This window comes from Palaemon carinicauda, chromosome 27 (assembly GCF_036898095.1).
Source record: "Palaemon carinicauda isolate YSFRI2023 chromosome 27, ASM3689809v2, whole genome shotgun sequence".
NCBI classification, from domain to species: domain Eukaryota; kingdom Metazoa; phylum Arthropoda; class Malacostraca; order Decapoda; family Palaemonidae; genus Palaemon; species Palaemon carinicauda.
Genome location: NC_090751.1, coordinates 75,766,222 through 76,054,579, shown reverse-complemented (window position 1 = coordinate 76,054,579; position 288,358 = coordinate 75,766,222). Strand labels below are relative to the sequence as shown.

Below are 288,358 nucleotides of genomic sequence, written 5' to 3'. Positions count from 1 at the left end.
GAGCTGTGCCCTGACCGAAGGTGTCATGTTACGACGCCACTGTTCGCACCGCATGCTTTATTTAGTTAGCCAGAACAGCGTTCCCGGTCTCATAACTAATTAAATATCATTAGTTATTTAGTCGGCTCCCTACTGTTCACCTCAGTGACAAACCCAGTGCTACGAGCACAGCTAAAGGATGCCTCAGGAGTCTGGAGACGAAACGCATCCATCACTCGAAGAGATCTCAAAAGACCCCTACCAAACAGGCTTCGCTCACTTCTCAAGCCGTGGTCAGAAACAAGGACCTTGAAAAGATCCATCCCTCTTCAACCACCGCCTCTGTCGATCAACATCCACACTGACGCATCCCTGGGGGGTTCACTCCCACCAACGACAAGTTCAAGGAACATGGTCTCCCCTATTCAAGACATTTCACATCAACATCTGGAGGCCATGGCGGTTCTTCTCACTCTGAAGAAACTATCTCCGCGTCCGTAGTAGTCAGATGTCTCAACTGTCAGGGCTCGAGGTCTCCCTACCTAAACCAAGTGCTTCTCCCCATTTTCCGCCTAGCGGACAAGAAGAAGTGGCACTTGTCTGCAGTTCACCTACAAGGATTCCACGGTCACGGTCTCTATGGTCACCAGACCAAAGGAATATTGTTTGAAGTAGAAGGCCCTTGAAATGGGGAAAAACCACGATACACTAATTCTCTGGTACACTTCCATCAGGACATCATGGCTTGAGCCCAAAAAACGGATTTTGAGCGAAGCGAACAATCTATTTTTGGGTGAGATGGCCATGATGTCCTAATGGACCCGCCCTACTGTTTCCAGTTCAGCCTGCCAGGCCCCTCACTTCCATATTGTATCGTGGAGGCTGGTAGATGCACTGAGTTAGGAATGAAGACGGACGTGACGTCATTCATGATGGCGGACAGCTATGGTTGCCGTTTGTTTACGTCATGAGGTACCGTAACAGTAACGTAGGAGGATAACTTTGCCACGGCTCCTCAGTTATCTCGCCACCTTTTCCCTCTCGAAGCATAAACGCTATGTGGGGTGCAGATAGCCATGTGGCGTGTCAATGCATACGTCCCCTGTTGATATACGATATTCTAAAGGGATACCTTTAGGGTACTCGCGCCAAAAGTTAGAATTCTGTGAAACCTTTGGTTTAATTCTCTGGGAATATCCACTGTAGACATATATACCCTTAGGAAGCTACTAAAGGAACCTTCCATCAGGACGTCATGGCCATCTCACCCATAAATAGATTTTTCGCTTCGCTCAAAATTCGTTTTCATGTTGCTGTCCCAACTCTATGAGTAAAATTTCCCATATGTATGTGTGTATATATTTACATATACAGTACATATGTGTCTTTTTTTTTTAATGGCGTGGATGTTTTTACATCCGTTATTGCCACTGGCGTGGATGTTTCTACATCTGTTACTGCTGCCTGCTGTGATGAATGGGAGGAGGTGTCACGGTTGGGAGGTATTTGTGCTCAAAGCTATATGTAAGAGGAATGGATGATACCAGCCACCCTGAAGATGGTTTGGACCTTTTTGGTGGAACTATTCTCAAGTGTTGGGTCTTTGGAATCTAGGGGGATCCAATGGTTGGGGTAGGACTCTCGGCTTTTGTCCGGAAGCCCATCATTACAGATATGGAGAGGATGATTCCATAGTTTCTTGGTCTCAGTCCTAACAGGCTGGTTCAGCTTACACCTGTGCCTCTATATCTGTTTTGGTGCTATCCTTCAGGTAAGGTATGGAATGGACCATCTGGGAAGTATACTCTCATTGTGCCGGTAATGGAGAGTGCAAATTTTCTTTCCAACATGGGATACCTTAATGTTCTCAAGCAAGTGAATCAAACAATTTCAAATATCACATTTCTCTCTTCTTTTTTCTTGTAGATTCTTGTGACAACGACCCCCCTGTTATGTATTATTATAATAATGTACTACATTACCTCAAATGTTATGTGTATTGAGTGCAACATTGCATCATATTGTATTGATAAAACATGTTATACATTGTACATAACTGAAATAATGTATTTTGATATTAGGGCTCAAGTATTTATTGATTACCTCAAAGATAGGATGTGATTCTTTTTACTTTTGTATTGCAGTAGGATTTAAGTCTTTTGAGAGCGATGCTCTTATGTTTGCTCTAATGTTTTGGTTTGTGAGATTGTTTATGAGATGCTCGCCGCTCTGTTGGGAGTTGGTTGTTGGAAGGCCAGAGGTGAGAGTAATGTAACCTCTTATTATACATTAAAGGGTTACATATACACCTGCGTTTGATTCAACATATCAACAATAAAAAATTGATGATGCAGATGGGATACCCCTGGAAAATTACTAATAATTATTCACTCATTTAGAGGTGAGTAATATGCTGAAATCACCAGACGATTTTCAACCAACCTAAAATTGGCGACGAGGATGGGATACCCCTGGATAATTACTAATAATTATTCACTCATTTACTGGTGAGTAATATGCTGAAAGCACCAGACGATTTTCAACCAACCTAAAATTGGCGACGACCTTGTGACAAGTACACGCAGAAATCATAGAGAAGCAGAAGAAAAATTATTGCAAAGGAAGCAGAAGAAAAGCCCAATGAAGATTTTCTATGCAGCTGACCGGAAGAATTTCATCAAACACAAGCAAACAAAACAAGAAAAGAAAGTGAATTTTAAAGTTGGGTAGGATACAAAAAAGATAGGAAGTTACAAAGTGACTATAGGACAGTAGCCTAACCTAATCAAGGTAAGAATTCAAAATGCCTTTTGACAATGAACATCCTGAATGAGTTAGCATCACAGCTGAACCCAATTCTGTTGCAACACGATGGCAACAGTGGTGTGAGGAATTTAAGATTTATTTTAAGATTTATTCAGAAGCATTAGGGAATATGAAGGATGTCCAAAAGAAGGCATTATTACTTCATACAGCAGGTGAAGAAGTTCTGGAAGTGTTTAAGACATTGCAGCCTACAGGTGACACAAGTGAAGCTGCAATTAAGGCTCTTACCACATATTTTGCTCCTCAGGTCAAGGAAATTTTTGAAAGGTATTGTAAGGACACCAATCCCTTCGTCGTCCAGAAAATCGACAAACTACTTATTTAAATTCTCTCTTCGCCACACTGTGGTTTCCTATGTAAATATATTTCGCTCTACCAGAGCTACATTTTGATATATGTATCGTTTCATAACATGTTTCTGTCAACCCATAATTCATATATTTGTAAATGTAAGAAAACACATATATTTTGGCGGGCACTTCAATCTGACTTGGTGCCAACGTCATCCTACCTTTCCGTCCGCACCTTGTAATATACTTCCGTGCACATTCAAATAAAGTATCAGTTGATCTTGGTGACGCTTGTCTCACTGTCCTTACAACTGGTCACCCCGGAGTTGAAAGTAGCATCAGCGGTTTTGGCTTTGCCATTAACGGACTTATTATGGCCGTGCTACCTTCTACATACTCCGTTACCTTAGGCACGAACCTGCCTTTGGTTCTCCCACGCTTCGGTGAACGTAAGGCAGTAGGATGAACTTAACCGACATATCAACTTCTCACCTCTTCGCCGACTCGTCGTCTGGCCACGATGCAGGAAGCAACACGCCCATCGCACCCAACGGCCTCGCCTCCACGCCCAAAGTCAAACTGCCGCCCTTTTCTCAACACAACACCGCTTCCTGGTTCCTGAGAGCGGACGTACTCTTCCGCGTCGCTAGACTCAGCGACTCCTGCGCCAAGGCTGACATCATTCTCACCTCCATACCTGAAGAAGTATTCAACAAGATTACCCATGGCTCGACGCCCAGGCCGGCCAAGTTTCATACGACGACCTGAGAACGAAACTCATCGGTATCTACTCCCTCTCCGTCTCAGCAAGGGCACAGAAAGTACTGGACCTCGCCGGCAAGCCCATGGGTGACACCTCTCCTGTCGAAGCGTGGGACGAGCTAACCGGCCTGCTTATGCTCCCCAAAACAGACAACAACGGCCGATGACATGAGATTAGCTTATCTTGCGAAATCTTTCTTCGACGCCTACCACAGGACGTACGGGCCCAATTGACAGACGCCGACACGCTCCCGATGAACGAACTCCTGTCGAAGGCTCAGAAGCTCCACGAGGCCTCCAAAGCATCTCGCCTCGGAGCATCATCGTCATCACCGCCTCCGTTCTTCTCCTTCAGCAGCTGCTCTTCCATAGACTCCTCGGCCATGGCCCTCGAGGACGACGAGATCAACATTCTATCAAGAAAGAAACCACCGCAACCGACGCGACCAAACCCTAGGCCTAACCCGGCATGGTGCTTCTACCACCAACAGTTCGGCAGTGACGCCAAGAAATGTAGAGCACCATGCAGTTTCCCTAGAAGATGACGCCAGAAGCATCCACCTGCCACCATCGCAGCCGCAGTTAACCAAAACAAGATTGGTTTCTGTATCCTCGATACCATTTCCAACCGTAGACTCATGGTGGACACCGGCGCAATGCAGTCAACGTGCCCTCCTTCGAAGTCCGACCTAGACCGCGGTCCCGACAAAAACGCTCCCTCACTCATCGCCGCCAACGGATCTCCCATACGGTGCTATGGAATCAAGTCCCTCAAGATATCTATCATGGGCCGTTCGTATTCTTGGCCCTTCGCTATCGCCGACGTCAATCGCCCCCTCCTCGGTGCGGATTTTCTCGCCCACCATGGACTCCTCGTCGACGTCGCTAACAGACGTCACATCGACACGGGAACCTGCCAGTCTCGCGCCCTAGAACACGGCCCTGCAACAATGTCCGTATCCGCCATGACGACGCACCCCTACGCCGACCTCCTACGAGAGTTTCCCGAGGTTTTCAAGCCTGAGCTCCGACACTCGCCAGGTTCCCCGTCCAAGCATGGTATCTACCACCACATCACAACGACAGGACCTCCCACTCATGCCAAATTCCGCCGCCTCTCGCCTCAGAAACTGAAGGATGCCAAACGCGCCTTCGAGGACATGGAACGCATGGGTATCTGTAAGAAAGCATCAAGCCCCTGGGCATCACCCCTCCACATGGTTAAAAAGCCGGACGGGTCCTGGAGACCTTGCGGCGACTACAGGCGCCTCAACCTCATCACAACGCCCGATCATTACCCGCTGCCCAACATGCAGGACCTAACGAACGCGTTGCACGGCGCAAAGTTTTTTACCAAGATGGACCTCCTCAAGTCTTACTTCCAGGTCCCCGTATTCCCGGAAGATATCCCGAAAACTGCCATTGTAACGCCGTTCGGATCCTACACCTTTGCATACTCAACCTTCGGTCTACGCAACGCCGGGGGGACCTTCCAACGACTAATGGATAGCATTCTGGGTGACCTACCTTTCTGCGTCTGCTACGTAGACGACATCCTGATATTCTCGAAAACCAAGGAGGAACACCGGGGACACGTCCGCACCGTCCTGAAGCGCCTACAGGAGAACGGCCTAGTCGTACGCTTCGACAAATGCACGTTCGGTGCGGAGGGAGTGGATTTCCTTGGTCACCGCGTATCCTCGCGCGGGGTAAAACCCATGACAACCAAAGTCGACGCCATCAGGAAGTTCCCAACGCCTACGGCCATCCGCCAACTTCAGGAGTTTTTGGGAATGGTCAATTACTACAGGCGCTTCATCCCCAACATCGCACAAACCCTGTTACCCCTCGACGACGTCCTGAAAGGAAAAGCAAAAAAACTCGAGTGGGGCTTGCCCCAGCAACAGGCATTCGCTCGGACGAAGGATGCCCTTGCGAATGCCACCACCCTGGCTCATTTCGACGACATCGCGCCCCTGCGACTAACGACCGACGCCAGCAACGTCGCCTGCGGGGCTGTGCTTGAGCAACTCGTCGATGGTTCTCCTCGACCACTGGCATTCTTCAGCAAGAAATTGAAACCCGCCGAAACAAGATACAGCACCTTCGATAGGGAACTCCTCGCCGTCTACCTCGCCGTCCGCCACTTCAGGCACATCTTGGAAGGTACCCCCTTCACGATCGCAATGGATCATCAACCCCTCGTACACGCCTTCACGAAATCGACGGACGCATGGTCATCCCGACAACAACGTCATCTCGCATCAATCGCCGAATTCGGGTGCACCATACGTTACGTCCCAGGAAAGAAAAACCCAGTCGTGGACGCCCTTTCAAGGATTGAAATTGACGCGATCCACCTGGGAATCGACTACGGCAATCTCGCAACCGAACAACGCACTGACCGAGAAGCACAGGTTCACCTGACGGAGCCATCCGCGCTCAAAATAAGTGCTATTCCCCTCGGACCAGCAGGAGTAACTATTCTTTGCGACACCAGCACGGGCCGCCCTCGTCCCTTGGTACCAGCCTCCTGCAGAAGGAAAATATTCGATATCATCCATGGACTTTCGCACCCCTCAGGACGCACCACCGCTCGCCTTCTGTCTGAAAAGTTTGTCTGGCCAGGGATAAAAAAGGACGCCCGGGAATGGGCGAAGTCATGTATCAGCTGCCAGTCAAGCAAGGTCAGCCGTCACATCGAATCGGGGGTGGGCAATTTTCCCCAGCCAAAAAGACGTTTCGGCCATATACACATCGATGTCGTGGGACCACTGCCCCCTTCTGGATCCGCTCGCTACCTACTTACGATCATCGATCGCTCCACGAGGTGGTTGGAGGCATCGCCGATGACCGAAGCTACGACTCAAGCATGTGCCGAAGCCCTCCTGTCAAGCTGGGTGAGCAGGTTTGGCGTTCCTGACGACATCACGACTGACAGAGGCCCCGCTTTCCTCTCAGAAATATGGCTCGCTTTGGCGAATCTGATGGTAACGACACTCCACAGCACCACGGCATACAACCCCGCGGCAAACGGCATGGTCGAAAGAACTCACCGCGCCCTCAAAGCGTCCCTGATGGCGAGCTGCACCGACGGGGACTGGAAATCACGACTTCCTTGGGTACTCCTCGGCCTTCGCACCGCTCCTCGCGCAGACGGCGAACTTTCGCCCGCCGAAAAAGTTTACGGGGAAGCGCTCGCAGTGCCTGGCGAATTCTTTCCCTCATCAACCGACAACACGCAGCTGGATCACATAAGGGACATCGCCAGGAAGTTCAGGCCGTGTCTCAAAACTTACCAGGACAGAACCAAGCACTTCAAGCCAAAAAGCCTGGATGACTGCAGGTACGTTTTCGTCCGTGTCGATGCTCATCGACAACCACTGACTAGGCCTTATCGAGGTCCCTACCGGGTAATTAAAAAGACAACGAAAGCCTTCCTTCTCGACGTCCATGGTCAAGAGGACTGGGTCTCAATAGACCGCGTGAAACCAGCGTTTCTCGAAGGAAGCGACACCGCCTCCGCTGGACCTGGCAGACCCAGAGTTCCGCCTCAAAACAAGCCGCCCGACGAAAGAAAAATCATCAAACGACGACAAGAGGAAAAGATCCTTACACCGACTGCCAGCTCGCCCCTCTGTTCAAGAACAAGAGGAACCCTCCGACGCCCGAAGAGATACGAAGATTAATCATCAGCCCTCTACGCCGCCCGATGTCTTGGGGGGGGGGAGTACTTGTAAGGACACCGATCCCTTCGTCGTCCAGAAAATCGACAAACTACTTATTTATTTAAATTCTCTCTTCGCCACACTGTGGTTTCCTATGTATATATATTCCGCTCTACCAGAGCTACATTTTGATATATGTATCGTTTCATAACATGTTTCTGTCAACCCATAATTCATATATTTGTAAGTGTAAGAAAACACATATATTTTGGCGGGCACTTCAATCTGACTTGGTGCCAACGTCATCCTACCTTTCCGTCCGCACCTTGTAATATACTTCCGTGCACATTCAAATAAAGTATCAGTTGATCTTGGTGACGCTTGTCTCACTGTCCTTACAGTATCAATTTACAGCACATGCATATCAGAAAGAAAAAGAGAGTTTAGATGCATTTGTGACTAGACTAAAGAATTTAGCTGTTTCATGTGAATTTCTAGAGTTAGAAAATGTTATCATAGATCAAGTTATTGCCCATTGCACATTGCACATCACAAGAGCCAAGAAAGAAATTATTGCAAGACAAAGATTTAACATTGGAAAAGGTATTGATAACTTGCAGAGCTTTAGAAACATCAAATAGGCAAAGTAACATAATAGGTAGTTCTACAAGCAATAGAATGGAAAAGTCTAAAATTAGTACAATAGGTTGCATGTGGAAAAACAATGAGAATCAGAGAAGGAATATGTCAAAGCCTAGTCATAGAAAAGTGCCAAATACTAATGTTCATAAATATCAGAATCAGACCTATACACAGAAACAACAGGAAAAACCCAAGTGTTATAGGTGTGGTAAAACTGATCATCTTGCATACGAAGCAAAGAAATGCCCTGCTACTGGACAAACATGCCATAATTGTAGAAAGATGGGTCATTTTGCAACTGCTTGCAGATTCCCTAAACAGTACGCAAATAAAATAAAAGCTATACAGTAGTTGATAATATTGGTCAAGAGAATAATGCAGAAAATGTTCATGATAACCAGGATAAGTCAGAAACTGATTTTGCGTTTTGCATAAATTCTGTCAATAAAAATGCAAAGAAACATATCATGGTAGAAGTAATCATAAATGGTAAACCAATTTTGATGCAAGTTGACACAGCAGCCGATGTATCGATTATGTCTGAGAAAACAGCTAAAAGCATTCCTAATTTGTTATTAGAAGGTACAAATAGTTTTGAAAGGTTATAATGGTTTTGATATTCAGGTAATAGGTGCTTCGAACGTAGAAGTACAGTATAGAGTATTTAGTCTTATGTCGGCAACCTGCCGGCAGGGCGAATGAGTTGTAGGATACCATTATTCCCCTGCCGGCTAGGTGGCCGGCAATGGAAGTTAGCCCTCATTAGCCGCACTTGAAGTTATGCTTGGATACCATCTTCTCCTTGCGACTAAAAGACTAGTCCTATGCCAAAGTACTCTGGGATGAAGAGTAATTTTCTTTAGCCTAGGATACGTGGCACTGGAACTCTGTTTCTTCTTTGTTGAGAGGAGGCGGCAGTGCCGCCATCCCCTTAACTGTGTCGGCAATCTCTGGGATGGAGAACTGAGTCTTTCCTGTTCCCTGGGATTCTGCCGATACCGAAACAGATTTTCTTTTACAGGTGGTAGGACTGACAATTTTTGCCAGTTCCTTTCACACTCGTTACAGGACCCTGTTCCCTACCCCTCTGTCCACTTTTGATGGCTGAGCCATTTTCTTTCTTTAGGCCGGCATCTTGCAACCTTACCTTTGCTGGTAGGTTGCCGGAGCCAGCCAGACTCCCTCTCTAGCCATGTCTTTGGCTGACGGCAGAGCATACTGCCGCCAACCACATCATCTGTCGGAAACTGCCGGCCCAGCCGGCAGCCAAGATGGCTGCCAGCGACCATGATGGCCGTGAGAGGGAAGTCCCTTCTGTTCCCAAGGTTCTTCCGTCCTCCCTTGGACTGCTGCTTCAGGTCCTGTTGCCGGGGTACTGCCGGCCAGGCCGGCACAGATAGTACTGACTCAGTTGGCAGCACGTCGACTGTACTGGTACTGCTGGACTTGCCGGCCGGCAGTGTATCAGCGGTACCTGGTCGGCAATAGTACTGTAGCTGCATGGAAGCCTGAATGGTACATTCTCCCCTTCTATGAGAACCTTCTTTCTGGAAAAAGGCAGTCAAATTAGACTTTTACATCCTTAATTACTGTATACATTCACAGTAAGGAGTAGCCTTTTTTCCATGCTATCTCTCTCTCTCTCTCTCTCTCTCTCTCTCTCTCTCTCTCTCTCTCTCTCTCTCTCTCTCTCTCTCTCTCTCTAGCTAGCATGCCGGGTATACCGGCAAGACCTAGCTATGCCGGCTAAATGCCGGCTGAACTACTGTATATATTATACAGGTAGCCAGTATATCTGCAGTATAGAATATACTGCAGATAGAAAACTACTATATAGTTCATACTAGTAGTTATTTCCAATATATTTTGGATATCCAACACAGGCATTTGCTGAGCCCAATCCTATATTGAATGAATATGATTTATTCAATATCCTGATTAGAAATCAGTATTAGGATTGCCCTACAATATTAAACACTTTAAGGCAGGAGTAATACACTCCTAACCCTTAAAGGCTGGAGCCTTTTTCCTTGAGTCTCCCTGATCAGGAAACTCTATATTTTAATATAGTAGGAAGACTACAGCAAATAGGCTGAGTGGGATATACAAATATATGTCTTTATTTTCCTAGTCCAGCTGGCTTCATGCTAGATGGACCATACTGTCATATGCTACTATGAAGGCAGCATAATGACTAGACTACAATACATGATGTACAGTAGCCTGTAAATTGCAATGTAGACTTACTGCAATTAGAAAACTACAGTACCATGATACAGTATTATTTTCTGACATACCTTGGGTACCCTTGTACGAGCATTCTGCTGGTACCGTTCATATATTGAATGAATAGTTTTCTTCAATATTCTGATCAAGAATCAGTCATCCTGACCCCACAGTATTAACATTATTTTGGGACTGTGATTTGGTACTTCTCTACCCCGAGGGGTAAGAGTCCTTCTACTTGGAGTTACTCTATAGAGAAATCTCAATGTCGTTAATACTGAGGGGAGGCAACAGCATTTGTTCACAGGGGTACACAAGTATGTATCTCCTACTATCCCTTTATAGCTTACTATCTTAAGCTACTCTATTGTAAAGGACATTTGCATGTTGATTGTCAAGGAGATAATCCATTGTATACTCATTTGGTTTTCCTTTCTTTACAGGAGGAACACCAGATACCTTGTGCTGCAGTCCTCTGCAAGGCCAAGAGTAAGTATTTTTACGGTCATAATACTTGCAGGTTTCATGCCCCCTGCAATATTATTTCCGGATCCCTACATTATTGGAACCCACAGGTTTGCAATATATGTCGGACATTAATGTCCGAAGGTTTTGAAAATCCCAAGTCTACAGAGACTAGGGATACAGCTCAATATAAATTACGCAACTGGGTGAGAGGCTTTCAAAAGATCTCTCCGGGACCTTTCCTACCTAATGATGGGATGCGTAAGCTACTATTTCCGGAAACAAGCGAGGAAACAGTAGTGCCTCAGGAGCTAACTACATCCCCTGACGGCCAGAAAACCTTTGGGATTAAGGGCAAGAAATGCCCCAAGGTAGAGGAGGAAAATGTTGTGTTGGAATTTCCTCTGCCTGTGCCGGCTTTAGAGCCATCGATGTCGACATCTTTGTCTTTTACCCCTAATTTGGATAATGTGGTACAATTATGTATCCAGCTGAAGAATCAAATAGAGAGCTTTGGTAGACAAAACGAAAAGCAGGAAGTAAAACGCAAGATATATCCTCGTAAAGTTTCTCTTGTCGCTTCCCAGGGGTCAGGCAAACAACCCATGAATCAAGACCTACCAACATGCTCCATAACCAATCCCTGGAGGTTTGCGGAGCAGATGCCGATTTCAAATGGCAATCTCTACATCTCAGAGAAAATAGGTGCTGTTCCTTTGGACAAAATTCAATTTTGGCCAAGCTTTGATGCTTTCCCTAATTGTTGGGTTCGACTGAAGTACAAACCAAAGTCAAGAAAAGGAATGGAACCAAAGGAGGTCTTGATTCTCGACCATGATAAGGCACAGACTATCCTTTCAGGTAGTCTAAGAAAGGCGGGTTATTCAGAGTCGAAGGTATTCTCACTGAATAACGGACACACTTTCTTTCTTGCTCCTACTTCACTCTCATTCCCCTTTATGGGGAAGGCATTTACTTCTGTTGCCAAAGCGGTAGAGGCGGGTAAGCCATGTCCCACACTCGATGAGTGCAAGCCTTTGTCACCAGCTTTTCCCGGACAGGAAAAGGATTGGAAGGAAGTCCATTTGACATTTTCAGTAGGAAAATTAGACAAGGACGTTGCAAGTCGACAATTCAAAGTATGTCTCCCTAAATTGTCTGAGTTGCTCTTGTGTAATGAACAGGAGTCAAAGGAGAGACTTGCGACATCCCTTTCTCTACAAAAGTACATAGAGTTGTGTTCAACCTACGAAAGTACCCTAGACATGCTCATGGTCATAGCCAAAATGCATATGGCTATCTTGGTGAAGGACCTTTATGCCTTTACGAAGGCTAGGAGAGCATGTAGAGAGTTTGTGTTCGCTGATGCAACAGTAGAACACGAAACAAGGAAGCTAATATCTTCCAACATCTGGGGTAAAGACCTCTTCGCACACGAGGTCACTAAGGAAGTAATTAAGAACGCCACCATGGAGAACATAGGTCTTCTCCAAAAATGGGGCATTCCTTCAAAGAGAAAATCTTCTGTGGTTGTGGGTCTCCAACCTAAAAAGAAGATCGAAAATGCTGGAAATATCCGGGCTGCTCAACAACATCCCACTATTCCAGTGACCACAGTGCTACAGGCAGATTATTATTATTATTATTATTACTATCCAAGCTACAACCCTAGTTGGAAAAGCAAGATGCTATAAGCCCAGGGGCTCCAACAAGGAAAAATAGCCCAGAGAGGAAAGGAAATAAGGAAATAAATAAATGAAGAGAACAAATTAACAATAAATCATTCTAAAATAAGTAACAACATCAAAACAGACATGTCATATATAAACTATTAACAGCATCAAAAACAAATATGTCATAAATAAACTATAAAAAGACTCATGTCCGCCTGGTCAACAAAAAAGCATTTCCTCCAACTTTGAACTTTTGAAGTTCCACTGATTCAACCACCCGATTAGGAAGATCATTCCACAACTTGGTAACAGCTGGAATAAAACTTCTAGAGTACTGCGTAGTATTGAGCCTCGTGATGAAGAAGGCCTGGCTATTAGAATTAACTGCCTGCCTAGTATTACGAACAGGATAGAATTCTCCAGGGAGATCTGAATGTAAAGGATGGTCAGAGTTATGAAAAATCTTATGCAACATGGATAATGAACTAATTGAACGGCGGTGCCAGACATTAATATGTAGATCAGGAATAAGAAATTTAATAGAACGTAAGTTTCTGTCCAACAAATTAAGATGAGAATCAGCAGCTGAAGACCAGACAGGAGAACAATACTCAAAACAAGGTAGAATGAAAGAATTAAAACACTTCTTCAGAATAGATTGATCACCAAAAATCTTGAAAGACTTTCTCAATAAGCCTATTTTTTGTGCAAGTGAAGAAGACACAGACCTTATATGTTTCTCAAAAGTAAATTTACTGTCGAGAATCACACCTAAAATTTTGAAAGAGTCATACATATTTAAAGAAACATTATCAATACTGAGATCCGGATGTTGAGGAGCCACCGTCCTTGACCTACTTACAATCATACTTTGAGTTTTGTTAGGATTCAACTTCATACCCCATAATTTGCACCATGCACTAATTCTAGCTAAATCTCTATTAAGGGATTCACCAACCCTAGATCTACATTCAGGGGATGGAATTGATGCAAAGAGAGTAGCATCATCTGCATATGCAAAAGTACCATGAGCATAAAAACACAAAAATCATAACGATTCTAAAGGCATAAGGCCAGGGACTTAACCAAGAACCTAAGTGACAGAGTACTAAACGGGCAGATAAAGATGAATTCCCAAACAAGTGAACAAACAATGGCCGCCGTGAAGGGCCAGACGGGAATAATAAAACAGACTATACTGGATATAAAACAAAAGCCCGGTACTATAAAAAGCTGACAAAACAAACTATGGTACTTAACATTGGAATGTGTGAAGATGGAGCTTCGGACATGACAAAATAAATCCACGATTGATAAAAAAGGTCGAGAGCACCACAAAAAAATTCCACACTAAGAAGTCCAAAAAGAAGGATGTCGTTCAGATGGCGCTCGCGTCGTGGCGCTGGTGGTTGGCTAGGGCCTTTGTATCGGCCCATCCCTTTGACGAAGGAATTAACTAAATGGAAGACAACCTGTAAATAGTGGATTTCACGCGCCTTTGCTTTATACACGATACCCAAAAGGTGCTCGCGCGAGGGTTGTAACCTCAGCATTCCATGCTTTTATCTTTCTCTGGTATAATTGGAAGGTTTTATCAGAAAAGATATATAAGAAGGACTCTTTTCACCGGCCGCCACAGGTCTCTAGGGAGATCTTAATGTAAAGGATGGTCAGAGTTATGAAAAATCTTATGCAACATGGATAATGAACTAATTGAACGACGGTGCCAGACATTAATATCTAGATCAGGAATAAGAAAGTTAATAGAACGTAAGTTTCTGTCCAACAAATTAAGATGAGAATCAGCAGCTGAAGACCAGACAGGAGAACAATACTCAAAACAAGGTAGAATGAAAGAATTAAAACACTTCTTCAGAATAGATTGATCACCAAAAATCTTGAAAGACTTTCTCAATAAGCCTATTTTTTGTGCAATTGAAGAAGACACAGACCTTATATGTTTCTCAAAAGTAAATTTACTGTCGAGAATCACACCTAAAATTTTGAAAGAGTCATACATATTTAAAGAAACATTATCAATACTGAGATCTGGATGTTGAGGAGCCACCGTCCTTGACCTACTTACAATCAGACTTTGAGTTTTGTTAGGATTCAACTTCATACCCCATAATTTGCACCATGCACTAATTCTAGCTAAATCTCTGTTAAGGGATTCACCAACCCTAGATCTACATTCAGGGGATGGAATTGATGCAAAGAGAGTAACATCATCTGCATATGCAAAAGTACCATGAGCATAAAAACACAAAAATCATAACAATTCTAAAGGCATAAGGCCAGGGACTTAACCAAGAACCTAAGTGACAGAGTACTAAACGGGCAGATAAAGATGAATTCCCAAACAAGTGAACAAACAATGGCCGCCGTGAAGGGCCAGACGGGAATAATAAAACAGACTATACTGGATATAAAACAAAAGCCCGGTACTATAAAAAGCTGACAAAACAAACTATGGTACTTAACATTGGAATGTGTGAAGATGGAGCTTCGGACATGACAAAATAAATCCACGATTGATAAAAAAGGTCTAGAGCACCACAAAATAAATTCCACACTAAGAAGTCCAAAAAGAAGGATGTCGTTCAGATGGCGCTCGCGTCGTGGCGTGGGTGGTGTGGCGCTGGTGGTTGGCTAAGGCCTGTGTATCGGCCCATCCCTTTGACGAAGGAATTAACTAAATGGAAGACAACCTGTGAATAGTGGATTAAACGCGCCTTTGCTTTATACACGACACCCAATAGGTGCTCGCGCGAGGGTTGTAACCTCAGCATTCCCTGCTTTTATCTTTCTCTGGTATAATTGGAAGGTTTTATCAGAAAAGATATATAAGAAGGACTCTTTTCACCGGCCGCCACAGGTCTCTAGGGAGATCTGAATGTAAAGGATGGTCAGAGTTATGAAAAATCTTATGCAACATGGATAATGAACTAATTGAACGACGGTGCCAGACATTAATATCTAGATCAGGAATAAGAAATTTAATAGAACGTAAGTTTCTGTCCAACAAATTAAGATGAGAATCAGCAGCTGAAGACCAGACAGGAGAACAATACTCAAAACAAGGTAGAATGAAAGAATTAAAACACTTCTTCAGAATAGATTGATCACCAAAAATCTTGAAAGACTTTCTCAATAAGCCTATTTTTTGTGCAATTGAAGAAGACACAGACCTTATGTTTCTCAAAAGTAAATTTACTGTCGAGAATCACACCTAAAATTTTGAAAGAGTCATACATATTTAAAGAAACATTATCAATACTGAGATCTGGATGTTGAGGAGCCACCGTCCTTGACCTACTTACAATCATACTTTGAGTTTTGTTAGGATTCAACTTCATACCCCATAATTTGCACCATGCACTAATTCTAGCTAAATCTCTATTAAGGGATTCACCAACCCTAAATCTACATTCAGGGGATGGAATTGATGCAAAGAGAGTAGCATCATCTGCATATGCAAAAGTACCATGAGCATAAAAACACAAAAATCATAACGATTCTAAAGGCATAAGGCCAGGGACTTAACCAAGAACCTAAGTGACAGAGTACTAAACGGGCAGATAAAGATGAATTCCCAAACAAGTGAACAAACAATGGCCGCCGTGAAGGACCAGACGGGAATAATAAAACAGACTATACTGGATATAAAACAAAAGCCCGGTACTATAAATAGCTGACAAAAAAAACTATGGTACTTAACATTGGAATGTGTGAAGATGAAGCTTCGGACATGACAAAATAAATCCACGATTGATAAAAAAGGTCGAGAGCACCACAAAAAAATTCCACACTAAGAAGTCCAAAAAGAAGGATGTCGTTCAGATGGCGCTCGCGTCGTGGCGTGGGTGGTGTGGCGCTGGTGGTTGGCTACGGCCTTTGTATCGGCCCATCCCTTTGACGAAGGAATTAACTAAATGGAAGACAACCTGTGAATAGTGGATTTCACGCGCCTTTGCTTTATACACGACACCCAAAAGGTGCTCGCGCGAGGGTTGTAACCTCAGCATTCCATGCTTTTATCTTTCTCTGGTATAATTGGAAGGTTTTATCAGAAAAGATATATAAGAAGGACTCTTTTCACCGGCCGCCACAGGTCTCTAGGGAGATCTGAATGTAAAGGATGGTCAGAGTTATGAAAAATCTTATGCAACATGGATAATGAACTAATTGAACGACGGTGCCAGACATTAATATCTAGATCAGGAATAAGAAATTTAATAGAACGTAAGTTTCTGTCCAACAAATTAAGATGAGAATCAGCAGCTGAAGACCAGACAGGAGAACAATACTCAAAACAAGGTAGAATGAAAGAATTAAAACACTTCTTCAGAATAGATTGATCACCAAAAATCTTGAAAGACTTTCTCAATAAGCCTATTTATTGTGCAATTGAAGAAGACACAGACCTTATATGTTTCTCAAAAGTAAATTTACTGTCGAGAATCACACCTAAAATTTTGAAAGAGTCATACATATTTAAAGAAACATTATCAATACTGAGATCCGGATGTTGAGGAGCCACCGTCCTTGACCTACTTACAATCATACTTTGAGTTTTGTTAGGATTCAACTTCATACCCCCATAATTTGCACCATGCACTAATTCTAGCTAAATCTCTATTAAGGGATTCACCAACCCTAGATCTACATTCAGGGGATGGAATTGATGCAAAGAGAGTAGCATCATCTGCATATGCAAAAGTACCATGAGCATAAAAACACAAAAATCATAACGATTCTAAAGGCATAAGGCCAGGGACTTAACCAAGAACCTAAGTGACAGAGTACTAAACGGGCAGATAAAGATGAATTCCCAAACAAGTGAACAAACAATGGCTGCCGTGAAGGGCCAGACGGGAATAATAAAACAGACTATACTGGATATAAAACAAAAGCCCGGTACTATAAAAAGCTGACAAAACAAACTATGGTACTTAACATTGGAATGTGTGAAGATGGAGCTTCGGACATGACAAAATAAATCCACGATTGATAAAAAAGGTCGAGAGCACCACAAAAAAATTCCACACCAAGAAGTCTAAAAAGAAGGATGTCGTTCAGATGGCGCTTGCGTCGTGGCGTGGGTAGTGTGGCGCTGGTGGTTGGCTACGGCCTTTGTATCGGCCCATCCCTTTGACGAAGGAATTAACTAAATGGAAGACAACCTGTGAATAGTGGATTTCACGCGCCTTTGCTTTATACACGACACCCAAAAGGTGCTCGCGCGAGGGTTGTAACCTCAGCATTCCATGCTTTTATCTTTCTCTGGTATAATTGGAAGGTTTTATCAGAAAAGATATATAAGAAGGACTCTTTTCACTGGCCGCCATAGGTCTCTAGGGAGATCTGAATGTAAAGGATGGTCAGAGTTATGAAAAATCTTATGCAACATGGATAATGAACTAATTGAACGACGGTGCCAGACATTAATATGTAGATCAGGAATAAGAAATTTAATAGAACGTAAGTTTCTGTCCAACAAATTAAGATGAGAATCAGCAGCTGAAGACCAGACAGGAGAACAATACTCAAAACAAGGTAGAATGAAAGAATTAAAACACTTCTTCAGAATAGATTGATCACCAAAAATCTTGAAAGACTTTCTCAATAAGCCTATTTTTTGTGCAATTGAAGAAGACACAGACCTTATATGTTTCTCAAAAGTAAATTTACTGTCGAGAATCACACCTAAAATTTTGAAAGAGTCATACATATTTAAAGAAACATTATCAATACTGAGATCCGGATGTTGAGGAGCCACCGTCCTTGACCTACTTACAATTATACTTTGAGTTTTGTTAGGATTCAACTTCATACCCCATAATTTGCACCATGCACTAATTCTAGCTAAATCTCTATTAAGGGATTCATCAACCCTAGATCTACATTCAGGGGATGGAATTGATGCAAAGAGAGTAGCATCATCTGCATATGCAAAAGTACCATGAGCATAAAAACACAAAAATCATAACAATTCTAAAGGCATAAGGCCAGGAACTTAACCAAGAACCTAAGTGACAGAGTACTAAACGGGCAGATAAAGATGAATTCCCAAACAAGTGAACAAACAATGGCCGCCGTGAAGGGCCAGACGGGAATAATAAAACAGACTATACTGGATATAAAACAAAAGCCCGGTACTATAAAAAGCTGACAAAACAAACTATGGTACTTAACATTGGAATGTGTGAAGATGGAGTTTCGGACATGACAAAATAAATCCACGATTGATAAAAAAAGGTCGAGAGCACCACAAAAAAATTCCACACTAAGAAGTCCAAAAAGAAGGATGTCGTTCAGATGGCGCTCGCGTCGTGGCGTGGGTGGTGTGGCGCTGGTGGTTGGCTAGGGCCTTTGTATCGGCCCATCCCTTTGACGAAGGAATTAACTAAATGGAAGACAACCTGTGAATAGTGGATTTCACTCTCCTTTGCTTTATACACGACACCCAAAAGGTGCTCGCGCGAGGGTTGTAACCTCAGCATTCCATGCTTTTATCTTTCTCTGGTATAATTGGAAGGTTTTATCAGAAAAGATATATAAGAAGGACTCTTTTCACCGGCCGCCACAGGTCTCTAGGGAGATCTGAATGTTAAGGATGGTCAGAATTATGAAAAATCTTATGCAACATGGATAATGAACTAATTGAACGACGGTGCCAGACATTAATATCTAGATCAGGAATAAGAAATTTAATAGAACGCAAGTTTCTGTCCAACAAATTAAGATGAGAATCAGCAGCTGAAGACCAGGCAGGAGAACAATACTCAAAACAAGGTAGAATAAAAGAATTAAAACACTTCTTCAGAATAGATTGATCACCAAAAATCTTGAAAGACTTTCTCAATAAGCCTATTTTTTGTGCAATTGAAGAAGACACAGACCTTATATGTTTCTCAAAAGTAAATTTACTGTCGAGAATCACACCTAAAATTTTGAAAGAGTCATACATATTTAAAGAAACATTATCAATACTGAGATCCGGATGTTGAGGAGCCACCGTCCTTGACCTACTTACAATCATACTTTGAGTTTTGTTAGGATTCAACTTCATACCCCATAATTTGCACCATGCACTAATTCTAGCTAAATCTCTATTAAGGGATTCACCAACCCTAGATCTACATTCAGGGGATGGAATTGATGCAAAGAGAGTAGCATCATCTGCATATGCAAAAGTACCATGAGCATAAAAACACAAAAATCATAACGATTCTAAAGGCATAAGGCCAGGGACTTAACCAAGAACCTAAGTGACAGAGTACTAAACGGGCAGATAAAGATGAATTCCCAAACAAGTGAACAAACAATGGCCGCCGTGAAGGGCCAGACGGGAATAATAAAACAGACTATACTGGATATAAAACAAAAGCCCGGTGGTACTATAAAAAGCTGACAAAACAAACTATGGTACTTAACATTGGAATGTGTGAAGATGGAGCTTCGGACATGACAAAATAAATCCACGATTGATAAAAAAGGTCGAGAGCACCACAAAAAAATTCCACACTAAGAAGTCCAAAAAGAAGGATGTCGTTCAGATGGCGCTCGCGTCGTGGCGTGGGTGGTGTGGCGCTGGTGGTTGGCTAGGGCCTTTGTATCGGCCCATCCCTTTGACGAAGGAATTAACTAAATGGAAGACAACCTGTGAATAGTGGATTTCACGCGCCTTTGCTTTACACACGACACCCAAAAGATGCTCCCGCGAGGGTTGTAACCTCAGCATTCCATGCTTTTATCTTTCTCTGGTATAATTGGAAGGTTTTATCCGAAAAGATATATAAGAAGGACTCTTTTCACCGGCCGCCACAGGTCTCTAGGGAGATCTGAATGTAAAGGATGGTCAGAGTTATGAAAAATCTTATGCAACATGGATAATGAACTAATTGAACAACGGTGCCAGACATTAATATCTAGATCAGGAATAAGAAATTTAATAGAACGTAAGTTTCTGTCCAACAAATTAAGATGAGAATCAGCAGTTGAAGACCAGACAGGAGAACAATATTCAAAACATGGTAGAATGGAAGAATTAAAACACTTCTTCAGAATAGATTGATCACCAAAAATCTTGAAAGACTTTCTCAATAAGCCTATTTTTTGTGCAATTGAAGAAGACTCAGACCTTATATGTTTCTCAAAAGTAAATTTACTGTCGAGAATCACACCTAAAATTTTGAAAGAGTCATACATATTTAAAGAAACATTACCAATACTGAGATCCGGATGTTGAGGAGCCACCGTCCTTGACCTACTTACAATCATACTTTGAGTTTTGTTAGGATTCAACTTCATACCCCATAATTTGCACCATGCACTAATTCTAGCTAAATCTCTATTAAGGGATTCACCAACCCTAGATCTACATTCAGGGAATGGAATTGATGCAAAGAGAGTAGCATCATCGGCATATGCAAAAGTACCATGAGCATAAAAACACAAAAATCATAACGATTCTAAAGGCATAAGGCCAGGGACTTAACCAAGAACCTAAGTGACAGAGTACTAAACGGGCAGATAAAGATGAATTCCCAAACAAGTGAACAAACAATGGCCGCCGTGAAGGGCCAGACGGGAATAATAAAACAGACTATACTGGATATAAAACAAAAGCCCGGTACTATAAAAAGCTGACAAAACAAACTATGGTACTTAACATTGGAATGTGTGAAGATGGAGCTTCGGACAGGACAAAATAAATCCACGATTGATAAAAAAGGTCGAGAGCACCACAAAAAAATTCCACACTAGGAAGTCCAAAAAGAAGGATGTCGTTCACATGGCGCTCGCGTCGTGGCGTGGCTGGTGTGGCGCTGGTGGTTGGCTAGGGCCTATGTATCGGCCCATCCCTTTGACGAAGGAATTAACTAAATGGAAGACAACCTGTGAATAGTGGATTTCACGCGCCTTTGCTTTACACACGACACCCAAAAGATGCTCCCGCGAGGGTTGTAACCTCAGCATTCCATGCTTTTATCTTTCTCTGGTATAATTGGAAGGTTTTATCAGAAAAGATATATAAGAAGGACTCTTTTCACCGGCCGCCACAGGTCTCTAGGGAGATCTGAATGTAAAGGATGGTCAGAGTTATGAAAAATCTTATGCAACATGGATAATGAACTAATTGAACGACGGTGCCAGACATTAATATCTAGATCAGGAATAAGAAATTTAATAGAACGTAAGTTTCTGTCCAACAAATTAAGATGAGAATCAGCAGCTGAAGACCAGACAGGAGAACAATATTCAAAACATGGTAGAATGGAAGAATTAAAACACTTCTTCAGAATAGATTGATCACCAAAAATCTTGAAAGACTTTCTCAATAAGCCTATTTTTTGTGCAGTTGAAGAAGACACAGACCTTATATGTTTCTCAAAAGTAAATTTACTGTCGAGAATCACACCTAAAATTTTGAAAGAGTCATACATATTTAAAGAAACATTATCAATACTGAGATCCGGATGTTGAGGAGCCACCGTCCTTGACCTACTTACAATCATACTTTGAGTTTTGTTAGGATTCAACTTCATACCCCCATAATTTGCACCATGCACTAATTCTAGCTAAATCTCTATTAAGGGATTCACCAACCCTAGATCTACATTCAGGGAATGGAATTGATGCAAAGAGAGTAGCATCATCTGCATATGCAAAAGTACCATGAGCATAAAAACACAAAAATCATAACGATTCTAAAGGCATAAGGCCAGGGACTTAACCAAGAACCTAAGTGACAGAGTACTAAACGGGCAGATAAAGATGAATTCCCAAACAAGTGAACAAACAATGGCCGCCGTGAAGGGCCAGATGGGAATAATAAAACAGACTATACTGGATATAAAACAAAAGCCCGGTACTATAAAAAGCTGACAAAACAAACTATGGTACTTAACATTGGAATGTGTGAAGAGGGAGCTTCGGACATGACAAAATAAATCCACGATTGATAAAAAAGGTCGAGAGCACCACAAAAAAATTCCACACTAAGAAGTCCAACAAGAAGGATGTCGTTCAGATGGCGCTCGCGTCGTGGGGTGGGTGGTGTGGCGCTGGTGGTTGGCTAGGGCCTTTGTATCGGCCCATCCCTTTGACGAAGGAATTAACTAAATGGAAGACAACCTGTGAATAGTGGATTTCACGCGCCTTTGCTTTATACACGACACCCAAAAGGTGCTCGCGCGAGGGTTGTAACCTCAGCATTCCATGCTTTTATCTTTCTCTGGTATAATTGGAAGGTTTTATCAGAAAAGATATATAAGAAGGACTCTTTTCACCGGCCGCCACAGGTCTCTAGGGAGATCTTAATGTAAAGGATGGTCAGAGTTATGAAAAATCTTATGCAACATGGATAATGAACTAATTGAACGACGGTGCCAGACATTAATATCTAGATCAGGAATAAGAAATTTAATAGAACGTAAGTTTCTGTCCAACAAATTAAGATGAGAATCAGCAGCTGAAGACCAGACAGGAGAACAATACTCAAAACAAGGTAGAATGAAAGAATTAAAACACTTCTTCAGAATAGATTGATCACCAAAAATCTTGAAAGACTTTCTCAATAAGCCTATTTTTTGTGCAATTGAAGAAGACACAGACCTTATATGTTTCTCAAAAGTAAATTTACTGTCGAGAATCACACCTAAAATTTTGAAAGAGTCATACATATTTAAAGAAACATTATCAATACTGAGATCCGGATGTTGAGGAGCCACCGTCCTTGACCTACTTACAATCATACTTTGAGTTTTGTTAGGATTCAACTTCATACCCCATAATTTGCACCATGCACTAATTCTAGCTAAATCTCTATTAAGGGATTCACCAACCCTAGATCTACATTCAGGGGATGGAATTGATGCAAAGAGAGTAGCATCATCTGCATATGCAAAAGTACCATGAGCATAAAAACACAAAAATCATAACGATTCTAAAGGCATAAGGCCAGGGACTTAACCAAGAACCTAAGTGACAGAGTACTAAACGGGCAGATAAAGATGAATTCCCAAACAAGTGAACAAACAATGGCCGCCGTGAAGGGCCAGACGGGAATAATAAAACAGACTATACTGGATATAAAACAAAAGCCCGGTGGTACTATAAAAAGCTGACAAAACAAACTATGGTACTTAACATTGGAATGTGTGAAGATGGAGCTTCGGACATGACAAAATAAATCCACGATTGATAAAAAAGGTCGAGAGCACCACAAAAAAATTCCACACTAAGAAGTCCAAAAAGAAGGATGTCGTTCAGATGGCGCTCGCGTCGTGGCGTGGGTGGTGTGGCGCTGGTGGTTGGCTAGGGCCTTTGTATCGGCCCATCCCTTTGACGAAGGAATTAACTAAATGGAAGACAACCTGTGAATAGTGGATTTCACGCGCCTTTGCTTTACACACGACACCCAAAAGATGCTCGCGCGAGGGTTGTAACCTCAGCATTCCATGCTTTTATCTTTCTCTGGTATAATTGGAAGGTTTTATCCGAAAAGATATATAAGAAGGACTCTTTTCACCGGCCGCCACAGGTCTCTAGGGAGATCTGAATGTAAAGGATGGTCAGAGTTATGAAAAATCTTATGCAACATGGATAATGAACTAATTGAACAACGGTGCCAGACATTAATATCTAGATCAGGAATAAGAAATTTAATAGAACGTAAGTTTCTGTCCAACAAATTAAGATGAGAATCAGCAGTTGAAGACCAGACAGGAGAACAATATTCAAAACATGGTAGAATGGAAGAATTAAAACACTTCTTCAGAATAGATTGATCACCAAAAATCTTGAAAGACTTTCTCAATAAGCCTATTTTTTGTGCAATTGAAGAAGACTCAGACCTTATATGTTTCTCAAAAGTAAATTTACTGTCGAGAATCACACCTAAAATTTTGAAAGAGTCATACATATTTAAAGAAACATTACCAATACTGAGATCCGGATGTTGAGGAGCCACCGTCCTTGACCTACTTACAATCATACTTTGAGTTTTGTTAGGATTCAACTTCATACCCCATAATTTGCACCATGCACTAATTCTAGCTAAATCTCTATTAAGGGATTCACCAACCCTAGATCTACATTCAGGGAATGGAATTGATGCAAAGAGAGTAGCATCATCGGCATATGCAAAAGTACCATGAGCATAAAAACACAAAAATCATAACGATTCTAAAGGCATAAGGCCAGGGACTTAACCAAGAACCTAAGTGACAGAGTACTAAACGGGCAGATAAAGATGAATTCCCAAACAAGTGAACAAACAATGGCCGCCGTGAAGGGCCAGACGGGAATAATAAAACAGACTATACTGGATATAAAACAAAAGCCCGGTACTATAAAAAGCTGACAAAACAAACTATGGTACTTAACATTGGAATGTGTGAAGATGGAGCTTCGGACAGGACAAATTAAATCCACGATTGATAAAAAAGGTCGAGAGCACCACAAAAAAATTCCACACTAGGAAGTCCAAAAAGAAGGATGTCGTTCACATGGCGCTCGCGTCGTGGCGTGGGTGGTGTGGCGCTGGTGGTTGGCTAGGGCCTATGTATCGGCCCATCCCTTTGACGAAGGAATTAACTAAATGGAAGACAACCTGTGAATAGTGGATTTCACGCGCCTTTGCTTTACACACGACACCCAAAAGATGCTCCCGCGAGGGTTGTAACCTCAGCATTCCATGCTTTTATCTTTCTCTGGTATAATTGGAAGGTTTTATCAGAAAAGATATATAAGAAGGACTCTTTTCACCGGCCGCCACAGGTCTCTAGGGAGATCTGAATGTAAAGGATGGTCAGAGTTATGAAAAATCTTATGCAACATGGATAATGAACTAATTGAACGACGGTGCCAGACATTAATATCTAGATCAGGAATAAGAAATTTAATAGAACGTAAGTTTCTGTCCAACAAATTAAGATGAGAATCAGCAGCTGAAGACCAGACAGGAGAACAATATTCAAAACATGGTAGAATGGAAGAATTAAAACACTTCTTCAGAATAGATTGATCACCAAAAATCTTGAAAGACTTTCTCAATAAGCCTATTTTTTGTGCAGTTGAAGAAGACACAGACCTTATATGTTTCTCAAAAGTAAATTTACTGTCGAGAATCACACCTAAAATTTTGAAAGAGTCATACATATTTAAAGAAACATTATCAATACTGAGATCCGGATGTTGAGGAGCCACCGTCCTTGACCTACTTACAATCATACTTTGAGTTTTGTTAGGATTCAACTTCATACCCCCATAATTTGCACCATGCACTAATTCTAGCTAAATCTCTATTAAGGGATTCACCAACCCTAGATCTACATTCAGGGAATGGAATTGATGCAAAGAGAGTAGCATCATCTGCATATGCAAAAGTACCATGAGCATAAAAACACAAAAATCATAACGATTCTAAAGGCATAAGGCCAGGGACTTAACCAAGAACCTAAGTGACAGAGTACTAAACGGGCAGATAAAGATGAATTCCCAAACAAGTGAACAAACAATGGCCGCCGTGAAGGGCCAGATGGGAATAATAAAACAGACTATACTGGATATAAAACAAAAGCCCGGTACTATAAAAAGCTGACAAAACAAACTATGGTACTTAACATTGGAATGTGTGAAGATGGAGCTTCGGACATGACAAAATAAATCCACGATTGATAAAAAAGGTCGAGAGCACCACAAAAAAATTCCACACTAAGAAGTCCAACAAGAAGGATGTCGTTCAGATGGCGCTCGCGTCGTGGGGTGGGTGGTGTGGCGCTGGTGGTTGGCTAGGGCCTTTGTATCGGCCCATCCCTTTGACGAAGGAATTAACTAAATGGAAGACAACCTGTGAATAGTGGATTTCACGCGCCTTTGCTTTATACACGACACCCAAAAGGTGCTCGCGCGAGGGTTGTAACCTCAGCATTCCATGCTTTTATCTTTCTCTGGTATAATTGGAAGGTTTTATCAGAAAAGATATATAAGAAGGACTCTTTTCACCGGCCGCCACAGGTCTCTAGGGAGATCTTAATGTAAAGGATGGTCAGAGTTATGAAAAATCTTATGCAACATGGATAATGAACTAATTGAACGACGGTGCCAGACATTAATATCTAGATCAGGAATAAGAAATTTAATAGAACGTAAGTTTCTGTCCAACAAATTAAGATGAGAATCAGCAGCTGAAGACCAGACAGGAGAACAATACTCAAAACAAGGTAGAATGAAAGAATTAAAACACTTCTTCAGAATAGATTGATCACCAAAAATCTTGAAAGACTTTCTCAATAAGCCTATTTTTTGTGCAATTGAAGAAGACACAGACCTTATATGTTTCTCAAAAGTAAATTTACTGTCAACTGACCTGTCGCATGAGGGCATTCAGGTTGAGTTCCTGCCACCCAACACCACGTCATTAATTCAACCGATGGACCAGGGGGTTATCAGGGCGTTCAAGGCCCTCTACACGAAGAATACCTTGGCGGACCTCGTTGCGTGTGTGGATGCTGCCCAAGAAGATGAAGATGAAACTTTCAATTTGAAGGCGTACTGGCGGAAGTACACAATAGCCACGTGCCTGCAGAACATCCAGAAGGCACTGCAAGAAATGAAACCTGCTACTGTCAATGCGAGCTGGAAGAAGTTGTGGCCCCAGATTGTTTATGATGACGAGGGATTTACACCATCTGAGATTCAACACTCTGCAATACGCAAATCTGTGCAGTTGGCTGCGATAATTGGAGGTGACGGGTTTGGCGACATGACGACTGAAGACGTCGACGAGTTGTTGGACTGCCATTCCCAGCCGCTAACTGACGCAGACCTAGAAGACCTGACGAAATCGGCCAGTGAAGAAGACAGTGAAACACAGGAAGAGACCCAAGAAAATGTCGAAGAAACGGACTTAACATTAGAACGGCTTGCCAAGTTCTGCAACCATGTGAAGGAGGTGAAAGAAATGTCGCAAGAGTGGGACGAGGATATGGTTCGTTCTATGCAATTCTGCAACAAGATCGATGACATCATGACTCCCTACAGGATGCTCTTCGAGCAAAAAAAGAAGCAGCGGCAGCAACTTCCGATCACAATGTTCTTCCAGCCTCGGAAAAAAGAGCCAGTTCCTCCTGCTACTAGACCTTTGGAAGAAATTGAAGAAGTGTCCCAGGAAGAAGTTGAAGAGGTGTCCCAGGAAAAGACACCTCTGTCTGAAGAGACGTAAAATACTATCATTGGCTGCACAGTAGATTGATTGATTGATTGAAAGTTTTCTGGCATCCTGACATCTAAGGTCATTGACGCCGATACCATTTACTGTATATGAATATTAAAAGAGAATTCGATTAAAACCATAAAAATTAAGAAGTCATTACAATAATTAAATAGTTTTCAGAAGACCTGCTTCTGAAATAAATCTAAAAATTCCGCTCGCATAGTAAGACACATCATGTCCAAGAATCTTGGCAAGGATAAACCTGCTATCCTCACCTCGAGCCTCAAACAGATATCTATTTCTTAAGTTAGTAAAATTATGGCATTCGGTCAACAAATGCCTCACTGTTAAAGGTACTAAGCAGTCCTCGCAATACGGTTGGTGTTGGCCCTTCAGCAGAAACTTGTGTGTCAACCGTGTGTGACCAATACGGAGACGACAAAGAGTCGTCTCCCATTTTCGGGGAATCATGTTATACCTCCAAGGTGATATGATATTTTTTACTTCCCTCATTTTATTGCCATCTTGACTATCCCAGTGCTGTTGCCATTTATCACAAACCAATTTCTTGATGTAAGGTAGGAAATCGTTACATGGAATGGGATACCTCCTTGGTAGCAACTCGGATGCCGCATTCTTTGCCAGTAAATCTGCCTTCTCATTCCCGGACACACCTACATGTGCTGGAACCCAACAAAATCGAACAGTTATACCTTTCCGTCTAATAATAAAAAGCCATTCTAAAATCTTTAAAACTAGAGGGTTACTAGAATTAAAAACTTCTAAAGCCTGAAGAACACTCCTTGCATCACTAAAAATGGTAAAATTACCCTCCTTTTCCAAAGCTATTTTCTCAATATGCCATACAGTTCGGCAGTAAATATGGAAGCTGTTAGAGGAAGTGCACCTCTACAATTAAGAACTTCTGCGGACATGATTTGTGTAGGAGGCACGCAGCATGCGCAGTCTCCAAAGGTGATCTCCGGTATTGGGACCCGCAGGTATGTACCGTATGCACATACCTGATTACTGAGGCATTTGATTCCCCTAAGACGGCGGAGTCAAGGGACGCAGCAAGGGAGAAGCTTCGTACCTGGGTAAGGGTCTTTCAGAAGAACACTTCTGGTCCCTATCTTCCAAGTGAGAAGATGAGGGCTTACCTTTTCCCCAAGGAGTCAGCAGATGCAGTGATTCTCCAGCCTCAAGCAGAGATACCGTTAGTTCAGATCCCGGTGGATGCTGAAGTCGTGGACGCCCTGCAGGACATCCAATTGGACGATAGGATGTCGGAGGTGTCCGAGTGCTTGGAAAAAGACCTTCTGGCAGAAGACCAGGAAGAGGAGCAGGCTCCAGACAATGAGGAAGAATTCGACGAGGTGTCGGCTACCCCGGTTCAGGCCCTTGAACCTATTCCCTCAACATCGTCCTCTCTCCCAGAGGAGCTGGGAAAGACCCTTTCTTCCAGCGTTGGAATGATCCAACAGATGCAGAAGGAAAATAATGAGAAGGCTGCTGCAATGAAGTTGGAGATGCGGAGACTTGCAGCATCACGTGGGCCCCAGAAGAAGCTCAGCGTGAAAGACCTTCCCTTGTGCTCAGATGCCAATCCTTGGAGGTATGCAGAGCGCATGCCTATGACGATGGGAAAGATTGTCATTTCGGAGAAGTTGGGCTCAGTCCCCCTTGAGGAGGTGGAATTCTGGCCCAGCAAGGAGTCGTATCCGGACTGTTATATCCGTCTAAGGAAGGAACCAGCCTCAAAGGAAGAAACGGAGCCGAAGGAGGTCATAGTTTTTGACCATGCTAAGGCTCAAGCTTTGTTGTCAAGCTCGATGAAAGAGAGGGGCTTCACAAACTCAAAGGTACCTGCTTCGAGTAAGAAGCACCCTTCCTTTGTGTCCTCTCCTTCTAGAGCCTTCCCCTTTATGCAGAAAGGGTTTACGGCCGTGCTGAAAGCGATCGAGGCAGGTAAGCCATGCCCCTCTTTGGAGGAGTGTAAACCTCTATCTTTGGCCTTACCCATGGATCACAAAGACTGGAAGGCCGTCCATCTTACCTTCTCAGTTGGGAAGTTGGAGGCCGATATTGCCGGACGTCAGTTCGGTGAGACCCTCCCAAAGCTGTCTGACTTTCTTTTGCGCAGGGAGCTTGAGACAAAAGAAACGACTTGCTGCCTCAATGTCTCATCAAACGACTCTGGAGACAATGGCAAGTGACCCCAAGGTCCATGAAATATTTATGGTAGTGGCTAAGACACACCTAGCCACAGTGACGAAGGACCTTTATAGCTTCGTCAAAGCTAGGAGGGCTTGTAGGGAGTTCGTGTTCACCTCGGCTGCGGTGAGGCACGAGCCAAGGAAACTAATCTCCTCCAGCATTTGGGGCAAAGACCTCTTCCCTTGTGAAGCGGTCAAGGAGGTTGTAGATAAGGCTGCCACGGAGAATAGAAACCTTCTCCAGAAGTGGGGCCTATCTCTCAAGAGAAAGTCTTCCCTGGATGAGGGTCCCCAACCAAAGAGGAAGACTAAGAAGACTAAGCTACCCTCTCAGCCAGCCAAGCCATTCAGACAGCAGCAGCAACAACTTCCTTTGCCTACAGTGCCCCAGATGGTGGCACAAACCCCGGCCACGTACCAGTGGGTACCCCAAGCCGTGACTACGCAGTCTCCGGCATTTAACCCAGCTTTCGAAGGGCAGTCAACTACTTTTCGAGCAAAGCCTAGAGGAGCAGCCAGAGGTTCGTCTAGACGCCCCTCAAGGGGGAGGGGATTCAGGGGTGGTCGCGGTCAAGGAGGCAAGACCTCAGGGCAACAGCAGCCAAAGTGAAATGATACCGGTAGGAGGGAGACTTCAGATTTTTCGGGATCGTTGGACCTTCGATCCCTGGGCCCACAGCCTACTCAAGAATGGACTGGGTTGGAGCTGGTACAGCACTCCACCCCCTTGCCCATGATTTTTCCAACACTCCACCCCCGTTCTGGAGGAGTACATTCAAGAACTCTTGGAGAAAAGAGTAATCCGAAGAGTAAAGTCCATCAAATTCCAAGGGAGGCTGTTTTGTGTTCCCAAGAAGGACTCAGAAAAACTCAGAGTCATTCTGGACTTGTCGCCACTCAACAAGTTCATAGTGAACTGCAAGTTCAAGATGCTAACACTGCAACACATAAGGACCTTACTGCCCCCAAGAGGGCATATACCGTCTCCATAGATTTGTCAGACGCCTATTGGAATGTTCCAATCAATCGCCAACTCTTCCCCTACCTAGGGTTCAAGCTACATCGAAGACTCTACGCCTTCAGAGCCATGCCATTCGGGCTAAACATAGCCCCAAGGATCTTCACGAAGCTTGCGAGCGCAGCTCTCAAACAATTACGCCTAAAGGGAATCCAGGTGGTAGCCTACCTGGACGACTGGCTGGTGTGGGCAGCATCCAAGACAGAATGTTTGCAAGCTTCCCTACAGGTGATCCAGTTCCTAGAGCATCTAGGCGTCAAGATCAACAGAAAAAAGTCTCGGCTTTCTCCATCTCAAAAGTTCCAGTGGCTGGGAATCCACTTGGACCTAGTGTCACACCAACTCTCCATCCCGGCAAAGAAGAGGAAGGAGATAGCTGGTTCTGTCAAGAGACTTCTGGATTCCAAAAGAATATCAAGACGCGAACAGGAGAGAGTGCTGGGTTCTCTCCAGTTTGCCTCAGTAACAGACCCTGTGCTAAGAGCACAGCTAAAAGATGCAACCGGAGTTTGGAGAAGTTATGCATCAAACGAGCGAAGAGATCTGATAAGGCCAGTACCGCTTCGTCTACGTACGCTTCTCAGGCCTTGGTCCCGAGTCAGGCAACTAAAGAAGTCGGTGCTTCTCCAGCCACCTCCCACCTCGTTGACTATTTATACAGACGCCTCGAAGGAGGAGTGGGGAGGTCATTCTCATCAGAAGAAGGCCCAAGGAACTTGGTCCAATCTATTTAAGAGATTTCACATAAACTTTCTGGAAGCTATGGCAGTACTCCTTACCTTGAAGAAAGTCTCCCCTCGCCGCTCGATCCACATAAGGTTGGTACTGGACAGCGAGGTGATTGTGAGATGCTTGAATCGACAAGGATCGAGGTCACCACCACTCAACCAGGTGATGTTGGCCATTTTTCGATTGGCGGAAAAGAAGTGGTACCTGTCGGCAGTTCACCTTCAAGGAGTCCGCAACGTGACAGCGGACGCTCTATCCAGGTTCACACCGATAGAGTCGGAATGGTCCCTAGACGCAGGATCATTCTCCTTCATCTTGAGTCAAGTCCCAGAACTGCAGATAGACCTCTTTGCGACGAAAGACAACAAGAAGTTACCCCTTTACGTGTCCCCGTACGAGGATCCCTTGGCGGAAGCAGTGGACGCGATGTCCCTCGACTGGAACAGATGGTCCAGGATTCACCTGTTCCCTCCTCACAACCTTCTATTGAGGGTCCTCAACAAACTGAGATCTTTCAAGGGAGTAGCGGCAATAGTGGCTCAAGGGAGTAGCAGCAATAGTAGCTCACAAGTGGCCGAACAGCGTGTGGTTCCCTCTGGCATTGGAACTACGGCTAAAGTGTCTACCATTACCAGAACCAGTTTTGACCTAGCGAGTTCAGAAGTCGACTGTCTGCGCTTCATCACAGAAAACCCGGAACCTGCAGCTCATGATTTTCTCTCCCTAGCAGTGAGAAAACGTTTCGGATTTCGAAAGACAGTATAGACTTCCTAGAGGAATATAAGTGCAAAACCACTAGAAGGCAATATGAGTCATCATGAAGAAAATGGGTGGCCTTTGTCAAGGCGAAGAATCCACAAAAGATCTCGACGGACTTCTGCTTATCTTTCTTCATCCACCTCCATGGTCAAGGGTTAGCAGCCAACACAATATCAACGTGTAAATCTGCTTTGACAAGACCCATTTTATATGCCTTCCAGGTCGACCTCTCTAACGACATTTTTAATAAAATTCCGAAAGCCTGTGCTAGGCTCAGACCATCAGCACCTCCGAAGCCCATTTCATGGTCTCTGGATAAAGTTCTTCATTTCGCTTCGCTGTTGAACAATGAGGAGTGTGCTTTAAAGGATTTGACCCAAAAAGTTATTTTTCTGTTTGCACTCGCTTCGGGGGCCAGGGTTAGTGAAATTGTAGCCCTCTCAAGAGAGGAAGGTCGTGTTCAGTTCTTGGATGGGGGAGAAATGAACCTGTTTCCAGATCCTACGTTTCTCGCCAAGAACGAGTTACCCACCAACAGGTGAGGTCCCTGGAGAATCTGCCCTCTGAAAGAAGATGCATCTCTATGTCCAGTGGAATGCCTAAAGGTCTACCTTCGTAGAACTTCAGACTTCAGGGGTGGTCAACTATTCAGGGGAGAAACATCAGGCTCAAATTTATCGCTGAAACAACTTAGGGCGAAAATCACCTATCTTATTCGCAGAGCGGATCCAGACAGTACACCCGCAGGTCACGATCCGAGGAAAGTTGCCTCATCCTTAAATTTCTTCAATAGTATGGATTTCGAATATCTTCGCTCATACACTGGCTGGAAGTCTTCCAGAGCTTTCTTTCGTCACTATGCGAAGCAAGTGGAGCAACTGAAGAGGTCTGTGGTAGTAGTGGGTAGTGTCGTCAAACCTGCTGTTTAACTCTGCGAGGAACAGTGAATTTAATTGGGACGATTAATTCCGGGGTGGGTGTGTAGTTACGAACTGTTTTACAAACTAAGTGTTAGGGCACTAGGGTGCCCACATTGACTCTTCCATATTCAAAGGTGAACCTAGCATAAGTGTAGACATGTGTGCCAAGCGTTTCCAACGCTAATGTGACTGATTAGTAATACAGACTTTTATGATTTTGATACCTCGGTATGTTAAAAGTGGCGCTAATGTTTTTCTTTCAGATAAACAAGTTTTCTGTTTACTATCATGCTTATGCTTAGTTATTGGTTATCCTCCTCTTACTGTATATATGTATAATTGTTGTTTAACCTGTTTTATTTTATTAATTGTCAATACAGTGAATCCTCGCTACTTCGCTGTTCGACCATCGCGGATTCACCACTTCGCGGGTTTTTTTCATAACCCATATATATATACATATCGCGGATTTTCCGGAAATTTAGAAAATACCGCGATATCTGAAGACCCCAAATACGATATTTCGTTACCTGTAATTCCATTAATACTGTAATTAGTAATATCTGCTCTTACTGATTGTTCATTGCATTACATATGACATATAATTAAGCACAGAAAGAAATAAAACACGAAAAGAGTATGTGATCATACGATAATTCAGTACTGTATACAGTACGTAGTAAAATTAAATCGAACATGAAACGCAAATCAGATGCAGTCATACCATATTAGAATGGTGTAAGGCTGCTGATGGCTACTACTGTACTACAAATGTAATGGATGTGCTTCTTTTCCATGAATCTTTTGTATGTATACGTACATAGTACTGCATCCAATAATATTCTTTGTTGCAAAAATCACATTTCGAATAAGCGTATGAGAGAGAGAGATAGAGAGAGAGAGAGACACACACATCCTACAACAAAAGCGTAAAATAGCATACGTAAAGCTGTATTATTATTATTATTATTGATGTTGTTATTAAAATTATTATTGTTATTATTATTATCATTATTATTATTATTATTATTATTATTACAGTATCATTATTTATTATTATTATTATTATTCGTCGTCGGCGCCCACTCGTGTCCGAGTATTGGGTTCTGTCGTTAGCCATCAGCCTCCTATCTGTGGGGTGGGTGCTTATGCCTGATGTGGCTGTTAAGTCCTAGTCTGTGGTGGAAGAGTCGCGGACAGTGTTCACAAGGGAGGGTAGGTGGTGGGCGGGGCTGTTCTAATCGCTCTCTCCTTCTCCTCCTAGCCTCCTCATTTTGTCTCCTCCTCTCCTTGAAGTCCACGGTGCCATGGTGTACTGTACTCCTCCAGGTTTTCCTGTCCCTGGCTGTTTCTTCCCATGAGGAAGGATCGATGTCAGTTAGAGCCAGGGTGCGCTTTAGTTGATCTTTATAGCCCATTTTCGGGGCTCCTCGTGGTCTGGTGCCCTGGGTCAGTTCTCCGTAGAATATTTTCTTTGGGAGCCTAGATGGATCCATCCTATGCACGTGTCCTATCCAGCGGAGGCGGTGGTGGATGATGGTGGCCTCCACGCTGGTCAGCGAGGCACGTTCTAAGACTTCAATGTTGGTGGTGTGGCTCTCCCAGGGGATTTTCAAGATCTGCTTCAGTTTCTTTTTTTGGAAGCGTTCTAGGTTTTTAATATCGTTTTTATATAGCATCCATGTTTCACATGCATACAGGAGCGTGGAGAGGACTACTGCCCTGAACACCATTATTTTGGTGGTCATTGTCAGTGCGTGGTTGTTAAATACGCGGCAGTTGAGTCGGCCAAAGGCGGAGTGGGCTGCCCTGATCCTGTTCTCCACGTCCTTTTTGCTTGTGGGAGTTGATGTTAGGATGCTCCCTAGGTAGGAGAACTGGTCCACCTGTTCTAACGGTTGGTCATTCACTGTGGTATTGAAGTTGGGGAGCATCAGTCCTGGTGGATGTTAGACGAGGGTCTTGGTTTTGTCTGAGTTGACTTGCATCCCAAAACGTTCGTAGGCAGAGTTGTATGCATCAGCTAACGACTGCAGGTCCTCTGCCGTCTGACCTGGGGTGGCATTGTCGTCAGCATACTGCAGTTCTCGCACTGCACACAAGGTGGTCTTGGTTCTGGCGCGGAGTCTAGCGAGGTTGAAAGCGCCTCCATCCATGCGGAAACGTAGGTCGACTGAGGGTGTGTCTGGGGGAATCTCGTTGAGCATTGCTGTGGTGTATAGCGAGAAACACGTCGGGGCCAGAACACAGCCCTGCTTCAGGCCGCCGTTGATGGGGAATGGGTCTGAAAGAGAGTTCTGGTGGCAGACTCTCCCAACCATTCCGTCATGGAGGGCACGCACCAGCTTGACAAAATCGGGTGGGCAGCCATATCTTTTGAGGACAGCCCACATGGCAGGTCGAGGTACTTTGTCAAAGGCCTTTTTCAAATCCCAGAAGATGAACATTATGGGCTGTTATTGTTCGAGGCTCTTCTCTTGTAGTTGTCGCGCACAGAAGATCATGTCTATGGTCCCGCGGGAAGGTCGAAAGCCGCACTGGGACTCTGGCAGGACATCTTCTGCGAGAATAAGGAGGCGGTCAAGGAGAATCCGAGCGAAAATCTTACTCGCGATACTTAGTAGTGATATTCCCCGGTAGTTGTTACAGTTCTCCCTGTCTCCCTTCTTGAAGATGGTAGTGATGTTTGCATCGCGGAAGTCACTGGGGGGGGGTCTTGGTCTCCCATATTTTCAGTATAAGGAGCATCAAACGATTCCTCAAGCCGGGGCCACCGTGAGTGAGGAGCTCCAACGGGATGTTGTCTGGCCCTGGGGCTTTGCCGGGCTTCATGCGCTGCAGGGCCTTGTTGAAGTCATGGATGGAGGGTGGTAGTGTCATCCAGTGACGGACGAGATGCTGCGGGGTCATTCGCAGGAGATCGTCTGGGGTGTCTGCTTGGTCATTGAGGAGGTTCTCAAAGTGAGACCTCCACCTGGCCAGGATGCCCCCGCTGTCGGTGATGGTCGTGGCCCTATCCGCGTCCTTCAAGCTGCTCACTGATGACCGTGTGGGACCGAATATTTCCTTTGTTGCTGCATAGAATCTGCGCAGGTCACATTGGTCAGCGAAACTCTGTATTTCTGCAGCTTTTCTTTGCCACCAGATGTTCTGGGCTTCACGGATACCTCTCTGGCAACCAGCTTCAGCCACCTTGTGAGCACATTTGATAGCTGCTGTTGGTTGGTTTTCCAAAGTCAGGCGTGCTTGTCGTTTGGTTTCAATGAGAAGAGAGATGGTAGCATCATTCTCATCAAACCAATTCTGCCGTTTCTTGGTGGTGTAGCCTAGTGTTTCCTCCGCGGCACGGGCCATGGCGTTTCTGAGGGTGGTCCAGTGGTGCTCAACAGTGGCTTGACCCACAGGGTCTGCGAGGTATTGTTCGCAGGCCTCCTTGTAGTTCTGTGCCACCTGTGGGTTGCGGAGCTTATTACAATCAAAGCGTTGGTGTGGTACGCTGTCAGGTGCCCTTCTGGGTGGCCGTAGGGTCGTCACGGAGAGTCGGGAGATGAGGAGTCTGTGGTCCGTCCAGCAGTCGTCCGCTCCGGGCATGGATCGGGTGATGCGGACATCTCCTCGATCTCTGGCTCTGGTCAGGACGTAGTCCAGGGTGTGCCAGTGTTTAGACCGTGGGTGTCTCCATGTGGTCTTTTGTCGCTTTGGTAACTGGAAGATGGTGTTGGGTACCACAAGTTGGTGTTCTGCACACAGACCCAGTAGGAGTTGGCCATTGGCGTTGCAATTTCCAATGCCATGGCGGCCGATAATTCCCTCCCACAGGCGATGGTCTTTGCCTACTCGGGCATTAAAGTCGCCAAGCACAACGAGCTTGTCATTGGCGGGCACTGCCTGGATGGTGCGGTCGAGCTGGGTGTAGAAGGCAGCTTTTTTATCATCGGTTGAGGTCATAGTCGGGGCGTAGACAGAGATCAGGGTGAGATGTCTGTCCCACGTGATGGGGATGCGGACAGTCATCAGGCGCTCACTGATGGCCTTGGGAGCTAGGTTGTGCTGCTGCACTAGCTGGGAACGGATGGCGAAGCCGACACCGTGGATGCGAGGCTCCTCTAGGGCCTTGCCTTTCCAGAAGATGGTGTAGCCTGTTCCAGCTTCCCTGATGTTGCCCTCTTCGGGTAGTCTGGTCTCGCTAAGAGCCGCCACATCAACATTGAAGCGGGCTAGCTCCTTGCAGACGAGGGCTGTACGTCGTTCCGGGCGGTTGGTGTTCGTCACGTCTTGGAGGGTGCGGATGTTCCACGCACCTAAGGTTAATATTTTTTTCTAGTTATTTCGACCGCATAAGTGGGATGTCCGCCAGCCGCGGTGAGCTGACCAGACGGGTTTGCCGTGTCCGATGTTTACCCCACCTTTTCTAGGGGCCTCCCCATGTGAGGGCTGCGGTGTCCTCAATAGGCCAGCCCAGTCACGGGTCCAGCTGCCGAACTCTGGTGTCACGGCACCGTCACCAGAGAGCGACTGAATCTTAGACTCGCCGCCTGAGTGTAGTCGTGGCCTAAGGGCTTCCAGCTATCCAGGCCTGCCCCCTTCACCCACGGTGCTGTCGCCTCAGGACTTGCTGGTGGTGGTGATGATGATGATGGTGAGAAAGAGATGAAGAAGGGTGGAGGAAACGACAGAATGCCAGTAGCTGGGTATATTGTTTTGGGTGGTCGTGGCTTTGCAACGGCCACGCACACACACTTGGCCCACATCATTTTCACCGCGGCTCAAGACATATGAGACAGGCGGCTTCTCCGATGTTGGTTGCATCGGGCTGCCGGGTTCTTGTTATGTCAAGGCCCGCCTTGTTGCCTGCCCGACAGGCATTGCCCTCTTCCGCCGGCGCTGGGAAGCTCCGCCGTTGGGGTCTTGTTTGGTTTGATTTTGGAGTTTTCCTTCTCCTAGCCTTTGCCAATCTATAGGGGTCCAGTCTTGGTCTGGTCTCTCAGAACTGGCCTTAGCGGTATGGTTGAGCCTGCCAGGGTGGATAATCTACCCCACTGCCATTGCCCAGCCCATCATTGGGACACTCAAGCCCCTCTACTGCAGCAAAGTGCTGGACCATCAGAGGGGTATTATTATTACTACTGTACAGTATACGAAGGGTATCTTGTACTTTGAATTGGTAACCTACGTAGCATATAAGACGGGTTGTGATTGGTTCAAGCGCTGATAGATGACGAATCAGAACTCAAGTTTTGTTATCTAGCCTGTGATTGGTGTTTTGCCCGCATCTCCAACCCGCAGCATCTAGGTTTTCGCGGCCACTTTCTCTCCCGCCGTATCGCTATGTAGACGTTGTTAAGTTTGTGAACTTTAATCTGTGCTGTGCGTGACTGTTTTAAGTTGAACTTTTTGTTGAACTTTCTGTTAAACCCTACTGTACAATGGCTCCCAAGCATTCTGCTTCTACTAAGGCTGGTAGTAAGCCTAAACGCCACCGAAGGATGATGACGATTGCTGAGAAGGTGACGCTTCTCGATATGTTAAAAGAAAGTAGAAGTTACGCGTCCGCAGCCCGCCATTTTGGAATCAATGAATCCACCGTTCGCTATATCAAGAAGGACGAGGTGAACATTAGAAAGACGGCTGCAATAACCTTTAGCAGATCAGCGAAGCGAGTCGTTACCACGCGTAATAAAATGATCGTACGCATGGAAGGTGCTTTAGCTGTGTGGATTGCCGACTGCCGGAAGAAGAACATAGCCTTGGATACGAATACCATCCGAACAAAGGCTTTGAGCTTGTATGAAAACTTTGCGGCAAAGGAACCTCAAGACGACGATGGCGACCATGCTGAAGAAGATGATGATGTAGATGAACCTCAACCAGGGACATCCACTGATTCCAAGCATCAGAAACAACATTTTTCCGCCAGCAAAGGATGGTTCGCGAAGTTTCAGAAACGCTTCGGCCTGAAAAGCGTTTCCCTGCATGGCGAGGCTGCTTCCGCTGACACTGCTGCTGCTGAAACTTACGTGAACCAGACGTTCAAGAATATTATCGCCGAAGGTGGATACAAGCCGGAACAAGTCTTTAATATGGATGAGACCGGCTTGTTTTGGAAGAGAATGCCGTCGCAAACTTTCCTGTTCAAAGAAGAAGCCAAAGCCTCTGGCTTAAAAGCATTCAAGGATTGCGTTACCCTCGTGATGTGTGGCAATGCTGCTGGAGTTTTGCTAAAGCCGGGGCTTATTTTTAAGTAAAAAAATCCTCGCGCTTTGAAAAATAAAAACAAGAATCTCCTTCCCGTGTACTGGATGCATAATCCAAAAGCATGGATTACGAAGATGCTGACCTCCAACTGGTTCCACCAGTGTTTCATCCCGCAAGTCAGTGAATATCTCTTAGAGAAGGGCTTGCCATTCAAGAACCTTCTCCTTATGGATAACGCTGGTGGACACGCAACTGACCTGCCGCGTGAGGGCGTTCAGGTTGAGTTCCTGCCACCCAACACCACGTCATTAATTCAACCGATGGACCAGGGGGTTATCAGGGCGTTCAAGGCCCTCCACACGAAGAATACCTTGGTGGACCTCGTTGCGTGTGTGGATGCTGCGGATGAAGATTTTAACTTGAAGGCGTACTGGCGGCAGTACACCATACCACGTGCCTGAAGAATATCCAGAAGGCACTGCAAGAGATGAAACCTGCAACCGCGAATGCGAGCTGGAAGAAGTTGTGGCCTCAGATTGTTTACGACGACGAGGGATTTACTCCATCTGAAATCCAACACTCTGCAATACGCAAATCTGTGCAGTTGGCTGCGATAATTGGAGGTGACGGGTTTGGCGACATGACGACTAAAGACGTCGACGAGTTGTTGGACTGCCATTCCCAGCCGCTAACTGACGCAGACCTAGAAGACCTGACGAAATCGGCAAGTGAAGAAGAGAGTGAAACGCAGGAAGAGACCCAAGAAAATGTCGAAGAAACGGGCTTAACATTAGAACGGCTTGCCAAGTTCTGCAACCATATGAAGGAGGCGAAAGAAATCTTGCAAGAGTGGGACGAGGATATGGTTCGGTCTATGCAATTCTGCAACAAGGTCGATGACATCATGATTCCCTACAGGATGCTCTTAGAGCGTAAAAAGAAGCAACGGCAGCAACTTCCGATCACAATGTTCTTCCAGCCTCGCAAAAAAGAGCCAGTTCCTCCTGCTAGTATGCCTTCGGAAGAAATTGAAGAAGTGTCCCAGGAAGAAGTTGAAGAGGTGTCCCAGGAAAAGACACCTCTGTCTGAAGAGACGTAAAATACTATCATTGGCTGCACAGTAGAAGACATCATCAGCTTCATCATCATCATTTCTACTGTGCAGCAAATTCATCGCCATCATCATTCAAGTTTTTCTTCAACTTCTTTCGTGGTGAGTACAGTAACAATCTTTATTTTTTACTTTAATATTCTAACATTTTAATATTTGTGCCTGTTTTAGTTTAGTACTCTATGCATTAAGTTAAAGGGAAGGTTTTAAAAGTCTGAAGAGTATACATGTTGTAACCTATCATATTTTTTTTGTTTAAAATTTACATTTACGTACGTAAAACAATCTCTCTCTCTCTCTCTCATAAATTGTTTTCCTGCTTTGCTACGTACAGTATGTACTGTATGATTTTATATACTGTAGATACGGTAAATAATATTTGTAATCCTGTATCATATTTTCTAAAAGCTTTTACTGTAAATATCATTAATTATCACTTTCATCATGCGCGTTAAATGCCTTCTTTGTTCTGAGGGTGGTTGTTTACTGAGCGTACTTTATGACGCCGTCGTTTCAGGCGGCGTCATAAAGAAAATCGTTTCATTGGAAGTCCTAAGAAAAATTAAGTAAAACATTGGTAATAACAAAATCAACATACTGTACTGAATAATCAATATAATCGATGCAAAAACTAACCTATACACAGATGTGTAAATGCCTTTGTTTCTTCATTATGATCAGAGAAACGTAAACAAAACATTGGTTGCCATTTCTTATCGTGCTTTTTGGCGTGTTTAGGAAACGCATGATATAAAATCGCCTTTAATATTTGTGCCTGTTTCAGTTTAGGGTACTGTAGTACATGCATTAAGTGTTCTGTACATTAAAGGGTAGTTTGTTAACAGTACTGCGTACAAGGGAAGGTTTTAAAAGTCTGAATGTACATGTTAAATAAATAGGTAAATATGGTGTCACTACTTCGCGGATTTTCACCTATCGCGGCCGGGTCTGGAACCTATCTACCGCGATAAACGAGGGTTCACTGTAAACTAGTTCCTGTGAACCTTGCGTCTCCTTCCCGTGTCATTTTACTTGAAATGATTTAGCATTACGTTTACTATGTATATTTATCTTGGATAATTCTAATAGATTGTTCCTTTATGCAAGCATCTTTCATTGGTTTATGCTTTCCCCTAGCGGGAGGACTCCATGCCCTAACTGGACAGTGGCAGAGGTACAAGTTTTCCTCCTACCCGGATATAAACCTTTGTCCAATCCAGTAATCGAACAGGGAACTGGTCGATATTTCATATTGACTCAGTGGTTCTTTTACAAACTATGCTTTACATGATATAGAGTGAGACCACTATATTGGCTTGTCTGTTATTCATACATAGGTATATGTACTCTTCGAGACTTTTCCAGAGTCTAGTATGACTCTTCCCTGTAGGGGGCAGGAAGCACTAACATGGTCTATGGTTAGATGAAAAGATGTATGACGGTAACATCTTAGGTCTCTAGGTCTAGTTGGCCGGGAAATACCTTCTGAGAGTACGGCACGTTTTGAGAATCCACAGATACAGTAATGCTCTGGTATACTTCCATCAAGACGACATGGCTTGAGCCCCAAAAACGAATTTTGAGCGAAGCGAAAAATCTATTTTTGGGTAAGATGGCCATGTCGTCCTGATGGACCCGCCATTCCTTTTTCCTCTAAAAAAGGGCTGTAGGACCCCTCCCTACATACAGTATCTGTAGCACCTTGTGTATCGCTACAAGGAATACAGATGGCGCCGTGAGCGGCGCAATGCACGCTTACGAAACGGGAGAGGAGAGGTACCTTGCGAGCGGCTCTCCTTTCTTTCTCGATTTTCGTTTTCTTGCCAATTGACCCCTTCGAAGTGTTAATTCTGTTCGGGGTGCAGATTGCTATGTGGCGTGTCAAGAATACATCCTCTGATATTTCGCGATATCCCTGGTTCTTTTATTTAGGGATATTCGCTCCAGGAGTTAGAATTCTGGGTACCTTAAGGTAAATTCTCTGGGAATATCACCGTAGTCTCATATACCCAAGGAAGCTACCCTTTAGGAACTTCCATCAGGACGACATGGCCATCTCACCCAAAAATAGATTTTTCGCTTCGCTCAAAATCCGTTTCTTGTGGCTCTGTGCAGGGCAGTTAGTTCTGATGACCACCAGGGGACTGGTCGTCATCTGAATATCCCTGTTGTTTTGAAAATGGAATTGACTCCTGCTGTGTGAAGAGCTCCATTAAGTAAGTCTATGGCATTATCAACACTTTCAAACTGTTCTGCATTTCCTTCAATTTCACTTAGCTCCCAAAATCTATCCCAGTCGGCCTTATTAAGATTCCATCGAGGGGATCTCTGTAAAGGTGGACCATTGTTGGTGTTTATAATAATTTGTGCATGATCACTTGCAGGAGTTGTTTAATCACTTATACTATATTATTATATGAGATGATATCATTTGGAGGCAAGTAAAGAGAACAGATTGTGTATTTTCTCCCTATATCAATCTGTACAACCACTGCCTGCAGAGGGGTACAGATAGACAAAGATAATTGGGGAACATCTCGACGAACGTATAAAAGACTTCCCCCATGGCTCCCTGTTTGTTCATCATATGGTGTCCTATAGCAAACATACTCTCGAGGACAAGGAGTATTAGCATGGAGCTTGCTTTCTTGTAGACACTGTTATAGGGGAGTGCTCACGTATGAGGAGCGTAAGTTGTTCATATTTCGCCCTTAAATCCTGGCAATTCCATTGCAGAATGTTGGAAAAAATGACAAATTCGAAGATAATTTGTATTTTTCCTAACCATACAAACCTTAGCTATTTACAAAGGGTATTACTTTTAGCGTAGCTGAAATGGCGAGCCATTAGAATTTAACGAGGGTGTATTACCCCCGCGCTAGTTAGCGGGGGGGGTAGGGGAGTGGTAGCTAGCTACCCCTCCTCCCCCTCACACACAGGTGAATACTCACTTTCACTTAGAGGTAGGACTTGTCTTGGGGGACAGGGCTGGCGGGCAAATATGTGTAAATAGCTAAGGTTTGTATGGTTAGGAAAAATACAAATTATCTTCGAATTTGTCATTTGTTCCGTAACCGAAATACAAACCACGCTATTTACAAAGGGTGACTTATCCCTTAGGAAGGGTGGAAAGTCCCCAGCCATACTGGCTTTGGCTTTACCCGGGGACTCAGAATCCGAGTGAGTCGCACTCGAGAAAAGGAGTCCCTGCACCTCACAAGTTCCTTGCACCGCAAGGAACCATGTGGCCTACGTAAGCTTGTGTGTGAAGGAAGAAGTGTGACCCGTCTTAGGCAGTTGACCTGGAGTTCCAGAAGGAACTCTGGGTTAGGACGTTCCCAATACCACCTCGTCAGGGTATGGGGGACGCGACAGTATTGACTCAATACTCGGAACACAAGGAAGCATGGTTTACCTGCAGAGGTTCGAGGTCAGCTATGCAGAGACCAGGATGCTGCTTCCCCGTAGAGGGGATGATGAAGAAAGAAGTAAGGGCCAGACATACTTCTTTCGTTCATGCAGACTAAAACCTGATAACAATGCCCTCAACCTTCTGCTACCTGTCCAAAAAGGAGCCTGAGGTTAGACCAGCTGTTGTGTAGCCACCACAGAGCGATAGAAATCGTATCGAGACTCCTGTGGGTCACGCCCTGCAGGAAGCGGGCTGCGAAGGTCATCAGACGCTTCCAGACTCCAGCTTGTAGCACCTGCGTCACAGAGTAGTATTACTCGAAGGCGAGGGACGTTGCGATGTATCCAACATCGTGCTGTAGGGAGACGTGACGGGGGAGGGTCTGAAGACAGGTCGAGATGAATGTCCTTGAGTCCGGGCTGAAGAGGTATACTGGTGACTCTCCCCCCATGTCCTCCTTGTGTTCCCAAATCGGCTGCAACTGAGGCCAAACTGCAGCTGTTCCCAGCGCTAACCTCTCGATTCCTGTACTGGCAAGAAAGAGAAGGTCTTGGGACATCAGACACAGAATGGAGACTCAAAATCTTGAATGAATCGGACCGAAGGGTCGGGACCCTCAGATTCTGAGTCTAGCCAACAACTCAGGAGCGAGCCTGAATGTTGCCTTCCCCTCTTCCTTAGAAAGGGGGGGGAGTAGTAAGAGACCAAGAAGATTGCTTACACACTGGCCGTGGCCAGAGTGAGCAGAAGACCCAAGGCGGAATACAATCCGAGGCCTGTCGTAAAAGGGTCTTGAGAAGATCTCTTAAAGGACTAAAAGTCCGAGCCATGCTCCAAGTTGGAGGTCTTCCTCCGACTAGGGCAGGGACGATCGTAGCTTCGCATGAGCGAGAATAGATCCAGCGGGCAGGAAAAGTTATTCCTTTAAGCCTGAAGGTCAGGGAAAGGCTGAGCGACAGGCTTCATTGCCAAGAGCGGAAAGGAGTTTCCTCCCGCCGAAAGGCAATAAGACCGTTATTGCTGGAGAAGAGGCCTCACGGGAAGAGGTATATCTCCCACGGCACCAACCACCTTAGACTCTTCACTTTGCCTGGGAGACCCCTGTGGATGACTATCGCAGATGACGCGACCTCCGTACCGCGACTGTAGCGGGTTGTCTCTTCTAGAGGAGGAAGCGTAGTGTCTCCAGGCATGAAGCCGAAGCGACGCCCCGGTTCGGGAGAGATGTCGCAGTGTGGTTGCTTGAGTAGCCTGCGCCGTGGGAGAAGCTCTCCCGGGAGTTCCGTCAGGGGAAGCAGAGGGTCCAGAAACCGTTCTGCGCATAGTCCCAGTGGAGCTCTCCCATTGAAAGGTTGACAGACAACCTGGTTTTGTTGAGACCCATTGTCCGCAGACAAAAAGGAGGGAAGACGCAGGCGTCGAAGTTGTCCCACCATCACCGGAATGCATCTTGCCAGAGTCTCGGGGTCTGAGACTGGGGGGAAAACTAGCGGAAGCTTGAGGTTCCAAGCTGTCGCGATCAGGTCCCCCAGATCAGCACTTGCTGGTTACCCAAGGTCAAAGACCCCTAGGTACACTCTCTCTATGAGGCTCTGCTTGGATAGTCTGAGAGAAACATTCCCCTGCCTGGAATGAGAGAGCCGATGGTGGAATTGAGAGAATCTCAATCATCCCGGTATCTCTACTGCAAGATGTGAAGGTGTGAAAATGCGTCCCCTGCTGGTTAGCATGAAGTCGACACGCAACGGGGCGACTTGGCAGGAGCGGTAGGACTGAAGAGGGGCCAGACTAAGGCCCTTAAGCCTGCCTGAATGATGGAGAGGTATCCTTCAGGTCTTGACCATAGGCCTGGACCGGAACATGCCCCCCCCCCTTTCCTTTGACGAGTCCGAGAACCGCATCAAGAATGTGGGGAAAGGACGAGAATATCCACTACCATCAAGAGGCTCCATAGGTCAACACCCATTGCAGGTTTAATAGTTCCGCTGGTCCCATAGGGCCAGGGAGTCCGGTTAAACATTGCCTGAAGCCACCGGAACTTGGATCGCCCCACATGGAACTTATCCTGAGGCGACCGTTCGGACTATAAACGGGTCAATGAGGAAAGAAGAACTAGGAAACGTTCCAAGGTAGGGCTGAAAACTCTGCTTGACTGAGAACAGGTACTGCGACTCTCCTCAGTCTTGCCACAGTCAACCGAAAGGAAGGCTCGGAGGATGTGGTAACAGAATCTGGCGTCCCCAGGTGGTCACCCATCCAAGTGCCGACGTTGCTTAACCTCGCTGGACGGACGAGAAGCGGGGTTTCCAACGTGGTAAGGCGGTTGACTCAATATCATGGCCAGATACTCCAGATGTTGAGGCAGAGGAAGAGAAGGCTCCAAGCAAAATACCATGAGCCCACACTCATGGTCAGCATTCGGAAGCTTTTCCCGGCGCTGAAGAAGGTCGAAACCCGAGCCTACCGGAGTTGACCAGCCCTCCAAACAGCAGAGGAGGCGGAAGTCTGCACCTGAGCGGCCAAGAGGAAGGCAGGGAGAGTTCTCTGGGGAAACAAACCTGCTATGCCACGGCGGGATAGCCACACTGCATCATAAGCAGGAATACTTGCAGTTTAGGCTGAATTCGACGAGCACCCTGGAAGATGGATGGAATGGAAACTGAAAGTACCCGTCCTTCCGATCCAGGGTTAAAGGAGTCCTGTCGCCTCGTTACCAGTCTGATCGATTCTGCTGGTCTACGCTGGCCGAAGTTTGTTCGACAAACTTGATCAGGGCTGAGAGGTCGACTATGGACATCCCCTCTCAGATCCTTCCTTACAAGAAAGGATCGACTGAGGGGGCCGGGGGTGAAGCCGTCGATGATCCTAAGGAAGACCTTCGCCTAAGGTATGGATCATTCTGCCCAACCGGGCAACTCTGCTGATGCTATGGCATAGAGGTTCAGAGACACTGAATTCGCTGACAGAGACGGCAGGCGCGATATCCTTGGCTACTCACAGAGATTGTGCGGGAATGGGCATCGGGAAGCTGTCATTCGGATGAGTAACCTTAAGCATCCTCCCAGCGAAAAAACCTGCAATCCTAGAGTTCGTGAACTCCTTTTAGGACTATGCCCCCCCGGGGGAGTCTCCCGTGCCATCTGTTCCTGACAGGAGGAAACTGCAATTGGACACCTTGTCCCAGTTGTCGTAGCCGATAACTTAGGCCGACGTGGTTGAAAGAAAAGGGAGCTGGAGCCCTGCAGAGTCTGGAAGAAAGCGCCTTGGAGGAGTGAAACCGGAAGTCGATTTACTCCGCACAGCAGATGTTTAAGTCTCTGTCCTTGGGCAAAGACAAAACTCTTCTCAAGGATGGAAGGGTGTCTGAGGTCGTTGACCTCCACAGATGAGACACCCGAAGGAAGCCTTCAGTCAGTGCGTCCAGATGGTAAAACATCGAGCTTGTCCGCAAGTAGATACTTAACGACGAAAGGCCAAGGTGCCTGAGCTCGAGAGGAGGAAAGTACCCTTGATCTTCCTGTAGCTTCCTTGAACCAAACCTCGGGCCGTAACCGAGGAGGGAAAGAACCTGGTAAGCTCCCAGAGGAAGAGGTAAGCAGTCACCCCTTGTCCGATGGAGAAATCTTCAACGGAAAGCCCCCCCGCCAAAAATCCTTCCAGGGCGGGAGAAGGAGAGAGTACTCGTGCAGGAGAGGGGACCCTCGAGACCGACCTCTTGGGAACCAACTTCGCCCTGGGGGAAGTCACCACGAAGTCCACTCCTCTCTTTCTCTTCAGCGTAGGAGAGACAGCCGCTGGTTTGTTACCCTGGCCGGTGAGTGCTGGTTTCATAACCCTCATTAACGCCCGTGCCAGCGGATCAAACCATGTCTGCTGCTCCAAGGACACAGAGTCCGAAATCCTCGCTAAGGTGAAAGGGATCGGGCGATCCTTTGGAGAGGACACGACGGTTCCTGCCTGAAAAGAAGGTGGGAAGAATGCTGTACTGACCTGTCTTCGTCCTGCACTAACAACCTGTGCTTGGATGGAGGTGATCCCGAGTGCCGCCTAGGAGCACGCGTCCCTGCTGCTACCACCGGCTGTGGAATTCGCCGCGAACTATGGTCGCGCGAGGGCGAACGGTCGCGCAAAGGCGAATGGTCGCGCGGGCGCACAGGCGAGTGGTCGCGCGGGCGCGCAGGCGAGCGGTCGCGCGGGCGCGCGGGCGCGCAGGCGAGCGATCGCGCGGGCGCGCCGGCGAGCGATCGCGCGGGCGCGCCGGCGAGCGATCGCGCGGGCGCGCAGGCGAGCGATCGCGCGGGCGCGCAGGCGAGCGATCGCGCGGGCGCGCAGGCGAGCGATCGCGCGGGCGCGCAGGGGAAAGGGCGTGACGGCGAGGGATCGTGCTGCCGCGTAGGTGAAGAAGATCGCTGGCGGTAAGCGATGGCGAGCAGCATGTGTAGGTGAATGATCGCGTGATAGGGTGCGATGGTGATCAGCATCCGCAAGAGGGCGAGCGTTCAGGGTTGTGCGATGAGGAGCAGCATGCGTAAGCGGGCTATCGTGCAGGGTTGTGCGATGGCGAGCAGCATGCGCAGGTGAATGATCGCGTGAAAGGGTGCGATGGTGATCAGCATCTGCAGGAGGGCGATCGTTCAGGGTGGTGCGATGAGGAGCAGCATGCGTAAGCGGCCAATCGTTCAGGGTTGTGCGATGGCGAGCAGCATGCGCAGGTGAATGATCGCGTGAAAGGGTGCGATGGTGATCAGCATCTGCAGGAGGGCGATCGTTCAGGGTGGTGCGATGAGGAGCAGCATGCGTAAGCGGGCAATCGTTCAGGGTTGTGCGATGGCGAGCAGCATCTGCAGTTGAGGGTCGTGCGATGGCGGTCAGCATCTGCAGTTGAGGGTCGCGCGATGGCGGTCAGCATCTGCAGTTGAGGGTCGCGCGATGGCGGTCAGCAGCTGCAGTTGAGGGTCGCGCGATGGCGGTCAGCATCTGCAGTTGAGGGTCGCGCGATGGCGGTCAGCATCTGCAGTTGAGGGTCGCGCGATGGCGGTCAGCATCTGCAGTTGAGGGTCGCGCGATGGCGATCAGCATCCGCAGTTGAGCTAGTAGCTGGCGAACCATGTTCCTTCAGAAGTGTTGGAGAACGTTGGCGTGCCAGCTGTAACACACGTGGGCGATCTGGAGATCGCTGGCGAGCTGATGATCGCTGACGAGCTGACGATCGCTGGCGAGCTGATGATCGCTGACGAGCTGATGATCGCTGACGAGCTGATGATCGCTGACGAGCAGAAGGCTACGCGTGGAAGCCTGCGCAAAGAAGAAGAGTCCTTGACCCCGACCTGAACCGAAGTTCTAGATCGCGAGGGCGAACGTGGGCGCACAGGGCACGTAACAGGAACCACAGGGAAGATCATCTTGAAAGCGCTGACGAACAGGAGAGCGCTGACGAACAGAAGGGCGCGCAGGGAAACCCTGACACGCAAGGGAAGAACCCCCGTGGGGGCAACCCTTTGCCCCGAAGGGATCGTTGTCCGCCGGGAGACTGATGTCCGTCGGAAGACCGCTGTCCGTCGGGAAGACCGTTGTCCGTCGGGAAGACCGTTGCCCGTCGGAAGACGAGATTAGACTGCTGTCCATCTGCACCAAGACGGAAGATCGAGAAAAAGAAGTTGTAGGCTGCAAACGGAGATTCAAAAAGGCGCCTCAAGCACCCTTATAGGGAGATGAGAGGCCCTTACGACGAGGCGGACGGAGGGCCTTACGGCGAGGGAGGCCAACAGCAACAGCAACAGAAGAAACCTCCGAAGAGGAGTCTCTATGAGTGTACTCTCTCGCGAACGAAAGAGAAACACTTCGTGGAAGAGACTGGTCAGCCAGTGACCTAAGAGGGGCAATCCTCCGAAGAGGAGCTCCTGCAGTTGCCCAGCCCCTTGAGCGAAACTGCAGGTGCGACCGCTCAGCACCAAGAGCATAGTCGCACGAAAAAAAGGCAAGAGAAGAACCCCCCAAAAGAGGAAAAGCTCAAGCCTGGACAGGAAAAAACTTCCCTCGGAAGGAAAGTTATCCGCCCAAGGAGGCAAGCCTCCTGACTGTTCTAAAATGAACTGGAGAGCTGTCCGTCGACACGGGAGTACTACCAGTAGAAGGAGACACGCCCCTGACGACAATACAAGGGGGGAGGCAGCAACAGCCGAATCCCCAGGACTCAACCAGACAGCTCACACCGTTGCTATATTACAGAAACGAACTAGATCGGTAACTGTAAAAAAATAAAACAAATAATATTAGTACACATTCATTCCCCCGGGAAGGCTCCGAAGAGGAATCCCGAGGAAAAGGAACAAGAATTACACAACAGGCACGTGCCCTCACAACCACTTACACTCGCGGAAGGAGAGCTGTAACCAAAACAGAATTATAACAATTATAATTATGTAACTATGTAATTATGTAATTTAAAAATGAATGAACACTAAAGAAAAAAACGAAAACCCCGAAAGGAATCGTTCTACAAGCTGAAAAATTAACAACTACAATTAGATTCATAAACTAATTGAGACAAAATGTACGGCGTAGCAACCCCACCCACACGGGAAGGAAGCTACAAGGGCGTAGTAAAACATAGTAAAAGGGTGAACGACCTCAAGAGAGAGAGAGAGAGAAAGACCGAAGTCAAACTCGATCGCAACCCATAAAATTAGGCCGTGGTGGCCTAACTGCCGAGGCCTCCACGTAGATATCGTACACTACACACACACATCTGAAAAGGAAACTTACTTATTTCTATACTCAAATATATATACAAACATGAAAACATGTTTACATATATATTGAGTAAAAGAAAAGTAAGCGATTAAGTAAAGACAAAACAGACAATGGCTGCCAAGCGAGGACCAAGACAGAGACGTCTGTCACAGTCCGAGCCAAAAGTGAAAGTGAGTATTCACCTGTGTGTGAGGGGGAGGAGGGGTAGCTAGCTACCACTCCCCTACCCCCCCCGCTAACTAGCGCGGGGGTAATACACCCTCGTTAAATTCTAATGGCTCGCCATTTCAGCTACGCTAAAAGTAATACCCTTTGTAAATAGCGTGGTTTGTATTTCGGTTACGGAACAAACAATGGTTTATTCTTTGGAAGACACCTTACATGAAGTCTTCCCTTTGGCAATATTTGATCAAACAATATTTCCTGGAGGTATCTCTAGAGGGGATCTTGATATAGTGGGTTTTGTGTTCCTGTTTTTCTTTGTGTCCTTTTGATCTAATTGTTGAGGTGGATGGTGGACCTCAACTTGAATTTCTGATTGGTTCAATTTACCTTCTAGTTGATCAGAAACATCAGCAGACAAGATATCATATTTATTTGAAGTCGTGACTTTAATGTTTCTTATGGTAAGAGGCGAGAGAGATGGAGGTCTCTCTCTTTTTCGATTAAAAGGTTGTGATCTGTCAGGTTTTTGCATCTTCCCCACTACAGGTTCATCAGGTAAATTGGTTTCAAGTGGAACCTCCATCAGATCAGGCAAGGACACGGCCTGTGAGAGGATTGTACTATTGTTTAGAATCGGAGTAGTTGGCTTTTGAATAATTTTCAGATCTTTGAGTATCTGTTTTGATTTTTCTACAATTTCTGGACATAGATTTTTTATGGGACTTTCAACCTCTTTAACTACTTTCATTTGTTTCTTTATCTTAGTAGTAAAGATATAATTTACGTCTGTGTAGTTTGGCAAGTTTTTCTTCAGAATCATTGAAAAAGGTTGCCCTGGTCTTATCTGCTTTTCAAAAGCTCTTTTACGAGCCTCTTTAAAAGTAACCCTTTCCATGGTCCTAATGGCCTGAATTTCTTTTTCAAAAATAAACTTTACACAGCTTTTAGATGTAGCTGGGTGTGCTTCCCCACAATGTATGCAATTAGGGTTTTCTATGCATACTCCATGACTACTTTTTCCACAGTTGGCACAAACAGCTGGCTTATTGTTTAGTTTTTCCTTACATTTCTGGCTTAAATGGCCATACATTTGGCAATGATAACATTGCAATGGTGAAGGGATATAAGGTTTTACCTTCAAAGATAGCCAACCAGCTTTTATAACATTTGGTAATCAGCACTGATCAAATGTTATAATTAAAGTAGCAAGAGGAATACGTTCTCTAATTGTCTTTCTCATTCTGACTACTTTAACAACAACTTGGTTTTTCAGTTCATCCTCAATTTCTTTTTCCTCTATGTCCAGCAATTCTGGAGCATATATCACACCTCTACTCTGGTTGAAAGTATGGTGCGAAACACATTTTACACTATGACCATTCAATGTTGTAAGTGTTTTTAACCTTTCACCTTGTAATGGGGATAGTGTGTCTATCAAGAGAGTTCCATTTCCCTGTGGTAGAGTTTTTGGCTGCCCTCCACATAAAGTAACTATTTCCCTATTAGTTTTAAAAACATTTATACTGTCATTTTTTCAGTTTTCAAATACTAAGATAAAATATTTTTCATAATTCACTACTTCATAGTGACCAGGTAATACTTCTACTTTTCTATATCTTTCTGTACTGTCAAAATTTTTCACCCTCTCTCTTCTTCTCTAGTGTTTTATTACTCACATGACGTGAATAAGGTTCTATTGTAACAATATTAGAACCCGAGTTGGAGCCGTCAGTACCGAGGTCCATGTTTGTATTTTCCATGTCGTCAACAGAGGGGTGGGTTTTTTTGGTATGAGCAAGCCGGGTTATCCACCTCTTATTGGAGGATGTCAGTCCTCCTATCCCATGTGGCCCAACACGAGAGGAGGCTTCAGCGGGGACCAGTCCTCTATTAGAGAGGGGCTGCCTCTCTTAAGGTGGACGGACACTGGTCAGTGGGGGTAGTTAGCCCCTCCCACCGTCGGCTCTAATGCCTGGCATCACCCCTTACCCGCAAATATGGGTGACTTAAAACTGGATCACCCGACTCTTAACAGATTTGGTCTGCACCCAATGGGGTCTGCCAGAGGGTGATGGTGTCTAAATTGGCACAGGTTGAGATGGAATGCCGTCCATCCCACACTGTGCGAAATCCAAAGCAGCAGCCAAAGTATGATCAAACATGACAAAGTCGTCAACAATATCGAGCCCAAAAGGAAGAGATGGGAGAAAAAAAGAAATAACCAAAAGTAAAAGAGAAAGTGCTGACTGATTTGAGAAATGCTGACTGATTTAGTTGGATCGACAGCTGGGCACCGAGGTCCAGTGGGAAAGTAGTTCCCACTGTTCATTAGAGCTCAGCTGCTAATCCCCAAGCCCCCATCCTTATCAAGGCTTTAGCATCTGGGGGGGGGGGGGGGGCGCACAAAGTGAACGTAACACATATGAGACCATGCTACCTATAACAGGAGAGTTTATCCATGCTACCTGTCCAGGGTTAACTGCCGGCTGGCTATATCCCTATCTAATTTCCCTTCAGCAAAAGTAAACTGAATATCCAACCAGTGTTCAGTGTCAAGGGGGAATAAGTGACCCAGGTTTCCCTTCTTCCAAGACTGGAAGACTTCTCCTTGAAGGCCTTTTCCACAGCCAAAAAGGCTTTCGAAGCAAAGGGAAAAACCATTGTGTCGGGCGCTATAAGAGTGGCCAACCTTTCAGTAAAAGCACCTAATTGTGATAAGAGCAGCCACTGTAGTGACGGCAGTTGAAACAACAGAACACACTGATAGAGCAGCCACCGTAGTGACGGCAGTTGAAACAACAGGATGCACCGAATCTCTCATGGAAGTCACACTAACCTTGTCCAATTCGAACAGGTAAGAATCATCCACATGAGGGAAGGGTTCATCCGAATCTACTACCGGTAGGAGAGCCGATTCTCAATACGGAGATAAAGAAGAAACCGAGGATAAATTGTCCAAGTCAAGGCTCAAAAAACTAAAAGTTTCATCAACATGGAACTGAATGGTAGAAATGGGTCTAGGTGGAGCGTACCCCCAAAACTGAGTCCGGGACCTCATTCGGAAAAGAATATTCTTCCAAGCTACAGAAAGAACATAAGGAGCCTTTGGCTCGGCATTCTTTTTGAGGAAAAACACCTTCCAATATCCATCCAGAATAATGTAAGTCCTTACCATATTGCAGTCCTGAGGACCCCAATAGGAGATTGGACCCTTCAATCTCCCTCATTGAACATGTAACCTGCAGGTATCATGACCACAGGGATACCTCACAGTCCTGGTACAGATTGGAACTCAACAATGTATCTTCGAAGATTCTGCCTGTAAAGAGGAAAAACTCTTACTCTTTAGATCACCACACTGAAAGGAATGGGTTAGTATCATTCAAAATTTCAGTCCAAAAAATTGGGAAAGTAAATTCCCAAAATGTGTGTACTGTATTTACATTTTTTTTTTTAATCAGAAAGAGAAAAAGGGGCCACAATATTCAGACTCCTATAATGGCGTTAGATTATAAGTAAAGCCAATTGAAACTGTCCCCTTTTATCACTTGAATATTGTTTAGATAAAAGAGGGAACAAGAATGCTCCTCAGAAACAAAATCCAACTCTCTCCGCAGAGAAAGGGCTAACAGGAAGGTAACGGAGTCCCCTACCTTACAAATATATCGAGGCATCGATAATTGGAGCATCAAAAATAGACAAGGGTGTTCATAATAGGAGCCCACTTGTAAGATGCACAATCCAATCCAAGTCCTCAAAGGATCTAAATAAAGTGATGGAAATAATTAACTAAATATAATAGTTAAATCTAAAGTCTAGTTAAGGAGAATCTTTTGCAAAAGAGAATTCCAAAACTGACAAGCATAAAGATACCTCATAAGTTGTAGAAGTACAGTCTTTATGTCACTTGAGGTTTATACTCCTAAATCATATGCCGTCATAACATAGTATCCATGCCGTCCTTAACGGCACAGATAGGTAACGGCACCGTCAACTCCCAAGGCTGACACTTGAGGTTTATACTCATAAATAATATGCCGTCATAACATAATATCCATGACGTCCTTGACGGCACAGATAGGTAACGGCATCGACAACTCTCAAGGCTATTCCTTAATCAGGGGCACAATAATCATACCCAAGACTGGGCGAGAACTGCCGCCAGTTACGACAGTGTCGGTAATGACGGCAGCAAAATAAACGACGACAATTTGTATCAAATATCCTGTCGTAACAAAAATGTGTGGCAGTATAAGTCACATCAATAACATAGCGACGTATTGCTATAAAACAGCCCGGAAAAGGAATGCCGTCGGAGACGGCGAAGGAGTTAACAGCGGTATTGCCGACAGACTGAAGACTCTTTATAAAGGAGAATGCTGTCGGGCTAATAGGCCAGAACCCCGAAGGGCGAGGCCTTCAAACAATTGTAACACAAAAAAGTTAAGTAGAACCTTTCACCAAAGAGAACTCCAAAGCTGACTAGCATAAGAATACTTCACAAGTTGTTGAAGTAAGGTCTTTCTGCCAATTTTAGGTTTGAACTCATCAACAGATATCTCTTTAAAAAGGAAGTCACTAATAACAAAAACATCTGCCTTCACAACATAATATCCTTTCTTTATGCCAATTTGAGGTTTGTACTCATCAACAGATATCTCTTTAAAAAGGCAGTCACAAATAATAAAAACATCTGCCTCCATAACATAATATCCTTGCCGTTAAAAACCGGCACAGATAGGTAACGACGCCGCCTCCCAAGGCTATTCCTAAATCAGGGGCACATAAACTATACCCAATACTTGGCGACAACTGCCGCCAGTTACGACAAGTGTCGGTAACGACGGCAGCAAACAAAATGACGATCGTATGTAACAAACATCATGTCGTAAAATAGTGTGTGCAGTATAGGCCACATAGATAATATAGCAACGTATCGCTATAGCATGGCCCAGAAAAGGAATGCCAATATTGCCGACAGTCTGACAACACTCTTCATAAAGGAGAATGCTGTTGGGTTAATAGGCCAGAAACCCCGAAGGGCTAGGCCTTCACACAATAAAACACTCACAATATACAGTATATATAAGTTTGATATCCGTAACAGGGTTCCACAAAATAATTATTCTCTCAAAATATAAAAAGGGTTAGAATACGGCATCATACAACTGTCAACGCACCGACAGGAAAAAGTGTACGTGCCCTTCGCAAAGGGGAACTTGAAAGGAATACCATAAACCAACTAGAGAGCGTATGTAGCACAATGGAATGACGGACATGCCGTTAAAGAATAGACCTGGCCAGATACCACAAGACGAAAGAAGAATCCCAGAAACTAAAGAAAAGGCATTAGCCAGTCAGCAAACCAACTGAACAATAAAAATGAGCTCGCCCTTCGCAAAGGGGATTTTTTTTAAATCTGTGCCTTCTTTGCCCTGAGAAACTCTAATGTTGTGGCAAGGTGGCCAGCCTAACTGCCAATATTAAGCTAGAATAGCCGAAACTGATAGGAACTCGCAAAAGACTAAAATAATAAATCGTAATGAAAATATATAAAATTGAGTCCTTGGCATTTTAATACTATTCGTAGTGAAAATATATATAAAATTGAGTCGTTAGCATTGTAATGCTAAACAAAAACTAGCTAACATGAAACTTACCCAAAAATAAAGTAAACATGATAAATAAGAGGCCATCGGGGATTTAAGCCCGACGCCATGCTAGCAGGACTCGAAGCGCTTAGACTTCCTCTAACCAAAAGCTAAAACATAAGTCCACGAAGGGAGTTGAACCAAAGTTAGGATAAATAAAGGCAAAGGGAGGTAAATACTCAACTTTGACGAAGAAGAGGAAGCTATTCACACGAAGATTCTTCGCACACTGCGAAAAAAGTGGCCACAAAAAAAAAAAAAAAAAAAAAACGAACTGTAGCAACAGCTGCGTTCGAAGGAATGAGAGGCAGGCACGTATAGGGGCACTCAAACGTCATAGGATGTGTAATGGCTTCTTACTTATCCTTTCCCCTAGTGGATCAGACTGGGTAAGGTCTGTTTGGGGTGCAGATATCTATGGTTATCTTGGGATGTGTCCCTGATTATACACGATATCTTCTGATAGTCGTTTCCGGGGGGTTGGAACCCCATGATACCCAACAGTAATTCTCTTGTAATATCAATCGCAGAAATATTATACTGTAGAAGTTGCTAGAAGGAACTTCCATCAGGATGACATGCCTCGAGCCCAAAAATATACTATAAAGTTCTAATAACTTGAAAAAGATTAAAATTACAACCAGGATGGGTGTAAATGCCTATATTTCCCGTTATAACACGACCTAAAGTAGGGACAAATTTTAATAAGTTTGTCATATCTATTGTATAAGATAACTGGTGAATAGCAAAACCATCACTGTATAGACTAGCTTTTGTTGCATCATTGAAAATCCAAAATTATCAAAATAAACGGGAGTTTTTATCAAGCGTTGCCTAAACACTCCAAAAAGGACAATAAAATAAGACAACCATTGTTTTGTTTAAGTTTATCCGATCATAATGAAGAAACGAACGCATTTACACATCTGTGTATAGGTTAGTTTTTGCATCAACAGCTATCTTACCAAGCATTGATTATATGATGATTTTGTTATTACCAATGTTGTTCTATTTAATTTTTCTTAGAACTTCAAAATAAATGAAATGAACGCCATTTATATAATGTTTTTCTTAAAGACGCTGCCTGAAACGGAAACCTTCCATTTGTTTACTGTACGCTTCATCTTAGGTCATAATAAACAAACCAACGCATTAAACATGAAAGATCAAAGTGATAACTAATGATATTAAAAGCTTTTAGTAAATATGTTATTAGAAATATTTTACTTACCATATCTACATAAATTCGTACATGTGTAGCAAAGCAGGAAAACTATTATTTTGTGTTTAATCAACAATAGCAAACTGCCGCTAATGACAGAATGATAATTTACAATAATTCTAAACTATTACGGAAGATAATTGTCCATTCCATATCCAAAATACTTTTCACCACTTCAGTTATAAGTCAACTTGTACCCACCTCAATTATGGAACCATCTGAAAAAAAAAAAAAAAGTAGAAGAAAGTACTAGGCCGGTTTTTAAGTCATCGAACAATCAAGTTATCGTGGCTATAACGTTCGATGTGACAGAGATGGAGCAAGATTGAAGAAAGTAAGGAAAATTGAATCATCATGAAATTTTAATATAACTGAATTAGTGAAAAAGAGATAAAGAGAGGTAGCAAAATGTAGCCTAGTGAGAGAGAGAGAGAGAGAGAGAGAGAGAGAGAGAGAGAGAGAGAGAGAGAGAGAGAGAGAGAGAGAGAGAGAGAGAGAGAGAGAGAGAGAGAGAGAGAGAGAGAATCAGCTGTTGTAACCGAAAGCCGTGTTTTTGTTTCTTATACCACCTGATGCGAGGAATTGATCGCCACAACTAACAATCGTCATGTTAATTTCATTCTTACACTCAGGTTGGCATATGTGAACTGAGATTTATTTCTTACAGAGAGAGAGCCTTACCTTACCTTACCTTATTGCCTTATTTTTTGTTTGGGTTCCCCCAGGTCCTCAGTGTGAGGCACCTCGTATATCCACCAGAGAGTTGCTAATACATCTTCCGGTGTATTTTGCATCTTCCAGTCTTGGATGGTCTGGGATGCATCTTAGGTATTTATCGAGCTGATTTTTAAACGCATCTACGCTCACTCCTGATATGTTTCTTAGATGAGCTGACAGCACATTAAATAGTCGCTGCATTATCGATGCTGGTGCGTAGTGGATTAATGTCCTGTGCGCCTTTCTCAGTTTACCTGGATTGCTTTTTGGCACTATTAATATACCTCGGCTTGCTCTTTCTGATACTTTAAGCTCCATGATGTTTTCAGCAATTCCTTCTATTTGCTTCCATGCTTGTATTATCATGTAGCGTTCTCTTCTCCTTTCTAGACTGTATAGTTTTAAAAATTGCAGTCTTTCCCAGTAATCAAGGTCCTAAACTTCTTCTATTCTAGCAGTATAGGACCTTTGTACACTCTCTATTTGCGCAATATCCTTTTGGTAGTGTGGGTACCATATCACATTGCAGTACTCGAGTGTACTACGCACATAAGTTTTGTAAAGCATAATCATGTGTTCAGCTTTTCTTGTTTTAAAGTGTCTGAATAACATTCCCATTTTTGCTTTACATTTAGCCAACAGTGTTGCTATTTGGTCGTTGCATAACATATTCCTATTTAAAATTACACCAAGGTCTTTAATTGCTTCCTTGTTTGTGATTGTCTCATTATTAGGTCCCTTGTATGCATACACCATTCCTTCTGTGTTTCCATAATTTATTGATTCGAATTTATCGGAGTTAAATACCATCCTATTTATCTCCGCCCATTCATATATTTTGTTTAGATCTCTTTGTAGTGAGTTCCTATCTTCATCATAAGTAATTTCTCTACTTATTCTTGTGTCATCGGCGAAACTTCTCACTACGGAGTTTTCAACATCACAGTCTATGTCTGAGATCATAATAACAAATAGCAGTGCAGCTAATACCGTACCTTGGGGCACACCAGATATTACCTGGGCTTCATCTGATTTCTCGTCATTTGCAACCACTATCTGTTTTCTGTTTTGCAGGAATTCTTTTACCCATTTTCCTATCTTTCCCACAATATTATGCTTTCTCATTTTTTTCTCCAATATGTTATGGTCTACCTTGTCAAAGGCTTTTGCAAAATCTAGATAGATCACATCTGTGTCTTTTTCATTTATCATATTATTGTATATGTTTTCATAGTGAGCTATCAGTTGGGTCTGTGTACTTTTTCCAGGTACGAAACCGTGTTGACCCATATTAAACAAATTATTTTTGACCAAATGGTTCATTATTTTCTTTTTTATTACCCTCTCATACACTTTCATAATATGTGATGTTAGACTAACAGGTCTATAATTGCTTGCCTCTAGTCTTGATCCACTTTTGAAGATAGGGGTTATATAAGCTGTCTTAGCAGTATTGCAAGTGGCTTCGCGATAGTGTTTGCAGTTTTTTTTTAACAAAATCGCTGGAACTCCATCTGGTCCGGCTGCCGATCCATTTTTAATTTCGTTTATAGCCGTGACATCTGCTTCATTAATATCTATATCCGTTAGATATTCAACATTTTCTTCTCTCATTTCTGTTTCATTATTCTCATTCGCAATTCTTGGCGTGAACTCACTCTTATATTTTTCTGCTAATATGTTGCATATTTCCTTTTTTTCATTCGTTAGCCGTCCTTCAATTCTTAGAGGGCCTATTTCTATTCTCCTTTTATTCATCTTTTTTGCATAGGAGTAAAGTACTTTGGGGTTTCTTTTTATATTTTGAAGTGTCCTTTCTTCTAAGTCCCTTTTTTCATTTTCTTTCGACTGTATAATCTTTTGTTCTGCATTTTCTATCTTACATTTTATTTCCCTCATTTTCCACACATTTTTTTCTTTTGCAAGATTTTTCTTCCACTTTTTAATTTTCTGAAATAAGATCCTTCTGTCTCTTGGTATGCACGTCTTTTGTTTATTATTTTTTTCGGTACATATTTTTCAACAATTTTCTCCAGTATTTTGTACAGTATATCCGTATTTACCTGTATATTATCACTTATAAATACATTTTTCCATTCTTTATTCAGTTCTTCATTTATTTCTGACCATTTTATATTCTTACTGTAAAAGTTATATTTTCCATATCCTTCCCAAAGTTTTGTGCTTTTATTAATTCTGTGATCACTTGCTTTGGAATGAACTATCAATTCTATGACATTGTGGTCTGAAATTCCCGTGTTATACACTATTATTTCTTTAACATAATTCACCTCATTCACAAATACTAGATCTAGGACATTTTCCTTTCTTGTTGGAATGTGGTTTATTTGTTGCATATTATGTTCTAATAGCATATCTTGAAGCTTTTCAAATTGCCTCTTATCTTCTGCGCTACTATTACTATCTTTTTTATATGTATACATACAACCACTTTCTTCTATCCGTTCTTTCCAATCCACGAAAGGAAAGTTAAAATCTCCGGATAGGAGTATATTCCAGTCTTTATGGTTTCTACATATATCATCTATTTTTTCTATTATTATGTCAAACTCCTTAGTGTTTGGGGGTCTGTAAACTACAATATTCATTAGTTTTTCAAATTCTACCGCAATCAATTCACATTCTGTGTTGCTGTATTTTTCACATACTTTTCCTTGATTTATGTCTCTTCCATATATTGCGGTTCCCCCTTGATTCCTATTTTTTCTGTCTGATCTATAAGTTTGGAAACCCTTTATCTGGTCATCACTGCCAGTCTCTTGGGAATACCATGTTTCACTTATATTTAATATATCTATTTTTTCAATTTGGGTTAGTTCTTCTAAGAACTCTATTTTCCTTTTAGAGTTACTCGTGACTAAACCCTGTGCATTCATTACTATTATGGTTTGTGTTTCATCCCCATTATTTAATATTGGTAATAATATGGATTCTCCCATGCTTCCTTCCTGTTCTGATATGATGTTCTTTTCTTCATTTCCCAGAATTCTGCCATTAAAAAATCCAACTTTTCTATTATATTTGCTCTTTCGCCTTCATATTTATTTGTGTGTGTATACCTGCAACTGTCCCCATATCTGCACCAACCCCTGGCATTATAGATGCATTCTTTGTAGTTGGGCTCTAAATGTGCAGGTTTGGGTTGAAAGGCCTCATATCTTGGGGCTCTTGGTTCAAAGCGCGGTATATACACGGCCTGCTTTTTTGTTTCTTTTTTTGCTTTCATTTTTCTTTTCAGAGAGAGAGAGAGAGAGAGAGAGAGAGAGAGAGAGAGAGAGAGAGATATTTGTAGTTTTCTCGCATCAAATCAATCTCTCTCTCTCTCTTTCTTTCTCTCTCTCAGAGAGAGAAAGGTTTTTATAATTATACCGAGTACTATACAAATCTTTGTAAAGCAAATCTAAACTGTTTAAAATATGACGAAATATTGCCCACTCGTTACCGAAGTTTAGGCCACTCACCCGAATGGAAAAATACAGCTTTTATATATACTGTACTAAACAAAAATAATATTTTAATATACTATCATTAACATTACCATTAAAATTATTGAAAGGTTAGAGAAAGATAAAGATTGCTGAGAACGTAACCTCAATTCTGTTTACATTTTGTCAGCTGGACTTGCATAGTTTTAAGTTGATTTCATTGTTGATGTGAAATTTTATCCTTAAATAGGCTATTTACTAGGAAATTATGTTAATAATATCATTTTGTAAAATTTATTATCCAGCAACGTATTTAGGGCTAACAATATACTTGAAAAGACAATAGATTTGTTACATTTTGTAGTGCTTTACTTGCAGACTTTGAGCAGCTTCCCAGATACAGAAAATTTATTTTAGAAAAATAGCGACCGCAAAAATGGGGAATCGCATAATTCGGGACCGTAATTTATATACTCCAAATCCAATGCCAGCATCAGATTTGGAGCCATCAGTATATATGTAAGTCAATTCCCTGTGTTCTTCAACATGTTCCATAAGGAGCAACCTGGCTTCGTAGTCAGTCATTTTCTTTTTTATACCAATAAAATATTTAAAAAAAGATATATCCAGTAATTTCCATGGACGGGTTGATGATATCCTACATGGAAGCACTTTACTTCTAACTATATCTAAACCGTCTAATAATGATTTTACCAGGAAGCCATAAGGTTGAGGAGATTTTGGGTGCAACAAAATATCTATAATGCCTTTCAAGGTTTGCAGTCTAACAAACTAGATTCAGGGAGTCTTTGTAACCTAAACCAATAACGAACAATAGAAGAAATCCGGTAGAGGTCTAAAGGTAACTCTCCAGTGTCAACAAGGAGGCTTGGGATAGGCGAAGATCTAAAGGCTCTTGTGGACAATCTGATACCAGCATAGTGTACAGAATCTAAAACTTTTAATTGGCTTGAGGTTGGTGAGGTGTATATTTCACACCCATAACTAATTTTAAAAAATCTCAAGGCTTTATATAATTTTAAAAGTTTTGTGATCTGCCCCCAAGATGTATGGGACAAAACTTTTAAAAAGATTCAGAGCCTCATGGCATTTTACATTTAAGGCTTTAAAGTGAGGAACCCATGTAATCCTACAAATTAAATATCAACCCTAGAAATCTAACTTCACTTACCCATGGGATCCTTTGACCTTTGATGTATATATCTGGGTCTGGATGTACTCCTCGAATACAACAAAAATAGAAAACAACAGTTTTACTTGTTGAAAACTTAAATCCAATCATATCGGCCCACTGGATAATTTTGTCAATTGAGAGTTGCAATTTTCTCTCAACCATAGCCATTCTAGCTCCAGCAAATGATATGGAGAGATCATCTACAAAAAGTGTTGAAAGAATATGTTTGGGAATGACTGAGGATATCCCATTAATGGGTAGTGCAAATAGGGTTACACTTAGCACACTACCCTGGGGACCTAAAATGCCTATTTTAGTGGAAATGAATATGAATAAAATGAAAAGTACATTTTATTTACAATATATACTCAATAGAACAAAATTTTCTAAATTCATTTCAACTAGAAAAAGTAATTTGTTGTTGATATCAAGATAACGCCAACCCCATTTTAGATTTAAATCTTTTCACAAAAATTTAAACATTGTTTTTGAGTAATGATGTGAATACGCAAAGTGACACCAATTCAAGGATATCAGCTAGAGGACAAAAGTACATGATCAATTTCTTAATATCCTCTAGATTCTACAGTCTTCTCATATTCTTCCCTCACCCACTTGTGATACTTGGTAAGAACAGGGCGATAGTAGTAGGACTGGCTATCTCCACGTTCTGCCATTACTGCCTCAACTTTCTTCTCCAAGAGCCTGCAAGAATAAAATTAATTACTGAGATATATTATGCATTTCCTTAATAAAAGTTGTTACCAGGGAATAAGAAATATTATTCCATGATATTCTATTACAAAGGTTAGAGCTAGATGTTGATAGGTACACACTACCTGACTTGCCAATCAAAATTACTTCTGATAACCATCAATAACTTATAATAATGTGTTAGAATTGCATTCCCATACAAATATAAACATATTTCTCTCAGCAACTGACCTCATCTGCTTTTTTTCATTTTCCTCAAACATGAAGTGAAGATACTTTTCATAATCCTGCTGATGGCTGGTGATAACATATCTAGCAAGGAATCTGGTGATAGGATGCTGAAAAATAACCATGAAATTAGATGATTTAATACTATGTAATTCTGCTGGAGAATGCAATACTGAGATAATGGGTTACATGACCAAACCAAGTACCAGAATAGTTCCTCAAAATATCTGAAATCCACTTAACTAGAACGATGTCACCAGGTTTTGTCCTAAAACAGCACTAACTCGGCTATTGCAAGAGTTACATTCCAAGCTCTGGCGATAGGTGAAAAACCTTAAAATAGTTATAGGAATCTATGGTATATTTTTGTTTTTAATTATTTTCAATTTTCTTCATCCTCTTCATGAATTCAAACTTTCATAAGATCAAAAAATGACTATCTAAAATATTAAGACAAAAAAATTATCTGCCCTAAGAAACCCACAATATACATTTCATCATCTCCTCCTCCTATGCCTATTGACGCAAAGGGCCTCGGTTAGATTTCATCAGTCATCTATATCAAGCTTTTAAATCAATACTTCTCCATTCGCCATCTCCTACTTCACGCTTCATAATCCTCACCCATGTAGGCCTGGGTCTTCCAATTATTCTAGTGCCTTGTGGAGACCTATTAAATGTTTAGTGAACTAATCTCTCTCGGGGAGTGCAAAGAGCATGCCCAACCCATCTCCATCTACCCCTTACCATGATCTCATCCCCATTTGGCACTCGAGTAATCTTTCTTATAGCTTCATTTAAAGTAATCTCCTGTAGTTTCATTTCTAATCCTGTCTTGCCATTAAACTCTTAATATTCTTCTCAAATCTAGAAAATATGTTGGATATGATTTCATTATCATACCACGACTCATGTCCATACAGTAACACAGATCTCACTAAACTGATATATAGTCTAATTTTTATGTGTAATTTAAGGCAATATGATTTCCAAATTTTACTTAACTTAGCCATTCCTTGATTTGATTTTTTCAATCTTTCATTCAACTCCAATTCTAAAGACTCTGTATTAGAGATCATAGTTCCTGAATATTTAAATGATTCCACCTCATCAACCCTTTCTCCTTCCAATATTTCATCTTCGATTCTGATCACCTCCGTCTTTCTTATATTTATCTTGAGCCTACCTCCTGTGATATTTCATGCACTCTGATAACCAAGCATTGCAAATCCTGTGGTGTTTTCCTAATAAGGACAGCATCATCAGCATACTCTAGGTCAGATCATTTCCTATTACCAATCCTATAAAATTCTTCTCCACTCTCTCCAACAGTTCTATGCATTAAAAAATCCATAAGGAGGATAAACAAAATAGGCGATAGCACATTCCCTAGGACTATTTCACTGTTCACTGGAAATTCATTTGATAGGACTCCACTGACATTAACTTTACACTTACTATGCTCATGAAAAGACTTAATCAAATTTACATATTTAAGAGGAACTCCATAACACACAACTCTTCCTAAAATTGGCTGGTGCATACTATCAAAGGCTTTTTTATAGTCCACAAATGTCATCATATGTGGATTTTTATGTTCTCCCCATTGCTGTACAACATGTCTTAGTACAAATTCACCTTTTCTAAATCCTGCTAGTTCATTTCTCAGCTTTTCATCAATCTTTCTCACTAAGTCTCTTTAGAATAAGCATACTATTTATTTTCAGGCCGTATTTGACGGCCTATAAGATGCATAGGCCTATAAGACGCACCCTCATTTCTGCAGGTCAGATTCAGGAAAACAGTTTTTAGTGTATTTAATAGTATTGCTGTGCATTGCACAAGCAGAAACATACCGTATATATCTGTGCATAAGACGACCATTAATGCGTAGGCTAGCTTTTGTTGTATACTTAAAAATCCAAAATGAATTTAATAAAGACCATTTTACATCAAGCTTTTGCTAACCACGCAACATAAAACTGAAAGCATTGTTTTTTTTTTCTCCAATCATAATGAACAAACATCTCTGTATAAGTTAGCTTTTGAAGCAACAGATATCTTACCTAGTACTGTATTGGTTATGAAATAATAATGTTGGTAATTTTTTTACTTACTTTATCCTTAGTGATTAAAAATAATTGAAATACGAGTGGTTCTATATCAAGTTGTTCTAAAACCTAAAACGGGAAATGTAGTTTCCTTTACGTTTCATCGCCGATCATAATGAACAAACAAATGCATTTATGCATTTACACATTCACTCAATAACTAACAATACTACTGTATGAGCTTTTAGTAAAGATGTAATTACAAATATTTTACTTGCCATGTCCCTAAAAATTCCTACAGATCACATAACAGAAAAGCCATTTTGTTTGTGTTTAGTCAACAATAACAAAGTACTGCTAATGACAGTATGATGTGACAGAGAAGATGGTGCTTGATTGAAGAAAGTGAGGAAAATTTGAATCTTTGTAGATTTTTAAAGAAAAATAAATATGCTAATCTAAATTTGACTACTACCGTTATTAACGAAACCATTACAATTATCCAAAGCTAAGGAACGAGAAAGTTAAAAGATTGCTGAGAACGCAACCATAACTCGATGTTTATATTTTGTCAGCTGTTTTTTATAATCAAAAGTCACAGCATTTCAGTTTAAATTGCTTTCATTTTAACTAACTCATTTTTAAAGCACCGGTAATAATACAATGATACCAGCAATAAAAATAAAATAAGGATACATGGAGTTTAGTGCTGGTAAAGTACCTAGCGTAAGCTGGGTTTGATTAGCCTAAGCCTACGGTAGGTCTCAAACTTTATCTAGGATGTATAAGATGCAGGGTGAGTTTTTTAGCCAAAATGTTAGGAAAAAGGTGCGTCCTGTAGGCCATCAAATATGGTAACTATTGCAGTCAAATCTTCATTTGCCATTTTCCCCAATACTCCTAGCTCCCATTCATCAGGTTTGGCCTCTTCACGCTACTTTCTACACAATAATCTTGTAAGTATTCTGGGAGTCACGCCATTTTTGGCCAATATTATCTCAGCAGTTATTCCATCATATACAAGGGTTTTCCATCTCTTTTTAAATAGCTTCGACTTCAAACACACTGAATTCATTCATGGGCACTTCAAGGTCTTCCTCAGCTTCAGTTGTATCAATCAAATTATTCCCTTCATATCTCCTATTCATGACCTCACTAAAGTGTTCCATCCAACATTGCCTTTCTTCATCTTCTGTTGTTATAACAGATCCATCTCTCTTTTAGACGAGTCTATGCTTCTTCTTTGCCCCGTAGAGATTTCATTAATAATTCTATGAGAAACTCTCACACCATAGCCACTCCCTGAATTCATAGCTTTCAGCCTCATCGGCCTTACTGTCTAAATATTCTCTAGTCATTCCTGGCTTTTCTTTTGACTTCACTACCAATTCTGGAATACTTAGCATGCTCTACCTTGTAATATTCATTAATTCCTCAAAAACTTTCAACAATTAATTTCTGTCTTTGTCTCCTTTTAAATAGATTTACCGATAATATATTCATAAATCTGTGATGTACTAACGGAGCAATAGTTGAACTGTGATATTGCAAGGAATTACTGTACTTGAATTTTAACCTTTAACTGTTTTACAAATAACTTTTCCACTTATTCATACACTTACATAATTAACATTGTAAGGTGTTAGTAGTTGTAGATTTGTTATAGCTACAATGAATACTGTATAAAATTAATAACAATAACAAATAAATATGACAAATTCATAGATAATTTGTATTTTTCCTAACTATACAAACCTTAGCTATTTATTTAGGGGTATTACTATCTGCGAAGCTAAAATGTCGAGCTATTAAAATTTAGCGAGGGTTAACTACCCCTACCGCTAGTTAGTGGGGGGGGGTAGGGGTGGTAGCTTGCTACCGCTCCCACTCACACACCGGTGATTTAGCTCACTTTTCTTAGAGGTAGGATTTCAAGAGGGATAGGGCTGGCGGGCAAGTTTGTATAAATAGCTATGGTTTGTATCGTTAGGAAAAATACAAATTATCTACGAATATGTCATTTGTTCTATACCTGGAATACAAACCTATGCTATTTATTTAGGGGTGACTCACCCAATAGACTGAAGGACTCGAACCGCGTTCCCAGGAGGAGGTTGAGATCCGACAGGGGACAAGTTATCTCACACTTGCATAAGTAAAGGCATCAATGGGGTTGCCATAGCAAAGCTATTGGAGCTCCGACAGGGGCTGCAGAAGGTCTGGGAATCACTCTGCGGGATGCCATAGCGAAGTCATTGGAATCATTAATAAGATCCTGCTTATCCTGACTTGGCTGAGGACTTTTCCCCAGACCGAATGGTAGGGGGGGGGGGGGGGGAAACAAGGCACACCTCTAGGCCGCCCCACCTATCTTGGAATACATCTTGTTTGAGGGCCTGGGGAACGGTCGAGTGGGAGCCTGAAGATCAGGGCCGCTGCGAGCATAACCACAGTTGGGGACCCCACAAAGATAAGACTTTGTTGGATACAAGATGATTCCAAGACACTAGGAGCTCACTATCTGGGTGGTTTTGCAAGCACATTCCTATACCAGGAATGACGCGAGCAGATGGGGGCAATTAGTTGTCCTCTGTCCATCTAAGGCTTCGTACCACTACATGGTTGTCTAAGAGAGGTGAATGCTGGCACCTTCCTGAATCGGGCCTACAGATGAGGATGGAATTGTATGGCATATGCCCCCCCCCCCCTCTCTCTTTTGATGCATTATAGACAGCATCCGGTCCAGAGGGAAGACGAGAAGACAGGCCTCTTTGCAGAAGCTCTCGTCTGCCACCCATCATCCGCGGATTGTCCAGCGGTGAGGGGTGAGGGGGGGGGAGTGCATAGCAATAAACACACCTTGAGATGATGTCGAGACGTGTAACAAATTGCACATTCTTGCAACGAAGGAGAACAGCCTAATCCAGTGTGGTTGGCCAAATAAGACCGATACCAAATGGTAAACCAGTTAATTAGTACAGCTTATGTTATAATAGCGAATCTCCATAGAGATCGCTTTCTGGACAATTGACTATACGGTAATCACCGATTGATTGATTGATTGATTGAAAGTTTTCTGGCATCCTGACATCTAAGGTCATTGACGCCGATACCATTTACTGTATATGAAAATTAAAAGAGAATTCGATTAAAACCATAAAAATTAAGAAGTCATTAAAATAGTTAAATAGTTTTCAGAAGACCTGCTTCTGAAATAAATCTAAAAATTCCGCTCGCATAGTAAGACACATGTCCAAGAATCTTGGCAAGGATAAACCTGCCATCCTCACCTCGAGCCTCAAATAGATATCTATTTCTTAAGTTAGTAAAATTAGGGCATTCGGTCAACAAATGCCTCACTGTTAAAGGTACTAAGCAGTCCTCGCAATACGGTTGGTGTTGGCCCTTCAGCAGAAACTCGTGTGTCAACCGTGTGTGACCAATACGGAGACGACAAAGAGTCGTCTCCCATTTTCGGGGAATCATGTTATACCTCCAAGGTGATATGATATTTGTTACTTCCCTCATTTTATTGCCGTCTTGACTGTCCCAGTGCTGTTGCCATTTATCACAAACCAATTTCTTGATGTAAGGTAGGAGATCGTTACATGGAATGGGATACCTCCTTGGTAGCAACTCGGATGCCGCATTCTTCGCCAGTAAATCTGCCTTCTCATTCCCAGACACACCTACATGTGCTGGAACCCAACAAAATCGAACAGTTATACCTTTCCGTCCAATAATAAAAAGCCATTCTAAAATCTTTAAAACTAGAGGGTTATTAGAATTAAAAACTTCTAAAGCTTGAAGAACACTCCTTGCATCACTAAAAATTGTAAAATTACCCTCCTTTTCCAAAGCTATTTTCTCAATAGCGGTTAATATGCCATACAGTTCGGCAGTAAATATGGAAGCTGTTAGAGGAAGTGCATCTCTACAATTAAAATCATTACTATGTACTCCAAATCCAACGCCAGCATCAGATTTGGAGCCATCAGTATATATAAAAGTCGATCCCCTATGTTCTTCGACATGTTCCATAAAAAGAGACCTGGATTCTAAGTCAGTCATATTCTTCTTAACTCCAATAAAGTATTTACAAAAAGATATGTCAGGTAATTTCCATGGAGGCGTTGATGATACCTTGAATGGAAGTACCTTATTTCTAATTATATCCAGACTATTTAAAAATCGTTTCACCCGAAAGCCATAAGGTTGAGGAGATTTTGGGTGCAACTCAAAGTATGATGCGTGTCTTACAAGGCTTGCAGTCTGAAAGGCTAGAGAGCTAGGGAGTCTTTGCAATCTAAACCAATACCGAAGAATGGAAGACATTCGGTAAAGGTCTAGAGGTAACTCTCCAGCATCAACAAGGAGACTTGGGATAGGCGAGGTTTTAAAAGCTCCAGTAGATAATCTAATACCTGCATGATGTATCGAGTCTAATATTTTTAACCGGCTTGGGGTGGCTGAGGAATATACCTCACAACCATAACTAATTTTGGAAAAAATCAAGGCCTTGTATAATTTTAAAATTGTATTGCGGTCTGCCCCCCCATGATGTATGGGCCAATACTTTTAAGATATTCAGAGCTTCAACACATTTAGCTTTTAGCGATTTTAGGTGAGAAACCCATGTAAGTCTAGAGTCAAATATCAAACCTAAAAATTTGGTTTCCGATACACATGGTATCCGTTGACCTTTAATGTATATATCCGGGTCTGGATGTACTCCCCGGATACGACAAAAATGGACAATGGTAGTTTTACTTGTCGAGAACTTAAATCCATTCATGTCAGCCCACTGGATAATTTTATCAATAGAGAGTTGGATTTTTCTCTCAACCATTGCCATTCTAGTGCCAGCAAATGATATTGAGAGATCATCCACAAATAATGTTGAGAGAACATCCTGGGGAATGGCTGAGGATATCCCATTAATTGCTAGTGCAAAAAGGGTGACACTCAGCACACTACCCTGAGGAACTCCTTCTTCCTGGCACTTACTCTCTGATAGAGTTTCCCCCACTCTCACTTGAAAAACTCTACGTGAAAGAAATGCCTGAATAAATAGTGGCAGCTCTCCTCTCAATCCCAATTCATGAATGGTTTTAAGAATACCATATCTCCATGTGGTATCATATGCCTTTTCAAGGTCAAAAAATACTGTAACATGGTGCTGTTTGGAAGCAAAGGCTTCACAAATAGAAGACTCTAGTCGTATCAACACATCAGTCGTTGAGTGCATTTTTCGGAATCCACATTGAATCGGTGATAAAATACCTTTTTTTTCAAGGTACCATATCAGCCTTGCATTGACCATCTTCTCCATGATTTTACATAAACAAGATGTCAATGCAATAGGACGATAGTTTGCTGCTAAAAACTTGTCTTTACCGGGTTTTAAAAAAGCTAAAATAATGGCTAGTTCCCAGACACTTGGGTAACTATGATCATGCCATATTCTATTAATAATACTTAAAATAAATAGCTTTGTATTAAAATGTACATGTTTAATCATTGCATATGGAATTCCATCGGGTCCAGGGGCTGTATCATTGCAATGAGCAAGTGCGGAATCAAATTCTCTTTCAGTGAAAGGAGAATTATACGACTCTTCCCTTCTTGTTGCAAAATTTAAAATTTTCTTTTCTTCAGTGCTCCTATACTGGTGACCAGGGGCTCCTTCACACTTGCTAGATACATTTGAAAAATGATTAGCCAGGGCATTGCTAACTTCATTTGCTTCAGTTACATACTGGCCATTCACCTCAACACTGGTGGTGGGTTGGGGGTGAATTTGCCAGCTATCTTTTTTACTTTCCTCCACACAGAAGATGGTGGTGTTCTACTGTTAATGGAGGAAACAAAAGACATCCATGACTGGCGCCTTGCTTCTTTCATGGCACGACGGAACTGTGCTCTACATTTCTTGTACAAAATTAAATTCTCATCAGTTCTGCGTCTACGCAATCGTGTTAGAGATCTTCTTGTGGCTCTGTGGAGTGCAGTTAGTTCTGAAGACCACCACGGGACTGGTCGTCGTTTGAATAACCCTGTTGTTTTGGGAATTGAATTGACTCCTGCTGTATGAAGAGTTCCATTCAGTAGGTCTATGGCATCATCAACACTTTCAAACTGTTCTGCTCTCCCTTCGATTTCACTTAGCTCGGAAAATTTAACCCAGTCTGCCTTGTCTAGATTCCAACGTGGTGATCTTTGCAAAGGCGGACCCTTGTTGGTGTTTATAATGATTGGTGCATGATCACTAGTATGCCAATCATCTAATGTCCTCCAATCAAAATCAAGAAGGCAGTTAGAGCTTGCAATTGAAAGGTCAATGCATGACAAAGTACCTGTCTGAACATGGAAATGTGTGGGCTCTCCTGTATTAAGGAGTCCCACATCCTCATTCTCCACAATTGATGAGATAATATTGCCCCTTGTGTTGGCCAAAACATCACCCCATAAAGGATGTCTACCATTCATATCTCCCAGTAAGAGAAAAGGTTGAGGGAGTTGTTGAATGACCTCTGCTAAATCATCATATAAAATATCATCATTTGGAGGTAAGTACAGAGAGCATATTGTATATTTTCTCCCTATATCAATTTGTACAACAACTGCCTGCAGGGTTGTACGTATAGATATAGGTATTTGGGGAACATCTCGACGAATGTACATGAGACTTCCGCCATGGCTCCCTACTCCGTGATCATAAGGTGTCCTATAACTAATATATTCGCGAGGACAAGGGGTATTAGCATCAAGCTTGCTCTCCTGGAGACATACAATTATGGGGGAATGCTCGTGAATTAAGAGCTTAAGTTCTTCATATTTGGCCCTCAAACCCTGACAATTCCATTGCAAAATGGATGAAAAAACTATGTATTATTTTCTGGAAGACATCTTTGATGAGGTCTTCCCATTGACAGTTTTTGACTTGACAATATTTTCTGTAGGCTTCTTAAGTTTGGGTCTTGATAAATTAGGTTTTATATTAGCCTTTTCAGTGTTGTTGTTACCTATTTCTTGTGGGGGATGGTGGACCTCCACTTGAATTTTGGATTGATTCAAGAAGTTTTCCTGTTGATCTGAAATATCAACAGGCAAAACATCATATCTATTTGATGACATAACTTTTGTGTTTTTAATGGATGGGGGTGAGAGAGATGGAGGTCTCTCTCTTTTCCTATTGACAGGTGGTGATTTATTAGGTTTTGATGCTTTCCCCACTACAGGCGCACCTGATAATTCTGTTTCATGTGGAACCTCCATCAAATCAGGCAAAGATATAGCCTGAGAGAGGTTAGAATTATCCTTTGTAGTGGGGGACAAAGGTTTACTAGAGGTGAGAAAGGTCTTACGTGATATTCTTGCCTTATCCTCTAGAATTCTATCAGAAGATGGCAAATTTCTTTTCTGGGGAATAGAGGCAGTATTAGGTGGGCTGGATGTCTCCTGCCTCATTTTTTCTCCAGATTTCAATACTTTTGCATAACTTGCTGATTTACTCAATAGTCTCTTGGCATGCCCCACACTTATGTGTTCAATACTGGATTTATTGAGAGCAGCCTCTTCTAATTTATATTGCTGGCAGCTCCTATCCGTAGATTTGTGATTCAAATTGCAGTTCATACAATTGGCCTCTAGTGTACAGTCTCCATGGTAAACATTAGAGCATGTACTACACATTTTATCATTCTTACATACTTTATATGGATGCCCATATCTATAGCAATTAAAACATTGCAGCGGCTTCTGCTTAAAAGTTCGCACTTTAATTCGTTCATTCTCTATGTAAATGTGGAAAGGCACATCAGCATCCTGGAAAGTTAGGATAATCATTGACGTTCCAGGGACTTTATGCACTTTCCACACAGTTAAAGGACACATGGCCAATATCTCCTCTTCTGTGAATTCATATAAGTCTCTATTAAAAACTACTCCCCTTCCATAACTGAAGTTTAAATGGGGTTTCACATCCAGCTTTATGTCTTCGTTATCTGTATTTAAATTGGAAAGTATAACCGATTGAGTTTCTGATTTGGCACTTATTAGGAAACTGTTCTTTCCAAACCGAGATATATCTCCTGGTGCGATAGTACCTACTTTCTTTTGAAGAAATTTACATATTTTGAAATAATTTCCAGTACTCCCTTTGGATTGAGCAATAAGCCACTTTGGTGGTTTTGGCTTTCTCTGGGAAGGTACAACTACCTCTATACTTTTATCAATCCAATCTGCAGGCCTATATACATCCAGATTCTTGGGTACCCGATCGCAAAGAGCACCCTTGAAATTCAAATTACTGATTTTAATATTTATGATATCATTGATAGCTTTGAATGCTTCATCATGGTTATCAAATGATATCCATGAATCCCATTTGTCACCTTCAAGCCTCATCCTAATTTCCCTGATGTGACCATAACATTGAAATAATTTATATAAAACATCGTAATTGGTTTCAATGGGGATCTGAGTGATGTGAAGGATTCGCAAATTCTCCATGTCACCCAAATTACTTTGTTTTTGAACATAAGTAGCATGGTCCTTTAGAGTTTCCGGGTCGTCAACAGAGGGGTTAGTTTTAGGAGTAGAAGCAAGCCGGGTTATCCACCTCTTATCAGAGGATTTCAGTCCTCCTATCCCATGTGGCCCAACACGAGAAGAGGCTTCAGCGGGGACCAGTCCTCTATTAGAGAGGGGCTGCCTCTCTTAAGGTGGGCGTACACTGGTCAGTGGGGGTAGTTAGCCCCTCCCACCGACGACTCCAATGCCTAGCGTCACCCATTACCCGCAAATATGGGTGACTTAAAACCGGATCATTGGAGCCCGACTCTTAACAGACTTAGTCTGCACCCAATGGGGTCTGCCAGAGGGTGATGGCGTCTAAATTTGTACAGGTTGAGATGGCATGACATCCATCCCACCCTGCGCCAAATCCAAAGCAGCAGTCAAAACCTAAGTCGTACAAGCTAAAGTCGTCAACAAGTTCATGCCCAAGAGGAAGAGATGGGAGAAAATAAGAAGTAATCAAAGGAACGGAGAGAAAGTGCTGACTAATTTAGTTGGATCAACAGTTGGGCACCGAGGTCCAGTGGGGAAGTAGTTCCCATTGTTCATTAGAGCCCAACTGCTAGTCCCTAAGCCCCCCATCCTCATCAAGGCTTCAGCATCTGGGGGGCGGTAATCACCGAATGCCTCCAACTAAACCCAAGAGGGGATTGAGACGTATCTTCAGTCTATTGTTGGGGGGGGGGGGTAAAGAGCGTAAGTCTACTAAGGAGTAGTAACACCGAACTGTGTGCATGACAAGCTTACATGCGTAGTTCGACTTAAAAGTCGTATCCGGAACTGTTGGAGAGCGAAGGAAACATTCGTAACAAAGGTTTCTCCTTCTTAGGACAAAAAACGTTCGTACATCTCTGTCTCCGATCGGTAACATAGCATTTATATTAAATGTTCCCTCCTAGGGAACAGATATGCTTATGAGAAGTTTCCAGCCAAAGTCTTTGTAGGAGACTAAGACTTCCGATCGGGGGAAAGGAAAAAATGCCTAAAAGGAGGCAGAACGTAAATGCCTTATGTCTAGTTACAGGAAAGTAGCCAAGTAATGTAACGAATAACCTGGTTTCAGTAAGGGATATAAATATACAACTTAATAGAACGGAGTTCTAATTGGAAGATGTATAAAGCCCTTATTGGCAGAAAGATCGCTTACACGCATATATGTACTTGTCCATTTGCGCTAGCGCATGCGTATTCTCTGCCTCCAGGAAACATTTGTAACGAATCCGGTTGTGGGAATAATGTATGTGCGTTGAATCGTAACATTATTGCCAAAAGAATTTTGATCGTTGACTAACTGTAATATTTTTTTGAATGAGAGCGAACATGTTCTCAAACAAAATATACAGTTATAGAGGCGATCATTTCAACTTTGGTTTACCCCTCCTCTTTATATGAAGGACTAGCCAGTGTTCATTACACAGAAACGGATGTCTGTTTACCTGTGGGCGGGGTTTGAATCGTTCGTAACGTAATGAAAAGATGCCCACGCTGATGCTATTGTTTCTTTTAACGTCAGCTAACAATGTTCCTTCGGGACTAATTGTTCGAAATAATAACCCTGTAAGGATAGAATAAAAGTCTCGGAAGACTATCACGTAAAAAGGCAAGTTGTTATACCCAGGGTACAATGACGGGGGAGGCTGCCTCCATCAAACGGTAGCACCGAGTTTAAGACCATAACCTCGCAGTTTTGTCTTGGCTAGAGTGCATGCTCCGGGAAGGCTTACGACCTTCATGAAGTTTTAACACCCATTGAAGTTTTGTAAAAACTTCTCAGGAACGAGTCTCCCGAAAAAGGGTGAAGTGTCGTATGTGGGGGTTTACTTCAAGGAGGCCAGACATAATTGCCATCGACTGCTTACATAAAGGGGTTGCCATTGAACGCTTTCTCGATAGTGAGAAAACTACCATCTAAATCAGACAAGGCCTGCCAGGGGAAATGAAGTGCAATGAAAAGAAATTTTTCATTCCCCGCTCATTTCCATATGCTAACCAAACCACTCGAAGTGGGAAGGTGGAGGAAAGATGATGGTGGTTCATTCGAAAACAAAAGGATCGGTGCTGGCGAAATCACACCAGCTGATATAGTAATCAGCTGGGAGTGTAGAATGACGTATCAAGTCACACCTTTGTAAGACCTACCCCGTAGAGGGGGGGGTCGACTATAGAATTTTCAGAAAACTCTGGATTGCGGAAACATGAAAAATTTTAAGTAATTTTTATTTTTCCTAACATACTTACCGAGAATTACCTCTTCGGAGGGTCCTTGGACCTCTCTCAATCTCGACCAAGATTTTCCGTGCTACCCCCCCCATCTCGCTCCCGATAGTTCCTACCCCCGCCGCCAGGATAATTCCTGCGGCCCGGATTAGGGCAGGTCACTGCTTTTCCCGGGTCAGGATCTCATTAAGTCCTCCGTTTAGCCCGACTCGGCAATAGAAGAATGGCACTCGGGGACGGAAGGGAGGGCCATTACTCAGAGGTAATTCTCGGTAAGTATGTTAGGAAAAATAAAAATTACTTAAAATTTTTCATTTGTTCCGACACGAATACTTTACCTCGAATTACCTCTTCGGAGACTTACACTTTAGGAGGCGGGAGAGCCATTCTGCCACTTGGTTAGGCACATGGTGCCTGGAGGGCTACGTAATGCGGGGGTACAGAGAGCGGATAGGGGGTAGCAGGGAAAACTTACGCTTATAATTTTAGGGTTACCTCTTGACATTTTCTCTACTGAGTCTTCTCCTGACGAAGTAGGGATGAGACTATTCACTTGTTGGGGACGTCTTCCAGCCTGCCACTACACAGCTTGGAGGGCGGCGATGACTGTCCCAATGGAGAATCCATCCAAAGACTTTCTTGAGTAGTCTTTGAGTTAGTGGGCCGTGAAGGTCGACTGGTGTGACCAAGTGCCGGCCTGCAGGATCTGGCCCACTGCCATATTTCTCTCCAAGGCCAAGGAAGTGCTCAGGCCTCTGATGTCATGGGGACGGGGAGTGCCTGGTACTGCCACCTTGTCTTCTTCACAAGCCCTAGTGATGACTTGTCTCAGCCAGAAGGAAATAGTGTTCTTGGACACTTGCTTCTTATTAACGCCTGAAGAGACGAAGAGGTTCTTGGCACCCGGACGGAGATGGGCCGTCCTTTCCAGGTATTCCTGATCGTCCTGACCGGGCATAACTTCAGGGCGTCCGTATTGCCTGTCTTGGGGATGGCTGGAGAAGAGAAACCTTCAAACCTCGGGTCCCAGACTGCTGGGTTCTGAGTCTTTGCTACAAAGGAGGGTACGAACTTGAAAGATACCTCCTTCCACCCTTTGGAGTGTGCCACGTCGTAGGAGAGACCGTGGATCTCACCTACCCTCTTAGCCGAAGCTAAGGCTAGCAAGAAGACTGTCTTGAGGGTGAGACCTTTGTCCCCGATATCTCTGAGTGGTTCAAAGGTCGGACGACACAACATTTTCAGGACCTTGGCCAGGTCCCATCTAGGCACTCTCCTGGCTTGGGGAGGGCAGGATTGTTCGAAACTTCTAATCAGCATCCCTATGTGTCTTGAGGTCCCCAGGTCGATGCCTTTCAGGAGAAAGACTTGGCCTAAGGCTGCTCGTACTCCTTTAATAGCCGGGATTGGCATTCCTATTTTATCCCTAAGGTACACTAGAAAATCAGCTATGTCAGGGACCGAGGCTTTGAGAGGTCTTATTTGTTTTGTCGCGCACCATTTCGTAAAGGCGGCCCACTTCGCCTGGTAGACTACGGTAGAGGATTTTCTTAGGTATAGGGACATCCTCTTGGCTGTGGAGGAGGAGTACCCCTCCTTCTTCAGGAGTCGCTCGATAGTCTCCAGGCGTGAAGGCGAAGAGAGAGAGGGTTGTCGTGGAACCTGAGGAAGTGCGGTTGACTCAGTAGATCTGACCTGACGGACAGAGGCCACGGCGGTTGACTCGATAGGTCTTTAGGTCCGCGAACTACTCTCTCTGTCTAGCCACCAGGGCGCTACCAAAGTCATCTGTAGGCTTCGAGCCACCTTTATTCTGCTGAGCCCATGTCTTATCAGCGTGAAAAGGGGGAAAACGTACACATCCAGATTGTCCCACTTGTTCTGAAAAGTCTTCTAAGGAATCTTTCGGGGTCTGGTACAGGGGGGCAATAGACTGGGAGTTGGGCGTTGAGGTTGTTGCAAGGCGGTCAACCACCGGGGAGCCCCATCGTTGAATGATGAGCTTGGCTATTCCTGGGGGAAGGGACCATTTTGTCCCTACTATGTGGCCCATTCTGCTGAGGCCGTCGGCCAGGGCGATTTACTTTCCGGGAAAGAACCTTGCTAACATCACCCCTTGATTCCCTATCACTCAGTCTAGATTCTCTATGGTGAGATCGCCCAACTCCTTCGATTACAAGTACCCTGCTTGTTTATGTATGCCATTACCGTGGTGTTGTCGCTCATCCACGCCACGGAGTTCCCCTTTAGCAGACTTGCGAAGTGTAGGCATGCCTTCTGGACTACTTCCAACTCCAGGACATTGTGTGGAGTTGTCTCTCCCCTTCCAACCAGGTCTCTCGTGCCGCTTCGTCGAGGGGAAGGGCCCCCCGTCTCTGGTTGGAGGCGTCTGTGAACAGTAGGAACGGCTGACTAATGAGCCTGAGGTGTCATATCTTATTCTCCGAAGGGAAAAATTCTCCCCGAAAAAAGGTCTAATGTTATTCCCCAGTAGTTCATTCCGGTGGAAGGGGATAGATTTTGCTACTTCGGGTTGATTCAGTTCCCCAGATCCTTGCCAAACTGGAGGAGACTTCTCCCTTGTTCCTCCAAGAGGACCTTTGAGGCGGGAAGAAGCTACCAGCCGTCCAGGCATCTGCTAAGGCGAATGCCTCGTTCGTGGGCCCCCTGCGACAGCCGTGGGGACTCTCACGAACACTTTGGGCGTTGTTGACAGACCAAAGAAAAAGGGATCCTGAATTGCAGGAACTGGGAACCCTATTTCACCCGGAGGAACCTCAGACCCGAGGTGTGGACCGGAATCTGGAAGTATGCGTCCTTGGGGTCGCTGGTATTCTACAATCTTTCTCCCTCAAGGACAGCAGGACCGAATTCTGCGTGTCCATTTAGAAGTCCGTCATCTTGACGAACCTGTTGAGAGCTGACAGATCTATAACCGGCCTCCCCCCCCGGTCGCTTTTTCTGCCAGGAATAGGCAACTGTAGACACCTGGTCCTGGGAGAAGAACTTCTTCCATGGTACCCTTCTCTAGCATGGACAACACCTCCTCTTGAAGGGCGGTCCTCTTTAACGGGTCTTTAGGATCTAGCCATCTATCCGGTTGGCCGGAAAAGGCGTGGGTGGTTCCGTTAGGAATGGAAGTCCGTAGCCCTTCTTTAGTAAGGACACTGTCCAAGGTTCCGCTCCTTGAGCCCTCCATGCTTGCCAATGACGCCTGAGTCATCCTCCAACCCGAAGGTTGGGTGGGGATAGGGAGCCTCCCACTCTTCCCTTCTTCTAGAAGGGCGGCCTGACCTGCCTCCCCTAGAGGCGGGGTAACCCGACCTGAAGGAGCTAGAAGGCGCTGGAGCTCCCCTGTGGAGGGGCTGAGGCGTTGCGGACCAGGAGGACGAGGGCTTCTCTCCTCGTAGTGCTGGTAGATGCTTGGGGTGTCGCGGCACTATCCGAGACAGATCTCTTCTAGGGTGGTCTCCTAGGAGTCGTAGGTCTGGGGACGTTAGCCTCCTTCTATTTCAAGACCTTCTCCACTATGGTTTCTCGTTCCTTCCGAGGAAACAGAGATTCTCCCCCCAAGGGAAAGCTGCGATGGGTCGCGTCCCCCTGTCTGGTGCCTACCAAGACACTTACGCCATAACAGTGTTTCGCTTCCAGAACACCCAGTTAGCTGTTAGTGTGAGAGACTGAAAAGTCACTAACCTAAGGGTTGAAGGCCTTGCTGGACTTATAGTTTTATAATTTATTTATGAAAGATTTATTTTAATGTTGTTACTGTTCTTATATTTTATTTTTCCTTGTTTCCTTTCCTCGCTGGGCTATTTTCCTTGTTACGGCCCCGGGACTTATCGCATCCTGCTTTTCCTACTAGGGTTGTAGTTTAGCAAGTAATAATAATAACAACAACAACAATAATAATAATAACAATAATAACTTATTGCAGACTATTTAGCTTCACGACTATCAGGGTCCCTGAAGTCTGGGCTTCTCGTTAAGAATTATTCTAGATGTCTAATGATGTCAATACCTAAGAGATTTATTGCTCATGATGATCGATATCCTTTCAAGTGTAATACCTGAAAGAACATGAAGAGTAGACACATTCGTGTAAAGGACACACCTGGCAATCATGTAAAAGAAAATGATGATTATCTCAATATAAAACATGAATGGGTTTCCGTCTGTTTTTTTTTTTTTTTTTTTAATCGATTCCAATAGGGCACTCCCCGGTCGCTTCGGTTCTGGAATCCCAGGAACTCCCTTGCGGTGGTACCGGTTTCCCCGGCGGGGAGCTCCGCACCCGGTTCGGGGTCAGAACCGGCAACGCCGTACCATCGAGGACTACTGTTCGTGTATTCTCTCCGGGGGACGCGGACGCGGATCCTCGTGGGCTGCCCCAACGGAGGGAACCGTTCCTTTTAAGTCCGAGGGCCGAACCAGCTGCGCTGATTCGGCCAGGCTGCCCGTAAATAAGCCCGCTTACACCTGCGGGCGGGCTGGGGGACGCGGACGCGGATCCCCGTGGGCTGACCCGACGGAGGGAACCGTTCCTTTTAAGTCCGAGGGCCGAGCCAGCTGTGCTGATTCGGCCAGGCTGCCCGTAAATAAGCCCGCTTACACCTGCGGGCGGGCTGGGGGACGCGGACGCGGATCCCCGTGGGCTGACCCGACGGAGGGAACCGTTCCTTTCAAGTCCGAGGGCCGAGCCAGCTGTGCTGATTCGGCCAGGCTGCCCGTAAATAAGCCCGCTTACACCTGCGGGCGGGCTGGGGGACGCGGACGCGGATCCTCGTGGGCTGACCCGATGGAGGGAACCGTTCCTTTTAAGTCCGAGGGCCGAACCAGCTGTGCTGATTCGGTCAGGCTGCCCGTAAAGAAGCTCGGTTACACCCGTTGGCGGGGTGAACCGGAGGCTTCGCGGTCTTACGCCTGCCTGAAGAGGCCTTCTCGCATTTCTCCCTGCGAGGGTTATATCTGCGTCTGGAGGATGGCCTTCGTGGTGAGAAAAAACCCTGGGTTGTCGGTCCGGGGGACGCTGCAAGACAGACCTGGGGGGCTCCTTCTCGGCGAGGCCCTCGGCTGCAGAAGAGACTGAAAAATACGCTAAGAGACTGTAGAAGAATTAGAGACATTTTCCCCCACATGGGGTCATCAGAGGAGACGTGGCCTGCTTGCACCAGGACTCCGTCTCCCCACACACTCCCGAAAGTAGTACTTACCTCGAACTACTTCTTAAGAGTTATCTTCTACACAATAAACCAACCTCGTCTCCTACTCTGGGTAGGAGAGGGTGGTAGGGAAGCTCAGCCCGGCGGGACGCCCGGCGCTAGTCTTCTTAGGCGAACCCTTCGTCGCCCACTTCCTCTTGGTGCTATACCGCACCCACTCAAATTCTTGGGGAAGAGCAATGGGCACTTCCCCGCAACTGACTTACCTCGTCCCCTACTCTGGGTAGGGGAAGATGGCTGTATAAGAATCTCTATTCGACGAGGCATCGGGAATTAAGTTGGCGAAGAGAGGCTCGTCTTCCTACGAGCCTCTTGGATGTATTCTTCCTTTTAGTGCCGAAGTGCATTCACTGCACTACGTTCCAGGACCAGTAGTCCTGACACGTGGTTGAAGAGGAACATAAGCTGCCCCTACACGGCAACACCGAGGATAAGGGGAGGAAGAACGATTTCTTGTAAAAAGTTTTCCTTTCAGCTATCAATTCCTTGAAGAAAATCAAGGAATACAGTTCCATAACGCACACAACGCACGACACAAGCACTAAGGGAATGAATTAAACACCGGGTAAGGACACGGTTGAAAAGTGAACGCACAGGAACACTTGGGAGGTACACTGCGAAAAAACACAAGTCCGTACACTGGGAACACGTGGGATCACAACGCGCCAAAGGATCGAGAGTTTAACCGAGAGAGTGAGATGATTCGCATCTCACGACCAAGGACTTAATGAGATCCTGACCCGGGAAAAGCAGTGACCTGCCCTAATCCGGGCCGCAGGAATTATCCTGGCGGCGGGGGTAGGAACTATCGGGAGCGAGATAGGGGGGGGGTAGCACGGAAAATCTTGGTCGAGATTGAGAGAGGTCCAAGGACCCTCCGAAGAGGTAATTCGAGGTAAAGTATTCGTGTCGGAACAAAGAGAGATTCAGATGTGAACCTAGGGGTTCAGAATTTATTTGTGAATTTCTCTCTCCCAACCTTAAGGGATGTTGTGCCGAGAACCAGCAGGAACTCTGTCGCTGATTCCTGATGGAATTTCCAGGAATCGTGTTACGTGACCAGGACCCAAGGAACTGTGTCATAGTTACCTGTAGAGATTCGTAAACCCTTAGGCAGCAGGCATCCCTCTGTCATCAGAGTAAAACTCTTGATGACGATGGGCGTGTGCGAACAATTCACGGGACGAGAATTCGAAAACTCTGTCATGAGAGTACCCGTCTTGTTCACTCGTGAACACACTGTCATATAAGTAGGGCTATGATCACGAGAACCCAAAGGTTCAGCATGAACTGCATTGTGAGACCCCTAAGGGTCATAAGAGTTGTTCGCGCACTTCAACCGATTGCGTGCACCTCGTTGTTCATGCGCGCCAAGTTGGCCGTGCATGAGAGCCAATATGGTCAGTCGTGGGCGCGCCGCGCCAATACAGTCGTGCCTTTCAATACAGTCGTGCGCTCCAGTCCGACCATGTGCGCACGCCAATACAGTGATACCTCTGGATACGAAAGTTTCTGCTTACGAAAAATTCAGGATGCGAAAAGTGATTCGAAGATTTTTATGCCCCAGGATACGGATAAAATTTCAGGATACGAAAACCTTACGAGATCCCAACTCTTCGCCGAGAGTAATTTAAAAAAGCGCGCGCTGCCAGACTTTGAACTTGGGTAGACTCACTTACAGCCTCCCGCTCACCCATTGGTTATCTCCCTACTCAGACGCTAGCTGACACCATAAGATCCTGCTTTCCTATTGGTTGGCAACTATCCCAGCTTGCCTACGCACGGGTGTTCATCTCTCTCTCTCTCTTTTCGTTCCGACCGCGGTATCGTTAACAGACATTGTGTGCTTTCGCTTCTTTGACTTAGTGTTAATATACAGCACATTCGTACGCCACGTGTTATCGTTAATAAACATTCGTTACTGTGCATTGTACTGTATTAGTGTTTACTATACATAGACTGTATATAACGTTACGTAGTGTATTATATTACGTATTACTGTAGCCATGGGTCCGAAGAATGTTGCCGAAGGAAAGAAGAAGAACACGATGGTCTCGATGGAGACGTTACTTGAAATCGTTAAAAAGTACGAGTCCGGCATGCGTTTAAGTGCAATCGCCAAGGAGTATGGCCGGAATCAATCTACGATAGGCACCATCCTGAAGCAGAAGGCGGCCATAAAAGCAGCGACACCTTCTAAGGACGTCACTATTTTCTCCAACAAGAGAACCCACGTGCATGACGAGATGGAGAGGCTGCTTCTTATGTGGATCAAGGAAAAAGAGATCTCAGGAGACACCATCACTGAGACTACAATTTGCCAGAAGGCCTCCGCCATTTTCGGTGATCTCATGCGTGCTTAGGCCGAAGAAGGAGCAGGAGAAGGAACATCCCAGCAGGAACCCCCAGAGTTCAAGGCTTCTCGTGGGTGGTTCGAGAAGTTCAAGAAAAGGACTGGCATCCATTCAGTGGTACGGCATGGGGAGGCAGCCAGCTCGGACATGAAGGCCGCCGAAGCCTTGTTAAAACGTTTGAAGAGTTGACTCTGCAGCAAGGCTACAGTTCGTAGCAAGTTTTCAATTGCGACGAAACTGGGCTTTTCTGGAAGAAAATGCCTCGTCGGACGTTCATCACGGCGGAGGAGAAGAGGCTACCCGGACATAAGCCTATGAAGGATAGGCTTACCCTTGCTTTTTGTGCAAACGCCAGTGGGGAATGCAAGATAAAGCCCCTGCTGGTGTACCATTCAGAAAATCCCCAAGCCTTCAAAGCCCACAAAGTTATCAAAGAGAACCTTACAGTGATGTGGAAGGCGAATGCAAAAGCCTGGGTAACCAGGCAACTGTTCATTGATTGGGTGAATGTCTGCTTCGGTCCGACTGTCCGAAAATATTTGGAAGAAAAGCGCCTCCCTATGAAATGTCTGCTGGTGTTGGACAATGCTTCAGCTCACCCTCCTGGCCTCGAGGAATATCTTCTGGCCGAGTATTCCTTCATAAAGGTCCTGTACCTACCGCCTAACACCACCCCTCTCCTCCAGCCCATGGACCAGCAAGTTATTTCTACAGTGAACCCTCGCTACTTCGCGGTTCGACAATCGCGGATTCACCACTTCGCGGGGTTTTTCCATAACCCATATATATATACATATCGCGGATTTTCCGGAAAATTCGAAAATACCGCGAAATCTGAAGACCCCCAAATACGATATTTTGTTACCTGTAATTCCATTAATACTGTAATTAGTAATATCTGCTCTTACTGATTGTTCATTGCATTACATATGATATATAATTCAGCACAGAAAGAAATAAAACACGAAAAGAGAATGTGATCACACGATAATTCAGTACGTAGTAAAATTAAATCGAACATGAAACGCAAATCAGATGCAGTCATACCATATTAGAATGGTGTGTACTGTAATGGATGTGCTTCTTTTCCATGAATCTTTTGTATGTATACGTACGTAGTACAGTACTGCATCCAATAATATTCTTTGTTGCAAAAATCACATTTCGAATAAGCGTACGAGAGAGAGAGAGAGAGAGAGAGAGAGAGAGAGAGAGAGAGAGAGAGAGAGAGAGAGAGAGAGAGAGAGAGAGAGAGGCGTAAAATAGCGTACGTAAAGTGTGTATTATTATTATTGTTATTATTATTATTATTGTTGTTGTTGTTAATAAAATTATTATTGTTATTATTATTATCATTATTATTATTACTGTACAGTATTATTATTATTATTTATTATTATTACGGTATTGTACTTAATCTACGTACGTTCAGTATGCGCGGGGCATCTTCTATGAGTAGGTAACCAACGCATCATAGTACTGTAAGACGGGTTGTGATTGGTTCAAGCGCTGATAGATGACGAATCAGAACTCAAGTTTTGTTATCTAGCCTGTGATTGGTGTTTTGCCCGCATCTTCTACCCGCAGCATCAAAGTTCTCGCGGGGCTGGATCGTTCAATCTCTGTTACCGCGTATCGCTGAGTAGACGTTCTTAAGTTTGTGAAGTTTAATCTGTGCTGTGTGCGACCTTTTTAAGTTGAACTTTTTGTTACAGTACTGTACGTAAATCCTACTGTAATGGTTCCCAAGCGTTCTGCTTCTCTTGAGGCTGGTAGTGAGCCTAAACGCCACCGAAGGATGATGACGATAGCTGAGAAGGTTACGCTTCTCGACATGTTAAAAGATGGTAGAAGTTACGCGGCCGCCGGCCGCCATTTTGGCATCAACGAATCCACCGTTCGCTATATCAAAAAGGACGAGGCGAACATTAGATTGATTGATTGATTGAAAGTTTTCTGGCATCCTGACATCTAAGGTCATTGACGCCGATACCGTTTACTGTATATGAAAATTAAAAGCAAATTCGATTAAAACCATAAAAATTAAGAAGTCCTTACAATAGTTAAATAGTTTTCAGAAGACCTGCTTCTGAAATAAATCTAAAAATTCCGCTCGCATAGTAAGACACATCATGTCCAAGAACCTTGGCAAGGATAAACCTGCCATCCTCACCTCGAGCCTCAAACAGATATCTATTTCTTAAGTTAGTAAAATTAGGGCATTCGGTCAACAAATGCCTCACTGTTAAAGGTACTAAGCAGTCCTCGCAATACGGTTGGTGTTGGCCCTTCAGCAGAAACTCGTGTGTCAACCGTGTGTGACCAATACGGAGACGACAAAGAGTCGTCTCCCATTTTCGGGGAATCATGTTATACCTCCAAGGTGATATGATATTTGTTACTTCCCTCATTTTATTGCCATCTTGACTATCCCCGTGCTGTTGCCATTTATCACATACCAATTTCTTGATGTAAGGTAGGAAATCGTTACATGGAATAGGATACCTCCTTGGTAGCAACTCGGATGCCGCATTCTTCGCCAGTAAATCTGCCTTCTCATTCCCAGACACACCTACATGTGCTGGAACCCAACAAAATCGAACAGTTATACCTTTCCGTCCAATAATAAAAAGCCATTCTAAAATCTTTAAAACTAGAGGGTTACTAGAATTAAAAACTTCTAAAGCTTGAAGAACACTCCTTGCATCACTAAAAATTGTAAAATTACCCTCCTTTTCCAAAGCTATTTTCTCAATAGCGGTTAATATGCCATACAGTTCGGCAGTAAATATGGAAGCTGTTAGAGGAAGTGCACCTCTACAATTAAAATCATTACTATGTACTCCAAATCCAACGCCAGCATCAGATTTGGAGCCATCAGTATATATAAAAGTCGATCCTCTATGTTCTTCAACATGTTCCATAAAAAGAGACCTGGATTCTAAGTCAGTCAAATTCTTCTTAACTCCAATAAAGTATCTACAAAAAGATATGTCAGGTAATTTCCATGGAGGCGTTGATGATACCTTGAATGGAAGCACCTTATTTCTAATTATATCCAGATTGTTTAATAATTGGTTAACCCGAAACCCAAAAGGTTGAGGAGATTTTGGGTGCAACTCAAAGTAGGTTGAGTGCCTTACAAGGCTTGCAGTTTGAAAGGCTGAAGAATTGGGGAGTCTTTGCAATCTAAACCAATACCGAATAATAGAGGACATTCGGTAAAGGTCCAGAGGCAACTCCCCAGCATCAACAAGGAGACTTGTGATAGGGGAGGTTCTAAAGGCTCCTGTGGACAATCTAATGCTAGCATGATGTATTGAATCTAGTATTTTTAACCGACTTGGAGTTGCTGAGGAGTATATTTCGCATCCATAACTAATTTTGGAAAATATCAAGGCCTTGTATAATTTTAAAATTGTATTGCAGTCTGCCCCCCATGATGTATGGGACAAGACTTTTAAAAGATTCATAGCTTCAACACATTTAGCTTTTAATGTTTTTAAGTGAGAAACCCATGTAAGCCTACAATCAAATATCAACCCTAAAAATTTTGCTTCACTTGCACATGGGATCCGTTGACCTTTGATGTATATATCCGGGTCTGGATGTACTCCCCGTATACGACAGAAATGGACAACGGTAGTTTTACTTGTTGAGAACTTAAATCCATTCATATCGGACCAATGGATAATTTTATCAATAGAGAGTTGGATTTTTCTCTCAACCATTGCCATTCTGGCTCCAGCAAATGATATGGAGAGATCATCCACAAATAATGTTGCAAGAACATCCCGGGGAATGACTGAGGATATCCCATTAATTGCTAGTGCAAAAAGGGTTACACTCAGCACACTCCCCTGAGGAACTCCTTCTTCCTGGCATTTACTCTGTGATAGAGCTTCCCCAACTCTCACTTGGAAAACTCTATGTGAAAGAAATGACTGGATGAATAGTGGTAGCTCACCTCTCAATCCCAATTCATGAATGGTTTTAAGTATACCGTATCTCCATGTGGTATCATATGCCTTTTCAAGATCAAAAAAAACTGTCACATGGTGCTGTTTGGAAGCAAATGCTTCACAAATGGAGGACTCAAGTTGTATCAGCACATCAGTCGTTGAGTGCATTTTCCTGAATCCACATTGAATGGGTGATAAAATATTCTTCTTTTCAAGGTACCAAATCAGTCTTGCATTGACCATCTTCTCCATGATTTTACATAAACAAGATGTCAATGCAATAGGTCGGTAGTTTGCTGCTAAAAACTTGTCCTTACCGGGTTTTAAAAAGGCTAAAATAATGGCTAGTTCCCAAACACTTGGATAACTATGATCATGCCATATTCTATTAAAAATGCTTAAAATAAATAACTTTGTATTAAAAGGTACATGTTTAATCATTGCATATGGAATTCCATCGGGTCCAGGGGCTGTATCGTTACAAGTAGCAAGAGCAGAATCAAATTCTCTTTCAGTAAAAGGAGAATTGTATGACTCTTGCTTTCTTGTTGCGAAGTTTAAAACTTTCTTTTCTTCATTACTCCTATACTGGTGACCAGGAGCTGCTTGACACTTGCAGGATACATTTGAGAAATGGTCAGCCAGGGCATTGCTAACTTCGGTTGCTCCAGTCATATACTGGCCATTTATCTTTAACACTGGTGGTGGGTTTGGGGTGAATTTTCCTGCTATCTTTTTTACTTTCCTCCACACAGATGATGTTGGTGTTCTACTGTTAATGGAGGAAACAAAGGACATCCAAGACTGGCGCCTAGCTTCTTTCATGGCACGGCGGAACTGTGCTCTACTTTTCTTGTATATGACTAAATTCTCCTCATTACGGTGCATGCGCAATCGAGTTAAAGACTTTCTTGTGGCTCTGTGCAGGGCAGTTAGTTCTGACGACCACCAGGGGACTGGTCGTCGTCTGAATATCCCACTTGTTTTGGGAATGGAATTCACTCCTGCTGTGTGAAGAGTTCCATTAAGTAAGTCTATGGCATCATCAACACTTTCAAACTGTTCTGCATTTCCTTCAATTTCACTTAACTCCCGAAATCTATTCCAGTCCGCCTTATCAAGATTCCATCGAGGCGATCTTTGTAAAGGTGGACCATTGTTGGTGTTTATAATGATTGGTGCATGATCACTAGTATGCCAATCATCTAATGTTCTCCAATTAAAATCGAGAAGACAGTTAGAGCTTGCAACTGATAGGTCAATGCAGGACAAGGTACCTGTCTGTACATGAAAATGTGTGGGCTCTCCTGTATTGAAGAGTCCGACATCTTCATTCTCCAAAATTGACGATATAATATTACCCCTTGCATTTGCTAAAACATCACCCCATAAAGGATGTCTACTATTAAGGTCTCCTAGTAAGAGAAAGGGTTGTGGGAGTTGTTTAATCACCTCTACTATATTATCATATGAGATGTTATCATTTGGAGGCAAGTAAAGAGAACAGATTGTGTATTTTCTCCCTATATCAATCTGTACAGCCACTGCCTGCAGAGGGGTACAGATAGACAAAGATATTTGGGGAACATCTCGACGAATGTATATAAGACTTCCCCCATGGCTCCCTGCTCGTTGATCATATGGTGTCCTATAGCTAACATACTCTCAAGGACAAGGAGTATTAGCATCGAGCTTGCTTTCTTGTAGACATACTGTTATAGGGGAGTGCTCACGTATGAGGAGCTTAAGTTGTTCATATTTCGCCCTTAAACCCAGGCAATTCCATTGCAGAATGGAGGAAAAAACTATGTTTTATTTTTTGGAAGACACCTTAGATGAAGTCTTCCCAATGGCAATATTTGATCTAACAATGTTTCCCGGAGGTAACTCTAGAGAGGATCTTGATATAGTGGGTTTTGTGTTTCTCTTTTTCTTTGTGTCCTTTTGATCTAATTGTTGAGGAGGATGGTGGACCTCAACTTGAATTTCTGATTGGTTCAATTTACCTTCTAGTTGTTCAGAAACATCAGCAGACAAGATATCATATTTATTGGAAGTCGTGACTTTAATGTTTCTTATGGTAGGAGGAGAGAGGGAGGGAGGTCTCTCTCTTTTTCGATTAAAAGGTTGTGATCTGTCAGGTTTTTGCACCTTCCCCACTACGGGTTCACCAGGTAAATTGGTTTCGAGTGCAACCTCCATCAGATCAGGCAAGGAAACGGCCTGTGAGAGGTTTGTACTATTGTTTAAAATCGGAGTAGTTGGCTTTTGAATAATTTTCAGATCTTTAAGTGTCCGTTTTGATTTTTCCACAATTTCTGGATATAGATTTTCGATGGGACTTTCAACCTCTAACTACTTTCATTTGTTTCTTTATCTTAGAAGTAGAGATATAATTTTCGTCTGTGTGGTTTGACAAGTTTTTCTTCAGAACCATTGAAAAAGGTTCCCCTGGTCTTATTTGCTTTTCAAGAGCTCTTTTACGAGCCTCTTTAAAAGTAACCCTTTCCATGGTTCTAATGGCCTGGATTTCTTTTTCAAAAATAAACTTTACACAGCTTTTAGATGTAGCTGGGTGTGCTTCCCCACAATGTATGCAATTAGGGTTTTCTATGCATACTCCATGACTACTTTTTCCACAGTTGGCACAAACATCTGGCTTATTGTTTAGTTTTTCTTTACATTTCTGGCTTAAATGGCCATACATTTGGCAATGATAACATCGCAATGGTGACGGGATATATGGTTTTACCTTCAAAGATAGCCATCCAGCTTTTATAACATTTGGTAATCGGCATTGATCAAATGTTATAATCAGAGTAGCAAGAGGGATACGTTGTTCTCCAACTCTCTTTCTCATTCTGACTACTTTAACTACTCCTTGACTTTTCAGTTCATCCTCTATTTCTTTCTCCTCTATATCCAACAATTCTGGAGCATATATCACACCTCTACTCTGGTTGAAAGTAGGGTGTGAAACGCATTTTACGCTATGACCATTTAATGTTGTAAGTGTTTTTAACCTTTCACCTTGTAATGGGGACAGTGTCTCTATCAAGAGACTTCCATTTCCCTGGGGTAAAATTTTTGGCTGCCCTCCACATAAAGTAACTATTTCTCTATTAGCTTTAAAAACATTTATACGCTCATTTCTTCCGTTTTCAAATTCCAAGATAAAAAATTTTTCATAATTCACTACTTCATAGTGACCAGGTAATACTTCTACTTTTCTATATCTTTCTGTACTGTCATCATTTTTCACTCTCTCTCTCTTCTTCTCTAGCGTTTTATTATTCACATGACGTGAATAAGGTTCTAACGTTACAATGTTAGAACCCGAGTTGGAGCTGTCTGTACCGAGGTCCATGTTTGTATTTTCCAGGTCGTCAACAGAGGTGTTGGGTTTTTTTGAAAAAGCAAGCCGGGTTATCCACCTCTTATTGGAGGATGTCAGTCCTCCTATCCCATGTGGCCCAACACGAGAAGAGGCTTCAGCGGGGACCAGTCCTCTATTAGAGAGGGGCTGCCTCTCTTAAGGTGGGCGTACACTGGTCAGTGGGGGTAGTTAGCCCCTCCCACCGTCGACTCCAATGCCTGGCGTCACCCATTACCCGCAAATATGGGTGACTTAAGACCGGATCACTGGAGCCCGACTCTTAACAGACTTGGTCTGCACCCAATGGGGTCTGCCAGAGGGTGATGGCGTCTAAATTGGCACAGGTTGAGATGGAATGCAGTCCATCCCACACTCTGCCAAATACAAAGCAGCATCCAAAGTAAAATCGAACATGCCAAAGTCGTCAACAATATCGAGCCCAAAAGGAAGAGATGGGAGAAAAAAAAGAAATAATCAAAAGTAAAAGAGAAAGTGCTGACTGATTTAGTTGAATCGACAGCTGGGCACCGAGGTCCAATGGGAAGTAGTTCCCACTGTTCATTAGAGCCCAGCTGCTAATCCCTAAGCCCCCCATCCTCATCAAGGCTTCAGCATCTGGGGGGCGAACATTAGAAAGACGGCTGCAATCACCTTTAGCAGATCAGCGAAGCGAGTCGTTACAACGCGTAATAAAACGATCGTATGCATGGAAGGTGCTTTATCTGTGTGGATTGCCGACTGCCGGAAGAAGAACATAGCGTTGGATACGAACACCATCCAAACAAAGGCTTTGAGTTTATATGAGAATTTTGCTGCAAAGGAACCTAAAGACGACGACGGCAACCATGCTGAAGATGATGATGATGCAGATGATCCTCAACCAGGGACATCCACTGATTCCCAGCCTCAGAAACGTTTTTCCGCAAGCAAAGGATGGTTCGCGAAGTTTCAGAAACGCTTCGCCCTGAAAAGCGTTTCCCTGCATGGGGAGTCTGCTTCCGCTGACACTGCCGCTGCTGAAACTTACGTGAACCAGACGTTCAAGAATATTATCGCCGAAGGTGGATACAAGCCGGAACAAGTCTTTAATATGGATGAGACTGGCTTGTTTTGGAAGAGAATGCCGTCGCGAACTTTCCTGTTCAAAGAGGAAGCCAAAGCCTCTGGCTTTAAGGCATTCAAGGATCGCGTTACCCTCGTGATGTGTGGCAATGCTGCTGGATTTTTGTTAAAGCCGGGGCTTATTTATAAGTCGAAAAATCCTCGCGCTTTGAAAAATAAAAATAAGAATCTCCTTCCCGTGTACTGGATGCATAATCAAAAAGCATGGATTACGAAGATGCTGACCTCCAACTGGTTCCACCAGTGTTTTATCCCGCAAGTCAGCAAATATCTCGTAGAGCAGGGCTTGCCATTCAAGATCCTTCTCCTTATGGATAACGCTGGTGGACACGCAACTGACCTGTCGCATGAGGGCATTCAGGTTGAGTTCCTGCCAACCAACACCACGTCATTAATTCAACCGATGGACCAGGGGGTTATCAGGGCGTTCAAGGCCCTCTACACGAAGAATACCTTGGCGAACCTCGTTGCGTGTGTGGATGCTGCCCAAGATGACGAGGATGAAGATTTCAACTTGAAGGCGTACTGGCGGCAGTACACCATAGCCACGTGCCTGCAGAATATTCAGAAGGCACTTCAAGAGATGAAACCTGCAACCGTGAATGCGAGCTGGAAGAAGTTGTGGCCCGATATTGTTTACGACGACAAGGGATTTACTCCGTCGGAAATCCAACACTCTGCAATACGGAAATCTGTGCAGTTGGCTGCCATAATTGGAGGTGACGGGTTTGGCGACATGACGACTGAAGACGTCGACGAGTTGTTGGACTGCCATTCCCAGCCCCTAACTGACGCAGACCTCGAAGACCTGACGAAATCGGCAAGTGAGGAAGAGAGTGATACCCAGGAAGAGACCCAAGAAAATGTCGAAGAAACGGGCTTAACATTAGAACGGCTTGCCAAGTTCTGCAACCATATCAAGGAGGCGAAAGAAATGTTACAAGAGTGGGACGAGGATATGGTTCGGTCTATGCAATTCTCCAACAAGGTCGATGACATCATGACTCCCTACAGGATGCTCTTAGAGCGAAAAAAGAAGCAGCGGCAGCAACTTCCGATCACAATGTTTTTCCAGCCTCGCAAAAAAGAGCCAGTTCCTCCTGCTAGTACGCCTTCGGAAGAAATTGAAGAAGTTGAAGAGGTGTCCCAGGAAAAGACACCTCCGTCTGAAGGGACGTAAAATACTATCATTGACTGCACAGTAGAACACATCATCAGCTTCATCATCATCATTTCTACTGTGCATCAAATTCATCGCCATCACCATTCAAGTTTTTCTTCAACTTCTTTCGTGGTGAGTACAGTAACAATCTTTATTTTTTACTTTAATATTCTTACTGCCTGTTTTATAGTTTAGTAATGTACGTACTGTATGCATTAAGTTAAAGGGAAGATTTTAAAAGTCTACATGTTGTAACCTATCATATTTTTTTTGTTTAAAATTTACATTTACGTACGTAAAACAATCTCTCTCTCTCTCTCTCTCTCTCTCTCTCTCTCTCTCTCTCTCTCTCTCTCTCTCTCTCTCTCTCTCTCGTAAATTGTTTTCCTGCTTTGCTACGTACAATACTGTATAATTTATATTTGTAAGGTAACATATTTTGTAAATGCTTTTACTGTAAATACTGTATGTACTGTATCATTATTTATCACTATCATCATGCGCGTTAAATGCCTTGTTTGTTCTGAGCGTGGTTGTTTACTGAGCGTACACGCCGTCGTTTCAGGCGGCGTCATAAAGAAAAACATTTCATTTGGAAGTCCTAAGAAAAATACGTAAACTAAAACATTGGTAATAAACAAATCAACATACAGTACAGTACTGTATAATCAATATAATCGATGCAAAAACTAACCTATACATATATGTGTACTGTACACTAAATGAGTTTGTTTCTTCATTATGATCAGAGATGAACGTAAACAAAACATTGGTTGCCATTTTTTATCGTGCTTTTTAGGTGTTTAGGAAACGCATGATATAAAATCGCCTTTAATATTTGTGCCTGTTTTAGTTTAGGGTGCTGTAGTACATGCATTAAGTGTTCTGTACATTAAAGGGTGGTTTGTTAACAGTACTACGTACAAGGGAAGGTTTTAAAAGTCCGAATATACACGTTAAATAAATAGGTAAATATGATGTCACTACTTCGCGGATTTTCACCTATCGCGCCCGCGTCTGGAACCTATCTACCGCGATAAACGAGGGTTCACTGTAATTTTAAAAAATTGTACACGAAGCATCTCTTCAAGAGATGTTTCCAAGTCACAGAGAGTACAAACCTCACTCTGCGTGAATTTTGGAAAGATCACTTTAATATCGTGATATGCCTCAAACTCATCGATCTCGCTTGGCAGGAAGTTTCGAGCCGTACCTTAAACTCATCTTGGAGGAAGCTGTGGCCTGATGCTGTCTCTGCACGAGACTTCGAGGGGTTCGGGAAGCCTGGAGGCGAAGCCGAGATCGTTGACGATCCTGAACCAATTCAGCAGTCTGAGGTGGCTGACATCGTACATCTTGGTACGTCCATGGGGCTGGAAATTAGCGCGGAGGATATAGATGAACTTATCGAGGAGCACCACGAGGAGTTGACGACGGACGACCTGAAGGAGTTGGAGACGATGCAAGTGAGTGATGTTCAAGAGCAGTTCACTAGCGGTGATGAGGAGGATGTTGCACCTTTAAAAACGGCAGACATCAAGGAAATTCTTGCATGTTTCCATAAAATGGCAGACTATGTCGAAAAGGAACATCCAGAAAAAGTTTATACCAACCGTGCGCTTCAACACTGCAATGACGTTTGCCTAACGCATTTTAGAAATGTGTTGAAAAGTAGGCAAAAACAAGCTTCAATGGATAGTTTCTTATTAAAGAGGCCAGCGGTATTAGTAGGCCAAGACGAAGGTGAAAGTGAAGAAAAGAAACAGAAAAGAGGAAGGGATGAAGAATTAGAAGGTGAAAGTAAAGAAAAGAAACAGAAAAAAGAAAGTGATCGAAGAAGTAGAAGGTGAAAGTAAAGAAAAGAAACAGAAAAAAGAAAGTGATGAAGAAGTAGAAGAGATTTAGAAAATATGAAAAACATAAAGTTATAAAAAAGTAAAAAAAAAAATTTCAATTTTAAGTTTTATGTTACCGTTAAGTGTTAAAGTAATTTTTTCTTTCATTTTATAGTTTTCCATACGTAATGTTAAGTGTTAATTATTTCTGCCATTTTTTTATTTTGTAACGTTTAAGTGTTAATGTGTTAAGTGTGTAAATTACTGTACGTAGTCTGTCACTTGTTACGTTTTCTGCCTTATGCCATCCTCCTCTGCCGCGACTTCGCTATCGGACATCGTCTCAATCAAAAGGTAAGTTTCAACTTTTTTGTTACACTAATTAACTGTAACCTTTTTTTCAGAGTGTAGAGGTATCAATCCTTAATTTAGGTGTACGTACAGGTAACAATACACCTTCACTGATCTAAATGCTTTACGTACATACAGTACTGTACCGTAACTTTTATACAGTAGTAAAGAAAACGGACCGTTTTCTTTGGGCTTGGGGGGGATAACTTGGCTATAACTACATTATTGAATAATCTCATAGTGGTTTCTGGAATAGATTAGGCTGTTTTTAATAGTTGTGTTAATTATTGAATGATAGAAATGGCTCCATTGCATGTTTATTACTACAGTTTAGCGTGTTTATGAAAGAAAAGCTAACTTTTTGTAAGGCTTGGAACGGATTAGGCTATTTACATGTAAAACGCGACTCAGGATACGAAACCGCATACTGAATGGATTACTTTCGTATCCTGAGGCATCACTGTATTGTCGTGCGCTCCTATCAGATTGTGTGCGCCAATATGGTGCGTGCGCACCAATATGGTCGTACGCTCTTGCGCTGAACTGTTGGTAGGCGGAAGGGAGCTCGTGCGCGTGGCCTTCATGATTGCGAGCACCCTTTCCATGCTCGTGTTGCGCATTGATTGATTGATTGATTTAAATTTTTCAGGCATCCTGACATCTGAGGTCATTGACGCCGGTAACATTTAATTTATGTATACAAAAATAAAAAATAAAATAAAATAAAAAATAAAAGAGTAATCAATTAGAATCATAAAAGTTGAATTTCATAAAAGTTAAATATTTTTCAGAAGACCTGCTTCTGAAATAAATCTAAAAATGCCACTTGCATGGTAGGACACATCATTTCCAAGAATCTTGGCAAGGATAAACCTGCCACCCTCACCTCGAGCCTCAAACAAATATCTATTCCTTAAGTTGTTATAATTGGGGCATTCGGTCAACAAATGCCTTACTGTTAGAGGTACTAAACAGTCGTCACAATACAGTTGGTGTTGGCCCTTCAGCAGAAACTCGTGTGTCAACCGAGTGTGACCAATACGGAGACGACAAAGACATGTCTCCCATTTTCGGGGCATCATATTATACCTCCAAGGAGATATGTCATTTGTTACCTCTCGCATTTTATTGCCATCTTGACTATCCCATTGCTGTTGCCATTTATTGCAAACCAATTTCTTGATGTCAGGTAAGAAATCATCACAGGGAATGGGATATCTTCTTGGCAGCAACTCGGATGCAGCCTCCTTAGCCAGTAAATCTGCCTTCTCATTCCCGGACACACCTACATGTGCTGGAACCCAACAAAATTGAACTGTTATACCTCTCCGTCCAATAATGAAAAGCCATTCTAAAATCTTTAAAACTAGAGGGTTATTAGAATTAAAAACTTCCATAGCTTGAAGGACACTCCTTGCATCACTAAAAATTGTAAAATTACCCTCCTTCTCCAACGCTATTTTCTCAATAGCGGTTAATATGCCATACAGTTCGGCAGTAAATATGGAAGCGGTCAGAGGAAGTGCACCTCTACAATTAAAACCATTACTATGTACTCCAAATCCAACGCCAGCATCAGATTTGGAGCCATCAGTATAGATAAAAGTTGATCCTCTATGTTCTTTAACATGTTCATTAAAAAGAGACCTGGTTTCTAAGTCTGACATATTCTTCTTATCTCCAATAAAATATTTACAAAAAGATATATCTGGTAACTTCCATGGAGGCGTTGATGATACCTTGAATGGAAGTACCTTATTTCTAATTATATCCAGACTATTTAATAATCGTTTCACCCGAAAGTCATAAGGTTGAGGAGAATTTGGGTGCAACTCCAAGTATGATGCGTGTCTTACAAGGCTCGCAGTCTGAAAGGCTAGTGTTAGGGAGTCTTTGCAATCTAAACCAATACCGAAGAATGGAAGACATTCGGTAAAGGTCTAGAGGTAACTCTCCAGCATCAACAAGGAGACTTGGGATAGGCGAGGTTTTAAAAGCTCCAGTAGACAATCTAATACCTGCATGATGTATCAAGTCTAATATTTTTAACCGGCTTGGGGTGGCTGAAGAATATACCTCACAACCATAACTAATTTTGGAAAAAATCAAGGCCTTGTATAATTTTAAAATAGTATTGCGGTCTGCCCCCCACGATGTATGGGACAATACTTTTAAGATATTCAGAGCTTCAACACATTTAGCTTTTAATGCTTTTAAGTGAGAAACCCATGTAAGCCTACAATTAAATATCCAACCTAAAAATTTAGCTTCTCTTCCACATGGTATCCGTTGACCTTTAATGTATATATCCGGGTCTGGATGTACTCCCCGGATACGACAAAAATGGACAACGGTAGTTTTACTTGTCGAGAACTTAAATCCATTCATGTCAGCCCACTGGATAATTTTATCAATAGAGTTGGATTTTTCTCTCCACCATTGCCATTCTGGTGCCAGCAAATGATATTGAGATATTATCCACAAATAATGTTGAGAGAACATCCTGGGGAATGGCTGAGGATATCCCATTAATAGCTAATGCAAAAAAGGGTTACACTCAGCACACTACCCTGAGGAACTCCTTCCTGGCACTTACTCTCTGATAGAGTTTCCCCAACTCTCACTTGAAAAACTCTACGAGAAAGAAATGCCTGAATAAATAGTGGCAGCTCTCCTCTCAATCCCAATTCATGAATGGTTTTAAGAATACCATATCTCCATGTGGTATCATATGCCTTTTCAAGGTAAAAAAATACTGTAACATGGTGCTGTTTGGAAGCAAAGGCTTCACAAACAAAAGACTCTAGTCGTATCAACACATCAGTCGTAGAGTGCATTTTTCGGAATCCACATTGAATCGGTGATAAAATACCTTTCTTTTCAAGGTACCACATCAGCCTTGCATTGACCATCTTCTCCATGATTTTACATAAACAAGATGTCAATGAAATAGGACGATAGTTTGCTGCTAAAAACTTGTCTTTACCGGGTTTTAAAAAGGCTAAAATAATGGCTAGTTCCCAAACACTTGGATAACTATGATCATGCCATATTCGATTAATAATACTTAAAATAAATAGCTTTGTATTAAAATGTACATGTTTAATCATTGCAAATGGAATTCTATCGGGTCCAGGGGCTGAATCATTGCAATGAGCAAGTGCGGAATCAAATTCTCTTTCAGTGAAAGGAGAATTATACGACTCTTCCCTTCTTGTTGCAAAATTCAAAATTTTCTTTTCTTCAGTGCTCCTATACTGGTGACCAGGAGCTCCTTCACACTTGCTGGATACATTTGATTGATTGATTTAAAGTTTTCAGGCATCCTGACATCTGAGGTCATTGATGCCGGTAACATTTAATTTATGTAAACAAAAATAAAAGATAAAATAAAATAAAAATAAAAGAGTATTCAATTAAAATCATAAAAATTGAATGTCATAAAAGTTAAATATTTTTCAGAAGACCTGCTTCTGAAATAAATCTAAAAATGCCACTTGCAAGGTAGGACACATCATTTCCAAGAATCTTGGCAAGGATGAACCTGCCACCCTCACCTCGAGCCTCAAACAAATATCTATTCCGCAAGTTGTTATAATTGGAGCATTCGGTCAACAAATACCTTACTGTTAGAGGTACTACACAGTCGTCACAATACGGTTGCTGTTGGCCCTTCAGCAGAAACTCGTGTGTCAACCGAGTGTGACCAATACGGAGACGACAAAGAGACATCTCCCATTTTCGGGGCATCATATTATACCTCCAAGGAGATATGTCATTTGTTATCTCTCGCATTTTATTGCCATCTTGACTGTCCCATTGCTGTTGCCATTTATTGCAAACCAATTTCTTGATGTCAGGTAAGAAATCATCACAGGGAATGGGATACCTTCTTGGCAGCAACTCTGATGCAGCCTCCTTAGCCAGTGAATCTGCCTTCTCATTCCCGGACACACCTACATGTGCTGGAACCCAACAAAATTGAACTGTTATACCTCTCCGTCCAATAATGAAAAGCCATTCTAAAATCTTTAAAACTAGAGGGTTATTAGAATTAAAAACTTCCATAGCTTGAAGGACACTCCTTGCATCACTAAAAATTGTAAAATTACCCTCCTTCTCCAATGCTATTTTCTCAATAGCGGTTAATATGCCATACAGTTCGGCAGTAAATATGGAAGCGGTCAGAGGAAGTGCACCTCTACAATTAAAACCATTACTATGTACTCCAAATCCAACGCCAGCATCAGATTTGGAGCCATCAGTATAGATAAAAGTTGATCCTCTATGTTCTCTAACATGTTCATTAAAAAGAGACCTGGCTTCTAGGTCTGACATATTCTTCTTATCTCCAATAAAATATTTACAAAAAGATATCTCTGTTAACTTCCATGGAGGCGTTGGTGATACCTTGAATGGAAGTACCTTATTTCTAATTATATCTAGACTATTTAATAATCGTTTCACCCGAAAGCCATAAGGTTGAGGAGATTTTGGGTGCAACTCAAAGTATGATGCATGTCTTACAAGGCTTGCAGTCTGAAAGGCGAGAGAGTTAGGGAGTCTTTGCAATCTAAACCAATACCGAAGAATGGAAGACATTCGGTAAAGGTCTAGAGGTAACTCTCCAGCATCAACAAGGAGACTTGGGATAGGCGAGGTTTTAAAAGCTCCAGTAGACAATCTAATACCTGCATGATGTATCGAGTCTAATATTTTTAACCGGCTTGGGGTGGCTGAAGAATATACCTCACAACCATAACTAATTTTGGAAAAAATCAAGGCCTTGTATAATTTTAAAATGGTATTGCGGTCTGCCCCCCACGATGTATGGGACAATACTTTTAAGATATTCAGAGCTTCAACACATTTAGCTTTTAATGCTTTTAAGTGAGAAACCCATGTCAGCCTACAATCAAATATCAAACCTAAAAATTTCGCTTCTCTTGCACATGGTATCCGTTGACCTTTAATGTATATATCCGGGTCTGGATGTACTCCCCGGATACGACAAAAATGGACAACGGTAGTTTTACTTGTCGAGAACTTAAATCCATTCATGTCAGCCCACTGGATAATTTTATCAATAGAGAGTTGGATTTTTCTCTCAACCATTGCCATTCTAGTGCCAGCAAATGATATTGAGAGATCATCCACAAATAATGTTGAGAGAACATCCTGGGGAATGGCTGAGGATATCCCATTAATTGCTAGTGCAAAAAGGGTTACACTCAGCACACTACCCTGAGGAACTCCTTCTTCCTGGCACTTACTCTCAGATAGTGTTTCCCCAACTCTCACTTGAAAAACTCTACGTGAAAGAAATGCCTGAATAAATAGTGGCAGCTCTCCTCTCAATCCCAATTCATGAATGGTTTTAAGTATACCATATCTCCATGTGGTATCATATGCCTTTTCAAGGTCAAAAAATACTGTAACATGGTGCTGTTTGGAAGCAAAGACTCTAGTCGTATCAACACATCAGTCGTTGAGTGCATTTTTCGGAATCCACATTGAATCGGTGATAAGATACCTTTCTTTTCAAGGTACCATATCAGCCTTGCATTGACCATCTTCTCCATGATTTTACATAAACAAGATGTCAATGCAATAGGACGATAGTTTGCTGCTAAAAACTTGTCTTTACCGGGTTTTAAAAAGGCTAAAATAATGGCTAGTTCCCAAACACTTGGGTAACTATGATCATGCCATATTCTATTAATAATACTTAAAATAAATAGCTTTGTATTAAAATGTACATGTTTAATCATTGCATATGGAATTCCATCGGGTCCAGGGGCTGTATCGTTGCAATGAGCAAGTGCGGAATCAAATTCTCTTTCAGTGAAAGGAGAATTATACGACTCTTCCCTTCTTGTTGCAAAATTTAAAATTTTCTTTTCTTCAGCGCTCCTATACTGGTGACCAGGGGCTCCTTCACACTTGCTGGATACATTTGAAAAATGATTAGCCAGGGCATTGCTAACTTCCTTTGCTTCAGTTACATACTGGCCATTCACCTTCAACACTGGTGGTGGGTTGGGGGTGAATTTGCCAGCTATCTTTTTTACTTTCCTCCACACAGAAGATGGTGGTGTTCTACTGTTAATGGAGGAAACAAGACATCCATGACTGGCGCCTTGCTTCTTTCATGGCACGACGGAACTGTGCTCTACATTTCTTGTACATAATTAAATTCTCATCAGTTCTGCGTCTACGCAATCGTGTTAAAGATCTTCTTGTGGCTCTGTGGAGGGCAGTTAGTTCTGAAGACCACCACGGGACTGGTCGTCGTTTGAATAACCCTGTTGTTTTGGGAATTGAATTGACTCCTGCTGTATGGAGAGTTCCATTCAGTAAGTCTATGGCATCATCGATATTTTCAACTTGTCCTGCATCCCCCTCAATTTCGCTTAGCTCACGAAATTTATCCCAGTCCGCCTTGTCAAGATTCCATCGTGGCAATCCCTGTAAAGGTGGACCATTGTTGGTGTTTATAATGATTGGTGCATGATCACTAGTATGCCAATCATCTAATGTTCTCCAATCGAAGTCAAAAAGGCAATTAGAGCTTACGATTGATAGGTCAATACATGACAACGTACCTGTCTGGACATGAAAGTGTGTGGACTCTCCTGTATTAAGGAGTCCCACATTTTCATTTTCCACAATTGATGATATGATATTTCCCCTCGTGTTTGCTAAAACATCACCCCACAAAGGATGTCTACCATTCAAATCTCCAAGTAAAAGAAAAGGTTGAGGGAGTTGTTGAATCACCTCTACTAAGTTATCATACAAAATGTTATCATTTGGAGGCAAGTACAGAGAACAAACTGTATATTTTCGCCCTATGTCAATCTGTACAACCACTGCCTGCAGAGTTGTACGAATACACAGAGAAACTTGGGGAACATCTCGACGAACGTATGTGAGACTTCCGCCATGGCTCCCCACTTGGTGATCATATGGTGTCCTATAACTAATATATTCGCGAGGACAAGGGGTATTATGATCAAGTTTGCTCTCCTGTAGACAAATTATGGGGGAATGCTCATGAATAAGGAGCTTAAGTTCTTCATATTTGGCCCTTAAACCCTGACAATTCCATTGCAAAATGGAGGAAAAAACTATGGTTTATAATTTGGTAGACCCATTGGATGGAGTCTTCCCATTAGCAGTTTTTGATCTAACACTACTTTTAGGTGGTTTTATTAAAGAGGGTCTTGATATATTGGGTTTAGCATTTATGATTTTCTTTTTGTCTTTTTGATCTGACTGTTGAGGTTGGTGGACCTCCACTTGAATTTCCGATTTATTTAAATTGACTTCCAGATCAGAAATATCAACAGACAAATCATCATATTTATTTGACGTCGTAATTTTGATATTTCTTATGGAAGGGGGCGAGAGAGATGGAGGTCTCTCTCTTTTCTGATTAGTAGGTTTTGAGCGACCAGGTTTTTGCACCTTCCCCAATACAGGTGCACCTGGTAACTCAGTGTCAGGTGGCATCTCCATCAAGTCAGGCAAGGACATGGCCTGGGAGAGGTTAGTACTAATGTTGGTAATGGGGGACGAAGGCTGTACAGAAATGGGCAATGACCCATTTTTAATACGCTGTGGCAGAGCCTCAGAAGGCAATATGATTACCTTGTCATGCAGTACTTTATTATCAGAGGTTGTATTTCTTTTCTTAGGATTACTGGTAGTGCTAGGTGGGGTTGCTGTCTCCTGTGGTAAATTTACCTTTGATTTTAAGGCCTTTGCATAGCTGGTTGATTTATTCAACAGTCTTTTTGCATGTCCCACACTTATGTGTTCTAAACTTGATTTGTTTAGGGCAGCTTCCTCCAACTTATACAGTTCACATCTCCTATCAGTTGATTTATGATTCAAATTGCAATTTGAACACCTGGCCTCAAGTGTACATTCTCCATGATAAGTTTTGGAGCAAATACCACACATTTTTCCATTTTTTCAAACTTTGGATGGGTGTCCAAATTTAAAACAATTAAAACATTGCAGGGGCTTTTGTTTGAAAGGCCGAACCTTAATCCTTTCATTTTCAATAAAAATATGGAAAGGTACATCAGCATCCTGGAAAGTAAGTATAATCATTGAAGTTCCAGGAACCTTATGCACTTTCCATACATTTAATGGACACATAGAAAGTATCTCCTCCTCTGTAAATTCGTACAGGTCCTTATTAAAGACCACTCCCCTTCCATAACTAAAATTTAGATGAGGTTTCATTTCCAATGTAATTTCATCACATCCTGTCTGTAAGTTAGACAGTATTGCAGACTGAGTCGAAGATTTGGCATGGATGAGATAACTATTCTTCCCAAAATGAGATATATCTCCAGGTGCTATGGTTCCTACTTTTTTTTGGATAAACTTACATATCTTAAAATAATTTCCTATTATCCCTTTAGGTTCAGCTAAGAGCCACATTGGTGGTTTGGGTTTTCTCTGTGAAGGCATGGGTACATTTCTATCTTTTTCAAACCAATCAGCAGGTTTGTACACATCCAATTCCTTTGGGACCTTATCACAAAGAGCTCCCATGATGTTCAATTCGTTAATTTTGATACTACTAATATTACTTATGGCATTAAACGCTTCATCATGACTTTCAAAACATATCCAAGATTCCCATTTTTCATCTCCAAGTCTCATCCTTATTTCCTTTATCAATCCATAGCACTCAAATGCTCTATATATATCATCATAATTTGTCTCTAATGGGATTTGGGAAACATGAAGGAATCGTAGTTTCCATGTGTTACCCAAATTGCTAGATTTTTTAATATCAGTAGAGTGGTCCTTTTTAGTTTGAAGGTCGTCAACAAAATTTTCCTTAATTACAGTAGCAGAAGTCGTCAACAGTGCCGGGGGAGAGTCAGCAAATCCAGGGGATGGGGAGTCAGCATTTGAAGGGTCCATATTTAAGGGTGGGATTTTCATGTTTTTTGTTGTTGTTTTGTTGGGGTACCTGCTTGAGAATTATAAGAAAGTATCATACGTTGGAAAGGAAATTTGTATTCTCCACTATCGGCACAATGAGAGTATACTTCCCAGATGGTCCACTCCATACCCTACCCGAAGGATAGCATCAAAACAGATATAGAGGCACAGGTGTAAGCTAAACCCGCCTGTTAGGACTGAGACCAAGGTAATATGGAATCATCCTCCCCATATCTGTAATGATGGGCTTCCGGCCAAAAGCCAAGAGTCCCACCTCAAGGATTGGATCCCCCTGGATTCCGATGACCCAACCCTTGAGAGTAGTTCTGCCAAAAAGGTCCAAACCATCTTTGGGATGGCTGAGATCATCCAATACTCTCATATATAGCTTTGAATGCGAATACCTCCCAACAGTGATCCCTTCTCCCATTCATCTAAGCAGGCAGTAATAACGAATGTGGAAATATCCACGCCATTTAAAATAGAAAAAAAAAAATAGATAAATAAATAAATGAACAAATAAAATAATATATATATATATATATATATATATATATATATATATATATATATATATATATATGCAAACTTCTACATATATATATATATATATATATATATATATATATATATATATATATATATATATATATATATATATATATATATATATATATATATATATATATATATATATATAACTAAGAAAAATAATAATCATAGAGATAGGACAGCAAGATGAAAGAAAGTTGATAAAATTAGGAGCAAGTCGAAGTAATATTAAGCAGAAGAAAAAGATGAAAGAGAGAAATTTAGATTTGAACTGGGGGAGCAATTTCCCGAAGTTCGAGAGCCCTCTTGCCCGTCACCAAGATTCAGCACGGGAATGAAATGCCGTGCTGAAGCTCAGTGACTTCATCAAGGCATTCTCTCATTAAGAGGGCTCGTGGTGCGCATGAGGTTGTTCGCGCACCTGGCGCGCATAAGGTTGCTCGCGCGCATGGCGTGCAGTGTGTTGTTCGCGCGCATGGGGAGCCACAGGATGTTCGCGCGCATGGCGAGCAACAGGATGTTTGCGCATATGGCGCGCCAAAGGATGAACCCGCACGTCGTAATTGCCATTTTGCTTGCGCACCCCAAGTCAGTCGTGCAAGCCAATTTGGCCATGCACGCCAACTTGGTCATGCGCACAAGAGCTCTCAGGTTGGTGAGAGAACTCACTGCTACGCTCACCCGAAGGTTCACGATAGCTTGTGTTGTGTGAGCGCGAACGATCAACACAACGAGAGTTTGAAAACTCTCTGTCATAAAAAGAATGATTCAGGTCACGAGAACTCGAAAGTTCAGCGTGAACTGTGTTGCGCGAACCCGAAGTTTTCCTGTCACTAAGCACCGAAGTGTCAGAGTGACTAAAGTTACGAAAGCCCAAGGGTTCTACGTAATTAATGTTACGACACCCCGAAGGGTTAACGTAATGAGAAACCGAAGTTTCCCTGTCACAAAACACCGAAGTGTCAGTGACTAAAGTTAGGAGAGCCCTAGGGTTCAACGTAACTGATGTTACAAGACCGCGAAGGATCATTGTAACGAGAAACCGCAGTTTCCCTGTCACAACACACCGGAGTGCAAGAGTGACTAAAGTTACGAGAGCCCAAGGGTTCAGCGTAACTAATGTTATGAGACCCCGAAGGGTCAGGGCAACGAGAAACCGAAGTTTCCCCGTCACAAAACACCGAAGTGTCAGAGTGACTAAAGTTACGAGAGCCCAAGGGTTCTGCATAGCTAATGTTACGAGACCCCGAAGGATCAGCGTAACGAGGAACCGAGGTTCCTCTGTCACGAGACCCGGAAAGGTCAGCATGATTGATGGCACAAGTTCCCGAAGGCTCAACGTTACCATCGTTACGAGAGCCCGAAGGTTCAACGTAACTGAAACCCGAAGGTTTCGAGTGGAGTCCCGAAGGTTTCGAGCGGAGTCCCGAAGGACTCCTATAACACCTTCGCATAAGAGGTTTGTTCTCTCGAAGGAGAATGTCGCTAAAGAGAAGGCTCTCGCTCCGCCCCTGAAGGAGAACCATAAGCGTAACGGGGGACCACCGATGCCCAGAGGCGGTCTTCTTTTGAAGACGAGACTCGTTCCCCTGAAGGGATAACCTGCTTCGGAGAAAGCTCTGCCACTGCCCCTGGTGGATCAGCAAGCTCCTACAAATTACTTCTCGCGAACGAGAGTTAAGTTCTCCCGACGGATCATCTAAGACAAGCTTTCTCCCAGCTCTATGGAAATAAAGCATGGGCTTAAAATATCTCTTGCGAACGAGGGAGAAGTCCTCCCGAAGGAGGACATCGCCAAAGACAAGCTTTCTCCCAGCTCTATGGGAAAAAAAGCATAGGCCTAATAATCTCTCTCTCGCGAACGAGAGTGAAATCCTCCCGAAGAAGGACATCGCCTAAAACCATCTTCCTCCCAGCTCTATGGGAAAAAAGCGTAGGCGTAAGAAACTCACTCTCGTGAACGATAGAAGTCCTTTCGAAGGAGGACATCGTCTAAGGTAAGCTTTCTCCCAGCTCTGTGGGAAAAAAGCGTAGGCGTAAAAATCTCTCTGGCGAACGAGAGAGAAGTCCCCCCGCAAGAGGACATAGCCTAAGTAAAGTTTTCTCTCAGATCTATGGGAAAAAAGCATAGGCGTAAACAAAAATCACTCTCTCTCCCCTCAGAGGAGGAACAAAGTTGAAGGTTGACAGCGAATGCTACCTCGTAATGTGAGCAGCTCACGAGCTATCAAAGAGTGCAGGATAACGAACAAGGCGGCCGTAGCACTCGGCCTTGTGTTCTACATCGCTGTTACCTGTGAAAAAAATTTATCAATTACAATTCATGCTCCGTTGCACAAAATACACTATTCGGGGAATAAGTCACCACCTTGTAAGATAATTTCTCAAAAGGGAGCAGAACTGTTATACACTTTAATTCTGTAATTAAACAAACACTAGGCAGTGTTGAGAACCTGCCGACCATCGGTCGCAAGGAAGGGCGGCAATGACAACTCCCTACGGCGAGGCAGTTGGATACGTTGTCAACAGCAATTAAAGTTACACGTATCTAACAACGTATATTTCCATTTATACATATATACACTCAATTTATGTAAGATAAATGAAAACACAAAAGAAAACAAAAAAATAAAAATAAAAAATAAACAAAAATAAATCAAAGCAAGTCTTTGCGGGAGAGAAGGGCAGCATGTCCGTCCTCTACCGAGCCAAAAAGTAAAGTGGTTACTCAGCCAAGAGGTGTGAGTGAGCGGGGTACCCAGTCTACCCTACCACCCCAACCCGCTAACTAGCAGATGGGGTAGTTATCCCTCACTAAAATTATCACGGTTCGTCTTTCAGCTACGCCGAAAGTAATACCCTAGTAAATATCGAAGTTTTGTATCTGTGTCGGAACAAATGGAGAATTACACAATTATTCAAAAGAAATGGGGTTAATAGGAGAGTGATGGTACCTCCGCTTTCTACACAGCCAAAATAAAATAAAAAGCGGAGTCATATCACCGGTGCGTGTGTGAGCGAGGTAGCTGGTCTAGCCCCGCTAATTAGCGACAGGCAGTTATATCTCGCTAAAAGTTTTATGGCTAGTTTTCAGCTTTCGCCGAATATATCAATAGTAAAGCGGCAAAAAAGTTTGTATTAGATATTTGAACAAATTGCACTTTGAAATGCCAGGCCCTTCCAGTGAAAAGCAAATTCACAAATGGTAAGGGGTAACTATACACACAACATATCTTTTGTAATCATATACAGTACTTACAGGGTAGTACTCCCAGTGCTTTGGTGTGTAATCTTCTGGAATAGGTGTGAGCTGAGCAGGGCCAATCAAAATATTAACAGCTAAAACCAGTGCACCAAGTGGTATTACTCCTAACATGACATAAAAATGAAACATATCCTTAAACTTGTGCCACTGCCAACGAGAAGGAGTGATGAACATTTTTCTTGGTCCATGGCCTCCCATTTCACGCTGAACTGCAAAAAAAATTCTTTTTAATACAAAAAGAGAGATTTAAGTATAAGATGGCTTTCATTCTGCAGAAGGTCAACATGGTGATACTGAGGTGTACAATACAAATATGACAAATTTGGAAGTAATTTTTATTTTTCCTAACGATACAAACCTGGAGCTATTTATAGGGGATATTACTTTCGCTGTCTCACAGGAAGTTTTATACAGGAGAGGGGGTTCCCAGCCCCCTCGTACTTGGGGTCTGTTGTTGCAGCAAATGGTGGAGTGGAAGCAGATGTACGTCAGAGAGTGAATGAAGGTTGCAAAGTGTTGGGGGCAGTTAAGGGAGTAGTAAAAAATAGAGGGTTGGGCATGAATGTAAAGAGAGTTCTATATGAGAAAGTGATTGTACCAACTGTGATGTATGGATCGGAGTTGTGGGGAATGAAAGTGATGGAGAGACAGAAATTGAATGTGTTTGAGATGAAGTGTCTGAGGAGTATGGCTGGTGTATCTCGAGTAGATAGGGTTAGGAACGAAGTGGTGAGGGTGAGAACGGGTGTAAGAAATGAGTTAGCGGCTAGAGTGGATATGAATGTGTTGAGGTGGTTTGGCCATGTTGAGAGAATGGAAAATGGCTGTCTGCTAAAGAAGGTGATGAATGCAAGAGTTGATGGGAGAAGTACAAGAGGAAGGCCAAGGTTTGGGTGGATGGATGGTGTGAAGAAAGCTCTGGGTGATAGGAGGATAGATGTGAGAGAGGCAAGAGAGCGTGCTAGAAATAGGAATGAATGGCGAGCGATTGTGACGCAGTTCCGGTAGGCCCTGCTGCTTCCTCCGGTGCCTTAGATGACCGCGGAGGTAGCAGCAGTAGGGGACTCAGCAGTATGAAGCTTCATCTGTGGTGGAAATGTGGGAGGTTGGGCTGTGGCACCCTAACAGTACCAGCTGAACTCGGCTGAGTTCCTGGTTAGGCTGGAGGAACGTAGAGAGTAGAGGTCCCCTTTTTTTGTTTTGTTTCTTGTTGTTGTCGGCTACCCCCCAAAATTGGGGGAAGTGCCTTTGGTATATGTATGTATGTATTACTTTCGCTATAGCTGAAAGACTAGCAACAAGACTTTTCTGGGAGATAACTACCCCAACCACTATTTGGCGGAAAGGGTAGGGGGTAGCCGGCTACCCCTCTGATACACCTGGGCTAATCACCCACCTTGCTTACGGGCAGGACTTTCTTGGGGGATATGTGCTGGTGAACCAATCTGTATAAATAGCTCTAGGTTTGTATCGTTAGGAAAAATATAAATCACTTTCAAATTTGTCATTTGTTCTATCACTCAATACAAACCTTTGCTATTTATAAGGGATAACTTACATCTTAGGAGGGTGGCAATCAGTGCCAACTGGCTCTTGGCATTTGACCCGGGGTTCATTTCTTACGATATAAATCGTAAGTGGTAGGAACCTTGCACCTTGCTAAAATTGTTACGCAAGCTGTGTTTGTGAAACTAGCAACATGACTTGGTCTAGTAATAGGATCTCCAAGTCATAGGAATCTGAGAGTACTTAGACCTTACCCAATACCCCCTTGCTAGTTATTGGAGATGCAACAAGTATTATTTCTATATTAGGTTACAAAAGGGAAATGGATCTTACCTGCAGAGAGGTGAGGTCAGTTGTGCCAACTACCATAGTGCTGATTCCCCAAGGGAGGGGAAGGTGAAGGAAAGAAGGAAGCCAGTCATTCTAACTCATTCACCCAAGACTAACCTGGGTAATCCCAGCCTTCAACCCTCTGCTACTTGTCCATCAAAGAGCTTGACGTGTTTAGATCACTTGCTGTGCAGCCACCACAGGACCAATGTAAAAGATTTCCATGTTCCTTGAGTTACGTCTTGCAGATAGTGGGCGGTGAAGATCTTCTTACGCTTCCACAAACCTGCTTGCAATACCTGCGCCACAGAATAGTTGCAATGACACTGATGTCATGAGCTATGGGTCGTCATGGTGGAAGAGGGTCAGGGTTAATCGCCAGGTCATTGACCTTGCAAATCCATGATGAGACTTAGAGTTTCTCATGACCCTCCTCTTTACTTTCCCCGTAGTGACAAAGAGTGCCGACACACGGGGGCAAGGTGCTGCTGTTCTTTTTAAGTAGCACCTCAGACTCCTTGCTGGGCCAAGTACCAGTTGGTCTGGCTCTCCGGTTATCGAACGAAGACCCTCATTCCTAAAGGGACCGAATCGAGGATCCGGTACCCTGAATTTTGAGTTTTGACAATAAATTCAGGGACAAAGCTGAGAATCACCTTTCACATCCCCTTAAATGGGAGACGTCGTAGGATAGACTATGCAATTCACCCACTCTCTTAACTGAAGCAAGAGCGAGTAGGAACACGGTCTTCAGAGTAAGTTGACAATCTGTTGCCTGGCGTAATGGTTCGTAAGGAGCTCCCCTCAAAGAATGAAGGACTCGAACCACATTCCAAAGAGGAGGTCTAACTTCTAACAGGGGACAGGTAATCTCAAAACTCCGTATGAGGATAGAAAGTTCCAAGGAAAAAAATATCTACTTACTCCAGCTTGAAGGCGAGACTCAAGGCTGAGCGGTAGCCTTTGACTGCTGAAACCGGGAGAATCATTTCTTCCCGGAGGCATATAAGAAACTCCACTATTATTAAAATAGATGAATCGAGGGAAGGGATACCCCTTCCACAAAACCAACCACAGAAAAGAGATCACTTAGCCTGGTAGACTGACGCAGAAGAGCGTCCAAGGTGTCTGAACATCCTTTCAGAAATTTGTTGCAAAAATCCTCTGAACGAGGAGATGCTGGACAGTCTTCAGGCATGAAGTCGAAGTGAATTGATTGATTGATTGATCTGAAGTTTTCTGGCATCCTGATATCAAATGTCATTGACGCTGATATCGTTTATTATGAATAAAGATTAAAAGAATATTCAATTAAAACCAGATTAGTAAATATGTTATAAAAGTTGAATAGCATTAAGAAGACCTGCTTCTGATATAAATTTAAAAATGCCACTAGAAGTAAATATGTTATAAAAGTTAAATAGCATTAAGAAGACCTGCTTCAGATATCAATTTAAAAATGCCACTAGCATTGTACGACACATCATGTCCAAGGATTGATGGATTGATTTGGAGTTCTCTGGTATCCTGACATCGAAGGTCATTGACGCCAATATCGTTTGTTATGAATAATGATTAAACGAATATTCAATTAAAACCAGAAATGTAAATATGTTATAAAAGTTAAATAGCATTAAGAAGACCTGCTTCTGATATAAATTTAAAAAGGCCACTATCATTGTAAGACACATTACATCCAAGGATCTCGGCAAGGATGAACCTGCCATCTTCCCCCCGAGCCTCTAACAGATACCCGGTACCTATTTCTTTCTGTGCTATAAGAGGGGCATTCAGTAAACATATGCCTCACAGTCAAGGTTATTAAACAGTTATCACAATATGGTTGGTGTTGGCCAGACAGCAGAAACTCATGTGTCATCCGAGTGCGAGCAATGCGGAGATGACAAAGAGTAGACTCCCATTTTCGGGGCATCCCATCATATCTCCAAGGGGATATAACAATCACAATTTCTTTCATCTTATTTTTGCTTAAACTATCCGAATGCTGTTGCCAAGTAAAATTCTTAATTGCTGGTAAAAAATCATTTCAAAGAATGGGATACCTTCTTGGTAGCAACTCTGCTGCAGCACTCTTTGCCAATGAATCTGGCTCTTCATATCCAGATACACCTACGTGGGCCGGAACCCAACAAAATTGAACTATTATACCTTTCAGGCCAATGATTAAAAGCCACTCTAAAATCTTTAAAACTAAAGGTTTACTAGAAATAAAAACATCTAAAGCTTGAAGGACACTTCTTGAATCACTAAAAATGGTTATATTTTAATCTTCTTTTAACGCTATTTTCTCAATAGCGGTTAGCATGCCATATGATTCCGGAGTATATATGGAAGATATTGAAAGAAGTGCTCCCCTACAGTTGAAAAAAAACTACTATATACTACAAATCCAAAGTCAGCATCAGATTTGGAGCCATCAGTATATATAAAAGTTAATTCCTTATGTTTCTGTAAATGTTCCATAAAAAGAGACCTACCTTCTCAGTCAGTCACATTTTTCTTAACACCAATAAAATATTTACAAAAAGATATCTCTGGTAATTTCCACGGAGGGTTGATGATATCTTAAATGGATGCACCTTACCTCTAATTATATCACCCCTGTTTAATAATTGTTTTACCCAAAAGCCATAAGGTTGAGGAGATTCTGGGTGCAACTTAAAGTATGTCGAGTTCCTTACAAGACTTGCAGTCTGAAAGGCTAGAGAGTTAGGGAGATTTGTAACCTAAACCAATACCGAAAAATGAAAGGCATTCAGTAATGGTCTAGAGACAACTCTCCGGCATCAACATGGAGACTTGGGATAGGTGAGGTTCTAAATGCTCCTGTGGACAATCAAACACCAGCATGATGTACTGAATCTAATATCTTTACCTGGCTTGGGGTGGTTGAGGAGTATACTTCACACCCATAACTAATTTTGGAAAAAATTAAGGCCTTGTAAAATTTGAAAATAGTTATACGGTCCGCCCCCATGATGTATGGGACAATACTCTTAAAAGATTCAGTGCTTCAAGACATTTAACTTTTCATGCCTTTAAGTGTGGGACCCAGGTCAACCTAAAATCATAAATCAATCCTAAAATTTTGCTTTCCCTACACATGGGATCCCTTGTCCTTTCATGTATATATCCAGGTCTGGATGTAATCCCCGGATACAACAGAAACGAACAATAGTAGTTTTGCTTGTTGAAAACTTAAACCAATTCATATCAGCCCACTGAATAATTTTATCAATTGCGAGTTGTAGTTTTCTCAACCATTGCAATTCTACCTCCAGCAAATGATATAGAGAGATCATCCACAAATAGTGTAGAGAGGATATCTTGGGGAATGACGAGGATATCCCATTAATTGCTAGTGCGAATAGTCACACTCACCACAGTACCCTGGGGAACTCTTTCTTCCTAACATTTGCTCTCTGATAGTTTTCCCCACTCTCACTTGGAAAACTCTATGCGAAAGAAATGACTGAATAAATAGTGATAGCTCTCCTCTTAAACCCCATTCATGAATGGTTTTAATTATACCATATCTCCGTGCAGTATCATATGGTGCTCTTTGGAAGCAAAGGCTTTACAAATAGACAATTCAAGTCATATCAACACATCAGTTGAGTGCATTTTCCTGAATCCACAATGAATGGGTGATAAAATAGCCTTATCAAGGTACCACATCAGCCTTGCATTGACCATCTTCTCCATGATCTTATATAAGCAAGATGTCAGTGCAATAGGTCAACAGCTTGCTGCTAAAAATGTATCCTTACCGGGTTTTAAAAAGGCTTAAATAATGGCTAGTTCCCCAACACTTGGATAACTATGATCATGCCATATTCTAATAAATGCGTAAAATAAATAACTTTGTATTAAAATGTACATGTTTAATCATAGCATATGGAATTCCATCGGGTCCAGGGGGCTGTATCAGTAGATGTAGCAAGTGCAGATTGACCGATTGATTGATTGAAAGTTTTCTGGCATCCTGACATCTAAGGTCATTGACCCCGATAGCATTTATTATATACGAAAAATAAGAGAATTTAATTAAAACCATAAAAGTTAAGAAGTCATTATAATAGTTAAATAATTTTCAGAAGACATGCTTCTGAAATAAATAGAAAAATTCCGCTCGCATAGTAGGACACATCATGTCCAAGAATCTAGGCAAGGATGAACCAGCCATACTCGCCTCGAGCCTCAAACAGATATCTATTTCTTAAGTTAGTAAAATTAGGGCATTCAGTCAACAAATGCCTCACTGTTAAAGGTACTAAACAGTCAACGCAATACGGTTGGTGTTTGCCCTTCAGCAGAAACTCGTGTCAACCGTGTGTAACCTATACCAAGACAACAAAGAGTCGTCTCCAATTTTCGGGGTATCATGTTATACCTCCAAGATGATATGATATTTGTTACTTCCCTCATTTTATTGCCATCTTGACTATCCCAGTGCTGTTGCCATTTATTACAAACCAATTTCTTGGTGTAAGGTACGCAATCATTACAGGGAATGGGATACCTCCTTGGTAGCAACTCGGATGCCGCATTCTTCGCCAGTAAATCTGCCTTCTCATTCCAAGACACACCTACATGTGGTGGAACCCAGCAAAATCGAACTGTTAAACCTCTCCGTCCAATAATATAAAGCCATTCTAAAATCTTTATAACTAGAGGGTTACTAGAATTAAAAACTTTTAAAAGCTTGAAGAACACTCCTTGATTCACTAAAAATCATATTTTCATAATAAAATGGATTTTTGAATATACTTACCCGGTGGTTATATAATGGCTAAAGTCCCTGGACGCATCGGCAGGAAATTCAAAATCTTTTGCGCAGCTAGCGCAGATATGCCAGGTGTACCCCAGCGCCCTTGCGGTACCACAGGTAGAACTATACCCAACCAATTCAGATTTTCCATGCCCCATGGTCTCTAGAGGGGAGGAGGGTGGGTCTAAAACGTATATAACCAGTGGGTAAGTATATTCAAAAATTTATTTTATTATGAAAATATAATTTTTAAATATAAAACTTAGCCGCTGGTTATATAATGGCTGATTACCACCCATTGGTGGCGGGTCAGAGACAGCTGCATAATTGGAAATTCACTTAAGAGTTACATAAACAACTTAAGCAGTTCTAACCTGATAAGGAAACTGACAGCAATGCTCTGCCTCATTTTTTCTGTTATCCTTAGGAGATCCAGTGATCCACTCGGGGCTGATGATCTCTGGGAGCTGTCAAACGGTACAACCACCTATAACATGACAGGACCTCAACTAATACCCTTGTTCCGGGCGCTCTCTAGGAACAAAATGACCACCTGACTAGGTCAAAGATTGCGGAAGATTGCCGAACAACCTTCACGTACAATCATAAAAATATATATATAACAGTTCCAAGAGAAGAACAGGGGTACTAGGAATTTAGGGAAATGTAGTGGAGAATGTTTTACCTACTACTGCACTCCTTGTTGCAAGTGATCCCAGAACGTAGACGTCTTCATAAAGAGACTGGACACGGTAAAAGTAATGCAAGGCGAATACAGGATTACCCCTTCACAAGGCTGTATATGCGATGCTCTGCAGAGAACAGTTTAGTTTAAAAGTTACCGAAGCTTCTACAGCTCTAACTTCGTGAGTCTTTACTCTTTCAACATCTTATGATCTGTCACCCAACCGTGTGGAAAAAACCTTTGTAACCAAAGTCTGTACGAGATGAAAGAATGTTTAAGACATGGATAGCGCAGGCTTCTTGACCGTGCACCCAAGAGTTATGAATAGACTCTTAACCTCTTTGTTCTTGTCCCAATAAAACTTCATCTTTCTAATCGGGCAAAAAAACTCTTCTCAGCCCATCCCAAACCAAATTCGAGAGAATAGAGATCCCAAAAGATTTAAGCTATGGATGAGAAAGATATTTGTTAATAACCAAGAATCCAGGTTGCAAGGTACCTATGGCTTAACCAATGTGAAGTCCGTGTTCTTGCTAAAAGAGTGAACTTCACTGAATCTCAACTATGGTAGACTTACTCAGAAAGTCTCCAAAGTTAGGCCTTAAAAAGAAACCAAGAGTAAAGAGTCAGATCTGTCACTACCGCGAAACTCCAGAAACGAACCCTAAATTTCAGGCTGGTGCATCTTGCTGATGCCTCCAAGTCCTCTCAAATGATCTGAGAAGACCTATAAGGTCTCTATTTGATAGATCCAATCTTCTGCGTCTGAAGACAGATGCTCGCAAACTCCTGTACCCTTTGATGGCCGGGGAGGAAAGAAAATGTGTTTTCTTCTAAGGTCTAAGAAAAAATATACCACTTGTGTTAGAGTTACCTAATGAAGAGCTGGCTCTAGCTCTACTCCATTCCATAAAACACTCTAATTGGGTTGAAAAACCTTGAGGCAAATGTCCTTTGTACAAGCCAAAGCCTCAGCTGTCTCCTTTAAACAACCCTCTAGATCTTGGGGGTTTTCCAAAATACTGGGGGCAGCTAGGCCTAAAGCTTGAAGGTTTGACATAAAACGTTTGTGATCCTGACACGGGGAAAAGGATTAAAGACATACTTCCAGCATGCACCCAGCATGGTCCCAGCATGAGTCCAGTATGGTTCCAGCATGCTGCCTACACCCAACATGTCGTGAGAGAGAATAGGGATCTAAAACCGCCTCCCAAAAACTCGTCTATATCGGTCGCAAGAAACCGATATTAAAGCTAGGCTTGTTGAAAAGAAGCATCAACAACGTGAACCTTATGCTGTGAGGTTAAGACCTGATCGTGTGTAATAAGCGAGTGTTCAACAAACTTTAAGCCAAAGCTTGACACGAGGGAGCGTTAGCTGCGAAGCCAGAGACACACGAAGGGAAGGAGAGACAATACTGTAGTCTGTTTATACTGCTGTGAGAAAAAAGACTTGACTATATGCGTCTAGCATGCGACCATAATGTCGCATGTGCTTGCATTGCCGTAAGGTGTCAGCATGCTGTATGCGTTCACCTTATCACGTGGAAACAGCCCTGTGTGAGAGCCCTGCTTGCTGTAAATCTACAGCGTGTTGCGTGGAGGCGACAGCATCTCGACCGGTCATTGACGGAAAGACGGAACTGATTGCCGAGAGTTGTCCGCGTGTAGGATGCGTACGCATGAGTGAGAGTCACGCGTCCCGCAGCCCGCGAAAATGTGACAACTTGTTGAAATGATCAACTTTGACTGTCAGCGTACAACATACGACCACACTGGCGTCTGCGTCTGTGACTGCGTGAGGGAGAGACCAGAACTTACGTCTGTGTCTGCGTGACGTCTGCCGAAAGAGAGAGACCAGACTTCTACAAGCACCCGCTCTAACGCTTCTCGTAACACGAGCATATCTCTGCGAGGAAGCGTTACTAAGCATAGGAGAACTAAGCCTTCTGACACTGGTCGGAAAACCATTTCTTTGATCTCTGGTAGTCCTTACTCTTTAGGAGGAGAAAATTTTCTCCCCCCGAGAATCGTAAACGCTAAACACAGATGAAATAGACCTCTTTTAGCTCAGGCCAAATCTACACTCGCAGAGTAGTGAGTGCGCCAACCCAAGCATGGGCGAAGGCCGGGAGAGAACATCAACCGCAGTCATGAGAGCGACCTGGGAGAGTCCCTATGACATTTCAAGCGCGCCTTGTACGCGAACTGAACGTATCCAATGCTGTGAGATACCGTCAACAGTAGACGCTAGACCTCAGAAGAAAGTAATAGACCTTTCCCCAAACTGGGGGAGGGAAAGAATTGTGAACAGAAGCAGACTGAGCACCTTTTCCCCCCTAAGAACTATGTGTCTTACACGATTCTGGTGCCAACATGTCGCCTTCTTCCAAAAAGAAAAAACTTCCGGCAAACGTTAGATACTGCAGGATAAGAAAACATACGACTCCTGAAAGGTCTAGGACAAATTGATTGGTGACTACCAAGTCTAGGTTTTGCGACCTTCGATGAGGGCAAAGCCTTTCCTCCCTGAAAGTGAGTCAGAATCCAGAGGAAGAGCTAGGATTGTATGTGACTTGTCTGACTTCCGCTTCTCTCGCGGAAGAAAAAACACACTCGATTGCTTCCTGTTTAAGCAACAAAACACGTTTGCGAAGGAAAATTCTGTTCGCCTGCATACATGACGAGTAACTTCCTAGTCTGGAAGATAGGGAAAACGTAGAAAGTCATTCTCGTCAGGGAACTGCATTCTAATATGCAGAAAACAGTTACAAGATCCATGAAACCATAGCAATGACGAACTGATCGCTTCATGACATTCCAACGTAGTCATTCCAAAGTGGAGAAAGAACGTCTTGGACTGCCTCAACAATATCGCTCGGCGGAACCAGACGTTAAATGCACAAGGTCCGCGAAGAACCTCAGCCTACCGACCTTCCTTCTTCCAAGGGTTGGAACGTAAGGAAGAGATATAGGACTGGGGGCAAGGTGAACACAAACAAACACCTCCTCCAAAGCACTACGCTATGTTTACGAGTCACTAACAAGAGCGGTTTAAAAACAATACCTTAAATCATAAAAGATCTGCCCGTGGTGGGAGATATACTTTACGTTCTATTCTCATATAAGGCCTTAATGCCCTTTCTGTTGTTGCAGCTGCAAGCGCTGTATCAATCTCTATAGTAAGGTTCGTTATTTTCCTGAGAATGATTTAATGTTAATTTATTAATTTATTTTACCATTAATTTACTAGGCCAACGTTCCCTGAAGGAGCCCTTTGGGTTGTAGCTGGCTTGTAAAAATAATAAAATAAAATAACTAGAGACACCATCAACTCAACTAGCGAAAACTCTGAAGTCGGAACGAGGAGCAGCAGGTAAAAAATATGAGGGAAACTCTTTAGAAAAATTCTCATGAGCTTCTAAAAGTTATTCCCTTCCTTTTACAATCTCTATCCTAGGAGGAGAAGTCTTGATTCTTAGGAATCCACTCCTTATGATTCAGAATTCAGACCTCAATACTTAGAGGTTTTAATTCTAGTTCTCACAACCAAGAGTTAGCCCAGCCGGCCTTGGTCCGAGAATGTAATATCTTTCTAATTAAGATTAATTTCTTAATATAGCGCCTGGAGCAACAATAACTTAACACTAGACGTTCATGGTCAGGTAGACATCAAAGTCTATTGTCATAGGTAGCGAAGCGTCCACCCGGACGCTGAAGCGTCCACCCGGACGCTGAAGCGTCCACCCGGACGCTGAAGCGTCCACCCGGACACTGAAGCGTCCACACACATGCTGAAGCGCCCACACTGGCGCTGAAGCGTCCACACTGACGCTGAAGTGTCCATACTGACACTGAAAGCGTCCACACCGTCCATTCCATCGATGTTCCGTTTCTGTTGCCGCACCGTTCCGATGACGCTACGCCGGCTCTGCTGCCTGGGGAACGTCGGCGCGTCTGTATACTGTAGACTGAAAATAGATGCTATGAGCAGTCGGTTTACGTTGAGCAGGTAATCGAAGTAAAGCATCCACTTTCCCCCACCATTGAACATTGTAGTTGGCAGGCCGCCTGTGCGACAACAAGTCCTCACCGTTAAAGACACGGCGGCTGTGCGACCGTGTCAAAGACCGGAATCAAGACACACAACCGCACTGTTAACGGCAGGCTGAAAAGACTGCATAAAAGAAGATAGATGGTGTTCCATGCCTAACTACAAAGATCAAGGATCAACCTTAGGTTAAACGTATTCAGCATTAACTGCGTCGAACCATAGCGCTTGCCACTGACGAGAGACGAGACCCATCAGGTGGCGGTGGCGGCACTGCGTCTGCGCCGCATGAAACGTAACACACGCAGAACAAATCTAATTTTGTTTTTAGCTTAGCACCTTTGAAAACACTAATACCTCGCTTTATCTATAGCGAGGGTGAGCGTTCTGGTGATCGACAGAAAACGCTCGAGGGGACTTCAGTTCGGGTCTTAAAAGACTGTAATGCCTGGTTACCCTCTCGATTCCTTCCGGGAGCTCGACAGAGGTCTAAGGCTAGGATAACGACATGTCCGAATAGAAGCACTCTCCACTAAATAAAATTCATTGCACAATTTATCACTAAAAAATTTGCACTTTACTCTTTGGCACAAAGATAGTTTCATTATCACCTGAAAGAATACACTCTCTCAAAGGAAATGAACTCTGTAGGGAGAAACTTATAATTCTGTCAATGGACAATTGTTTGAATGGGAATACAAAAGTACCGAATCCCATATAAATGTAACAAAATATCAAATATTAAATATTACCTTAGTAGGTATAACATTTATGAAATAAAATGAACCCTTAAATTAAGGAATTACAATAAGAGATGAATCATCACTCGTAATTATTGGAACATTTACACTTAATATAAAAACGATCTTAGCATACCACTACGGAAACAACGATACATAGAATCGTGCACTACATCGATTCGTATAAACATTAAGTGAAATTTAACTTCCTTTAATTTCTGACTAAGGAAAAAAACTGACAGGAACAATTAATTTCAAAATAAAAAGTTCCTTTTATATAATACAACTAAAAAACTTGAGAAGTAAGAAGAATGTACTATTCATAAAAAACTCTACGAAATATCTTAATATTGTAACAATACTGATAACTGCGTAATAACTGAACTCTAGTTAATCTTAGCAAACAGATTGAAGATTACCTCAAGAAAACTATTAAAAGGATAAAATTTTCTTAGATTAATAATAATTTAAATTTATAACTTAATATTTCAAACGAAAGTATTCACTTATAATTCTTTGTGAAAGCAAGTCGGACTTAAGCCTACGACATAAGGCTGTGACGTCATCAATGGACAAGATGTTTACCTTTCGTCCTATGCTTTCGTGAGGTTTAAAATAGATCGATAAACCTTTTAATCTTAACTTTTACGTTATAAATATGTGATCACATTTCAAATAAAAGAAAAAAGGCGAAAGCCCAAACTCAAAAAACGTTAATACATCACCAAATAACGTCCAAACAGAGTAAAAAGCAAGAAAGAATTTCCAAACGAACCGACGGCTATGCCGGCAGGGAAAATCTGAATTGGTTGGGTATAGTTCTACCTGTGGTACCGCGAGGGCGCTGGGGTACACCTGGCATATCTGCGCTAGCTGCGCAAGAGATTTTGAATTTCCTGCCGATGCGTCCAGGGACTTTAGCCATTATATAACCAGCGGGTAAGTTTTATATTAAAAAATTGTAAAATTACCCTCCTTTTCCAAAGCTATTTCCTCAATGGCGGTTAGTATGCCATACAGTTCGGCAGTAAATATGGAAGCTGTTAGAGGAAGTGCACCTCTACAATTAAAATCATTACTGTGTACTCAAAATTCAATGCCAGCATCAGATTGGGAGCCATCAGTATATATAAAAGTCGATCCCCTCTGCAACATGTTCCATAAATAGACACCTGGATTCTGAGTCAGTCATATTCTTCTTAACTCATATAGAGTATTTAAAAAAAGATATGCCAGGTAATTTTCATGGAGGCGTTGATGATACCCTAAATAGAAGGACCTAAATTCTAATTATATCGAGATCGTTTAATAATTGTTTCACCCTTAACCCAAAAGGTTGAGGAGATTTTGGGTGCAACTCAAAGTAGGTTGAGTGCCTTACAGGGCTTGCAGTCTGAAAGGCTGAAGAATTAGGGAGTCTCTGATATCTAAACCAATACCGAATAATAGAGGACATTCGGTGAGGGTCTAGAGGCAACTCCCCAGCATCAACAAGGAGACTTGTGATAGGTAAGGTTCTAAATGCTCCTGTGGACAACCTAATACTAGCATGATGTATAGAATCTAATATTTTTAACCGGCTTGGGGTGGCTGAGGAGTATATTTCGCATCCATAACTAATTTTGGAAAAAATCAAGGCCTTGTATAATTTTGAAATTGTAGTGCGGTCTGGCCCCCTGGATGTATGGGACAATACTTTTAAAAGATTTATAGCTTCAAGACATTTACCTTTTAATGCTTTTAAGTGAGAATCCCATGTAAGCCTACAATCAAATATCAACCCTAAAAATTTAGCTTCACTTGCACATGGGATCCGTTGACCTTTGATGTATCTATCCGGGTCTGGATGTACTCTCCAAATACGATAGAAATGTACAATAGTAGTTTTGCTTGTTGAAAACTTCCCATTCATATCAGCCCACTGAATAATTTTGTCCATTAAAGTTGTAGTTTTCTCTCAACCATTGCCATTCTAGCTCCAGCAAATGATATGGAGAGATCATCCACAAATAATGTTGCGAAAACATCCCGGGGAATGACTGAGGATATCCCATTAATTGCTAGTGCAAAAATAATTATACTCAGCACACTACCCTGAGGAACTCCTCCTTCCTGGCATTTACTCTCTGATAGAGCTTCCTCAACTCTCACTTGGAAAACTCTATGTGAAAGAAATGACTGAATAAATAGTGGTAGCTCTACTCTTAATCCAAACTCATGGATTCTTTTAAGTATACCGTATCCCCATGTGGTATCAAATACCTTTTCAAGATAAAAAAAAAGACTTACATGGTGGTGTTTGGAAGCAAACGCTTCACAAATGGAGGAATGAATGAATGATTTAAAGTTTTCAGGCATCCTGACATCTAAGGTCATTGACGTCGGAAACATTTAATTTATGTATACAAAAATAAAAAATTGAACAAAATAAAAAAAATTAAAGAGTATTCAATTAAAATCATAAAAATTGAATGTCATAAAAGTATAATATTTTCCAGAAGACCTGCTTCTGAAATAAATCTAAAAATGCCACTTGCATGGTAGGACACATCATTTCCAAGAATCTTGGCAAGGATGAACCTGCCACCCTCACCTCGAGCCTCAAACAAATATCTATTCCGCAAGTTGTTATAATTGGGGCATTCGGTCAACAAATGCCTTACTGTTAGAGGTACTAAACAGTCGTCACAATATGGTTGGTGTTGGCCCTTCAGCAGAAGCTCGTGTGTCAACCGAGTGTGACCAATACGGAGACGACAAAGAGACGTCTCCCAATTTCGGGGCATCATATTATACCTCCAAGGAGATATGTCATTTGTTATCTCTCGCATTTTATTCCCATCTAGGCTATCCCATTGCTGTTGCCATTTATTGCAAACCAATTTCTTGATGTAAGGTAGGAAGTTGTTACAGGGAATGGGATACCTTCTTGGTAGCAACTCAGATGCAGCATTCTTCGCCAGTAAATCTGCCTTCTCATTCCCAGACACACCTACATGTGCTGGAACACAACAAAATCGAACTGTCATACCTCTCTGTCCAATAATAAAAAGCCATTCTAAAATCTTTAAAACTAAAGGGTTACTAGAATTAAAACTTCTAAAGCTTGAAGAACACTTCATGATTCACTAAAAATTAAAAAATTACCTTCCTTTTCCAAAGCTATTTTCTCAGTAGCACTTAGTATACCATACAGTTCTGCGGTAAATATGGAAGCAGTTAGAGAAGAGCACCTCTACAATTAAAATCAATACAATATACTCCAAATCCAAAGCCAGCATCAGATTTGGGGACATCAGTATATATAAAAGTCGATCCCCTATGTTCTGCAACATGTTCCATATAAAGAGACCTGGATTCTAAGTCAGTCATATTCTTCTTAACTCCAATAAAGTATTTACAAAAAGATACGTCAGGTAATTTCAATGGAAGCACCTTAATTCTAATTGTATCCAGATTGTTTAATAATTGTTACACCCAAAACCCATAAGGTTGAGGAGATTTTGGGTGCAACTCAAAGTATAAGTGCCTTACAAGGCTTGCGGTCTGAAAGGCTAAATAATTAGGGAGTTTTTGCAATCTAAACCAATACCAAATAATAGAGGACATTTGGTAAAGGTCTAGAGGCAACTCCCCAGCATCAACTAGAGACTTGTAATAGGTGAGGTTCTAAATGCTCCGGTGTACAATATAATATCAGCATAATGTATAGAATCTAATATTCTTAAACGGCTTGGGGTGGCTGAGGAGTGTATTTTGCATCCATAACTAATTTTGGATAAAATCAAGGCCTTGTATAATCTTAAAATAGTACTGCGGTCTGCCCCCCCCCCCCCCATATTATGAGACAATACTTTTAAAAGATTCAGAGCCTGAAGAATTTTTTATTTTAATGCTTTTAAATGAGAAAACCGTGTAAGCTTACAGGCAAATATCAATCCGAAAAATTTAGATTCACTTGCATATGGGATTGTAGTTTTATTCAACGAGAACTTAAATCCATTCATATCGGCCCAATGAATAATTTTGTCAATAGAGAGTTGTATTTTTCTCTCAGCCATCGCCATTCTAGTTCCAACAAATGATATAGAGAGATCATCCACAAATAATGTTGCGAGAACATCCCGGGGAATGACTGAGGATATCCCATTAATTGCTAGTGGAAAAAGGGTTACACTCAGCACACTATCCTGAGGAACTCCTTCTTCCTGGCATTTACTCTCTGATAGAGCTTCCCCAACTCTCACTTGAAAAACTCTATATGAAAGAAATGACTGAGTAAATAGTGGTAGCTCTCCTCTTAATTCAAACTCATGGATTCTTCTACGTATACTATATCTCCATGTGGTATCATATGCCTTTTCAAGATCAAAAAAAAAGACTGTCACATGGTGCTGTTTGGAAGAAAACGCTTCACAAATGGAGGACTCAAGTCATATCAGCACATCAGTCATTGAGTGCATTTTTCTGAATTTACATTGAATGGGTGATAAAATACTTTTCTTTTTAAGGTACAACATCAGTCTTACTTTGACCATCTTCTCCATGATTTTGCATAAACAAGATGTCAATGCAATTGGCCTATATTTTGCTGCTAAAAATTTGTCTTTACCGGGTTTTAAAAAGGCTAAAATAATGGCTAGTTCCCAAACAATTGGATAACTATGATCATGCTATATTCTATTAAAAATGCTCAAAATAAATAACTTTGTATTAAAAGGTACGTGTTTAATCATTGCATATGGAATTCCATCTGGTCTAGGGGCTGTATTGTTACACGTAACAAGTGCATAATCAAATTCTCTTTCAATTAAAGGAGAATTGAATGACACTTGCTTTCTTGTTGCTAAATTTTAAATTTTCTTTTCTTCAATGCTCTTATACTGGTGACCAAGAACTGATTGATTGATTGATTGATTGAAAGTTTTCTGGCATCCTGACATCTAAGGTCATTGACGCCGATACCATTTACTGTATATGAAAATTAAAAGCAAATTCAATTAAAACCATAAAAATTAAGAAGTCATTACAATGGTTAAATAGTTTTCAGAAGACCTGCTTCTGAAATAAATCTAAAAATTCCGCTCGCATAGTAAGACACATCATGTCCAAGAATCTTGGCAAGGATAAACCTGCCATCCTCACCTCGAGCCTCAAACAGATATCTATTTCTTAAGTTAGTAAAATTAGGGCATTCGGTCAACAAATGCCTCACTGTTAAAGGTACTAAGCAGTCCTCGCAATACGGTTGGTGTTGGCCCTTCAGCAGAAACTCGTGTGTCAACCGTGTGTGACCAATACGGAGACGACAAAGAGTCGTCTCCCATTTTCGGGGAATCATGTTATACCTCCAAGGTGATATGATATTTGTTACTTCCCTCATTTTATTGCCATCTTGACTATCCCAGTGCTGTTGCCATTTATCACATACCAATTTCTTGATGTAAGGTAGGAAATCGTTACATGGAATGGGATACCTCCGTGGTAGCAACTCGGATGCCGCATTCTTCGCCAGTAAATCTGCCTTCTCATTCCCAGACACACCTACATGTGCTGGAACCCAACAAAATCGAACAGTTATACCTTTCCGTCCAATAATAAAAAGCCATTCTAAAATCTTTAAAACTAGAGGGTTACTAGAATTAAAAACTTCTAAAGCCTGAAGAACACTCCTTGCATCACTAAAAATTGTAAAATTACCCTCCTTTTCCAAAGCTATTTTCTCAATAGCGGTTAATATGCCATACAGTTCGGCAGTAAATATGGAAGCTGTTAGAGGAAGTGCACCTCTACAGTTAAAATCATTACTATGTACTCCAAATCCAACGCCAGCATCAGATTTGGAGCCATCAGTATATATAAAAGTCGATCCTCTATGTTCTTCAACATGTTCCATAAAAAGAGACCTGGATTCTAAGTCAGTCAAATTCTTCTTAACTCCAATAAAGTATCTACAAAAAGATATGTCAGGTAATTTCCATGGAGGCGTTGATGATACCTTGAATGGAAGCACCTTATTTCTAATTATATCCAGATTGTTTAATAATTGGTTAACCCGAAACCCAAAAGGTTGAGGAGATTTTGGGTGCAATTCAAAGTAGGTTGAGTGCCTTACAAGGCTTGCAGTTTGAAAGGCTGAAGAATTGGGGAGTCTTTGCAATCTAAACCAATACCGAATAATAGAGGACATTCGGTAAAGGTCCAGAGGCAACTCCCCAGCATCAACAAGGAGACTTGTGATAGGGGAGGTTCTAAAGGCTCCTGTGGACAATCTAATGCTAGCATGATGTTTTGAATCTAGTATTTTTAACCGGCTTGGGGTTGCTGAGGAGTATATTTCGCATCCATAACTAATTTTGGAAAATATCAAGGCCTTGTATAATTTTAAAATTGTATTGCGGTCTGCCCCCCATGATGTATGGGACAGGACTTTTAAAAGATTCATAGCTTCAACACATTTAGCTTTTAATGTTTTTAAGTGAGAAACCCATGTAAGCCTACAATCAAATATCAACCCTAAAAATTTTGCTTCACTTGCACATGGGATCCGTTGACCTTTGATGTATATATCCGGGTCTGGATGTACTCCCCGTATACGACAGAAATGGACAATTGTAGTTTTACTTGTTGAGAACTTAAATCCATTCATATCGGCCCAATGGATAATTTTATCAATAGAGAGTTGGATTTTTCTCTCAACCATTGCCATTCTGGCTCCAGCAAATGATATGGAGAGATCATCCACAAATAATGTTGCAAGAACATCCCGGGGAATGACTGAGGATACCCCATTAATTGCTAGTGCAAAAAGGGTTACACTCAGCACACTCCCCTGAGGAACTCCTTCTTCCTGGCATTTACTCTGTGATAGAGCTTCCCCAACTCTCACTTGGAAAACTCTATGTGAAAGAAATGACTGGATGAATAGTGGTAGCTCACCTCTCAATCCGCACTCATGGATTCTTTTAAGTATACCGTATCTCCATGTGGTATCATATGCCTTTTCAAGATCAAAAAAAACTGTCACATGGTGCTGTTTGGAAGCAAAGGCTTCACAAATGGAGGACTCAAGTTGTATCAGCACATCAGTCGTTGAGTGCATTTTCCTGAATCCACATTGAATGGGTGATAAAATATTCTGCTTTTCAAGGTACCAAATCAGTCTTGCATTGACCATCTTCTCCATGATTTTACATAAACAAGATGTCAATGCAATAGGTCGGTAGTTTGCTGCTAAAAACTTGTCCTTACCGGGTTTTAAAAAGGCTAAAATAATTGCTAGTTCCCAAACACTTGGATAACTATGATCATGCCATATTCTATTAAAAATGCTTAAAATAAATAACTTTGTATTAAAAGGTACATGTTTAATCATTGCATATGGAATTCCATCGGGTCCAGGGGCTGTATCGTTACAAGTAGCAAGAGCAGAATCAAATTCTCTTTCAGTAAAAGGAGAATTGTATGACTCTTGCTTTCTTGTTGCGAAGTTTAAAACTTTCTTTTCTTCATTGCTCCTATACTGGTGACCAGGAGCTGCTTGACACTTGCGCGATACATTTGAGAAATGGTCAGCCAGGGCATTGCTAACTTCGGTTGCTCCAGTCATATACTGGCCATTTATCTTTAACACTGGTGGTGGGTTTGGGGTGAATTTTCCTGCTATCTTTTTTACTTTCCTCCACACAGATGATGTTGGTGTTCTACTGTTAATGGAGGAAACAAAGGACATCCAAGACTGGCGCCTAGCTTCTTTCATGGCACGGCGGAACTGTGCTCTACATTTCTTGTATATGACTAAATTCTCCTCATTACGGTGCATGCGCAATCGAGTTAAAGACTTTCTTGTGGCTCTGTGCAGGGCAGTTAGTTCTGACGACCACCAGGGGACTGGTCGTCGTCTGAATATCCCAGTTGTTTTGGGAATGGAATTCACTCCTGCTGTGTGCAGAGTTCCATTAAGTAAGTCTATGGCATCATCAACACTTTCAAACTGTTCTGCATTTCCTTCAATTTCACTTAACTCCCGAAATCTATTCCAGTCCGCCTTATCAAGATTCCATCGAGGTGATCTTTGTAAAGGTGGACCATTGTTGGTGTTTATAATGATTGGTGCATGATCACTAGTATGCCAATCATCTAATGTTCTCCAATTAAAATCGAGAAGACAGTTAGAGCTTGCAACCGATAAGTCAATGCAGGACAAGGTACCTGTCTGTACATGAAAATGTGTGGGCTCTCCTGTATTGAGGAGTCCGACATCTTCATTCTCCAAAATTGACGATATAATATTACCCCTTGCATTTGCTAAAACATCACCCCATAAAGGATGTCTACTATTAAGGTCTCCTAGTAAGAGAAAGGGTTGTGGGAGTTGTTTAATAACCTCTACTATATTATCATATGAGATGTTATCATTTGGAGGCAAGTAAAGAGAACAGATTGTGTATTTTCTCCCTATATCAATCTGTACAGCCACTGCCTGCAGAGGGGTACAGATAGACAAAGATATTTGGGGAACATCTCGACGAACGTATATAAGACTTCCCCCATGGCTCCCTGCTCGTTGATCATATGGTGTCCTATAGCTAACATACTCTCGAGGACAAGGAGTATTAGCATCGAGCTTGCTTTCTTGTAGACATACTGTTATAGGGGAGTGCTCACGTATGAGGAGCTTAAGTTGTTCATATTTCGCCCTTAAACCCTGGCAATTCCATTGCAGAATGGAGGAAAAAACTATGTTTTATTTTTTGGAAGACACCTTAGATGAAGTCTTCCCATTGGCAATATTTGATCTAACAATGTTTCCCGGAGGTAACTCTAGAGAGGATCTTGATATAGTGGGTTTTGTGTTTCTCTTTTTCTTTGTGTCCTTTTGATCTAATTGTTGAGGAGGATGGTGGACCTCAACTTGAATTTCTGATTGGTTCAATTTACCTTCTAGTTGTTCAGAAACATCAGCAGACAAGATATCATATTTATTGGAAGTCGTGACTTTAATGTTTCTTATGGTAGGAGGAGAGAGGGAGGGAGGTCTCTCTCTTTTTCGATTAAAAGGTTGTGATCTGTCAGGTTTTTGCGACTTCCCCACTACGGGTTCACCAGGTAAATTGGTTTCGAGTGCAACCTCCATCAGATCAGGCAAGGAAACGGCCTGTGAGAGGTTTGTACTATTGTTTAAAATCGGAGTAGTTGGCTTTTGAATAATTTTCAGATCTTGAAGTGTCCGTTTTGATTTTTCCACAATTTCTGGATATAGATTTTCAATGGGACTTTCAACCTCTTTAACTACTTTCATTTGTTTCTTTATCTTAGAAGTAGAGATATAATTTTCGTCTGTGTGGTTTGACAAGTTTTTCTTCAGAACCATTGAAAAAGGTTCCCCTGGTCTTATTTGCTTTTCAAGAGCTCTTTTACGAGCCTCTTTAAAAGTAACCCTTTCCATGGTCCTAATGGCCTGGATTTCTTTTTCAAAAATAAACTTTACACAGCTTTTAGATGTAGCTGGGTGTGCTTCCCCACAATGTATGCAATTAGGGTTTTCTATGCATACTCCATGACTACTTTTTCCACAGTTGGCACAAACAGCTGGCTTATTGTTTAGTTTTTCTTTACATTTCTGGCTTAAATGGCCATACATTTGGCAATGATAACATCGCAATGGTGACGGGATATATGGTTTTACCTTCAAAGATAGCCATCCAGCTTTTATAACATTTGGTAATCGGCATTGATCAAATGTTATAATCAGAGTAGCAAGAGGGATACGTTGTTCTCCAACTCTCTTTCTCATTCTGACTACTTTAACTACTCCTTGACTTCTCAGTTCATCCTCTATTTCTTTCTCCTCTATATCCAACAATTCTGGAGCATATATCACACCTCTACTCTGGTTGAAAGTAGGGTGTGAAACGCATTTTACGCTATGACCATTCAATGTTGTAAGTGTTTTTAACCTTTCACCTTGTAATGGGGAGAGTGTCTCTATCAAGAGACTTCCATTTCCCTGGGGTAAAATTTTTGGCTGCCCTCCACATAAGGTAACTATTTCTTTATTAGCTTTAAAAACATTTATACGCTCATTTCTTCCGTTTTCAAATTCCAAGATAAAAAATTTTTCATAATTCACTACTTCATAGTGACCAGGTAATACTTCTACTTTTCTATATCTTTCTGTACTGTCATAATTTTTCACTCTCTCTCTCTTCTTCTCTAGCATTTTATTATTCACATGACGTGAATAAGGTTCTAACGTTACAATGTTAGAACCCGAGTTGGAGCTGTCTGTACCGAGGTCCATGTTTGTATTTTCCAGGTCGTCAACAGAGGTGTTGGGTTTTTTTGAAAAAGCAAGCCGGGTTATCCACCTCTTATCGGAGGATGTCAGTCCTCCTATCCCATGTGGCCCAACACGAGAAGAGGCTTCAGCGGGGACCAGTCCTCTATTAGAGAGGGGCTGCCTCTCTTAAGGTGGGCGTACACTGGTCAGTGGGGGTAGTTAGCCCCTCCCACCGTCGACTCCAATGCCTGGCGTCAACCATTACCCGCAAATATGGGTGACTTAAGACCGGATCACTGGAGCCCGACTCTTAACAGACTTGGTCTGCACCCAATGGGGTCTGCCAGAGGGTGATGGCGTCTAAATTGGCACAGGTTGAGATGGAATGCACTCCATCCCACACTCTGCCAAATACAAAGCAGCATCCAAAGTAAAATCGAACATGCCAAAGTCGTCAACAATATCGAGCCCAAAAGGAAGAGATGGGAGGAAAAAAGAAATAATCAAAAGTAAAAGAGAAAGTGCTGACTGATTTAGTTGAATCGACAGCTGGGCACCGAGGTCCAATGGGAAATAGTTCCCACTGTTCATTAGAGCCCAGCTGCTAATCCCTAAGCCCCCCATCCTCGTCAAGGCTTCAGCATCTGAGGGGACCAAGAACTGATTCACACTTGCACGATACACTTGAAAAATGGGCAGCCAGGGCATTGCTACCTTCAGTTGCTCCAGTCATATACTGGCCATTTACCTTTAACACTGGTGGTGGGTTTGGGGTAAATTTGCCTGCTATCTTTATAATGGCTAGTTCCCAAACAATTGGATAACTATGATCATGCTATATTCTATTAAAAATGCTCAAAATAAATAACTTTGTATTAAAAGATACGTGTTTAATCATTGCATATGGAATTCCATCTGGTCTAGGGGCTGTATTGTTACACGTAACAAGTGCATAATCAAATTCTCTTTCAATTAAAGGAGAATTGAATGACACTTGCTTTCTTGTTGCTAAATTTTAAATTTTCTTTTCTTCAATGCTCTTATACTGGTGACCAAGAACTGATTCACACTTGCACGATACACTTGAAAAATGGGCAGCCAGGGCATTGCTAACTTCAGTTGCTCCAGTCATAAACTGGCCATTTACCTTTAACACTGGTGGTGGGTTTGGGGTAAATTTGCCTGCTATCTTTTTGACATTCCTCCACACGGATGATATTGATGTTCTCCTGTTGATGGAGGAAACAAATGACATCCAAGACTGGTGCCTAGCTTCTTTCATAGCAGGACGGAACTGGGCTCTACATTTCTTGTATATGACTGAATGCTCCTCAGTACGGCGCATGCGCAATCGAGTTAAACACTTTCTTGCGGCTCTGTGCAGGGCAGTTAGTTCTGATGACCACCAGGGTACTTTCCATCATCTGAATATCCCTGTTGATTTGGAATGTTATTGACTCCTGCTGTGTGAAGAGTGCCATTAAGAAGGTCTATGGCATCATCAACACTTTCAAACTGTTCTGCATTTACTTCAATTTCATTTACCTTCCAAAATCTACCCCAGTCCACCTTATCAAGATTCCATCATGGCGATGTTTGTGAAGGTGGACAATTGTTGGTGTTTATAATAATTGGTGCATGATCACTAGTATGCCAATCATCTAATGTTCTCCAATTAAAATCAAGAAGACAGTTAGAGCTTGCAACTGATAGGTCAATACAGGATAAGGTACCAGTTTGAACATGAAAGTGTGTGGGCTCTCCTATATTAAGGAGTCCTACATCTTCACTCTCCAAAATTGATGACATATTACACTTTGCATTTGCCAAAACATCACCCCATAAAGGATGTCTACTATTAAGATCTCCTAGTAAGAGAAAAGGTTGTGGGAGTTGTTTAGTAACCTCTACTATATTATCATATGAGATGTTATCATTTGGAGGCAAGTAAAGAGAACAGATTGTGCATTTTCTCCCTATATCAATCTATACAAACACTGCCTACAGAGGATTACATATAGACCAAGATATTTGGGGAATATCTCAACAAACATATATAAGACTTCCCCCATGACTCCCTGCTTGTTGACATATGGTGTTCTATAGCTAACATAATCTCAAGGACATGGAGTGTTAGCATCGAGCTTGCTCTCTTAGACATAGTTATAGGGGAGTGCTCATGTATGAGGAGCTTGAGTTCTTCATATTTTGCCCTTAAACCCTGGCAATTAAACTGCAGAATGGAGGGAAAAACTATGGTTTATCTTTTGGAAGACACCTTGGATGAAGTCTTCCCATTGGCAATATTTGATCTAATAATATTTCCCAGTGGTATATCTAGAGAGTATCTTGATATAGTGGGTTTTGTTTTCGTCTTTTTCTTTGTGTCACTTTGATCTAATTGTTGAAGAAGATGGTGGACCTCAACTTGAATTTCTGATTTATTCAATTTACCTTCCAGTTGATCAGAAACATCAGCAGAAAAGACATCATATTTATTTGAAGTCGTGACTTTAATGTTTCTCATGGTAGGAGGGGAGAGAGATGGAGGTCTCTCTCTTTTTCGATTAAAAGGTTTTTGCACCTTACCCACTACAGGTTCACCAGGTAAATTGGTTTAGAGTGGAACCTCCATCAGATCAGGCAAAGACAGCCTGATAGAGGTTTGTACTATTGTTTAGAATGGGAGTAGATGGTTTCTGAATACCTTTCAGATCTGTAAGTATCTGTTTTGATTTTTTTTTTTTTACAATTACTGGATATAAATTTTCAATGGAACTTTCAACCTCTTTAACTACTTTTATGTGTTTCTTTATCTTATAAGTGGGAATATAATTTTCGTCCTCGTGCTTTGGCAAGTTTTTCTTCAGAGCCATTGAAAAAGGTTGCCCTGGTCTTATCTGTTTTTCAAGAGCTCTTTTACGAGCCTCTTTGAAAGTAACCCTTTCCATGGTCCTAATGGACTTCATTTCTTTTTCAAAAATAAACTTAACACAGCTTTTAGATGTAGCTGGGTGTTCTACCCCACAATGTATGCAATTTTGATTTTCTATGCCTACTCCATGCCTATTTTTTCCACAGTTGGCACAAACACCTGGATTATTATTTACTTTTTCTTTGCATTTCTGGCTTAAATGACCATACATTTGGCAATGATAACATCGCAATGGTGACGGGATACATGGATTCATCTTCAAAGATAGCCAACCAGCTTTAATAATTTTTGGTAATCTGCATTGATCAAATGTTACATTCAAAGTAGCGAGAGGAATACATTGTTCTCCGACTCTCTTTCTCATTCTGACTACTTTTACTACTCCTTGACTCCTCAGTTCATCCTCGATTTCTTTTTCCTCTATGTCCAGCAATTCTGGAGCATATATCACACCTCTACTCTAGGTGAAAGTGGGGTGCGAAATGCATTTGTTACTAAGACCATCCAATGTTGTGAATGTTTTCAATCTTTTGCCTTGTATTGGGGATAGTGTGTCTATCAAGAGACTTCCATTTCCCTAGGAGAGAATTTTTGGCTGCCCTCCACATATAGCAACTATTTCCCTGTTAGCTTCAAAAACATTCACACGTTCATGTCTTCCATTTTCAAATTCCAAAATAAAAAAATTTCTCATAATTTACTACTTCATAGTGACCAGGTAATAATCAACTTTTCTATATTTTTCTGTACTGTCATCATTCCTCACTCACACTCTTCTTCTCTAGTGTTTTCTTATTATTCTTCATTATGTGAATAACGTTCTAATGTTATGATATTAGAACCCAAGTTGGAGCTGTCTGTACCGAGGTCCATGTTTATATTTTCCAGGTCGTCAACAGAGGGGTTGGTTTTTTTTTTTTTGAAAGAGTAAGCCGAGTTATCAACCTCTTATCAGAGGATGTCAGTCCTCCTGTCCCATGTGGCCCAACACGAGAAGAGGCTTCAGCAGGGACCAGTCCTGTATTAGAGAGGGGCTGCCTCTCTAGGTGGGCGTACTCTGGTCAGTGGGGGTAGTTAGCCCCTCCCACAGACGACTCCAATGCCTGGCGTCACCCATTACCCGCAAATATGGGTGACTTAAAACCGGATCACGGGAGCCCGACTCTTTACAGACTTGGTTTACACCCAATGGGGTCTGCCAGAGGGTGATGGCATCTAAATTGGTACAGGTTGAGATGGAATGCTGTCCATCCCATACTGTGACAAATCCAAAAAAGCAGTCAAAGCATAATCAAACAAGCCAAAGTCGTCAAAAATTTCAAACCAAAAAGAAAGAGATAGGAGAATAAAAGAAATAACTAAAAGGAAAAGAGAAAGTGCTGACTGATTTAGTTGGATCAACAGCTGGGCACTGAAGTCCAGTGGGAAAATAGTTCAAACTTTTCATTAGAGCCCAGCTGCTAATCCCTAAGCCCCCTCCTAGTCAAGGCTTCAGTATCTGGGGATCATGTCCATGGATATTGGCCAGGATGAACCTGCCATCCTCACCTCGAGCCTCAAACAGATATCTATTACTTAAGTTACTATAACTGTGGCCTCACTGTTAAAGGTACCAAACAGTCGTCGCAATACGGTTGGTGATGGCCCTTCATATGAAACTCGTGTGTCAACCGTGTGACCAATGCGGAGACGACAAAGAGACGTATCCCACTTTAGGGACATCATGTTATATCTCCAAGGAGATATGACATTTGTTACCTTTCTCATCTTATTGCCATCTAGACCATCCCAATGCTGTTGGCAACTATTACAAAACAATTTCCTGATGTTAGGTAGGATATCATTACAGGGAATAGGATACCTTCTCGGTAACATCTCGGATGCAGCATTCTTTGCCAGTAAATCTGCCTTCTCATTCCCAGACACACCAAGATCTGCTGGAACCCGACAAAATCGAACTGTCATACCTCTCTGTCCAATAATAAAAAGCCATTTTAAAATCTTCAAAACTAGAGGGTTACTAGCATTAAAAACTTCTAAATCTTGAAAAATACTCCTTGCATCACTAAAAATGGTAAAATTACCCTCCTTTTCCAATGCTATTTTCTCAATAGGGGTTAGTATGCCATACAATTCGGCAGTAAATATGGAAGCTGTTAGAGGAAGTGCACCTCTACAATTAAAACCATTATTATGTACTCCAAATCCAACGCCTGCATCAGATTTGGAGCCATCATTATATATAAAAGTCAATCCCCTATGTTCTGCAACATGTTCCATAAAAAGAGACCTGGATTCTAAGTCAGTCATATTCTTCTTAACTCCAATAAAGTATTTACAATTTCTATTGAGGCGTTGATGATACCTTGAATGAAAGCACCTTAATTCTAATTATATCACCCAAAAACCATAAGGTTGAGGAGATTTAGGGTGCAACTCAAAGTATGTTGAGTGCCTTACAAGGCTTGCAGTCTGAAAGGCTAAAGAATTAGGGAGTCTTTGCAATCTAAACCAATACCGAATAATAGAAGACATTAGGTAAAGGTCTAGAGGCAACTCTCCCGCATCAACAAGGAGACTTGGGATTGATTGATTTGAAGTTCTCTGGCATCCTGACAACGAAGGTCATTGACGCCAATATCGTTTACCATAAATAAAGATTAAAAGACTATTCAATTAAAACCAGAAAAGTAAATATGATATAAAAGTTAAATGGCATTAAGAAGACCTACTTCTGATATAAATAAAAATTCCACTAGAAGTTAATGATATAAAAGTTAAATAGCATTAAGAAGACCTGCTTCTGATATAAATTTTAAAATGCCACTCGCATTGTGCGACACATAATGTCCAAGGATCTTGGCAAGGATGAACCTGTCAAGGGTATCAAACAGTCGTCGCAATATAATTGGTGTTGGCCAGCCACCAGAAACTCGTGTGTCATCCAGGTGTGACCAATACGGAGACGAGGAATATTCGTCTCCCATTTTTAAGGCATCCCATTATACCTCTAAGGGGGATATACCAATCACAATTTCTCATATCTTATTTTTGCTTAGACTATGCCAATGCTGTTGCCAATTGTTATAAATATAATTCCCAATTTCTGGTAAAAAATCTTCACAAAGAATGGGAGACCTTGGTAACAACTCGGCTGCAGCACTCTTTGCCAGTGAATCTGCCTCATTGCTAGACACACCTACGTCTACTCGAATACCTTTTAGGCCAATAATCAAAAGCCACTCTAAAATCTTTAAAACTAAAGGGTTACTAGAATTAAAAACTTTTAAAGCTTAAAGGACACTTCTTGAATCACTATAAATGGTAAAATTGCCCTCCTCTTTTAACGCTATTTCCTCAATAGCGGTTAGTATGCCATATAATTCAGCAGTAAATATGGAAGATATTGGAGGAAGTGACACAATACAGTTAAAAGGATTACTATATATTCCAAATCCAACGCCAACATTGGATTTGGAGCCATCAGTACATATAAAAGTTGATTCCCTATGTTCTTCAACATGTTCTATAAAAAGAGACCTAGCTTCTAATTCAGTCATGTTTTTTTAATACCAATACAATATTTACTGAAAGATATCTCGGGTAATTGAAGTAATTTTTTCAAGACTGTTTAATAATTGTTTTACTCGAAAGCCATAAGGTTGAGATTTTGGGTGCAACTCAAAGTATATTGAGTTAGTTTAAAGGCTTGCAGTCTGAAAAGCTAGAGTTGGGGAGTCTTTGTAACCTAATCCAATACCGAAAAATGGAAGACATGCAGTAATGGTCTAAAGGTAACTCTCCGGCATCAACAAGGAGACTTTGGATAGGCGAGGTTCTAAACGCTCCTGTGGACAATCTTACACCAGCATGATGTATTGAATCTAATATTTTTAATTGGCTTGGGGTGGCTGAGGAGTACATTTCACACCCATAACTAATTTTGGAAAAAATTTAGGCCTTGTATAATTTTAAAAGTTTTACATTCTACCCCCCATGATGTATGGGACAATACTTTTAAAAGATTCAGAGCCTCAAGACATTTAGCTTTAAACGCCTTTAAGTGTGGAACCCGTCAACCTACAATCGAAAATTAATCCTAAATATTTAGCTTCACCTACATATGGGATCCGTTGACATTTCATGTATATAACCGGGTCTGGATGTACTCTCCAGATACGACAGAAATGTACAATAGTAGTTTTGCTTGTTGAAAACTTAAACCCATTCATATCAGCCCACTGAATAATTTTGTCCATTGCAAGTTGTAGTTTTCTCTCAACCATTGCCATTCTAGCTCCAGCAAATGATATGGAGAGCTCAGCCACAAATAGTGTTGAGAGAACGTCCCGTGGAATTGACTGAGGATATCCCATTAATTGCTAGTGCAAACAGGGTTACACTCAGCACATTACCCTTAGGAACTAACTCTTCACGACATTTACTCTCTGATAGTTTCCCCGACTCTCACTTGAAAAACTCTAAGTGAAAGGAATAATTGGATAAACAGTGGGACCTCTCCTCTCAATCCAATTTCATGAATGGTTTTAAGTACAGTATACCATATCTCCATGTAGTATCATATTCTTTTTCAAATTAAAAAAAAAGACTGTCACAATGGTGCTGTTTGGGAGCAAAGGCTTCACATATAGAAGACTCAAGTCATATTAACACATCTGTCATTGAGTGCATTTTTCGGAATCCACATTGAATGGGTGATAAAATACCCTTCTTTTCAAGGTACCACATCAGCATTGCATTGACCATCTTCTCCATGATTTTACAAAAACAAGGTGTCAATGCAATAAGATGATAGTTTTCTGCTAAAAATTACAAATTCGGAGATAATTTGTATTTTTCCTAACCATACAAACCTTAGCTATTTGAATAGGGTATTACTTTCGGCGTAGCTGAAATGACGAGCCATTAGATTTTTAACGAGGGTTAACTACCCCCGTGCAAGTTAGTAGGGGGTAGGGAAGGGGTAGCTTGCTACCCCCCCCCACAAACACACACACACTGGTGAGTTATCTCATTTCACTTAGAGGTAGGACTTGACTTGGGGGACAGGGCTGGCGGGCAAATATGAGTAAATAGCTAAGGTTTGTATGGTTAGGAAAAATACAAATTATCTCCGAATTTGTCATTTGTCCAATAACCGAAATACAAACCACGCTATTTACATAGGGTGACTTACCCCTTAGGAAGGGCGGAAAGTCCCCAGCCTTACTGGCTTTGGCTTTACCCGGGGACCCGAAATCCGAGTGAGCAGCACTCGAGATAGGGGGTCCCTGCACCTCGCACGTTCATTGCTAGCGACGAATGTGCAGCCTACATAAGCTTGTGTGTGAAGCAAGTTGTGACTCGTCCTAGGAAGTTTACCTGGAATTCTTTAGATGGAAATCTAGGCTAGGGCGTTCCCAACACCACCTTGTCAGGGTATGGGGGACGCAAACAGTATTACAGCTAATACTAGGAGCACAAGGGAGCATGGTTTACCTGCAGAGGTTGAGGTCAGCTATGCAGAGACCAGGATGCTGCTTTCCCCAAGGGAGGGGAGAATGAAGAAAGAAGTAAGGGCCAGACATACTCTTTCAATCACGCAGACTAAAACCGGGTAACAATGCCCCCAACCTTCTGCTACCCGTTCATTAAGGAGCCCGAGGTTAGACCAGCTGTTGTGCAGCCACCACAGGGCCAATAGAGAAGGTATCGAGGCTCCTGTGGTAGTGGGCTGTGAAGGTCGTTTGACGCTTCCAGACCCCAGCTTGTAAGACCTGCGTCACAGAGAAATTTCTCTTGAAGGCCAGGGATGTAGCGATGCCCCTGACATCGTGCGCTCTAGGGCGACGTGACGGAGGAGGGTCAGGATTCAAGGCGTGCTGAATAACCTTCTGAATCCAGGCCGAGATGGTGTTCCTGGTGACCCTCCTCTTCGTCCTTCCTGTGCTCACGAATAACGCTTGCACATGAGGACAGACTGCAGCTGTTCTTTTCAAGTAGCGCCTCAGACTCCTCACTGAATAATGGTGCTGTCACAATGGTGCTGTTTGGGAGCAAAGGCTTCACATATAGAAGACTCAAGTCATATTAACACATCTGTCATTGAGTGCATTTTTCGGAATCCACATTGAATCGGTGATAAAATACCCTTCTTTTCAAGGTACCACATCAGCATTGCATTGACCATCTTCTCCATGATTTTACAAAAACAAGGTGTCAATGCAATAAGATGATAGTTTTCTGCTAAAAATGACAAATTCGGAGATAATTTGTATTTTTCCTAACCATACAAACCTTAGCTATTTGAATAGGGTATTACTTTCGGCGTAGCTGAAATGACGAGCCATTAGATTTTTAACGAGGGTTAACTACCCCCGTGCAAGCTAGTAGGGGGTAGGGAAGGGGTAGCTTGCTACCCCCCCCCAAACACACACACACTGGTGAGTTATCTCATTTCACTTAGAGGTAGGACTTGACTTGGGGGACAGGGCTGGCGGGCAAATATGAGTAAATAGCTAAGGTTTGTATGGTTAGGAAAAATACAAATTATCTCCGAATTTGTCATTTGTCCAATAACCGAAATACAAACCACGCTATTTACATAGGGTGACTTACCCCTTAGGAAGGGCGGAAAGTCCCCAGCCTTAATGGCTTTGGCTTTACCCGGGGACCCGAAATCCGAGTGAGCAGCACTCGAGATAGGGGGTCCCTGCACCTCGCACGTTCATTGCTAGCGACGAATGTGCGGCCTACATAAGCTTGTGTGTGAAGCAAGTTGTGACTCGTCCTAGGAAGTTTACCTGGAATTCTTTAGATGGAAATCTAGGCTAGGGCGTTCCCAACACCACCTTGTCAGGGTATGGGGGACGCAAACAGTATTACAGCTAATACTAGGAGCACAAGGGAGCATGGTTTACCTGCAGAGGTTGAGGTCAGCTATGCAGAGACCAGGATGCTGCTTTCCCCAAGGGAGGGGAGAATGAAGAAAGAAGTAAGGGCCAGACATACTCTTTCAATCACGCAGACTAAAACCGGGTAACAATGCCCGCAACCTTCTGCTACCCGTTCATTAAGGAGCCCGAGGTTAGACCAGCTGTTGTGCAGCCACCACAGGGCCAATAGAGAAGGTATCGAGGCTCCTGTGGGTCACGTCCTGCAGGTAGTGGGCTGTGAAGGTCGTTTGACGCTTCCAGACCCCAGCTTGTAAGACCTGCGTCACAGAGAAATTTCTCTTGAAGGCCAGGGATGTAGCGATGCCCCTGACATCGTACGCTCTAGGGCGACGTGACGGAGGAGGGTCAGGATTCAAGGCGTGCTGAATAACCTTCCGAATCCAGGCCGAGATGGTGTTCCTGGTGACCCTCCTCTTCGTCCTTCCTGTGCTCACGAATAACGCTTGCACATGAGGACAGACTGCAGCTGTTCTTTTCAAGTAGCGCCTCAGACTCCTCACTGAATAATGGTGCTGTCACAATGGTGCTGTTTGGGAGCAAAGGCTTCACATATAGAAGACTCAAGTCATATTAACACATCTGTCATTGAGTGCATTTTTCGGAATCCACATTGAATCGGTGATAAAATACCCTTCTTTTCAAGGTACCACATCAGCATTGCATTGACCATCTTCTCCATGATTTTACAAAAACAAGGTGTCAATGCAATAAGATGATAGTTTTCTGCTAAAAATGACAAATTCGGAGATAATTTGTATTTTTCCTAACCATACAAACCTTAGCTATTTGAATAGGGTATTACTTTCGGCGTAGCTGAAATGACGAGCCATTAGATTTTTAACGAGGGTTAACTACCCCCGTGCAAGTTAGTAGGGGGTAGGGAAGGGGTAGCTTGCTACCCCCCCCCCCCCCACAAACACACACACACTGGTGAGTTATCTCATTTCACTTAGAGGTAGGACTTGACTTGGGGGACAGGGCTGGCGGGCAAATATGAGTAAATAGCTAAGGTTTGTATGGTTAGGAAAAATACAAATTATCTCCGAATTTGTCATTTGTCCAATAACCGAAATACAAACCACGCTATTTACATAGGGTGACTTACCCCTTAGGAAGGGCGGAAAGTCCCCAGCCTTAATGGCTTTGGCTTTACCCGGGGACCCGAAATCCGAGTGAGCAGCACTCGAGATAGGGGGTCCCTGCACCTCGCACGTTCATTGCTAGCGACGAATGTGCGGCCTACATAAGCTTGTGTGTGAAGCAAGTTGTGACTCGTCCTAGGAAGTTTACCTGGAATTCTTTAGATGGAAATCTAGGCTAGGGCGTTCCCAACACCACCTTGTCAGGGTATGGGGGACGCAAACAGTATTACAGCTAATACTAGGAGCACAAGGGAGCATGGTTTACCTGCAGAGGTTGAGGTCAGCTATGCAGAGACCAGGATGCTGCTTTCCCCAAGGGAGGGGAGAATGAAGAAAGAAGTAAGGGCCAGACATACTCTTTCAATCACGCAGACTAAAACCGGGTAACAATGCCCGCAACCTTCTGCTACCCGTTCATTAAGGAGCCCGAGGTTAGACCAGCTGTTGTGCAGCCACCACAGGGCCAATAGAGAAGGTATCGAGGCTCCTGTGGGTCACGTCCTGCAGGTAGTGGGCTGTGAAGGTCGTTTGACGCTTCCAGACCCCAGCTTGTAAGACCTGCGTCACAGAGAAATTTCTCTTGAAGGCCAGGGATGTAGCGATGCCCCTGACATCGTACGCTCTAGGGCGACGTGACGGAGGAGGGTCAGGATTCAAGGCGTGCTGAATAACCTTCCGAATCCAGGCCGAGATGGTGTTCCTGGTGACCCTCCTCTTCGTCCTTCCTGTGCTCACGAATAACGCTTGCACATGAGGACAGACTGCAGCTGTTCTTTTCAAGTAGCACCTCAGACTCCTCACTGAATAATGGTGCTGTCACAATGGTGCTGTTTGGGAGCAAAGGCTTCACATATAGAAGACTCAAGTCATATTAACACATCTGTCATTGAGTGCATTTTTCGGAATCCACATTGAATCGGTGATAAAATACCCTTCTTTTCAAGGTACCACATCAGCATTGCATTGACCATCTTCTCCATGATTTTACAAAAACAAGGTGTCAATGCAATAAGATGATAGTTTTCTGCTAAAAATGACAAATTCGGAGATAATTTGTATTTTTCCTAACCATACAAACCTTAGCTATTTGAATAGGGTATTACTTTCGGCGTAGCTGAAATGACGAGCCATTAGATTTTTAACGAGGGTTAACTACCCCCGTGCAAGTTAGTAGGGGGTAGGGAAGGGGTAGCTTGCTAAACCCCCCCCCCCCCCAAACACACACACACTGGTGAGTTATCTCATTTCACTTAGAGGTAGGACTTGACTTGGGGGACAGGGCTGGCGGGCAAATATGAGTAAATAGCTAAGGTTTGTATGGTTAGGAAAAATACAAATTATCTCCGAATTTGTCATTTGTCCAATAACCGAAATACAAACCACGCTATTTACATAGGGTGACTTACCCCTTAGGAAGGGCGGAAAGTCCCCAGCCTTAATGGCTTTGGCTTTACCCGGGGACCCGAAATCCGAGTGAGCAGCACTCGAGATAGGGGGTCCCTGCACCTCGCACGTTCATTGCTAGCGACGAATGTGCGGCCTACATAAGCTTGTGTGTGAAGCAAGTTGTGACTCGTCCTAGGAAGTTTACCTGGAATTCTTTAGATGGAAATCTAGGCTAGGGCGTTCCCAACACCACCTTGTCAGGGTATGGGGGACGCAAACAGTATTACAGCTAATACTAGGAGCACAAGGGAGCATGGTTTACCTGCAGAGGTTGAGGTCAGCTATGCAGAGACCAGGATGCTGCTTTCCCCAAGGGAGGGGAGAATGAAGAAAGAAGTAAGGGCCAGACATACTCTTTCAATCACGCAGACTAAAACCGGGTAACAATGCCCCCAACCTTCTGCTACCCGTTCATTAAGGAGCCCGAGGTTAGACCAGCTGTTGTGCAGCCACCACAGGGCCAATAGAGAAGGTATCGAGGCTCCTGTGGGTCACGTCCTGCAGGTAGTGGGCTGTGAAGGTCGTTTGACGCTTCCAGACCCCAGCTTGTAAGACCTGCGTCACAGAGAAATTTCTCTTGAAGGCCAGGGATGTAGCGATGCCCCTGACATCGTGCGCTCTAGGGCGACGTGACGGAGGAGGGTCAGGATTCAAGGCGTGCTGAATAACCTTCCGAATCCAGGCCGAGATGGTGTTCCTGGTGACCCTCCTCTTCGTCCTTCCTGTGCTCACGAATAACGCTTGCACATGAGGACAGACTGCAGCTGTTCTTTTCAAGTAGCGCCTCAGACTCCTCACTGGACAAAGTAACAGATGGTCTGGGTCACTTGTTACAGAACGAAGACTCATTACCCCGAAGGAGTTGAACCTAGGGTCCGACACCCCAGGGATCTGAGTCTTAGCAACAAACTCAGGGACGAACCTGAACGTTACCTCCCCCCATCCCCTTGAATGGGCGACGTCGTAAGAAAGACCATGAAGTTCACTGACTCGCTTGAATGAATGAATGAATGATTTAAAGTTTTCAGGCATCCTGACATCTAAGGTCATTGACGCCGATAACATTTAATTTATGTATACAAAGTAAAAAATGAAATAAAATAAAAATTAAAGAGTATTCAATTAAAATCATAAAAATTGAATGTCATAAAAGTTAAATATTTTTCAGAAGACCTGCTTCTGAAAGAAATCTAAAAATGCCACTTGCATGGGAGGACACATCATTTCCAAGAATCTTGGCAAGGATGAACCTGCCACCCTCACCTCGAGCCTCAAACAAATATCTATTCCGCAAGATGTTATAATTGGGGCATTCGGTCAACTAATGCCTTACTGTTAGAGGTACTAAACAGTTGTCACAATACGGTTGGTGTTGGCCCTTTAGCAGAAACTCATGTGTCAACCGAGTGTGACCAATACGCAGACGACAAAGAGACGTCTCCCATTTTCGGGGCATCATATTATACCTCCAAGGAGATATGTCATTTGTTACTTCCCTCATTTTATTGCCATCTTGACTATCCCATTGCTGTTGCCATTTATTGCAAACCAATTTCTTGATGTCAGGTAAGAAATCATTACAGGGAATGGGATACCTTCTTGGCAGCAACTCGGATGCAGCCTCCTTAGCCAGTGAATCTGCCTTCTCATTCCCAGACACACCTACATGTGCTGGAACCCAACAAAATTGAACTGTTATACCTCTCCGTCCAATAAGGAAAAGCCATTCTAAAATCTTTAAAACTAGAGGGTTATTAGAATTAAAAACTTCCATAGCTTGAAGGACACTCCTTGCATCACTAAAAATTGTAAAATTACCCTCCTTCTCCAACGCTATTTTCTCAATAGCGGTTAATATGCCATACAGTTCGGCAGTAAATATGGTAGCGGTCAGAGGAAGTGCACCTCTACAATTAAAACCATTACTATGTACTCCAAATCCAACGCCAGCATCAGATTTGGAGCCATCAGTATAGATAAAAGTTGATCCTCTATGTTCTTTAACATGTTCATTAAAAAGAGACCTGACTTCTATGTCTAACATATTCTTCTTATCTCCAATAAAATATTTACAAAAAGATATATCTGGTAACTTCCATGGAGGCGTTGATGATACCTTGAATAGAAGAACCTTATTTCTAATTATATCCAGACTATTTAATAATCGTTTCACCCGAAAGCCATAAGGTTGAGGAGATTTTGGGTGCAACTCAAAGTATGATGCATGTCTTACAAGGCTTGCAGTCTGAAAGGCTAGAGAGTTAGGGAGTCTTTGCAATCTAAACCAATACCGAAGAATGGAAGACATTCGGTAAAGGTCTAGAGGTAACTCTCCAGCATCAACAAGGAGACTTGGGATAGGCGAGGTTTTAAAAGCTCCAGTAGACAATCTAATATCTGCATGATGTATCGAATCTAATATTTTTAACCGGCTTGGGGTGGCTGAAGAATATACCTCACAACCATAACTAATTTTGGAAAAAATCAAGGCCTTGCATAATTTTAAAATAGTATTGCGGTCTGCCCCCCATGATGTATGGGACAATACTTTTAAGATATTCAGAGCTTCAACACATTTAGCTTTTAGCGCTTTTAGGTGAGAAACCCATGTAAGTCTACAGTCAAATATCAAACCTAAAAATTTGGTTTCCGATACACATGGTATCCGTTGACCTTTAATGTATATATCCGGGTCTGGATGAACTCTCCAAATACGACAAAAATGGACAATGGTAGTTTTACTTGTCGAGAACTTAAATCCATTCATGTCAGCCCACTGGATAATTTTATCAATAGAGAGTTGGATTTTTCTCCCAACCATTGCCATTCTAGTGCCAGCAAATGATATTGAGAGATCATCCACAAATAATGTTGAGAGAACATCCTGGGGAATGGCTGAGGATATCCCATTAATTGCTAGTGCAAAAAGGGTTACACTCAGCACACTACCCTGAGGAACTCCTTCTTCCTGGCACTTACTCTCTGATAAGAGTTTCCCCCACTCTCACTTGAAAAACTCTACGTGAAAGAAATGCCTGAATAAATAGTGGCAGCTCTCCTCTCAATCCCGATTCATGAAGGGTTTTAAGAATACCATATCTCCATGTGGTATCATATGCCTTTTCAAGGTCAAAAAATACTGTAACATGGTGCTGTTTGCAAGCAAAGGCTTCACAAATAGAAGACTCAAGTCGTATCAACACATCAGTCGTTGAGTGCATTTTTCGGAATCCACATTGAATCGGTGATAAAATACCTTTCTTTTCAAGGTACCATATCAGCCTTGCATTGACCATCTTCTCCATGATTTTACATAAACAAGATGTCAATGCAATAGGACGATAGTTTGCTGCTAAAAACTTGTCTTTACCGGGTTTTAAAAAGGCTAAAATAATGGCTAGTTCCCAAACACTTGGGTAACTATGATCATGCCATATTCTATTAATAATGCTTAAAATAAATAGCTTTGTATTAAAATGTACATGTTTAATCATTGCATATGGAATTCCATCGGGTCCAGGGGCTGTATCGTTGCAATGAGCAAGTGCGGAATCAAATTCTCCTTCAGTGAAAGGAGAATTATACGACTCTTCCCTTCTTGTTGCAAAATTCGAAATTTTCTTTTCTTCAATGCTCCTATACTGGTGACCAGGGGCTCCTTCACACTTGCTGGATACATTTGAAAAATGATTAGCCGGGCATTGCTAACTTCATTTGCTTCAGTTACATACTGGCCATTCACCTTCAACACTGGTGGTGGGTTGGGGGTGAATTTGCCAGCTATCTTTTTTACTTTCCTCCACACAGAAGATGGTGGTGTTCTACTGTTAATGGAGGAAACAAAAGACATCCATGACTGGCGCCTTGCTTCTTTCATGGCACGACGGAACTGTGCTCTACATTTCTTGTACATAGTTAAATTCTCATCAGTTCTGCGTCTACGCAATCGTGTTAGAGATCTTCTTGTGGCTCTGTGGAGTGCAGTTAGTTCTGAAGACCACCACGGGACTGGTCGTCGTTTGAATAACCCTGTTGTTTTGGGAATTGAATTGACTCCTGCTGTATGAAGAGTTCCATTCAGTAGGTCTATGGCATCATCAACACTTTCAAACTGTCCTGCTCTCCCTTCGATTTCACTTAGCTCGGAAAATTTAACCCAGTCTGCCTTGTCTAGATTCCAACGTGGCGATCTTTGCAAAGGCGGACCCTTGTTGGTGTTTATAATGATTGGTGCATGATCACTAGTATGCCAATTATCTAGTATCCTCCAATCAAAATCAAGAAGGCAGTTAGAGCTTGCAATTGAAAGGTCAATGCATGACAAAGTACCTGTCTGAACATGGAAGTGTGTGGGCTCTCCTATATTAAGGAGTCCCACATCCTCATTCCCCACAATTGATGAGATAATATTGCCCCTTGTGTTTGCTAAAATATCACCCCATAAAGGATGTCTACCATTCATATCTCCCAGTAAGAGAAAAGGTTGAGGGAGTTGTTGAATGACCTCTGCTAAATCATCATATAAAATATCATCATTTGGAGGTAAGTACAGAGAGCATATTGTATATTTTCTCCCTATATCAATTTGTACAACAACTGCCTGCAGGGTTGTACGTATAGACATGGGTATTTGGGGAACATCTTGACGAATGTACATGAGACTTCCGCCATGGCTCCCTGCTTGATGATTATATGGTGTTCTATAGCTAACATACTCTCGAGGACTAGGAGTGTTGGAATCAAGCATACTTTCCTGTAGACATACAATTATGGGGGAATGCTCATGAATTAGGAGCTTAAGTTCTTCATATTTCGCCCTCAAACCCTGACAGTTCCATTGTAAAATGGAGGAGAAAACTATGGATTATTTCTGGAAGACATCTTGGATGAGGTCTTCCCATTAGCAGTTTTTAATCTAACATTATTACCTGTAGGTTTCTTCAGAGGTGGTCTTGTTATGTTGGGTTTTACGTTGGTGTTTTTCTTTGTATCTTTTTTATCTATTTGTTGAGGGGGATGGTGGACCTCAACTTGAATTTCTGGTTTATTTAAATTATCTTCTGGTTGATCAGCAACATCAACATTCAAAACATCATATTTATTTGATGTCATAATTCTAGTATTTCTTATGGAAGGGGGTGAGAGAGATGGAGGTCTCTCTCTTTTACGATTAGTAGGTTGTGAGTTACCAGGTTTTTGTACCTTCCCCACTACAGGTACACCTGATAACTTGGTGTCAGGTGGAATCTCCATTAAATCAGGCAAGGATATGGCCTGGGAGAGGTTAGTACTATCTTTTGTAATGGGGGACAAAGGTTTGATAGTGGTGGGCAATGTCTTTTGGTTGATACTCAATGATAAATCTTTAGGAGATGTTCTTGTCTTATGCAGCACTTTATCAATAGATGGTGAATTCCTTTTTCGAGAACTACCTACAGTAGTAGGTGGGTGAGATGATTCCCGAGGAACTTTTTCTCCTGTTTTTAATGTCTTTGCATAAGTATTAGATTTATTTAATAATCTCTTGGCATGCCCCACGCTTACATGTTCAATAATTGATTTATTGAGGGCAGCCTCTTCTAACTTATAAAACTGGCAGCTCCTATCATTAGATTTATGATTAGAGTTGCAGTTTAAGCACCTTGCCTCAAATGTACATTCCCCATGGTAAATATTGGAGCAAGTATTACAAATTCTTTCACTATTGCAAACTTTGGAAGGATGTCCAAATTTAAAGCAATTATAACATTGCAGTGGCTTTTGCTTGAAAGGTTGAACTCTGATCCTTTCGTTTTCTATGTCTATGTGGGAAGGTACATCGGCATCCTGGAAAGTAAGAACAATCATTGATGTTCCAGGTACTTTATGTACTTTCCACACTGATAGAGGACACATAGTCAATATCTCTTCTTCAGTAAATTCATACAGATCCCTATTAAAAACCACTCCCCTTCCATAGCTAAAGTTTAGATGGGGTTTGATGTCCAATTTTATATCATCATTTACTCTCTTCAAATTGGACAGTATAACAGACTGTGTGTATGACTTGGCCTTTATCAAGTAACTTTTCTTACCGAATCGAGATATATCTCCAGGTGCGATCGTACCTACCTTCCTCTGAAGAAATTTGCAGACCTTGAAATAATTTTCCGTACCTCCTACAGATTGAGCAAGAAGCCACATTGGTGGTTTTGGCTTTCTTTGGGATGGCATATCCGCCTCTATATCTTTATCAGCCCAGTCTGCTGGTCTGTAGACATCCAGATCTTTAGGTGCCCCATCACACAGAGCACCCTTAACACTCATATTACCTACTTTAATATCAACAATATTACGGCTTGCATTAAATGCTTCCTCATGACAATTAAATGATAACCAAGATTCCCAATTATCATCTTGAAGTTTCATTCTAATTTCTTTTATTAATCCATAACACTCAAATATTTTATGTAGCATATCATAATTAGTTTCTAATGGGATTTGGGTAATGTGCAGGACATTCAATTTTCCTGTGTTGCCCAAATTACCCTTTTTCCGAGTGTTTAAAGAATAGTCCTTTTTAGTTCCTACGTCGTCAACGGAGTTTTCTTTAAATGAATTGCCAGAGGTCGTCAACAGTGCCGGGGGCGAGTCAGCATATCCAGGGGAGGTGGGGTCATTTTCACAAGATTCCATCATAAAAAAGAAGAGAAAAGAGTGATTTTTTGAAGTTTGATTTACCTGCTCAAGAACATTAAGGCATCACATGTTGGGAAGGAAATTTACACTCTCCACTACTGGCACAGTGAGAGTATACTTCCCAGATGGTCCACTCCATACCCTACCCGAAGGATAGCATCAAAACAGATATAGAGGCACAGGTGTAAGCTGAACCCGCCTGTTAGGACTGAGACCAAGAAACTATGGAATCATCCTCCCCATATCTGTAATGACGGGCTTCCGGCCAAAAGCCGAGAGTCCTACCCCAAGCGTTGGATCCCCCTGGATTCCGAAGACCCAACACTTGAGAATAGTTCCGCCAAAAAGGTCCAAACCATCTTCGGGATGGCTGAGATCATCCAATACTCTCACATATAGCTTTGAGCACAAACACCTCCCAACCGTGACACCTTTCCCATTCATCAAAGCAGGCAGCAATACCGAATGTAGAAACATCCGCCCAAGTGGCAATAACAGATGTAGAAACATCCATGCCATAAAGAGAGAGAAAAAAAAATAAAAAACACACATATATATGTAAATATATACACATACATATGGGAAATTTTACTCATAGGGTTGGGACAGCAACATGAAAGAAAGTTTATAATATTAGGAGAAAGTTGAAGCCATATAAAGAGGAAGAAAAAGATGAAAGAGAGAAATTTAGATTCGAACTGGGGGAGCAATTTCCCCAAGTTCGAGAGCCCTCTTGCCCGTCACCAAGATTCAGCTGATTCACTTGGCCGAGGCCAAAGCGAGTAGGAAAGACGACTTCAAAGACAGGTGGCGATCAGAGGCCTGGCGTAATGGTTCAAACGGAGCTCTCTTCAGAGCCCTGAGGACCTGAACCACGTTCCAAGAGGTCTTACTTCTGACTGAGGGCAGGTAAACTCATAGCTGCGTATGAGTAGGGAAAGTTCTAACGAAGAGGAAATGTCTACTCCTTTCAGCCTAAAAGCCAGGCTTAAGGCTGAGCGATAGCCTTTCACCGCCGAGACCGAAAGGCGCATTTCCTCCCGTAAATACACAAGGAACTCCGATATTGCTGGAATAGTGGCATCGAGTGGAGAGATACCCCTCCCACGACACCAACCACAGAAGACTTTCCACTTCGCCTGGTAGACTCCGATAGAGGACTCGCACAGGTGACGAGACATCCTGTCCGCAACCTGTTGCGAAAATCCTCTCTCCGTAAGGAGACGTTGGATAGTCTCCAGGCGTGAAGCCGAAGCGCAGCTACGGCTTTGTGGAAGATGTTGCAGTGTGGTTGTCTGAGTAGCTCGTGTCGTGGGGGAGTTCTCTCGGAAGCTCCGTCAGGAGCTGCAGAAGGTCCGGGAACCATTCCGCGTAATGCCATAGCGGAGCTATTAGTCATGGAGAGATTGATGGATAGTCTGGTCTTGTTGAGCACCCTTCTCATCAGACAGAATGGTGGAAAGGCGTAAACGTCGATGTTGTCCCACCTCTGTTGAAAAGCATCTTGCCAGAGAGCCTTGGGGTCCGGGACTGGAGAGCAGTACAGGGGCAGCTTGAAATTCAAGGCTGTCGCGAACAGATCTACTGTCAGGGAAGCCCACAAAGTCAGGACTTTGTTGGCTATCTGAGGATCCAAAGACCACTCGGTACTCACTATCTGCATCGCTCTGCTCAGACTGTCGGCGAGCACATTCCTCTTGCCAGGAATGAAGCGAGCCGAAAGTGTTATCGAGTGGATTTCGGACCATCTCAGAATCTCTGCTGCAAGATGGGATAGCTATTGAGAAAAGGTACCTCCCTGCTTGTTGATGTAAGCCACTACCGTGGTGTTGTCGCTCATCACCACTACGGAGTGACCCGCCAGGGTCCGTTGGAACTGTTGAAGAGCCAGGAAAACGGCCATCATTTCTAGCAGGTTGATGAGGAGGTACTTTTCTGATTCTGACCAGAGGCCTGAGATCCTTTGGTTCAGAATGTGCCCCCCCCCCCCCCCACTTCTTTTGACGCATCCGAAAACAGTGACAAATCCGGGGGGAGGACGAGAAGATCTACTCCCTTTCAAAGATTCTTGTTGTTCAGTCACCACCGAAGGTCCGTCAGTTCCGTGGATCCTATAGGAACCAGAAAGTCCGGAGAATCGGAGCCTTGATTCCACCGGGACTTTAACCGCCATTGCAGGGATCTTATCCTGAGGCGGCCGTTCGGAACTAGACGTGCCAGGGAGGATAGGTGGCCTAGAGGACGTAACCATGATTGGGCTGGAAGCTCTTCCCGCCTGAGGAAAGGTTCTGCGACCCTCCTCAGCCTTGCTATCCTGTCGTCTGATGGAAAGGCTTTGTGGAGATCAGTGTCTAATATCATGCCTAGATATACCAGTCGTTGCGTCGGAAGCAGAGAGGACTTCTCGAGATTTACCATGATCCCTAGATCTTGGTAAATCTCCAGAAGTCTGTCCCGGTGTCGAAGAAGGGTCGACTCCAAGTCGGCCAGGATCAGCCAGTCGTCCAGATAACGGAGGAGACGTATGCCGTTCCTGTGCGCCCAAGACGAAATCAGTGTGATCACTCTGGTGAACACCTGAGGTGCTGTGGAGAGACCGAAACACAGCACCTTGAACTGGTAGATCTTGCTGTCTAGGCTGAATCTCAAGTACTTCCTGGAAGACGGATAGATTGGGATCTGGAAGTACGCGTCCTTCAGATCCAGTGTGCACATGAAGTCTTGCGGTCTCACTGCAAGTCTGACCATGTACGCTGTCTCCATGCTGAACGAAGTTTGTTTGACAAACTTGTTCAGGGCTGAGAGGTCGATGACCGGTTTCCAGCCTCCAGACGCCTTCATTACAAGAAGAGTCGACTGAAGAAGCCTGGGGAGCCGTCGTTGACCTCCTGGGGAGCCTCCTTCTTGGGCATGGTCTTGACTTCTGCCCGAAGGGCTAACCCCTTTGCAGATCCCATGGCATAAGAGTTCAGCGACACTGGATTCGCTGTCAGGGGAGGTAGAGATGTCGTGAATGGGACGCGATAACCTTGGCCGATCACGGAGACCGTCCAAGAATCGGCCTCAAGTTGCTGCCACCTGTGCACGCAACTTTTTAGGCATCCCCCCACAGGGGGACATGCAGGGGAATTGCCGATCCTAGCGCTTGCGGCCTCGGCTGCTGCCCCTAGGATTCTTTCCTCCCCTTGAGGACTTGCCACGCCTTCTGTCCTTGGTTTGAAAGGGCTGCAGCTTAGAATCCCCTGTCTTAGCTGCCGAAGCCTGCTTCGGTGTCTTGCGAGGCTGCTGTTGCTGTTGAGGCGCTGGAGGCTTGTAGGGCAGAGATGTAAGGGCCCTCTGGAGGAGAGAATCCTGATTCGATCTCCTCCACCTCTCAGCTGTTCGTTCTATCTCCTTGGGCTCAAGCAGATCTCTCCCAGTGATGGAGGAGTGCCTGAGCCTGCAGACATCCACGGCGGGGACCTTCGGATGGAACCTCTCGGTCACTGCGTCGCGACGCTTGAGGATCGAGTTAGCCCACAGGTTAGTAACCTGGTAAGCGAGGAACTCGATCGAACGCGTGCCCGAGAGGAGGAAGGTCTCCAAGGCCTTCCTAGTGCTCTCCTTGGACAGATCCTCAGAGTGCAATAGGATGCCCAGAGATCCCAGCCAAATGTCCAGCAACGAAGTTACCTGCATGGCACTCTTCGCAACCTTCTCTAGGCTCAGGATCTCCGACGCCGAAAATGTCACCTGCCGAGCGGAGAGCTTCTCGAGAGAAGTTCTCCTGGTCAGCTCTTCCACAGAATGGTGAAGTGGAAGAGCCATACTGAACTCCCCCATGATCTCAAAGTACCTCCTCTGATGTACTCGAGGAGGCGGGAGGAGTTTGTGCCCGGCAGAAGAACGACCGGAGGAGGCGAGCTCGGAGAGCTGGGCTTCGACCCTGTCCCTGGCCCCCTTCACCCCTTTGGACCAAGGCAAAGCTGCGCTGGTCTTAGGGGGTTTCTGGGTGCCGTAGACTTGGTCTAGAACCGTGTCATTGCCCTCTCGAGGGGCAGTCTCCGGGTCCTTAAACTTGTTGAGTTGCCTCATCAAGCTTAGGACCTGCCAGAAAGCGTGTTCTGACTCGAAGTGGTCTCCTCCTTGCGGACTGGCAGCTAAGTCTCCGGTCCCCAAAGGCTCATCTTGGGGAGACACGTGGACTTTCTCCCGGGGTCTGGTTGGCTCTGGGCAGATCCTGGATGACGATTTAGGAATCGTCTTGGAGTCCTTGGGCTCCCTCCTAGGAAGAATACAGGACTCCAGCAAAGAGGAAGGGAGCTTCCTCGCGAGAAGTTTCTCCCGTAAGAGGTGGGGTTCCTACCATTGGTGCTGTGGGAGACACCCCTGCCTCACTGGACTCTCCTGAGGACGGAAAAACCTCGTCCACGGGAGAAGGAGAAACCGACCGCGAAGGGGAAGGAACCTTCCTGACGGACCTCTTAGGAGCCAACTTCTCCCGGGGAGAAGTCACCACGAAGTCCACTCTCCTTCTCTTCAGCGGGGATGAGTCTGCCATTGGTTTAAGTCCCAAATCAACGAGGGCAGGCTTCACAGCCTGAACCACTGGGTTCATTATGTGACGGAACCAAGGCTGACAGGTAACTGACGCAGTGTCAGTTATCCCTGCTGGAGGGAAGGGGATCTCATGACCCTTCGGAGTGGACACCACTGGGCCTGCCTGAAAAGAAGAAAAAGAATGTTGCATGGACCTCTTCGTAGATCCTTCCTGGTCCTGATCCTGGTAGGTAAACCTACCCTTGCGCGGTGGCGATCCACGTCCCTATCAGTTGGCCGCGCTAATGATCCCTGCGAGAATGGAGATCACGGCAACGCTCGCGCGAAAGAGCATTCGAGGGATCGCGCGCGGGCAATTTCCGAAGCGTGGGCGCGTTGCCGCATGGAGAAGAATGCGCGTGGGCGAGTGGACGTGCGGGCGCGTAGCTGGAGGGACGCGTTGGAGAGGGAACGTGTCGGCGCGCACGTGAAGGTGAGCGTGGGCGCGTAGGTGAAGGGGTGCGCTGAAAACTATGCGATGTTCGGGAGAGTAATGTCGCGAGCGACTTCGCGAGCGTTTGCCAGGCGGAGAGCGCTGGCGCGTTGGCGAGTGCTGGCGCGTTGGCGAGCGATATCGCGTGGACTCCTGAAAACGCAACGGAGAACGACGGCGCGTACCACGGACAGGCGAACGACTGCGCACAGGCGATTTATCGCGCGGGCGAGTCGGAGATCTGGGGCGATCAGCCTGAAGAGGGCGTTGGCGCTCAGGAGAGCGCACAGGCGAGTGATCGCGTGGGTGCGCAGGAGATCGTTGGAGACGAAAGCGCAGGAGAACGCTCGCGTACAGGAGCTCTAGATGGGCGCACCGGAGAGCGCGTGCGCTGTTGCACAGGAGCAGAAGGACACGCAGGGAAGCGAGGGCGAGGCGACGGGATGGAACCCTTGCCTAAGTCCAGATCTGGCGATCGTGGACGTGGTGGTGATCGTTGGCGCGCTGGGCGCGCATCAGAACAGGTTGCGTAGTAGCGCGGCTGCGCAAAGGAGAACGAGGGCGCTCAGGAGAACGAAGATGCGCCTTGCGCACATCAGGAACATGAAGGCGCTGCTGATTCACAGGAGACCTGCGAGAATGAGAGCGCTGGCGAGCAGGTGATCGCTGGCGAGCAGGAGAGCGCTGGCGAGTTGAGTCCGACGACTGTAACTCTAGAGAGCGCTTGTGCGCTACTGCATGCGAACGCGCAGTTGGGAGCGCAGGGGAACCCTGACGCGCAAGGGACTTACCCACACAGTGGGTAGAGTCCCTTTTCCCCGAAGGGATCGGTGCCTGTCGGATGACAGGGTGAGAAGGCACCCAAAAGCGCATCTGCTGCCAGGAACAGAGAACGCAGGTCGGAAGGTCTGGCAGGCGAAGGAGATCGCGAACGATCTGCGGAGAGGTCAAGGGACGATACTGAGACGGTCTGCTTCTGACGGGGAAGCTCCTCCTCAGGGGAAGGAGCAGGTGAGGAAGATCCGAAGAGGCGCCTCCTAACTCCCTTATAGGGAGAAGGAAGTCCTCTGCTGCGGAGAGGCCGACGGGCCTTACGGCGAATTCAACCTCGAGGAAGGGCATCTAAGTCATCAGTCCTCCGAAGAGGAGTCTCTGTCAGAGCGCTCCCCCGAGGGGGAGACCCGCCCGCAGGAGAGACCGTGGGACTCCCCTCCCCCCTCGAAGGCGCAGCATCAAGGGTTTGACCAGACCCGTCGGAAGGCCCTGCCAAGACAGTGTCGACAATATCCGAAGGGAGTACCTCAGGTATTACCGGCGACTGTTTGACCGCAGCCCCCAGCTGGATCAGGTCAAACAGGGCTTCCTTCGAGGGCGAGCCCTTAAGCCCCAAGGAAGCCCAACACTGGAACAAATCATTATTAGAGACAGTTGGGTCATATTCACTAACATCCATAATATCCTCCCACGGAGGAGAAGAGGGAGCTGCCACGCTAAGGGAGGCTACGCCCTCTCCTGCACCCCGAGGTCGGGAAACACCAATAGGGCCTGCGCTACAACTCGATGGTCTCTCACGAGAGACCGATCGAGTGGGAGCTTCGGAGGAGGTTCGGGCAGCGGAAGAGGAGTTCTTAGAGCCTTCCTTCTTCAAGGCTACCCCTGAAGGAGAACGGTCTCTCTTGGACTTCTTCTTACGCCGACGGCCGAACTTCTCCCACTGGGAAGCAGACCACTCCCTACACTCACTGCAAGTATTCTCTCTCTCACACCGTTGACCTCGGCACTGCGGGCAAAGGGTGTGAGGATCGGTGTCCTCCGCTGACATGAAGATCCAGGGCACTTGCGCATAGTGATAACGGTCGAGGCCAACTTCCAAACACACAGAACTAGAAAAAGCAAAAAAACAAATTAAGGCTGTCAATAACGAGGACGAAGACAGAAACGTCTGTACTTCGTCCGAGACAAAAGTGAAGTGAGAAAACTCACCAGTGTGGGGGGGGGGGGGAGGGGTAGCAAGCTACCCCTTCCCTACCCCCTGCTAACTAGCCATGGGGTATTTAACCCTCGTTAAAAATCTAATGGCTCGTCATTTCAGCTACGCCGAAAGTAATACCCTATGTAGATAGCATGGTTTGTATTTCGGTTACGGAACAAACTTGTCCTTACCAGGTTTTAAAAAGGCTAAAATAATGGCTATTTCCCAAACTCTTGGGTAACTATGATCATTATTATCATCATTATTATTACTAGCCAAGCTACAACCATAGTTGGAAAAGCAAGATGCTATAAGCCCAAGGACTCCAACAGGGAAAAATAGCCCAGTGAGGAAAAGTGATAAGGAAATATATAAATGATGAGAATAAATGAACAATACATCATTCTAAAAACAGCAACAGCGTCAAAACAGATATGCCCTATATGAACTATTAACAACGTCAAAAATAGATATGTCATATATGAACTATAAAAAGACTCATGTCAACCTGGTCAACATAAAAACATTTGCTCCAACTTTGAACTTTTGACGTTCTACTGATTCATCTACCCGATTAGGAAGATCATTCCACAACTTGGTAACAGCTGGAATAAAACTTCTGAAATACTGTATAGTATTGAGCCTCATGATGAAGAAGGCCTGGCTATTAGATTAACTGCCGGCCTAGTATTACGAACAGGATGGAATTGTCCAGGGAGATCTGAATGTAATGGATGGTCAGAGTTATGAGAAATCTTATGCAACATGCATAATGAACTAACTGAACGACGGTGCCAAAGATTAATATCTAGATCTGGAATAAGAAATTTAATAGATCGTAAGTTTCTGTTCAACAAATTAAGATGAAAATCAGCAGCTGCACACCAGACGGGGGAACAATACTCAAAACAAGGTAGAAAGAAAGAATTAAAACACTTCTTCATAATAGATTGTTCACCGAAAATCTTGTAATAAGCCAATTTTTTGTGCAAGTGAAGACACAGACCTAATGTGTTTCTCAAAAGTAAATTTGCTGTCGAGAATCACACCTAAAATTTTAAAAGAGTCATACAAATTTAAAGACATTATCAACACTGAGATCCGGATGTTGAGGAGCCACCATCCTTGACCTACTTACAATCATACTTTGAGTTTTGCTGGGATTCAACTTCATACCCCATAATTTGCACCAAGCACTAATTTTAGCTAAATCTACATTCAGAGGATGAAATTGATGCAAAGAGATTAGCATCATCTGCATATGCAACAACCTTGTTTTCTAAGCCAAACCACATGTCATGTGTATATAGTATGAAAAGTAATGGGCCAAGAACACTAACCTGTGGAACACCGGATATCACATTCCTATACTCACTATGGTGCTCATCAACAACAACTCTTTGAGATCTATTGCTTAAAAAATCAATAATAATGCTAAGAAACGACCCACCCACTCCCAACCGTTTGAGTTTGAAAAAAAAAGTGCCTCATGATTAACACGGTCAAAGGCAGCACTAAAATCAAGGCCAATCATACGAACTTCCTGACCACAATCAAGGGATTTCTGTACAGCATTAGAGATTGTAAGAAGGGCATCACATGCTCCAAGGCCTTTACAAAAACCAAATTGCAAACTGGGGAATAGATGATTACCTTCAGCAAACCTATTAAGACGTTTTGTCAGAAGACGTTCAAAAACTTTAGATAATATGGGAGCTATGGAAATTGGGAGGTCATCAGTGGGACTTGAGCTACCACAAACACATTTACATAGAGGAGTAAAATTACGAATTCTCCAAAGAGTGCTAAAAGCTCCTCTTCTTGCTAACTTGCACAAAATAACAGATGACTTTGGAGCTAAGAAATCTGCTGTCTTTATAAATAACAAAGGAAAAATACCATTTGGGTCTACACCTCCATAAGCATCAAGGTCCATCAACAGAGCTCTAATCTCATGTGATCGAAAAGCTAAACTACTTAGTTTAGCCTCAGGAATACAGGAATGAGGAAGTTCAAGTTTTTCATTACTCTGTTTACTCTCAAAAACATCAACCAAAAGGGTTGCCTTTTCCTTTGGACAGTGAGTGACTAAGCCATCTGATTTAAGTAAAGGAGGAACTGTTGCATCTACACCAAAGAGTGCAGATTTAAGGGTAGACCACCATTTATGTTTCTGAGTTGTACCAGAAAGGGTTTTATGGTTAAATCATACTCCTTTTCAGTTGAGGCATAAACTCTCTGAGCAAAAGCTCAAAGCTGAGTATAGTTGTTCCAGGTGAAATTTGATTTGTTACCCTTCCAAAGATGATAGGCCTCCTGCTTCTCCAAATAAGCATGTCTACAATCATCATTGAACCACGGTTTGTCCTTCACTCGGTACCATAGCACACGAGAAGGGATACGCCTATCAATTATGTTGACTAGATTCTCATTCAAAGGGACAACAGGATCTACACTACTATATAATTGTGACCAATTCAAGCACAAAAGATCATGCAAAATCCCATTCCAGCCTGCTTGGGATCTCATTTAAATTTTACAAGAGTATGATATATCAGGGACAGGCTGCCGAGTCTTCACTACTAATGAAATCAAGGCATGATCAGATGTCCCGACTGGAGAACCAACCTTACTAGTTATAACGCCAGGGGAGTCAGTGTATACGAGGTCCAAGCAATTACCAGACCTGTGAGTAGCTTCATTTATGATTTGCTCACAGCCTGATTCAGAGGCAAAGTCTAAAGCTCTTAAGCCATGGTGATCGGTGGGAGAGATAGAACTTAACCACTCCCTATGGTGAGCATTAAAATCACCAACAAAGACAAAAAAAGCCTTTCTATCATCTTCTTGTATCTTAGCCATAATGGTAAGAAGACAATCGAAGATAGAATCCTCCATGTCTGGATTCCAGTAGATCGAACACAAATAAAAGTTGTTATGCCTGCCACAAACTTTTATTACCTGAATCTCATGACATCCACATTGATAGCAGGACTTATGAGAAGCAGGGTACTTGGTCCTAATATACACCGCCATTCCCCTGGCCCTAGGGATGGCATCAAGTTTCAACATTAATAGCTTCTTAAAACCAGTTATAAGGAGCTCAGATGAGTGCCTCATATTAGAAACCAAAGTTTCTGAGCACAAAAGAATATCATACTGTCTGGACATAACTGTAAAGTCTTGGATATTTGTATGAAGACCATGAATATTGCAATACAGAAGACGACATTAACGAAATCTAGGACGTACTGGTATCGGATTTCGCTCGATGTCTCCAGACACCATAAGAATTAATAGAAACAAAAGAGACATATCATACTTAAAAACTAGATTAACAAGAATTATAACAAATACATTATGTACAGAATTATAAATATGATATTTTCATAATTAAATAAATTTTCAAATACAGTATACTTACCCGCTGGTTATATAAGAATGGCTAGTGTCCCTGACGCCTCGGCAGGAAATTCAAAAATCCTGCATGGCTATCGCAGATATGCCAGATGTACACTAGTGCCCTCAACAGGTGGAACATACCAACCTCTTCAGATTTTCCATGCCCCATGGTCTCTAGAGGGGAGGAGGGTGGGTTTTTAACTTATATAACCAGTGGGTAAGTATATTCAAAAATTTATTTTATTAAAATATCATTTTTAAATATAAAACTTACCCGCTGGTTATATAAGAATGGCCGATTGACACCCTTGGTGGTGGGTCAGAGACAGCTACATAATTGGAAGTTTACTTAAGCGTTACACAAACCACTTAAGAGGTTCTCACCTGATAAGGAAGCTGACAGCAATGCTCTGCCTCATTTTGTCTGCTATCCTTAGAAGATCCAGCGGTCCACCCAGGGGGCTGATGATCTCTAGGAGCTGTCAAACGGTTCAATAACCTATAACATGACAGGACCTCAACTAATACCCTTGTTCCGGGCACTCTCTAGGAACAAAATGACCACCTGACTAGGTCAAACATTGAGGAGGACTATCGACCAATCTTCACGTACAATCATAAAAACATACATAATAGTTCCAAGAGAAGAACAGGGGTACTAGGAATATAGGGAAATGTAGAGGTGAATGTCTCACCTACTACTTCACTCGTTATTAGGAGTGAACCCAAAACGTAGACGTCCTCATAAAAAGACTGAATACGATCTAAGAAAAGCAAGGCGAATACAGGAATATCCCTTCACAACGCTGTATACGCGATGCTTTGCAGAGAACAGATTAGTTTAAAAGTTACAGAAGCTCTTATAGCTCTAACTACATGAGTCTTTACCCTTTCAACATGTTACGATATGTTACGCAACAGTATGAAAGAACTCTGTCATTAAAGTCTACACTAGACGATAGAGCGTTTTAGACATAGATAGCGCAGGCTTCTTGACCGTGCACCAGAGTGTCATGAATAGACTCTTAACCTCTTTGGTCCTGTCCCGATAAAACTCCATCGCTTCAACCGGGTAAAATATTCTTCATAGCCCCTCACAAACCAAATCCGAGAGGATAAAGATCCCGAAAGATTTAGGCCATGGATGAGAAAGACGTTTGTTAATGATCAAGAATCCAGGATGCGAGGCGCCTATGGCTTAACCATTGTGAAGTCCATGTTCTTGCTAAAAGATTGAACTTCACTGGCCCCCAATTATAGTAGACTTATCTAGAAAATCTCCAAGGTTAGGCCTTAAAAAGAAAACAAGTGTAAAGGCTCGGATCTGTCACTACCGTGAAATTCCAGAGACGAATCCCAAATTTAGGCTGGAGCATCTTGCTGACCCTTATAAGTCATCTCAAATGACCTGAGAAGATCTATAAGGTCTTTATTTGATAGATGAAATCTTCTGCGTCTGCAGACAACTGTCGTCATACTCCTGTAACCTTTGATGGTCGAGGAGGAAAAAATGTGTTTTCCTTCCAAGATCTGAGAAGAAACCGACTGCTTGCCTTAAAAGTTACCAAATGAAGAGCCATTTAACACTACACTACTCCACAAAACACCCTAATTGGATTGTAAAACCTTGAGGCAAAGGTCCCTTGTACAAGCGATAGCCTCAGCTGTCTCCTTTGAACAACCTCTTGATCATAGGGGTTTTCCAAAATACTGGAGGCAGCTCCACCCAAAGCTTGATGGTTTAAAAATAAAGCGTTCGTGATCCTGAAACAGGAAAAAACGGACTGATGACATGCTTCCAGCAAACACCCAGCATGGGACCAGTATGGTTCCAGCCTGAAAGTCGTGAGAGAGAGAGACAAGATCTAGACCTCCCCCCAACACGCACCCAGATCAGTCGCAAGAAATCGATATCGAAGCTAGGTCTGCTGAGAAGAAGCATCAACAACATGAACCTCATGCTGTGAAGTTAAGACCTGATCGTGTGTACCAACAAATGTTTAACACACTTAAAGTCAAAGTTTGACTCGAGAAAGCGTTAGCTGTGAGGCGAGAGCGACGCGAAGAAAAGACAAGTCTGTCCATACTGCTTTGAGCCAAACACTAGACTGTATACGTCTAAGATGCGACTAATGTCGCATGTGCTTGCATCCCCGTAAGGTGCTAGCGTGCTGTGTGCGTTCACCTTGTCGAGTGGATACAGCGCTCTGAGTACGCCTCGCCTGCTGTAAATCTACAGCGTGCTGCCCATAGGCAACAGTATCGTGTACGGTTAATGGCACACAGGAGCAACTGTTAGACTATCATGATGCAGAAAAACCTGACTGACCTTATCCCATATATGTCCAGGCTGGCACATGCGTCTAGGTTGCTTAGGATTTCAGGTTGACATGTTTGTCGAGAGATGCGTGCGTGTAGCATGCGTTCGCATGAGTGGAGACGCGTATCCCACAGATCGCAAGGATGGGACAACTAGTTGAAAGGATCAACTTTGACTGTCAAGAGTCTGTGCCGCTACAAGCGTATGCTCTACCGCCTCCCGCAACAAGAGCCTATCTTTGCGAGGAGATGTGCTGAGTATTGAAGAACTATGCTGTATGATACTAAAGGAAAACCATCCCTTTGATCTATGGTAGTCCTTACCCTTCTAGGAGAAAAACATTTTTTCCCCCCAAGAATTGTAAACACTAATAAGAGATGAAATTAACCTCCTTTAGCTCAGACCAACTCTACCCTCGCGGGGCAGCTTGTGCGCCACCTCAAGCGTGAGCGAAGGCTAGAAGAGATCATCAACCGCAGTCCCGTGAGCAACCTGGGAGAGACCCTATGACATTCCCAGCATGCCTTGTGCATGACCTGAACGTATCCCATGCTATGAGATATCGTTAACAGTAGTCGCTCGACCCCAGAAGAAAGTACTAAACAATTCCACAAACTGGGGGCGGAGAGGAAGTGTAAACAGAAGCAAACTGAGCACCTCTTCTCTTGAAGAATTATGTGTCTTGCGCGCTTTTTGGCGCTAACACGTCGCCTTTTTCCAACAGAAAAAACTTCCGGCGAACAACAGTAACTGAGGGATAAGTTACTAGAAAACAAACGACTCCTGGAAAGTCCCGGACGTATTGATTGTTGATAACCAAGTCTAGGATTGCGACCTTCTAAGAGGACAAACTCTGTCTTCCCTAACTGTGCTTCGGATTCCAGAGGAAGAGCCAGGATTATATATGATTCTTCTGACTTCCGCTCCTCTCGTGGAAGAAAAACCACACTCGATTGCTTCTCATTTAAGAATCGCAACACACCTGCTGTGAGAGCAAGTTCTGTTCGTGTGCCTACATGACAATTAACTTTCTAGTCTAGAAGACAGGAAGAATGTCAAACAACATCCGATTGAAGCTGTGCTCTGAATAAATAGACGACGTACGGACCAAGGGTCTGTTCCCTTCTTTCCCAGGGCTGCCAGAAGCTGTTTAGCCCGGCTCCCACTGCTGCTCGAAGGGGAGAGCAGTCAGACCCTGCCTCGACAGGGCTTGACTCCTCTTTTCCTTTGCTTCCTTGCCTCTGGTTTGAAACTTCTTCTACCTATAGGTTTACCTCGAAAAGGCTGGGCAAAGAAGAGAAGGGCGTGGGTAAAACCTTACTGACTGTTTTAGTAACCAAAGTTTGAGTAGCCTTCTGAGCCCAATTTGCAGGCACTTCCTTAACTAAATCCTGCGGAACAAGAGCCGAAGATATGGGCGCAAAAGCAACTCCGATCTCTAATATGGAGTGGCGCCCGCAGAAAGGAACACAAAGTAGCTCCTTTCTTTATAACTCCTGCAGTAAGTAAAGCAGCTAGCTAGTTAGAACCATCCCTGACTGCCCTGTCCAAACAAGACATAAATTGGATAAGACTACTTGTGTCCGCATCCTTCATCTCAGTTACTCTTCTGCTTAAGACTCCCAGTGACCAGTCAAATAAATTAAATACCTCAATTCTCTGTACTATCCTTTCAAGAGTTGGTCAAACTCTGACATTGACTACTACAGTCTATTCCTTCTCATGGCCAGGAGACGGGAATAATCTACCAGGTTTGCGAAGTCTCCCTGCGCAGACGCCGGAACTCCCAAACCCATGACTTCCCCAGACTCATACCAAACGTTCGACTTAAAAGCGAACTCGGCTGGTGGACAAGCGAAGCATGTCCTGCCCAGAGCTTTTCTTAAATCCCTCTATGCTCTCAATAATTTCAATACTCTTATAAGAGCGGGAAAAGCACCATTTTGTATAGAAGGAAGTCTCCACTGCCTTGCCCAAGGTAAACTCATAAGGAGGAGATCGCGGAGTAACTGGTGTAAAATAGCCTGGAAAAAATTCCGAGGAGACTAGCATTTTTTTTTTTTTAGTCCACCGAATGTTGAGGTGGTTTCTCCTCCTTTCTCTCCGAGATATTCTCCAACTGATCCTCGTGAGAGAAAACCTCATCCAGGTCTACTTCTAACAAATCAGAGATTGGAGCTATGCAGGCGCATCAGTGGTAACATGGGCGTGCTTGCGTTTTCCATATCCACATCTAATTGACAGCCACTAGCCTTGGCTTGCTGTCACGATTGAATTTATAATAGAATAAATGTAGCTGGTGCTGGCATTCCGCCTCGTCCTGGCGCGCCGTGCTCACGTGATATTTGCGCCACCGCCGCTGCTCGTGCTGGCGCTCTGCCCACTCATGACTCGACTGGCGTGGGTCGCCACACTGGCGCCTGCCTGGCGCCACCGCCGACACTCAGCGCCTTCATTAATCAAATTATGGGCCTCGTCACGTTTCCGCTCAGGCTCCGCCTGCCATTTGGCAAACATCATCAAGCTTAAACTGACAATCGGCTGTCTGCTTCTTTTAATCGTTGCTGTGAAACAGAGCTCTGCCGAGACAAATATACATCGACCTGCCGCTGAACAGTGAAACTGGGAGACCGCCTGTGCGATATCACGTCCGTCCCAGAGACAACAGGCCGCCTGTGCGACAACGGGTCTACCACCGAAGACTAACGCCCAGGCTCACCGTCAACAGCCGGTTGATAAGACTGTACCATCAACGAGAGCTGTTGTTTGAAAGGTAAATACGCAGAACGAATCTAATTTTGTTTTCAGCTTAGCGCCTGAAAAGCGCGTATAATATTTGACAACATTAATACCTCGCTCTATATACAACGAGGGTGAGCGTTCTGCGCTCAAGAGGACTTCTGTTCGGGTCTTAAAAGACTGTAGCGCCTGGCTACCCTCTCGATTCCTTTCTTCGTTCGACTGAACTTCTCCCCTCCCGGAAGCTTGACAGAGGTCTAGGACTAGGATAACGACAGGTCCGAACAGAAGCACTCTCTACTGAATAAAATTCACTGCGTAATTTAACACTAAAAATTTTCATTCTATTCTTTGTTAAAAAGAAAGTTTCTCAATCATTGAAAATTAAAGTATACCTGTATATTCTCTCAAACGAAATAAACTCTTAAATTGAGACTTACAATTCTCTCAATCATTCGAATGGGAATGAAAAGTCACTGAATCCCATAGAAAATGCAGCAAAAAATTAAATATTAAACATTAAATATTATCTTAATAGGTATAATATTTATAAAATAAAATAAACCCTTAAATTAAGGAATTCCAATAAGAGATGAATCATCACTCGTACTTATTGGAACATTTACACTTAATATAAAAACAATCTTAGTATTCCACTACGGAAACAACGATACATAGAATCATGTGCTACATTGATTCGTATAAACATTAAGTGAAATTTAACTTCCTTTAATTTCTGACTAAGGAAAAAAAACTGACAGGATCAATTAATTTCAAAATAAAATTTTCCTTTTATATAGTACAACTAAAAAACTTGAGAAGTAAGAAGAATGTACTATTCATAAAAATCTCTACGAAATATTGTAATATTGTAACAATACTGATAACTGCGTAACAACTGAATGCTAGTTAATCTTTGCAAACAGATTGAAGATTACCTCAAGAGAACTATTAAAAGGATAAAATTTCCTTAGATTAATAATCCTTTAATTAAATTTATAACTTAATATTTCAAAAGAAAGTATCACATATAATTCTTTGTAAAAGCAAGTCGGACTTATAGCTTACGACATAAGGCTGTGACGTCATCAATGGACGAGATGTTTACCTTTCGTCCTATGCTTTTGTGAGGTTTAAAAATTTTTCGAAAAACATTTCAATCTTACCTTTTAAGTTATAAATACGTGATCACATTTCATAAAAGAAAAAGGTGATAGCCTAAACTCAAAAAACGTTAATACATCACCAAATAACGTCCAAACAGAGTAAAAGCGAGAGTGAATTTCCAATAGAACCGACGGCCATGCCGGCAGGGAAAAATCTGAAGAGGTTGGTATAGTTCCACCTGTTGTACCGTGAGGGCACTAGTGTACACCTGGCATATCTGCGATAGCCACGCGGGATTTTTGAATTTCCTGCCGAGGCGTCAGGGACGCTAGCCATTCTTATATAACCAGCGGGTAAGTTTTATATCTAAAAAAAGTGATTGATGATACCCATAGACTATAGTAAAAAGTCAGAAAAACTGGTCAACATGGAGAAGCCGATACACCATGCAAGGCTAAATACCCTCCAGGATAGCCACTTCAACTGAAGGGAGTACAGTAAGGATGGGTTTGAGAAGAAAAAGAATCAGAAAAAGGAGAAGACAACCTCTTGATAAACCACCAGATATCCATGGCCCTTCTATTAAGCCTGCTGAACACACCACTCAAAAAAAAAAACATAAGGAAGAAAAAAAATAAGATAGAATATTCTATTAATAATACTTAAAATAAATAACTTTGTATTAAAATGTACATGTTTAATCACTGTATATGGAATTCCATCGGGTCCAGGGGCTGTATCGTTGCAATGATCAAGTGCGGAATCAAATTCTCTTTCAGTGAAAGGAGAATTATACGACTCTTCCCTTCCTGTTGCAAAATTTAAAATTTTCTTTACCTCAATGCTCCTATACTGGTGACCAGGAGCTCCTTCACACTTGCTGGATACATTTGAAAAATTATTAGCCAGGGCATTGCTAACATCATTTGCTTTAGTTATATACTGACCATTCACTTTTAACACTGGTGGTGGGTTTGGGGTGAATTTGCCAGCTATCTTTTTTACTCTCCCCCACACAGAAGATGGTGGTGTTCTACTGTTGATGGAGGAAACAAAAGACATCCATGATTGGTGCCTTGCTTCTTTCATGGCACGACAGAACTGTACTCTACATTTCTTGTATATAATTAAATTCTCATCAGTTCTGCATCTACACAATCGTGTTAGAGATCTTCTTGTGGCTCTGTGCAGGGCAGTTAGTTCTAAAGAACACCAGGGGACTGGTTGTCGTTTGAATAACCCTGTTGTTTTGGAAATTGAATTGACTCCTGCTGTATGGAGAGTTCCATTCAGTAAGTCTATGGCATCATCGATATTTTCAACCTGTCCTGCATCCCCCTCAATTTCGCTTAGCTCACGAAATTTATCCCAGTCCGCCTTGTCAAGATTCCATCGTGGCGATCTCTGTAAAGGTAGACCATTGTTGGTGTTTATAATGATTGGTGCATGATCACTAGTATGCCAATAATCTAATGTCCTCCAATCGAAATCGAAAAGGCAATTAGAGCTTACGATTGATAGGTCAATACATGATAAGGTACCTGTCTGGACATAAAAATGTCTGGGCTCTCCTGTATTAAGGAGTCCCACATCTTCATTTTCCACAACTGATGATATATTTCCCCTCGTGTTTCCTAAAACATCACTCCACAAAGGATGTCTACCATTCAAATCTCCAAGTAAAAGAAAAGGTTGAGGGAGTTGTTGATTGATTGATTGATCTGAAGTTCTCTGGCATCCTGACATCGAGGGTAATTGGCGCCGATATCGTTTATTATAAATAAAGATTAAAAGACTATTCAATTAAAACCAGACGTAAATATGTTATAAAAGTTAAATAGCATTAAGAAGACCTGCTTTGGATATATATCTAAAAATTCCACTAGAAATTAATATGATATAAAAGTTAAATAGCATTAAGAAGACCTACTTCTGATATGAATTTAAAAATGCCCCTGGCATTGTACGACACATTATGTCCAAGGATTTTGGCAAGGATGATTCTGCCATCTTCACCACGAGTGAGGGAGTTGTTGAATCACCTCTACTAAGTTATCATAGAAAATGTTACCATTTTGGAGGCAAATACTGTACTGAGAACAAATTGTATATTTCCTCCCTATCTCAATCTGTACAACCACTGCCTGCAGAGGTGTATGAATAGACAGACATACTTGGGGAACATCTCGACGAACATATATGAGACTTCCGCCATGGCTCCCCACTTGGTGATCATATGGTGTCCTATAACTAATATATTCGCGAAGACAAGGAATATTATGATCAAGTTTGCTCTCTTGTAGTCAAATAATTATGGGGGAATGCTCATGAATAAGGAGCTAAGTTCTTCATATTTGGCCCTTAAACCCTGACCATTCCATTGCAAAATGGAGGAAAAAATCAGAAATTTTAAGTAACTTCTATTTTTCCTAACGATATTTACCTCTAACTTCTTTCATAGAATGACTGGTAAAACCACTCTGCTCTGACCAAAAGATTCAATTCCCACCCCCACAATGCCCGGCCGCCATCTTGACCCTAAGTCCACTGTTCTTGCTCCAAACTTCGCCCACTCTCTGAGTGCCAGTACACCAGGGGACGGACGGGAGGGCCATAACCCGAAAGTGGTTCGCGGTAAGTATCGTTAGGAAAAATAGAAATTACTTAAAATTTCTAATTTGTTCCGACAAGAGATACTCACCTCGAACTACCTACATAGAAGGAGGGGGTGAACTGGGACTAGGGCCACCCTGACCTCAGGGGCAGGAACCCCCATGGTACACAAATGGGCACACACACGGGGGGGGGGAATGAGAATCACATAACACATTAATAATACACCTAGCAATCAACTGATAACTCACCTATTCAAACTCACATTCGTTACTCCCGCTCTAAGGGCATAGGTAGGAAGGGGTTCAGAAAGGATAGGGGGGACGTGTGTGCATCACTAACCCTATCGCGACGGAACCTCGTAGGACCTTCACACCTGCTGAAGACCTGCCACTAAAGGACCTAACGTCTCCCTCGTAACGTTCTTTAAGTAATGGGCTGTGAAAGTAGACTGCCTCTTCCCAGACTCCGGCCTATAAGATCGGAGAAACTACCATGTTCTTGGAGAAGGCCAAGGAGGTACCCAAGCCCCTGATGTTGTGAGGCTTAGCATGCTTGGGGGGAGGCACTCCAGAAGTCTCATAAGCCCTCCTAATGACCTCTCGCAACCAAATGGAGACCGTATTCCTCGACACTGCCTTCTTGAGCAGGCCCGTGGAGATGAAGAGGGAGGCGAGACTCGGGCGGTACCTGGCTGTTCTACTCAAGAACTTCCTGACTGCTCTTACCGGGCATATGAGTAAGTCTTCTGGGTCGCACAAACCCGCAATGTAGGAGGCCGCTGAACCCGAGAAACCATCCCTCTTCAGCAGGCACTCTATAGTCGCCATGCGTGAAGGGGAGCCCATGTGGGTTTCATGGAACTTTAGGAAGTGCGACTGACACAGGAGGTCTTGTCTTAGAGGAAGAGGCCAAGTGGGATATGACGCTAGAGCCTAAAGGTCAGCGAACCACTCCCTCTCGGGCCACTAAGGAGCTACGAGGGTCATCTTTGTTCCCCTGAACCGGAGGAGCCTGTTCAACACCCTCCTGATGACCCAGAAGGGTGGGAAGGCGTAGATGTACATGTCCCAGGAGTGCTGAAACGCGTCTTCCATCTCGGCCCCTGGGTCTGGTACCAGGGAGCAGTAGACTGGGAGCTTCGCGGTCAGTTTCGTCGCGAACAGGTTCATCACGGGGGAACCCCACCTCTCCAGGCCTTCCCTGGCCACCTGAGGGTTCAGGGACCATTCGGCACTTATGATCTGGCCCTTCCTGCTGAGACCGTCCGCTATGACGATTCATCTTCCCAGAATGAACCGCGCGTGAGGTCTATGAGTCTCCTCTCGGCCCATTCCAGGATATTTTCTGTTATGAGGCAGAGCTCTTTGAAGTGAAGGCCTCACTATTTCTTGAAATTCGCCACCCCTGTGGCATTGTCGCACAACAGGGCTACTGTCCTGATATCTCGCTCCCCTTTGAGGATTGACAGGGCCCTCTGAATGGCCAAGATCTCCAAGACTTTGAATTGGTGGGCTCTCTCTGCCTGCGACCACTGGCCTTGTGGTGTGTGCCTCAACCCTCCACGGAGACATCCGTGAAGACCAATGTCTCCGGGAGGGGAATCCGTCAGCGGGGTGCCCTGCCTGGAGTTCTCTGGCAAGGACCACCACTGTAGGGCCACCCTCCCTTCGGGGGACAGCGGGACCAACTGAGTGGGGGAACCGGTTTGGCACCAGTGATCTTTTAGATTCCACTGAAAGGGCCTCAGTTTGATCCTGCCTTGAGGGACCCGTTTCTCTAGCGAGGCCAGGTGACCCAGTAGCCTCTGCCAGTCCTTGGCCCTCATAGGGAGGCCCTGGAGGAGTGGCCTGGAAATCTCTCCGAGGTTCCTGATGCGCTTCTCGGAGGGGAAGGCCTTCGCCCAGGTCGTGTCCAGTTCCATCCCCAAGTATACCGTCCTTCTTACTAGTGTCAGCTAGGATTTTTCCATATTTACCACAATACCCAGCTACCCGCAGAAGGCTAACAGAACGTCCAGTTGCTGTTCCAAGAGTCCCTTGACGCTGAAAGCAGCAACCAAACGTCTAGGTAACGTATGAGTCGGAAGTTGCGCTTGTATGCCTACTCAGACACCAGGGAGAACACCCTTGTGCAAACCTCCGGGGCCGTGGATAGGCAGAAGCCTAGGGTGGTGAACCGGTAAGTTACCTGGCCCCACTTCAGCCTGAGGTACTTTCTGCTTGAGGGATGGCTTGGGATCTGGAAGTAGGAGTACTTCAGATCCAGGGGAATCATAAAGTACCCTACCCTTATGGCCACCGAGACAGACCCTGAGTCTCCATTTTTAATGGGGTCTTCCTGATTGACTTCTTCAGGCCCAAAGGTCTATCACAGACCTCCAACCCCCGGAGAACTTCTGGACTAGGAAAAGTCTGCCGTAGAAGCCTGGGGAGTTGTCTGACACCGGTTGGATGGAGCCCTTGAGCAACATGGCGGAGATCCATGCCTAGAGGGCTTCCTTGTGGGAGTAGTCCCGGGATGCAAGGTGCCCGCCCCAGGGTCCCTTACCATGGGAGGGGTCTCGTCCAGGAAGGGGACCCGGTGGTCTTCCTTCATAACACGCCCTGTCCATGGGTCAGTTCCGGAATTCTCCCAACTTTGCCAATGTTTTTGGAGGCATCCCCCCACTGGTGGCGGGGATAGTGGAAGGGGGCCTCTCGCCCTATTTCCTCCTAGGGAACCGGGCTCCTCTGGCTCTCCTGGAGGAAGAGGACCTCGGCTTGAAGGGACCCGAGAACACTTAAGGGGCCTTGAAAGAGGGCTGGTGGGAGTCTCTCCATCGTCTGCTCCACCAGGTTCTCTGGAAACAGACCTTCCCCTTCCACTGGGGAGTTCTTAAGCAACCTGGGGTCTCTGTCCGGGATCCCTTGAGCCAACTTAATGGCTTTGGTCCCGGACCGGAGAAGCTCTCGGAAGAAGTTCAGGCCTGCTTCGTTGGAGAGATCGTGGCTGGTGTGGAAAGTGGCCACTGCCGCAGACCACAAGTCCTGGCCTGTGACAGGGACCAAGCGGAGCCTCCATCGACAGGGTCTCCTGTAATGAGAAGGCCTGGCCTCCTTAGGCACCGTCCCCAGGGCCCTGTCCACCACTGTGGTGAAGTCCAGATACCTGGGCTCTTCCACCTCACTCAGGTCCCAGATCCAGGCTAAGACCCTCTCAAACATCGACGTTTCCTCCGGAGTTGTGTTTGGAAACACCAGATCCCATCGAACCTGCGGGGGTACCCGAGGGCTCCACTCTAGCGGGGAGACCCCTATTGAGGAGAGCCCCTGGGGGGGGGGGGGGGTTGCGAGCCGTCATAGGCTTGCCCGCCTCACTTGAACGGGGCCTCACCACACCTGGGGAGCTCACACCCCAAGGCTCCCTCTGCGAGGTCACTGGGGGACTCTTACCCACTTTCAGCAGCACAGGGCCTACCGCTGGGCGGAAGGCCGATGGACCGGCCGGAGAGACCCAGGAGTCGACCACGTGCTCCTCTCTCCTCTCGGGGTCCCCCATCCCACGGGCAGCCCCTGCTGCGGTGGACAGCGGGGCTCACTCATTGAACCTGCGGGGGTAGCCGAGGACTAACACAAGCAGGGAGAACCGTATCGAGGAGTGCCTCTGGGGGGGCGGGAGCCATCATGGGCCTGCCCGCCTGACTCGAACGGGGCCTCACCATGCCTGGGGAGCTCCCACCTCTAGGCTCCCTCTGCGGGGTCACTGGGGGAGCCCTACCAATTCTTGGCCGCACGGGGCCTGCCGCTGGGCGGGCAGCCGATGGACAGGCCGGAGAACCCCGGGATTTGACCACGAGCTCCGTTCTCCTCCTAGGGGGAACCCCACCCACGGGCAAACTCTGCTGCGGTGGGCAAGTTAAGAGAGTCGGCTGAGGATGGCAGCTTGACATTGGGCCTCTCCGCCTCACTCAGGTTGCTCTGGGGCCAGATCAAGTCCAGGACCCTCCGGAATATCGAAGTCTCCTCTGGTGTTGCGTCCGGCAACACCAGAGCCCCCACATCGTCATCTTCCTCCACTGGGAACTCGTCCTCCCGGTGGGGCCTGATCGTCGAGCCTGCGGGGGTAGCTGAGGGCTCCACCCAAGCGGGGGGAGCCATATCAAGGAGCGCCCGGGGGGGGGGAGCCGTCATGGGCCTGGTCGCCTCACTGGAATGGGGCCTCACCACCCCTGAGGAGCTCACACCTCTAGGGTCCTTCTGTGGGGGCCCTGGGGGACCACTACCCAATCCTGGCTGCACGAGGCCTGCCACTGGGCGAGCAGCCAATGGACCGGCAATAGAGCCCCAGGAGTAGACCACGGGACCCCCCTCCCACGGGCAGCCCCTGCTGCGGTAAGAAACGGGGGAATCCCTACCGGCCTTCCTTGGTGAATGGGAACTGCCATGCCAGCGATGCCGCCTGTTCCTCCTGCTGTTGCTCCTGTGGCGCTGGTGCCGCCTCCGGGATGACCTAAAAAAATTTTCTAGAGTACCTCAAGGAAGACCGCGAACAATTCCTCTTGCATCCCCTGCGCCTTCTCCTCTCATCAGAGAAGAAACTCTCCGAGGAGGTCCCGTCCAAAGATCGGTCTCTGTCGTAGGAAGAAGAGCGCTTGGCTCTCTTCTTTTTTGTGCGGTTTGTCGTCATTTTCTAGAGCACGTCGAGGATGACCAAAAACGGTTCCTCTTGCGCCTTCTCCTCTCGCCCGAGGAGGTCCAGTCCGAAGATCGGTCTCCATCGGAGGAAGGAGGAGAATGCTCGGCACTCTTCTTTTTGTGAGGTTTGTCGTCCCGTGGCAGCACTGACCCGGCCTTCCCCACCACTGGGGTTGCCGACCTGACTCCTTCCTCCCAAGGCTGCTTGTCATCTCTCAGCGAACATCCCAGGGTCCTGGGCAAGGCTGCCAGAGTGGTGGAACAACATCAGAAGAGCCCGTCATACAACGCTCTCAATAGGGATTGCACGTTCCCGATGACGGACCTGGAACAACACACAGAGAAGGTAGTTTGGTTACGGAGGTTACGGCCGGAACCGCTACCAAGGGAGCACCTCCACACCACAAGTTTGGGCCACAAACTTTGCCCACAAAGACAATAATAAGGGATCCACCACGGGGGCCTCACTCGACAGAACAACGGGTTCAACAACCAGTTGAGGCCCGGCAACAGACTCACCTACGACCCCCCCCCTGGACGGGGACTGAGGATGACCATGGGGATTTCACCTGTACCGGAGTCGTCCTGGCCAAGGACGACTCTACCGACGTTTCCCCTTCTTGGCCTTCTTCTTCATCCCGACTAACTTCCATCACCAGTCGGGCCAAATGACGCATTCAGGGTAAGCAGCATCCTTCGCACACCCTTGTTCCCAACATCTGGAACAAAAGGTGTGAGGATCAACTTCTTCCTTAGATAAGAAAGCGACACACGCTTCCTCCGCAAAAGGCCCAGGGCAACGACGATGAGCCTCAATCACAGGGCAACGACACAAATAGGGAAAAAAAGTACACAGGAAAACACAAAGGAACACAGGAAACACCAGGAGACCACGTGAGAACCACGAGGTCAGGGTCAGAGCGGGAGCGAGGTCGCAATGTGTTAGCGTTACGACCGACCAGCAAGAACTGATGACCTAAGGTCAAGAAGGCAGCCGGGTCGTGGCCGGGCATTGTGGGGGGTGGGAATTGAACTTCAGGTTGGAGTGGAGTGGTTTTACCAGTCCTTCTATGAAAGTAGTTTGAGGTAAGTATCTCTTGTCGGAACAAACTATGGTTTATAATTTGGTAGACCCCTTGGATGGAATCTTCCCATGAGCAGTTTTTGATCTAAAACTATTTCCAGGTGGTTTTATTAAAGAGGGTCTTGATAGATTGGGTTTTGCATTTATGATTTTCTTTTTGTCTTTTTGATCTGATTGTTGAGGAGGTTGGTGGACCTCCACTTGAATTTCCAATTTATTTAAATTGACTTCCAGTTGATCAGAAACATTAACAGACAAAGCATCATATTTATTTGATGTCGTAATTTTGATATTTCTTATGGAAGGGGGTGAGAGAGATGGAGGTCTCCCTCTTTTCCGATTAATAGGTGGTGAGCTACCAGGTTTTTGCACCTTCCCCAATACAGGTGAACCTGGTAACTTGCTGACAGGTGGAATCTCCATCAAATCAGGCGAGGACATGGCCTGAGAGAGATTAGTACTTTTGTTGGTAATGGGGGATGAAGGCTGTACAGAAATTTGCAAAGACTCAGTTTTAATACACTGTGGCAGAGCCTCAGAAGGCAATATGATTAACTTGTCATGCAGTACTTTATTATCAGAAGTTGTATTTCTTTTCTTAAAATTACAGGCAGTGCTAGGTGTGTTTGGTGTCTCCTGTGGTAAGTTTCCCTTTGATTTTAAGGCCTCTGCATAGCTACTTGATTTATTCAAGTATTTTTGCATGTCCCACATTTATGCGTTCTAATATTGATTTGTTTAGGGCAGCTTCCTCCTACTTATACAGTTCGCATCTCCTATCAGTTGATGCATGATTCAAATTGCAGTTTAAACACCTGGTGAGATGAATATTTTTAGAAAATATTTTAAGAAATTTATTCTTTGAATAGTCTTCGTGCTGTTTTCAAAGATGAACTAACGTTTGGTTTATTTATGCTATGCAGTTTGCACTCTATCGTTACGATAGAGAAAGAGAGAATCACGGCTTCACTTTGCAGAAAGAGTAAATCGGTTTTGACGTTTTGTCCATTCTTCTTAAAAATTGAAGTTTTTTAAATACTAATTTAAAAGATCATGTTAATTTTCAATTTCTTAGTCCTTTAAGTATTTTCCTTTAGTCAAATAACCTTTTATTGACGAAGAGTGAATGAGCCATTCTCTTGTGAGTGACAAAAGAGAGAGAGAGAGAGAGAGAGAGAGAGAGAGAGAGAGAGAGAGAGAGAGAGAGAGAGAGAGAGAGAGCCATTCTCTTGTGAGTGACAAGAGAGAGAGAGAGAGAGAGAGAGAGAGAGAGAGAGAGAGAGAGAGAGAGAGAGAGAGAGAGAGAAAACGATCCGATCTTATTCTCGTCCCAAGTCTCTGTACAAGGAGTTTGGGAGTAAGTAACGTTGTTCTTCTCGATTCAGATATTTACTCTCGTCCCAAGTCTCTGTACGGGGAGAAAGAGCGAGAGAGAATAAAACGTTCTACGTAGTCCTTAGTGAACTACGTAGTTTTGGTCTCCTCCCAGTCACTGATCTTTTTAACTTTATATATTTCCATTTTATTCTATATATATGTATATGTTTATTGATTTTTGCATGTGTTTCATTTTGTACTAATGAGCTTACATTATACGACATATTTCGCAATTCTAACCTTTTGATTTAAGGGAGAATTGCATGCCTCAGGTAGAAATCAGCTTTATTCATGTCTAACGTGAAATTATTAAAAAATGCGATATCAGTGAAGAAAGTGCGAAAAACGTGTTCAGTGTTGCTGATTGATTGATTGAAAGTTTTCTGGCATCCTGACATCTAAGGTCATTGACGCCGATACCATTTACTGTATAAGAAAATTAAAAGAGAATTCGATTAAAACCATAAAAATTAAGAAGTCATTAAAATAGTTAAATAGTTTTCAGAAGACCTGCTTCTGAAATAAATCTAAAAATTCCGCTCGCATAGTAAGACACATCATGTCCAAGAATCTTGGCAAGGATAAACCTGCCATCCTCACCTCGAGCCTCAAACAGATATCTATTTCTTAAGTTAGTAAAATTAGGGCATTCGGTCAACAAATGCCTCACTGTTAAAGGTACTAAGCAGTCCTCGCAATACGGTTGGTGTTGGCCCTTCAGCAGAAACTCGTGTGTCAACCGTGTGTGACCAATACGGAGACGACAAAGAGTCGTCTCCCATTTTCGGGGAATCATGTTATACCTCCAAGGTGATATGATATTTGTTACTTCCCTCATTTTATTGCCGTCTTGACTGTCCCAGTGCTGTTGCCATTTATCACAAACCAATTTCTTGATGTAAGGTAGGAGATCGTTACATGGAATGGGATACCTCCTTGGTAGCAACTCTGATGCCACATTCTTCGCCAGTAAATCTGCCTTCTCATTCCCAGACACACCTACATGTGCTGGAACCCAACAAAATCGAACAGTTATACCTTTCCGTCCAATAATAATAAGCCATTCTAAAATCTTTAAAACTAGAGGGTTACTAGAATTAAAAACTTCTAAAGCTTGAAGAACACTCCTTGCATCACTAAAAATTGTAAAATTACCCTCCTTTTCCAAAGCTATTTTCTCAATAGCGGTTAATATGCCATACAGTTCGGCAGTAAATATGGAAGCTGTTAGAGGAAGTGCACCTCTACAATTAAAATCATTACTATGTACTCCAAATCCAACGCCAGCATCAGATTTGGAGCCATCAGTATATATAAAAGTCGATCCCCTATGTTCTTCGACATGTTCCATAAAAAGAGACCTGGATTCTAAGTCAGTCATATTCTTCTTAACTCCAATAAAGTATTTACAAAAAGATATGTCAGGTAATTTCCATGGAGGCGTTGATGATACCTTGAATGGAAGTACCTTATTTCTAATTATATCCAGACTATTTAGAAATCGTTTCACCCGAAAGCCATAAGGTTGAGGAGATTTTGGGTGCAACTCAAAGTATGATGCGTGTCTTACAAGGCTTGCAGTCTGAAAGGCTAGAGAGCTAGGGAGTCTTTGCGATCTAAACCAATACCGAAGAATGGAAGACATTCGGTAAAGGTCTAGAGGTAACTCTCCAGCATCAACAAGGAGACTTGGGATAGGCGAGGTTTTAAAAGCTCCAGTAGATAATCTAATACCTGCATGATGTATCGAGTCTAATATTTTTAACCGGCTTGGGGTGGCTGAAGAATATACCTCACAACCATAACTAATTTTGGAAAAAATCAAGGCCTTGTATAATTTTAAAATAGTATTGCGGTCTGCCCCCCATGATGTATGGGACAATACTTTTAAGATATTCAGAGCTTCAACACATTTAGCTTTTAGCGCTTTTAGGTGAGAAACCCATGTAAGTCTACAGTCAAATATCAAACCTAAAAATTTGGTTTCCGATACACATGGTATCCGTTGACCTTTAATGTATATATCCGGGTCTGGATGTACTCCCCGGATACGACAAAAATGGACAATGGTAGTTTTACTTGTCGAGAACTTAAATCCATTCATGTCAGCCCACAGGATAATTTTATCAATAGAGAGTTGGATTTTTCTCTCAACCATTGCCATTCTAGTGCCAGCAAATGATATTGAGAGATCATCCACAAATAGTGTTGAGAGAACATCCTGGGGAATGGCTGAGGATATCCCATTAATTGCTAGTGCAAAAAGGGTTACACTCAGCACACTACCCTGAGGAACTCCTTCTTCCTGGCACTTACTCTCTGATAGAGTTTCCCCCACTCTCACTTGAAAAACTCTACGTGAAAGAAATGCCTGAATAAATAGTGGCAGCTCTCCTCTCAATCCCAATTCATGAATGGTTTTAAGAATACCATATCTCCATGTGGTATCATATGCCTTTTCAATGTCAAAAAATACTGTAACATGGTGCTGTTTGGAAGCAAAGGCTTCACAAATAGATGACTCAAGTCGTATCAACACATCAGTCGTTGAGTGCATTTTTCGGAATCCACATTGAATCGGTGATAAAATACCTTTCTTTTCAAGGTACCATATCAGCCTTGCATTGACCATCTTCTCCATAATTTTACATAAACAAGATGTCAATGCAATAGGACGATAGTTTGCTGCTAAAAACTTGTCTTTACCGGGTTTTAAAAAGGCTAAAATAATGGCTAGTTCCCAAACACTTGGGTAGCTATGATCATGCCATATTCTATTAATAATGCTTAAAATAAATAGCTTTGTATTAAAATGTACATGTTTAATCATTGCATATGGAACTCCATCGGGTCCAGGGGCTGTATCGTTGCAATGAGCAAGTGCGGAATCAAATTCTCTTTCAGTGAAAGGAGAATTATACGACTCTTCCCTTCTTGTTGCAAAATTTAAAATTTTCTTTTCTTCAGTGCTCCTATACTGGTGACCAGGGGCTCCTTCACACTTGCTGGATACATTTGAAAAATGATTAGCCAGGGCATTGCTAACTTCATTTGCTTCAGTTACATACTGGCCATTCACCTTCAACACTGGTGGTGGGTTGGGGGTGAATTTACTTTCCTCCACACAGAAGATGGTGGTGTTCTACTGTTAATAGAGGAAACAAAAGACATCCATGTCTGGCGCCTTGCTTCTTTCATGGCACGACGGAACTGTGCTCTACATTTCTTGTACATTATTAAATTCTCATCAGTTCCGCGTCTACGCAATCGTGTTAGAGATCTTCTTGTGGCTCTGTGGAGTGCAGTTAGTTCTGAAGACCACCACGGGACTGGTCGTCGTTTGAATAACCCTGTTGTTTTGGGAATTGAATTGACTCCTGCTGTATGAAGAGTTCCATTCAGTAGGTCTATGGCATCATCAACACTTTCAAATTGTTCTGCTCTCCCTTCGATTTCACTTAGCTCACAAAATTTAACCCAGTCTGCCTTGTCTAGATTCCAACGTAGCGATCTTTGCAAAGGCGGACCCTTGTTGGTGTTTATAATGATTGGTGCATGATCACTAGTATGCCAATCATCTAATGTCCTCCAATCAAAATCAAGAAGGCAGTTAGAGCTTGCAATTGAAAGGTCAATGCATGACAAAGTACCTGTCTGAACATGGAAGTGTGTGGGCTCTCCTGTATTAAGGAGTCCCATATCCTCATTCTCCACAATTGATGAGATAATATTGCCCCTTGTGTTGGCCAAAACATCACCCCATAAAGGATGTCTACCATTCATATCTCCCAGTAAGAGAAAAGGTTGAGGGAGTTGTTGAATGACCTCTGCTAAATCATCATATAAAATATCATCATTTGGAGGTAAGTACAGAGAGCATATTGTATATTTTCTCCCTATATCAATTTGTACAACAACTGCCTGCAGGGTTGTACGTATAGACATGGGTATTTGGGGAACATCTCGACGAATGTACATGAGACTTCCGCCATGGCTCCCTGCTTGTTGATTATATGGTGTTCTATAGCTAACATACTCTCGAGGACTAGGAGTGTTAGAATCAAGCATACTTTCCTGTAGACATACAATTATGGGGGAATGCTCATGAATTAGGAGCTTAAGTTCTTCATATTTCGCCCTCAAACCCTGACAGTTCCATTGCAAAATGGAGGAGAAAACTATGGATTATTTCTGGAAGACATCTTGGATGAAGTCTTCCCATTAGCAGTTTTTAATGTAACATTATTACCAGTAGGTTTCTTCAGAGGTGGTCTTGTTATGTTGGGTTTAACGTTGGTGATTTTCTTTGTATTCTTTTTATCTATTTGTTGAGGTGGATGGTGGACCTCAACTTGAATTTCTGATTTATTCAGTCCATCTTCTGGTTCATTAGAAACATCAACAGACAAAACATCAAATTTATTTGATGTCATAACCTTAACGTTTCTAATGGAGGGTGGAGAGAGAGATGGAGGTCTCTCTCTTTTGCGATTAATAGATGGTGAGATTCGAGGTTTTTGCACCTTTCCCACAACAGGTGCATCAGGTAAGTTAGTCTTAAGTGGAACCTCCATCAGATCAGGCAAGGACATGGCCTGAGAGAGGTTTGTATTACTTTTTGTAATGGCGGCTGAAGGCTGTACAGCAATGGGCAATGACCTAGTGTTAATACACCGTGGTAAAGCCTCAGGAGGTGATAAGGTTACCTCGTTTTTTGACATTTTGTCAGATAGTATACTTTTTTTTGAGCTATTGGCAGTGCTAGGTTGGTTTGATTTTAATGCCTTAGCATATGTATTTGATTTATTTAAGAGTCTTTTGGCATGGGTCACACTTATGTGTTCTAAGTTTGATTTGTTGAGGGCAGCTTCCTCCAACTTATATAGCTCGCAAATCTTGTCTGTGGATTTGTGATTCGAGCTGCAATTTAAACACCTGGCTCCAAGTGCACACTCTCCATGGTAAGATTTGGAGCAAATACCACACATCTTCTCATTTTTGCAAACTTTGGACGGGTGCCCAAATTTAAAACAATTAAAGCATTGCAATGGCTTCTGCTTGAAGGGTCTTACTTTAATCCTTTCGTTCTCGATAGTAATATGAAAAGGTACATCAGCATCCTGGAACGTAAGGATTATCATTGATGTACCTGGGACTTTATGAACTTTCCAAACATTTAATGGACACATGGCCAGTATCTCCTCCTCTGTAAAATCATATAGGTCTCTGTTAAAAACTACGCCCCTTCCGTAGCTAAAATTTAGGTGGGGTTTGACATCTAACTTAATGTCATCATTATTTATTTTCATATTGGACAATATTACCGACTGTGTACTGGATTTGGCATGGATAAGGAAACTATTTTTTCCGAAACGAGATATATCGCCTGGTGCAATAGTTCCTACTTTTTTCTGAATCAATTTGCATATTTTAAAATAATTCCCTGTAACCCCCTTTGATTCAGCTATAAGCCACATCGGTGGATTTGGATTTCTCTGGGAGGGCATGACTAAATCTGCGCCTTTTTCCAACCAATCGGCAGGCCTGTACACATCTAAATCTTTTGGTACCTTATCGCAGAGAGCAGCCGCGACATTCAAGTTATTAATTTTGATATTATTCAAATTACTTATTGCACTAAATGCTTCGTCATAACTACTGTAAGATATCCATGAATCCCAAGTTTCAGCTTCAAGTTTCATCCTTATTTCTTTTATGCATCCATAGCATTCAAATGCTTTACATAGATCATCATAATTTGTTTCTATTGAAATTTGTTTAACATGGAGGATTCGAAGTTTCCTCGTGTTACCCAAATTACTCGATTTAGAAATATCAGTAGAATGGTCCTTTCCCGTTCCGAGGTCATCAACAGAGCTATCCCTTATCACATTAGCAGAGGTCGTCAACAGTGCCGGGGGAGTGTCAGCGTATCCAGGGGATGGGGGTTCATTCCTTAAAGAATCCATTATAGTAAAGAGAGGGAAAAGTTAGTTTGATGTACCTGCTCGAGAATGTTAGGCCATCACGCGTCGGGAAGGAAATTTGCACTCTCTACTATCGGCACAATGAGAGTATACTTCCCAGATGGTCCACTCCATACCCTACCCGAAGGATAGCATCAAAACAGATATAGAGGCACAGGTGTAAGCTGAACCCGCCTGTTAGGACTGAGACCAAGAAATTATGGAATCATCCTCCCCATATCTATAATGACGGGCTTCCGGCCAAAAGCCGAGAGTCCTACCCCAAGCATTGGATCCCCCTGGATTCCGAAGACCCAACACTTGAGAATAGTTCCGCCAAAAAGGTCCAAACCATCTTCGGGATGGCTGAAATCATCCAATACTCTCATATATAGCTTTGAATGCAAACACCTCCCAACCGTGATACCTCCTCCCACTCATCAAAGCAGGCAGCAATAAAGGATGTATGAACATCCCCGCCAGGGCTACAATGGATGTGAAAACATCCAAGCCATAGGAGAAAAGAAAAAAAAAAAATAAATAAATATATATGTACATAATATATACACACATATAATAAGGGAAATTTTTCTCATAGAGTTTGGAAAGCAAGACTAAAGAAAGTTCGTGAAATTAGGATAAGGTCGAAGTAGTATTGAGAAAAAGAAAAAGGTAAAAGAGAGAAATTTAGATTCGAACTGGGGGAGCAATTTCCCCAAGTTCGAGAGCCCTCTTGCCCGTCACCAAGTTTCAGCACGGGAATTAAATGCCGTGCTGAAGCTTAATGACTTCATCAAGGCATTCTCTCATTAAGAGGGTCAGTGTTGCTGAGGGTTCGTTTGTTCGTGCTTGTCACTTGCCTAGTCTGAGACCTCTTTCAGGCTCCCCTGCCCCAGAGAGAAGGAATGTCGCAGGACCTAAGGGAGTGAGAGGTGTAAACCAACGAACAGACGTTCCCTCAAAGGTATTGGACGTTGCTCTTCAAGCACGTTCTTACCATAAGAAAGGAGAGACGTAGTTCTCCTAGTCTTCCGGTGATTCGTCTCTTTTAAAACCTTGGCGGAAGGTTTCGAGACGGTTGAAACGTTAATTAGTTCCTTCAGAACAAGATCAACGTCCTAGCTGTAGTAATCATGAGAGTCCCGTTCATAGCGATGACGTTCATGTACAGACGTTTCCGACGTCACGATCTATTCCGAGTACGGTTGATCCGAAGTTAAGTGTTTTGCAAGATATGCTGTTAAAGCTTTCTTCTTTAATGAAAGCTTACAAAAGGATCCTTTGCTTGTTGTACGTCACGGTTCTGGGATACGTGATTCAGGTCTTCAACCTTCTAAACGAGATTTGTTACGTCATGCTGACGTTATCCGTAGTGTCAGCTTTATTGTTAAACGAGATGCGGAGCATAAATCTCGATGTAACTTTGATCGACAGTCAGTTAAGTCGAGTCATTACTTTGATCAGCTGTCACTGCAGTTCCACCGAGACTTTGAACGTCAGCCACCGCAGTCACAACGTGACGTCGAGCTGCAGACATCGCAGACACGATGTGACGTTGAGCAGTAGACACCGTAGACACGACGTGACGTCGAGGGTCAGTCACCGTAGTCACGAAATAGCATCGAACAGCAGTCACTGCTGTTACTACGTGACGTTTGAATGTCAGTCACGACGTGTGGTAGAATAACATTCTCTGCAGTCACAACGTGACATCGACCCTCCAACTTTAACTTCTGTTGATATACAAGTTGATGTAAGCCTGTCAGGCTTTTCCTTCACGTCATTCTGAATATAAATCTCCTCCCCGCAAGACTTTAGATTTATCAGATGATGTGCCTTCTGAAAATGAAGTTGATGACCCCCTTTCCACTAATGTACCTTTGGGGATTCATTCAGAGGAGGAGGAACCTAGGGTTGTCCAACAATCCCTTGTTTTAAAATTATGAATTTCTTTAGGGGAAATTTTGTCCTACTCATTTTGTAACGGCTGCTCCATGTTCTCCGCCGTCTGAGTTTACTCTTGGCATGACTTTCTTGACTCCTACATATACGAAGTCAGTTCTCTCTCGTTCTTCCAAGAGAGCCATGCGCTTACTGGGAGACTGGTTGGAATCCAGGAGAAGTTTAGGAAAGTCTGCTTTTGCTTTTCCTCCTTCTAAATAAGCTTCTCGCTCGAGCGTCTGGTGTGACACAGGAGAAGTTCTCGGCTTGGGAGTACCTGCCTCTGCCCAGGGAGACTTCTTAAGCCCAGTGGACTCTCCTCATACGCTCCAAGATTTTATGGTCTTCTTCAGAGCTAGACCATCTCCTGAAAGGAGTTTTTCGAGCATTTGAAGTTTTTAATTTTTTTGGTTTGGTCCCTGGGAGCCTTAAGTAAGAAGATCTCTCCAGCGGACAATGTATTGCTGTACAAATTATTTCATGCATGAACAAGGCCATAAGGGATGGCTCCAATGAACTGGCAGCCACGTTCACTGCATGAGTACTTAATATGTAAGTGCACTCAATGTATTCATTGTCAAGACAAAATTCACGATGAGGACTTCCAAATCTGTCTTGGCAGCAGTAAGGGAAGGCGACTGGATGGTCTCTCTCGACCTTCAGGATGCATACTTCCACATCCCGATTCATCTAAACTTTCAACAATATCTGAGGTCTGTGGACGGGAAAGTAGTGTACCAATTTCGAGCACTGTGCTTCGGCCTCATTCCTGCTCCTCTTGTTTTTACAAGGCTCATGCAAAATGTAGCAGGCTTTCTACATTTTTCAGGGATCAGAGCCTCCCTTTATTTTGACGACTGGCTAATCAGGGTGTCGTCATTAAATTGCTGTCTGGAGAACCTTCAATGGACATAGACCTAACCAAGGAGCTAGGTCTCATAGTGAACGTAGAGAAGTCGTAACTTACTCCATCCCAGACTATTCTTTATTTGGGGATGGAGATACAGTGTCGAATTTTTCGGACCTTTTCGTCTCCCACAAGAATGGAACAAGCTCTGTTAAAAGTACGTCGCTTGCAAGAGAAAAACAGTTGCTCTGTAAAAGTTTGAACGAGCCTCGTAGGAACTCTTTCTTCGCTGGAGCAGTTTTTCTCTCTGGGTAGACTCAACCTTTGCCCTCTCCAATTTCACCTAAACCATTGGAACAAGGAGAAGGGCTTAGAGAGTATGTTTTTCCCAATCTCCAACTCAGTTAAGACATGTCTGACTTGGTGGGACAGCAACGTCAGACTTCGAGAAGATCTTTCGCTTGCGATCAAGAACCCAAACCATGTGTTGTATTCAGATGCCTCGGATTTGGGTTGGGGAGCGCCACTGGACAGTCTGGAATGCTCGGGTCTTTGGCCCACGGATCAGAAGAAACTCCATTTAATGCAAGAAACATCTCTTTTTTGACGAGATTCCTGCAAGGAGAAATGAATGTCTTAGCGGACTGCCTCAGCATTAGAGGACAAGTCATCTCCATGGAGTGGACGTTGCACAAGACTGTGTGCGAGACGCTATGGATGACATGGGGTCGACCCACCATAGATCTTTTTGCGACTTCACTGACAAAGAGGCTCTCGACTTACTGCTCTCCAGTTCCAGATCCAGAGGCAGCCCACATAGATGCTTTCCTGCTGGACTGGTCTCACATAGACATCTATGCCTTCCCACCATTCAAGATCCTAGACAAGGTTCTTCAGAAGTTCGCCTCTCACGAAGGGACCAGGTTGACGTTGGTTGCTCCACTCTGGCCCGCGAGAGTGGTTCACAGAGGTACTTCTATGGCTAGTAGACATTCCAAGAAGTCTACCGTTGCGGATGGATCTCCTGCGTCAGCTTCACGTAAAGAGATTTCATCAAAGCCTCCCGCGCTTCGTCCAACTGCCTTCAGACTATCGAAAGACACTCTAGGGCTCGAGGGTTTTCGAAGGAGGCAGCTAGAGCGATCGCGAGGGCTAGAAGATCCTCTACCATCAGGATTTATCAATCTAAATGGGAGGTATTTAGAGACTGGTTGGTGCAAGTCCTCTTCTATTTCCTCTTCCAGTACCTCTGTAGCACAGATTGCAGATTTTCTGCTTTGTCTGAGAAATGGTTGCTCCCTTTCTGCATCTACCATTAAAGGCTACAGAAGCATGTTATCTTCTGTTTTCGGGCATAGAAATTTGGATCTATCTAATAACAAAGATCTTCAAGACCTTCTTAAGTCTTTCGAGTCTTCCAAGGAGCATCATTTTTCTACTCCTGCTTGGAACTTGGATGTGGTCCTGCAGTTCTTTATGTCAGACAGGTTTGAACCGTTAAATTCAGCCTCCCTGAAGGATCTTACCCTCAAGACACTTTTCTTGGTGAGCTTGGCTTCTGTGAAAAGGGTTAGTGAGATACATGCTTTTAGCAAGAATATCGGCTTCTCCGCTAATAAAGCAGTATGTTCTCTTCAACTTGGTTTCTTGGCCAAAACCGGCGTCAATGACCTTAGATGTCAGGATGCCTGAAAACTTTAAATCAATCAATCAATCTTGGCCAAAAATGAACTTCCGTCTCGTCCAAGGCCTAAATCTTTTGAACTTCCCAGTCTATCTGAGATTGTTGGGAATGAAGTTGAAAGAGTGCTGTGCCCCGTTAGAGCTCTTAGATTTTATTTATCTAGAACTAAACCGCTGCGAGGTTTTTTCAGAGGCTTTATGGTGCTCCTTTAAAAAGCCCTCTTTGCTCATGTCGAAGAATGCGTTGTCTTATTTTATTAGACTATTGATTCTGGAGGCACACTCATTTAAGTGAGAAGGATCGTAATTTGCCTAAAGTTAAGGCTCATGAAGTTAGAGCGGTAGCAACTTCAGTAGCATTTAAACAAAATAGATCCCTTAGAAGTATTATGGACGCGACCTTTTGGAGAAGCAAGTAGGTGTTCGCTTCATATTACTTGAAAAATGTCCAGACTCTTTATGAGGACTGCTACACGTTGGGACCATTCGTAGCAGCGAGTGCAGTAGTGGGTGAAGGTTCTACCACTACATTCCCTTAATCCCAATATCATTTTAGTTTTCTCTTGAAATTTTTAATCTTGTTTTGGGTTGTATGGGAGACTAAGAAGTCTTTCGCAATCTTTTGATTTGGCAAGTGGTCAAAATATTGTTTCTTGGGAGCGCCCAGATTAAGGGTATTGATGAGGTCCTTTTGTAGGGGTGTTCACCCTGATTATAACAGCTCCTTCTAGTCTTTCAGCATCCTGAAAGGATCGCTGGGCTTCATAAGGATAGCGGACTAATGTGTCAGAGTATTCATCAGAGTCAGCTTCCTTATCAGGTACCTACACTTAAGTTTGTTTTTTTAATATTTGTCAAAAACTCTTTATTGTTTTAATACTGGTCTCTACCCACCACCATGGGTGTGAATCAGCTATATATATATTCACCGGCTAAGTTTAATATTTAAAAATGATATTTTCAATTTAAAATATATTTTTGAATATACTTACCCGGTGAATGTATATAATTTCTGGGTCGACCTGTGGCGGCCGGTGAAAAGAGTCCTTCTAATATACCTTTTCTGATAAAACCTTCCAATTATACCAGAGAAAGATAAAAGCATGGAATGCTGAGGTTACAACCCTCGCGCGAGCACCTTTTGGGTGTCGTGTATAAAGCAAAGGCGCGTGAAATCCACTATTCACAGGTGGTCTTCCATTTAGTTAATTCCTTCGTCAAAGGGATGGGCCGATACAAAGGCCCTAGCCAACCTTCCAGAGCCACCCCACCCACGCCCCGACGCGAGCGCCATCTGAACAACATCCTTCTTTTTGGACTGCGACATTGTGGGAAATTTTTGTGGTGCTCTCGGCTTTTTTCACACTCATGGATTTATTTCGTCATGTCCGAAGCTCCATCTTCACACATTCCAATGTTAAGTACCATAGTTTGTTTTGACAGCTTTTTATAGTACCGGACTTTTGTTTTATATCCAGTATAGTCTGTTTTATCATTCCCGTCTGGCCCTTCACGGCGGCCATTGTTTGTTCACTTGTCTTGGGAATTCATCTTAGTCTGCCCGTTTAGTACTCTGTCACTTAGGTTCTTGGTTAAGTTCCTGGCCTTATGCCTTTGGAACCGTTTTTTTTTTTTTTTTTTTTTTTCTCCGTTATTATGCTCATGGTACTTTTTGCTAGCAAGTCCAGCCTACGAACAAGACAGCGTTTTAGCTTTGTTATTGTTTAGTACCCGTGTTCGTCACTCGACTTTGCTATTTATTTTGAGTTTTAGCAGATGCTATTCTTCGTAGTCTTATCTTGATGTAAAGTTTTATTTTATACGTTTATAATAGTGTTGTGTGATTATTAGTCCGGATTTTGTGTCCAAGAGAGCGAGAGCTTGGGGTTCCCGTTTTCTGTTCGCAGTCACGAGTTACCCCTTTCTCTCGTTTTCTTTCTCAACTCCGGTGGGTGAGCGGATTTCCCGTTTTCCGTTTTGTGCGTTCAACGGGTTCTCCCTCCCTCACCTCTCCCCCTACGGGTGTTGATAACTTACGAGTTATATAATTTTGGTTACTTTTCAATAGTTAGCGTTATTTTTAGGTCCGAGTTTCGTCCTCTCCCCGTTACGGCTTGGGAGTAGTTATGATTGATTGATTGATTGATTGAAAGTTTTCTGGCATCCTGACATCTAAGGTCATTGACGCCGATACCATTTACTGTATATGAAAATTAAAAGCAAATTCGATTAAAACCATAAAAATTAAGAAGTCATTACAATAGTTAAATAGTTTTCAAAAGACCTGCTTCTGAAATAAATCTAAAAATTCCGCTCGCATAGTAAGACACATCATGTCCAAGAATCTTGGCAAGGATAAACCTGCCATCCTCACCTCGAGCCTCAAACAGATATCTATTTTTTAAGTTAGTAAAATTAGGGCATTCGGTCAATAAATGCCTCACTGTTAAAGGTACTAAGCAGTCCTCGCAATACGGTTGGTGTTGGCCCTTCAGCAGAAACTCGTGTGTCAACCGTGTGTGACCAATACGGAGACGACAGAGTCGTCTCCCATTTTCGGGGAATCATGTTATATTATTATTATTATTATTATTACTATCCAAGCTACAACCCTAATTGGAAAAGCAAGATGCTATAAGCCCAGGGGCTCCAATAGGGAAAAATAGCCCAGTGAGGAAAGGAAATAAGGAAATAAATAACTGAAGAAAACAAATTAACAATAAATCATTCTAAAAAAAAGTAATGTCAAAAGAGATATATCATATATAAACTATTAACAACGTCAACAACAAAAATGTCATATATAAACTATAAAAAGACTCATGTCCGTCTGGTCAACAAAAAAGCATTTGCTCCAACTTTGAACTTTTGAAGTTCTACTGATTCAACAACCCGATTAGGAAGATCATTCCACAACTTGGTAACAGCTGGAATATGATATTTGTTACTTCCCTCATTTTATTGCCATCTTGACTATCCCAGTGCTGTTGCCATTTATCACATACCAATTTCTTGATGTAAGGTAGGAAATCGTTACATGGAATGGGATACCTCCTTGGTAGCAACTCGAATGCCGCATTCTTCGCCAGTAAATCTGCCTTCTCATTCCCAGACACACCTACATGTGCTGGAACCCAACAAAATCGAACAGTTGTACCTTTCCGTCCAATAATAAAAAGCCATTCTAAAATCTTTAAACCTAGAGGGTTACTAGAATTAAAAACTTCTAAAGCTTGAAGAACACTCCTTGCATCACTAAAAATTGTAAAATTACCCTCCTTTTCCAAAGCTATTTTCTCAATAGCGGTTAATATGCCATACAGTTCGGCAGTAAATATGGAAGCTGTTAGAGGAAGTGCACCTCTACAATTGAAATCATTACTATGTACTCCAAATCCAACGCCAGCATCAGATTTGGAGCAATCAGTATATATAGAAGTCGATCCTCTATGTTCTTCAACATGTTCCATAAAAAGAGACCTGGACTCTAAGTCAGTCAAATTCTTCTTAACTCCAATAAAGTATCTACAAAAAGATATGTCAGGTAATTTCCATGGAGGCGTTGATGATACCTTGAATGGAAGCACCTTATTTCTAATTATATCCAGATTGTTTAATAATTGGTTAACCCGAAACCCAAAAGGTTGAGGAGATTTTGGGTGCAACTCAAAGTAGGTTGAGTGCCTTACAAGGCTTGCAGTTTGAAAGGCTGAAGAATTGGGGAGTCTTTGCAATCTAAACCAATACCGAATAATAGAGGACATTCGGTAAAGGTCCAGAGGCAACTCCCCAGCATCAACAAGGAGACTTGTGATAGGGGAGGTTCTAAAGGCTCCTGTGGACAATCTAATGCTAGCATGATGTATTGAATCTAGTATTTTTAACCGGCTTGGGGTTGCTGAGGAGTATATTTCGCATCCATAACTAATTTTGGAAAATATCAAGGCCTTGTATAATTTTAAAATTGTATTGCGGTCTGCCCCCCATGATGTATGGGACAAGACTTTTAAAAGATTCATAGCTTCAACGCATTTAGCTTTTAATGTTTTTAAGTGAGAAACCCATGTAAGCCTACAATAAAATATCAACCCTAAAAATTTTGCTTCACTTGCACATGGGATCCGTTGACCTTTGATGTATATATCCGGGTCTGGATGTACACCCCGTATACGACAGAAATGGACAATTGTAGTTTTACTTGTTGAGAACTTAAATCCATTCATATCGGCCCAATGGATAATTTTATCAATAGAGAGTTGGATTTTTCTCTCAACCATTGCCATTCTGGCTCCAGCAAATGATATGGAGAGATCATCCACAAATAATGTTGAGAGAACATCCCGGGGAATGACTGAGGATATCCCATTAATTGCTAGTGCAAAAAGGGTTACACTCAGCACACTCCCCTGAGGAACTCCTTCTTCCTGGCATTTACTCTGTGATAGAGCTTCCCCAACTCTCACTTGGAAAACTCTATGTGAAAGAAATAACTGGATGAATAGTGGTAGCTCACCTCTCAATCCGCAATCATGGATTCTTTTAAGTATACCGTATCTCCATGTGGTATCATATGCCTTTTCAAGATCAAAAAAAAACTGTCACATGGTGCTGTTTGGAAGCAAAGGCTTCACAAATGGAGGACTCAAGTTGTATCAGCACATCAGTCGTTGAGTGCATTTTCCTGAATCCACATTGAATGGGTGATAAAATATTCTTCTTTTCAAGGTACCAAATCAGTCTTGCATTGACCATCTTCTCCATGATTTTACATAAACAAAATGTCAATGCAATAGGTCGGTAGTTTGCTGCTAAAAACTTGTCCTTACCGGGTTTTAAAAAGGCTAAAATAATGGCTAGTTCCCAAACACTTGGATAACTATGATCATGCCATATTCTATTAAAAATGCTTAAAATAAATAACTTTGTATTAAAAGGTACATGTTTAATCATTGCATATGGAATTCCATCGGGTCCAGGGGCTGTATCGTTACAAGTAGCAAGAGCAGAATCAAATTCTCTTTCAGTAAAAGGAGAATTGTATGACTCTTGCTTTCTTGTTGCGAAGTTTAAAACTTTCTTCTCTTCATTGCTTCTATACTGGTGACCAGGAGCTGCTTGACACTTGCACGATACATTTGAGAAATGGTCAGCCAGGGCATTGCTAACTTCGGTTGCTCCAGTCATATACTGGCCATTTATCTTTAACACTGGTGGTGGGTTTGGGGTGAATTTTCCTGCTATCTTTTTTACTTTCCTCCACAATGATGTTGGTGTTCTACTGTTAATGGAGGAAACAAAGGACATCCAAGACTGGTGCCTAGCTTCTTTCATGGCACGGCGGAACTGTGCTCTACATTTCTTGTATATGACTAAATTCTCCTCATTACGGTGCATGCACAATCGAGTTAAAGACTTTCTTGTGGCTCTGTGCAGGGCAGTTAGTTCTGACGACCACCAGGGGACTGGTCGTCGTCTGAATATCCCACTTGTTTTGGGAATGGAATTCACTCCTGCTGTGTGAAGAGTTCCATTAAGTAAGTCTATGGCATCATCAACACTTTCAAACTGTTCTGCATTTCCTTCAATTTTACTTAACTCCCGAAATCTATTCCAGTCCGCCTTATCAAGATTCCATCGAGGTGATCTTTGTAAAGGTGGACCATTGTTGGTGTTTATAATGATTGGTGCATGATCACTAGTATGCCAATCATCTAATGTTCTCCAATTAAAATCGAGAAGACAGTTAGAGCTTGCAACTGATAGGTCAATGCAGGACAAGGTACCTGTCTGTACATGAAAATGTGTGGGCTCTCCTGTATTGAGGAGTCCGACATCTTCATTCTTCAAAATTGACGATATAATATTACCCCTTGCATTTGCTAAAACATCACCCCATAAAGGATGTCTACTATTAAGGTCTCCTAGTAAGAGAAAGGGTTGTGGGAGTTGTTTAATCACCTCTACTATATTATCATATGAGATGTTATCATTTGGAGGCAAGTAAAGAGAACAGATTGTGTATTTTCTCCCTATATCAATCTGTACAGCCACTGCCTGCAGAGGGGTACAGATAGACAAAGATATTTGGGGAACATCTCGACGAACGTATATAAGACTTCCCCCATGGCTCCCTGCTCGTTGATCATATGGTGTCCTATAGCTAACATACTCTCGAGGACAAGGAGTATTAGCATCGAGCTTGCTTTCTTGTAGACATACTGTTATAGGGGAGTGCTCACGTATGAGGAGCTTAAGTTGTTCATATTTCGCCCTTAAACCCTGGCAATTCCATTGCAGAATGGAGGAAAAAACTAGGTTTTATTTTTTGGAAGACACCTTAGATGAAGTCTTTCCATTGGCAATATTTGATCTAACAATGTTTCCCGGAGGTAACTCTAGAGAGGATCTTGATATAGTGGGTTTTGTGTTTCTCTTTTTCTTTGTGTCCTTTTGATCTAATTGTTGAGGAGGATGGTGGACCTCAACTTGAATTTCTGATTGGTTCAATTTACCTTCTAGTTGTTCAGAAACATCAGCAGACAAGATATCATATTTATTGGAAGTCGTGACTTTAATGTTTCTTATGGTAGGAGGAGAGAGGGAGGGAGGTCTCTCTCTTTTTCGATTAAAAGGTTGTGATCTGTCAGGTTTTTGCACCTTCCCCACTACGGGTTCACCAGGTAAATTGGTTTTGAGTGCAACCTCCATCAGATCAGGCAAGGAAACGGCCTGTGAGAGGTTTGTACTATTGTTTAAAATCGGAGTAGTTGGCTTTTGAATAATTTTCAGATCCTTAAGTGTCCGTTTTGATTTTTCCACAATTTCTGGATATAGATTTTCGATGGGACTTTCAACCTCTTTAAATACTTTCATTTGTTTCTTTATCTTAGAAGTAGAGATATAATTTTCGTCTGTGTGGTTTGACAAGTTTTTCTTCAGAACCATTGAAAAAGGTTGCCCTGGTCTTATTTGCTTTTCAAGAGCTCTTTTACGAGCCTCTTTAAAAGTAACCCTTTCCATGGTCCTAATGGCCTGGATTTCTTTTTCAAAAATAAACTTTACACAGCTTTTAGATGTAGCTGGGTGTGCTTCCCCACAATGTATGCAATTAGGGTTTTCTATGCATACTCCATGACTACTTTTTCCACAGTTGGCACAAACAGCTGGCTTATTGTTTAGTTTTTCTTTACATTTCTGGCTTAAATGGCATACATTTGGCAATGATAACATCGCAATGGTGACGGGATATATGGTTTTACCTTCAAAGATAGCCATCCAGCTTTTATAACATTTGGTAATCGGCATTGATCAAATGTTATAATCAGAGTAGCAAGAGGGATACGTTGTTCTCCAACTCTCTTTCTCATTCTGACTACTTTAACTACTCCTTGACTTCTCAGTTCATCCTCTATTTCTTTCTCCTCTATATCCAACAATTCTGGAGCATATATCACACCTCTACTCTGGTTGAAAGTAGGGTGTGAAACACATTTTACGCTATGACCATTCAATGTTGTAAGTGTTTTTAACCTTTCACCTTGTAATGGGGACAGTGTCTCTATCAAGAGACTTCCATTTCCCTGGGGTAAAATTTTTGGCTGCCCTCCACATAAAGTAACTATTTCTCTATTAGCTTTAAAAACATTTATACGCTCATTTCTTCCGTTTTCAAATTCCAAGATAAAAATTTTTTCATAATTCACTACTTCATAGTGACCAGGTAATACTTCTACTTTTCTATATCTTTCTGTACTGTCATCATTTTTCACTCTCTCTCTCTTCTTCTCTAGCGTTTTATTATTCACATGACGTGAATAAGGTTCTAACGTTACAATGTTAGAACCCGAGTTGGAGCTGTCTGTACCGAGGTCCATATTTGTATTTTCCAGGTCGTCAACAGAGGTGTTGGGTTTTTTTGAAAAAGCAAGCCGGGTTATCCACCTCTTATCGGAGGATGTCAGTCCTCCTATCCCATGTGGCCCAACACGAGAAGAGGCTTCAGCGGGGACCAGTCCTCTATTAGAGAGGGGCTGCCTCTCTTAAGGTGGGCGTACACTTGTCAGTGGGGGTAGTTAGCCCCTCCCACCGTCGACTCCAATGCCTGGCGTCACCCATTACCCGCAAATATGGGTGACTTAAGACCGGATCACTGGAGCCCGACTCTTAACAGACTTGGTCTGCACCCAATGGGGTCTGCCAGAGGATGATGGCGTCTAAATTGGCACAGGTTGAGATGGAATGCAGTCCATCCCACACTCTGCCAAATACAAAGCAGCATACAAAGTAAAATCGAACATGCCAAAGTCGTCAACAATATCGAGCCCAAAAGGAAGAGATGGGAGAAAAAAAGAAATAATCAAAACTAAAAGAGAAAGTGCTGACTGATTTAGTTGAATCGACAGCTGGGCACCGAGGTCCAATGGGAAGTAGTTCCCACTGTTCATCAGAGCCCAGCTGCTAATCCCTAAGCCCCCCATCCTCGTCAAGGCTTCAGCATCTGGGGGGTTGGGAGTAGTTATGAACGTTTTTCCACTCCGCCTTGAGTTCTACTCCGCCATGAAGGATTCTCAATGACTTTAGTTCTATTGTTATATTTTTATCTTGTTTACTACATGGGACGGGCTTCATATTGTTTAGATACGACCCTCCGGTGGCCCTTACTGCGGTCTCAGGCCACGGCCATATCCACACAATAGCCATTGTTATTACAATTGTGTTATTATTCACAATATAATTATTCAGGACCTTTCTTCTCCCTCCGGCTTCACCGGAGATCGTAAATACGCTTTACTATTATCTAAGCCTTAGCCTTTAGCTGCGGCTTGTGTTTTATATCTTTCACAATTGAATTACTGTATTAGCCACAATTGAATTATTCAGGACATCTCATCACCCTCCGGCTTCACCGGAGGTCGCCCATACACTCACACTTATATTTGCCTTGCCTTTAGCTAAGGCTGATGTTTATATTTATTTTAAGGGCCTGTCACTGCTTCCCCGACCCTCGGAGGTCGGCAGATTGCTTTAGGTTATTTATATTTCTGTCATTAACAGACATTAGGTAAATTACAATTATACAAACAATTGAATATTAAAGCGCCAGCAATGGTATGGGGCTGTATCATTTTAAAAGTGATATTCAAATACAGTGGTCCCTCGCTAGTTCGCGGTTCAACTTTCGCGGGTTCAGAGCTTCGCGAGTCTAAAAAATATTCAAAAATTAAAAATATCAAAAAATATTAAAAAATTAATAATAATGAAAAATATTGAATTAAAATTAGAAATTACATTATTTTACAAATTTTGAAAACAAAATATTCAATTAGAATTAGTAATTGCATCATTTTACAAAATTTTAAAACTAAAAGAAATGCACGTCTGTATACGCTAAGCATCACGGGCATAAACGCAAGCTGATTGGCCAGCACTCGCTGAGAACTCAACTCCCCATTGGCCCATTCACTAGCCCAAGCTTCTCCCGATGCCCATCGCTCCACGCTTTTCTCGTATACGCTTCTCGCCATAGATCGCGGTTAGTTAGTCTTTGTCTCGCGGTGATTTTTTAAGTGTAAAAGTTTTGTGAAGCCCTTCGTGATGCCTCCCAAACGCTCTTTATCCCTTGGTGCATCTAGTGAACCGAAGAAAAAGCGAAAGATGTTAACAATTAACGAAAAAGTGAATTTATTGGACAAGTTGAGAGCGGGAAATAGCTACGCGAGCGTAGCCCGACAATATGGCCTTAATGAATCCATGGTACGGTACATAAAGAAGGAAGAGAAGAACATCCGCAAAACTACTGCAATATCTTTCACGAAAGATGCCAAAAGGGTTGTAAACACCCAGAATAAGACCATGGTGCGAATGGAAAATGCACTGGCTATTTGGATCCATGATTGTAGGGAGAAGAAAATCACCCTGGATACAAACATGATCCGAAGTAAGGCTAAAACTTTGTTTGATGCTATGGTGCCTGAGGGTGGTGACGACGACAACGTTCAAGATGAGGAAGAAAACGACGGCGACGAAGATGATCCTCTGCCTGGTACCTCAAGCCAGACTAGCCCACGATGACCACGTACGACTTTCGTTGCCAGCAAGGGCTGGTTTGATAAGTTTAAGAGGCGACTCGGACTTCAGAGTGTGTCGTTGTATGGAGAGGCAGCCTCTGCAGACGAAGCAGCAGCGAGGCATTATGTTGAGGATGTGTTTCCGGAAATAATAGAAGAAAATGGCTATGTCCCGGAGCAAGTCTTTACAGTGAACCCTCGTTTATCGCGGTAGATAGGTTCCAGACGCGGGCGCGATAGGTGAAAATCCGCGAAGTAGTGACAGCATATTTACCTATTTATTTAACATGTATATTCGGACTTTTAAAACCTTCCCTTGTACGTAGTACTGTTAACAAACCACCCTTTACACCCTGTAATGTACAGAACACTTAATGCATGTACTACAGCACCCTAAACTAAAACAGGCACAAATATTAAAGGCGATTTTATATCATGTGTTTCCTAAACACCTAAAAAGCACGATAAAAAATGGCAACCAATGTTTTGTTTACGTTCATCTCTGATCATAATGAAGAAACAAACTCATTTAGTGTACACATATATGTACGTATGGTTAGTTTTTGCATCGATTATATTGATTATACAGTACAGTACTGTATGTTGATTTTTTTATTACCAATGTTTTAGTTTACGTATTTTTCTTAGGACTTCCAAATGAAATCTTTTTCTTTATGACGCCGCCTGAAACGACGGCGTGTACGCTCAGTAAACAACCACGCTCAGAACAAACAAGGCATTTAACACGCATGATGATAGTGATAAATAATGATACAGTACATACAGTATTTACAGTACAAAGCATTTACAAAATATGTTACCTTACAAATATAAATTATACAGTACTTGTACGTAGCAAAGCAGGAAAACAATTTGAGAGAGAGAGAGAGAGAGAGAGAGAGAGAGAGAGAGAGAGAGAGATTGTTTTACGTACGTAAATGTAAATTTTAAACAAAAAAAATATGATAGGTTACAACATGTAGACTTTTAAAACCTTCCCTTTAACTTAATGCATACAGTACGTACAGTACTAAACTATAAAACAGGTTAAAGTAAAAAATAAAGATTGTTACGGTACTCACCACGAAAGAAGTTCCAGAAAAACTTGAATGACGATGGCGATGAATTTGCTGCACAGTAGAAATGATGATGATGAAGCTGATGATGTGTTCTACTGTGCAGTCAATGATAGTATTTTACGTCTCTTCAGACGGAGGTGTCTTTTCCTGGGACACCTCTTCAACTTCTTCAATTTCTTCCGAAGGCGTACTAGCAGGAGGAACTGGCTCTTTTTTGCGAGGCTGAAAAAACATTGTGATCGGAAGTTGTTGCCGCTGCTTCTTTTTTCGATCCAAGAGCATCCTGTAGGGAGTCGTGATGTCATCGACCTTGTTGCAGAATTGCATCGCGCGAACCATATCCTCGTCCCACTCTTGCAACATTTCTTTCGCCTCCTTCATATGGTTGCAGAACTTGGCGAGCCGTTCTAATGTTAAGCCCGTTTCTTCTACATTTTCTTGGGTCTCTTCCTGGGTACCCTCACTCTCTTCCTCACTTGCCGATTTCGTCAGGTCTTCGAGATCTGCGTCAGTTAGGGGCTGGGAATGGCAGTCCAACAACTCGTCGACGTCTTCAGTCGTCATGTCGCCAAACCCGTCACCCCCAATTATGGCAGCCAACTGCACAGATTTCCGTATTGCAGAGTGTTGGATTTCCGACGGAGTAAATCCCTTGTCGTCGTAAACAATATCGGGCCACAGCTTCTTCCAGCTCGCATTTACAGTTGCAGGTTTCATCTCTTGAAGTGCCTTTTGAATATTCTGCAGGCACGTGGCTATGGTGTACTGCCGCCAGTACGCCTTCAAGTTGAAGTCTTCATCCTCGTCATCTTGGGCAGCATCCACACACGCAACGAGGTCCGCCAAGGTATTCTTCGTGTAGAGGGCCTTGAACGCCCTGATAACCCCCTGGTCCATTGGTTGAATTAATGACGTGGTGTTGGGTGGCAGGAACTCAACCTGAACGCCCTCACGCGACAGGTCAGTTGCGTGTCCACCAGCGTTATCCATAAGGAGAAGGATCTTGAATGGCAAGCCCTTCTCTAAGAGATATTCATGGACTTGCGGGATGAAACACTGGTGGAACCAGTTGGAGGTCAGCATCTTCGTAATCCATGCCTTTTGATTATGCATCCAGTACACGGGAAGGAGATTCTTATTTTTGTTTTTCAAAGCGCGAGGATTTTTCGACTTATAAATAAGCCCCGGCTTTAACAAAAATCCAGCAGCATTGCCACACATCACGAGGGTAACGCGATCCTTGAATGCCTTAAAGCCAGAGGCTTTGGCTTCCTCTTTGAACAGGAAAGTTCGCGACGGCATTCTCTTCCAAAACAAGCCGGTTTCATCCATATTAAACACTTGTTCCGGCTTGTATCCACCTTCAGCGATAATGTTCTTGAAAGTCTGGTTCACGTAAGTTTCAGCAGCGGCAGTGTCAGCGGAAGCAGACTCCCCATGCAGGGAAACGCTTTTCAGGGCGAAGCGTTTCTGAAACTTCGCGAACCATCCTTTGCTGGCGGAAAAACGTTGTTTCTGACGCTGGGAATCAGTGGAGGTCCCTGGTTGAGGATCATCTACATCATCATCTTCTTCAGCATGGTCGCCATCGTCGTCATGAGGTTCCTTTGCCGCAAAATTCTCATACAAGCTCAAAGCCTTTGTTCGGATGGTGTTCGTATCCAACGCTATGTTCTTCTTCCGACAGTCGGCAATCCACACAGCTAAAGCACCTTCCATGCGTACGATCGTTTTATTACGCGTTGTAACGACTCGCTTCGCTGATCTGCTAAAGGTGATTGCAGCAGTCTTTCTAATGTTCGCCTCGTCCTTCCTGATGTAGCGAACGGTGGATTCGTTGATGCCAAAATGGCGGCCGGTGGCCGCGTAACTTCTACCATCTTTTAACATGTCGAGAAGCGTAACCTTCTCAGCTATCGTCATCATTCTTCGGTGGCGTTTAGGCTCACTACCAGCCTTACTAGAAGCAGAACGCTTGGGAGCCATTGTAACAGAAAGTTCAACAAAAAGTTCAACTTAAAACAGTCGCACACAGCACAGATTCAACTTCACAAACTTAAGAACGTCTACTCAGCAATACGCGGAAAGAGAAAGTGAACGATGCAGTCCCGCGAGAACTCTGATGCTGCGGGTTGGAGATGCGGGCCAAACACCAATCACAGGCTAGATAACAAAACTTGAGTTTTGATTCGTCATCTATCAGCGCTTGAACCAATCACAACCCGTCTTATACAGTACTATGGTGCGTTGGTTACTCATAGAAGAAGTCCCGCGCACACTGAACGTACGTAGATTAAGTACAATACCGTAATAATAATAAATAATGATAATAATACTGTACAGTAATAATAATAATAATAATGATTAATAATAATAACAATAATAATTTTATTAACAACAACAACAATAATAATAATAATAACAATAATAATAAAAATTTACGTACGTACGCTATTTTACGCTCTCTCTCTCTCTCTCTCTCTCTCTCTCTCTCTCTCGTACGCTTACAGTACTTATTCGAAATGTGATTTTTGCAACAAAGAATATTATTGGATGCAGTACTGTACTACGTACGTATACATACAAAAGATTCATGGAAAAGAAGCACATCCATTACAGTACACACCATTCTAATATGGTATGACTGCATCTGATTTGCGTTTCATGTTCGATTTAATTTTACTACGTACTGAATTATCGTATGATCACATTCTCTTTTCGTGTTTTATTTCTTTCTGTGCTGAATTATATATCATATGTAATGCAATGAACAATCAGTAAGAGCAGATATTACTATAATTACAGTATTAATGGAATTACAGGTAACAAAATATCGTATTTGGTTATCTTCAGATTTCGCGGTATTTTCGAATTTTCCGGAAAATCCGCGATATGTATATATATATGGGTTATGGGAAAACCCCGCGAAGTGGTGAATCCGCGATTGTCGAACCGCGAAGTAGCGAGGGTTCACTGTAATATGGATGAAACAGGCCTCTTCTGGAAGAGGATGCCGTCCCGAACATTTCTTTTCAAGGACGAACTTAAAAAGACAGGTTTCACAGCTCACAAGGATCGAGTGACTCTGCTCATGTGTGGCAATGCTGCAGGATTCATGCTGAAGCCCGGCCTTATCTACAAGTCACAGAATCCTCGAGCATTGAAAAACAAGAACAAAGCCTTACTGCCAGTGTACTGGATGGCCAATAAAAAGGCATGGATCACCAAGGCCCTCACACTTGATTGGTTCCTTAACTCTTTCATACCACAGGTAAAGCTTTACCTGGCTGAAAAGGGCCTGCCCTTTAAAGTGGTTCTCTTCATGGACTGTGCAGGTCATGCAACTAATTTGCATTATGAAGGGGTACAGGTGGAGTTCCTTCCCCCCAACACCACTTCCCTTATACAGCCCATGGATCAGGGGGTTATTAGGGCCTTCAAAGCCCTCTACACTAAGTCAACAATGGAGGGTCTCATCTCCTCCATTGAAGAGACCGACGAGACCTTCAGCATCAAAGCTTATTGGAAGGACTACAACATAGCTATGTGTCTGGCTAATATTCAGAATGCCCTAAAGGACATGAAAGAACAAGACACTCATCTCCAGCTGGAAGAAATTGTGGCCAAACAAAATCACTCATGACTATGAGGGTTTCAAGCCTAACGAAATACATCACTCTGCCGTTGATAAGGCTGTCAGGCTGGCTCGGTTGGTGCAGACTGAAGGCTTCTCGGATATGACGGCTGATGAAATTAACAATCTCATCGACTGCCACTCAAACCCACTGACAGAGGAGGACCTACAGGAAATGACCAAATCGGCGAGTGAGGAGGAAGACGAGTCTGCTAGCTACGAAGGTGACGAAGCTGAAGAAGGGGGCCTTACATTGCATAATTTACAGGACCTCTTCAATGTTGCCAAAGACCTCCAAAAAAGGGCCAAAGAAATGGATGACAACATGGTATGAATTCAGCAATTGTATTGATGACGTCATGGCTGTTTATAGGCGCATCTTCATCGACAAAAAAAAACAACGTTCACAACTCCCAATAACAATGTTTCTTACGCGCAAAAAACCAGAAGAAGATCCTCCTGCAGCCGCTACACCGCCTCCTGCATCCCTTACGCCACCTCCTATAGCCACTACGCCTCCTCCTGCATCCATTACGACACCTCCTGCATCGTCATCCGAGGAGCAGTAAAGCTCTTCATGCCCCTGTGCAGTCATTCATCGATATCACCTCATCGTACTGCACAGGTCTTTTCATCAACTACGCTTAGAAGAACTTATTGTAAGAGGAAAGTTAAATGTTTTACACACACACACACTCTCTCTCACTCACTCACTCTCTCTCTCTCTCTCTGGTATGGTACAATTTTATTTATGTATTAACTGTAATCTTAAACCCCCAGAAATAGAAATTATAAATGTTAATTTGTTGCGTAAAACGACGGACTAATTATGTTAGCTAGTTGTAGTGTTTGCTTGTTTTTGAAAGCTGATAACGATAATTGGTTGTTCGCAAGTAAATTGTTCGGTAGAACAGTGTTCTAGACCCTCAATTGTGATTGTAAACAGACAATAGATTTTACAGTTTTTTTTTTTTTTTTTGTTATAACATGAAAATCTCTCTCTCTCTCTCTCTCTCTCTCTCTCTCTCTCTCTCTCTCTCCCACCCATTTTCTATATGGTATGGTACAATTTTATTTATGTATTACTGTAATCTTAAACCCCCAGAAATAGAAATTATAAATGTTAATTTGTTGCGCAAAACGGCGGACTAATTATGTTAGCTAGTTGTAGTGTTTGCTTGTTTTTGAAAGCTGATAACGATAATTGGTCGTTCGCAAGTAAATTGTTCGGTAGAACAGCGTTCTAGACCCTCAATTGTTATTGTAAACAGACAACATATCTTAGTTTTTTTTTTTTTTTTTTGTTATAACATGAATTTCACTCTCTCTCTACCCGTATTCTATATGGTTGTACTGTATACAGGGGGGGGGGGTATATATACGTTTTTTAAAGCATTTTTGAAGAGGCGCCGCTACTTCGCGGATTTTCAGTTTTCGCGGGTGGTCTTGGTCCCCATTAACCGCGATAACCGAGGGACCACTGTATTAGTTAAATGCAATATTGGAGCCTAGGGAATTCAGTGAGTGCTGGAGCTCTATAAAAATAGGGTTTTTTAACCCCTTATCAGAGTTTCAAGGTACACCAGACTCATGTCTCCTTTCTTTTACAGAAGGTCCATTGTACTGCCGAAGGATGTCCTGCCTCGTTCAACGGACCTCGTTGGGCATGACCTCTGTCGGTCTCATGCGCACTGCTCCAACCCCTTTATCCAGGAACCGGGCCAGGCCCAATACATGGTCTGGTTCCCGGATTTGTGCTCGCTCTGTTACGAGCTGTCGTCAATTCTACTGAACGATGATGTAGTGGGTTTTCCTTTTGTTCCTTATTTCTCGTTAGCACACTAATTTAGCCATGAATATCATATACACAGTATATTTTGGAGTAAACCCCCCTCCTGCATCACTAATCACTGCAAATCTTTCAGGCCGATGATGTCTCTCTTCGTTCAGCAAGGGCTACTCTTCTTACTTAAGGCTCCCAGGGACCAAACCAAAAAAATTAAAAACTTCAAACGCTCGAAAAACTCCTTTCAGGAGATGGTCTAGCTCTGAAGAAGACCATAAAATCTTGGAGCGTATGAGGAGAGTCCACTGGGCTTAAGAAGTCTCCCTGGGCAGAGGCAGGTACTCCCAAGCCGAGAACTTCTCCTGTGTCACACCAGACGCTCGAGCGAGAAGCTAATTTAGAAGGAGGAAAAGCAAAAGCAGACTTTCCTAAACTTCTCCTGGATTCCAACCAGTCTCCCAGTAAGCGCATGGCTCTCTTGGAAGAACGAGAGAGAACTGACTTCGTATATGTAGGAGTCAAGAAAGTCATGCCAAGAGTAAACTCAGATGGCGGAGAACATGGAGCAGCCGTTACAAAATGAGTAGGACAAAATTTCCCCTAAAGAAATTCATAATTTTAAAACAAGGGATTGTTGGACAACCCTAGGTTCCTCCTCCTCTGAATGAATCCCCAAAGGTACATTAGTGGAAAGGGGGTCATCAATTTCATTTTCAGAAGGCACATCATCTGATAAATCTAAAGTCTTGCGGGGAGGAGATTTATATTCAGAATGACGTGAAGGAAAAGCCTGACAGGCTTACATCAACTTGTATATCAACAGAAGTTAAAGTTGGAGGGTCGATGTCACGTTGTGACTGCAGAGAATGTTATTCTACTACACGTCGTGACTGACGTTCAAACGTCACGTAGTAACAGCAGTGACTGCTGTTCGATGCAATATCGTGACTACGGTGACTGACCCTCGACGTCACGTCGTGTCTACGGTGTCTACCGCTCAATGTCACATCGTGTCTGCGGTGTCTGCAGCTCGACGTCACGTTGTGACTGCGGTGGCTGACGTTCAAAGTCTCGGTGGAACTGCAGTGACAGCTGATCAAAGTAATGACTCGACTTAACTGACTGTCGATCACAGTTACATCGAGATTAATGCTCCGCATCTCGTTTAACAATAAAGCTGACACTACGGATAACGTCAGCGTGACGTAACAAATCTCGTTTAGAAGGTTGAAGACCTGAATCACGTATCCCAGAACCGTGACGTACAACAAGCAAAGGATCCTTTTGTAAGCTTTCATTAAAGAAGAAAGCTTTAACAGCATATCTTGCAAAACACTTAACTTCGGATCAACCGTACTCGGAATAGATCGTGACGTCGGAAACGTCTGTACATGAACGTCATCGCTATGAACGGGACTCTCATGATTACTACAGCTAGGACGTTGATCTTGTTCTGAAGGAACTAATTAACGTTTCAACCGTCTCGAAACCTTACGCCAAGGTTTTAAAAGAGACGAATCATCGGAAGACGAGGAAAACTACGTCTCTCCTTTCTTATGGTAAGAACGTGCTTGAAGAGCAACGTCTAATACCTTTGAGGGAACGTCTGTTCGTTGGTTTACACCTCTCACTCCCTTAGGTCCTGCGACATTCCTTCTCCCTGGGGCAGAGGAGCCTGAAAGAGGTCTCGGACTAGGCAAGTGACAAGCACGAACAAACGAACCCTCAGCAACACTAAACACGTTTTTCGCACTTTCTTCACTGATATCGCATTTTTTAATAATTTCACATTAGACATGAATAAAGCTGATTTCTACCCGAGGCATGTAATTCTCCCTTAAATCAAAAGGTTAGAATTGCGAAATATGTCGTATAATGTAAGCTCATTAGTACAAAATGAAACACATGCAAAAATCAATAAACATATACATATACAGTGATACCTCGGTACTCGACCATAATCCGTTCGAGATCCGTGTTCGACCTCCGATTTGTTCGAGTACCGAATTTTTTTTCCCCATAAGAAATAATGGTATATATTCTATTCCGTTCCCAAGCACTCGAACAGGCCCAAAATATTAATAAAACGTGTACCTAAACAACAATAATTATCTAAATGTGTATGAAATTGGTCAGAAAATCCTATAAAACAATTTTAAACCATTTACTGTACTAAAATAAAACAATTTTAAACCATTTTCTGTACTGTAGTGAACATACCTTTGAGCAGCGGTTCGATGGCATACAGGGATGGATGTGGAGAGGATGGAAGGGGGAGGTTACTGCTTGGAAGGAGAGTCCCCTTCCATGATGTGGCGGGGTAGTTCTCCTTCAGGAGTTGTTTCTCTCTCCAATGAAAGGGTGGGCAGATCTATTTCAGGGGTTTCTTCTCTTCTTTGTCTCTTCTTTGGAGGAGAAACAGGCTTTGATGTAGCAGCTTTCTTTTCTTTTGTGAAAAACTGGTCTATTGTTAATTGTTTCTTCCTCCTCTGCAGTATTCTTCGAAAATGATACATGACACTATCATTAAACATATGCACTGCCCGGTTTGCTACTGCAATTTCTGGGTGGTATTTTTCAGCAAAAGCCTGCACATCTGCCCACTTGGAACAAATTTCATTGATGAGAGAACTTGGAACATCCTCCCTTACCTCATCCTCTTCTGAAGATTCCTGCTCCACAATCAGATCCTGCTGCTGTTGTTGTTGCAGGTGCAACAATTCCTCCACAGTCAACTCGGTAGAATGGCTTTCTACAAGCTCATCAATATCATCCTTGTCGACCTCAAGCCCCAAACTCCTGCCCATGACAACAATTTCCTCAACGACATCAGTGTCATCAGAAATTACAGGGGTAGCAGTGCTTGGACCCGCCTCTGGTTGGAAACCTTCAAACTCCCTCTCTGTGACACATGATGGCCACAGCTTACGCCAGGCAGAGTTCAATGTCCTATAGGTCACACCTCGCCAAGCTTGGTCAATCATGTTAACAGAGTTGAGGATGCTGAAGTGTTCCTTCCAGAATTCCTTTAGGGTCAACTTCGTGTCACTGGTCACTTCAAAACACTTTCTGAAAAGGGCCTTGGTATAGAGTTTTTTGAAGTTTGAAATGACCTGTTGGTCCATGGGCTGGAGTATGGGAGTAGTATTGGGGGGCAAGAATTTTATTTTGATAAAGCTGTATTCTTCTTTCAAGTCATCCTCGAGACCTGGAGGATGTGCAGGAGCATTGTCCATAACCAGAAGACATTTCATTGGCAAGCTCTTTTCAATGAGGTAAGCCTTAACCTGGGGGGCAAACACTTCGTTTATCCACTCAGTAAAGAATTGTCTTGTGACCCAAGATTTAGTGTTCGAGCGCCACATAACTGGTAGTGCACTTTTACAAATATTATTTCGTTTGAACACCCGGGGGTTGTCCGAGTGGTACACTAACAAGGGTTTGATCTTGCAATCGCCACTTGCATTTGCACACAGCAACAATGTTAGCCTATCTTTCATTGGCTTGTGACCTGGCATCTTCGTCTCATCCTTGGTAATGTACGTATTGGCTGGCATTTTCTTCCAAAATAACCCAGTCTCATCACAATTAAAGACTTGTTGTGCGATCAAATTTTGTTCATTTATGTACCGATCGAATTCCCCCACGTATTTATCGGCTGCAATTTGATCCGAACTAGCTGCCTCCCCATGCCTAGTAACACGATGAATACCTGTTCTATTACGAAACTTTTCAAACCAACCCCTGCTCGCTTTAAATGTAAATGAATCACTTTCACTGGTACTCGGACTTTTCTTCACTAATTCTTCATAGATATGCAACGCTTTTTCACAAATGAACGCTTCACTAACACTTTCCCCGGCCAACTGTTTTTCTTTAATAAATATTAAAAGCAACTTTTCCATCTCCTCAATCACTTGTGGCCTTTGCTTAGTTACCGCCGTAACTCCCGTTGCAACATTCGCCTTCTTAATCATTTCTTTATGCTTTAAAAACGTAGAAATGGTCGACTTCGCCATTCCGTATTCTACCGCTAAATCGGACACTCGTACACCATTCTCATATTTCGCTATAATTTCCTTCTTCAACTCGATCGTTGTTCGCACTGTTTTCCTCTTCTCCTTCCCCTTAACACTCATTACTTTCTTGGGACTCATTATGAAAGCTAAAAAAGCAATTAAAAGCACTGAAAATCACTAAATCACAACGAATGCTGATCGCGCGTTGTCTGAGTGACGCTCTCGAGAGAACTGATGCTTCCCGAACAAGCGAGAGTGGCCGAGATGGCGCGATCATCACAAAGCCCATGCGGTCGTCACGTGTTCGGCTGGTCGAGTACCGAATTTTTGGTCGAGCACCGCAGCAAAAATTTCTCGAAAATTTTGGTCGAACTCCGAATTGTTCGAGTATAGAGTCGTTCGACTACCGAGGTATCACTTTATAGAATAAAACAGAAATATATAAAGTTAAAAAGATCAGTGACTGGGAGGAGACTAAAACTAGTTCACTAAGGACTACGTTTTCAATCTCTCACCGTACAGTGCCTTGGGATGAGAATAAAAACTAGAACGTTTTATCCTCTCCCTCTCTCTCTCTCCCCGTACAGAGACTTAGGACGAGAGTAAATATCTGATTCGAGAAGAACAACGTTACTTACTCCCAAACTCCTTGTACAGAGACTTGGGACGAGAATAAGATTGGATCGTTTTCTCTCTCTCTCTCTCTCTCTCTCTCTCTCTCTCTCTCTCTCTCTCTCTCTCTCTCTCTCTCGTCACTCACAAGAGAATGGCTCATTCACTCTTCGTCAATAAAAGGTTATTTGACTAAAGGAAAATACTAAAAGGACTAAGAAATTGAAAATTAACATGCTCCTTTAAATTAGTATTTAAAAAACTTCACTTTGTAAGAAGAATGGACAAAACGTCAAAACCGATTTACTCTTTCTGCAAAGTGAAGCCGTGATTCTCTCTTTCTCTATCGTAACGATAGAGTGCAAACTGCATAGCATAAATAAACCAAACGTTAGTTCATCTTTGAAAACAGCACGAAGACTATTCAAAGAATAAATTTCTTAAAATATTTTCTAAAAATATTCATCTCATCAATCTAAACAAATATAAAAGTTGATAGGGCTCAACGTTGTTTAACTTCGTTTTCCAAGTCAGGACCGCCTACAAAGAAAAGGCATAGGTCGCTTATAAACAAAAATATAAAATTTATCTCGGTGTTTAGTATAAATGGAAAGCGAATCGAAGAGGCCTAATAAAGGATAGATATAAAATATTTAGAGGTAAATCTATAAATATCAACAATGATTTATAAAGTGATAAAATAATTACTAAAAGCCTTTAACACACTTCCGTACACTGAGGGAAGGGTCGGCCATCTTTTATCTATGGAAAATCCAGAGAGAGATTAAAAAAAAACAAGGTAAAAAAAAAAAAAATTCTCTCCTTTCAAAAGAATTTCTTTTGAAGATCGTATTGTTTGAGAATAATCCTACACGGTGAAAGCCATATAACCATGAACAAGTACTTCACCAATCAGTAGAAACTTGAGGTTAAGCGCGAGCGGAACCAATGCTGTCACTACCACCGACAGAGATGAACTGAATTGGTTGAGAAGTATATGCCGTATCTAGCCGATAGTCGGCGCTGGTGGGCTCACCCGGCAGCCTTCATGGCGATCGCTCGCGAGTTTTTGGAATCTGTCGACCGTCAGAGACGTAAGCTATATATATATTCACCGGCTAAGTTTAATATTGAAAACTGTTCTTTCCAAACCGAGATATCCTGGTGCGATGGTGCCTACTTTCTTTTGAAGAAATTTACATATCTTGAAATAATTTCCAGTACAGTACTCCCTTTTGATTGAGCAACAAGTCACTTTGATGGTTTTGGCTTTCTCTGGGAGAGTACAACTACCTCTATATCTTTATCAATCCAATCTGCCGATTTATATACATCTAGATTCTTAGGTACCCAAGCGCAAAGAGCACCCTTGAAATTTAAATTATTGATTTTAATATTCATGATATCACTGATTGCATTGAATGCTTCATCGTGGTTATCAAATGATATCCATAAATACCATTTGTCACCTTCAAGCCTCATTCTAATTTCCCTGATGTGACCATAACATTGAAATAATTTATACAGAACAGCATAATTGGTTTCAATGGGAATATGAGTGACAGGAGGATTTGCAAATTCTCCATGTCACCCAAATTACTGTTTTTGAACTTAAGTAGAATGGTCCTTTAGAGTTTCCAGGTCGTCAATTGTATAAAATGACAAATTCAGAGATAATTTGTATTTTTCCTAACCATACAAACCTTAGCTATTTACATTGGGCTTACTTTCGGCGTAGCTAAAATTGACGACCCAATAGATTTTAACGAGGGTTAACTACCCCCGCGTTAGTTAGCGGGGGTAGGGGAAGGGGTAGCTTGCTACCCCTCCCCTCCCCCACACACCGGTGATTTGCTTCACTTCACTTAGAGGTAGGACTTGACTTGGGGGACAGGGCTGGTGGGCAAATATATGTAAATAGCTAAGGTTTGTATGGTTAGGAAAAATACAAATTATCTCCGAATTTGTCATTTGTTCCGTAACCGAAATACAAACCACGCTATTTACATTGGGTGACTTACCCCTTAGGAAGGGTGGAAAGTCCTCAGCTTTACTGACTTTGGCTTTACCCGGGGACTCCGACTCCAAGTGAGTAGCACTCGAGAAAAGGAGTCCCTGCACCTCACTAGTTCCTTGCTCCGCAAGGAACGTGTGGCCTACATAAGTTGTGTGGAGGAAAGAGCGTGACTCGTCCTAGGCAGTTGACCTGGAGACCTTTAGATAGGAATCCAGGATAGGACGTTCCCAATACCACCTCGTCAGGGTATGGAGGACGCGACAGTATTAAGCTTAATACTAGGAGCAAGAAGCATGGTTTACCTGCAGAGGTTGAGGTCAGCTATGCGGAGATCAGGATGCTGCTTCCCCAAGAGAGGGGAGAATGAAGAAATGTAAGGGCCAGACATACTCTTTCATTCACGCAGACTAAGACCGGGTAACAACACCCTCCACCTACTGCTCCCTGTCCATAAAGGAGCCTGAGGTTAGACCAGCTGTTGTGCAGCCACCACAGGGCCGATAGAAAAAGTATCGAGGCTCCTGTGGGTCACGTCCTGCAGGTAGTGGGCCGTGAAGGTTGTCTGACGCTTCCAGACCCCAGCTTGAAGCACCTGCGTCACAGAGAAGTTTCTCTTGAAGGCCAGTTTCTCATGTGCCCTAGGGCGACGTGACAGAGGAGGGTCCGAATTCAAGGTGTGATGGATAACCCTTCGAATCCAAGCCGAGATGGTGTTCTTGGAGACCCTCCTCTTCGTCCTGCCTGTGCTAACAAACAATGCTGGCACCTGAGGACAAACTGCAGCTGTTCTCTTCAAGTAACACCTCAGACTCCTCACTGGGCATAATAGCAGCTGGTCTGGGTCGCTTGTTACAGAACGAGACTCGTGACCCTGAAAGAGTCGAACCGCGGGTCCGGCACTCCAGGGTTCTGAGTCTTGGCAACAAACTCAGGGACGAATCTGAACGTTACCTCCCCCCATCCCCTTGAATGGGCGACGCCGTACGAGAGACCATGAAGTTCACTAACTCGTTAGGCAGAGACCAATGCGAGCAGGAAAGCCGTCTTCCAAGACAGGTGGCGATCAGAGGCCTGGCGTAATGGTTCGAAGGGAGGTCTCTTAAGAGCCCTGAAAACACAAACCACGTTCCATGGAGGAGGTCTCACTTCCGACTGAGGGCAGGTAAGCTCAGAGCTACGTATGAGTAGAGAGAGTTCCAGCGAGGAAGAAATGTCCACTCCTTTCAGCCTAAAAGCCAAGCTCAAGGCTGAGCGATAGCTTTTCACCGCTGAGACCGAAAGGCGCATTTCCTCCCGCAAATAAACGAGAAACTCCGCTATTGCTGGAATAGTGGCATTGAGTGGAGAGCTACCCCTCCAACAACACCAACCACAACCACAGAAGACTCTCCACTTCGCCTGGTAGACTCCCTCAGAGGACTTTCGCAGGTGCCGAGACATTCTCTCTGCAACCTGTTGCGAAAAGCCTCTCTCCGTGAGGAGACGCTGGACAGTCTCCAGGCGTGAAGCCGAAGCGAGGCTACGGCTTTGTGGAAGATGTTGCAATGTGGCTGTCTGAGTAGCTCGTGTCATGGGGGAAGCTCTCTCGGGAGCTCCGTCAGGAGCTGCAGAAGGTCCGGGAACCATTCCGCGTGATGCCATAGCGGAGCTATCAGAGACATCGACAAGTTGACCGATAGTCTGGTCCTGTTGAGCACCCTTCTCATCAGACAGAACGGTGGAAAGGCGTACACGTCGATGTTGTCCCACCGTTGTTGGAAAGCATCTTGCCAGAGTGCCTTGGGGTCCGGGACTGGGGAGCAGTTTGAAATTCAAAGCTGTCGCGAACAGATCCACCGTAGGGGAACCCCACAAAGTCAGGACTTTGTTGGCTATCTGAGGATCCAAAGACCACTCGGTACTCACTATCTGCGAAGCCCGGCTCAGACTGTCGGCGAGCACATTCCTCTTGCCAGGAATGAAGCGAGCTGATAGTGTTATCGAGTGGACTTCGGTCCACCTCAGAATCTCTACTGCAAGATGGGATAGCTGATGCAAAAGAGTACCTCCCTGCTTGTTGATATAAGCCACTACCGTTGTGTTGTCGCTCATCACCACCACGGAGTGACCCGCCAGGGTCCGTTGGAACTGTTGAAGAGCCAGGAATACGGCCTTCATTTCTAGCAGGTTGATGTGCGGGCACTTTCCTAATTCTGACCAAAGGCCTGAGGTCCTTCTGGTTCAGAATGTGAGCCCCCCACCCTTCTTTTGCCGCGTCCAAAAACAGTGTCAATTCCGGGGGGAGGACGAGAAGATCCACTCCCTTTCGCAGGTTCTCGTAGAGCAGCCACCACCGCAGTTCCGCCTGCTCCGAGGGTCCTATCAGGACCAGAAAGTCCGGGGAATCGGATCCTTGATTCAACCGGGACTTGAGCCACCACTGCAGGGATCTCATCCTGAGACGGCCGTTTGGAACCAGACGAGCCAGGGAGGCCAGGTGACCTAAGAGACGCAACCACGATTGGGCAGGAAGCTCTTCCCGCCTGAGGAAGGGTTCCGCCACCCTCCTCAGCCTTGCTATCCTGTCGTCTGATGGAAAGGCTTTGTGGAGATTGGTGTCTAACAACATGCCTAGATAAACCAGTCGTTGGGACGGCTGCAGAGAGGACTTCTCGAGATTTACCAAGATCCCCAGATCTTGGCAAAGTCCCAGAAGCCTGTCTCGGTGTCGAAGAAGGGTCGACTCCGAGTCTGCTAGGATCAGCCAGTCGTCCAGATATCGGAGGAGACGGATGCCGTTCCTGTGCGCCCAAGACGAAATCAGGGTAAACACTCTGGTGAACACCTGAGGTGCTGTGGAGAGACCGAAGCACAGCACCTTGAACTGGTAGGTCTTGCTGTCTAGGCTGAATCTCAAGTACTTCCTGGAAGACGGATGGATTGGGATCTGGAAGTACGCGTCCTTCAGATCCAGTGTGCACATGAAGTCTTGAGGTCTCACCGCAAGTCTGACCGTGCACGCTGTCTCCATGCTGAATGGAGTTTGCTTGACAAACTTGTTCAGAGCTGAGAGGTCGATGACAGGTCTCCAGCCTCCAGACGCCTTCTTTACAAGAAAGAGTCGACTGAAGAAGCCTGGGGAGCCGTCCACGACCTCCTGAAGAGCATCCTTCTTGAGCATGGTTTCGACTTCTGCCCGAAGGGCTAGCCCCTTTGCCGATCCCATGGCATAGGAGCTCAACGACACTGGATTCGCTGTCAGGGGAGGTTGAGATGTCGTGAATGGTACGCGATACCCTTGGCCGATCACGGAGACTATCCAAGCATCGGCCCCATGTTGCTGCCACCTGTGCACGCAACTTTGAAGGCATCCCCCCACAGGTGGACACGCGGGGGGAATACCACTCCTAGCGTTTGCGGCTGCGGCCGCTTCCTCTAGGAGTCTTGCCTCCCCTGGAGGACTTATCGCCCCTCTTGTCCTTGGCAGGAAAGGGCTGGGGCTTAGACACCACTTTCTTAGCTGCCGGCGCCTGCTTCGGTGTCTTGCGAGGCAGCTGCTGGTGTTGCTGCGGAGTTGGAGGCTTGTAGGGCCGAGATGCAAGGGCCCTTTGGAGGAGGGATTCCTGGCTAGACTTCCTCCACCTCTCAGCTGTTCGTTCCATATCTTGGGGGCTCAAACAAATTTCCCCCAAGGAGGGAGGAGTGTCTGAGTCTGCAGACATCCACGGCGGGGACCTTCGGATGGATCTTCTCGGTCACCGCATCATGACGCTTCAGCACCGAGTTGGCCCACAGGTTGGTAACCTGATGTGCCAGGAACTCGATGGAGCGAGTGCCCGAGAGGAGGAAGGTCTCCAGGGCCTTCCTATTGCTCTCCTTAGACAGATCCTCGGAGCGCAATAGGATGCCCAGAGAACCTAGCCAGACATCCAGCCACGAAGTGGCCTGCATGGCACACTTCGCGACCTTCTTGTGGCTCAGGATCTCCGACGCCGAGAACGTCACCTGCCGGGCGGAGAGCATCTCAAGAGGAACTCCCCTAGTAAGCTCTTCCACCGAATGGTGGAGGGGAAGAGTGAGGCTAGACTCCCCCATGATCTCAAAATACCTCCTCTGCTGGAGACAAGAGGTGGGATGAGTTTGTTCCCGGCAGAGGAACGACTGGAGGAGGCAAGTACTGTAAGCTGAGTGTTGGCCCTGGCTCTGGCACTCTTCACCCCCTGGGACCAGGGTAGAGCCCCGCTGGCCTTTGGGGTCTTCTGAGTTCCATAGACCTGGTCCAGGACCGTGTCCTTGCCTTCACGCGGGGCGATCACAGGGTCCATGAACCCGTTGAGCTGTCTCATCAGGCCCAAGACCTGCCAGAAAACATGCTCAGACTCCTGCTGCTTTCCTCCCTGCGGACTGGCAGCTAAGTCTCCTGTCCCCAGAAGCTCTTCCTGGGGAGACACGTGGACGTTCTCCCGGGGTCTGGCTGGTTCCTGACGAATTCGTGAAGAAGACTTCGGAATCGTCTTGGAGTCCTTGGGTTCCCTCCTGGGGGGGATACAAGACTCCAGCAAAGAGGTCTGGTAGGCACCTTCCACGCGAGACGATTCTCCTCCACGAGGAGGTGACTCCCCCCTTGGTGCCGAGGGGGAGACCGCTGCCTTGCTGGACTCTCCTGAGGACGGAAAGGCCTCGTCTACAGGAGAAGGAGAAAACAACTGTGAAGGGGACAGAGCCTTCCTGACGGACCTCTTAGGAACCAACTTCTACCTGGGAGAAGTCACCACGAAGTCCACTCCTCTCCTTCTCTTCAGCGGGGCAAGACCATCATTGGCTTGTGTCCTAGATCGGCGAGTGCCGGCTTCATAGTCTTCACTAACCCCTGCATCAGAAGACCAAACCAAGACTGCCGAGACGGACACACAGTCCGAAATTCCTACTGGAGGGAAGGGGATCGGGCGATCCTTCGGAGTGGACACCACTGGACCTGCCTGCAAAAAAGAAGGGGAAGAAAGTTGCCTTGACCTCTCCAATAGTCCTTCCTTGTCCTGCAAAAGAGCCCTGCGCTTAGGCGGAGGCGATCCCGAGTGCGTCCTGGCGACACGCGTCCCTGCTGCTGCCGCAAGCTGCGGAACCCGACGCGAACGGGGGTCATGCTGACGCTCGCGCAGGGGAGTTACAAAAGAGTCGCGTGCGAGGGGCTGTTGGAGCGCGGGCGAGCAATCGCGCAGAGACAAACGAGCGCGGGAGCGATCGCGAGCGGGCGAATGGGCGCGTTGGCGAGTGAACGCGCTGGCCCGTGGGCGAACGAGAGCGCTCAGGAGACCGCTGAGGGCCAGGGGACCGAGCAGGGGAACGATGGTGTCCTGGAGACCTGTGACGCGTGGGCGAGCGATGGCGAGTCGGCCATCGATGGCTCGTTGGCAAACGCTGGCGCATAGAACGCGCAGGCGAGCGATGGCGCGTTGGCGAGTAGAACGCGCAGGCGAGCGACCGCGTGTGGGCGAGCTGATCGCAGGAGACCTATGTCTCTCCAGATCCGCTGGGCTCTGAGGCGTAGGAGAGCGCTTGCGTGCAGGCGATGGATCACGAGGGCAGTCTGGAGATCACCGGTGCTCAGGGGAGCACTGACGCGCTGGAGACCGTTGACGCGCAGGAAATCGCTGACAAGCAGGAGAACGTTGACGCGTCGGAGATCGCTGGCACGCTGAAGATCGCTGGCGAGCAGGAAGACGACGTGTAGAAGACTGTGCAGGAGCTATCGGCGCGACGCGCAAAGGCTAACGCTCACGAACGGGCTCGGGAAGAGGAGGCGCGTGGGCGTGCAAGAACTCTGGATGTACGCGAAGGAGATCGTGCGCGTTGCTGCGCAGGAAAAAGCTGACGAGCAGGATCGCGAGGGCGAGGAGGAGTCGAGTCCTTACCCATGTCCCGAACCGGAGTTCTAGGGTGCGTGGGCGAGCGTGGGCGCATGTCAGGAACCGGATGAGCAGGTGCGTGCTGACGAGCAGGAGATCTAGTGCGCTCAGGAGACTGTTGGCGCGCAACAGGAACAGGAGGATGTTCGTTGTTCACAGGAAAGCGCTGGCGAGCAGTGGGGCGTTGACCATCAGGAGAGCGCTGGCGAGCAGTGGGGCGTTGACCATCAGGAGAGCACTGGCGAACAGGAGAGCGCTGGCGCGCTACTACGCATGAACGCGCGCAGGGGAACCCTAACGCGCAAGGGAAGCACCCACACCGTGGGCGAAATCCCTTTGCCCCGAAGGGACCAGTGCCCGTCGGCTGACGAGATCAAAAGACTGCTGGCCATCTGCACAGGAAGTGGAAGGTCTGGAAGGCGTGGGAGAACGTGAACGATCCCCGGAGAGATCTAAGGACGCGGCTGCTACAGTCTGCTCCCGGCGAGGAGTCCCCATCGGAGGACGGAGGAGGAGAAGACTCGTAAAGGCGCCTCTTGACACCCTTATAGGGAGACGGGAGGCCCTTGCGGAGAAGTGGACGATGAGCCTTACGGCGAAGGCGGCCACGAGGGAGGTCGTCGGGATCATCAGTCCTCCGAAGAGGAGTCTCAGTCAGAGCGCTCCCCCGAGGGGGAGACTTAGCCGCAGGAGAGACCGTGGGACCCCCTTCCCCCTTCAAAGGATGTACGGCAGGGGGAGGAGAGCCTTCAGCAACGTCATCAACATCAGGAACCGCAGAGGTTTGACCAGACCCGTCGGAAGCCTCTGCTACCACGACGTCGACAATAGACAAAGGATCTACCTCCGCTATCACCGGCGACTGCTTGAAAGCGGCCCCCAACTGAATAAGGTCAAACAGGGCTTCCTTGGAGGGCAGGCCCTTAAGCCCCAAGGAAGCCCAAAGCTGAAAAAGATCATCATTAGACACAGGATCAACATTATCAAAATCCTCCCCCGGAGGAAGAGGGGGAGCCGCCCCGCTATGGGAGGCGACACCCTCTCCCGCACACCGAGGTCGGGAAACAGAACAAGGGCCTGCGCTCCCACTCGGCGGCCTCTCACTAGAAGCAGGATGAGGGGGAGCTTCGGAGGAGGTTTGGGCGGCGGAAGAAGAGTCCCGAGAGCCTTCCTCCTTCAAGGCAACCCCTTGTACTTCTTCTTACGCCGGAGGGCAAACCTCTCCCACTGGGAGGCAGACCACTCCCTACACTCACTACATGTATTTTCCCTATCACACCGTCGGCCTCGACACTGCGGGCAAAGGGTGTGAGGATCGGTATCCACCGCCGACATGAAGGTACCGCAAGGGCGGCCGGCGATCCCAGGGCACTTGCGCATGATGAATACCAAAGGGCGAGGCCAACTTCAAACACAGCTGAGGAAAAGCAAAGAAAAGATTAAGGCTGTCAATAACGAGGACGATAGACAGACACGTCTACACATCGTCCGAGCCAAAAGTGAAGTGAAGCAAATCACCGGTGTGTGGGGGGAGGGGTAGCAAGCTACCCCTTCCCCTACCCCCACTAACTAGCGCGGGGGTAGTTAACCCTCGTTAAAATCTATTGGCTCGTCAATTTCAGCTACGCAGAAAGTAAACCCAATGTAGATAGCGTGGTTTGTATTTCGGTTACGGAACAACTGCAATTTGAATCATAAATCTACTGATAGGAGCTGCCAGCAATATAAGTTGGAAGAGGCTCGTATCAATAAATCCAGTATTGGACACATAAGTGTGGGGCATGCCAAGAGACTCGAGTAGGTCAGCAAGTTAGGCAAAGGTATTGAAATCTGGAGGAAAAAAGAGGTAGGAGACATCCAACCCACCTATTACTGCCCCTATTCCCCAAAAAGAAATTTTGAGACTAGAGGATAGGGCAAGAATATCACCTAAGGCTTCGCTCACCTCTAGTAAACCTTTGTCCCCCACTACAAAGGATAATAATAACCTCTCTCAGGCTATATCTTTGCCTGATTTGATGGACGCTCCACATAAAACAGTTATCAGGTGCACCTGTAGTGGGGAAAACACCAAAACCTAACAAATCACCACTTGTCAATAGGAAAAGAGAGAGACCTCAATCTCTCTTACCCCCATCCATTAAAAACATGACAAATTTGGAGATAATTTGTATTTTTCCTAACCATACGAACCTTAGCTATTTACATAGGGGTTTACTTTCGGCGTAGCTGAAAATGACGAGCCATTAGATTTTTAACGAGGGTTTACTACCCCCCGCGCTAGTTAGCAGGGGTAGGGGAGGGGTACCTTGCTACCCCTCCCTCCCTCACACACCGGTGAAATGTCTCACTTCACTTAGAGGTAGGACTTGTCTTGGGGGACAAGGCTGGCGGGCAAATATGTGTAAATAGCTAAGGTTTGTATGGTTAGGAAAATACAAATTATCTCCGAATTTGTCATTTGTTCCGTAACCGAAATACAAACCACGCTATTTACATAGGGTGACTTACCCCTTAGGAAGGGTGGAAAGTCCCCAGCCTTACTGGCTTTGGCTTACCCGGAGACTCAGAATCCGAGTGAGCCGCACTCGAAAAAAGGAGTCCCTGCACCTCACAAGTTCCTTGCTCTGCAAGGAACGTGTGGCCTACATAAGCTTGTGTGTGAAGGAATAAAGTGTGACTCGTCCTAGGCAGTTGACCTGGAGTTCTCAGACAGAACTCTAGGTTAGGACGTTCCCAATACCACCTCGTCAGGGTATGGGGGACGTGACAGTATTATCTTAATACTCGGAACACAAGGAAGCAAGATTTACCTGCAGAGGTTTGAGGTCAGCTATGCAGAGACCAGGATGCTGCTTTCCCCAGGAGAGGGGAGGATGAAGAAAGAAGTAAGGGCCAGACATACTTCTTCCATTCATGCAGTCAAAAACCCGGTAACAATGCCTGCGCCCAGATCTGGTAGATCGTGGGCATGAGGGCGAACGTTGGCGCGCATCGCGCACGTCAGAAAAGGGCGCAAAACTGAGCGCTGGCGAACAGAGAAGGAACAATCTCCTTGCCTGCGCCTAGATCCGGAAATCGTGGGCGCGCATATCAGGAGGCGCGCAGGTGCATCAGGAAGGGGAGCGTCGATGCGCGCTGGCAAGCAGGCGATCGTGGGCGTTCTCTAAACCGTCGGCGCCCATGGCGCGTAGCAGGAAAGGGCGCGCAGATGTGCTCTGGCGAGCTGAAGAGAGCTGGTGCACAGAAGGTCCGAAGCACAGGTGAGCGCTGGCGTGCAGGAAGATCTATGGCGAGACTCAACTACTGGAGATCGTGGTCCACAGCAGGCGAGCGCTAGAGCCCGCGCAGGAGATCGTAGGCGTGTAGGCGCGCAGGAGATCGTAGGCGTGTGGGCGCGCAGGAGATCGTAGGCGCGCAAGTAAAACCTGGCACTTAAGGGACTTACCCACACTGTGGAATAAGCCCCTTAGCCCCGAAGGGACCAGTGCCCGTTGTAAACAGGGTGCGTTGGCGCCCACTGCGCATCTGCGTCCAGGAACGGAGATGAAGGCTAGAAGGTCTGGCAGGAGTCGAGCAGCTGCAACGGTCGGTACTCATCGAGGAGGGTCCTCTGCGGAGAACGTCGAATGAAGATGAAGACGACCTCAGACAGGCGCAACACCCTCCGACATCCGAAGAGGAGTCTCTGATCGTGAACTCCACCGAGGGGAAGAGTTACTTGCAGGAGAGACCGTTGGCATCAGCTGTCCCCGAAGGGAACTGAGCCTTCAGCAGCAACAGCAGGAGAGTCCTCCGAAGAGGAATCTCTGTGATGAACTCCCCCCGGGGGAGAAGCACTCGCAGGAGAGACCGTAGGGCTCAGCTGCCCCCCGAAGGGGACTGAGCCTTCAGCAACAACAGCAGACGGAGTCCTCCGAAGAGGAGTCTCTGTGGTGAACTCCCCCCAGGGGAAAAGCACTCGCAGGAGAGACCGTAGGGTTCAGCTGGCCCCCGAAGGGAACTGAGCCTTCAGCAGCAACAACAGCAGAAGGAGTCCTCCAAAGAGGAGTCTCTATGAGTGTCCTCCCTCGCGAACGAGAGAGGAACACTTCCTAGAAGAGACTGAAGAGGGGCCCCCGTAGGGCCGAAGGGTCAGCAAGTGACCTAAAAAGAGCAATCCTCCGAAGAGGGGCTCCTGCAGTTGCTCAGCCCCTTGAGCGTAGCTGCAGGTGTGACCGCTCAGCACCAAGAGCATAGTCGCACGAATTCCATGGTCCGAGCTTGCAACCGCTCAGCCCCTTGAGCAAGGCTACAAAAGCGGTCGCTCAGCACTAAGAGCTTATCCCGCCGGAAGACCAGGAACTAAATAAAGGTAAGAGAAGTTCCCCCGAAGGGAAAAACTCAAACCTGGACAGGGAACCTTCCCTCGGAAGGGAAGTTACCCACCCAAGGAGGCGAACCTCCTGAGAGTTCTAAGATGAACTGAAGAGCTGTCAGTCGTCACGGGAGCACTTCCAGAAGGAGACACGCCCCTGACGAAGTCCTATAGGGGAGGCAGCAACAGCAGACTCCCCAGGCCCCAACAAGACAGCTCGCTTCGTTGTCATATTATACAAACGAAAACTAGATCGTTAACTGTGAAAAAATAAAAAGTAATTAGTTAACATTCATTCCCCCGGGAAGACTCCGAAGAGGAAACCCGAGAGAAAAGAACACAAGAATTACACAACAGGCAAGTGCCCTCAACTCCACTTACACTCACGGGGAAGGGGAAAGGGCGGAGAGCTGTAACAAACACAGAATTATAATAACTATAAATATGTAATTCAAATATGAATGTTCACTAAAGTAAAAAAAAAAAAACCCCGAAAGGAAGCGTTCTACAAAAAGCTGAAAAGTTAACAAATACAATTAGATTCATAAAAATAATTGAGATAAAATGTACGGCGTAGCAACCCCACCCGACATGGGAAGGAAGCTACCCAGAACGTAGTAAAGGGTGAACAACCTCAAGAGAGAGAGAGACCGTAGTCAAACTTGATCGGGACCCATGAAATTACACCGTGGTGGCCTAACTGCTGGCAGGCTCCACGGAGATATCGTACACTACACACACACGCACGAACTCTGAAAAGGAAACTTACTGATTTCTATACTCAAATATATACATAAACATGAAAATATGTTTACATATATATAGAGTATAAGAAAAGTAAATGATTAAAAGACAAAACATAAAATGGCTGACAAGCGAGGACGAAGACAGACACGTCTGTACATAGTCCGAGCCAAAAGTGAAGTGAGACATTTCACCGGTGTGTGAGGGGGGAGGGGTAGCAAGCTACCCCTCCCCTACCCCTGCTAACTAGCACGGGGGTAGTAAACCCACGTTAAAAATCTAGTGGCTCATCATTTTCATTTACGCCGAAAGTAAACCCCTATGTAAATAGCGTGGTTTGTATTTCGGTTACGGAACAAACCAAAGTTATGACATCAAATAGATATGATGTTCTTATGCCTGTTGATATTTCAGATCAAAAGGAAAACTTCTTTGATCAATCAAAAATTCTAGTTGAGGTCCACCATCCCTCACAAAAATTAGGTAAAAAGAATACTGAAAAGGCTAATATAAAACCTAACTTATCAAGACCCACACTTAAGAAGCCTACAGAAAATATTGTCAAATCAAAAACTATCAATGGGAAGACCTCATCAAAGAAAATACATAATTTTCTCCTCCATTTTGCAATGGAATTGTCAGGGTTTATGGGGCAAATATGAAGAACTTAAGCTCATAATTCACGAGCATTCCCCCATAATTGTATGTCTACAAGAGAGCAAGCTTCAGGCTAATACCCCTCAATGACAAAATGCCTTGATGAAGTCATTGAGCTTCAGCACGGCATTTCATTCCCATGCTGAAATTTGATGACGGGCAAGAGGGCTCTCAAAGTTGGGGAAATTGCTCCCCCAGTTTGAATCTAAATTTCACTTTCATTTTTTTCTTTCTCTCAATATTACTTGGATTTTCTCCTAATTTTATCAACTTTCTTTTGTCTTGCTGTCCTAACTCTATGAGTATTATATCTCTCAAGTTATATATATACAGTGATACCTCTACATACGATCTTAATTCGTTCCAGAAACTACTTCATATGTTAAAACGATCGTATGTTGGAGCAAATATTCCCATAAGAATACATGGTAATTGATTCAATTCGTTCCTCAGCCTAAAAACCCATAATAAATCCTTAATAAATGGCCACACATAATTAAATGTGACCCTAATTGGGCCCCAATCTGGGGTGCTATAAGGAGTGACGTCACTGGCGTGGGTTGGTTAGTAGTAGTACGAGGTTGAACGGCGCCTCGCTGTTCGGGGATTTTGACAGGAGACATCTAAATGGTGCGAGGCCTCTGGTTGTGATTTATCGCGCCCCAGGATATTACTGTATATCGACACCTTATACAGGTGAGCGAGCTGGGTTCAACCTGGCATTCCCATGCAATTTTTTCTATGGTAATATATAGCAGTTATGTACCTTAGCATTTCACTGGGCGACACGGGTCTCTTGCCCAGAAATAGATTTTTCCTTCGTCAAAATCCCTTTTTTAAATATAAAACTTACCCGCTGGTTATATAATAGCTGATTGACACCCATTGGTGGAGGGTCAGAGGCAGCTGCATAATTGGAAATTCACTTAAGAGTTACATAAACAACTTAAGTGGTTCTAACCTGATAGGGAAGCCAACAGAAATGCTCTGCCTCATTTTGTCTGCTATCCTTAGGAGATCCAGTGATCCACTCGGGGCTGATGATCTCTGGGAGATGTCAAACGGTACAACCACCTATAACATGGAAGGACCTCAACTAATACCCTTGTTCCGGGCGCTCTCTAGGAACAAAATGACCACCTGACTAGGTCAAAGATTGCTGAAGATTGCCGACCAATCTTCATGTACAATCATAAAAATATATATAACAGTTCCAAGAGAAGAACAGGGGTACTAGGAATTTAGGGAAATGTAGTGGAGAAGGTTTCACCTACTACTGCACTCGTTGCAAGTGATCCCAAAACGTAGACGTCTTCATAGAGACTGGCCACGGTAAAAGTAGAGCAAGACGAATACACGATTACCCCTTCACAAGACTGTATACGTGATGCTTGCAGAGAACAGTATAGTTTAAAAATTACAGAAGTTTCTACAGCTCTAACTTCGTGAGTCTTTACTCTTTCAACGTCTTATGATCTGTCACCCAACCGTGTGGAAGAACCTTTGTAATCAAAGTCTATACGAGATGACAGAATGTTTAGACATGGATAGCGCAGGCTTCTTGACCATGCACCTAAGAGTTATGAAAAGACTCATAACTTCTTTGTTCTTGTTCCAATAAAACTTCATCATTTTAATCGGGCAAAAAAACTCTTCTCAGCCCATCACAAACCAAATTCGAGAGAACAGTGATCCCGAAAAATTTAGGCTATGGATGAGAAAGATGTTTATTAATAACCAAGAATCCAGGTTGCAAGGTACCTATGGCTTAACCAATGTGAAGTCCATGTTCTTTCTAAAAGAGTGAACTTCACTGACTCTCAACTATGGTAGACTTACTCAGAAAGTCTCCAAAGTTAGGCCTTAAAAAAGAAACCAAGTGTAAAGGGTCGGATCTGTCACTACCGCGAAGCTCCAGAAACGAACCCTGAATTTCAGGCTGGAGCATCTTGCTGATGCCTCCAAGTCCTCTCAAATGATCTGAGATGATCTATAAAGTCTCTATTTGATAGATCCAATCTTCTGCGTCTGAAGACAGATGCCCGCATACTCCTGTACCCTTTGATGGTCGAGGAGGGAAGAAAATGTGCTTTCTTCTAAGGTCTAAGAAAAAATAGGCCACTTGTGTTAGAGTTACCTAATGAAGAGCTGGCTCTAGCTCTACACCACTCCATAAAGCACTCTAATGGGTTGGAAAACCTTGAGGCAAAAGTCCTTTGTACAAGCGAAAGCCTCAGCTGTCTCCTTCGAACAACCCTCTAGATCTTAGGGGTTTTCCGAAAACTGGAGGCAGCTAGACCTAAATCTTGATGGTTTAACATAAAACGTTCGTGATCCTAACACGGGGAAAAGGATTAAAGACATGCTTCCAGCATGCACCCAGCATGAGTCCAGAACGGTTCCAGTATGCTGCCTACACTCAACATGTCGTGAGAGAGAATCGGGATCTAGAACCGCCTCCCAAAACTCGTCCATATCGGTCGCAAGAAACCGATATTAAAGCTAGGCGTTGAAAAGAAGCGTCAACCACGTGAACCTCATGCTGTGAGGTTAAGACCTGATTCGTGTGGAATCAGCAAGTGTTCAACAAACTTAAAGCCAAAGCTTGACAAGAGGGAGCGTTAGCTGCGAAGCCAGAGAGACGCGAAGGAGAGACAATAATCTGGTTAAACTGCTGTGAGAACAAGACTTGACTGTATGCGTCTAGCATGCGACCATAAAGTCGCATGTGGTTGCAATTCCGTAAGGTGTCAGTGTGCTACTGTATATGCGTTCACCTTGTCATGTGGGTACAGCGCTGTGTGTGTGCCCGGCTTGTTGTAAATCTACAGCGTGCAGCGTGGAGGCGACAGCATCGCGTCCGGTCATTGACGGAAAGATGGAACTGATAGCCGAGAGTTGTCCACATGTAGGATGCGTACGCATGAGTGATAGTCACGCGTCCCGCAGACCGTGAAAAAGGGACAACTTGTTGAAAGGATCAACTTTGACTGTTAGCGGCCAACATACGACCAGACTGGTGTCTGCGTCTGGGACTGCGTGTGGGAGAGACCAGAACTTGCGTCTGTGTCTGCACGACGTCTGCCGTAAGAGAGAGACCAGACTGCTACAAGCACCCGCTCTAACGCTTCTCATAACACGAGCATATTTCTGCAAGGAAGCGTTACTAAGCATAGGAGAACTATGCCTTCTGACACTAATCGGAAAACCATTTCTTTGATTTATGGTAGTCCTTAGACTCTTTAGGAGAAAATTTTCTCCCACCCGAGAAACGTAAACGCTAAACACAGATGAAATAGACCTCTTTTAGCTCAGACCAACCCTACACTCGCGGGGTAGCGAGTGCGCCATCTCAAGCGTGGGCGAAGGCCGGGAGAGAGCATCAACCGCAGAGCGACCTGGCAGAGTCCCTATGACATTCCAAGCGCGCATTGTGCACGAACTGAACGTATCCAATGCTGTGAGATACCGTCAACAGTAGTCGCTAGACCTCAGAAGAAAGTAATAGACCTTTCTCCAAACTGGGGAAGGAGAAGAAGTGTGAACAGAAGCAAACTGAGCACCTTTTCCCCCGAAGAACTGTGTGTCTTACACATGTCAGGTGCTGACACGTCGCCTTCTTCCGAAAAGAAAAAACTTTCAGTGAACGTTAGATACTGCGGGATAAGTTAATAGAAAAACATACGACTCCTGAAAGGTCTTGGACAAATCGATTGGTGACTACCAATTCTAAGTTATGCGTCCTTCGATGAGGACAAAGTCCTTCCTCCCTGAAAGTGAGTCAGAATCCAGAGGAAGAGCTAGGATTGTATGTGACTTGTCTGACTTCCGCTTCTCTTGCGGAAGAAAAAACATACTCGATTGCTTCCTGTTCACGCATCAAAAGCCGACTGCTGCGAAGGTAAGTTCTGTTCGCGTGCATATATGATGAGTAACTACCTAGTCTGGTAGACAGGGAAACGTAGAATGTTATTCTCGTCAGGAAACTGCATTCTAATATGCAGAAAACAGTTACAAGATCCATGATACCATAACGATGACGATCTGATCGCTTCAAGACCTTCCAACGTAGTCATTCCAAAGTGGAGAAAGAACGTCTTGGACTGCCTCAACAATATCGCTCGGCGGAACAGACGTTAAATGCACAAGGTCCGCAAAGAACCTCAGCCTACCGACCTTCCTTCTCCCAAGGGTTGGAACATAAGTTAGAGATATAGGACTACGGGCAAGGTGAAAACGAACAAACACCTCCTCCAGAGCACTGTGCTATGTTAACGAGTAACTAACAAGAGCGGATTAAAAACATGAAATATTAAATCATAAAAGATCTGCCCGTGGTGGGAGATATAATTTAACGTTCTATTCTCATAAAGGCCTTAGTGCCCTTTCTGTTTTAGAAGCTGCAAGCGCTGTTCATTCTCTACAGGAAGCTTCGTTATTTTCCTGAGAATGATTTAATGTTAATTCATTACTTTATTCTTTATTTTACCACTAATTTACTAGGCCATCGTTCCCTAAGGAGCCCTTTGGGTTAAAGCATCTTGCTTTCCCAAATAGGGTTGTAGCTGGCTTGTGATATAATTAAAATAAAATAAATAGCGACACCAACAACTCAACTAGTGAAAACTCTGAAGTCGAAACGAGGAGCAGCAGGTAAAAAAAAAAAAAAAAAAATGAGGGAAGCTCTTTAGAAAAATTCTCATGAGTTTCTGAAAGTTATTCCCTTCCTTTAACAATCTCTATCCTAGGAAGAGAAGTCTTGATTCTTAGGAATCCACTCCTTATGATTCTGAATTTGGACCTCAATACTTAAGAGGTTAAATTCTAGTTCTCACACCCAAGAGTTAGCCCAGCAGGCCATGGACCGAGAATATAAAATCTTTCTAGTTAAGATTTATTTCTTAATATAGCGCCTGGAGCAATAATAACTGAACACTAGACGTTCATGGTCAGGTAGACATCAAAGTCTATAGTCATAGGTAGCGAAGCGACCACCCCAACGCTGAAGCGTCCACACTGATGCTGAAGAGTCCACACTGATGCTGAAGTGCCCACACTAGCGCTGAAGCGTCCACACTGACGCTGAAGCGTCCCCACTGGTGCTGAAGCGTCCACACTGGTGCTGAAGCGTCCATACTGACGCTGCAGTGTCCATACTGACACTGAAAGCGTCTACACTGACACAGAAGCGTCCACACTGACGTGGCGCTTCGCTCCATTCCGTCGACGTTACGTTTCCGTTGCAGCACCGTTCCGATGACGCTTCGCCGGCTCTGCTGCCTGGCGAACGTCGGCGCGTCTGTATAGACTAATACTAGGTGCTATGATCCGTCGGTTTGCGTCGAGCATTCGAAGTAAAGCATCCACTTTCCCCCACCATTGAACATTACAGTAGGTAGGCCGCCTGTGTGACAACGAGTTCTCACCGTTTAAGACACGACGCCTGTGCGTCCGTGTCAAAGACCGGAATCGAGACACCCAACCGCACTGTTAACGGCTAAAGGTGGGGTGGCGGCACTGCGTCTGCGCCGCATGAAACATAATACACGCAGAACGAATCTAATTTTGTTTTCAGCTTAGGGCCTTTGAAAACACTAACACCTCGCTTTATCTATAGCGAGGGTGAGCGTTCTGGTGGTCGACAGAAAACACTCGAGAGGACTTCAGTTCGGGTCTTAAAGACTGTAACGCCTGGTTACCCTCTCGATTCCTTTCGCTGTTTGACTTAACCTCTCTAACCATGGGTCCGGGAGCTCGATAGAAGTCTAAGGCTAGGATAACAACAGGTCCGAATAGAAGCACTCTCCACTGAATAAAATTCACTGCACAATTTATCATTAAAAAATTTGCACTGTACTCTTTGGCACAAATATAGTTTCATAATTACCTGAAAGTCAAAGTATACACTCTCTCAAAGGAAATGAACTCCGTAGGGCGAGACTTATAATTCTGTCACTGGACAATTGTTTGAATGGGAAAGCAACCCATATAAATGTAACAAAATATTAAATATAAAAAATTACCTTAATAGATATAATATTTATACATTAAAATAAACCCTTAAATTAAGGGGTTCCAATAAAAGATGAATCATCACTCACATCATTGGAACATCTACAAATAATATACAAACAATTTAGTATTACGAAAACCACCAAATCAACAACGATACATAGAATCATGCGCTACGACGAATGTAAAGAATACTGCATCGTATAAAATAAACTGAAGTGTAACTTCCTTTAATCTCTGAGTAAGGAAAAATACTGAAAGGACCAATTAATTGCAAAATAAAATGTTCCTTTTATAAAGTACAATGAAAAACTTGAGAAGTAAGAAGAAAGTCCTATTCATAAAATCGCTATAATAAATGTAACATCGTAACGATACTGATTACCGTAACAAAAATAAACTGAACGGTAGTTAATCTTCGCAAACAGATCAAAGATTATCTAAAGAAAAATATTAAAAGGATAAAATTTTCTCAAAATAATTCCTTTAATTTAATTTATAACTTAAAGATCCAAAAGCAAAATCACTTATATTCTTAAAAGGCAAGACAGACTTTTAGCCTACGGAAGAGGCTGTGACATCATCCATGGACGAAATGTTTACATTTCGCCCCTATGATTTCGTGAGGTTTAAAATAGGTTGAAAAACCTTCCAACCCTACCTTTTAAGTTATAATACGTGATCAACAAAACAAATATGCGAAAGCCAAAACTCAAAAACGTTAATACAGTGAGCCCTCGCTACTTCGCGGTTCGACCATCGCGGATTCACCACTTCGCGGAATTTTTTCATAACACATGTATATACAGATATCGGGGATTTTCCGGAAATTTCGAAAATACCGCGGTGCGAGATTGGAGAAAGTAAGGAAAATTGAATCATGATTGATTTTCAATATAAATGAAACTTTGAGGAGCAACAAAGATATCATTTGTTAGAGAGATAGAGAGGTAAGGAATGGGAGGTAGTGAAAAGTAGCCCACAGAGAGAGAGAGAGAGAGAGAGAGAGAGAGAGAGAGAGAGAGAGAGAGAGAGAGAGAGAGAGAGAGGGGGGTTTAAATGTAATAAACAAAAAAAATTGATAGGTTATAACACATTGGTGCTTATGTAATATCAACTGTATACTGTAGACGGTTTGAATAAGTTAAGAAATGGTATACAGTAAACGATACTTTGTTAGTGTATTCGTACACTCTCAAGAGCGGCAGCTACAGTAGATGTCAGCTGATCTAATCACAGCCAAAAGTAAAACAAAAAGAAGTCAATAATACTCGATTTTTGAAACACCCGAAATTTAAAAACAAAAGTACACACTTTCATAATGTGCAATTAACTATTTAAAGAGTAGCAATTTTCTAGAATAAAATGATGTTTCCCAAAAAATAGTGGTTTGCTGATGAAATCGGATGCCGTATTTTTAGCTATGATTGAAATGGATGTAGACTCGGCATAATTTTTTCGTTTCGTATTTAATTGACACTAAGAAAACTAATTTTAGTTTCTTCATCTAAATGTAAGTATTGTATAACACGAGAGAGAGAGAGAGAGAGAGAGAGAGAGAGAGAGAGAGAGAGAGAGAGAGAGAGAGAGAATGAGTCAGCTGTTGTAATCAAATGGCGTGTTCTTGTTTCGTGAGAATTTCATCGCCACGACTATAACAACAACATACTGTACTGAACTTTACATTATTATACAGACTACTTTAATATGATAGAGTAAAATATTTGTAATCTATTTTATATGAAATGGGGTTATTTTTTTTTTTGTTTAAAATTTACATTTACGTATGTAAAACAACTCTCTCTCTCTCTCTCTCTCTCTCTCTTTTTCTCTCTCTCTCTCTCTCTCTCTCAAATTGTTTTCCTGCTTTGCTACGTATGTATGATTTTATATAGATACGGTAAATATTATTTGTAATAACATATTTTATAAAAGCTTCTACTGTAATATCATTATTTATCACTTTCATCATTTTGTTGGGATTGCAAGTGATGTATGTGGCAATAAGGTTGTTGGAGGCAGCATGAGGAAGGGCAGTGAATGGTGGAATGAAGGAGTGAAGGTAAAAGTGGAAGAGAAAAAGAGGGCTTTTGAAGAATGGCTGCAGAGTAATAGTATAGAGAAGTATGAAAAATATAGAGAGCAAAAGGTGGAAGTAAAGCGCAAGGTACGTGAGGCAAAGAGGGCAGCTGACCTGAGGTGGGGTCAGGGACTGGGTCAGTCATATGAAGAGAATAAGAAGTTTTGGAAAGAAGTGAAGAGAGTAAGGAAGGCCGGCGCAAGAATTGAAGAGACAGTGAAAGATGGAAATGGAAGGTTGTTAAAAGGAGAGGAGGCAAGGAAAAGGTGGGCGGAATATTTTGAAAGTTTGCTGAATGTTGAGGATGATAGGGAGGCAGATATAATTGCTGTTCCAGGTGTTGAGGTGCCAGTGATGGGAGATGAGAATGAGAGAGAGATTACAATAGAGGAAGTGAGGAGAGCACTAGATGAAACGAGAGTAGGAAAAGCATCTGGTATGGATGGTGTGAAAGCTGAGATGTTGAAGGAAGGGGGTGTGACTGTACTTGAATGGTTGGTGAGATTGTTTAATGTGTGTTTTGTGTTGTCAATGGTACCAGTAGATTGGGTCTGTGCATGTATTGTACCACTATATAGGGGTAAGGGAGATGTGCATGAGTGTTGTAATTCAAGAGGTATTAGTTTGTTGAGTGTAGTTGGAAAAGTGTATGGTAGAGTACTGATTAATAGGATTAAGGATAAAACAGAGAATGCAATCTTGGAAGTACAGGGTGGTTTTAGAAGAGGTAGGGGTTGTATGAATCAGATTTTTACAGTTAGGCAGATATGCGAGAAATATTTAGCAAAAGGTAAGGAGGTGTATGTTGCGTTTTGTGGATCTGGAGAAAGCGTATGATAGAGTTGATAGGGAAGCAATGTGGAATGTGATGAGGTTATATGGAGTTGGTGGAAGGTTGTTGCAAGCAGTGAAAAGTTTCTACAAAGGTAGTAAAGCATGTGTTAGAATAGGAAATGAAGTGAGCGATTGGTTTCCGGTGAGAGTGGGGCTGAGACAGGGATGTGTGATGTCGCCGTGGTTGTTCAACTTGTATGTTGATGGAGTGGTGAGAGAGGTGAATGCTCGGAGTGCTTGGACAAGGATTAAAACTGGTAGGCGAGAAGGATCATGAATGGGAGGTAAATCAGTTGTTGTTTGCGGATGATACTGTACTGGTAGCAAACACAGAAGAGAAGCTTGACCGACTAGTGACAGAATTTGGAAGGATGTGTGAGAGAAGGAAGTTGAGAGTTAATGTGGGTAAGAGTAAGGTTATGAGATGTACGAGAAGGGAAGGTGGTGCAAGGTTGGATGTCATGTTGAATGGAGAGTTACTTGAGGAGGTGGATCAGTTTAAGTACTTAGGGTCTGTTGTTGCAGCAAATGGTGGAGTGGAAGCAGATGTACGTCAGAGAGTGAATGAAGGTTGCAAAGTGTTGGGTGCAGTTAAGGGAGTAGTAAAAGGGAGTAGTAAAAAATAGAGGGTTGGGCATGAATGTAAAGAGAGTTCTATATGAGAAAGTGATTGTACCAACTGTGATGTATGGATCGGAGTTGTGGGGAATGAAAGTGATGGAGAGACAGAAATTGAATGTGTTTGAGATGAAGTGTCTGAGGAGTATGGCTGGTGTATCTCGAGTAGATAGGGTTAGGAACGAAGTGGTGAGGGTGAGAACGGGTGTAAGAAATGAGTTAGCGGCTAGAGTGGATATGAATGTGTTGATGTGGTTTGGCCAAGTTGAGAGAATGGAAAATGGCTGTCTGCTAAAGAAGGTGATGAATGCAAGAGTTGATGGGAGAAGTACAAGAGGAAGGCCAAGGTTTGGGTGGATGGATGGTGTGAAGAAAGCTCTGGGTGATAGGAGGATAGATGTGAGAGAGGCAAGAGAGCGTGCTAGAAATAGGAATGAATGGCGAGCGATTGTGACGCAGTTCCGGTAGGCCCTGCTGCTTCCTCCGGTGCCTTAGATGACAGCGGAGGTAGCAGCAGTAGGGGACTCAGCAGTATGAAGCTTCATCTGTGGTGGAAATGTGGGAGGTTGGGCTGTGGCACCCTAGCAGTACCAGCTGAACTCGGCTGAGTCCCTGGTCAGGCTGGAGGAACGTAGAGAGTAGAGGTCCCCTTTTTTGTTTTGTTTCTTGTTGTTGTCGGCTACCCCCCAAAATTGGGGGAAGTGCCTTTGGTATATGTAAGTTGGTATATGTATGTATGTATCATGCGCGTTAAATACCTTCGTTTGTTTACTGAGCGTACTTTATGACGCCGTCGTTTCAGGCGGCGTCATAAAGAAAAACGTTTCATTTGGAAGTCCCAAGAAAAATTAAGTAAAAACTAACCTATACACAGATGTGTAAATGCGTTTGTTTCTTCATTATGATCAGAGATAAACGTAAACAAAACATTGGTTGCCATTTTTTATCGTGCTTTTTGGCGTGTTTAGGAAACGCATGATATAAAATCGCCTTTAATATTTGTGCCTGTTTTAGTTTAGGGTACTGTAGTACATGCAATACGTGTTCTGTACATTAAAGGGTAGTTTGTTAACAGTACTACGAACAAGGGAAGGTTTTAAAAGTCTGAATATACATGTTAAATAAATAGGTAAATATGGTGTCACTACTTCGTGGATTTTCACCTATCGCGGTCGGGTCTGGAACCTATCTACCGCGATAAACGAGGGTTCACTGTCATCACCAAATAACGTCCAAACAGAGTAAGAAAACAAGAGAGAATTTCCAATAGTTCAGCCAGCTATGGCGGCAGAGAAAATCTGAATTGGTTGAGCATAGTTCTAACTGGGGTACAGCGAGGGCGCTGGGGTACACCTGGCATATATGCGCTAAGCTACCCATGAGCGTAGATGTGCAGGCACGTGGGCGTGTGGGCGGGCAGGCGAAGGATCGCGCAGGCGAGCGGTCGCGCAGGCGCGCAGGCGAGCGGTCGCGCGGACGCGTAGGCGAACGGTCGCGCGGACGCGCAGGCGAACGGTCGCGCGGGCGCGCAGGCAAACGGTCGCGCGGGCGCGCAGGCGAGCAGACGAGCGGTCGCGCAGGGGAGCGGTCACGCAGGGGAGCGGGCGAGTGGTCGCGCGGGCGCGCAGGCGAGCGGTCGCGTGGGCGCGCAGGCGAGATGTCGCGCGGGCGTGCAGGCGAGCGGTCGCGAGGGTGGGCAGGTGAATGAGCGCGAGTCTGAGGCGGCGAACGCAAGCGTTAGCGCGATGGCGAGGAAACGCTCTGGCGATATGGATCAACAGGCGATCAGTGGTGAGCTGGTGAGCGCTAACGCGCAGGTTGGCGATGGCGCGTTGTGGCATGTCGATGCATTGGCGAGCGATGGCGAGCAGCATGCGCAGGTGGGCGATCGCGCGATGGCGAGCAGCATGTGCAGGTGGGCGGTCGCGCAATGGCGAGCAGCATGAGCAGGTGGGCGGTCGCGCAATGGCGAGCAGCGTGCGCAGGTGGGCGGTCGCGGCATGGCGAGCAGCATGCGCAGGTGGGCGGTCGCGCGATGGCGAGCAGCATGCGCAGGTGGGCGGTCGCGCGATGGCGAGCAGCATCCGCAGGTGGGCGGTCGCGCGATGGCGAGCAGCATCCGCAGGTGGGCGATCGCGCGATGGCGAGCAGCATCCGCAGGTGGGCGATCGCGCGATGGCGAGCAGCATGCGCAGGTGAGCTAGTAGCTGGCGAACCATGTTCCTTCAGAAGTGTTGGAGAACGTTGGCGTGCCGGCTGTAACACACGCGGGCGATCCGGAGATCGCCGAGAGACAGGTGATCGCTGGCGAGCTGATGATCGCTGACGAGCAGAAGGCAACGCGTGGAAGCCTGCGCATAGAATAAGAGTCCTTGACCCAGACCTAAACCGAAGTTCTAGATCGCGATGGCGAACGTGGGCGCGTAACAGGAACCAACAGGAACAGCAGGGATGATCATCATGAGAGTGACTGCAGAGAATGTTATTCTACTACACGTCGTGACTGAAGTGACAGACGTTCAACGTCCAGAGAGATTAAAAAAGCAAGGGTAAAAAATTTTTCTCTCCTTTCAAAAGAATTTCTTTTGAAGATCGTATTGAATAATCCTACACGGCGAAAGCCATAAAACCATGAAAAAAGTACATCACCAATTACTTGAAAACTTTGAGGTCACCAATTACTTGAAAACTTTGAGGTTAAGCGCGAGCGGAATCAATGTTGTTGTTTCACTCGACAGAGAAGAACTGAATTCTTGGAGAAATATATGCGGTATCTGGACGATAGTCGGCGCTGGTGGTCACACCCAGCAACCATCATGGCGATCGCTCGCGAGTTTTTGGAATCTGTCGACCGTCGGAGACGTAAGCTATATATATATTCACCGGCTAAGTTTAAAATTTAAAAATTTTGAATATTTCATACACTATATTTCATGTACTAAATGTAGGGTATAGTTTCATGGCAAAACATGTTTTATGAATCCAAAAGTGAGCACTCTTGGTCTTGTATTAAAAACAAAGGAACAGTATTAAATATTACAACAAATATCCTTAGCAGCAGCAGCCATATCAGTACGGTAAAGGTACGGAATTACGGTACGGTATTTTTTCCGTACTGTACAGTACGGAAAAATGTTATTTTGATAATAAAATAAATTTTTGAATATACTTACCCGGTGATTATATAGCTGCAACTCTGTTGCCCGACAGACAACTCTACGGTAAAAACTTGCCAGCGATCGCTACACAGGTTGCGGGTGTGCCCAACAGCGCCATCTGTCGTCCAGATACCCAGTACTCAATGTAAACAAAGACTCAATTTTCTCCTCGTCCCACTGCGTCTCTATTGGGGAGGAAGGGAGGGTCCTTTAATTTATAATCACCGGGTAAGTATATTCAAAAATTTATTTTATTATCAAAATAACATTTTTCAATATTTAACTTAGCCGGTGATTATATAGCTGATTCACACTCAGGGGGGTGGGTAGAGACCAGCAATATATGTTTACACTTTTATGAGCTAAGAGTTTTTATTTCATTTTAGAAGTTATCAAAATAACAAAAACAAAATAAATAGGTACCTGGTAAGGAAGTCGACTTGAACAATTTCTCTGGCTTTTAAGTACGTCTTCCTTACGGAGCCTCGCGATCCTCTTAGGATGCTGATCGACCCCTAGGATCTGAAGTATCAAGGGTTGCAACCCATACAACAGGACCTCATCAAAACCCCTAATCTAGGCGCTCTCAAGAAATGACTTTGACCACCCGCCAAATCAAACAGGATGCAAAAGGCTTCTTAGCCTTCCGGACAACCCAAAAAACAACAATAAAAACATTTCAAGAGAAAGATTAAAAGGGTATGGAATTAGGGAATTGTAGTGGTTGAGCCCTCACCCACTACTGCACTCGCTGCTACGAATGGTCCCAGTGTGTAGCAGTTCTTGTAAAGAGACTGGACATCTTTCAAGTAAAATGACGCGAACACTGACTTGCTTCTCCAATAGGTTGCGTCCATTATACTTTGCAGAGATATATTTTGCTTAAAGGCCACGGAAGTTGTTACAGCTCTAACTTCGTGCGTCTTCACCTTAAGCAAAGTTCGGTCTTCCTCACTCAGATGTGAATGAGCTTCTCGTATTAACAATCTGATAAAGTCTGACCAAGCATTCTTTGACAAAGGCAAGGATGGTTTCTTAATTGAACACCATAAAGCTTCAGATTGGCCTTGTAAAGGTTTAGTACGCTTTAAATAGAACTTAAGAGCTCTAACAGGGCATAAGACTCTTTCTAGTTCATTGCCTACGATCTCCGATAAGCTGGGGATATCGAAAGATTTAGGCCAAGGCCGAGAAGGCAGCTCATTTTTGGCTAGAAAACCAAGTTGCAGAGAACAAGTGGCTTTTTCTGACGAAAATCCTATGTTCTTGCTGAAGGCATGAATCTCACTGACTCTTTTAGCCGAGGCTAAGCATACCAGGAAAAGAGTCTTAAGAGTGAGATCTTTCAGGGAGGCTGATTGTAACGGCTCCAACCTGTCTGATATGAAGAATCTTAGTACCACGTCTAAATTCCATCCAGGGGTAGCCAAACGACGCTCCTTGGTGGTCTCAAAAGACTTAAGGAGGTCTTGCAGATCTTTATGTTTGGAAAGATCTAAGCCTCTATGCCGGAAGACCGATGTCAACATGCTTCTGTAGCCCTTGATAGTGGGAGCTGAAAGGGATCGTCCTTTTCTCAGGTATAAGAGAAAAACAGCTATTTGAGCTACAGAGGTACTGGTCGAGGATACAGAAACTGACTTGCACCAGTCTCAGAAGACTTCCCACTTCGATTGGTAGACTCTAATGGAAGAAGCTCTCCTTGCTCTAGCAATCGCACTGGCTGCTTCCTTCGAAAAGCCTCTAGCTCTCGAGAGTCTTTCGATAGACTGAAGGGAGTCAGACGAAGAGCGTGGAGGCTTTGGAGTACCTTCTTTACGTGTGGCTGACGTAGAAGGTCTACCCTTAGAGGAAGACTACTGGGAACGTCTACTAACCATCGAAGTATCTCGGTGAACCATTCTCTCGCGGGCCAGAGGGAAGCAACTAACGTCAACCTTGTCCCTTCGTGAGAGGCGAACTTCTGCAGTACCTTGTTGACAATCTTGAACGGTGGGAATGCGTAGAGATCCAGATGTGACCAAACTAGGAGGAAAGCATCTATATGTATTGCTGCTGGGTCCGGGACTGGAGAGCAATAGATTGGAAGCCTCTTGGTCAGTGAGGTTGCAAAGAGATCTATGGATGGTTTTACCCCAAGTGGCCCAAAGTCTCTTGCACACATCCTTGTGGAGGGTCCATTCGGTTGGAATTACTTGCCCTTTCCGACTGAGACAATCTGCTATGACGTTCAAGTCGCCTTGGATGAACCTCGTTACTAGGGAGATGTCTTGACCTTTTGACCAGATGAGCAGGTCCCTTGTGATCTCGTACAACGTCAGTAAGTGGGTACCTCCTTGTTTGGAGATGTACGCCAAGGCCGTGGTGATGTCTGAGTTAACTTCCACCACTTTGCCTCGAAGGAGAGACTTGAAGCTTTTCAAGGCCAGATGTACTGCCAACAGCTCCTTGCAGTTGATATGCATGCTCCTCTGACTCGAGTTCCACAGTCCTGAGCATTCCCGACCGTCTAGTGTCGCGCCCCAGCCCACGTCCGATGCGTCCGAGAAGAGAACGTGGTTGGGAGTCTGAACAGCCAGGGGAAGACCCTCCCTTAGGTTGATATTGTCCTTCCACCAAGTCAGACAAGACTTTATCTTTTCGGAAACCGGGATCGAGACCGCTTCTAGCGTCTTGTCCTTTTTCCAGTGAAAAGCTAGATGGTATGAAGAGGACGGAGGTGTAGACTTCCTAGTGACACAAATTGTTCCACGGATGACAGCGTCCCTACCAGACTCATCCACAGCCTGACTGAGCAGCGTTCCTTCTTCAGCATCTTCTGGATGGATAGCAGGGCTTGATCTATTCTGGGGGCTGATCGTCTTGTTGTTCAGCAACATCCTCATCAGGGGGTTCCTCATCCGAAAACTGATGAGGAAACGGCAACGTCTGGCTCGCTGAGTCCGGTCGCACTGGTGGATGCGTGACGGAGCCGGACGCAATATCATGGAACTGCTGCACAGTCTGTGAACTGTTAACAACCATGGGTGCGCGAGGAAGCACAGCGTCAACCCGAGACTGTCTAGACCGTCTGGGTTGTGCAGTCAACACCCTACCGGGTTGCTGAGGTTGACGCACTGCGTCAAAACAAGTCACCTCTGCTGGTTGTTGAACGTCCTGAACGTCAACAACCACCTCCGAGCGTCGCTTAACGTCAACGTGCGGCTGGCAACCCACACTGGGTCGCATCGGTGGAGGAACCACCTCAACTGGCAGACGCGAGTAGGTTACCTCAGCGTCAACAGGGCGCACAACCGATCGGTTGGAAGGTTGTTGGCCAGAAGGTTCGATAGCAACCTTCTCCGCATTAAAATCCTCTATCAAGGACGCAAGCTTGGACTGCATGTCTTGCAGCAAAGCCCATTTAGGGTCTACGGGAGCAGGTGTGGCAACAGACGGGGTTAGCGACTGAGGCGGTACCGTTTACCATCCCTGAAAGCCTTGTTATGCGTGACATAATTGTACAGCAAAACTTCAAAGGCTCGAAAACAGCTGTGAAGTTGACCTGTAAACAACTTGGAGCGTCTCCTGGCCAGGCGCCAGGGAGAGTCTACGAGAATTGAGAAGTCTATCTGGGCAGAGGCATGAACTCCCAAGCCGAGAACTTCTCTCGTGTCATATCAGACTCTCGCTCTATAAACCAGTTTAAAAGAAGGGAAAAGCAAAGGCTGTATCCCCCAAACTCCTCCTGGTGAAAAACCAGTCGCCTAGCCAACGTAAAGCTCTCTAGGAGAGCGAGAGAGCACTAGCTTAAAAACAACGGCTTCGAAGTAGCTAGGCCTAGTGTAAGCTCTGACGTTTAGGCGAACGAGGAGCAGCAGTTACAAAAAGATCCGGACAAAGATCCTTAAAAAAATCATCATGATTTAATTAAAGTCCATAGGAGGCTAAGCAGCTTTAGGCTCCTCTCCATCTGACAGAGTCCTCAAGGGAATATCAGTAGGAGGGGGAACAGCAACTTCCTCATCTACAGGAACCTTGTCCGATAAAAGCTGAGTCTCAAGCAAGGGAGAGACCTACCGTGGTGGCAATGCTTTACAAGCAGAGTCCACACTCACTGGTGCATTAGTAGCGGACCAGAACGCAACGTCATGTAACTGCTTGACAGTCTGTGAACTGTCAACAACTGAACTGTCAACCACAACAGGTGCGTGAGGACGCACAGCGTCCACTCGAGACTGCTTTGACTGCCTAGACTGAGCAGTCAAAACAACTCTAGAATGCGGAGGTTGACGCACAGCGTCAAAACAAGTCAAACTCCGATTGTTAGTGAACGTCTTGAACGTCAACAGGAGCATCAGCAAGTGGCCTAACGTCCAAATGCGGCTGAAAAACCACACAAGACCGCATCGAGTGTGGTTCTAAACAACCTGACTGACGTGACTAAGCTACGCCAACGTCAACAGTAAGCACAAAGGAACGTTAGGTTGGCTGAAAGCCAGGATATCGATGAGATAAACGGCTAGACTCAACGGACTAATCGGCAGAATAGTCTTCCATAAGGAAGGCAAGCATATACTGCATGTCTTGCCATACAACCCATTAAGGATCAACGGAAATGGTTGTGGTAAGAGACGAGGGTAACGTCTGTGACCGCAACACTTTGCCTACAAAAAAAGACTCTCGGAGTCTGTGTTACGCTTTTGTTAGGCGGCGAGCAGTTATCCGATGACTGCATAGGGTCAGAGCTGTCCTAATGGTTGTAACCAGGACGCTGGACCTGTCCTGAAAGGACTGACTTTCGCTTAAGGGCTTCGAAACCTTGTGACAGGTTTCTTATGCGAAAAGCCTTCGGATGACGAGGAGAAACAACGTCTCTCTCGTTTTATGGTAGGGGAGATCTTGGTAAGATACACCCGATACCATAGAGGGAAAACGTCTGTTCGTTGGTCAAGGCCTCTCGAACCCATAAGTCGTTTGACATTACTTCTCCCCTGGGCTTGGGAGCATGTAAGAGGTCCCGGACTAGGTGAACGACAGGCACGAACAGACGAACCCTCGGATGCAACACTGTAACACTTTGCGCATATCACTTTATCACTTCGATTTTCTGTTTTGCACTTATTTCACTGAAATCGAAACTTTTACTGATTTCTACCTGAAACACGCAATTCTACCCTTCATTAAAAGGTAGTAATTGCGAAATCAGTCGTATAATGCAAGCTCATTAATACCAGCAAAAAAACAGAAAACATTTCAAGATAAAAAAATCAGTGGCTGGGAAAGAGACTAAACACTAGTTCATATAACTACGTTTTCAATCTCTCACCGCACATAGCCTGGGGACGAGAATAAAAAACTAAAACGTTTTATCCTTCCTCCCCGTACAGCGACTAGGGACGAGAGTAACTCGAGAACGTTACCCGCTTGAACGGAACGTTTTCTCTCCTCTCTCTCCCTCCGTCTCTATCTCTCTCTCTCTTTCTCTCTTGATTTCGCACCTAAGAGAAGAGCCCAAATATATTTCGTCAAAAAAACATGTTATTTGACTAGAGGAAAAAACTGAAAGGTTTTTCAAATAAAAATTTCTTTTAAATTAGAATTTAAAACATTTAAGCTAAGAAAGAATGAACAAAACGTCAGAATCGATTTACTCTTACTGCAAAGTGAAACCGTGATACACTCTCTCTCTATCGTAACGATAGAGCGCATGTTGAACGTCCTGAACGTCAACAACTGCGTAGCATAAATAAACTAAACGTTAGTTCATCTTTGAAAACAGTACGAAGACTATCAAAGAAATTCTTTCATAAAATATTACATTTAAAAAGTTTTAAATCCTTAGCTCTTTAAAAGCTAATTACGATATAAAGGGCTCAACGTTGATTAACTTCGGTTTCCAAGTTAGGACCGCCTACTCTCAGGAAAGGCCTATATAAACAAAACATTAAAATTATTTTTATATGTTTATAATAAATGGAAAGTTAATCGAAGAGGCCTAATAAAGGCGGAGAGATATAAAATATATAGAGGAAAATCTATAACGTGATATAATTACTAAAAGCCTAAACACACTTCCGTCTAAGGGAAGGGTCGGCCATTTAAAAGTGAAAGAAAGCCCATACTCTCTTTGTCACCATAATTAAATCTATCCAAAACGAATTCAAGATTTGAGATGAAGATAAAACACCTGCATAGCGAAAGCTCAAAACTAGAATAAAGTACTTCACCAATTAGTTGTGAAAAAACTCCAGTTTAGCAACAGCGAGTAAGTACGTCTTGTCGATAGCTCGACAGAGAGAAAATTGAGTCTTTGTTTACATTGAGTACTGGGTATCTGGACGACAGATGGCGATGTTGGGCACACCCGCAACCTGTGTAGCGATCGCTGGCGAGTTTTTACCGTAGAGTTGTCTGTCGGGCAACAGAGTTGCAGCTATATAATCACCGGCTAAGTTAAATATTGAAATATTATTGATACTACGGTACGAAATTACGGTACGGTATTTTAGCCTGGTACGGAGTACGGAAAAACATTCTGTACCGTACTACCAGCCTTGCCTGTAATACATTACAATACTGTATCCTTTTTGGTATTATTGTAGTGTATTACAGGGCAATGTAACCTAGGAAAAAACTACTTTTTCTTATAGAAAAAAAATTACGCTCTCTTCGAAAATGACACTCGTTCCCGGCGCAAATCAAGTTTCAGAAATATGATATTTTCATTATAAAATGACAAATTCGAAGATAATTTGTATTTTTCCTAACCATACAAACCTTAGCTATTTACAGAGGGGGGTTACCTTTTAGCGCAGCTGAAATGGCGAGCCATTAGAATTTAACGAGGGTGTATTACCCCCGCGCTAGTTAGCGGGGGGGGGGGGGGGTGTAGGGGAGTGGTAGCTAGCTACCCCTCCCCCCCCTCACACACAGGTGAATGCTCACTTTCACTTAGAGGTAGGACTTGTCTTGGGGGACAGGGCTGGCGGGCAAATATGTGTAAATATGATATTTTGATTATAAAATAAATTTTTGAATATACTTACCCGGTGAATATATAATAGCTGACGTCTCGGACGGCTCGACAGAAACCAAAAACTCGCGAGCGATCGCCATGAAGGTTGCGGGTGTGACCACCAGCGCCGACTATCGGCCAGATACCGCATATACTTGTAAACAGCTCCAGTTCTTCTCATTCCGCTGGGTCTCTAACGGGGAGGAAGGGAGGGCCTTTAATTTATATATTCACCGGGTAAGTATATTCAAAAATTTATTTTATAATCAAAATATCATTTTTAAATATTAAACTTAGCCGGTGAATATATAATAACTGATTCACACCCATGGTGGTGGGTAGAGACCAGTGTTAATACAATAAAGGCGTATATGCTCATGAGTTTTTGACAATTATATCATAACAAAACCCAATTAAATATAGGTAGGCCTACCTGGTAAGGAAGCTGACTCTGACGATTACTCTGCCTTATTAGTCCGCTTTCCTCACGAAGCCCAGCCATCCTCTCAGGATGCTGAAAGACTCCCAGGAGCTGTTATATCCAGGGCGACCACCCATACAACAGGACCTCATCAAAACCCTTAATCTGGGCGCTCTCAAGAAATGACATTTGACCACCCGCCAAATCAAAAAGGATGCGAAAGACTTCTCAGCCTTCCGTACAACCCAAGAAAAGATTAAAAACATTTCAAGAGAAGATTAAAAGGATACTGGGATTAAGGGAATGTAGTGGTAGAACCCTCACCCACTACTGCACTCCCTGCAACGAATGGACCCAGTGTGTAGCAGTCCTCATAAAGAGTCTGGACGTCTTTTAAGTAAAATGAAGCGAACACCTATTTGCTCCTCCAAAAGGTCACGTCCATAATACTTCGCAGAGATCTGTTTTGCTTAAAATCCACGGAAGTTGCTATGGCTCTTACTTCGTGCGTCTTGACCTTAAGCAAACAACGATCTTTTTCACTTAAGTGAGAATGAGCCTCTCGGATTAAAAATCTAATAAAATACGATAAAGCATTTTTAGACATAGGCAATGAGGGCTTCTTAACGGAGCACCATAAGGCCTCAGATCCACCTCGTAAAGGTCTGGTACGAGCTAAATAAAACTTAAGAGCTCTAACAGGGCACAGTACTCTTTCAACCTCGTTGCCTACGATCTCTGATAGGCAAGGTATATCAAAACATTTAGGCCAAGGACAAGAAGGCAGTTCATTTTTGGCCAAGAAACCAAGCTGAAGTGAACATGTGGCTTTATCTGTAGAGAAGCCGATGTATTTACTCAAGGCATGGATCTCACTGACCCTTTTAGACGAAGACAACCACACCAAAAAAAGCGTCTTCAGGGTGAGATCCTTCAGGGAGGCTGAATGTAATGGCTCAAACCTGTCGGACATTAGGAACCTTAGGACCACGTCTAAGTTCCAACCAGGAGTTGACATACGACGCTCCTTAGAGGTCTCGAAGGACTTAAGGAGATCTTGGAGATCTTTATTATTGGACAGATCCAAGCCTCTATGTCTGAACACAGAAGCCAACATACTCCTGTAGCCCTTAATAGTGGGAGCAGAGAGGGAGCGAACATTTCTCAGATGCAGGAGAAAGTCTGCAATTTGGGCTACAGAGGTACTGGAAGAGGAAATGGATGATGACTTGCACCAGTCTCTAAAGACCTCCCACTTCGACTGGTAGACCTTGATGGTAGATGCTCTCCTAGCCCTCGCGTTTGCTCTGGCTGCCTCCTTCGAAAATCCTCGAGCTCTTGAGAGTCTTTCGATAGTCTGAAGGCAGTCAGACGAAGCACGGGGAGGCTTTGATGAAGACTCCTTACGAGGGGCTGCCGTAAGAGATCCATCCTTAAAGGCAGACTCCTTGGAACGTCTACCAGCCATTGAAGTACCTCTGTGAACCACTCTCTCGCGGGCCAGAGGGGAGCAACCAACGTCAACCTTGTCCCTTCGTGAGAGGCGAACTTCTGCAGTACCTTGTTGATGATCTTGAACGGCGGGAATGCGTACGCGTCCAGGTGAGACCAGTCCAGCAGAAAAGCATCTATGTGGGCCGCCTCTGGATCTGGGACTGGAGAGCAATAGGTCGGGAGCCTTTTGGTTAACGAGGTGGCAAAGAGGTCTATGGTAGGTTGACCCCAAGCCATCCAAAGACTCTTGCACACGTCCTTGTGGAGGGTCCATTCTGTGGGGATCACCTGACCTCTCCGACTGAGACAGTCCGCCAAGACGTTCAAGTCCCCTGGATGAATCTTGTCAACAGTGAGATGCCTCGATCTTTTGACCAGATGAGGAGGTCCCTTGCGATGACGAACAGTGTGTGGGAGTGAGTGCCTCCTTGCTTAGAGATGTACGCCAAGGCTGTGGTGTTGTCCGAATTCACTTCTACCACTTTGTTTCGTAGAAGACTCTCGAAACTCGTCAAGGCCAAGTGAACAGCCAACAGCTCCTTGCAGTTGATGTGCAGGCTCCTCTGATCCGACGTCCAAAGACCAGAACATTCCAGACCGTCCAGAGTCGCTCCCCTACCCAAATCCGACGCGTCTGAGAAGAACACGTGGTTTGGGTTCTTGACCGCCAGGGACAGACCCTCTCGCAGACTTATGTTGCTGTCCCACCAGTTCAGGCACATTTTTACTGGCTCGGAGATCGGGATTGACACAGCTTCCAAAGTCTTGCCCTTGTTCCAATGGGAGTCTAGATGGAACTGGAGAGGGCGAAGGTGAAGTCTCCCTAGTGAGATAAATTGTTCCAGGGATGACAGAGTCCCTAGGAGGCTCATCCAACTTCTCACTGAGCAACGGTCTTTTTTCAGCATGAGGCGGACTTTGAGCAAGGCTTGATCTATCCTGGTGGCAGACGGAAAAGCCTGAAAAACTAGACTGCGAATCTCCATCCCCAAATAGAGAATCGTCTGGGAGGGATTCAGTTGAGACATTTCTAAGTTCACTAACAGTCCCAACTCCTTTGCAAGGTCCAATGTCCATTGAAGGTCCTGCAGACAGCGATGATGGGACGACGCTCTGAGTAGCCAGTCGTCCAGGTACAGGGAGGCTCGAATTCCCGATAAATGAAGGAATTTTTCCACATTCCTCATGAGCCTCGTAAACATGAGAGGAGCAGGGCTGAGGCCGAAGCACAGTGCTCGGAACTGGTACACCACATTCCTGTATACAAACCTCAGATACGGTTGAGAATCCGGGTGTATAGGAATGTGGAAGTACGCATCCTGCAGGTCGAGAGGGACCATCCAGTCTCCCTCTCTGACCGCTGCTAGGACGGACTTCGTGGTCTCCATCGTAAATTTTGTTTTTACAACAAAAACGTTGAGCGCACTGACATCCAGCACTGGTCTCCAACCTCCTGTAAGCTTTGGGACTAGGAAGAGACGGTTGTAAAATCCCGGTGATTGAAGGTCCGAGACTTTCACCACCGCCCCCTTCTCTAGCAACTGAGAAACCTGCTGATGTAGAGCTTGTCTCCTTGACTCCTCTCGATACCTGGGAGAGAGGTCTAAAGGAACTGTTACTAGAGGAGGTCTGCGTACAAAAGGTATTTTGTACCCCTCCTTGAGCAACAACACAGACTCTCAGTCTGCACCTATCTTCTCCCAGGCCTGCCAGAAGTTGTTCAGTCTGGCCCCTACCGCTGTCTGAGGACGTGGGCAGTCAGACTCTGCTACGGGAGGACTTGGATCCTCTCCTCTTGCCTCTTTTACTGTCGGCACGAGCGCCTCCCCTACTGGGGGCTCTGCCACGAAAGGGCGGGATAAACCTCGTCGCTGGGGTATCGATCTTGGGTCTTACGACATAAGACGATGAAGGAGGAGCCTTGCGAGCAGACGTAGCCATCAGGTCGTGGGTATCCTTCTGCACCAGAGAAGCCGCAATATCCTTGATCAACTGCTGAGGAAACAAGGCAGATGACAACGGGGCAAAGAGAAGCTCCGACCTTTGGCAGGGAGTTACTCCTGCCGAAAGGAACGAGCAAAGAGTCTCCCTCTTCTTCAGGACTCCAGCCGTAAAGGTAGCGGCGAGCTCATTAGAGCCATCACGGATGGCTTTGTCCATGCAGGACATAATAGGCACGAGATCTTCCTGCTTAAGGCTCCTAGCGACCAATCTAAGACGTTAAAAACTTTGAAGGCCCTGTAAACCCCTTTGAGGAGATGGTCAAGGTCCAAGGAGGACCAGTAAACTTTAGAGCGTCTCATGACCAGGCGACGGGGAGAGTCTACGAGGCTTGAGAAGTCTCCCTGGGCAGAAGCAGGAACTCCCAAGCCGAGAACTTCTCCCGTGTCATACCAGACGCTCGCTCTAGAAGCTAGTTTAAAAGGAGGGAAAGCAAAGGCTGTCTTCCCCAAACTCCTCCTGGTAATCAACCAGTCGCCTAGCAAACGTAAAGCCCTCTTAGAAGAGCGAGAGAGCACTAGCTTAGTAAACGAAGGCTTCGAAGTAGCTAGGCCTAGCGCAAACTCTGACGGAGGTGAACGAGGAGCAGAAGTTACAAAATGGTCCGGAAAAAGATCCTTAAAAATCAGCATGATTTTCTTAAAGTCCATAGAGGGCTGATTAGCTTTAAGCTCTTCTCCGTCTGACAAAATGCCCAAAGGAATATCAGTAGGAGGAGGATCAGCAACTTCCTCATCTGAAGGAACCTCGTCCGACAATTGCCGAGTCTCATGAAAAGGAGAGACCTGCCGCGGCGGCAACGCTTGACAGGCAAAGTCAATAAGCAAAGGAGCAGCAGTAGCAGTAGAGGAAGCGACGTCACGTCGCTGCTGAAAGGACTGAAAACCTTGTGACTGGCCAACAACAACAACAGGAGTTGATGGACGCTCGACGTCACGTCGGAACTGCATTGACTGCATAGACTGAGCAGTCAAAACAACCTTCGATTGCGGTGATTGACGCTCAACGTCAAGTCGAGGCAACTGAGCCGGTCGGCGAACGTCCTGAACGTCAACACGAGACTGCGGCAGCGGCTGAACGTCAACACGAGACTGCGGCAGCGGCTGAAAGTCAACACGGGACTGCAGCGAGGGAGGATCCATGTCACGTGACTGACGTGAAAAACTACCGACATCACGTTTCAAAGTACAAGAAACTTCTGCACTAACGTCAAAAGGATGAGTAAAAGCTCGTTTGGGCGGCTGACGGCCAGAGTCTCGATCAGCGTAACAGCGATTCGAAAGCGAAGGATCATCGTGAACCTGCTCAACGTTATACTCCTCCATAAGGGAGGCAAGCTTAGTCTGCATGTCCTGCAGGACAACCCATTTAGGATCAACGGGAGTCGGAACGGGCCGAGACGACGGTAACGTCTGTGTTGGCAAAACATTGCCTTTACCGCGACCCTCGGACCCCGTGTTACGCTTACGTTTAATAGGTGAACAGTCTTCCGACGACTGCAAAGGGTCAGAGCTGTCCCAATGGCTAAAGCCAGGACGCTGGACCTGTCCTGAAGGGACTGACTTTTGCTTCAAGGGTCTAGAAACCTTGCGCCAAGGTTTCTTTTGCGAAAAGCCTTCGGATGACGAGGAGAACACAGCCTCATTCGTCTTATGGTAAGGGTGATCTTGACGAGAAACGCCCGATACCAAAGAGGGAACGTCTGTACGTTGGTTAAAGCCTCTCGTCCCCTAAGTCCTACGACATTACTTCTCCCTGGTGCAGGGGAGCCGGAAAGAGGTCTCGGACTAGGGGAGCGACAAGCACGAACAGACGAACCCTCGGTCACAACACTAAATACACTTTGCGCACTTATCACTTTATCACTACGATTTTCTGATTTGCCACTCTGACACTTCAATAACTTCACATCTGACATGAGTTGGTTACGGTCCGATGCTAAGGACTCAACTTTCTCGCCTAAAGCTTGAATCGCAAGAAACATATCCCGCATGGACGGTTCATGAGAGCTAGTAGGGCGTTCAGGAACAACTACTACAGGGGAAGGATTAGGTTCAGGGGCATGGGAGGAGGAAAATTCCAACGACCTAGAGGAGCTTCTCCTCACCCTATCTCTCTCCAGCTTACGAGAATATTTATCAAATTCAAGCCAGTCGAATTCCGACAAGACCATGCACTCATCACACCGATCTCCTAATTGGCAGGATTTATCCCGGCAATTAGAACAAACGGTATGTGGGTCGAGAGAGGCCTTGGGAAGACGTTTGTTACAATCCCTAGCATTACATTTGCGAAATTTAGGTCCAGGGATAGGAGAAGGGTCAGCCATATTGAACAATCAGAGAAAATCCAAAACAAATCCAAAGTCATCAACAATAAACACTAGCCAAAAAAGGTTTCAAGAGTTTTAATTGAAGAAAAAACACCCGTCACAGCGAAAGCTCAAAACAACCAAAATAAAGTACTTCACCAAAAATGACGAAAACTCAAGGTCAACAGCGAGCGGAATCAACTTGTCGATAAGACCAACAGAGAAGAACTGGAGCTGTTTACAAGTACAGTATATGCGGTATCTGGCCAATAGTCGGCGCTGGTGGTCACACCCGCAACCTTCATGGCGATCGCTCGCGAGTTTTTGGTTTCTGTCGAGCCGTCCGAGACGTCAGCTATTATATATTCACCGGCTAAGTTCAATATTTAAAAAGCTAAGGTTTGTATGGTTAGGAAAAATACAAATTATCTTCGAATTTGTCATTTGTTCCGTAACCGAAATACAAACCACGCTATTTACAGAGGGTGACATACCCCTTAGGTAGGGTGGAAAGTCCCCAGCCATACTGGCTTTGGCTTTACCCGGGGACTCAGAATCAAGGTGAGTCGCACTCGAGAAAAGGAGTCCCTGCACCTCACAAGTTCCTTGCTCCGCAAGGAACCATGTGGCCTACGTAAGCTTGTGTGTGAAGGAAGAAGTGTGACCCGTCCTAGGCAGTTGACCTGGAGTTCCAGAAGGAACTCTGGGTTAGGACGTTCCCAATACCACCTCGTCAGGGTATGGGGGACGCGACAGTATTGACTCAATACTCGGAACACAAGGAAGCATGGTTTACCTCCAGAGGTTCGAGGTCAGCTATGCAGAGACCAGGATGCTGCTTCCCCGTAGAGGGGATGATGAAGAAAGAAGTAAGGGCCAGACATACTTCTTTCGTTCATGCAGACTAAAACCTGATAACAATGCCCTCAACCTTCTGCTACCTGTCCAAAAAGGAGCCTGAAGTTAGACCAGCTGTTGTGTAGCCACCACAGAGCGATAGAAAACGTATCGAGACTCCTGTGGGTCACGCCCTGCAGGAAGCGGGCTGCGAAGGTCATTAGACGTTTCCAGACTCCAGCTTGTAGCACCTGCGTCACAGAGTAGTATTACTCGAAGGCGAGGGACGTTGCGATGTATCCAACATCGTGCTGTAGGGTGACGTGACGGGGGAGGGTCTGGAGACAGGTCGAGATGAATGTCCTTGAGTCCGGGCTGAAGAGGTATACTGGTGACTCTCCCCCATGTCCTCCTTGTGCTCCCAAATCGGCTGCAACTGAGGACAAACTGCAGCTGTTCCCAGCGCTAACCTCTCGATTCCTTTACTGGCAAGAAAGAGAAGGTCTTGGGACATCAGATACAGAATGGAGACTCGAAATCTTGAATGAATCGGACCGAAGGGCCGGGACCCCCAGATTCTGAGTCTAGCCAACAACTCAGGAGCGAGCCTGAATGTTGCCTTCCCCTCTTCCTTAGAAAGGGGGGAGTCGTAAGAGACTAAGAAGATTGCTTACACACTGGCCGTGGCCAGAGTGAGCAGAAGACCCAAGGCGGAATACAATCCGAGGCTTGTCGTAAAGGGTCTTGAGAAGATCTCTTAAAGGACTAAAGTCCGAGCCATGCTCCAAGTTGGAGGTCTTCCTCCGACTAAGGCAGGGACGATCGTAGCTTCGCATGAGCGAGGATAGATCCAGCGGGCAGGAAAAAGTTATTCCTTTAAGCCTGAAGGTCAGGGAAAGGCTGAGCGACAGGCTTCATTGCCGAGAGAGGAAAGGAGTTTCCTCCCGCCGAAAGGCAATAAGACCGTTATTGCTGGAGAAGAGGCCTCAAGGGAAGAGGTATATCTCCCACGGCACCAACCACCTTAGACTCTTCACTTTGCCTGGGAGACCCCTGTGGATGACTATCGCAGATGACGCGACCTCCGTACCGCGACTGTAGCGGGTTGTCTCTTCTTGAGGAGGAGGCGTAGTGTCTCCAGGCATGAAGCCGAAGCGACGCCCCGGTTCGGGAGAGATGTCGCAGTGTGGTTGCTTGAGTAGTCTGCGCCGTGGGAGAAGCTCTCCAAGGAGTTCCGTCAGGGGACGCAGAGGGTCCAGAAACTGTTCTGCGCATAGTCCCAGTGGAGCTCTCCCATTGAAAGGTTGACAGACAACCTGGTCTTGTTGAGACCCATTGTCCACAGACAAAAAGGAGGGAAGACGCAGGCGTCGAAGTTGTCCCACCATCACCGGAATGCATCTTGCCAGAGTCTCGGGGTCTGAAACTGGGGGGAAGAATAGCGGAAGCTTGAGGTTCCAAGCTGTCGCGATCAGGTCCCCTAGACCAGTACTTGGTGGTTACCCAAGGTCAAAGACCCCCAGGTACACTCTCTCTACGAGGCTCTGCTCGGATAGTCTGAGAGAACATTCCCCTGCCTGGAATGAGAGAGCCGATGGTGGTATTGAGAGAATCTCAATCATCCCGGTTTATCTACTGCAAGATGTGAAGGTGTGAAAATGCGTCCCCTGCTGGTTAGAATACGCCAGAATCATGAAGTTGACGCGCACGGGGCGACTCGGCAGGAGCTGTAGGATCTGTAGAGGGGCCAGACTAAGGCCCCTAAGCCTGCCTGAATGATGGAGAGGTATCCTTCAGGTCTTGACCATAGGCCTAGACCGGAACATGCCCCCCCCCTTTCCTATGACGAGTCCGAGAACAGCATCAAGAATGTGGGGAAAGGACGAGAATATCCACTACCATCAAGAGGCTCCATAGGTCAACACCCATTGCAGGTCTAATAGTTCCGCTGGTCCCATAGGGGCCAAGAAGTCAGGTTAAACATTGCCTGAAGCCACCGGAACTTGGATCGCCCCACATGGAACTTATCCTGAGGCGACCGTTCGGACTATAGACGGGTCAATGAGGAAAGGAGAACTAGGAAACGTTCCAAGGTAGGGCTGAAAGCTCTGCTTGACTGAGAACAGGTACTGCGACTCTCCTCAGTCTTGCCACAGTCAACCGAAAGGAAGGCTCGGAGGATGTGGTAACAGAATCTGGCGTCCCCAGGTGGTCACCCATCCAAGTACCGACGTTGCTTAACCTCGCTGGACGGACGAGAAGCGGGGTTTCCAACGTGGTAAGGCCGTTGACTCAATATCATAGCCAGATACTCCAGATGTTGAGGCAGAGGAAGAGAAGGCTCCAAGCAAAATACCATGAGCCCACACTCATGGTAAGCATCCGGAAGCTTGTCCCGGCGCTGAAGAAGGTCGAACCCGAGCCTACCGGAGTTGACCAGCCCTCCAAACAGCAGAGGAGGCGGAAGCCTGCACCTGAACGGCCAAGAGGAAGGCAGGGAGAGTTCTCTGGCGAAACAAACCTGCTATGCCACGGCGGGATAGCCACACTGCATCATAAGCAGGAATACTTGCAGTCTAGGCTGAATTCGACGAGCACCCTGGAAGATGGATGGAATGGAAACTGAAAGTACCTGTCCTTCCGATCCAGGGTTTAAGGAGTCCTGTCGCCTCGTTACCAGTCTGATCGATTCTGCTGGTCTACGCTGGCCGAAGTTTGTTCGACAAACTTGATCAGGGCTGAGAGGTCGACTACGGACATCCCCTCTCAGATCCTTCCTTACAAGAAAGGATCGACTGAGGAGGCCGGGGTGAAGCCGTCGATGATCCTAAGGAAGACCTTTGCCTAAGGTATGGATCATTCTGCCCAACCGGGCAACTCTGCTGACGCTATGGCATAGAGGTTCAGAGACACTGAATTCGCTGACAGAGACGGCAGGCGCGATATCCTTGGCTGATCACAGAGATTGTGCGGGAATGGGCATCGGGAAGCTGTCATTCGGATGAGTAACCTTAAGCATCCTCCCAGCGAAAAACCTGCAATCCAAGAGTTCGTGAACTCCTTTTAGGACTATGCCTCCCCCCGGGGGAGTCTCCCGTGCTATCTGTTCCTGACAGGAGGAAACTGCAATTGGACACCTTGCCCCAGTTGTCGTAGCCGATAACTTAGGCCGACGTGGTTGAAAGAAAAGGGCGCTGGAGCCCTGCAGAGTCTGGAAGAAAGCGCCTTGGAGGAGTGAAAACGGAAGTAGATTTCCTCCGCACAGCCGCTGTCTAAGTCTCTGTCCTTGGGCACAAACAAACTCTTCTCAAGGATGGAAGGGTGTCTGAGGTCGTCGACCTCCACAGATGAGACACCCGAAGGAAGCCCTCAGTCAGCGCGTCCAGATGGTACAACATCGAGCTTGTCCGCAAGTTAGATACTTAACGACGAAAGGCCAAGGTGCCTAAGCTCGAGAGGAGGAGAGTACCCATGATCTTCCTGTAGCTTCCTTGAACCAAACCTCGGGCTGTAACCGAGGAGGGAAAGAACCTGGTAAGCTCCCAGAGGAAGGGGTAAGCAGTCACCCCTTGTCCGATGGAGAAATCTCGAACGGAAAGCCCCCCCGCCAAAAATCCTTCCAGGGAATGACGGGGAAGGGCTAACCCAGGTTCAGGAAAGAGGAGTGTTGCTCAGATCTCCCTTAAGTTTTTCCTATACTTGTAAGTGACATGCTCTGCATTTACGGGGTGAGGCCGTGTTCTGGAAATACACTCCAGAAGAACTCGCCAAGCTGGCCATGCTGCGAAAACCCCATTGGGAATCGTGGTCGCAATCGCCCTGGAGCTCGCGCGACGGTAATTCAAAGATTTTCGCGTGGGCGAACATGGAAGCACCCATGCGCGGTAACGCAAACGAAGGTGAGCGAAGGAGCGCAGAAGGAGGGCAGAAGGAGGGCGAGCGTGGTAGGAAGGGCGAGAGCTGGTGGTCAGCAAGCGATAACCCATAAACGAGCAATGGATACTGCAAGAAATAAGCCGACGTTTATGCGAAGAAACACTGTAGGTTCGCGCGACGGAACACCATCCGTCTGCGCAATGGAAAACCGTTGGTTCGCGCGTGGGCGAACATTGGAGAGCATGGGCGCGGACGCGCATGAGCGTAGACGTGCAGGCACATGGGCGTGTGGGCGCGTAGGCGAATGGTCGCGCTGGCGCCAGGCAAGCGGTCGCGCGGGCGAGCGGTCGTGAGAGTGTGCAGGTGGATGAGCGCGAGTCCGAGGCGGCGAACGCAAGCGTTAGCGCGATGGCGAGGAAACGCGCTGCCGCGTGGGCGAGGGAGACCGCTGGCGATAGGGATCAACAAGCGATCGGTGGTGAGCTGGTGAGCGCTAACGCGCAGGTTGGCGATGGCGCGTTGTGTTATGCCGACGCGATGGTCGAGCAGCATGCGCAGGTGAGCGATCGTGCGTTGGCGAGCAGTATGCGAAGGTGAGCGATCGCGAGCAGCATGTGCAGGAGGGCGATCGCGCGATGGTGATCAGCATGCGCAGGGTCGCGCGATGGTGATCAGTATGCGCAGGGTCGCGCGATGGTGATCAGCATGCCAGGGTCGCGCGATGGCGATCAGCATGCGCAGGTGGGTGGTCGCGCGATGGCGAGCAGCATCTGCAGGTGGGCGATCGCGCGATGGCGAGCAGCATCTGCAGGTGGGCGATCGCGCGATGGCGAGCAGCATCCGCAGTTGAGGGTCGCGTGATCACCACCCGCAGGTGTGCGGTCGCGCGATGGCGATCAGCATCCGCAGTTGAGGGTCGCGCGATGACGATCAGCATCCTCAGCTGAGGGTCGCGCGACGGCGATCAGCATCCGCAGCTGAGGGTCGCGCGACGGCGATCGGCATCCGCAGTTGAGGGTCGCGCGACGGCGATCAGCATCCGCAGCTGAGGGTCGCGCGACGGCGATCGGCATCCGCAGTTGAGGGTCGCGCGACGGCGATCAGCATCCGCAGGTGAGGGTCGCGCGAAGGCGATCGGCATCCGCAGTTGAGGGTCGCGCGACGGCGATCAGCATGCGCAGGTGAGCTAGTAGCTGGCGAACCATGTTCCTTCAGAAGAGTTGGAGAACGTTGACGTGCCGGCTGTAACACACGCGGGCGATCCAGAGATCGCCGAGAGACAGGTGATCCCTGGCGAGCTGATGATCGCTGACGAGCAGAAGGCTACGCGTGGAAGCCTGCGCATAGAAGAAGAGTCCATGACCCCGACCTGAACCGGAGTTCTAGATCGCGAGGGCGAACGTGGGCGCACAGGGCTCGTAACAGGAACCTACAGGAACAGCAGGGATGATCATCATGAAAGCGCTGATGAGCAGAAGAGCGCCTGTGCGCTAACACTGAGCAGGAGCAGGAGAGAACACAGCAGAAGGGCGCGCAGGGAAACCCTGACACGCAAGGGAAGAACCCCCCTGGGAGGCAACCCTTTGCCCCGAAGGGATCGTTGTCCGCCGGGAGACTGATGTCCGTCGGAAGACCGCTGTCCGTCGGGAAGACCGTTGTCCGTCGGGAAGACCGTTGCCCGTCGGAAGACGAGATCAGACTGCTGTCCATCTGCACCAAGGCGGAAGATCGAGAAAAAGGAGTTGTAGGCTGCAAACGGAGATTCAAAAAGGCGCCTCAAGCACCCTTATAGGGAGATGAGAGGCCCTTACGACGAGGCGGACGGTGGGCCTTACAGCGAGGGAGGCCAACAGCAACAGCAACAGAAGAAACCTCCGAAGAGGAGTCTCTATGAGTGTACTCTCTCGCGAACGAAAGAGAAACACTTCGTAGAAGAGACTGGTCAGCCAGTGACCTAAAAGGAGCAATCCTCCGAAGAGGAGCTCCTGCAGTTGCCCAGCCCCTTGAGCGAAACTGCAGGTGCGACCGCTCAGCACCAAGAGCATAGTCGCACGAAAAAAAGGCAAGAGAAGAACCCCCCAACAGGGGAAAAACTCAAGCCTGGACAGGAAAAACTTCCCTCGGAAGGGAAGTTACCCGCCCAAGGAGGCAAGCCTCCTGAGAGATCTAAAATGAACTGGAGAGCTGTCCGTCGTCACGGAAGTACTTCCAGTAGAAGGAGACACGCCCTGACAAAAATACAAGGGGGGAGGCAGCAACAGCCGAATCCCCATGACTCAACCAGACAACTCACACCGTTGCCATATTACAGAAACGAACTAGATCGGTAACTGTAAAAAAAAAAAAATAAAACAAATAATATTAGTACACATTCATTCCCCAGGGAAGGCTCCGAAGAGGAATCCCGAGGGAAAGGAAACAAGAATTACACAACAGGCACGTGCCCTCACAACCACTTACACTCACGGAAGGAGAGCTTTAACCAAAACAGAATTATAACAATTAAAATTATGTAACTATGTAATTATGTAATTTAAAAATGAATGAACACTAAAGAAAGAACGAAAACCCCGAAAGGAATCGTTCTACAAGCTGAAAAACAAAAAAACAACTACAATTAGATTCATAACTAATTGAGACAAACGTACGGCGTAGCAACCCCCCCCCCCCCACACGGAAAGGAAGCTACAAGGGCGTAGTAACCCGTAGTAAAAGGGTGAACGACCTCAAGAGAGAAAGAGAGAAAGACATAAGTCAAACTCGATCGCCACCCATAAAATTACGCCGTGGTGGCCTAACTGCCGAGGACTCCACGTAGATATCGTACACTACACACACAAATCTGAAAAGGAAACTTACTTATTTCTATACTCAAATATATATACAAACATGAAAACATGTTTACATATATAGTGAGTAAATGAAAAGTAAGCGATTAAGTAAAGACAAAACAAACAATGGCTGCCAAGAGAGGACCAAGACAGAGACGTCTGTCACAGTCCGAGCCAAAAGTGAAAGTGAGCATTCACCTGTGTGAGGGGGGGAGGGGTAGCTAGCTACCACTCCCCTACCCCCCGGCTAACTAGCGCGGGGGTAATACACCCTCGTTAAATTCTAATGGCTCGCCATTTCAGCTGCGCTAAAAGGTAACCCCCCTCTGTAAATAGCGTGGATTGTATTTCGGTTACGGAACAAATAAATTTTTGAATATACTTACCCGGTGAATATATAAATAGCTGACGTCTCCGACGGCCCGACAGATTCCAAAAAACTCGCGAGCAATCGCCATGAAGGTAGCGGGTGTGCCCACCAGCGCCGACTATCGGCCAGATACCGCATATACTTCTCAACCACTCCAGTTCTTCTCAGTCCGCAGGGTCTCTATCGGGGAGGAAGGGAGGGCCTTTAATATTATATATTCACCGGGTAAGTATATTCAAAAATTTATTTTATAATGAAAATATCATTTTTAAATATTAAGCTTAGCCGGTGAATATATAAATAGCTGATTCACACCCATGGTGGTGGGTAGAGACCAGTATTATAACAATAAAGGCGTATACGCTCAAGAGTTTTTGACAAATATTTCATAAAAACAAACTTAAGTATAGGTACCTGGTAAGGAAGCTGACTCTGATGATTACTCTGCCTCATTAGTCCGCTTTCCTCACGAAGCCCAGCCATCCTCTCAGGATGCTGAAAGACTCCCAGGAGCTGTTATATCCAGGGCGAACACCCCTATAACAGGACCTCATCAATACCCTTAATCTGGGCGCTTTTAAGAAACAACATTTTGACCACCCGCCAAATCAAAAAGATTGCGAAAGACTTTTTAGTCTCCCGTACAACCCAAAATAAGATTAAAAATTTCAAGAGTAGATTATAAGGATATTGGGATTAAGGGAATGTAGTGGTAGAGCCTTCACCCACTACTGCACTCGCTGCTACGAATGGTCCCAGTGTGTAGCAGTCCTCATAAAGAGTCTGGACATCTTTCAAGTAATATGAAGCGAATACCAACTTGCCTCTCCAAAAGGTCGCGTCCATAATACTTTTAATGGATCTATTTTGCTTAAACGCTACTGAAGTTGCTATCGCTCTAACTTCATGAGCCTTGACTTTAAGTAAATTACGATCCTTCTCACTTAAATGAGAGTGTGCCTCCAGAATCAAAAGTCTAATAAAATAAGACCACGCATTCTTAGACATGGGCAAAGAGGGCTTTTTAACGGAGCACCATAAAGCCTCTGAACAACCTCGTAGCGGTTTAGTTCTGGATAAATAAAATTTAAGAGCTCTAACGGGCCACAGCACTCTTTCAACTTCATTCCCCACAATCTCAGAAAGACTGGGGATTTCAAATGATTTAGGCCAAGGACGAGACGGAAGTTCATTCTTGGCCAAAAAACCAAGTTGAAGAGCGCATGCTGCTTTATTAGTGGAGAAGCTGATGTTCTTGCTAAAAGCATGTATCTCACTAACCCTTTTAGCCGAAGCCAAGCTCACCAAAAAAAGTGTCTTGAGGGTAAGATCCTTCAGGGAGGCTGAATTTAACGGTTCAAACCTGTCTGACATAAGGAACTGAAGGACCACGTCCAAGTTCCAAGCTGGAGTCGAAATATGACGCTCCTTGGAAGTCTCGAAAGACTTAAGCAGGTCTTGGAGATCTTTGTTATTAGAAAGATCCAAATCCCTATGCCTGAAAACAGAAGCTAACATGCTTCTGTAGCCTTTAATGGTGGATGCAGAGAGGGAGCGACCGTTTCTCAGATAAAGCAGAAAATCCGCAATCTGCGCTACAGAGGCACTTGGAAGAGGAAATAGAGGAGGACTTGCACCAGTCTCTAAATACCTCCCATTTCGACTGATAGATCCTGATGGTAGAGGATCTTCTAGCCCTCGCGATCGCTCTAGCTGCCTCCTTCGAAAACCCTCGAGCTCAAGAGAGTCTTTCGATAGTCTGAAGGCAGTTAGACGAAGCGTGGGGAGGCTTTGATGAAATCTCTTTACGCGAGGCTGTCGCAAGAGATCCATCCGCAACGGCAGACTTCTTGGAACATCTACCAGCCATAGAAGTACCTCTGTGAACCACTCTCTCGCGGGCCAGAGTGGAGCAACCAACGTCAACCTGGTCCCTTCGTGAGAGGTGAACTTCTGCAGCACCTTGTTTAGGATCTTGAAAGGTGGAAAGGCATAAACGTCCAGGTGAGACCAGTCTAGCAGGAAAGCGTCTATGTGGGCTGCCTCTGGATCTGGAACTGGAAAGCAGTAGGTCGAGAGCCTCTTTGTCAGTGAAGTCGCAGAAAGATCTATGGTGGGTTGACCCCATGTCATCCATAGCTTCTCGCACACAGTCTTGTGCAACGTCCACTCCATGGAGGTGACTTGTCCTCTTCTGTTGAGGCAGTCCGCCAAGACATTCCTTTTTCCTTGCACAAATCTCGTCAAAAGAGAGATGTTACTTGCCTTAAATGGAGTTCCTTCTGATCCGTGAACCAAAGACCCGAGCATTCCAGACTGTCCAGTGGAGCTCCCTAACCCAAATCCGATGCATCTAAATACAACACATGGTTTGGGTTCTTGATCGCAAGAGAAAGACCTTCTCGAAGTCTGATGTTGCTGTCCCACCAAGTCAGACATGTCTAGACTGAGTTGGAGATTGGGAAAGAGATACTCTCTAAGCCCTTCTCCTTGTTCCAATGGTTTAGGTGAAATTGGAGAGGGGAAAGGTTGAGTCTCCCCAGAGAGATAAACTACTCCAGCGATGAAAGAGTTCCCACAAGGCTCGTTCAAACTCTTACAGAGCAACTGTTTTTCTCTTGCAAGTGACGGACTTTTAACAGAGCTTGTTCCATTCTTGTGGGAGACGAAAAGGCCCGAAAAATCCGACACTGTATCTCCATTCCCAAATAAAGAATAGTCTGGGATGGAGTACTGTAAGTTACGACTTCTCTACGTTCACTATGAGACCAAGCTCCTTGGTTAGGTCTAATGTCCATTAGAGGCTCTCCAGACAGCGATTTAATGACGACGCCCTGATTAGCCAGTCCTCAAAATAAAGGGAGGCTCTGAATCTTCAAAAAATGTAGAAAGCTTGCTACATTTTGCAAGGGCCTTGTAAAAACAAGAGGAGCAGGAATGAGGCCGAAGCACAGTGCTCGAAATTGGTACATTACTTTCCCGTCCACAAACCTCAGATGTTGTTGAAAGTTTGGATGAATCGGGATGTGGAAGTATGCATCCTGAAGGTCGAGAGAGACCATCCAGTCGCCTTCCCTTACTGCTGCCAAGACAGATTTGGTAGACTTCATCGTGAACTTTGTCTTGACAATGAACACATTGAGAGCACTTACATCTTAAGTACTCCTGCAGTGAACGTGGCTGCCAGATCATTGGAGCCATCCCTGATAGCCTTGTTCCTGCAGTGAACGTGGCTGCCAGATCATTGGAGCCATCCCTGATAGCCTTGTTCAAGCATGACATAATTGTACAGCAATACATTGACAGCTGGAGAGACCTTCTTACTTAAGGCTCCCAGGGACCAATCCAACAAATAAAAACTTCAAACGCTCGAAAAAACTCCTAACAGGAGATGGTCTAGCTCTGAAGCAGACCATAAAATCTTGGAGCGTCTCATGGCTAGACGACGAGGAGAGTCCACTAGGCTTAAGAAGTCTCCCTGGGCAGAGGCAGGTACTCCCAAGCCGAGAACTTCTCCTCGAACTTCTCCTGTGTCACACCAGACGCCTGAGCGAGAAGCTAATTAAGAAGGAGGAAAAGCAAAAGCAAACTTTCCTAAACTTCTCCTGGATTCCAACCAGTCTCCCAGTAAGAGCATGGCCCTCTTGGAAGAACAAGAGAGAACTGACTTTGTAGATGTAGGAGTCGAAGAAAGTCATGCCAAGAGTAAACTCAGACGGCGGAGCAGCCGTTACAAAACGAGTAGGACAAAATTTCACTAAAGAAATTCATAAATAAAAATCAAGGGATTGTTGGACCACCCTAGGATACTCCTCTTCTGAATGACTCCCCAAAGGTACACTAGTTGAAAGGGGGTCATCAACTTCTTCAGAAGGCACATCATCTGATAAATCTTAAGTCTTGGGAGAAGGAGATTTATATTCAGAATGACGTGAAGGAAAAGCCTGACAGGCTACATCAACTTGTATATGAACAGAAGTTAAAGTTGGAGGGTCGATGTCACGGTGTGACTGCAGAGAATGTTATTCTACTACACGTCGTGACAGAAGTAACTGACATTCAAACGTCCCGTAGTAACAGCGGTGACTGCTGTTTGATGCTATATCGTGACTACGATGACTGACCCTCGACGTCACGTCATGTCTACGGTGTCTACCCCTCAACGTCACGTCGTGTCTGCAGTGTCTGCAGCTCAACGTCACGCTGTGACTGCGGTGGCTGACGTTCAAAGCGATCAAAGTTACATCGAGATTTATGCTCCGCATCTCGTTTAACAGCAAAGCTGTCACTAGGGATAACGTCAGAGTGGCGTAACAAAGCTCGTCTAGAAGGTTGAAGACCTGAATCACGTATCCCAGAACCGTGACGTACAAAAAGCAAAGAATCCTTTCCCACAGGAACAGGATCGAAAGCTTCTATTAAAGAAGAAAGCTTTAACAGCATATCTTGCAAAACACTTAACTTCGGATCAACCTGTGACTGTGGTGGCTGACGTTCAAACGTCACGTAGAAACAGCGGCGACTGCTGATCGATGCTATATCGTGACTACGGTGACTGACACTCGACGTCACGTTGTGTCTACGGTGTCTACCGCTCAACATCACGTCGAGTCTGTGGCAGAAACGTCTGTACATGAACGTCATCGCTATGAACAGGACTCTCATGATGACTACAGCTAGGACGTTGAACTTGTTCTGAAGGAACTAATAAACGTTTCAACCGTCTCGAAACTTTACGCCCAGGCTTTTAAAGAGACGAATCATCAGATGACGAGGAGAAACTTCGTCTCTCCTGTCTTATGGCAAGGACGTGTTTGACGAGCAACGTCTGATACCTTTGAGGGAACGTCTGTTCGTTGGTTTACACTCCTCACTCCCTTAGGTCCTACGACATTCCTTCTCCCTGGTGCAGGGGAGCCTGAAAGAGGTCTCGGACTGTGCAAGCTAGGTTAGGTGGGTTTATTAGGTTCAGTAGTGCCCTGAAAATCACTGTTGCCTTAAGGGGGGGGGGTCGCAGGGGGGAGGCCCCCCCCTGGTAGGGCTAGGTAGGGGTATAGGGGGAGGGGTGGTGGAAGGATAAGTATTCATTTATTGCAAATATCATTTGATGCCCCCCCCCCCCCAAACCCCGGTTCCCACCTGGTGTCCCCCATAATTCTTGGGATGAAGTAGGGTCTTTCTGCATTACAACATATGAAACAAAGCAATAAAAACACGGAAAAACTTGTTGTTTTAACTCCAATTCCATAATGGTTGAAACTGTAATTTTACCCTCGGGAAAAATATTAGGGTAGTTTGTAGCGCTACGGCCAAGCGTCCTAATTTGCTTATTATCGCTCCGACTGTTATCTTGTATAGAATAAAAACGTTTGGAAATGGTCTACGGATCTTAAATATGTTGTGTAAGGGGGGGGTCAGCCCCCCTGGGTAAGGACACGGCTTTTAGCATAGTTTAGGTGGGTTTTTTTAAGTTAGCTTCTCCCGTCGTACTAGTAGGTAAGGAAACTGTTGTGTAAAGGGGGGTCTGAGAAGGCGAAGCCCCCGAGGATAAGGATTCGGCTTTTAGCATAGGTTAGGTGGGTTTTTTAAGTTAGCTTCTCCCGCCAAAATCGTTTTTAGAACGACGGCCACAGTTCAGAATATTCCTGTTTTCTACGGGATCTGGCCGTCACCCTACAAAGGCTCCAAATATTAATATAATAGATTTCCCATAATGGTTGAAACTGTAATACCACCTTAAATTCGGTTAAATCGCGTTATTTACTATAGAAAAACACAAGAAATCACACCCTGAAATACAATAAAAATTTACTTTTATTTCTATAGAGAAAATTTGGATTTTACTATGAAAGTTTTCCCTGTCCGTAACTATAACACCACCAGTAAGGTAAATATTAATATAATAGATTTCCCATAATGGTTGAAACTGTAATACCACCTCAAATTCGGTTAAATCACGTTATTTACTATACAAAAACATAGTTTCTTTTCGAAATCACACCCTGTATTACAATAAAAATTTACTTTTTTTCTATAGAGAAAATTTGATTTTTACTATGAAAGTTTTCCCTGTCCGTAACTATAATAACACCAGTAAGATTCACAGTGCCGATAGCCAAATTACTTTATTGCGTGAAAGGTGTATTGGCGACCGGCAGAAAAGTCCCTACATTATAATGGTATTTGCCGTTTAAAAGGTGGTTTTCATTATCATTCAATAATACAAATTAAGATTAAGCAATACTTACTTATCGTTACGCATTTTGTTACACTTAGTCTATTTCTGACCGGGATAATTACGCTCTTCAATGAGCTGAGAACCGTCATCTTGTAGAGCGAAAACGGTCGGTTATATTATCTTGTTGTTCTTCTTCTTCTATTTTTAATAGTAGATCTGGCCCAATTCTTGGAGCCAATATACTCCCTTGTAAATATGATACAAAATAAAACTTTAGATCTAATCAATGCAGTTGACAAATTCTAATGTTAGTCTCTTATTACATGTTAACCCTCCACCGAATGAAAGGAATATCTTCACTCCCCCCCCCCACATGAGGCCTCATGTCATACATTTTATTCAAACAATATCCATACCCCCCCCCCCACCCCCACCACCCCTCTATTGATATTGTTTTTATAGTGCAAATATATCACACAATTTTCTAAAAACATTTACATTTAAATACATTTACTTCCATTTATATTCAAAACACCCTCCTGCGGTTTCTCTATTGTAAAAATTGTTGCACTAAACATAGTCTCTTTACAAAAGAACATTTATGTGGGTTTAAAAACTGAATTTAATCCTTACTCCTCTGGTGGATAGTTAATTATACAGATAATAATAATGTGTTTAGTAAATTAGTTTTAGTTAGAAATGTTATAAAAGCAGTTTTCACCCCCATCCTTTTCTCCGTGTTATCCTAATAGATTATTCAAGGAGAAATTCAATCTGAGTCCTATTAATTTTACTTTTAGATAATTTCTTTGCCGATTATATATCTGACAATTTATCATTGGTTTAAAATGTCCTCTACTACATTGCATATGCTACATAGAGGTGTGTTTGACATCTTGAATGTATGTAAATAGACCTATACATTTACTCTAACATATCACATTCTCAAATTTCCCATTAAGGTTTCTATTTTTCTATTTCTCCAATAAGCCGTTTCCCAATCTTCTACAATAGGTTTAAACGTACCGAACCACTTACTTGATTTAACAATATCCCATTCCATTTGCCAGGTTTCTATCTTTTTTTTCTTTAATATCGTTTTCTTCTGTCATCGACAAGAGGTTGTTGATAGTAGGCTACAGGGGTTGTTTAAACCTTGTTCGTCGATTGCGTCTAACAACTCGTTTCCCAGGATTCATTTGTGGCTAGGAATCCACTGCAGTTTTACAAAATTGCAATTGCTATTCATTTCGATTAACATCTCCTGTATACTGTGCACTAATGTTTTGAATCTTTTTGTATCCTTATTATTTATCATTGAAGTGGCGGATAATGAATCTGTGAATATTACCGTCTCTTTGTGCATGTAATTACCTCCTGTCCATTTCAGCGCTTCGCATATAGCAAATAATTCGGCACCCAGACTTGCCGTTGCTGGGTTTCATCTAAAACTACAATAAAAGCCAAGGCTGGAAACAACATAGGTAGCTGCACATGACCATTCCTCACTGTTAATTTCTTTTTGGGACCCTTCCGAGTAGCCTATATGTCTAATTGGTTAGGATACTTCTTCTCTTTCATTCTACAGAACTCTTGAATAAACGGATTTTGAGCGAAGCGAAAAATATATTTTTGGGTGTGTAAGGACACCGATCCCTTCGTCGTCCAGAAAATCGACAAACTACTTATTTATTTAAATTCTCTCTTCGCCACACTGTGGTTTCCTATGTATATATATTCTGCTCTACCAGAGCTACATTTTGATATATGTATCGTTTCATAACATGTTTCTGTCAACCCATAATTCATATATTTGTAAGTGTAAGAAAACATATATTTTGGCGGGCACTTCAATCTGACTTGGCGCCAACGTCATCCTACCTTTCCATCCGCACCTTGTAATACACTTCCGTGCACATTCAAATAAAGTATCAGTTGATCTTGGTGACGCTTGTCTCACTGTCCTTACAACTGGTGACCCCGGAGTTGAAAGTAGCATCAGCGGTTTTGGCTTTGCCATTAACGGACTTATTACGGCCGTGCTACCTTCTACATACTCTGTTACCTTAGGCACGAACCTGCCTTTGGTTCTCCCACACTTCAGTGAATGTAAGGCAGTAGGATGAGCTTAACCGACATATCAACTTCTTACCTCTTCGCCGACTCGTCGTCTGGCCACGATGCAGGAAGCAACACGCCCATCGCACCCAACGGCCTCGCCTGCACGCCCAAAGTCAAACTGCCGCCCTTTTCTCAACACAACACTGCTTCCTGGTTCCAGAGAGCGGACGTACTCTTCCGCGTTGCTAGACTCAGCGACTCCTGCGCCAAGGCTGACATCGTTCTCACCTCCATACCTGAAGAAGTATTCGACAAGATTTCCCCATGGCTCGACGCCCAGGCCGGCCAAGTTTCATACGATGACCTGAGAACGAAACTCATTGGTATCTACTCCCTCTCCGTCTCAGCAAGGGCACAGAAAGTACTGGACCTCGCCGGCAAGCCCATGGGTGACACCTCTCCTGTCGAGGCGTGGGACGAGCTAACCGGCCTGCTTATGCTCCCCGGAACAGACAGCAACGGCCGACGACGTGAGATTAGCTTATCTCACGAAATCTTTCTTCGACGCCTACCACAGGACGTACAGGCCCAATTGACAGACGCCGACACGCTCCCGATGAACGAACTCCTGTCGAAGCCTCAGAAGCTCCAGGAGGCCTCCAAAGCATCTTGCCTCGGAGCATCATCGTCATCACCGCCTCCGTTCTCCTCCTTCAGCAGCTGCTCTTCCATAGACTCCTCGGAAATGGCCCTCGAGGACGACAAGATCAACATTCTATCAAGAAAGAAACCACCGCAACCGACGCGACCAAACCCTAGGCCTAACCCGGCATGGTGCTTCTACCACCAACAGTTCGGCAGTGACGCCAAGAAATGTAGAGCACCATGCAGTTTCCCTAGAAGATGACACCAGAAGCATCCACCTGCCACCATCGCAGCCGCAGTTAACCAAAACAAGATTGGTTTCTGTATCCTCGATACCATTTCCAACCGTAGACTCATGGTGGACACCGGCGCAATGCAGTCAACGTTCCCTCCTTCGAAGTCCGACCTAGACCGTGGTCCCGACAAAAACGCTCCCTCACTCATCGCCGCCAACGGATCTCCCATACGGTGCTATGGAATCAAGACCCTCAAGATATCTATCATGGGCCGTTCGTATTCTTGGCCCTTCGCTATCGCCGACGTCAATCGCCCCCTCCTCGGTGCGGATTTCCTCGCCCACCATGGACTCCTCATCGACGTCGCTAACAGACGTCTCATTGACACGGGAACCTGCCAGTCTCGCGCCCTAGAACACGGCCCTGCAACAATGTCCGTATCCGCCGTGACGACGCACCCCTACGCCGACCTCCTACGAGAGTTTCCCGAGGTTTTCAAGCCCGAGCTCCGACACTCGCCAGGTTCCCCGTCCAAGCATGGTATCTACCACCACATCACAACGACAGGACCTCTCACTCACGCCAAATTCCGCAGCCTCCCGCCTCAGAAACTGAAGGATGCCAAACGCGCCTTCGAGGACATGGAGCGCATGGGTATCTGTAAGAAAGCATCAAGCCCCTGAGCATCACCCCTGCACATGGTTAAATAGCCGGACGGGTCCTGGAGACCTTGCGGCGACTACAGGTGCCTCAACCTCATCACAACGCCCGATCATTACCTGCTGCCCAACATGCAGGACCTAACGAACGCGTTGCACGGCGCAAAGTTTTTTACCAAGATGGACCTCCTCAAGTCTTACTTCCAGGTCCCCGTATTCCCGGAAGATATCCCGAAAACTGCCATTGTAACGCCGTTCGGATCCTACACCTTCGCATACTCAACCTTCGGTCTACGCAATGCCCGGGCGACCTTCCAACGACTAATGGATAGCATTCTGGGTGACCTACCTTTCTGCGTCTGCTACGTCGACGACATCCTGATATTCTCGAAAACCAAGGAGGAACACCGGGGACACGTCCGCACCGTCCTGAAGCGCCTACAGGAGAACGGCCTAGTCGTACGCTTCGACAAATGCACGTTCGGTGCGGAGGGAGTGGATTTCCTTGGTCACCGCGTATCCTCGCGCGGGGTAAAACCCATGACAACCAAAGTCGACGCCATCAGGAAGTTCCCAACGCCTACGGCCATCCGCCAACTTCAGGAGTTTTTGGGAATGGTCAATTACTACAGGCGCTTCATCCCCAACATCGCACAAACCCTGTCACCCCTCGACGACGTCCTGAAAGGAAAAGCGAAAAAACTCGAGTGGGGCTTGCCCCAGCAACAGGCATTCGCTCGGACGAAGGATGCCCTTGCGAATGCCACCACCCTGGCTCATTTCGACGACAACGCGCCCCTGCGACTAACGACCGACGCCAGCAACGTCGCCTGCGGGGCTGTGCTTGAGCAACTCGTCGATGGTTCTCCTCGACCGCTGGCATTCTTCAGCAAGAAATTGAAACCCGCCGAAACAAGATACAGCACCTTCGATAGGGAACTCCTCGCCGTCTACCTCGCCGTCCGCCACTTCAGGCACATCTTGGAGGGTACCCCCTTTACGATCGCAATGGATCATCAACCCCTCGTACACGCCTTCACGAAATCGACGGACGCATGGTCATCCCGACAACAACGTCATCTCGCATCAATCGCCGAATTCGGGTGCACCATACGTTACGTCCCAGGAAAGAAAAACCCAGTCGCGGACGCCCTTTCAAGGATTGAAATTGACGCGATCCACCTGGGAATCGACTACGCCAATCTCGCAACCGAACAACGCACTGACCGAGAAGCCCAGGTTCACCTGACGGAGCCATCCGCGTTCAAAATAAGTGCGATTCCCCTCGGACCAGCAGGAGTAACTATTCTTTGCGACACCAGCTCGGGCCGCCCTCGTCCCTGGGTACCAGCCTCCTGCAGAAGGAAAATATTCGATATCATCCATGGACTTTCGCACCCCTCATGACTCACCACCGCTCGCCTTCTGTCTGAAAAGTTTGTCTGGCCAGGGATAAAAAAGGACACCCGGGAATGGGCGAAGTCATGTATCAATTGCCAGTCAAGCAAGATCAGCCGTCACACCGAATCGGGGGTAGGCGATTTTCCCCAGCCAAAAAGACGTTTCGGCCATATACACATCGATGTCGTGGGACCACTGCCCCCTTCTGGATCCGCTCGCTACCTACTTACGATCATCGATCGCTCCACAAGGTGGTTGGAGGCATCGCCGATGACCGAAGCTACAACTCAAGCATGTGCCGAAGCCCTCCTGTCAAGCTGGGTGAGCAGGTTTGGCGTTCCTGACGACATCACGACTGACAGAGGCCCCACTTTCCTCTCAGAAATATGGCTCGCTTTGGTGAATCTGATGGGGACGACGCTCCACAGCACCACGGCATACAACCCCGCCGGAAACGGCATGGTCGAAAGAACTCACCACGCCCTCAAGGCGTCCCTGATGGCGAGCTGCACCGACGGGGACTGGAAATCACGACTTCCTTGGGTACTCCTCGGCCTTCGCACCGCTCCTCGCGCAGACGGCGAACCTTCGCCCGCCGAAAAAGTTTACGGGGAAGCGCTCGCAGTGCCTGGCGAATTCTTTCCCTCATCAACCGACGACACGCAGCTGGATTACCTAAAGGACATCGCCAGGAAGTTCAGGCTGTGTCTCAAAACTTACCAGGACAGAACCAAGCACTTCAAGCCAAAAAGCCTGGATGACTGCAGGTACGTTTTCGTCCGTGTCGACGCTCATCGACAACCACTGACTAGGCCTTATCAAGGTCCCTACCGGGTAATTAAAAAGACAACGAAAGCCTTCCTTCTCGAATGTCCATGGTCAAGAGGACTGGGTCTCAATAGACCGCGTGAAACCAGCGTTTCTCGAAGGAAGCGACACCGCCTCCGCTGGACCTGGCAGACCCAGAGTTCCGCCTCAAAAGAAGTCGCCCGACGAAAGAAAAATCATCAAACGACGACAAGAGGAAGAGATCCTTACACCGACCGCCAGCGCGCCCCTCCGTTCAAGAACAAGAGGAACCCTCCGACGCCAGAAGAGATACGAAGATTAATCATCAGCCCTCTACGCCGCCCGATGTCTTGGGGGGGGGGAGTACTTGTAAGGACACAGATCCCTTCGTCGTCCAGAAAATCGACAAACTACTTATTTATTTAAATTCTCCTTTCGCCACACTGTGGTTTCCTATATATATATATTCTGCTCTACCAGAGCTACATTTTGATATATGTATCGTTTCATAAAATGTTTCTGTCAACCCATAATTCATATATTTGTAAGTGTAAGAAAACACATATATTTTGGCGGGCACTTCAATCTGACTTAGCGCCAACGTCATCCTACCTTTCCGTCCGCACCTTGTAATATACTTCCGTGCACATTCAAATAAAGTATCAGTTGATCTTGGTGACGCTTGTCTCACTGTCCTTACAGGTGAGATAGCCATGATGTCCTGATGGAAGGTTCCTTCAGTAGCTTCCTAGGGTATATTTAACTACAGTGGATATTCCCAGAGAATTAAACTAAAGGTTATCACAGAATTCTAACTTCTGGTGCGAGTACCCTAAAGGTTTCCCTCTAGGATATCGTATGTCAACAGGGGACGCATGTATTAACATGCCACATAGCTATCTGCACCCCATATAGAGTTAACACTTCGATATGGAAAGGTGGAGAATAACTGGGGAGCCGTTCCACAGTTACACTCATCCGTGGCTGCTTTTGGCACTCGAGACGTAAACAAACGGGCGCCATTGCTAAATGACGTCACGTCCGTCTTCATCCTGAGCCCAGCTTCTTGCTAATCTCCATGATAAAGCAGGACAGGGCGGGGCTTGAAAGGCTGGACTAGATTAGACGGGAGGGTCCATCAGGACGTCTTGGCTATCTCACCCAAAAATAAATTTTTCGCTTCGCTCAAAATCGGCTTTTTGGGCTCAAGCCATGACGTCCTGATGGAAGTGTACCATAGAATTAATGTATCGTGGAAATTTTCCCCCTTTTTATGCAAGTGCCAAGGGCTTCGAATAGAGGTATGTAACATGTCCTTACTAGAGATTCCGTGAAGAACTAGCTTCCTGCCCCCCTGGCAGAGAAGTCCTGGTGGACCATACTAATATCTCGAAGCGATCATTGAAGAGCTACTCACCCTGCGGAGAGTTCGTGCAGGACTCGGAGACAAGACATAAGGTTAATATTCGGGTAGGAATATTATCAAGCATAGTTAAGTGATTAACATTTACTACACTCCCTGGATGAGAGATCGATCTGGTCTCGGAGGCAGGACAAAGGTTGATATTCAGGTAGGAATATTATCAAAGCATGAGTGAGTATATAATACAATTATATATATATTATTCTTCTCCTTCAGAAAGAAAGGGGTAAATGAAACTATAACAATCGTATATTTCTTAATAAATAATAGGAGCGGAGAGAGACGCACATGTAATAAAATAGACATTTTATTTCAAAGATTGTAGATTATTGTGGTAACAATTACAATAATAATAGTAAAGTTTATTTACAATAATAAAGAATAATGTATATAGAAAATAAAGACTTCAATCTTGAATCTGAAAAGAAATTTCACTTTTAGAAACACAATTTCCAGAGGAATGTTAGTCTTTTTCAAAGAAAACACATCATGCCCTAGAGCATGTGGCACTCATGTAAAGTCTATGACATTTCACCTTGGTAAGAACTGTCTATTAAAAACACTAAGTGTCCATGAAATCACTATGTATCACCACAGGGTCAACACAGGCACCCGGAGAGTTACAGTCCCGAGTAACTCACTGTTCTATGCAGAGTTAAACAGCAGGGTTCATAACACTACCTGCGGCTACCACGAAATGTTTGACTTCGTGCACTTGCTTTGCGTAGTGCTTGAAGAAAACGCGCGATGATTTCCATCCTGTGAAGCTCTTGAGGCTTTCGAAATCCATACTCTGAAAGAAGTTCAGAAAAGACGCGACTTTTCTAGGATCATGACCTGCGGGTGTACTGTCAGGATCCGCTCTGCGAATGAAGTAGGTGATTTTCGCTCTTAGTTGTTTCAGTGACAAGTCGCTACCCAATGTTTCTCCTTTGAAGAGTTGTCCTCCACCGAAGTTTGAAGTTCTTCGAAGATAGACCTTATGACTCTCCACTGGGCATAGAGAGACATCTTCCTTCAGGGGGCAGATTCTCCAAGGGCCCCATCTCTTGGTGGGTAGTTCATTCTTAGCGAGAAACATCGGATTGGGGAAGAGGGTAAGTTCTCCTGTATCTGCGAATAGGATATGACCCTCTTCTCTAGATAATGCCACTATTTCACTGACTCGGACTCCCGAGGCGAGAGCAAAAAGGAAGATAACTTTTTGAGTCAAGTCTTTTAGATGGCACGAATCGTTGTCCAGGTTAGAGGCAAAATGGAGCACCTTATCCAGGGACCAGGAGATAGGTTTTGGTGGAGGTGCTGGGCGTAGTCTAGCGCATGCCTTTGGGAATTTATTGAAGATATCGCTGGACAGATCAATCTGGAAGGCGTACAGGAGTGATCTAGTCAAAGCCTATTTGCAGGTGGAAATCGTGTTTGTCGCTAAGCCTTGTCCATGAAGGTGAATGAAGAAGGACATACAAAAAACAATGGTGATTTCCGTAAGATTTTTGCTTTGACAAAAGAGACCCACTTTCTCTAGGAAGATTCGTATTGCCGTCTTGTAGATTCAGTCTTGTACTCCTCGAGGAAGTCTAAACTTTTCTTTGAGATTCCAAACCTTTTCTTTGCGGCTAAGGAGAGAAAATCATGAGATGAAGGTCCCTGACTTTCAGTGATGAAGCGAAGACAATCGACTTCTGTACTTGTTGAGAGAGAACTGGGCCCGGTAGGGGGATCAGCGTGGGCTGCAGCTCCAGGACCAGAGGGTACCAATTGCTCCGGGGCCGCTTGGGAGCCACTAGGGCCGCTGTCCCTTTGAAGGTTCTCAGTTTGGAGAGGACTTTCAGCAAAAGGTTGTGGGGAGGGAACAGGTATATCCTGGACCATCTGTTCCAATCCAGTGACATAGCATCCACTGCTTCTGCCTTGGGGTCCTCGTATGGGGCTACATATCGAGGAAGTTGATTGTTGTAGCTTGTCGCGAAGAGATCGATCTGAAGTTCCGAGACTTGGTGAGAGATGAAGGAGAATGACCTTGCATTTAGAGACCATTCCGACTCTATTGGGCTTGTCCGTGATAGAGCGTCCGCCGTCACATTGTATAATCCTTGTAGGTGAACTGCAGAAAGGTGCCATTTTTTCTTTTCTGCCAAACAAAAGATCGGAGGAAGCACCTGATTTATCTGGGGCGATCTCGAGCTCTGACGATTGAGACATCTGACTATCACCGAGTTGTCCAGAGTCAGATGGATGTGGATCAAGTGAGGCGGGGAGAGTTTCTTCAGGGTGAGAAGAACCGCCATGGCCTCCAAGATGTTGATGTGAAACGTCTTGAATAGGGGAGACCATGTTCCTTGAACCTGTTGTTGGTGGGAGTGACCTCCTCAACCCTCCAGTGAAGCGTCCGTGTGGATGTTGATCGATGGAGGCGGGTGTTGAAGAGGGATGGACCTTTTCAGGGCCTTTGCTTCTGACCACGGCTTTAAAAGTGAGCGAAGTATGTTTGGAAGCCGTCTCTTGAGGTCTCTTCGAGCGATGGATGCAAAACGTCTCCAGACTCCCGCGGCATCCTTTAGCTGTGTGCGAAGCACTGGGTTTGTCACAGAGGCGAACTGTAGAGAGCCGAGAACTTGTTCCTGCTGTCGTCTTGAGATCCATTTGGATTTGAGAAGTCTTCTGACAGACCCTGCTATTTCCTTCCTTTTCTTCTGTGGGATGGAAAGGCGGTGTGACTGAAGATCCCAATGGATTCCCAACCACTGGAACTTCTGAGCTGGAGAGAGGCGAGATTTCTTGGTGTTTATCTTGAATCCCAGATGCTCTAGGAACTGGGTGACTTTGTTGCAGGCTCTTATACAATCTTCGGGCGATGTCGCCCAGACTAACCAGTCGTCTAGGTAGGCCATCACTTGGACGCCCTGAAGACGTAGCTGTTGGACGATGGCGTCTGCCAGCTTGGTGAAGATCCGTGGAGCCACGTTGAGCCCGAAGGGCATGGCCCTGAATGCGTAACTTTTCCTTTGGAGTTGAAATCCTAGGTAGGAGGAAGCGTAATGATTCATTGGAATGTGCCAGTAGGCATCCGCCAGGTCTATGGAGACTGTGTAGGCCCTGTGAGGCAGAAGGGTCCTTATCTGTTGCAGAGTCAGCATCTTGAATTTGTTGTTCGCAATGAACTTGTTGGGAGGGGATAAGTCTAGAATGACTCTGAGTTTGTCGGAGTCTTTCTTGGGAACGCAAAATAGTCTCCCTTGGAACCTGGTTGACTTTACCCTCCTGATCACCTTCTTGTTCAAGAGTTCTAGGACATATTCTTCCAAGAGGGGGGTTGACTGTTGGAAGAATTGCTGGAAGGCTGGGGTGGTTGAGTCCAGCTCCAGCCTAGTCCCTTCTTGACGATGCTGTGTGCCCAGGGATCGAAGGTCCAACGATCCTGGAATTGGCGGAGTCTTCCTCCCACCGGACGCACTTCATTGCTTCTGGTGTCCCGGGGTTTGCCACCTCGGCCGCTAGCTCCCCTTCCTCCTCAGCCTCTGGAGGGACGGCTAGAAGTATCTCTGCCAGAGCCTCTGCTTGAGCCCCTACCTTTGGGACGAAAGGTAGTAGAGTGTTGCTCATACGCAGGGGTGAAGACCGGTGACTGCGACACCACCGGTTGGGGGACCAACTGAAAGGTCTGTTGTGGCTGTGTGGCCTCTTGGGGAGTAGCCGTACCCGGAAACTGTCGTCTCTGTTGACGTTGCTGGGGTTTCGGCTTCTGAGGTTTCCTCTTAGGCTGAGGGCCATCATCCTGAGAGAACTTCCTCTTTCTTGACATGCCCCACTTGTAGAGAAGGTTCCTATTCTCTGTGGCGGCTTTGTCTACAATCTCTTTCACCAGAGAAGATGGGAAGAGATACTTACCCCAGATATTGGAGGAAATCAGCCTCCGGTGTTTGTGTTTCACCATCGCGTTGGCGAACACGAATTCACGACAGGCTCTGCGAGCCCTAGTGAAGCTATATAGGTCCTTTGTCACCATTGTCAAGTGCGATTTGGCTAGGACCATATAAAAGTCCGGGACTCTAGTATCCCCGGCCATAAGTTCCAGCTGTACCTCGGTGGGACAGCGACGCGGCAAGCCTCTCCTTTGTATCCTGTTCCCTACGAAGGAGTTGATCATTTAGCCTTGGGAGGTCGTCATTAAATTGACGACCGGCTACGTCAGGCTCTAGTTTCCCTACCGTGAAGGTTGACTGGATGTCTTTCCAGTGCCTATCATCGGGAGGGACAGTAATGGAGAAGGGTCTGCACTCCTCCAGTGCAGGGGAAGGTTTCCCTTCCTCCACTGCCTTTAAGACCGCTGTGAAGCCCTTTTCATGAAGGGGAAGGTCACAGCATTTGGCGCAACGAAGGTTGGATGCTTCTTGCTAAGCGCCGGCATCTTGGAGTTGGTGAAACCCCTACTCTTCTCCACCTGGGCTAACATAGCTTGGGCCTTCGCGAGATCGAACACAATAACCTCCTTTGGTTCGGTCTCTTCCTTTGAGGCTGGTTCGGACCTGAGCCGGATATAACAGTCCGGATAAGCCTCGAAATTCGGGAAGAATTCCACTTCTTCCAGCAAGATAGAGCCAACCCTTTCACTGATGTAGATTTTGCCAGTTGTAATTGGCATATGCTTGGCATATCTCCATGGGTTAGCTTCCGAGCAAGTGGGGAGGTCCTTAACCGAAATCCATTTCGGTTGTTTAAGACTAACGAGAGTCGTCCGGAATTGCTCCTGTGTTTCTCGTAGTTTTCTTTCCTTGAGGGCTTCAAGCATCTTAAAGATCTCCTGAGTGGCCGATGGAAGAGGGTCCGGGGTGGCAGAAGTAGAAAGAACAGGTCCCTCGGACGGTGCAGGAGTTGCTGCGGGAGTAGGAGCAGGAGCGACCTCGGTCTCCGAATCAGGGTATTCCACCTGATCTTCCTGATAGTCAAGTTCCTCGCCCATGAGGTTCTTCTCCGTCTCTTCTGACACTTCCGACATACGTTCCACGTTATCGGAATCTAGATGGCACTCATGCATGGACTGGGCCATGACAACATCAGGTTCCACCACGATCTGGATGGTGGGGATCTGATCACGGGGGACCACAGAGTATTTGGATGCCTTTGGGAAAAGCAAGGCCCTCAAGTCTTCGTTGGGAAGATACGGTCTGGTGGCGCTCTTCTGGAAGCGACGCACCCATTTGCGTAGCTTCTCTCTAGCGTTGTCCCTTGCCTCCGCAGAAGGATGATCGTTGAACGCCTCAACCAAACGACTCTTGCAGACTGTGCAGTTCTGCGGGTCCCAATACTTCAGGTCGCCTTTCTTGGCGGCGCAGGGGGCATGGGTCCGGCACGCCTTGTGCCCGTAGAAGTCCGGGCGCTTCCCCCCGTAGAAGTTGCTCTCACACTTCATATACTCCTCCTGTAAAAGAAAGAGATCATGAGTACATGGAAGGCATAAGAATGATTTACATTACTCCAAAATTAAGATATCTTAATCTAAATTTTTAAACATTAAATTAATTACAAGGCATTTTAATGCTTGAGAATAATGAGCGGTGTGGAGGATTTATTTTTGCTTTATTTTTATTTTTTTGTTTTTGCCAAATCCTGTGAGAGAGAGAGAGAGAGAGAGAGAGAGAGAGAGAGAGAGAGAGAGAGAGATTGTGTTAGCGAGCGAAAGTAGTTAGGTTAACGATCGTTTGTGGTGATAAAGACTGTTGGTACAAATGAGATTGTTTGTTTACATTTTTTAGTTAGGTTACGACAGTGGTGAATGTTTCGGAGCGAATGCTTTTTTTATTTGACTGCAGCTTAAGGCAGTTGTGTGAGTGCTGGATAACTATTTATATATTTTCGACCAGCGTGGAAGTGTTTTTTGATTTTCAAAGCTGCGATTCCTCCTTTGGGAGAGAGTTCCTCGAGTGTTTACGTGATTGTTGACGACTTGGCCTGTAACAGAACTCGATACGATTGCTCAGATTTATTTTGTTGACGACTTGGACTACGATTATGATTATGATTCGATTGCTGCTATTGATGATGATAATGATGATAAGGATGATGACGATGATGATTACGACCCCGATTATGGAGGCAGTGGTGGCAACTTGCCATACAGTTTAACCTGTTAATCACAGATTGAGGGTTGTGCCGTGAAAGACAGTTCGGCAGTTTGTGAACGACTGTGTTGCAAATAACATATATGAGCATACAAATTTTGGTGTTGAACTCGTAATATATATGTGTTTTGTGTTTTCATGTTTGGGTTGCGGTTAGTTTTAAGTTTCGCTAGGATTTATTGGATTGCGGAAAGGTTTTCTTTGTTAATTATATATTTAGTTTAAAGTGTTAAATTTTGATTAGTTTAAAGTGTTAAGTTTTGATTGGTTTAAAGTATTAATTTTGAATGTGGATGGTTTATGATTTATTTTAAGTTTTATGAAATATAGATTTAAGGTTATGTTTTGTTTTGTTTTGTCCTTATGTCTAAGAGTCTGGTTTGAGATAACATAAGGGGAAAGTTTGTTTTGTGGAGACATTTGTCAGCTAGAGTGATTCAAGGGTGTGGGGGTTGTTTTTGCAACATCCCGCCACATTATTTTGGCGCCCGAACAGGGACTGCTGAGGCGGGACTGATAGCTGGACTCTTTGACGAAGGACTGATAGGATACAAATTTAGAATTAAGGTTGAAGAAAAATGGAAGGTAAATATTAGGCTCTAGAGGAGGAATTGCGGCTGAGTAAGGAGCGTGAGGAGAGGTTGCTAATAGAGAATGAGAGGTTGAACTGGGAGAATGCGGCGATGCAGAAGGAGCTTAGGGAGTTAAAGGGGACAGTAGAGAGAGTGGAAGAATGTGTTGAGATGAGGATGCAAGAGAATGAAGAACGAATAGAGAAACGAATGGAAGATATGATGGGGCAAGTCATGGGGATGATGAAAACTATAATGGGTGAAGGTGCAGTCGGAGGAGTGTCCTCAGCTTCGGGCAATGGGTTGGTAGTGGAAGAGAAGGATAAGGTAGGTGATAATGGGAAAGGAAGTGATAGTGATAGTAGTAATAGTGGTGGTGATATTGAAGATAAGGGAATTAGGCATAGTAAGGATGAACAGAAAGGTGAGAGGAAAGATGAAAGGAAAGGTAAAAGTGATGTGAAGAAAGGGAAGAAAAAGTATCAGGCTGATAGCAAGGACGATCGTGAATGGGTGAAAGTGGTAAGTAAGAAAAAGGGTAAGAAAGGAATGGTTAAGGATAGGAATTTAAGTGTGGAAGTGGATTCATTATATTCGAATGAGGAAGAAGGTAACAAGGGAGTAGACAGTGATGATAGCAGTGAGAATGAACGTGATGTGTGTAAGACTGTGTTTATGAGAGAGGTACCTCGGTGTGAAAGGTTCAATGAGCATAGCAGTAGGGATGTATATGATTTTTTCAAGGAGTATGAGAGGTATTGTCAGGATAAGTATGGTGATAGTAAAAGAGTTTGGGCTAGGGAGTTAGGAGAATATTTGACTGGGTATTTGTTGACGATGTATGGAGTGATAATGAGTGTAGGGGACGTTGATTATGAAAGTGTGAAAACGAGAATAATTGAGCAGGTAAAACGTATGAAAGGGAGTGTTAAGTATAAGCGTAAGAATGATTTTGATGAGGCAAGGATGAATGCAGGAGAAGCGATATCGATGTATGTATGTAGGTTGGAAACTTTAGCTAGGAAGAAGTATGGGGATGAAGGTATAAATGAGAATAAGGAGTTAATGAGGAAGTTTTTGGCTACTGTACCCGAGAATGTTGCTGAGTTTGTTAATTTGAAACGGAAGGAGAAAATGAGGTGGACGAAAGAAAGATTGACATGGGATGATATTTTAGAGATAGTTGAGGATTACAAGTTAGATAGGTGCATGAAAGAAAGTAAATCTGTGAGTGTAAGAACTGGAATGGAAGAAAGTGTAATAGAATTTGGTAGTTATAAGGACGCAATTTTGAGAGGACCAATGAGGGTAGCTGATAATGTAGTAGATAGGAGTGTTAGGGCAAGTAATGTGGGAATACCTGTAAGGACAAATGAAGGGTTTAGGCAAGGGAATCAGGTTTGGAGGGATAGGAGTACTAGTGCGCCGCAAGATAGGTCAGGTAGTTGTATCCGAGAAGAGAAGTGTTATAGATGTGGGAAAGTAGGACATAAGAAGAATGAATGTAGATGGGCTCTTGGTGCTTGTTTTGGATGTGGTGAGGTAGGGCATAGAATTAGCGAGTGCACGAAAGAGAAAGGGGTAAAATGTTATCGGTGTGGTATGACTGGGCACATAGCGAGTGGATGTCGTAGTAATCGTATGAATGTGATTTGTGGTAATTGTGGTAAGGATGGTCATTATGCTAGAATGTGCAAGGAGCCACGGGGTAAGTGTACTGAATGTGGTGCAGATGGGCATGTAGCTAGAGTATGTAGGAAGAAGGGATTAAGTCAGCCAGGATGTTCGGGAAACTAGAGTGTGAGAGGGTTCAGCTGGGTGAGTCCTCCTGTGTGTGTGGAAGGAATAGGATTAATGTTTGTGAGAATGGGATGAATAATTGGTTGGAAATGAGCAAGTATGAATCTAGTATGCATGAGAAGTTAGGGCTGGAAAATAAACAATTAGTGTTGGTTGAATATAGGAAAAAGAGGCGTTTGAAAGTTTTAAGTGAGGAGAAAGTGCAAGGGAAATTTATAGGTATAGGTAAGAATACGAATAAGTATGACAAGGGTGTAAATGTGCAAGTGAGTGTGGAGGATAAATGTATTAATACAGATGAATCATGGCTGAGTATGAATGATACCTATAGTGTGTGTGGCTTTTCCTTAGGTGATGTAAAAGAAAGGATGACGAATGCGAGAGTGAGAGATAGGAGAATGATTAGTAGTATGAATGAATCTTTTACTAAAGTTGAGAATGTTTTTGATGAAATGGATGAACTGTTTACAGAAATGAGTGTAATTATAGGGCCAGATGAGAACGAGGTAGATATGATTGTACATGATATATTAGATGATAGGGATTTAGATAGGAATAGTGTTAATGTAGCGAATGATTGTGATAAGGAAGAAGTGAATGAGAGAGTATATGGAGGCCCAGTTACTCGGAGTAGAGGTCCCGTTCCGGACTGCGACTGGGTTATGAAAAAAATAATGTAAGTGTTGTGTGAGAAGGATTTGGCAAAGTAAGGGGGGAGGAATGTGGAGGATTTATTTTTGCTTTATTTTTATTTTTTTGTTTTTGCCAAATCCTGTGTGAGAGAGAGAGAGAGAGAGAGAGAGAGAGAGAGAGAGAGAGAGAGAGAGAGAGAGAGAGAGAGGTAGAGAGAGAGAGAGAGAGAGAGAGAGAGAGAGAGAGAGAGAGAGAGAGATATTGTGTTAGCGAGCGAAAGTAGTTAGGTTAACGATCGTTTGTGGTGAGAAAGACTGTTGGTACAAATGAGATTGTTTGTTTACATTTTTTAGTTAGGTTACGACAGTGGTGAATGTTTCGGAGCGAATGCTTTTTTTATTTGACTGCAGCTTAAGGCAGTTGTGTGAGTGCTGGATAACTATTTATATATTTTCGACCAGCGTGGAAGTGTTTTTTGATTTTCAAAGCTGCGATTCCTCCTTTGGGAGAGAGTTCCTCGAGTGTTTACGTGATTGTTGACGACTTGGCCTGTAACAGAACTCGATACGATTGCTCAGATTTATTTTGTTGACGACTTGGACTACGATTATGATTATGATTCGATTGCTGCTATTGATGATGATAATGATGATAAGGATGATGACGATGATGATTACGACCCCGATTATGGAGGCAGTGGTGGCAACTTGCCATACAGTTTAACCTGTTAATCACAGATTGAGGGTTGTGCCGTGAAAGACAGTTCGGCAGTTTGTGAACGACTGTGTTGCAAATAACATATATGAGCATACAAATTTTGGTGTTGAACTCGTAATATATATGTGTTTTGTGTTTTCATGTTTGGGTTGCGGTTAGTTTTAAGTTTCGTTAGGATTTATTGGATTGCGGAAAGGTTTTCTTTGTTAATTATATATTTAGTTTAAAGTGTTAAATTTTGATTAGTTTAAAGTGTTAAGTTTTGATTGGTTTAAAGTATTAATTTTGAATGTGGATGGTTTATGATTTATTTTAAGTTTTATGAAATATAGATTTAAGGTTATGTTTTGTTTTGTTTTGTCCTTATGTCTAAGAGTCTGGTTTGAGATAACGTAAGGGGAAAGTTTGTTTTGTGGAGACATTTGTCAGCTAGAGTGATTCAAGGGTGTGGGGGTTGTTTTTGCAACATCCCGCCACAGCGGGAAAGGAAGTAGATAGACACATACTTGTGAATCCTGCCCAGTTGGTTACCGTAACCTTATCTGTAGGCAATTTCTTTTGTGTCTGAAAGTCACAATAAGGGAATACATATGGATAAGCCGAGCTAAGCTTCTAACAGAAATTGCCCGCAGAGTGTAGCAGGGTCTGAGACCACTCAGATCCCTGGAGTAGAAGGGGTACAGGAGAAACCCCTTATTAAATGTAGGTTCCGGCAATCGACCGCACTAAGACACACAGAGTATGCTGGAATATTGTAATGTGCAATCAAACAGCATAGCCACAATCTTGGATGGTAAGACAATACCTATATATAGAAGTGGCCAAGCCATCTGGCTGCAGTATTTTGACTGTCGGCATGTTGTCGGCAGGTATGGAAGGGGTGCATGTCCCCTAACTTCTCAGGAGGGTGCCGGCAGACTGACGGAATGCTGGAGGCCGGTCCTGCAGGGTGGAAGGCATCAAAACAGACACACTGAGTATCTAAATTATAATACCATCGTGGCGACTGCTGGCACAGCGGCGGGTCGTCGGCACAGGGTGGTGGCTCCGGCAGCCGAAGGCTGACGGCATGGTGAGCTTTGGATCAATTCATAAGATAGATATGTATATGGTTGTATACCTAGACTGCTGGCAATCAATCCCGGCATGCCGGTGGCCGACTCTTGGCCGGCTGTTACTAGGTAAGATGAGGGGTGGGACGTCGGCTGTATGTCGACGGAAGGCGGCAGCCTCCAGCACATGGAAGGCCGACGTCTTAGAGGGGGGAGGCATCTTATGAAAGAATGTCACCTGAGGTAGTGGCGGCTATCGCCGGCAGTAGAGGCAGCAAGAACCGGCACCAGGATAGAAAGAGAGAAAGGTAAGGAGGGCTGGAAGGGGTAAGATCCCATACCCCTCCGGCATCCCTCCGGAGAGAGTGCACTCATGATAGGAGTGGATACTCCTAGCATCCGGCGGCAGGGCGGCGGCAGTCAGCCGGGTGCCTGAGGTAACCCAAGGGAGGGTTAGAGGGCACTCAAGAGGGGGGAATCCCCCGCCGGCCGGACCGCTGCCGGCAACCACCCCCATAGAACGCTATGAAGGGTATGTGTACCAGAGCGGCCAGCTCAGCAGGAGAACAATGTTAGCCCTACCACTCCACCCAAGGGAGGAGTTGTAGGACTAAGGACAGATGTGTGTAGGCAAGCCCACACCAAAGGGATAGGTGGGGAGGGGGAAGAAAAGGGTCTTTCTATAGAGGAGACTCTGTATGAGAACGTCCACCAAGGTAAGGGAGAACACTCCCTAACCTAGGTTAGGTAGCCCAGAATGAGAACGGTACAAGAGTACCGTCTCAAACTATAATAGGGCAGAGTCAACCCCCAGAGCTTAACCTAGAGAAGGAGGGCTAACTCCTAGGCTAGGAAAGCTTGAAAGACACATCGTAAGTTGCAGGGAGGAAGGAGTAACCCAACCAGGTGCAACTGAGGAAGGGCAGAGCCCTTCCTTATTTCTCGGTCACGACCCTAAGGGAGGGTCATTCCCTTAGGGTAGGCAGAGAAGCGATAATTACTCTGTGTGTAGACAAAATTCCCCTATATAGAAGGGAAAGCAAGACTACACAGAGGGAATGCCCGCAGGCAGGGGGATAGGGAGCATATAGGGGTTCCAACATTAGGTTAGGATGGAATGATACACAATCAACACAGTCCCCTATATGGTCCACGAAGGAGAAAACACTTACATCACAGTTAATAGTGTTTTTAATAATGCCACAATCTTCATAGCTTAACCTAGGAACACTGGTATATATCATGCATGAAAACAAGCACTAGGCTATCCCGCCTAGGGGCTAAGCTAGCGATCTAGTATGGGGTCGAACGGCGACCGAGACTGATGAGCGCTAAAACACGATATAAGTATTTCCTAGCTAGGAAGACTAAATAACTAATAATATTAATTAGTTAAATGACCAGAGATGGCTGTTCTGGCTAACTAAATAAAGCATGCAACATGAACAGCGACGCCAGAAAATGGCGCGTCCGGTATCGGCACAGCTCTGCCACAAAACACAATATTTTACGAAAAGTAGAAGTTATTTTATGGCTAGAGCTTATTTAAACAATACTGGGACCTGGTACTCAACTTTCCAGAAGAAGGCGAGGCTGAAAGTAGCGACATAACGGCGATGTAAGCTGATGAAAAAAGCACTTAGGGAAAATCCGACTTAAGCAAGGAGCTACAGGCAAAATGATGAGGACGGACGTGACGTCATTTAGCAGAGTCTACCCATTTAGAAAGACCCCTACTTCTCCCTCCCCACCTATCCCTTTGGTGTAGGCCTGCCTACACACCCCTGTCCTTGGACCTACAACTCCTCCCTTGGGTGGAGTGGTAGGGCTAGCCTTGTTCTCCAGCTGATCTGGCCGCTCTGGTACACATACCCTTCAAAGCGTTCTATAAGGGTGGTTTCTGGCGGCGGTACTGCCGGCGGTGGGGGATTCCCGCTCTTTGAGTGCCCTCTATCCCTCCCTTGGGTTACCTCAGGCTCCCGGCCGTCTGCCGGCTCACTGCCGCCGGATGTTAGGAGTATCCACTCCTATCATGAGTGCATTCTCTCCGGGGGGATGCCGGAGGGGTATGGGATCTTACCCCTCCCATCCCTCCTTACCTTTTTCTCTTTCTATCTTGGTGCCAGTCCCTTGCCGTCTCTACTGCCGGCGATAACCGCCACTACCTCAGGTGACCTTCATTCATAAGATGCCTTCCCCCTCTAAGACGTCAGCCTACCGAGTGCCGGAGGCTGCCGCCTTCCGTTGACATACCGCCGACGTCCCACCCCTTATATTTACCTAGTAACAGCTGGCCGACTTTCGGAGTCTGCCGCACACATGCCAGCATTGATTGCCGGCAATCTAGGTATCCACCCTTATATATATCTCTCTCTTATGAATTGACCCAAGGCTCACCATGCCGTCAGACTTCGGCTGCCGGAGCCCGCTGCCTCTGCCGGCGATCCGCCGCCTCTGCTGGCGATCCGCCGCCTCTGCCGGCGATCCGCCGCCTCTGCCGGCGATCCGCCGCCTCTGCCGGCGATCCGCCGCCTCTGCCGGCGAACCGCCGCTGTGCCGGCGGTCACCACTGTGGTATTATCCATCTTAGTTGCTCAGTGTGTCTGCCTTGATGACTTCCACCCTGCAGGACCGGCCTCCGGTGTTCCGTCGGTCTGCCGGCGCCCACTCATGAGACGCTAAGGGACATGTACCCCTTTTCTGGTTGCCGGCAACATGCCGGCAGTCAATATGATGCAGCCAGATAGCCTGGCCACCTCCATATAGATATTGTTATACCATCCAAAATAGTGGCTATGCTGTTTGATTGCACATTACAACCGTTTTTAGCATATTCTGTGTATCTCAGTGCAGTCGATTGCCGGAACCTACATTTACTAAGGGGTTTATCCTATTTTCTCCTCTCCCCCAAGGCTCTGAGTGGTCTCAGACCCTGGTACTCTCTGCGGACAATTCCTGTTAAAAGCCTAGCTTGGCTCATCCATACAGATTTCCCTCATTTGTGACCCTCGGGTCCAAAGGAATTGTCTACGGATAAGGTTACGGTAAACGGCTGGGCGGGATTCACAAGTATGTGTCTATCTACTTCCTTTCCCGCTCATCAATCTTGAACATTAATATGCTATTATAGATTAAGTTATTCTTAATTTTAGAGTAATGTAAGTCATTCTTATGCCTTCCATGTACTCATGACCTCTTTCTTTTACAGGAGGAGTACATGAAGTGCGAAAGCAACTTCTGTGGAGTGAAGCGCCCGGACTTCTACGGGCACAAGGCATGCCGGACCCACGCCCCCTGCGCCGCCAAGAAAGGCGACCTTAAATTTTGGAACCCGCAGAACTGTTCAGTCTGCAAGAGTCTTCTCGTTGAGGCGTTCGACAATCCTCCTACTGCGGAGGTAAGGGACATTGCTAGGGAGAAGCTACGCAAATGGGTGCGTGGCTTCCAAAAGAACGCCACTGGACCGTATCTTCCCAATGAAGACTTTAGGGCTTTGCTTTTTCCAAAAGCATTTAAGGACTCGGTGGTCCCTCATGAACAAATTCCCACCGTCCAGATCGTGGTCGAACCCGATGTCGTCATGGCACAGTCCATGAGTGAATGCCATCTTGATTCCAACAACGTGGAACGTATGTATGTCAGAGGTGTCTGAAGAGACGGAGAAGAACCTCATGGGCGAGGAGCTCGACTATGAGGAAGATCAGGTGGAATACCCTGATTCGGAGAACGAGGTCGCTCCTGCTCCCCCAGCAACTCCTGCACCGTCCGAGGAACCTGTTCCTTCGACTTCTGCCACCCCGGACCTTCTTCCATTGGCCACTCAGGAGGTCTTCAGAATGCTTGAAGCCCTCATTGACAAGAAGCTGCGCGAGACTCAGGAGCAATTCCGGATTACTCTCGTCGGCTTCAAACAACCGAAGAAGATTTCGGTTAAGGAACTCCCCACCTGCTTGGAAGCTAGCTCTTGGAGATACGCCGAGCATATGCCAATCACAACTGGCAAGATCTATATTAGTGAAAGGGTTGGCTCTATTTTGCTGGAAGAAGTGGAGTTCTTCTCGAATTTCGAGGCTTATCCGGACTGTTACGTCCGGCTCAGGTCTGAACCAGCCTCAAAAGAAGAGACCGAACCGAAAGAAGTGATTGTGTTCGATCTCGCGAAGACCCAAGCTATGCTAGCTCAGGCAGTGAAGAGCCAGGGTTTCACAAACTCCAAGATTCCAGTGCTGAGTAAGAAGCATCCAACCTTCGTTGCTCCAGCTACTGCAACCTTCCCCTTCATTGAAAAGGCCTTCCAAGCGGTCATGAAAGCTGTGGAGGAAAGGAAGCCTTGCCCTGCACTGGAGGAGTGCAGACCCTTCTCCATTAATCTTTCCCCCAATGATAGGCACTGGAAAGACATCCAGTCGACCTTCACGGTAGGAAAACTGGAACCTGATGTGGCCGGTCGTCAATTCAACGAGGACCTCCCACGGCTGAACGATCACCTCCTTCGTAGGGAACAGGATATGAAGGAGAGACTCGCCGCTTCGCTGTCCCGTCAGGTACAGCTAGAACTCATGGCCGGGGACACCAGAGTCCCGGACTTTTACATGGTCCTTGCTATGTCGCACCCGGCGACCGTAACCAAAGACCTATATAGTTTCGCTAGGGCTCGTAGAGCCTGTAGAGAATTCGTATTCGCCAGTGCAACGGTGAAACTCGAACCCCGGAGACTGATTTCCTCCAATATCTGGGGCAAACATCTCTTCCCGTTTACCTTGGTGAAAGAGATAGTGGACAAAGCTGCTACAGAGAATAGGAACCTTCTCCATAAGTGGGGCAAGTCCCGAAAGAGGAAGTCCTCTCAGGACGATGGCCCTCAGCCTAAGAGGAAATCCTCTAAACCCTGACCCCAGCAACGTCAACCGAGACGACAGTTTCCCGGTCCGGCTACTCCCCAAGTGGCTACGCAGCCACAACAGACCTTTCAATTGGTCCCCCAGCCGGTGGTGTCGCAGTCACCGGTCTTCACCCCTGCGTATGAGCAACACTCTACTACCTTTCGTCCCAAAGGTAGGGGCTCAGGCAGAGGTTCCGGCAGAGATTCTTCTCGCCGTCCCTCCAGAGGCAGAGGAGGAAAGGAAGCTAGCGGCCGAGGTGGCAAACCCCGGGACACCAGAAGCAATGAAGTGCGTCCGGTGGGAGGAAGACTCCGCCAATTCCAGGATCGTTGGACCTTCGATCCCTGGGCACACAGCAGCGTCAAGAAGGGACTGGGCTGGAGCTGGATTCAAGCACCCCCATCCTTCCAGCAATTCTTCCAACAGTCAACCCCCTTCTTGGAAGAATATGTCCTAGAACTCTTGAACAATAAGGTGATCAGGAGGGTGAAGTCAATCAGGTTCCAAGGGAGACTCTTTTGTGTTCCCAAGAAAGACTCCGACAAACTCAGAGTCATTCTAGATTTATCCCCCCTCAACAAGTTCATTGCGAACAACAAATTCAAGATGCTGACTCTGCAACAGATAAGGACCCTTCTGCCTCACAGGGCCTACACAGTCTCCATAGACCTGGTGGATGCCTAATGGCACATTCCAATGAATCACTATGCTTCCTCCTACCTAGGATTTCGACTCCAAAGGAAAAGTTACGCCTTCAGGGCCATGCCCTTCGGGCTCAACGTGGCTCCACGGATCTTCACCAAGCTGGCAGACGCCATCGTCCAACAGCTACGTCTTCAGGGCGTCCTAGACGACTGGCTAGTCTGGTTGACATCGCCCGAAGATTGTCTGAGAGCCTGCAACAAAGTCACCTAGTTCCTAGAGCATCTGGGCTTCAAGATAAATGCAGAAAAATCTCGCCTCTCTCCAGCTCACAAGTTCCAATGGTTGGGAATCCATTGGGACCTTCAGTCACACCGCCTTTCCATTCCACAGAAGAAAAGGAAGGAAATAGCAGGGTCTGTCAGAAGTCTTCTAAAATTCAAACGGATCTCAAGACGACAACAGGAACAAGTTCTCGGCTCTTTAAAGTTCGCCTCTGTGACAAACCCAGTGCTTCGCACACAGCTAAAGGATGCCGCGGGAGTCTGGAGATGTTTCGCATCCATCGCTCGAAGAGACCTCAAGAGATGGCTTCCGAACAGACTTCGCTTACTTTTAAAGCCGTGGTTAGAAGCAAAGGCCCTGAAAAGGTCCTTCCCTCTTCAACACCCGCCTCCATCGATCAACATCCACACGGACGCTTCACTGGAGGGTTGAGGAGGTCACTCCCACCAACAACAGGTTCAAGGAACATGGTCTCCCCTATTCAAGACATTTCACATCAACATCTTGGAGGCCATGGCGGTTCTTCTCACCCTGAAGAAACTCTCCCCGCCTCCCTTGATTCACATCCGTCTAACTCTGGACAACTCGGTGGTAGTCAGATGTCTCAATCGTCAGGGCTCGAGATCGCCCCAGATAAATCAGGTGCTTCTTCCGATCTTTCGTTTGGGAGAAAGAAAGAAATGGCACTTGTCTGCAGTTCACCTACAAGGATTCCGCAACGTGACCTCGGACGCTCTATCGAGGACAAGCTCAATAGAGTCGGAATGGTCTCTAGACGCAAGATCATTCTCCTTCATCCCTCACCAAGTCCCGGAACTTCAGATTGATCTCTTCGCGACGAGCGACAACAATCAACTTCCTCGATATGTGGCCCCATACGAGGACCCTAAGGCAGAAGCAGTGGATGCTATGTCCCTGGATTGGAACAGATGGTCCAGGATATACCTGTTCCCTCCTCCCAACCTTCTGCTGAAAGTCCTATCCAAACTGAGAACCTTCAAAAGGACAGCGGCCCTAGTGGCTCCCAAGTGGCCCCGAAGCAATTGGTATCCCCTGGTCCTGGAGCTGCAGCCCACGCTGATCCCCCTACCGGGCCCAGTTCTCTCTCAACAAGTACAGAAGTCGACTGTCTTCGCTTCATCACTGAAAGTCAGGGACCTTCATCTCATGATTTTCTCTCCTTAGCCGCAAAGAAAAGGTTTGGGATCTCGAAGAAAAGTTTAGACTTCCTCGAGGAGTACAAGACTGAGTCTACCAGACGGCAATACGAATCTTCCTGGAGAAAGTGGGTCGCCTTCGTCAAGGCAAAAAATCCTACGGAAATCACCAATGAATTTTTCATGTCCTTCTTCATTCACCTTCATGGACAAGGCTTAGCGGCAAACACGATTTCCACTTGTAAATCGGCCTTGACTAGACCACTCCTATACGCCTTCCAGATTGATCTGTCCAGCGATATCTTCAATAAACTGCCAAAGGCAAGAGCTAGACTACGCCCAGCACCCCCACCAAAACCTCTCTCCTGGTCCCTGGACAAGGTGCTCCATTTTGCTTCCAGCCTGGACAACGATTCGTGCCCTCTGAAAGACCTGACTCAAAAATTTATCTTCCTTTTTGCTCTCGCCTCGGGAGCCCGAGTCAGTGAAATAGTGGCATTATCAAGAGAAGAGGGTCATATCCTGTTCGCCAAGACAGGAGATCTTACCCTCTTCCCCGATCCGACGTTTCTCGCTAAGAATGAACTACCCACCAAGAGATGGGGCCCTTGGAGAATCTGTCCCCTGAAGGAAGATGTCTCTCTATGCCCAGTGGAGAGTCTTAATTAAAGGTCTATCTTCGAAGAACTTCAAACTTCGGTGGAGGACAACTCTTCAAAGAAGAAACATCGGGTAGCGACCTGTCACTGAAACAACTAAGAGCGAAAATCACCTAATTCATTCGCAGAGCGGATCCTGATAGTACACCCACAGGTCACGACCCTAGAAAAGTCGCTTCTTCTCTGAACTTCTTTCAGAGTATGGATTTCGAAAGCCTCAAGAGCTTTACAGGCTGGAAATCA

The 288,358-nt window shown here is 44.4% G+C and overlaps 1 protein-coding gene across 1 annotated transcript; it reads right to left on the bottom strand.

Moving 5' to 3' along the window:
- Positions 1-63,604: 63,604 nt before the first annotated feature.
- ND-SGDH (NADH dehydrogenase (ubiquinone) SGDH subunit) lies at positions 63,605-262,702 on the bottom strand. Its single transcript, XM_068351163.1, has 4 exons — positions 262,453-262,702; positions 109,222-109,436; positions 64,212-64,318; positions 63,605-63,971 (listed from the first exon to the last, which is right to left on the bottom strand). Exons 1-4 carry the CDS (start codon positions 262,529-262,531, stop codon positions 63,833-63,835), a joined length of 540 nt encoding a protein of 179 aa, XP_068207264.1. The 5' UTR covers positions 262,532-262,702; the 3' UTR covers positions 63,605-63,832.
- Between the last annotated feature and the right edge of the window lie 25,656 nt (positions 262,703-288,358).

Bases quoted from the DNA above. Each gene is read 5' to 3' on its own strand.
- ND-SGDH (XM_068351163.1), bottom strand. From the start codon at position 262,531: ATGACGGTTCTCAGCTCATTGAAGAGCGTAATTATCCCGGTCAGAAAT. The intron at 109,437-262,452 runs GTAAGTATTGCT...TTTTTTTTGCAG, and splicing joins AACAAAATGCGTAACGATAA to TTCAGCGTGAAATGGGAGGC. The intron at 64,319-109,221 runs GTAAGTACTGTA...GTTATTTTTCAG, and splicing joins AGCACTGGGAGTACTACCCT to CATCCTATCACCAGATTCCT.